This window comes from Pseudorca crassidens, chromosome 16 (genome assembly GCF_039906515.1).
Source record: "Pseudorca crassidens isolate mPseCra1 chromosome 16, mPseCra1.hap1, whole genome shotgun sequence".
Lineage (NCBI taxonomy): Eukaryota > Metazoa > Chordata > Mammalia > Artiodactyla > Delphinidae > Pseudorca > Pseudorca crassidens.
Window position 1 is genome coordinate 62,999,852 of NC_090311.1, and position 288,358 is coordinate 63,288,209.

General features: G+C 40.7%; 7 protein-coding genes and 1 non-coding gene across 13 annotated transcripts; 2 read left to right on the top strand and 6 right to left on the bottom strand.

Moving 5' to 3' along the window:
- Positions 1 to 41,084: 41,084 nt before the first annotated feature.
- Positions 41,085 to 84,951, bottom strand: KIFBP (kinesin family binding protein). 2 transcript variants are annotated; one of them, XM_067710741.1, is made up of 7 exons: positions 84,425 to 84,951; positions 77,620 to 77,718; positions 59,034 to 59,113; positions 58,541 to 58,724; positions 55,906 to 56,002; positions 46,690 to 46,805; positions 41,085 to 42,531 (listed from the first exon to the last, which is right to left on the bottom strand). In XM_067710741.1, the coding sequence occupies exons 1-7, from the start codon at positions 84,848 to 84,850 to the stop codon at positions 41,656 to 41,658; spliced, it is 1,878 nt and encodes a 625-aa protein (XP_067566842.1). In that variant the 5' UTR covers positions 84,851 to 84,951; the 3' UTR covers positions 41,085 to 41,655. The 2 variants fall into 2 exon arrangements, with proteins under 2 accessions (XP_067566842.1, XP_067566843.1); XM_067710742.1 differs by having other exon boundaries at positions 55,918 to 56,002; positions 84,425 to 84,950.
- LOC137209272 (thymosin beta-4-like) lies at positions 72,462 to 73,098 on the top strand. The gene has a single exon (XM_067710740.1). The coding sequence runs from the start codon at positions 72,546 to 72,548 to the stop codon at positions 72,678 to 72,680; it is 135 nt and encodes a 44-aa protein (XP_067566841.1). The 5' UTR covers positions 72,462 to 72,545; the 3' UTR covers positions 72,681 to 73,098.
- Positions 84,952 to 89,510: 4,559 nt separating the features above from the next.
- On the bottom strand, positions 89,511 to 113,741 carry DDX21 (DExD-box helicase 21). Its single transcript, XM_067710743.1, has 15 exons — positions 113,544 to 113,741; positions 111,188 to 111,637; positions 109,943 to 110,018; positions 109,047 to 109,225; positions 107,137 to 107,254; positions 104,607 to 104,792; positions 102,508 to 102,653; positions 101,641 to 101,790; positions 101,098 to 101,259; positions 99,073 to 99,192; positions 97,835 to 97,908; positions 95,707 to 95,866; positions 94,786 to 94,920; positions 92,657 to 92,701; positions 89,511 to 92,089 (listed from the first exon to the last, which is right to left on the bottom strand). The coding sequence occupies exons 1-15, from the start codon at positions 113,628 to 113,630 to the stop codon at positions 91,820 to 91,822; spliced, it is 2,358 nt and encodes a 785-aa protein (XP_067566844.1). The 5' UTR covers positions 113,631 to 113,741; the 3' UTR covers positions 89,511 to 91,819.
- A 7,548-nt stretch (positions 113,742 to 121,289) lies between these two features.
- DDX50 (DExD-box helicase 50) lies at positions 121,290 to 153,869 on the bottom strand. 2 transcript variants are annotated; one of them, XM_067710744.1, is made up of 15 exons: positions 153,658 to 153,869; positions 149,917 to 150,213; positions 147,296 to 147,371; positions 146,133 to 146,311; positions 143,925 to 144,042; positions 143,635 to 143,820; positions 142,994 to 143,139; positions 139,050 to 139,199; positions 130,047 to 130,208; positions 128,704 to 128,823; positions 127,878 to 127,951; positions 127,495 to 127,654; positions 125,683 to 125,817; positions 124,545 to 124,589; positions 121,290 to 121,781 (listed from the first exon to the last, which is right to left on the bottom strand). In XM_067710744.1, the coding sequence occupies exons 1-15, from the start codon at positions 153,745 to 153,747 to the stop codon at positions 121,494 to 121,496; spliced, it is 2,226 nt and encodes a 741-aa protein (XP_067566845.1). In that variant the 5' UTR covers positions 153,748 to 153,869; the 3' UTR covers positions 121,290 to 121,493. The 2 variants fall into 2 exon arrangements, with proteins under 2 accessions (XP_067566845.1, XP_067566846.1); XM_067710745.1 differs by lacking the exon at positions 130,047 to 130,208.
- Positions 153,870 to 154,948: 1,079 nt separating this feature from the next.
- On the top strand, positions 154,949 to 155,529 carry LOC137208536 (deoxyuridine 5'-triphosphate nucleotidohydrolase, mitochondrial-like). The gene has a single exon (XM_067708926.1). It carries the CDS (start codon positions 154,992 to 154,994, stop codon positions 155,484 to 155,486), a length of 495 nt encoding a protein of 164 aa, XP_067565027.1. The 5' UTR covers positions 154,949 to 154,991; the 3' UTR covers positions 155,487 to 155,529.
- Positions 155,530 to 160,980: 5,451 nt separating this feature from the next.
- Positions 160,981 to 211,122, bottom strand: STOX1 (storkhead box 1). 2 transcript variants are annotated; one of them, XM_067708927.1, is made up of 4 exons: positions 210,724 to 211,122; positions 168,500 to 168,652; positions 164,131 to 166,489; positions 160,981 to 161,573 (listed from the first exon to the last, which is right to left on the bottom strand). In XM_067708927.1, exons 1-4 carry the CDS (start codon positions 211,031 to 211,033, stop codon positions 161,426 to 161,428), a joined length of 2,970 nt encoding a protein of 989 aa, XP_067565028.1. In that variant the 5' UTR covers positions 211,034 to 211,122; the 3' UTR covers positions 160,981 to 161,425. The 2 variants fall into 2 exon arrangements, with proteins under 2 accessions (XP_067565028.1, XP_067565029.1); XM_067708928.1 differs by lacking the exon at positions 164,131 to 166,489.
- A 21,178-nt stretch (positions 211,123 to 232,300) lies between these two features.
- Positions 232,301 to 286,026, bottom strand: CCAR1 (cell division cycle and apoptosis regulator 1). 3 transcript variants are annotated; one of them, XM_067710747.1, is made up of 25 exons: positions 285,902 to 286,026; positions 284,432 to 284,553; positions 273,386 to 273,558; positions 272,928 to 272,972; positions 270,556 to 270,588; positions 267,892 to 268,085; positions 265,772 to 265,886; positions 265,483 to 265,675; positions 262,740 to 262,869; positions 262,321 to 262,482; positions 259,624 to 259,849; positions 258,920 to 259,033; positions 258,209 to 258,375; positions 257,264 to 257,474; positions 256,362 to 256,445; positions 253,036 to 253,221; positions 248,004 to 248,195; positions 244,751 to 244,990; positions 244,250 to 244,361; positions 236,970 to 237,052; positions 236,414 to 236,560; positions 235,442 to 235,562; positions 235,028 to 235,213; positions 234,285 to 234,490; positions 232,301 to 232,952 (listed from the first exon to the last, which is right to left on the bottom strand). In XM_067710747.1, exons 2-25 carry the CDS (start codon positions 284,502 to 284,504, stop codon positions 232,893 to 232,895), a joined length of 3,453 nt encoding a protein of 1,150 aa, XP_067566848.1. In that variant the 5' UTR covers positions 284,505 to 284,553; positions 285,902 to 286,026; the 3' UTR covers positions 232,301 to 232,892. The 3 variants fall into 3 exon arrangements, with proteins under 3 accessions (XP_067566848.1, XP_067566847.1, XP_067566849.1); XM_067710746.1 differs by lacking the exon at positions 285,902 to 286,026 and adding an exon at positions 285,624 to 285,831; XM_067710748.1 differs by lacking the exon at positions 285,902 to 286,026 and adding an exon at positions 285,013 to 285,460.
- Positions 258,507 to 258,571, bottom strand: LOC137209563 (small nucleolar RNA SNORD98). The gene has a single exon (XR_010936106.1). It is a non-coding gene; the product is annotated as a small nucleolar RNA SNORD98 (small nucleolar RNA).
- Positions 286,027 to 288,358: the final 2,332 nt, after the last annotated feature.

Here is a 288,358-nt window from a genome sequence, read left to right on the forward strand (position 1 = left end):
CCGATAGACACATGACAGTCACGGATGTCATTTCAGATGTTCTAGTCACACTTTTAAAAGGTAAAAAGAAAAAGGCAAAATTAATGTTAATAAAATACTTTATTTAACCCCAAATATCCAACTTCTCTTTTAATATATACTCAATATAAAAATTATTGAGGCATTTTCATTCTTTTTTCATACAAAGTCTTCAAAATTCAGTGTGCAATTTGCACTCACAGCACTGCTCTATTCAGACCATCCCCATTTCAAGCTCTCAGTGGCCACGTGTGGCTAGAGGTTGCCGCACTGGACAATGCAGTCATAGAGGCACCAGACAGACTGGCAGGGCTTAACGGGGGGGCCATGTACCCCTAGGGCTTCATGAATGAGCTTTGGGAAGTCCATTAATTTCCCTGAAATTGCTAGCCAAAATTTGAGTACATGTGCTTTTTCCTCAGGAGTTAGTTTTATTAGATTTTCAAAGGAGGTCCCCCAAAAGGTTAAGAACCGCCATAGTGGGTACAGATTTATAGGCTGAGGATGGAGTCCAACGCCTTCATTTTGCAGCACAGGAGTCTGTGGACGAGCTGTGGGGGAGCACTGCACTCAAGGAACACAGCGCGGAATAGAAGCCATGCCTGGGGCCTGTTTTCCTTCTCCACCACCTCTGCCCCCAGCCCTGGAGGGCAGCTCAGATTCTTCATGTGATACCAGCAGTGGGGTGGAGGTTGGAGCTGAAGTCAGTGAGCAGTAGTTTCCACAGCTTCTTGCGCTTACAAGTGTGACGCATTCTTCTGCACTCATCTTCCTTCTCACACAAGTTGCCACGGAAAGAACATCTTCCTTTTTTTGTTCTTGCCCCATCTTCGTCGTCAAGAGCTCATCATCTGTGAGTCTCCACCCTGCCGCTCGGAGGGAAGTTCCCAGCAGTGACCCTTCACCCGCCACCCAGGGCAGACCTACAGTGAAGGCTCTTATACAGTGAGGGTCCCCAAATCTGGCTGGTTATCAGAACACCTGGGGGTGTTGAAATTGTAGGTGCCTGGGCCCCAGACTCATTACACCCAAGTCTCTGGGAAAAGGGCCCAGGAATCCTCTATTGATAGAGTTCTCCTAGTGATTCCATTTGTGGTTGCCTTTGGATTTGTTTCTTTTTCCTAAGAAAGGTGCCAGAATGAGGGCTGGGCTTTGCAGTGGCCTGAATTTTGAAGCTGGACTCCTGCCACTTTCTAGCTCTGTGACTTCGGGCAAGTTTTTGTTTTAGTTTCTCTGAGTCTCCATTTCCTTACATGCAGAATAGAGATAATATGAGATTAAATCTTTAGCCACTGTAAGAGCTCTGCAGATGCAGTTTCCTGAGCCCAGCACTCCCCCCACCCCATCTAACTGGGAACTTTCTTTCAAAAATGTGCTCTAGTGGCTTGAAGAAGAACCAAATATTTCAGACACCAGCACATTGAGGGTCAAGACACTTCCTTAATTTCCTCCCAAGATGCCCAAATAAAGATAATCATAGTTATTTCCATCCCCTCCCCAATGGAAAAAGAATATTCCTGCAACCAATTTCAGTCTTGACATGATCCAAAGTGACACTACAGATTTCCCACAAAGCCAGTGTCTAGGATCCTGCAATTTCCATCAAGAGAAATGTTAATGTTGACCCTCGGCCACACTCAGAGACAAGGTTTTTTTTTTTCTTTTTCCTTTGAGGCCATGTACTTTCTTTTAAATTGAAATATAGTTGATTTACAATATTGTGTTAATTTCTGCTGTACAGCAAAGTGATTCAGTTATACATATATGTACAATCTTTTTTTAAATATTCTTTTCCATTATGGTTTTATCATAGGATATTGAATATAGTTCTCTGTGCTAAACAGTAGGACCTTGTTTATCCATTCTATATATAAAAGCTTACATCTGCTCACCCCAACCTCCCACTCCATCCATCCCCCAGCCCCCTGCCCCTTGGCAACCACCAGTCTGTTCTCTATGTCCATGGTTCTGTTTGTTTCATAGATAGGTTCATTTGTGCCATATTTTAGATTCCACATGTAAGTGATATCATATGGTATTTGTCTTTCTCTTTCTGACTTAACTTCACTTAGTATGATAACCTTTAGTTGCATCCGTGTTGCTGAAAATGGCATCATTTCATTCTTTTTTATGGCTGAGTAGTATACCATTGCATATATGTACCACATCTTCTTTATCCACTCATCTGTCAGTGGACATTTAGGTTGTTTCCATGTCTTGGCTATTGTGAATAAAGATAGAGGTGCATGTATCTTTTTGAATTACAGTTTTGTCTGGATATATGCCCAGGAGTGCAATTGCTAGATCATATGATAATTCGATTTTTAGTTTTCTGAGGAACCTCCATACTGTTCTCCATAGTGGCTGCACCAATTCACATTCCCACCAACAGTGTAGGAGGGTTCCCTTTTCTTCACACCCTCTCCAACATTTGTTATTTGTAGACTTTTTTTTTTTTTTTTTTTTACGGTACGCGGGCCTCTCACCGCTGTGGCCTCTCCCATTGCAGAGCACAGGCTCCGGACGCGCAGGCTCAGCGGCCATGGCTCACGGGCCCAGCCGCACCGCGGCACGTGGGATCCTCCCGGACCGGGGCACGAACCCGTGTCCCCTGCATCGGCAGGCGAACTCTCAACCACTGCGCCACCAGGGAAGCCCTGTAGACTTTTTAATTATGGCCATTCTGATCGGTGTGAGGTGATACCTCATTGTAGTTTTGATTTGCATTTCTCTAATAATTAGCCATGTTGAGCATCTTTTCATATGCCTATTGGCCATCTGCATTTCTTCTTTGGAGAAATGTCTACTAAGGTCTTGTGCCCATTTTTCGATTGGGTTGTTCATTTTTTTGTTGTTGAGTTGTATGAACTGTTTGTATATTTTGGAGATTAAGCCCTCGTTGGTCACATCATTTGCAAATATTTACTCCCACTCTATAGGTTGTCTTTTCGTTTTGTTTATGGTTTCCTATGCTGTGCAAAAGCTTATAAGTTTGATTAGGTCCCATGTGTGTTTTTTTTTTTTTTTTAAATTTATTTAATATTTATTTTTGGCTGCGTTGTGTCTTCGTTTCTGCACGAGGGCTTTCTCTAGTTGCGGCGAGTGGGGGCTACTCTTTGTGAGCAGGCTTCTCACTGCAGTGGCTTCTCTTGTTGCAGAGCACGGGTGATAGGCACACGGACTTCAGTAGTTGTGGTGTGCAGGCTTCAGTAGTTGTGGTTCACAGGTTCTAGAGCACAGGCTCAGTAGTTGTGGCGCACGGGCTTAGTTGCTTTGCAGCATGTGGGATCTTCCCGGACCAGGGCTCAAACCCATGTCCCCTGCATTGGCAGGCGGATTCTTAACCACTGTGCCACCAGGGAAGCTCCCCATGTGTTTATTTTTGGTTTTATTTGTTTTGCCTTGGGAGATTGACCTAAGAAAACATTGGTACGATTTACATCAGAGAATGTTTTCCCTATGCTCTCTTCTAGGAGTTTTATGGTGTCATGACTTATGTTTAAGTCTTTAAGCCATTTTGAGTTTATTTTTGTGTATAGTGAGAGGGTGTGTTCTAACTTCCTTGATTTACATGTGGCTGTGAGACCAAGTACTTTAAAAAGTCCATAAACCCCCAAGTAACAAATTGTTTCAGAAAGTCCCATATTAGATTATTCCCAAAGGTCCTCGGGGGGGTTGTCATGAGGAACAAGTATGTACTTCCCTCTCCCCTGTGCTGGGTGGATGATGGTGGGGGGCTCAGGGAGCAGCTCCAGCAGGCTTGGCTGCACAGAACAGACTCATATCCACACTCTCTTCTCCTTTCCCCATTCATGCACCTCCACTCCATGTACATGAGGCTCCTCCTTGTGCCTGAACATCACTGGCCCAGCCTAGCCTGAGTCCTCATCATCACCCGTGCCTTCTTTTTTTCTCTGCCCCTTTTCACCCTTCTAGTCCCACCTCCTCCAAGAAGTTTCCAGGCCTCTCCAGCTCCCCGAGTTTGCAAGCTCCCTCTTCTGAGTTCCCAAAGCCTTGATTACCTGCACTTCCGCCTTGACCTCTTACTGGAAGCCTGGATTCCCAGGCAGGGCCCAGTGCAGGGGCCTTGCACGAAAGACATGCTCAATAAAGCTTTGCCAATTGTACAGTTAGATAAGCTCTCCAAGAGGTGGAAGTGGAAATTCAGATTAACTTAGGGCCCAGACATAAATTATATCAGTCTGAGAACTGGGTCTCCATGACTCATGTTTACGTTGAATTTCATTGAACCTGAAGTTGCAAAAGAGAGGAAACAGGGGTTGCTACAAAACAACCTCACCGCAGTGTGCACATATCTTGTTTGTTATCTGTATGTGACACGTTTGGTTTCAGAAACACAGGCCTATTGCAAGATTAGTTCCCTGGGCCAGGAACTAGGTCTTCTCTATTGGATCAGCTGAAGATAGTCAGGGGTGGGCCTCTACTAAGTTTTAGAACCTATGTCATATTCAGACACTTTTCCATAAATGGGCTTCCCTTAAGCAAAATGAACCACAAAGTCAAGGATGAAGCACATTGAGAAGGAAAAAATCCTGCCCAGAGTGTGTTTTTCCTGAGTCATTAGCTTATTTTATTTCATGGACACAATGTTGAACTATTTAATTGATCTAGTTTCCCTTTTCTCATTGGTTGCTAGGAACCTCAGGGTCAATCTTGTGACCCACCAATGTGAGGATGTCCATTTCTATATCAGTCTCTTCACTGCCTCTGTTTTATATTCACATCTTCATTTTTCCCTTTATTTTTCTCATCAACCTGCTGAAATTTGCCATAAGTTCTATTTAGAATAATGTGGAGCGTAAAAAGAGAAGGGGAAAAAATGGTTCTTGAAGAATCAAGAATATATATATATATAAGGAGATGAGTAACAATGATGAAAATAATATTATGGAAGCTTTTATTTATTAAATAAATATTAAAGTATTTATTAAAAAAAATTTTTTAGCACTTATGCAAGGCACTAGAGTACATATCATCTCACTAAATTCCCGAACAGGCCCACCAGGTAGGTACAGAACTGTTATTTTTCTCAGATTAGTATTATAGATGAAGAAAGGGAAGTTGGAAGAGATTAAGTCATGAAGCCAAGATTACACAGCTGACAAATGGATGGCTGGGACCCAAGCCCAGGTCTGGGTGATGCCAACCTGTGGACTCATAGGCACCACATCTACAAAATCACATGTCAGGGGCAGAAAGTGAAGGTACCATAGTGAGTCTTCATAGAGAGTCTGTGGAGTTAATGGTTAAAAAAGATGTCACTTTCAGCCAGCCTGCTCTAAAAAATGCCAATATCTTTTTTTTAAATTGAAGTATAGTTGATTTACAATGTCATGTTAGTTTCAGGTGTACAGCACAGTGATTCAGTTATATATATATATATTTTTCAGATTAGTTTCCATTATAGGTTATTACAATATATTGAATATAGTTCCCTGCGTTATACAGTAAATCCTTGTTGCTTATCTATTTTATGTATAGTTGTTTGTATCTGTTAATTCCAAACTCTTAATTTATCCCTCCCCATCCCTCCCTCTCCCCTTTGGTAACCATAAGTTTGTTTTCTATATCTGTGAGTCTGTTTCTGTTTTATATATGTATTCATTTGTATTACTTTTTATTTTCCACATATAAGTGATATATAGTATTTGTCTTTGTCTGAATTGCTTCACTTAGTATGATATTCTCTAGGTCCATCCATGTTGCTGCAAATGGCAATATTTCATTCTTTTGTGTGACAAATATTCCATTGTATAAATATACCACATCTTCTTAAACTAATAATCTGTTAATGGGCACCTAGGTTATTTCCGTGTCTTGGCTATTGTAAATAGTGCTGCTATGAACATTGGGGTGCATGTATCTTTTCAAATTAGAGTTTTCATCTTTTCTGGATATATGCCCAGGAGTGGAATCCTGGATCATATGGTAGCTCTACTTTTAGGTTTTTATTTTTATTTTATTTTACTTTTTAATATCTTTACTGTAGTATAATTGCTTTACAATGGTGTGTTAGTTTCTGCTTTATAACAAAGTGCATCAGCTATACATATATATATCCCCATATCTCTTCCCTCTTGTGTCTGCCTCCCTCCCACCCTCCCTATCCCACCACTCTAGGTGGTCGAGCTGATCTTCCTGTGCTACACGGCTGCTTCCCACTAGCTATCTATTTTACATTTGGTAGTGTATATATGTACATGCCACTCTCACTTTCTCCCAGCTTACCCTTCCACCTCCCCGTATCCTCAGGTCCATTCTCTAGTAGGTCTGTGTCTCTATTCCCGTCTTGCCTCTAGGTTCTTCATGACCATTTTTTTTTTTTTTAGATTCCATATATATATATATATGGTAGCATACGGTATTTGTCTTTCTCTTTCTGACTTACTTCACTCTGTATGACAGACTCTAAGTCCATCCACCTCACTACAAATAACTCAATTTCGTTTCTTTTTATGGCTGAGTAATATTCCATTGTATATATGTGCCACATCCTCTTTATCCATTCATCTGTCGATGGACACTTAGGTTGCTTCCATGTCCTGGCTATTGTAAATAGAGCTGCAATGAACATTGTGGTACATGACTCTTTTTGAATTATGAATTATTCATAATTCTCAGGGTATATGCCCAGTAGTGGGATTGCTGGGTCATATGGTAGTTCTATTTTTAGTTTTTTAAGGAACCTCCATACTGTTCTCCATAGTGGCTGTATCAATTTACATTCCCACCAACAATGCAAGAGGGTTCCCTTTTCTCCACACCCTCTCCAGCATTTATTGTTTGTAGATTTTTTGATGATGGCCATTCTGACCGTTGTGAGGTGATATCTCATTGTAGTTTTGATTTGCATTTCTCTAATGATTAATGATGTTGAGCATTCTTTCTTGTGTTTGTTGGCAATCTATATATCTTCTTTGGAGAAATGTCTATTTAGGTCTTCTGCCCATTTTTGGATTGCGTTGTTTGTTTTTTTGATATTGAGCTGCATGAGCTGCTTGTAAATTTTGGAGGTTAATCTTCTGTCAGTTGCTTCATTTGCAAATATTTTCTCCCATTCTGAGGGTTCTCTTTTCGTCTTGTTTATGGTTTCCTTTTCTGTGCAAAAGCTTTGAAGTTTCATTAGGTCCCATTTGTTTATTTTTGTTTTTATTTCCATTTCTCTAAGAGGTGGGTCAAAAAGGATCTTGCTGTGATTTATGTCATAGAGTGTTCTGCCTATGTTTTCCTCTAAGAGTTTGATAGTGTCTGGCCTTACATTTAGGACTTTAATCCATTTTGAGTTTCTTTTTGTGTATGGTGTTAGGGAGTGTTCTAATTTCATTCTTTTACATGTAGCTGTCCAGTTTTCCCAGCACCACTTATTGAAGAGGCTGTCTTTTTTCCATTGTATATTCTTGCATCCTTTATCAAAGATAATGTGACCCTATGTGCATGGGTTTATCTCTGGGCTTTCTATCCTGTTCCATTAATCTATCTTTCTGTTTTTGTGCCAGTACCATACTGTCTTGATTACTGTAGCTTTGTAGTATAATCTGAAGTCAGGGAGCCTGATTCCTCCAGCTCCGTTTTTCGTTCTCAAGATTGCTTTGGCTATTTGGGGTCTTTTGTGTTTCCTTACAAATTGTGAACGTTTTTGTTCTAATTCTGTGAAAAATGCCAGTGGTAGTTTGATAGGGATTGCATTGAATCTGTAGATTGCTTTGGGTAGTAGAGTCATTTTCACAATGTTGACTGTTCCAATCCAAGAACATGGTATACTTCTCCATCTGTTTGTATCATCTTTAATTTCTTTCATCAGTGTCTTACAGTTTTCTGCATACAGGTTTTTTGTCTCCTTAGGTAGGTTTATTCCTAGGTATTTTATTCTTTTTGTTGCAATGGTAAATGGGAGTGTTTCCTTAATTTCACTTTCAGATTTTTCATCATTAGTGTATAGGAATGCAAGAGATTTCTGTGCATTAATTTTGTATCCTGCTACTTTACCAAATTCGTTGATTACCTCTAGTAGTTTTCTGGTAGCATCTTTAGTATTCTCTATGTATAATATCATGTCATCTGAAAACAGTGACAGCTTTACTTCTTTTCCTATTTGGATTCCTTTTATTTCTTTTTCTTCTCTGATTGTTGTGGCTAAAACTTCCAAAACAATGTTGAATAATAGTTGTGCGAATGGGCAAACTTATCTTGTTCCCAATCTTAGTGGAAATGGTTTCAGTATTTCACCATTGAAGACGATGTTGGCTGTGGGTTTGTCATATGTGGCCTTTATTATGTTGAGGTAAGTTCCCTCTCTGCCTACTTTCTGAAGGGTTTTTATCATAAATGGGTGTTGAATTTTGTCGAAAGCTTTTCTGCATCTATTGAGATGTTCATATGGTTTTTATTCTTCAATTTGTTTATATGGTGTGTCACATTGATTGATTTGCATATATTGAAGAATCTTTGCATTCCTGGGATAAACCCCACTTGATCGTGGTGTATGATCCTTTTAGTGTGCTGTTGGATTCTGTTTGCTAGTATTTTGTTGAGGATTTTTGCATCTATGTTCATCAGTGATATTGGCCTGTAGTTTTCTTTTTTTGTGACATCTTTGTCTGGTTTTGGTATCAGGGTGATGGTGGCCTCGTAGAATGAGTATGAGAGTGTTCTTCCCTCTGCTATATTTTGGAAGAGTTTGAGAAGGATAGGTGTTAGCTCTTCTCTAAATGTTTGATAGAATTCACCTGTGAAGCCATCTGGTCCTGGGCTTTTGTTTGTTGGAAGGTTTTGTTTGTTTGTTTGTTTTTGCGGTACGCGGGCCTCTCAGTGTTGTGGACTCTCCCATTGCGGAGCAACAGGCTCCGGACGCGCAGGCTCAGCGGCCATGGCTCACAGGCACAGCCGCTCCGAGGCATGTGGGATCTTTCCGGACCGAGGCACGAACCCGTGTCCCCTGCATCAGCAGGCGGACTCTCAACCACTGCGCCACCAGGGAAGCCCTGTTTGAAGGTTTTTAATCACAGTTTCAATTTCAGTGCTTGTGATTGGTCTGTTTATATTTTCTGTTTCTTCCTGGTTCAGTCTCAGAAGGTTGTACTTTTCTAAGAATTTGTCCATTTCTTCCAGGTTGTCCATTTTATTGGCATATAGTTGCTTGTAGTAATCTGTCACGATCCTTTGTATTTCTGCAGTGTCAGTTGTTACTTCTCCTTTTTCATTTCTAATTCTATTGATTTGAGTGTTCTCCCTTTTTTTCTTGATGAGTCTGGCTAATGGTTTACCAATTTTGTTTATCTTCTCAAAGAACCAGCTTTTGGTTTTATTGAGCTTTGCTATTGTTTCCTTCATTTCTTTTTCATTTATTTCTGATCTGATTTTTTTTTTAATTTTTTTTTACATCTTTATTGGAGTATATTGCTTTACAATTGTGTGTTAGTTTCTGCTTTATAACAAAGTGAATCAGTTATACATATACATATGTTCCCATATCTCTTCCCTCTTGCGTCTCCCTCCCTCCCACCTTCCCTATCCCACCCCTCCAGGTGGTCACAAAGCACCGAGCTGATCTCCCTGTGCTGTGCGGCTGCTTACAACATGCTTTTTTTTGTTTGCTTTTGGGTTGCTGTCTCCCCAGTGCCTGTGACAGTGCCGGCCCCACAGCAGGCCCCCAGTGAACTTGAAGGGAATGAGTGAGAAGCCCATGGGGCCCCTGGCCAGCTAGCCCTGCCTGGCCCAGTGCCCGCCCTGCTCTTCTCTCCCAACCTGGCTGGGCCCCTCCTCCTTCCAGGATCCCCCATGTGTCCCCGCTGACCTTGGCTGAATTCAGTAAACAATGCTGGGACAGCTGGGTGAACACTAACATAAATTCCAAGAGGTCAAGACTTAACCACAGAACATGGAAGCATGAAAGTGCTAGAAGGAAATACTGGATGATTTCTGATAATCTCAGGAAGGCCTTCTTCACTGGGGGATTTTGCTAAGCAAGGAAGAAAATCCAGATGCTCAAAAGACAAAACCAACAAATTTGACGTAATAAAAAAGAACTCTGTAGAAAAAAATACCACATACAAAGTTAAAAAAAAAGTGGAAAAAACACAGGTATAATAATAGATATAATAGATATGATGTAGGCTAATTTTCTTAATATAGCAAAAGGCCAACATGCATTACAATGATAGTTCTCTACTTTGTTAAAAGGCTCTTTTTTGTTTAATAATTAAGGATACCAACAATAAATACATTAATAATGAAAGAATATGTAAATAAGTAAAAGATGAACAGCCAAATAGAAAAAAGTGACTGAAGGTATGAATAGAGAGTCTACAGGAAAATAAATATAAGTAACCTTTTAATGTAGAAAATTATATGCAGACTCATTCAATAAAAAAACTGCAAATGGAAAAAAAAAAGGAGAGTCCAGAGAGCTAGCTTGCTCTGCTTCCACCCTGTGAGGACACAGGACGAAGATGGCCATCTGCAGCTTGGAAGAGGATTCTCACCAGAACCCAACCATGCTGACACCCTGATCTCGGAATTCCAGCCTCCAGAAGTATGAGAAATAAATTTCTGTTGCTTGTAAGCCGACACGTCTATGATACTTTGTTACAGCACGCTGAACGGACTAAGATATCCTCTAAAACATATCTTTCCAATGACGTCTAGACTGGTTTGACCAAACAACTGGGCAGCGTAGCCTAGCCAAGCTGACACATAAAACGAACCATCTCAGGCACTTACTGGATTGTGACTTGGGCCTCAGTGATGGCATCTACTTCCTAAAAGTGTTGGGAGGGTCAGACAAGGTACACACACCAGCGCTTTGCACAGTGTCTGGCACATGGTGAGTGCGGTCAAGTCTGGGTGGGACCCCTGGGAGCGGAGTATGGTGGTGGGGGTGGATCCAGGCCTCTGATGCGAGTGGCAGTGGCAGCTGAGCCACCTTTCCAACCAGGTATACGCATTCTGCCAGCTTAGAGAGCAGCTTGGGGCAGGGACGCATATTCATGACCCATTCCTTCTGGAAACACAGAAGTCATAGGTGTCAGCTGCCTCTCTCTAGATGGCCTGACTTGGCTGGGCTGGGCTAGGCTACAATGCCAGTTGTTTGGTCAAACTCCAGTCTAGATGTCTCGGGAAGGTATTTTGTCCATTCATGGTCACTTTTGAGCTCCATCCTGAGGGCAGTGATGCCAATGCACTAGCTGAAGAAAGACCAGGTTTCATCCCGAGGCAGGCCAGCTCCAGTGACCTGTCTCTGTGTCCCTTCTCACCTTAGAGGAAGGATCAGGCCATCAGATACATCCATCCAAAAAAGGATCCCCAGGAGGCCCTCAGCAAAGAGTTCATCTTGTATGACAAAGTTAAGCCTGAAAACAGACAGCTTATAGCAAACGCACATGTAAAAGGGAAACATTTCCCTAAGCATTAAAATCCAAAATCTAGCTACGTTCCTAGGTTTCCATTATCCAGTCATTTTCAGCCATTGACACTGCCCTAAGACGCCTGAAATAAAATTTAAACTTAAGAATGACTTTTAAAAAATCATACTGACCTTAAAAATGTCCATTCCAGGTTTGATGGAAAAATTATGGGACACACAACTGCTGCCTCCAAGACGATGGCCTGCATGCATATTCTGGAAAAGGAGAGCACTGGGCCAAGCGGGGGTGGAGATGGAGGGCCCCCATCCCCGTACCCCGTGGCATATCCGGGGCAGGAGCAGACACAGGTGGAGAAGAGACATGGTAGCATGTCCTGCACCTCTTCTTTATTCTTCTGGGTGGAGGACTGACAGAAAGACTAGAGTGTCGGCGATCTTCTACTTTAAATCCCAACTTCAAGAATCACATGAAAACACACCTTCCCTCCCTCCTGCAATATGAAGTAAGACAGCTCAGGGGCAAGGTAACCTAAGTAAATGAGAGACTAAGTGTGAAGGGACACCTGGAGGGCCAGAGCACAGCCAAGACCCCTCGCTGACCTGTTTGTCCGGATCTGGACCAAAGTTCAATGGTCCCAATTTTTTTTTTAAATAATTTATTTGTGGCTGAGTTGGGTCTTTGTTGCTGCACGCGGGCTTTCTCTAGTTGCGGTGAACGGGGGCTACTCTTAATTGCAGTGCTCGGGCTTCTCATTGTGGTGGCCTCTTCTGTTGTGGAGCACAGGCTCCAGGCATGCGGACCTCAGTAGTTGTGGCTTGCGGGCTCTAGAGTGCAGGCTCAGCAGTTGTGGTGCACGGGCTTAGTTGACCTGGGGCATGTGAGATCTTCCTGGACCAGGGCTCGAACCCGTGTCCCCTGAATTGGCAGGTGGATTCTTAACCACTGTGCCACCAGAGAAGCCCCAATGGTCCCAATTTAAAAGGTGGGTGTCTCAACCAAAGCTTCAGGAAGGATCCCCTTGTTGATTGAAAGCAAATGTTTCCAGAGGAGATTGGCATCCCTGTTCATCTCCAACATCAGAGCTGTTCCTTCTTCTCCGTAGCCCCAGGATTGGTTGTCCTTCCCTTTCCCTGGTTCATTTCCACCTCCAGTCCCGAGCGGTGGATTTCCCCCCAGAGAGCATTCAGCCATATCACCAAACACTGACTTAGAGCTGCTTGGTGTGCAGCACTGCTTTCAGAGCAGGGGCCCCCCTACACTGTTCCTGCCCTCACAGAGCTGGCATTCTTGGCCTTTACATCTTCCATTTCTTCATGGGAATCTACCATTCACAAATCTTGACCTCCAGCTGGGACCTGACCCCAGAGCTCCAGCCCAGCTGGTACATCTGGATGGCCCAACTCACTAGGACTTGATCAAAGTTTTCTTACCCTCCCTAATCCCCACCTTTGCATCCCTATTCCTGCCAATGACACCACTACTTACCCAGTCACCCCAGCCCCAAACTTCAGTAACAACAGAAATGGGTCATCTACTGAGGGCTAAATATGTTCCAGGCACATATATTTTCTAATTTAACCCTCCCAGAAGCCCATGAGGTGAGCTCCATCACAGATGAGAAAAGGGAAGCTCAGAAAGGTCAAATAATTTGCTCAAGGTCACACAGCTAGAAAGAAGCATAACCGGAACTCAAACCCAGGTCTCTTTCCAATGAGTAGCAGGTTTATTCAGTGTGTTCAAGGATCCTTGGGGATCACTGAGGCCTTTTCAGGGGTCTGTGAAGTCAAAACTTTTTTCACAATAAGTTATGTGCCTTTTTCACTCTCATTCTCTTACAAGGGTACAGTGGAGTTTCAGAAGCTGTGATACTTGGTATCACAATAGATTGAATGCAGAAATGGATATGAGAATCCAACAAGTTGTCTTTCTCATAAGCTGGACATCAAAGAGATCTGAAAAAATGTAAACAATGCCTCCCTTCTCACTAGTTTTTTTCATGTTGGAATATATCATGATTTTTGTTTTGAAGTATAGTTGATTTACAGTATTGTGTTAGTTTCAGGTATACAGCAAAGTGATTCAGTTATTGGAGTATATAACTATCAATCAGAAAATATGTTAACTAAGTTAACACAAAATGGGTTTATTATTGTTATTTGGATTTTTCTTAGTTTTAATTTCTATTATGGTAAACATCAGTGGATATAACCCACAGCAACAAAATTCAATAATTAAAAAAAAAAGGTAAAGTGGTCCTAAGACCAAAAATATTGAGAACCATTGATTTAAAGCTTTTCTTGTTGTCTTTCCTTTCCATTTCCTCAACATCTCACATCTAAAATTTTTAAGAACCTTCAGATGTTTTCTGGCCTTCAGGCTGCCTGCCTTTGATCCACCCTCTCGGGGAAGCTCCTATTTGTAGATTTCTCTTGCATTTACTACCCTACATTTCCTGTTCTTCTTCTCTTTTTTTAATTTTTAAAATTTTTAAATTGTAGTTATATTTTATTTTATTTTAAACAAGTTACGGCAAATACTTTAATATGACACATGTGTTCCCATGTGTATTGCATATCACTTTATGCAATAATTTGTTATCCCCTGAAAATCCACGGTTAAGTCTATTTGTTCAAAGTGAATCATGTTTAAAATGTTCAGGAGAACAACAAAACAAAGAACGCTTGGAGACAGTGGTTCTCAAACCTGAGCTTGCAGCAGAGCCACCTGGAGGGCTAGTCAGCACCTCGGCAGCCTCACCCCAGAGTTCCTGATTCAGCAGCTCTGGGGTGTGTGGGGCCTGAGAGTTTGCATTTCCAACAGGTTTCCAGTTGATGCTGCTGCTGCTGCAGGGACCACACTTTGAGAACAACTATTTTAAGGAAATAACTCCCAATTTACATTTTCTATTAAAGTGAATCACTCTACAGGGAGTTTGCTTTGCGCGAGCTTCATTACGTAACAATATCACATCTTTTCATTCAAAATGGGCCCTGTGAACGGTTAAGCTTGGAGAGAACACACAGGTAACTCCAATAAAGTGGGTGATTTTTTGACAGTTGCTATCTTCTTCCACCAGCAGGGCATGAGGAATTTTGTTGTGTTGTGTTGTGTTGTGTTTTTTTAAGTCAGTACTCTTAACTACCAGTGACAGAGACTCAAACTGGGTTGATCTAAGCATAAGAGGTAATTTATTGTGCATGTCAGGGCTTCAGGCACACCTGGGTCCAGGTGCCACCATCATCATCAGGAATCTGTTTGCACCTTTGTTCTCTGCTCTCAGCCAAGGTTCTGTCCCCACGTGGTGGCACGGTGGCCCCAGCAGTTTCAAACTAGGCTCACATCGCCTAGCGATGTCTGGAAAAACAAAGATCCTCTTTTCTAACAGGTCTAGGAAAACTCCAAAATTTGTGTGCATGTGGTAAAATATACATGACATAAAATTTACCGTTGTAAATCTTTTTTTTCTTTTTTCTTGGCCAGCCAGGTGGCTTATAGGATCTTAGTTCCCCGACCAGGGAGCAAACCCGGGCCCTTGGCAGTGAAAGCACGGAGTCCTAACCACTGGACCACCAGGGAATACCCTGTAAATCGTTTTTTTTTATTTTAATACTTTTTATTTGGGGTATGGTTGACTTACAATGTTGTGTTAGTTTTAGGTGTACAGTAAAGTGAATCAGTTATACATATATCCACTCTTTTTGTAGATTCTTTTCCCATATAAGCCATTACAGAGTATTGAGTAGAGGTCCCTGTGTTATACAGTAGGTTCTTAACAGTTATCCATTTTATATATAGTAGTGTGTATACTGTCAATCCCATTCTTCTGATATATCCCTTCCCCTTTACCCCCCAGTTACCATAAGTTTATTTTCTAAATCTGTAACTCTACTGTGTTTTGAAGATAGGTTCATTTGTAGCCTTTTTGTAGATTCCACATACAATGTCATATATTTGTCTTTCTCCGTCTGACTTACTTCACTCAGTATGACAATCTATAGGTCTATCCATGTCGCTGCAAATGGCATTATTTTGTTCCTTTTTTTTTTTGCGGTATGCGGGCCTCTCACTGTTGTGGCCCCTCCCGTTGAGGAGCACAGGCTCTGGACGGACAGGCTCAGCGGCCGTGGCTTACAGGCCCAGCCACTCCGCGGCATGTGGGATCTTCCCGGACCGGGGCACGAACCCGTGTCCCCTGTGAGAGTCCGCGGCAGGCGGACTCTCAACCACTGCGCCACCAGGGAAGCCCTATTTTGTTCTTTTTTATGGCTAAGTACCTTATAAATCATTTTTCAGTACAGTTTCGCGGCATGAAGTGCAACTCATATTGGGCAATTATGACCACTATTGCGCTTTCTGGGTAGCAGTCTACCAGTTTTCCTTTAAGGAACCACCCACCCCCAAGTCCCTGTCCATCTGCTTTGGTGGGGCTTCCCATGTTTCAGCTCCAAGGGTGCATATGAAATTCATGCCTGGCCAGTGAAAGTTGTCTCCCAGGCCAGAGTAGTTGGTCCAGGGACAGTCTTGGAAGGAAGTTGGGTGAATCAGAGTCAATACTCATCATCCTGGGTTGTGCTAAAGTACTGGGAGAGGGGACTGCCATGCTGCTAAGCTGGCAGGATGTAAGCCTGGTGAGGCGGGGTCCTGTTCATAGAAGGAGGTGCCTGGAAACCAAGAGAGGAAAGTAGATCCAAGCAGTGAAGAAAGACACAGGCCTCAGTTATTTAAGCCAGTATATTTCTTTTCTTCTCCTTCTCCTCCCTCTCCCTCTCCTTCTCCGTTTTTGTTTTTGCTTTTTTTGTTGTTGTTTGCTTGCAAGGAGTTGCAACTAACTAGCCCAGTATGGCAGGCAGAATAATGGCCTCCCCAAGATGTCTCTGTCCTAATCATCCTAATCCTTGGAACCTGTTACCTTACATGGCCAAGGGCAATTAAGGTTGCAGATGGAATTAATGCTGCTAATCAGGTGATCTTAAAAGAGGGAGTGGCCTGGATTATCCAGGTGGGACCCATGTAATCACAAGCGTCTTTAAAAATGGAAGCCAGAGGCAGAAGGAAAGTTCAGGGTGATGTGGTGTGAGAAGGTGCGGTTTGCCTTTGCTGGCTTTGAAGATGGACTAAAGGGCCACAAGCCGAGGAATTGCAGAAGCCGGAAAAGGTAAGGGAGCAGATTCTCCTCTGGAGTTTCCAGAAAGAAAGGCAGCCCTGCCAACACCTTATTTTCAGCCCGGTGAGACCCATGTCAGACTTTTAGCCTATAGAACTATAAGGGGACACATTTGGGTCATTTTAAGCCACCAAGTTTTGGGCAGTTCGTTATAGCAGCCACCAACAGTGTGGTAATTTGTTACAGTTAAGCTGAGAAAATTAAACACCGTGCGTTCTACCCGTTGCCTCCCAACGCTGCCCTGTGAAAGCACAGCCGGTGGTTCCACACGCCCGCGGGCCAAGCCCACAGTCCTCACCGGGAATTGAGGGCTTGCGTGGGCCGCCTGGCCGGCCTCAGCCTATTTTTCCAGCCTCATGTCTCCATCAGTGTTTCTTTCAGTAGTTTCTTCAGCTAGGGTTACTCTTCTCACTTTCCTCTCCAGGCCCTTGGTGTTGAGGCTGAGCCGCCCCTCCTTTCCAGCCCTCCCCCCACAGATGATGCCTTGCTCTCCTTTCTGCCATTGTAGCACTCCGACACGCCCGTCCCTTCCTTCAGGGCTCAGCTCTCGTCGCACCTGCCCGCACAAACCCTCATTTGGGCCTGGACACTCCTGCCTAAAGCTGTGATAGTTTCAGATGTGCGAGGACTATGGGTTGTCCCCTTGGTGCTGTGTTCCTGGTCCTGGAGGGACCTGCCCAGGCTGGGCATCTGGTGCTCTCAGCACTTCCAAGCCCTGCTTCTTGGGAGAAAATGGGCTCTGAGAGGGCAAGCGATGCCCCCCAAAGCCTCCTAGCTTTCAGTCCACAGGTCTTTCCACTTTTCCCTGCGGCCTTCAGGCCCTCAGTAGAGATGTTGCACGTGTGATTGCTTGATTGTTTCCTCAACGCGGCTGGATGACTCACCAACCTCTACAGACCAGCCATCCCTGCCTGCGTTCAGCAGGGCTCCCTCCCTCAATGTCCCCAAGCTGAAACCGCAGAAATGCATCTGGGGTAGGGGGAGCCTCCAAGAACCTCCACTTTTTTATGTCTCAGGGCAGAAAGAATCCATCGAGAGGCAAAGTGATAGAAGTGATTTATTAGGACACTTGTGAGGCTTACAAGCAGGTGAGCGAGGGAGTGCTGTACCCTGAGAACGTAGTGGGCTATAGTTTTATAATCAAAGGAAAATTGGGGAGGGGGAGAAGGCCACCTTCTTCCTCGTTTTTTTTTTTTTTTTTTTTTTGCGGTGTGCGGGCCTCTCACTGTTGTGGCCTCTCCTGTTGCGGAGCACAGGCTCCGCACGCGCAGGCTCAGCGGCCATGGCTCACAGGCCCAGCCACTCCGCGGCATGTGGGATCTTCCCAGACCGGGGCACGAACCCGTGTCCCCTGCATCGGCAGGCGGACTCTCAACCACTGCGCCACCAGGGAAGCCCTATTTTGTTCTTTTTTATGGCTAAGTACCTTATAAATCATTTTTCAGTACAGTTTCGTGGCATGAAGTGCAACTCATATTGGGCAATTATGACCACTACTGCGCTTTCTGGGTAGCAGTCTACCAGTTTTCCTTTAAGGAACCACCGACCCCCAAGTCTCTGTCCATCTGCTTTGGTGGGGCTTCCCATGTTTCAGCTCCAAGGGTACATATGAAATTCATGCCTGGCCAGTGAAAGTTGTCTCCCAGGCCAGAGTAGTTGGTCCAGGGACAGTCTTGGAAGGAAGTTGGGTGAATCAGAGTCAATGCCCATCATCCTGGGTTGTGCTAAAGTACTGGGAGAGGGGACTGCCATGCTGCTAAGCTGGCAGGATGTAAGCCTGGTGAGGCGGGGTCCTGTTCATAGAAGGAGGTGCCTGGAAACCAAGAGAGGAAAGTAGATCCAAGCAGTGAAGAAAGACACAGGCCTCAGTTATTTAAGCCAATATATTTCTTTTCTTCTCCTCCTCCTCCCTCTCCTTCTCCGCTTTTGTTTTTGCTTTTTTTTGTTGTTGTTGTTTGCTTGCAAGGAGTTGCAACTAACTAGCCCAGTATGGCAGGCAGAATAATGGCCTCCCCAAGATGTCTCTGTCCTAATCATCCTAATCCTTGGAACCTGTTACCTTACATGGCCAAGGGCAATTAAGGTTGCAGATGGAATTAATGCTGCTAATCAGGTGATCTTAAAAGAGGGAGTGGCCTGGATTATCCAGGTGGGACCCATGTAATCACAAGCGTCTTTAAAAATGGAAGCCAGAGGCAGAAGGAAAGTTCAGGGTGATGTGGTGTGAGAAGGTGCGGTTTGCCTTTGCTGGCTTTGAAGATGGACTAAAGGGCCACAAGCCGAGGAATGCAGAAGCCGGAAAAGGTAAGGGAGCAGATTCTCCTCTGGAGTTTCCAGAAAGAAAGGCAGCCCTGCCAACACCTTATTTTCAGCCCGGTGAGACCCATGTCAGACTTTTAGCCTATAGAACTATAAGGGGACACATTTGGGTCATTTTAAGCCACCAAGTTTTGGGCAGTTCGTTACAGCAGCCACCAACAGTGTGGTAATTTGTTACAGTTAAGCTGAGAAAATTAAACACCGTGCGTTCTACCCGTTGCCTCCCAACACTGCCCTGTGAAAGCACAGCCGGTGGTTCCACACGCCCACGGGCCAAGCCCACAGTCCTCACCGGGAATTGAGGGCTTGCGTGGGCCGCCTGGCCGGCCTCAGCCTATTTTTCCAGCCTCATGTCTCCATCAGTGTTTCTTTCAGTAGTTTCTTCAGCTAGGGTTACTCTTCTCACTTTCCTCTCCAGGCCCTTGGTGTTGAGGCTGAGCCGCCCCTCCTTTCCAGCCCTCCCCCCACAGATGATGCCTTGCTCTCCTTTCTGCCATTGTAGCACTCCGACACGCCCGTCCCTTCCTTCAGGGCTCAGCTCTCGTCGCACCTGCCCGCACAAACCCTCATTTGGGCCTGGACACTCCTGCCTAAAGCTGTGATAGTTTCAGATGTGCGAGGACTATGGGTTGTCCCCTTGGTGCTGTGTTCCTGGTCCTGGAGGGACCTGCCCAGGCTGGGCATCTGGTGCTCTCAGCACTTCCAAGCCCTGCTTCTTGGGAGAAAATGGGCTCTGAGAGGGCAAGCGATGCCCCCCAAAGCCTCCTAGCTTTCAGTCCACAGGTCTTTCCACTTTTCCCTGCGGCCTTCAGGCCCTCAGTAGAGATGTTGCACGTGTGATTGCTTGATTGTTTCCTCAACGCGGCTGGATGACTCACCAACCTCCACAGACCAGCCATCCCTGCCTGCGTTCAGCAGGGCTCCCTCCCTCAATGTCCCCAAGCTGAAACCGCAGAAATGCATCTGGGTTAGGGGGAGCCTCCAAGAACCTCCACTTTTTTATGTCTCAGGGCAGAAAGAATCCATCGAGAGGCAAAGTGATAGAAGTGATTTATTAGAATAGGACACTTGTGAGGCTTACAAGCAGGTGGGCAAGGGAGTGCTGTTCCCTGAGAACGTAGTGGGCTATAGTTTTATAATCAAAGGAAAATTGGGGAGGGGGAGAAGGCCACCTTCTTCCTCGTTCTTTTTTTTTTTTCTTTTTTTTTTGCGCGGTACGCGGGCCTCTCAATTTTTTCGCCTCTCACTGTTGTGGCCTCTTGCGTTGCGGAGTGCAGGCTCAGCGGCCATGGCTCACAGGCCCAGCTGCTCCGCGGCATGTGGGATCTTCCCGGACCGGGACACGAACCCGTGTCCCCTGCATCGGCAGGCGGACTCTCAACTGCTGAGCCACCAGGGAAGCCCCACTTCCTTTTTCTTGAGTAGATGTCATGCCTCCATCATCAGCTCCTCCTCCAGGTTAGGCGGGGGAGTTTTCTTGTCTCTATGTGATTAAATGGGGACTGACTTGGAGCAATGGAAATGAGCAAAAAGGCGGTAACATATACTAAAAACAGAAATCATCTCAGGTTTCAGTATAATGTCACCTTTTCCTTATGTTTTTGTGCTTAGTGTGCACAGAGGAGCACATCCTAGGAATCATTAGCTTACTGAGCTCACTGGGTAGGATGTGGGTTGCGTTCCACCATTTGCTTATTGTTTGGGAGCATGACTCATGTTTCTGTTGCATGGCTTTGTGGTTAAGCAAACCTGTTTCTTGAGTGATCATTAACTTACAGGGGTCTCCCATACCTTTTTCTCTACTTACAATCCTCTAGTGGGATTAACTATTTAATCACCTACTTTGTCACTTTACTCCATTGCTATCAAAACCAGTCTTTGGGCCAAGTCTGCAAAATAACAGAAGCTTTGTATGAGCCGAACGGTGTTCGTCTCCCAGTCCAGCAGAGTAAAATGGAATGTGCGTGTGTCCTTCTTCTCCCCGCTTTCCTTTAGAGTTTGAATAAGGTGTGCTTAGGAAACTTTACTAGTGGGGGAGGGATCTGTGATTCCTTTCTGGGTCCCACAATACTGTGCTAACCACAGAAACAAAACAGGTGTTAAACTGACTCAGCGATGTCAGTGCTCTGCTCTGAGCCTTGGTTTTCTCATCTGTAAATGAAGGAATGTGAGCCATAGTGCTCACCGGTCACTGGTCAGTCAGGAAACATGCAAATTAGAATAACGGTGAGATACTATTTTCACCCATCAGGTAAGCAAAAGTTGTAAAAAGTGATATCTAACGTTACAGGGGAAACTGATACCTTTGCACGTTACTTGTGGGAATGTGAATTCCTACAGCCATTGGGGAGAAGAGTGTGGCAATATCTTCAAATGAAAAATGCGCACGCCGTCAGCGGTCAGGAGAGAGGGTACCCTTGGGAGTGGAGTATTGACACAGGTGTTTGCGGTGGGCGCCTCAGGTGCTGGCAATATTCTGTCTCTTGATCTGGGTACTGGTCACATTGTGTGTTGTATTTGTGAGAATTTATGAACAACTACATTTATGATGCACTTTTTGGTACATATGTTATATTCTGATAGTTAAAATATTATATGCTTGTCTTTTGACCCAGTAATTTTGATTTTTCGAAATCTATCCTACAAAATAAAAGCATCAATATGTCAGGATTCCCTCATAAGCATGTTTATTGATTTGCAGTGACATAAAAACAGAAAATAAACTGTTTATCATAGGAAATAGATGAATAAGGTACATCCACACTGTGAAACCTGAAGCAGATTATTTAAAAATGTACATCAATCTGTATTGAGCTGGAGAAAGGTTTATGATAAATCATTAAATCAGGGGTGGCGGAAGCAAGTTGCAGAGTAAGATGTATAATATTCCATTTTTTAAAAGAACAGAAGGAACCCATATATGTGTTTATATGTTCGAGGATGTGTATTTGAGCATAGATGAAGGTGTAGAAGGGGACCCACCACACCTTTAACTTAGATTCCCTCAGAGGTGCAAAGTTGGAGGAGAATGAGGGGAGATTTTTATATCTATATACTTGTTACAACAAGCATGTTATACTTTTTAAATTAGAAATCTTAATAAACCAAGAAAAAGGAAGACACAGGCTCCAGGAAAGAGTAGCTACACACTGGGAGAGTAGAGAAGGGGAGTCCCAGCCTGGTAGTGGAGCATCTGATCTGGAGAGCAATCAGTGCAGATCAGAGCAGGAGGGAGGGCTCCTGGAGGGAGGTCTTTGAGGGGGGAAAGGACGAATAGATGACTATGATGGTGGATTTGACAGTCAGAATATAAGGGCAAATACTGAGGCGGGGGGCAGTTAGAAGCTCTAAGAATATAAATCTGTACAGGAAAGGAATATAATCATAATATATTCTTAATTCTGCAGTGGGTGGTATTTATATAATCATTGTAATGTAAATACAGCTTATTCGTCATCAACTTTTAGAATCCCTCTACAAAGATACAGAAATTTGATTATGACAGAGTAAAATGTATACATAATAGAATGTATTTATCAACACTGCCAATGTATAAATGAAAATATAGGTGATTTGTGAGGTTGAGGAAAGTTAAAGGCAAGGGTTTGGACACTAATATCCTTAGTGGATGATCAAGAAATGGAACAATAGAAAAAAATAGAACAATATACACGTATAAAATATTTTATTTACATAAGTATACCTACATATTTATATATAAATTCATTATATACTATTATGTATATAACACATATTTTTTATTTTACTTTTTATAGTGTTTATTTTTACTTATTGACAGTTTGCTTTATTTATTTATTTATGGCTGTGTTGGGTCTTCGTTTCTGTGCGAGGGCTTTCTCTAGTTGTGGCAAGCGGGGGCCACTCTTCATCGCGGTGCGTGGGCCTCTCACTATCACGGCCTCTCTTGTTGCAGAGCTCAGGCTCCAGACGCACAAGCTCAGTAGTTGTGGCTCACAGGCCCAGTTGCTCCGCGGCATGTGGGATCTTCCCAGACCAGGGCTCAAACCCGTGTCCCCTGCATTGGCAGGCAGATTCTCAACCACTGCACCACCAGGGAAGCCTGAACACACATTTTTTAACCAAAAGCAATTTTAATATTGGAGCTATATTGAAAGAAATGAGGAGGGGAGTAGGGTGTCGTGAGCTATATCCTTTACTATCACTGGAAAAAGTCAATAGATGTTTTAAATTGATAAATCAAGAAGTAGTGACTTGAGCATGTCGTTACCACATAACCAGGTAACCAGCAAAACACAGGTCTGAACAGGCTCCCTCCTGGGAGTGGTTGCGAGGGAGGGTCGGGGGGGAGGTGTAGGGAAAGACAGTACTCGAAACTGCTACTTTTCATTTTAAACTCCTTGAAGCTATTTTTCTTTAATCAAAGGTATTTCTTAAATTTTTTTAATATTTAAAATAAAAACTTTTTTAAAGGAAATGAAGGCAATAATTGTGAGTGTAAGTAGCAGTCAACAAATTCTACTAATTTGGGGGTAAGTGAACTAAAAAGATCAAGAACTGCATATCAGTGGTAACCTATATCTTAAGAGTGGATGACATTGCCCCGGGGAGCCTGGAGAGACTAAGACACTAGGTCAGAATGCTAAGGATCACATATTTAAGTGATTTTAAAGGCCCTTAAAGGAAACACAAGAAGTTGCTGGCAAGGTAGAGTGGGAGAAGGCTGTGCTGTGGAAGGATGAGCGAAGAGGCGTTTCAAGGAGGGAGCCTCGGTCTGTCAAATGCCATGCCGTCAAGAGGTCAGGAATGAATGAGTGAATGAGGACTGAAAAGTTTCCGTTGAGCTGAGCAGCATGGAAGTCCCTGGACTTCTGGCCAATGGTTAAGTCCACCATGTGCCATGTGCACATACATTGGTATATCAGACTATATGCACTGTATGCAGTGTTGGTGTCTTGGAGTGCGTAGCTACAGAACTATGAGGGGAGGGCTGCATTTTTCTCATGCAGGGTTCCAAGCTCTCATCCACCTGGCTGTGACTCTCATCCCCTCCAAAGGAAGAGTATTTTTTGTTGCTGTTGTTGGCTCTGTTGGGTCTTCGTTGCTGCATGCGGGCTTTTCTCTAGTTGCCGCAAGTGGGGGCTACTCTTCATTGTGGTGCGCGGGCTTCTCATTGGGGTGGCCTCTCTTGTTGCAGAGCACAGGCTCCAGACGCGTAAGCTCAGTAGTTGTGGCTCTCGGGCCTAGTTGCTCCGCGGCATGTGGGATCCTCCCAGACCAGGGCTCGAACCCGTGTCCCCCTGCATTAGTAGGCAGATTCTCAATCACTGCGCCACCAGGGGGGAAGTCCTGAGGAAGAGCATCAATGGCAGGTCCAAGTTAGAAGCATTTCTCCGTTCTGCAATTTGGGGATTTCCCTAGGGAAGAGATGCTCTACTATAGGAGAAACGATTGCATCCCCTCAGTCAGGCACTCAATTTTCATTTTAACCAGATGTCACCAGAACACAGCCTGTCTTGGAATGTGAAAGTGGGGGAATGAGTATTTGCTCTACCCCAAACTTGTCCAGTTCCCGAAAGATGGTCCTGGCTCTCTAGGCAGAGTAGTTAACACCAGGCCACTGGGACAACAATTTGAGTGTTTCCATTCAAATCCCCCCAAAATTGCTGCTTGCCTAGTCTGTGTTCCTTGCAGAACAACCTCCTTCTTTTTCCTCACCTCCCTTGAGGTATTCTAGAACATTCTTCAGGGGTCACTAGGGAATCCTTAGCTTTCATCTAGGATGGTTCCCCGTGGGCCCTGAAAGCCCTAGTGTTGTGGTTACCAGTCTCAGCCCCCCTACTTGGGTGCACCCAGCAGAATTCTCGTTCTCGCACAGGAGGAAGTGCTTGGAGAACTAGCAGGAGACAGTTGTAGCTCCTTGGCTGCCTAAAGCTGCTGGGAATGCCCTGTCCTCAGGCTTGGTTCCCCCTGGGAACCAAAGGCACAGAGTAGCTTTGTGGTTCAGGACTCTTCTCCCTACAGAAGCTGCTCTAGCTTCCTTCTCTTAATTCTTACAGCAGAGCTTCTTTCACTTACGTACATAAGAATCGCATGGGCTTCTACTCAAATGTAGATCCCTGGTTCCCACCCCGAGTTTCTGATTAGTTCTGGGCTGGAGCCTGGGAATCTGCATTTTAAGTGCCTTGAAATGATTCTGATGCAGGTGGGCCCTGGGACTCAACTCTAGGAAACAATGCCCTACAGCTTATGCTAACACAACTTATTAAAAACATCTTAAGTGTAAGTATCGAAATTATTCAACAGTCATTGACTATCATTAACTAATTTTATAAACAAATTCCTGCTGCTGATCCTGGAACAGCGGAGTTGCCCCACATGAGAAGCTGCTTAATTAGCAGTCGGTACTTGAATTTTGAGTTCATATTTGAAAGCTATTTGTATTCCGTCCCTGGCAGCTTAGTGCCACCTCTGCTGAACAGTGGTCAGCAAAGCCTCTAACATCAGCTGCTATGGAGGGTGCCTGCCAAGTTCTGTAAGCACACCAAGCAATCTCAAAGTGACTTTCATTTCTAACGTGTAATCATACATCAAGTCCGATCATTGCAAACATACCCTCTGTATTTAGTATACATGCTCTATTAAGTTTGTGTGATAAGATATATATTCAAATTAGAGAGGCAAAAGCAGGCCCATGGAATTGAATTAAATTGCAACAGATACTCTGGCACATCCTCAGTAAGTGAAACTTAAGGTATTCTTCCAGAGGAGCTTGGGAATCATTTCTCCTTATTTTTAAGTGGAATGTAATTAGATTTTCTGGGCTCCAGGCAGAGAAAGACAAATGAAAGATTAACTATTCAGAAGCAAAGTTCAAAACCCCAGTCTAAAAGGACAATACGTTTTTAACATAAAGCCATTCTATAGTTTTGCATAATCAGCAGATTGGCAATTACTCTGTTTTATTTTTTATAATTTCTTACATGATTGTACCATTTTCTTTCTTTCTTTTTTTTTTTGCGGAGCACAGGCTCCGGAAGCACAGGCTCAGAGCCATGTGGGATCTTCCCGGACAGGGGCACGAACCCGTGTTCCCTGCATCGGCAGGCAGACTCCCAACCACTGCGCCACCAGGGAAGCCCCCATTTTCTTAGGTCCAAGCAATAGCTTTGGGGTGAAAATTAAAAGCATAAACATTATCTAAAGGAGATCACAGATGACTTTGGAGGGTGATGAGTCTCTTGATAACAAAACCTGACTTAGGGTGATAACAGGAAAGGCAAAGTGATTAAGATAACCAGGGGAGGAAAAGTGAGTGAGAAAATTCAGAAGGAAGAGGGGGTAAAGAGCTTTGTACTGATAGCCGGTGCACGACTGCTGCAGATCATGTCAGATTCAGAAACACATTATCATCCAGCAGGTTTTCTGGTTGGTTTTTCTTAACTGTATTCTTGAACCCAATTTCATACAACGCACGTAATAAGGCTTTCCTGGCACTTCTATAGATGAAAAGTTAATACTGGGTTGTGACCTCCCTGAGAAGTTACTGGCTTCAAGAGTCCAGGGCTTCCCTGGTGGCGCAGTGGTTGAGAGTCTGCCTGCCGATGTGGGACGCGGGTTCGTGCCCCAGTCTGAGAAGATCCCACATGCCGCGGAGCGGAAGAGGCCACAGCAGTGAGAGGCCCGCGTACCACAAGAGTCTGACTGGGCTGTATGGGTGAGATTTTTTATGGGAACTGTACTTTCTCTGGGATTTCTCCTTGACACACAGTTCCTGGTTGCTTTTTTTCTTTTTTCTTTTTTTTTTTTTTTTTTTTTTTGGCGGTACGCAGGCCTCCCACTGCTGTGGCCTCTCCTGCTGCGGAGCACAGGCTCCGGACACGCAGGCTCAGCGGCCATGGCTCACGGGCCCAGCCGCTCCATGGCATGCGGGATCCTCCCGGACCGGGGCACGAACCCGTGTCCCCTGCATCGGCAGGCGGACTCTCAACCACTGCGCCACCAGGGAAGCCCCTGGTTGCGTTCTTGAATTTTTTTTCCTATTTTAGGTTTTTTCAAAGTCCCAAAATAAGTAATGATGAAAACAACTTGAATGGATACTATGACCCCCAACTGATTTTTTTTCCCCCCAAAAATATCACATCTCTCTTAAGTGCAAAATGATTAAAAGGCCCAGTTGTGTACTGACACTTACCCTATAAAAATGCATCTGGACCATTTAAAAAATGTTGTCCTAACATATTTGAGTTTTCTCCCTTCATATCTCATGATTAGTAACTGACTGACTGATAATCAAGAACAGACCTGCAATGCAGGTAGCTATGAAAAGTTTAGCGACACTGCAACAGCTACTTAGCTACAAAATGGGTAATTTTTAACATCTATGTCTATATACATAGATATACCTACAATTATGATTTGGACAACATAATTTTAGGTTAATCTTCCCTTATTATAGGAAGGGAATGGTTCAACGGCCTGGTTCAATGGCTTGTCAGCAATTTTACTTCAGGTGTAGTTGGCCCTTTAAAAATTTTTTATTGGGCTTCCCTGGTGGCGCAGTGGTTGAGAGTCCGCCTGCCGATGCAGGGGACACGGGTTAGTGCCCCGGTCCGGGAAGATCCCACACGCCGTGGAGCGGCTGGGCCCGTGAGCCATGGCCGCTGAGGCTGCGCGTCCGGAAGGGGCCACAACAGTGAGAGGTCCGTGTAAAAAAAAAAAAAAAAAAAAAAAAACCAAAACTTTTTTATTGGTGTACAGCTGATATTCAATATTAGTTTCAGGTGTAAAACATGATTTGACATTTATATACATTATGAAATGGTCACCCCGATAGGTGTAGTAACCATCTGCCACCATACAAAGTTACTGTATGGTAATACTATGTCTATAATATTATTGACTATATTCCCTATGCCGTACGTTACATCCCTGTGATTTATAACTGTAAGTGTGTACCTCTTAATCTCCTTCACCTATTTTGCCCACCCCCCCCCCACTTTGGTGACCACCGGTTCTCTGTATCCATGAGTCTGTTTCTGTTTATTCATGTTTTTGTTTTTTAGATTCCATATGTAAGTGAAATCATATGGTATGGTCTTTCTCTGTCCGACTTACTTCACTTAGCATAATGCCCTCTGGGTCCATCCATGTTGTTGCAAGTGGCAAGATTTTATCCTTTTCTTTTTTTGGTGTTTTTTTTAACATCTTTATTGGAGTATAATTGCTTTATAATGGTGTGTTAGTTTCTGCTTTATAACAAAGTGAATCAGCTATACCTATACATATATCCCCATATCTCTTCCCTCTTGCGTCTCCCACCCTCCTATCCTTTTCTTATGGCTGAGTAATATTTGTGTGTATATCTCACATCTTATTTATTCATCTGTCTATGGATGGTTGTCTTTTCTTATAGTCCATTTAAACTAAAATTAATAGAACCAGCAGCTTGTTAACTTTGTGAAAGATACTCATATTGACCTTGGTTCAAATAAGAGCTCTGGGGAATTCCCTGGCGGTCCGGTGGTTAGGACTCAGAGCTTTCACTGCCTTGGGCCCAGGTTTATTTCCTGGTAGGGGAGCTAAGATCCTGTGAGCTGTGCGGTGTAGCCAAAAAAAAAAAAAAAAAAAAAAATCCCCAGAAAACAAATTGCTCTGCCACTTCCTAGCTGCATGACCTTGAGCAAGTCACTGGAGCTCTCTAAGCCTCAGCTGCACATTCTGTAAAAAAGAGGATAATGGTATCCACGTTAAAGTTTTCAAGACAGTTATATGCAATAATGCATATAAAGTGCTTAGCAGAGTACCTGGAATAGACTAGGTAGTGCTCAATAACGTTAGTTTTTATAAGTACATTTTATATATAAGGTAGAAAGAAATTCCAACAGTAAACCAGTAAAAGCAAGAGTTGGCAAACCACGCCCCTAGGCCAAATCTGGCCTGCCGCCTGTTGTCAAGAGTAAATTTTTGTAAGAGCCACATTCATTCCACATTCATTCATTTATGTATTGCCTGCAGGTGCTTTCACAGCAGCATTGAATAGCTACAATGGGCTGCATGGCATGAAAAGTCTAAAATATTTACCATCTGGCCCTTTACAGAGAGTTTGCCAACCCCCAAGTACAAGGAGAAGAAACTTAATTGGCCAAAACAAAAGTAGCATTCGAAATGGGGATGTGGCTATTTTCTAGTCAAAAACAAAAACGGAAAAAGGAAAATACAAAATCTATCAAGCCCTCCCTCTCACATGATCTGGGGAGAAACAGCACCGGCTAAAACTGATCTGAGGAGCAGAGATGAACAAGGTGTAAATAACCCAGAAAACTCCACTGAATTACAGGCAACTGCAAAAACTTTCCCCCAAGGCAATTTCAAGGGAAGAAGTCTCTCCTGCACCCAGTGTTGGCCCCTGAGAATAACAGCCAAGAATTGAGAATGGCATTTAAATAAACCTAGCCTTAATAACCAGGTTTTTCCCCCAAAGATAGCCTGCACCATCTGAAAGACCCTAAAATTCATAGACAAATTTCAGTGTTTTTCTCACATAACTGCTCAGAAGTGACAGGTAAAAAATTCAGTCTTCTGATAGTAGGCATTCACTTGTTGAATGAATGAAGGAATGATGCATTTAGTCTGTTGTCTAAATCTAGCAAGATTTTTTTTGGAGATTGTTTTCTTCTAGTTTTATTGAGCTATAATCGACATAAGCACTATATAAATTTAAAGTGTACAGGGGACTTCCCTGGTGGTCAAGTGGTTAGGACTCCGTGCTTCTACTGCTGGGGGACCCGGGTTTGACCCATGGTCAGGATTGAATGTGGCCTGGTCTCAGCATGGCCAAAAAAAACCCAAAAAATTGTTTGTGTAAAAAAAAAAAAAAAAAAAAAAAAAAAAAAAAAAAAATTTAAGGTGTACAGCAGAATGATTTGATTTACATACCTCATGAAATGATGAGCACAGTAAGTTTAGTGAACATCCATCATCTCATACAGACACAAAATAAAAGGGAACAATTTTTTCCTTGTGATGAGAACTCTTAGGGGTGTACTCTCGACAACTTTCATATTCGACATACAGCAGTGTTATTAATTCCATTGCTTTCTAATGCCTGTTCAGGTCCCACGAGCCAAAAGTTATGCATGGACCGTCATTTGCCTAGTCGTTAAGCATTCAATACCCTGGGATATTTCTTACTCTTTTCCCTGAACAGTTACTTAAACTATATAATTATTTAATATATAATTATTTAAATTATATACTTTAATTTTCACAGACTTTTGCCTGGTCTCCACCTAAATGGTTCTTTGTTTTTTTTTGTTTTGTTTTTTTGCGGTACGCGGGCCTCTCACTGTTGCGGCCTCTCCCGTTGCGGAGCACAGGCTCCGGACGCGCAGGCTCAGCGGCCATGGCTCACGGGCCCAGCCGCTCTGCGGCATGTGGGATCTTCCCGGACCGGGGCACGAACCTGTGTCCCCTGCTTCGGCAGGCGGACTCTCAACCAGTGCGCCACCAGGGAAGCCCCAGTTCTTTGTTTTTTTAAATGTCATTTTCTTTTATATTGGAGTATAGTTGATTTACAATGTTGTGTTAGTTTCAGGTGTACAGCAAAGTGAATCAATTATGCATATACATATATCCACTCTTTTTTTTATTGTCATGCTATAATATAATGACCTGGGATAGGACAGAATCAAAGAATCACAAAATATATCTCCTATTTTAAGATTCTGCCATATGTTGAAGCTAATAATTTTTTTAAAAAACATCTTTACTGGGGTATAATTGCTTTACAATGGTGTGTTAGTTTCTGCTTTATAACAAAGTGAATCAGTTATACATATGTTCCCATATCTCTTCCCTCTTGCATCTCCCTCCCTCCCACCCTCCCTATCCCACCCCTCCAGGCGGTCACAAAGCACCGAGCTGATCTCTCTGTGCTAAGCGGGTGCTTCCCACTAGCTATCTACCTTACGTTTGGTAGTGTATATATGTCCATGCCTCTCTCTCGCTTTGTCACAGCTCACCCTTGCCCCTCCCCATATCCTCAAGTCCGTTCTCCAGTAGGTAGGTCTGTGTCTTTATTCCTGTCTTAACCCTAGGTTCTTCATGGCTTTTTTTTCCCTTAAATTCCATATATATGTGTTAGCATACGGTATTTGTCTCTTTCTGAATTACTTCACTCTGTATGACAGACTCTAGGTCTATCCACCTCATTACAAATAGCTCAATTTCATTTCTTTTTATGGCTGAGTAATATTCCATTGTATATATGTGCCATATCTTCTTTATCCATTCATCTGTTGATGGACACTTAGGTTGCTACCATGTCCGGGCTATTGTAAATAGAGCTGCAATGAACATTTTGGTACATGACTCTTTGAATTATGGTTTTCTCAGGGTATATGCCCAGTAGTGGGATTGCTGGGTCATATGGTAGTTCTATTTGTAGTTTTTTAAGGAACCTCCATACTGTTCTCCATAGTGGCTGTACCAATTCACATTCCCAACAGCAGTGCAGGAGTGTTCCCTTTTCTCCACACCCTCTCCAGCATTTATTGTTCGTAGATTTTTTGATGATGGCCATTCTGACTGGTGTTAGATGAGATGCATTCTTTCATGTGTTTGTTGGTAGTCTGTATATCTTCTTTGGAGAAATGTCTATTTAGGTCTTCTGCCCATTTTTGGATTGGGTTGTTTGTTATTGAGCTGCATGAGCTGCTTGTAAATTTTGGAAATTAATCCTTTGTCAGTTGCTTCATTTGCAAATATTTTCTCCCATTCTGAGGGTTGTCTTTTGGTGGTGTTTATGGTTTCCTTTGCTGTGCAAAAGCTTTGAAGTTTCATTAGGTCCCATTTGTTTATTTTTGTTTTCATTTCCATTTCTCTAGGAGGTGGGTCAAAAAGGATCTTGCTGTGATTTATGTCATAGAGTGTTCTGCCTATGTTTTCCTCTAAGAGTTTGATAGTGTCTGGCCTTAGGTTTAGGTCTTTAATCCATTTTGAGCTTATTTTTGTGTATGGTGTTAGGGAGTGATCTAATCTCATACTTTTACATGTACCTGTCCAGTTTTCCCAGCACCACTTATTGAAGAGGCTGTCCTTTCTCCACTGTACATTCCTGCTTCCTTTATCAAAGATAAGGTGACCATATGTGCGTGGTTTTCTCTGGGCTTTCTATCCTGTTCCATTGATCTATCTTTCTGTTTTTGTGCCAGTACCATACTGTCTTGATTATTGTAGCTTTGTAGTATAGTGTGAAGTCAGGGAGCCTGATTCCTCCAGCTCCGTTTTTCGTTCTCAAGATTGCTTTGGCTATTTGGGGTCTTTTGTGTTTCCATACAAATTGTGAAACTTTTTGTTCTAGTTCTGTGAAAAATGCCAGTGGTAGTTTGATAGGGATTGCTTTGGGTAGTATAGTCATTTTCACAATGTTGATTCTTCCAATCCAAGAACATGGTATATCTCTCCATCTATTTGTATCATCTTTAATTTCTTTCATCAGTGTCTTATACTTTTCTGCATACAGGCCTTTTGTCTCCTTAGGTAGGTTTATTCCTAGATATTTTATTCTTTTTGTTGCAGTGGTAAATGGGAGTGTTTTCTTGATTTCACTTTCAGATTTTTTCATTAGTGTATAGGAATGCAAGACATTTCTGTGCATTAATTTTGTATCCTGCAACTTTACCAAATTCATTGATTAGCTCTAGTAGTTTTCTGGTAGCATCTTTAGGATCCTCTATGTATAGTATCATGTCATCTGCAAACAGTGACAGATTTACTTCTTCTTTTCCGATTTGGATTCCTTTTATTTCCTTTTCTTCTCTGATTGCTGTGGCTAAAACTTCCAAAACTATATTAATTAAGAGTGGTGAGAGTGGGCAACCTTGTCTTGTTCCTGATCTTCGTGGAAATGCTTTCAGTTTTTCACCATTGAGGATGATGTTGGCTGTAGGTTTATTATATATGGCCTTTATTATGTTGAGGAAAGTTCCCTCTCTGCCTACTTTCTGCAGGGTTTTTACCATAAATGGGTGTTCAATTTTGTCAAAAGCTTTATCTGCATCTATTGAGATGATCATATGGTTTTTCTCCTTCAATTTGTTAATATGGTGTATCACATTGATTGATTTGCATATATTGACGAATCCTTGCAGTCCTGGAATAAACCCCACTTGATCATGGTGTATGATCCTTTTAATGTGCTGTTGGATTCTGTTTGCTAGTATTTTGTTGAGGATTTTTGCATCTATGTTCATCAGTGATATTGGCCTGTAGTTTTCTTTCTTTGTGACATCCTTGTCTGGTTTTGGTATCAAGGTTATGGTGGCCTCGTAGAATGAGTTTGGGAGTGTTCCTCCCTCTGCTATATTTTGGAAGAGTTTGAGAAGGATAGGTGTTAGCTCTTCTCTAAATGTTTGATAGAATTCGCCTGTGAAGCCATCTGGTCCTGGGCTTTTGTTTGTTGGAAGATTTTTAATCACAGTTTCAATTTCAGTGCTTGTGATTGGTCTGTTCATATTTTCTATTTCTTCCTGATTCAGTCTTGGCAGGTTGTGCATTTCTAAGAATTTGTCCATTTCTTCCAGGTTGTCCATTTCATTGGCATAGAGTTGCTTGTAGTAATCTCTCATGATCTTTTGTATTTCTGCAGTGTCAGTTGTTACTTCTCCTTTTTCATTTCTAATTCTATTGATTTGAGTCTTCTCCCTTTTTTTCTTGATGAGTCTGGCTAATGGTTTATCTATTTTATCTTCTCAAAGAACCAGCTTTTAGTTTTATTGAGCTTTGCTATTATTTCCTTCATTTCTTTTTCATTTATTTCTGATCTGATTTTTATGATTTCCTTCCTTCTGCTAACTTTGGGGTTTTTTTGTTCTTCTTTCTCTAATTGCTTTAGGTGCAAGGTTAGGTTGTTTATTCCAGATGTTTCCTGTTTCTTAAGGTAGGATTGTATTGCTATAAACTTCCCTGTTAGAACTGCTTTTGCTGCATCCCATAGGTTTTGGGTCGTTATGTCTCCATTGTCATTTGTTTCTAAGTATTTTTTTTATTTCCTCTTTGATTTCTTCAGTGATCACTTCGTTATTAAGTAGTGTATTGTTTAGCCTCCACGTGTTTGTATTTTTTACAGCTCTTTTCCTGTAATTGATATCTAGTCTCATAGTTGTGGTCAGAAAAGATACTTGATATAATTTCAGTTTTCTTAAATTTACCAAGGCTTGTGACCCAAGATATGATCTATCCTGGAGAATGTTCCATGAGCACTTGAGAAATATCAATAAGTATCAATAAATATCAATAAATATCAATTAAGTCCATCTTGTTTAATGTATCATTTAAAGGTTGTGTTTCCTTATTTTCATTTTGGATGATCTGTCCATTGGTGAAAGTGGGGTGTTAAAGTCCCCTACTATGAATGTGTTACTGTCGATTTCCCCTTTTATGGCTATTAGTATTTGCCTTATGTATTGAGGTGCTCCTATGTTGGGTGCATAAATATTTACAATTGTTATATCTTCTTCTTGGATTGATCCCTTAATCATTATGTAGTGTCCTTCTTTGTCTCTTCTAATAGTCTTCATTTTAAAGTCTATTTTGTCTGATATGAGAATTGCTACTCCAGCTTTCTTTTGGTTTCCATTTGCATGGAATATCTTTTTCCATCCCCTTACTTTCAGTCTGTATGTGTCTCTAGGTCTGAAGTTATCCACTCTTTTTTAGATTCTTTTCCCATATAGGCCGTTACAGAGTATTGAGTAGAGCTCCCTGTGCTATACAGTAGGTCCTTGTTGATTATTTTATATATAGTAGTGTATATATGTTAATCCCAAACTCCTAATTTATCCCTCCCTCCCACCTTTCCCCTTTGGTAACCATAATTTTTTTCTCAAAGTCTGTGAGTCTGTTTCTGTTTTGTAAATAAGTTCATTTGTATCATTTTTTCAGATTCCACATATAAGTGATAACATGATATTTGTCTCTGCTTAGTATGGTAATCTCTAGGACGATCCATGTTGCTACAAATGGCATTATTTCATTCTTTCTAATGGCTGTGTGATTGTCCATTGTATATATGTAAATCTAGCAAGACTGAAAAGAAAATGGCAAAGGACTCTTGTATCAAAAATTCCCACTTTTGGGCTTCCCTGGTGGCGCAGTGGTTGAGAGTCCGCCTGCCAATGCAGGGGACACGGGTTTGTGCCCTGTTCCGGGAAGATCCCACATGCCGTGCAGTGGCTGGGACTGTGAGCCATGGCCGCTGAGCCTGTGTGAACAGAGCCTGTGCTCCGCAACGGGAGAGGCCACAATAGTGAGAGGCCTGTGTACTGCAAAAAGAAAAAAAAAAATCCCACTTTTTATTAGCTCAGTATATACTCTTTGCCTCAATAATTAGTTTTAGGAGTGAGCAAAAGAACAAAAGTCTATTTAAAATAACCCTATGCCTCTTGCCCAAATTCTATCATGCTGCCAACACTTCTAAGGGTTCTGGGCATATGTATTTCATGTAAGATTTTGCAAAACTATCCCAGAATAATGAACCAACTGTCTAGGTAAGGGAGAACTTCTGTTACCTTTCAGTGACTCTACAGTAATAGGGATGAAAACAACAATGAAACAGCTTTGACAGAATTCAAGCAGATAAAACAGTATTAAAGAACCCAGCATTGCCTGTTCATTGCAGCACTATTTACAATAGCCAGGACATGGAAGAAACCTAAGTGTCCATCGACAGATGAATGGATAAAGAAGATGTGGCACATATATACAATGGAATATTACTCAGCCATAAAAAGAAACGAAATTGAGTTGTTTGTAGTGAGGTGGATGGACCTAGAGACTGTCATACAGAGTGAAGTAAGGCAGAAAGAGGAAAACAAATACTGTATGCTAACACATATATATGGAATCTAAAAAAAAAAGGTTCTGAAGAACCTAGGGGCAGGACAGGAATAAAGACACAGACATAGAGAATGGACTTGAGGACACGGGGAGGGGGAAGGGTAAGCTGGGACGAAGTGAGAGTGTGGCATGGACATACATACACTACCAAATGTAAAACAGCTAGTGGGAAGCAGCGACATAGCACAGGGAGATCAGCTCTGTGCTTTGTGACCACCTAGAGGTGTGCGATAGGGAGGGGTGGGAGGGAGGGAGACGCAAGGGGGGGGGGATATGGGGATATATGTATACATATAGCTGAATCGGTTTGTTATACAGTAGCAACTAACACAGCAATGTAAAGCAATTATACTCCAATAAAGATGTCAAAAAAAACACAAAACCCAGCATTGCCAAGAAACCCAGTACATTCCATGATAAAATAATAAAGCCATGGCATTGCCATGACTCTTGACTCACCCAAAACCAATGTGCACTAAATAATAGAGAAGTCAATTTTTTCTTTGGTTGGGAGACCTAGACCAGCCACTGCAGGCACATTACTTTCCTAAACTAACTCTCAGCATCCACTCTGCTGCACCTTGCCCAACACAGTGCAGGCTATAGAGCTGCAGGTTTGTTTTTTTTCAATTGGAATATAGTTGATTTACAGTGTTGTGTTACATCTGCTGTACAGCAAAGTGACTCAATTAGACACATGTATACATTCTTTTTTATATTCTTTTCCATTATGGTTTATCCCAGGAGATTGGGATAAAGTTCCCTGTGCTATACATGAGGACCTTGTTGTTTAACCATTCTATTTTAAAGTCTTTATTGAATTTGTTACAATAATGCTTCTGTTTTATGTTTTGGTGGTTTTGGCCGGGAGGCATGTGGGATCTTGTCTCCCTGACCAGGGATCGAACCTGCACCCCCTGCATTAGAAGGCGAACTCTAAACCACTGGACCACCAGGGAAGTCCCTAATCCATTCTAAATAATAGTTTGCATCTACTAACCCCAAACTCCCAGTCCTCCCCCCCCCCACCTGCCCTCCCTTGGCAACCACCAGTCTGTTCCGTGAGTCTGTTTTGTAGATAGGTTCATTTGTGCCATATTTTCGATTCCATATATAAGTGATATCATATGGTATTTGTCTTTCTCTTGCTGACTTACTGCACTTAGCATAATAATCATCTCTAGTTGTATCCATGTTGCTGCAAATGGCATTATATCATTCTTTTTTACGGCTGAGTAGTAGTCCATTGTGTGTGTGTGTGTGTGGGTGTATATATATATAGATATATATATACACTACAACTTCTTTATCCATTCCTCTGTCGACAGACCTTTAGGTTGCTTCCATGTCCTGGCTATTGTAAATAGTGCTGCAATGTACATTAGGGTATATGTAGCTTTTCTTCCCCCCCCCACACACACACTATTTTATTTTACAAGAGATAAATAAACTGACACCAAGCATTGTAAATGGATGACTACAACAAAAGCAACAATGACTGCAATTACCAAACACGAAATACACTCATACTATGTCATAATATTGACATTCAGTCCAGGAACCTTCCAATGTAACAGCTCCTTTACTTTGCAGTGAAAATTGATTTGTATATTTTTTGCCTCTGAGTGCTTGTGGGATTTATTTTATTTTTTAAAATTATTATTTTTATTCAAACAGAAAGTCACAAAAATTATAATTATCCTCATCAGTTCACTCAGTCCCATGTAATTTTTTTTCATCTTGATCTTTTGTTAGCACTTTTATGAATTCATCAGTTTTCCGTTAGAGTTCTGAAAATGCTTATTCATTCAGTTCAGCAGTATAGTCAGTTACCAGAAACCTGTACTTGTCAGAGTCTTTTCCATGAATTCCTTGAAGATGAAACCCTTTTATAGAAACATTTTTGCAAAAGCAACAGAGTATACCCAGAACTGTCTGTAAATGACAAAAGACTTAAAAATGACCACGGTTAAAGATCTGATGAAAGTTCATAATAATGCAATTGACAAGGAAATTTTAGTTATTTGAGATACACATTTTAAAGTAATAACTAGAATTGACTTATAACATTATACCAGAACATAAGATTTTTAGAAATTTCATGTAATGTCTGAAATATTTATATTAACATATTTCCATACAAATAACCCAAAGAAGGTTTATTAGTTTTGTTTTATACTGCAGGTTCTTATTAGCCATCAATTTTATACACATCAGTGTATACATGTCAATCCCAATTGCCCAATTCAGCATACTACCATCCCCACCCCACTGCCGTTTTCCCCCCTTGGTGTCCATGTTTGTTCTCTACATCTGTGTCTCAACTTCTGCCCTAGAAACCGGTTCATCTGTACCATTTTTCTAGGTTCCACATACATGCATTAATATACGGTATTTGTTTCTCTGACTTCACTCTGTATGACAGTCTCTAGGTCCATCCACATCTCAACAAATGACTCAATTTCGTTCCTTTTTATGGCTGAGTAATATTCCATTGTATATATGTACCACAACTTCTTTATCCATTCGTCTGTCAATGGGCATTTAGGTTGCTTCCATGACCTGGCTATTGTAAATAGTGCTGCAATGAACACTGGGGTGCATGTGTCTTTTTGAATTATGGTTTTCTCTGGATATATGCCCAGGAGTAGGATTGCTAGATCACGGTAATTCGATTTTTAGTTTTCTGAGGAAGCTCCATACTGTTTTCCACAATGGCTGCACCAACTTACATTCCCACCAACAGTGTAGGAGGGTTCCCTTTTCTCTATACCCTCTCCAGCATGTTATTTGTACACTTTTTTTTTGTAGTCTTTTTAATGATGGCCATTCTGACTGGTGTGAGATAGTACCTGACTGTAGTTTTGATCTGCATTTCTCTAATAATTGGTGATGTCGAGCATCTTTTCATGTGCCTATTGGCCATCTGTAGTCTTTTCGGAGAAATGTCCATTTAGGTCTTCTGCCCATTCTTTGATTAGGATTTTTTTTTGGTGGTGTTGCTGAGTTGTATGAGCTGTTTGTATATTTTGGAGATTAAGTAGGGCAGCAGTTCTTAAGGTAGGGGTTCAGGGGACCTCAGACTGGGACAGGAGATCCCATGAAACTAGCTTCATAATAAGACATTATTTTTTTCACTCACACTCTCATAAATGTACAGTGGAGTTTTCCAAAGGCTACATGACATATCACACCAGTTATGAGAATCAACCTGTTTCCTATTAAGCCAGATATTAAAGATGTTTGCAAAAGTGTAAAATATGCCACTTCTGGAAAATAAGTTTTTCGTAAAATTGTTTAAATCAATGGATTTGTCATTAACATAAATTGTTAAAATTTCCTTAAATCGAATTTCAAATAGGATAAACATCGAGAGATATAACCTACATAAACAGAAGCTCTCTGGCATCCTCAATTTTAAGTGCAAAGGGGCCTTGCAACCAAAAAGTTTGAGAACTACTAATCCAGAGAAGCAACAAAGTCTCGGAGGGCAGATGTCTCTAGGAAGCCATGCTCAGGGAAAGCAGTTTGTGGAACAGGCTACATGAATACAGTGCAGGACGCAAAGCAGCCAGTGAGATTTTCTGCTGTTAACTAAAGACAGTGTTTTAAAATATGAAAAGTCACTATAGACAGCAAATGACAAATAGCAAAGTATGTTGATGGTTATTAGGATAAAGATTGGTTTTAAGACTAATGCCTGTTACACTTGAATTTTATCTCTTGAACTCAAGTTGAATAACCCAGTTGGGAAGAGGAAAAGCTATCAGGATTTAAGAGGCTGTGCCTTATAGACCATATTCTAGAGCTTAGCACAGTGAGCAGCATAGAGAAAGAGATCAGTATTGGTTAAGCAAGCTAATGAGCGACTTTAAAATGAAGTTATGAGGTTGACTAAGGTTGAGAGCAAAATGGCTATATCAAGAAAGGCTCATAACAGGGGGACTTGTTCTAGAATCAGTCCATCTCACTACCCCCAAACCTCCCTCCCCTCTTTGCCTCTTGACCTCTTCACTTTCCTTTTAAAGTTTGATTAAAGGGGGGGTGTTAGCAATCATCCCATCTCAAGCATCTTAATATCCTAAACTCAGTATGACCTGAATAGAACTCTTAATTCTAACCCCACATCTCCCTCATAGAAATGTGCTTCACCTGCATACTCCAACTTCATATGGTTCTTGATTCTCCTTTCCCCTTCATGCCTTCCACGTAATCCTCTGGCATGTCCTGTGATTCTACTCCCAAAGCACATAATGAACTTATCCACTTCTCTCCATCCCTACTTGATGACCCTGGTCCAAACCATTCGGATTAATCCTAATAGAGCTTGTCTCCATGCTTCCCCTTTGGTGCCTCTCCCTTCTCGCTACAATCTACAAAGCCCTGTCCATCTGGACTCCCTACTCCTGCCCCACCCCATTCTACTCCCACCTCATCTGCTCCAGCCACACTGGCCTTTCCCATCTTCTAAAATGCAAAACTCCTTCCTAAGCTGGAGCCAGCCTGAGGGCCTAGCATTCTCTGGAACACTCTACCTAAGAATCTTTACTTTGCTGCCCCTTTCTGGCCATTTAGTTCTCGGCTCACTGTCACTTTCCACCTTTTCAGCGGCCTTTCAGATCACTGTCGCACCACTTCCCATGAAACCTCGGATTCTGGTTCCTTTCTTAATAGCATTCATGACTTGAAATCCTCTTATCTATTGATCTGCTCCATGAGAATAGGATCTTGCTGATCTTGTTCATTATTGTATCCTCTAAGCCTAGAAAACCGAGAACAGTGCCCGATCCACAGGAGACATTTAATAAATATTAAATATTGAGTGAATTACACACTGCTGTTATACTCAAAGACCTTCTTTTCCTGGCAAACTGATCTCAAAGGAAAAGCAAGGTATTTACCACACATACATACATGTTACCGAATCTTAGACTTGGCTTTGGAAGGCTTAGGACTAGGTCAACATACAAAGCTATTCTCTGTATCAAATTTTACAACTGATCTTGATTTTTGCACTGGATAGCGACTTCATTTCAATTCTGACTTCATTTCAATTCTGCAACCACTTAAAATGACATATACTAACTGTTATTTGCATATCTTTTCAACAGTGCTTAAAGCTTAATAGATATACTAGGATCCTCTGAGAAACTGCAGTCAATAAAATTTTTCTGGAACATAGTAGTATTTCAAAAAGTGTATTCAATGAATGTTTTAATGTGTTCTCTCTATACAATGTTACCAAAGAAATATTCTTCTCTGGCTTCAAATAAGCTAATACCCTTTGAAGTATCGAAAATAAACCAACTCTTACAAGAAGACAAAAGAATAAATGGAAGCTTTTATTAGTGAAGCAAGTCAATTTATTATATTTCCAACATGGCCTTCTTCCTCTATAATGAAACAAACTACAATATTTTACAACATAACTTAGTTTTTTTAATATTCCAGAAGGGAAAGATTTCTTTGGGAATTTAGGAAAGCAAATATTTTGGGAAGAATAACTACAAGAAGTTATTTTTTCAACTTTAATACAGTAACAGCTTGCCCACCAGGTATATTACCCAGCATTTTTCCTTTATAATGAATCCATCAAGTATTAGCCAACAAAGAACCTACTTTTAGAAAATGAGGCAGAAAAGGTTTATATTTAAATAGGAAACGAGCAATCTAAATACCAATCACATGTCACTTTAACAAGGCAATTTATTTACATAGTTAGGTATAAATTATTGTTGATTAAGGTCCTAGCAAAAACTCAATTGGTCTATTTCAAGTTCAAACAGCACTCATCTGGCTATGAAGGTAGACATCATAATGGAATTGGGCCTGTTTGAATAAGGGGAAAAAAATCCATTAGTGCACATTTTCTGTCATTAAAAACAAGGATTATTAAGTCAGGGACATCTTGGTTCTGAACCTCTCCATTTTTGTTGGAAGAAGACTGACCATCTCTTTGCTAAGTTCTAGTTCAACTTCTATTTCCTGGGCAGCTTCAGGGTGCTTCTCACAGTAATCAACAATAAATTTGTAATGTTCCAGTGATGTTGCCAAATTTTCTAGCTCTTTCTTGGGATCTGCAGTGATGATTTTGCCATAGAGACGGGCAACTCGAAACTTAGCTAACATGGCAGGGCGAAGAACATCTTCCCCTATATGCTCAGGAAATACTTTATTTGGGTCTCTCAGGGAGTCTAAGAAGAGCTGGTAGTACTTCAATGCTGACTTATTAAGACTATTTATTTTTTTCACGATGTGTGAATCAGGATCCCTCAGCTTGTCAGCTATGGCAATCTTCAAATCCATCATATCATAATAAGCATGTGCAACTTCAAACTGAATCTGTCTGTTGACCAACAAATAATACTGTGGATTCAGGTCCACAATTAGGGGCTCTAGCATAGCTATTCTGCGTTTATGCATCTTGCACCTTCTCTCCATGTCAGTTTCAAAGAATGCAAGCACCTTAAACAGAGCACTGTGGTCCTGGACAACTTCAATATGGTCAGTGACATAACCATCAATCTGAAAGAACTCTTTTGCCTCAAAAACATAGTGTTGACCCATTAAGAAAAGCTCTCTGGCTTCTTCAAAATCTGAAGGTCTCAAATAGCTCACTTTCTCTTCCACTGCAGAGATGGCATCACACAGTTCGCCGGTTCCAAACTGCACAGCTTTTTTCCTAACACTTTCTTCCTCATCTAGTTCTTTCTTCCTTAAAGCTCTAAGTTCAGATTGTTTATCAAGATCAAGCTCCCCTATGTTGTCCTGAAAGAAAAAAATAAATTATGGTTGAGGACAGACACTGGTCTCCTGCTGTCAATACTACAGCAAACTTAAGAGTAAAGATAAGAAAACCCTCTTCCCAGCCTGGTTTAGGGAGGTGATATAATCACATGTTTTTAGACTTCTTTCTAATTATATTCCACTTATATTAAAAATGAAAGAAACTAGGAAAAAGTAAAACTGCTTATTTCCTCTTTGGGGCACTAACTCATTTATAGTTACTCTTTTTAAGGTAAGATAAATGCATATGAAAACTGTAAGAGCTGTGAAACATTATATACATCTAATACATTATTAGTAGTATTTTAACATTAGAGTAAGATTGAAATCTACATCCTAAAAATATTGTATAGCAATGCAATTAAAATTAACAACATGTTTATGCTAAGTTATTTACTGAAATATATTACAGAGAAATGCTCTAAGTCTCAAAGATACTAAAATAAAGAGAGTTAAATCTACTCATAGTTAAAGTTATCTCCCCCACCTCCTGGGACCAAAAAAAAAAAACTAAGATGGTTTAAAAAAAAAAAAGGCTAAGCTCATTCTCTTCTTCCTAGACAAGAAAATTAAACATCAGACCCCTCAGTGGACAGCCCCAAGGCCTTCTCTTCTTTTCATTTGAAGTTGTCTCTCTAGATCTGCATTGTTCAAAACAGTAGCCATTTGCTGCGTGTGGATGGCTATTGAGCATCTGAAATGTCCAAACTGAGATGTCATCGGTGTAAAATGATACATACCCAATTTCCAAGACTTAGTACAAAATTTAAAATAGCTCAACTCTTTAGTATTGATGACAAATAGAAATGATTATTTCTTTTTATATTCTAGGCTAAGAAATATAAATTTCACCTGCTTTTTTCCTTTTCTAGTGTAACCACTAGAAAACGTGGAATACCAGCCACATATGTAATTTTATTTCTGTTGGACAGCACTGCTCTACACAGGTGACTCCATCCATACCCACGGTTGCAACTGCCATCCATGGGAGGAGGACTCACAAATCTACAGGTACGACCTGGACCTCTTCTCAAGCTCCAGACCCATAACTACAGCTCCCCACACAACATCTTCTCTCAGAAGACTCAGACACCTGATCCTCAACATGTCCACAATGGAACTCTTACTCTTCAGCAAACACATTCCTATTCTAGTAGTAGTTTAGTGAAGGACACTCCATCGATCTGGACAGCCAGCAGTCGAGGAATCACCCTTGAGATGTTCCTCTCCTCTCCCCTTTACCCCACACTTCCAATCCATCACCAGGTCCTTTACATTTTGCCCCCTAAATACCTCCTGAATGCATTCTTTTCCACCATCTTTTGCCACCACCCTAGACCAAGCTCCTTTCACATCTCACCTCCACTGTTCCAATGGTCTTCTAATTTCCCCCATCCACTCTTGCTTTCCCTCAATTCATTCTCCATTCTGCTACATAAGTGATGAGTCCAAAAACTCTCCAAGGCTTCCATTCATTGAAGGCCCTGCTTGTTCTATCCCATCCTTTTTTTAAAATTAATTAATTTTTGGCTGCGTTGGGTCTTCGTTGTGGTGACTTCTCTTGTTGCCGAGCATGGGCTCTAGAGCGCAGGCTCAGTTCTTGTGGTGCACAGGATTAGTTGCTCCGCGGCATGTGGGATCTTCCCGGACCAGGGCTTGCACCCGTGTTCCCTGCATTGGCAGGCGGATTCTTAACCACTGTGCCAGCAGGGAGGTCCCTGTTCTATCCCTTTCTAACTCTATCATTTATCACATGTGCTCTCACTCTGCTCTAGCCTCACAGGCCTTTGTTCCATCCCTTCTAACACCATGCTCCCTATGCCATAGAATTATTTTTTTTTTTTTGATGGTGGGGGTAGGAGTTTATTAATTAATTTATTTTTGCTGTGTTGCGTCTTCGTTTCTGTGTGAGGGCTTTCTCTAGTTGTGGCAAGCGGGGGCCACTCTTCATCACGGTGCGTGGGCCTCTCACTATCGCAACCTCTCTTGTTGCGGAGCACAGGCTCCAGATGCGCAGGCTCAGTAGTTGTGGCTCACGGGCCTAGTTGCTCTGCGGCATGTGGGATCCTCCCAGACCAGGGCTCGAACCCGTGTCCCCCTGCATTAGCAGGCAGATTCTCAACCACTGCGCCACCAGGGAAGCCCCCGCCATAGAATTTTTAAACGTGCAGCTTCAGCTCCTTGGAATGCTATGCTTTCTCATTCCCAGAGCTTTGTTCAGATGTTACTTCCTGCTACTATGACTTCTCTTATCATGTATCTCTCCTTTGTGGAACTTACTAAAATTGCACTTTCATACGAAGTAAAAAAAAAAAAAAAAACACCGTCTAATTTTGTTCATCATAGTACAATGACTACCATAGAGCTGGCAGAAATACTTAAATTTGTATGTTATTAAACTTGAATTAAAGAAGGCTTTTCAGGTAAACAGATCATCAAAGGATAAAGTTAAAGTAACAAAGCCAGATTAAGAAAATCTGAGTAATTTAGTAGCATGGCAACTATTTGAGTTTAAAGTAACCAGGTGATAAACTCGAGTGTCCAGTCTGGAAAACATCAACTAAAGGAAGGGTAAGAGTTAAATGACACAGGGTGTTTTGCTTGACATAATTACTTCAAATGCAGGCCATAAGTCTCTAAATCTTGTTTACTTAATGTGCTTCCTGGCTGCTTGTTTGTTTACATGCTTTCTAGGCTGCTTTCTGAGAAGAAAGCTGACAGATTTTCCTGGCAACTTCTCTAGACATAAAGCTCCCTAGTTTTACTCCCCACTTCCTTTCTTTTCCAAACATGCCTCATCTTTACCCTCTACCTCTGAAGTGCTCTCATCTTTGAAAGACCCATGCTTCCAGGAGTTTGTGGCTTGTTTGCTTTTATTTTGTTTAGTAGTTTCACAAGGTTCTATATTGACTAAAACTGATTATACTTTAATGCATGTAAATAGAAAAGCAGCATAACTCCTTCAGGAAAGTCTCCAATGTATCTACACTTAGTATGGTGCATCCAAATGATTTATTTTCCTCTGTAGTGGTTAGGAACTAGAATCCATTAGGTATGGATCAGTAATAACAACACCAATGATGATAGTTAACTTACTGAGGACTTGGTTATGTCTCAGGCACTTTTCTGAGCCCTTTATATACATTTAACTCTCACAGCAACATTATTAAGTACTATTATTACCCCCATCTTACTTGTGAGGAAATTGAGGCAAAGAGAAGTTAACTGCCATGAATACACAGCTACAAACTAGCAGGGCTGTTTGCAGATACGTTTATACTTATATTTTTATTAAATATATATTTACTCCATAAAATATGTAAAGATTAGTAAGACTTCCTGCCATCAAGTTGCTTATAGTCTAAAAAGAGGAAAAGGAATAAGATAAGAATATGAATAGGGATAACAGGGATAATACAAAGTCAAGTGACTTAGGTAGGGTTCTATGGAATTTAAAGGAGGGAGAAGATATCTGTAGGGGATGAAGAATTATACATTCAGTAATTTTTGAGAGGGGCTTCCCTGGTGGTGCAGTGGTTAAGAATCCACCTGCCAACGCAGGGGACACGGGTTTGATCCCTGGTCCAGGAAGATCCCACATGCCGCGGAGCAACTAAGCCCGTGTGCCACAACTACTGAGCCTGTGCTCTAGAGCCCATGAGCCACAACTACTGAAGCCCGCGTGCCACAACTACTGAAGCCCGCACACCTAGAGCCCGTGCTCCACAACAAGAGAAGCCACAGCAGTGAGAAGCCCGTGCTCCCCACAACTAGAGAAAGCCCTTGTGCAGCAACAAAGACAACGCAGCCAAAAATAAATTTAAAAAAATAATTTTTGAGAACCTGTTGTGTCTGGAGATTAGTATATGATACAAATACGATGAAGACTCCCTCTCATGGAGCTTATGCTCTATCCAAAGGGAAGTCTTGAAGGAAGAGGTGTTATGTGAGATGGCCTCGATTGATGAGTAAGATTTGAAAAGGCTGAGATGGGGGAGAACAAGAAACAAATACATATGAGCATTCTGCATGCCTTGAATAATACACATGCAGTGAGCCCAATGAGCATACTCCCCATTTTAAGCTTTTACTTAACATCCTGCTATTTAAGAAAGAAAAGACCACTTTTGACTGTATTACCTGCATGGAAAGTTGGGCATTCTGCATGAGAGTCAAACAGTATTTGATCCAGCATCTTGCTATTTCCCCTTTTCTTTGGTGATAAAGCTCTGGCACATCTCCTTCAGCTTCAGTAGCTAAAATGATACATGATTTGTGTAAGTTAAGGGTCACAATTGGAATTTTCATTGTGTACTGCATTCTTTTTTGTATTACTTACCCCCCCCCCATTATAAAAGTAACAAGTCCTCACTGAAGCAGTGGGGGAAAAAAAATTCCTACCACGCAGAGGTACTCACTATTATTTGCATATTTCTTTCTAGTGTTTTCTTATGTATTACCTATAGGTAAAAACTAAGGTCACCATGTATATTAAATTTTGAATACAGGCATACCTCAGAGAGATTGCAGGACTGATTCCAGACCACTGTGATAAAGTGAGTTACACGAATTTTCTGTTTTCCATAGCATATAAAAGTTATGTTTGCACTATACTGTAGTCTATTAAGTGTGCAATAGCATCACGTCTTAAAAATGTACACATCTTAATTAAAAAATACTTTATTGCTAAAAAATGCTAACCATCATCTGAGGCTTCAGAGAGTCATAAACTTTTTTGCTGGTGGACAGTCCCGCCTCAGTGCTGGTGGCTGCTGACCGATCAGGGTGGTGGTTGCTGAAGGGTGGGGGGGCCGTGGCAATCTCTTAAAACAAGACAGCAGTGACGTGTGCTGTGCTGATGGACTCCTCCTTTCATGAACAATTTCTCTGTAGCGTGCAATGCTGTTTGACAGCATTTCACCCAACGCAGAACTTCTTTCAAAATTGGAGTCCATCCTCTCAAACCCTGCCACTATTTCATCAACTAAGTTTATGTACTATTCTAACTCCTTTGTTGTCATTTCAAGAATCTTCACAGCATCTTCACCAGGAGTAGATTCCATCTCAGGAAACCATTCTCTTTGCTCATCCTCATCTGTCAAAATTTTATGAGATTGCAGCATTTCAGTCACATCTTCAGGCTCGACTTTTAGTTCTCACACTATTTCTACCGCATCTGCAGTTACTTCCTCCACTGAAGTCTTAAACCCCTCAAAATCATCCCTGAGGGCTGGAGTCAGCTTCTTCCAAACTCCTGTTAATGTTGATATTTTGACCTCTTCCCATGAATCATGAATGTTCTTAATAGCATCTAGAATAGTGAATCCTTTGCAGAAGATTTTCAATTGACTTTGCCCAGATCCATCAGAGGAATCACATCTATGGCAGTGATAGCCTTATGATTTTTTTCTTCAAACAGTAAGACTTGAAAGTCGAAATTACTCCTTGATCCATGTGCTGCAGAATGGATGTTGTATTAGCAAACGTGCAAACAACATTAATTGCACTGTTATCTCCATCAGAGCTCTTGGATGACCCAGGTACATTGTCAATGAGCAGTAATCTTTTGAAAGGAATTTTTTTTTTTGAACAGTAGGTCTTAACAGTGGGCTTAAAATATTCAGTAAACCATGTTGTAAACAGATGTGTTGTCATCCAGGTTTTGTTTTTCCATTTACAAAGCACAGGTAGCATAACTAGCATAAAGCATAATTAGCACAATTCTTTCGGGCCCTAGGATTTTCAAAGTAGTAAATGAGCATTAGCTTCAAGTTAAAAGTCACCAGCTGCAGTAGCCCCTAACAAAAGAGTCAGCCTGTCCTTTGAAGCTTTGAAGCCAGGCACTGACTTCTCTCTAGCTATGAAAGTCCTGGATGGCATCTCCTTCCAGTAGAAGGCTGTTTCATCCACACTGAAAATCAGTTTAGTGTAGCCACCTTCGTTAATGATCTTAGCTAGATCTTCTGGATAATTTGCTGCTTCACCTTGCACTTTTACATTATGCAGACAGCTTCTTAAATCTCATGAACCAACCTCTGCTAGCTTCAAACTTCTCTTCGGCAGCTTTCTCGCCTCTCTCAGCCTCCACAGAAATGAAGAAAGGGCCTTTCTCTGGATTAGGTTTTGGTTTAAGGGAATGTTGTGACTTGTTTAATCTTCTATCCAGACCACTAAAACTTTCTCCATATCAGCAATAAGGCTGTTTTGCTTTCTTATCATTCATGTGTTGACTGGAGTAGCACTTTCAATTTCCTTCAAGAACTTTTCCTTTGCATTCATAACTTGGCTAACCTGCGCAAGAGGGAGTATCTTTTGGTCTATTTTGACAGGCCTTCTTCACTAAGCTTAATCATTCCTAGCTTTTGATTTAAAGTGAGAGATTTGCAACTCTTCCTTTCACTTAGAGATCACTGTAGGGTTATTAACTGACCTAATTTCAATAGTGTTGTGTTCTCAGGAAACAGGGAGGCCGGAGGAGAGGGAGGAAGACATGGGGGAACAGCCAGTCAGTGGAGTAGTCAGAACACACATTTACCAATTAAGTTCACCATCTTATATGGACACAGTTAGTGGCACCCCAAAACAATTTCTTAGACCTTAGAACAGGTATATGTGGGTGATTAATACCATTATTAATCGAATTAGATTAATAAAAGGATTGCTCATACAGGTTTTTAGAATACTTTAGGATAAGAATTCCATAATTCATGTCTACTTGGATTCTTTTTTTTCTTTTCCATTATGGTTTATTACAGGATGTTGAATACAGTTACAACAGGACCTTGCTGTTTATCCATTCTATATATAATAGATTGCATCTGCTAGTCCCAAACTCCCAATCCAACCCTCCCCAACACCATCCCCCCGGCAACCCCGAATCTATACACGGGTTCTTAAGAGGTAGCTTGTTGAAAGCAGTTTCCTCTAATGTTGAAGCACTTGCTTTTACCACCTCGCCTACGCTATGGTCTCTGTAAATGAAGAAATAGTGTTGAACAAGGTGAAGGTTAGCACAGCTCCTAATTAATCTGTCAAATTCCAATTTAGTAGAATCCAAATTGAAATGGATTTTTCATAAATTAAAAGCGGTCCTGAGTGGAAAGCATCCCCCAAAACAATGTTTGGAATGATGGGGGTGATTTAATGAAGGGTCAAATATTTCATTTTGTAATGAGTCCCACGTCCAGTTTTACCAAAATACTGTTACATCTGTGGAAGGAATTTATTTTTGCAAAGAACAATTTTTTAATTTTTCATGGTTTAAATTATTTTGGTTTTCACTAGTATTTAAAAATCCTTTGTAACATGAAGTAACATTTTCAGTCGTCATGTTAGATTTAATGCAGTATTGCCATTAATCTGTGTACTTTGCTCTGCCTTTATAATCTTCCTTTTTCCCTCAACATGGGTGTGACACAAATGCCAAGTACAGCAGGCACCGCCCAGCTCTACAGGGAAAGAATCAAGTCACTCACCTCCCAAGCAACATGGAAGCAACATAGAAGCACAACACTGATGTAAGTCACCAGTCAGTTGGATTGTCTCCTTCAGGTGAACATTCAGTTCCATAGAAAAAGTGGTTTTTAATCCCAACAGTAAAACTTTGTACCTGGATTCTCTTATAAGGAAACAATGTATAGCTGATTCTCATTGTTCCTGGTAGTTATGTTCTATAAAGCTGCTGTGAACAGTGAATTTGGGAATGCTAAAACATCACTCCTAGGGAAAATACAGGGTTACGTTCTGATGAGCTTCTGGTCACAATATTTTCATCAACTGATCAATATATAACCTTATTTTAATGTGTTTCTGTTTAAAGACACCTTATTTAATATATAATTGACTCATTAACATTGACATTAACATTGAACTCATGGCCAATAGCACTGTAGCTTGTGCCTAAATGAAGCTTAACTAGCACAGTATTTTCTCCAGAGGGCACATCCCAGCCTTCATGTGCTTAGGAACATTAGATACCACTTCAGCACTACACTTGGGGGCCATTTTAAACAATGAAATCGCCAACAAAATGCAAAAAAAAAATGTGAAAAATGTGGCACTGAGTAACTTAGACCACAAAAAGGATACGTGTTTATAGTATGAGAGCTGAAACAAGAAGGTGGATCATTACCTTGTTTAACCTCAGCTGGTAATGTGCACCTCAGGTGCCTCAAATCCTCTGCTGTCTGCAAATGACCACACAAGTGCCTCGAGTACTGATTTTGGGGGTTATGAGTAAATTGTGCCAAGTAGGCAAATTCAAAAATATGGAATATACAGGGCTTCCCTGGTGGCACAGTGGTTGAGAGTCTGCCTGCCCATGCAAGGGACACGGGTTCGTGCCCCAGTCCGGGAGGATCCCACATGCTGCGGAGTGGCTAGGCCCCTGAGCCATGGCCGCTGAGCCTGCACGTCCGGAGCCTGTGCTCCGCAGCGGGAGAGCCCACAACAGTGAGAGGCCTGCGTACTGCAAAAAAAAAATAAATAAATATGGAATCTACAAATAATGAGGATTGACTGTTTTGGAACCTGCACTTACATATGAAGTCCTTGATCTTTCCTTTTCAGAAACAGCTTATGGATCTGGGTAACTGACTTAAGGTTTGGAAGCAAAAGTTACTGGATTGTATACCTTACTAAAATGTGCTCAGAGGTCCTGGTGGACATATTACTGATCTTATTTATTTTTTTGAATGTTTATTTTATATTGGAGTATAGTTAATTAACAAGGTTGTGTTAGTTTCAGGTGCACAGCAGAGTGATTCAGTTATACATAGGATATACTTGTATCCTTTTTCAAATTCTTTTCCCATTTAGGTTATTAGATTTTTTTTTAAATCCATCCTATGACAAAGGCTTTACTAACAACTTTCCATACAGTTAGTCAAAAAATAAAAAAAAAAAAAGCACAGCAGACAGCATCTCACACACTAGAAACCAACATGACAAGAGCCCCTTCTCAACACTGTAAAAAAACAAAACAAAACCAAAAAACCCAAAACTGAGAACTTAGTTTTGGTGGGGGACAGAACTTTGGTCCCCTACCAAATGAACTGAAATATCCCAGTAGAGAATCAAACCAAAGTGGTAAGATGGGGATAGGGGGTGGGTGTCAGATTTTTAAATAACTGCTTTTGTGACAAACGAGCTGGAAAAGACAGGTTTGGGCTAGGCTGCGTCCCTTACTATAACTATCAGGTTATTACAGACTATTGAGCAGAGTTCCCTGTGCTACCGAGTAGGTCCTCTTTAATTTTTAAAAAAATATTTATTTGGCTGCATTGGGTCTTAGTTGTGGCACATGGGATCTTCGTTGTAGCCTGCAGGATCTCTTGTTGCGGTGCACAGGGCTGCTTTCTAGTTGTGGCGGGCGGGCTCTAGAGCAAACAGGCTTAGTTGCCCCATGGCATGCCCCATGGCATGTTGGATCTTAGTTCCTGAACAAGGGATCGAACCTGCACCCCCTGCATTAGAAGGCAGCTTAACCACTGGAGCACTAGGGAAGTCCCTGTAGGTAATCTCTTTTAAATATAGCAGTGTGTACATGTCAATACCAAACTCCCAATCTATCCCTCCCCAGCACCCCTCCTCCGGTAACCATAACTTTGATCTCTATTAGTCTGTTTGTTTTGTAAAAAAGTTCATTTGTATCATCTTTTTTAGATTCTGCATATAAGTGATATGATATTTGTCTTTCTCCATCTGACTGACTTCACTTAGCATGATAATCTCCAGGTCAATCCATGTTGCTGCAAATGGCATTATTTCATTCTTTTTAATGGCTGGGTAATATTCCATTGTATATATGTACCACATCTTCTTTATCCATTCATCTGTTGATGAACATTTAGGGTGCTTCCATGTCTTTGCTACTGTAAACAGCACTGCAGTGAACACTGGGGTGCATGTATCCTTTTGAACCATGATTTTCTCTGGAGATATGCCCAGGAGTGGGATTGCTGGGTCACAGGGTAGCTCTATTTTTAGTTCCTTAAACTTCCATACTGTGCTCCACAGTGGCTGCACCAATTTACATTCCCACCTACAGTGTAGGAGGTTTCCCTTTTCTCCACACACTCTCCAGGATTTTTTATTTGTAGACTTTTTGATGATGGCCATTCTGACTGGTGTGAGGTGATACCTCATTGTAGTTTTGATTTGCATTTCTAATACTTAGCAATGCTGAGCATCTTTTCATGTGCCTGTTGGCTATCTGTATGTCTTCTTTGGAGAAATGTCTGTTTAGGTCTTCTGGGTTGTTTTTTTCTGTTGTTGAGCCACATGAGCTGTTTGTAAATTTTGGAGATTAATCCCTTGTCTGTGGTGTCATTTGCAAACGTTTTCTCTCATTCTGTGGGTTGTCTTTTTGTTTATGGTTTCATTTGCTGTGCAAAGCTTTCCAGTTTAATTAGGTCCCATTTGTTTATTCTTGTTTTTTTTATTTCCATTACCCAAGGATTTGGATTGAAAAAGATCTTGCAGTGATTTATGTCAAAAGTGTTCTGCCTGTATTTTCCTCTAAGAGTTTTATAGTATCCAATCTTATTTAGGTCTTTAATCCATTTTCAGTTTTAAATTTTTTTTATTGGAATACAGTTGCTTTACAATGTTGTTAGTTTCTTGCTGTACAGCAAAGGGAATCAGTCATATGTATAATATATATCCATTCTTAGATTTCTTTCCCATTTAGGTCACCACAGAGCACTGAGTAGAGTTCCCTGTGCTATACAGTGGGTTCTCATTAGTTAGCTACTTGAAGCATTTTAAAAGTCTTAGTATTGGACAGATGAATGGATAAAGAAGAGGTGCATATATACAATGGAATATTACCCAGCCATTAAAAAGAATGAAATAATGCTATTTGCAGCAACATGGATGGACCTGGAGATTATCATACTAAGTGAAGGAAGTCAGATGGAGAAAGACAAATATCATATAATACAGCTTAAAAAATGATACAGGGCTTCCCTAGTGGCACAGTGGTTAAGAGTCCGCCTGCCGATGCAGGGAACACGGGTTCGTGCCCTGGTCTGGGAAGATCCCACATGCTGCGGAGCGGCTGGGCCCGTGAGCCATGGCTGCTGGGCCTGCGCGTCCGGAGCCTGTGCTCTGCAACAGGAGAGGCCACAACAGTGAGAGGCCCGTGTACCGCAAAAAAAAAAAAAAAAAAAGATACAAATGAACTTATTTACAAAACATAAACAGACTCACAGAGAAGGAACTTATGGTTATGGGGGGGCGGGGAGGGTGACAGATTGGGAGTGACATATACACACTGATATTTAAAACAGGCTAACTACAAGGACAGGGAACTCTGCTCAATACTCTGTAACAACCTAAATGGGAAAAGAATTTGAATAAAGGATACATGTATATGTATAACTGAATCACTTTGCTGTACGCCTGAAACTAACATAACATTGTTAATCAACTATATTCCAATATAAAATAAAATTTTAAGGGACGTCCTGGCAGTCCAGTGGTTAAGACTCCGTACTTCCAACGCAAGAGGCATGGGTTTGATCCCTGATTGGGGAACGAAGATCCCACTTGCTGTGCAGTGTGGCCAAAAAAATTAAAAAAAAAACAAAGTTCCAAAAAGCAAAATTTGAATTTGCCATGTGCTGCCCATTATTTACATAGCATTTACACTGTATTTGGTATTATAAGTATACTCTAGAGATGATTTAATGCATACAAGAGGATGTGCATTGGTTATATGCAAATACTATGACATTTTATATAAGGGACTGTAGCATCCATAGATTTTTGGTATCCATGGTGGCCCTGGAACCAATCTCCCATGGATACCAAGGGATGACTGTACCAGAAGTAGAACTGCTAGATCATACATAGCTCTATTTTTAATTTCTTGAGGAACCTCCAAACAGTTTTTCATAGTGGCTACATCAATTTACAATCCTACCACAGTGCACATGGGTCCCCTTTTCTCCACATCTTGACCAACACTTGTTATTTCTTGTCTTTTTGATAATAGTCAATCTAATAGGCGTGAGGTGATAGCTCATTGTGGTTTTGATGTGCTCAAATATACATGTTAACTGTGATTTATAAAACCAAATGAAACACTATAAACTAGATACTTGGACATATCACATATTGTACTCCAACCAAAAATGTATAACGTGAATATTAGTGTAAAGAAACAGCAAACACCAATTGGAAAAATCTATGAAATAACTGGCCTATATATTTTCAAAAATATCTGTGATGAAAGGCTGAGGAACTGTTCCAGATTAAAGATGACTAAAGAGATGTGACAACTACTGTGGAGAATAGTATGGAGGTTCCTTAAAAAACTAAATACAGAAACTACCATATGATCCTGCAATCCCACTCCTGGGCATATATCCAGAGAAACCCGTAATTCGAAATGATGCATGCACCTCAGTGTTCATTGCAGCACTACTTACAGTAGCCAGGACATGGAAGCAACCTAAACGTCCATCAACAGAAAAACGGATAAAAAAGATGTGGTACATGTATACAACGGAGTATTACTCAGACATAAAAGAACGAAATAATGCCATCTGCAGCAACATGGGTGGACCTAGAGATCGTTGTACTGAGCAAAGTAAGTCAAAGAGAAATATCATGATGTTGCTTAGACGTGGAATGTGGAATCTAAGAAAATGGTACAAATGAACTTACTTACAAAACAGAAATAGCATTACAGATGTAGAAAATTTACAAATTTACAGTTACTGGGGGGTAAGGAGGGGGTGGGATGAATTAGGAGATTAGGATTGACATAGACACACTACTACATATAAAACAGATTAACTAATAAGGAGCTACTGTATAGCACAGGGAACTCTTCTCAATACTCTAATGCCCTATATGGGAAAAAAATCTAAGAGAGTGGATATATGTATAACTGACTTACTTTGCTCTACAGCAGAAACTAACATAACATTGTATATCAACTATATTCCAATAAAAATTTTAAAAAGAGATGTGACAACTAAATACAACCTTGAACTGGATACTCTGGTACTAGAGAAATTGCTATAAAGGACATTACAGGGACAGCTACTAAATATGAATTATAGATAAAAGAATTGTATAACAATTATATTTCCTGTTCTATAATATAAGAAAATACTCTTATTTTTAGGAAAAACACTGAAGTATTAGGGGGTAAAGGAACCTAATGTATGCAATCTTCTCTCAAATGGTTCAGAAAGAAAAAATGTGACTACAAATGAGGCAAATACTAAAAACTGGTAAATTTAGAAGGGCGTATGGTAGTTCTTTGTTCTGTTCTTGAATTTTCTAAAGTTTAACATGATTTTAAAATAAAAATTTTAAAAAGCTATGTAATTAAACACGCACACCTAAACTTACTGTCTTCTGTGGTTCGGATCTTTCCAGTTTGACCAAAAATGACATTAGCAGCTGATAAACAGTGCCTGGCCTCCATAAAGCATTGCTGTTGAGGAAATAAACAAGAATAAAGTCTTAACAAAATCAGGTAGAAACCACTACTAAGGAGACCCTGTATAGTAACTAAACAAGAAGGTATATAAGATATATTTTAGTATTATCTGGTTGAAAAAACTACCTTAAAGATTAAAATAACAATACCCCCAAACTCTTAATCCAAACTGGCTGAAAAACAACTGCTGATTGACTACTGAAGGAGAGCTAACTTTTAATCAGCATACAAGAATGGCTATCATCCTAGACTCAAAGTACCTCACAGTCCTTTTAGGTGCAGGCTAAGTAGCCAAAGTTCCACACATGATCAATTTTTAGACCATTTACATTCTGTCAGAGGACTTGAAGATTTAATCTTTCTTAGGTTTAGAGATCCCTTTTACATCCTGCCATTCAAAGGCAAACAGGATAAATTTTGATAGAGATTCCTGTCTTCTAAAATCTTTGGAATTTACAATACGAGGCTTCCCACCAAGTTCTGAAGTCAGCAGATTTCCACAGATGAACTCTATGGAACTGCTTTACCAACACAGTTAAAGACTTCATAATCCAAACTGGGGCACGGTAAACTTCTCAAACACTTTGAGAACATCTCCTTGTTACTTTAACGCTTTACATTTGTCATGTAAGTCACAGGACTACTCAGCAGAATTACCAAGTCCAACTTTTAGTTGGAAGCCACCCTCATTAAGTATGTCTACTTCATATTAGTAACACTGATTTTTGCTAAGAGGATTTTTAATGGTTGACTACGACTTTAAAATCTCAGCATTAAATGTATCTCCCCATTATTGCAAATTCAGAAGCCATCTTGAGAACAGCTGGGCACCATGTGTAGTATTAGCCCAGCAGTATTTATAGATCAAAATGTTGGTGTTAAACCTCAAACCAAAAGAAAGTTACAGCTTACATAAAGAAGTTTTAATTGTTGCTCTATAATCCCTTACTCATCATTATCACTTCAGCTTTGTCCAGATTGGCTATCTGAAAGCAACCACTGTTAGAAAACAGTGAGTGCCCTGTGCCCTCTAGGTGGCTGGTAAATGTGGGACTTCACCTGCAAGGCAGGGACTCACTAAGTAGCAAAACCTCATGGAACCAGATGAAGATGACAGTGATATAAATGACAACTGCATTTTTTAAAAACATGGATCAAATCTCTTTTTGCAGTATAACTTAGCTAGTTATAACACAACTTATAAAACATTTTGGTAAAAAAATAAAAGCACAGAGTGGGGAGGTACTCATGAAATTTACTGCATGCTCAGCATAAGCAGTGCTTAACAACTTAAAATTTTTAATTATACTTTAATATCTAGATATCTTAGTACTGTTAGAATCCATGGAGTTTTAAATGTTAATTAAAATTACAGTGAATATGTAATTTTAAAGTTGCTAAACAAAACAAAGGGCCTCTGGAAGCTATTTTTAAAAAAAAACCATAAAAAGGTGCCACAAGCAGAAGCACCAGGTAACACTTTGATGATGATCACAATGAAATGGATTCATGAGATTTAGATTTAACTGAATGCTCTGATATAGATGCAGTAGCGTTACTTACACGCTTGATCTTAGACCAAAGTCCTAGAAGCGATGCTGCAGTCACCACAGCCCTTTCTCTCCTGCTAATAGCTTTTCTGAATGAAATTCCATGGGACAATACTTTAAACATAGGGCGCATTTATAGAACCAGCACTAGCAAAAAAACTTAGAAAGGATAAAGGCCCAGTAAGGATACAGCAGCAGGTAAACAGAGATCTAAGAAGAAACTCTGATAAGCAAAGAATTACTAAAAGTTCAGAGAGGCTTGTGAATTAGAAATACAAATAAAAGTAATTTCTATCACTGAGATACCTAATTGAGAATTAATAGAAAATCTGGCTGGGAAAGGTGGCTTTAAAGTGTTTTAGCATTAAAAATTCTCTTAAGGACTAAAAAATTTAAAAGGTCAATTAAGAATATACCAACATGATTCTGAATTCTGAAAGCAACTAAGAAGCTCAAATTTGTCCCTGTGTAATACTCCAGAAAAAGTATAACGACCTGGAACTCAGAAATTAAGCAGAGATATTCCCAACACAGAAAAAGTACTATGAAGGAGTTAATTCTAAAGAATAACTGAAATGCATCACATGCTTTTATCAAAGCCCACATTTAACAGTCAACTTCCTCAGACAAATTCTCATAGTCGCTGCATAAAGATAGTTAAGCCTACAAGATAAAATCTGCAATTTAAAATAACATCTCACTAAAATAGAGATAGCCTGTCTGTATCAAAAAAGAACTGGTCTTAGGCAACGCAGGACATGATAAAATTATGATAAAATTATTTTAAGATTCAAAAGGATTACTGCAACAAAAAGCTACAGACTTTAGTACACTGGCAAACTGGGCTGCATTTTTCTATCCAGTTTACATCATAAAATACAAGCTACCTGTTTTTAAAAGATGACATTTTCAAGGTACTTTTGGTTCTATTTTTATACACACTATTGGTAACTCTGTTAGATAACTACTTTGAGAAGCTTACCTTATTGATGTAAAATTGTGACAAGGTAGCAGCATTAATAGCCCACTCCATAGGATGGTAGGCATTGTGCTCAAGCTGGCGTTTTAGGGTACTATGGCAATAATGGGCAGCCTTCTCAAACATTTCCATGTGCTGGTAGACTTGAGCCAGGTAATATAGGTTATGAGTATAAACCTTCTCAAATCTATGAAGGAAAAAACATTTGTGTAACGATTTACAATTTATAAGGAACTTTCAAATATACTGATCCTCCCACCAACCCCTTCAGTTGGGTATGACTTGTATCTATTTGACAGATAAGGAAACTGAGCCCCAGATTTGAACAGGGTAACTTATCTAGGAAGTGGCAAATGAAGGTTTTAATCCATGCCAGAATCCACATTCTATAACCTTTGAGTGCCTTGAAAAAGAAAGCACTGTGCTTTTTTTGAGCAATCATCTCAAACACACTATGTGGAAATACCTGTGAGGGCTGATTTCTAGACCTACTCACCTTTTTGATCTTTCTTGTTCAGCAAGTTTCTCTTCTTCAGGAAGAAAATGCTCCGTAGGATCAAGAGGAGGACTCCCAATCTGTAATTAAAGCAAAACAAAACTCTAAAATTTTACTGTAAACATCAAGCGTCCTCCTCTGGAGGAAAAGGAGAAATAAAATTTTAAAAAATTTTTAATTTTTACTTCAGTTTTTACTAGTTCACTTTCATATTATCCAAGAAGTAATTTTCTTAACCATAAAATCAGAGTCAAACAAATAAAAGGAGACTTCCCTACAAGCTCACACCTGACAAAATTTTAACTGCTGTTGCAGATGAACTTCAAATACACACACACACAAAAGTCTACCATTTTGCTTTTAGAGATGTATAATTCTTTAAGTATTTTAAGTCTTAATTTTGTCTGGTAAAGAAAAGCTCTTTTGAAAACCTACATAAGAATGACAAAAACCAAAAATGTATACATCCTGAGAGCAATACTGTTCTAAACTGACCACTTTAGTACACTGGCAAACTGGGCTGCATTTTTCTATCCAGTTTATGTCATAAAATACAAGCTACCTGTTCTTAAAAGATGACACTTTCAGGATGACATCTGAAAAATCAAAGTTTTTTTTGTTTTTTGTTTTTTTTGCTGTACGCGGGCCTCTCACTGTTGTGGCCTCTCCCGTTGCGGAGCACAGGCTCCGGACGCACAGGCTCAGCGGCCATGGCTCACGGGCCTAGCTGCTCCGCGGCATGTGGGATCTTCCCAGACCGGGGCACAAACCCGTGTCCCCTGCATCGGCAGGCGGACTCTCAACCACTCAGCCACCAGGGAAGCCCAATCAAAGTTTTTAATATTCTAATATTCTCAAGGGCACAAAAGATGATATACAGATTATACCCTTTCAATACAGGGACGATTCCATTGTTTATTGCCTTAGGCAAGTCACCCCATCTCTTGTGCTTATGTTTCCTCATCTATAAAATAAGGATGGGACTTCCCTGGTGGCGCAGTGGTTAAGAATCTGCCTGCCGGGACTTCCCCGGTGGTCCAGCAGTAAAGAATCCGCCTTCCAATGCAGGGGACGCGGGTTCGATCCCTGATCGCGTAACTAAGATCTCACATGCTGCGGGGCAACTAAGCCTGTGTGCGGCAACTAGAGAGAAGCCTGCGTGCCACTACTAAAACCCTACGCAGCCAAAAAAAAAAAAAGAATCTGCCTGTCTGCCAATGCAGGGGACTCGGGTTTGATCCCTGGCCCGGGAAGATCCCACATGCCGCGGAGCAACTAAGCCCGTGAGCCACAACTACAGAGTCTGTGCTCTAGAGCCCGCGAGCCACAACTACCTGAAACCCACGCGCCTAGAGCCCATGCTCCACAACAAGAGAAGCTACCACAATGAGAAGCCCACACACCCGAACTAAGAGTAGCCCCTGCTCGCCGCAAGTTGTGTATATCACATATAATCCCATCTGAGGTCTTCCAAAAAAGCAGAACTACTTAACCACTGCCTCAACCACTGCCTCATTCTACTTCTGTGAGGATAGGATCCTCAACTTTAAACTGAATTCACTAAACTCCAAATAGCAGCCATGGTTTCCATTAAAAAAAAAAAAATGTGACCTTACATTCTGGACGCAAACACTAAAAGCATCACAACTTGGGGGACTTCCCTGGTGGTCCAGTGAGTAAGACTCAGAGCTCCCAAGGCAGGGGACCCGGATTTGATCTCTGGTCGGTGAACTAGATCCCACGTGCATGGTGCAACTAAGAGTCCACATGCTGCAACTAAGAAGTCCGCATGCTGCAGTGAAGATCCCACCTGCCGCAACTAAGGCCCAGCGCAGACAAAAAAAAAAAGGACACCACAACTTGGGTCCCTAGAATTCACAAAAAGTAAAAATGACTAAGCCAGGAAGCAAGGCACAAGGCAAACACAATAGATAAACTGTTCTTCAAAGATCTCCTTAAGAAGTTTGAGGGCTGTTTTGTATGCTTAGCCCTATCTTGATGAGGGAAATTAATCAATGTATTTTTTATGTACATACTTCACTGTTATGACCATCACACTTCATCCTGTAACACTAACAGTCAAAATAGTCTCCTCTCTTAACTAAAATATAGGTATAATTAAGTACAAAGAGTTTTGCTATGTGTTTTATGTTTCCATAATAATACCAGGTTTATTTGGCTGCATTGGGTCTTTATTGCTGCACGCAGGCTTTTTCTAGTTGTGGTGAGCGGGCGCTACTCTTCGTTGCAGTGTGCAAGCTTCTCATTGCGGTGCACGGGCTCTAGGCGCACAGGCTAGAGTAGTTGTGGCACGCGGGCTCAGCACTTGTGGCTCGCGGGCTCTAGAGCACAGGCTCAGTGGTTGTGGCACACAGGCTTCGTTGCTCCGCAGCACGTGGGATCTTCCCGGGCCAGGGATCAAACCCGTGTCCCCTGCATTGGCAGGCAGATTCTTAAGCACTGCACCACCAGGGAAGTCCCTTTATACCAGTTTTTAATGAAATATTATAGGTGTTCGGTCTCTTCACATTTTAAACTAACAATTTCATGAGTAAGAGTGTGAGCCTAAAGTCACGAAAGGCAACTAACATCTCAGTCTGGCTTTGTGGTGTTCTGCTCCTCTTAGCACTTTAGGAGGAAAGTTAAAACACCAAGGTAGAAGATCCATGACTTTTAAAATTCTGCAATTTGGGGATATACTTCTCAGAAAAAAAGTATTAAGGGCTATAAACACATATTCTAAATGTACATTCTAATCCAATCAAAAAATGGGCAGGAGACCTAAATAGACATTTCTCCAAAGAAGAAATACAAATGGCCAACAGGTACATGAAAAGATGCTCAACATCGCTAATTATTAGAGAAATGTAAATCAAAACTACAATGAGGTATCACCTCACACTGGTTAGAATGGCCATCATCAAAAAAATCTACAAACAACAAATGCTGGAGAGGGTATGGAGAAAAGGGAACCCTCCTACACTGTTGGTGGGAATGCAAATTGGTACAGCCACTATGGAGAACAGTATGGAGATTCCTTAAAAAACTAAAAATAGAGCTACCATATGATCCAGCAATCCCATTCCTGGGCATATATCTGGAGAAAACCATAATTCAAAAGGATACATGCACCCCAGTGTTCACTGCAGCACTATTTACAATAGCTAAGACATGGAAGCAACCTAAATGTCCATCAACAGATTAATGGATAAAGAAGAGGTGGTACATATATACAATGGAATACTACTCAGCCATAGAAAGAGAATGAAATAATGTCACTAGAGCAAGATGGATGCAACTAGAGATTACCATACTAAGTGAAGTAAGTCAGAAAGAGAAAGACAAATACCATATGATATCACTTACATGTGGAATCTAAAACATGGCACAAATTAACCTACCTACAAAACAGAAACAGACTCAGACATAGAGAACAGACTTGTGGTTGCCAAGGGGGGTGGGGAGGGAGAGGGATGGACTGGGAGTTTGGGATTGGTAGATGCAAACTATTGCATTTAGAATGGATAAACAAGAAGGTCCTAATGTATAGCACAGGGAAATACATTCAATATCCTGTGATAAACCATAATGGAAAAGAATATTAAAAGAATGTATATATGTGTATAACTGAGTCACTTTGCTGTACAGCAGATTGGCACAACTGTAAATTAACTATACTTCAATAAGAGGAAGGGAGGGAGGGAGGAAGAAAGCAAGGAAGGAAGGAAGGAAGGAAGGAAGGGAGGGAGGGAGGGAGGGAGGGAGGGAGGGAGGGAGGGAGGGAGGGAGGGAGGGAGGGAGGGAGGGAGGGAGGGAGGGAGGGAGGGAGGGAGGGAAAAGAAAAGAAAGAAAAAAGGAAAGGAAAGAAAAAAAAAATAAAATAGATAACCAACAAGGACCTACTGTATAGCACAGGGAACTCTGCTCAACATTCTGTAATAACCTAAATGGGAAAAGAATTTGAAAAAGAATAGATACTTGTATAACTGAATCACTTTGCTGTACACCTGAAACTAACACAACATTGTTAATCAATGATACTCCAGTATAAAATAAAAATTAGGGACTTCCCTAGTGGTCCAGTGGTTAAGACTCTGCGCTTCCAATGCAGGGGGCCCGGGTTCAGTCCCTGGTCAGGGAACTAGATCCTGCATGCTGCAACTAAAGATCCCACACATGCCATAACTAAGACCCGGCACAGCCAAATAAATAAATAAATGTTAAAAAATATATATTTTTTTAATAAATAAAAATTTAAAAAAAAACTAGGGACTTCCCTGGTGGCGCAGTGGTTAAGAATCCGCCTGCCAAGGCAGGGGACACAGGTTCGATCCCTGGTCTGGGAAGATCCCACATGCCACGGAGCAACTAAGCCTGTGCACCACAACTACTGAGCCTGCGCTCTAGAGCCTACGAGCTAAGCCCACGCCCCACAACTACTGAAGCCCGCACGCCTAGAGCCCATGCTTCACAACGAGAAGCCACCGCAATGAGAAGCCCGGGCACCACAACGAAGAATAGCCCCTGCTCACCGCAACTAAAGAAAGCCCGTACGCATCAACTAGAGAAAGACCCAACGCAACCAAAAAAAAAAAAAAACCTAAAAGTACATTTTAAAATTTCTTGTGGGTGTAATTAACATGTTGATTTGCTCCAATCTTTCTCCTCCAGGGGAAGCTTGTCATGCGTCAGGACCATATTTTATTCATATTTGATTCCCCTGCATTATGCATAGTACCTGGCACAAAGTAAAAACAATAAATGTCTAGTGAATTAAACCAACAAAGCAAATAGGAACGCTTAGTCTATGCACTCTGCTTACAGCACATTTCTTTTATCTGCCATCATTATTTTGGTACAGATATGGAGTCCTCGCTACACTACACAGTTCTTAAAGGAGCACTTCATACTTGTGTTTTAGACTAAGTCCAACTACTAAGGGAGGCAGTAGGATATAGTGGTTAAAAGTGTGTGGTGTGGAGTCAGACCACGTTAACAATAGGTTGTAACCCCAGCTTTGCCACTTACTGGTGTGTGGACTTGGGCAAGTCATGTAATCTCTTGTGCATGTGTTCCCTCATCTATAAAATAATAAAAATATCTACCTCTTGGGCTTCCCTGGTGGCGCAGTGGTTGAGAGTCCGCCTGCCGATGCAGGGGACATGGGTTCGTGCCCCGGTCTGGGAGGAACCCACATGCCACGGAGCGGCTGGGCCTGTGAGCCATGGCCATTGAGCCTGTGCGTCCGGAGGCTGTGCTCCGCAACAGGAGAGGCCACAACAGTGAGAGGCCCGCATACAGAAAAAAAAAAAAAGATCTACCTCTTAAGCTGTCGTGAGAATTAAATGAGTTAAAATTTGTAAATCACCTGTAACAGTGTCCACAAGTGCTACTATAAATGTTTGTTAAATAAATAAAGTATCAGTAAGTGGGAATACATCAAACATTTAAAAAAAAACTTCTGCACAGCAAAGGAAACCATCAACAAAATGAAAAGGCAACCTATCAAACGGAAGAAAATATGTGCAAATCATATATGCAATAAGGGGTTAATATCCAAAATATATAAAGAACTCATTCAACTCAACAGCCAAAAAAAAAGAAATCTGATTAGAACATGGGCAAAAGATCTGAATTTTTCCAAAGGAGACATACAGATGGCCAACACACACATGAAAGCGCGCTCAACATCACTAATCATCAGGGAAATGCAAATCAAAACCACAATGAAATATTATCTCATACCTGTTAGAATGGCTATTATTAAAAACACAAGAAATAACAAGAGTTGACAAGGATGTAGAGAAAAGAGAACCCTGCTGCACTGTTGGTTGGAATGCAAATTGGTGCCACCACTATAGAAAACAACTGGAGGTTCCTCAAAAAATTAAAAATAGGGCTTCCCTAGTGGCACGGTGGTTGGGAGTCCACCTGCCGATGCAGGGGACACGGGTTAGTGCCCCGGTCCGGGAAGATCCCACATGCCGCGGAGCGGCTAGGCCCGTGAGCCATGGCCGCTGAGCCTGTGCGTCCGGAGCCTGTGCTCCGCAGCGGGAGAGGCCACAGCAGTGAGAGGCCCGCGTACCGCAAAAAAAAAATTAAAAATAGAACTACCATGTGATCCAGCAATTCCACTTCTGTTTATTTATCCAAGGGAAACAAAAACACTAACTTGAAAAGTTATCTGCACCCCATGTTCACTGCAACATTTACAATAGCCAAACATGGAAACAACTTAGTGTCTGTCAGTGGATGAATGGATAAAGAAAATGTGTATACACACACACACAATGGAGCATCATTCAGCCATTAAAAAAAAGAAGAAGAGGGCTTCCCTGGTGGCACAGTGGTTGAGAGTCCGCCTGCCGACGCAGGGGACACGGGTTCGTGCCCCGGTCCGGGAAGATCCCACATGCCGCGGAGTGGCTGGGCCCGTGAGCCATGGCCGCTGAGCCTGTGCGTCTGGAGCGGCTGGGCCCGTGAGCCATGGCCTCTGAGCCTGCGCGTCCGCAGCCTGTACTCCGCAACAGAAGAGGCCACAACAGCGAGAGGCCCGCATACTGCCAAAAAAAAAAAAAGAACGAGGAAGAAGGTGGCCTTCTCCCCCTCCCCAATTTTGATTATAAAACTGTAGCCCACTACGTTCTCAGGGTACAGCACTCCCTTGCTCACCTGCTTGTAAGCCTCACAAGTGTCCTATTCTAATAAATCACTTCTATCACTTTGCCTCTCGATGGATTCTTTCTGCCCTGAGACATAAAAAAGTGGAGGTTCTTGGAGGCTCCCCCTACCCCAGACGCATTTCTGCGGTTTCAGCTTGGGGACATTGAGGGAGGGAGCCCTGCTGAACGCAGGCAGGGATGGCTGGCCTGTAGAGGTTGGTGAGTCATCCAGCCGCGCTGAGGAAACAATCAAGCAATCACACGTGCAACATCTCTACTGGGGGCCTGAAGGCCGCAGGGAAAAGTGGAAAGACCTATGGACTGAAGGCTAGAAGGCTTTGGGGGGCATCGCTTGCCCTCTCAGAGCCCATTTTCTCCCAAGAAGCAGGGCTTGGAAGTGCTGAGAGCACCAGATGCCCAGCCTGGGCAGGTCCCTCCAGGACCAGGAACACAGCACCAAGGGGACAACCCATAGTCCTCGCACATCTGAAACTATCACAGCTTTAGGCAGGAGTGTCCAGGCCCAAATGAGGGTTTGTGTGGGCAGGTGCGACGAGAGCTGAGCCCTGAAGGAAGGGACGGGCGTGTCGGAGTGCTACAATGGCAGAAAGGAGAGCAAGGCATCATCGGTGGGGGGAGGGCTGGAAAGGAGGGGCGGCTCAGCCTCAACACCAAGGGCCTGGAGAGGAAAGTGAGAAGAGTAACCCTAGCTGAAGAAACTACTGAAAGAAGCACGGATAGAGACATGAGGCTGGAAAAATAGGCTGAGGCCGGCCAGGCGGCCCACGCAAGCCCTCAATTCCCGGTGAGGACTGTGGGCTTGGCCCGCGGGCGTGTGGAACCACCGGCTGTGCTTTTACAGGGCAGCGTTGGGAGGCAACGGGTAGAACGCACGGTGTTTAATTTTCTCAGCTTAACTGTAACAAATCACCACACTGTTGGTGGCTGCTATAACGAACTGCCCAAAACTTGGTGGCTTAAAATGTCCCAAATGTGTCCCCTTATAGTTCTATAGGCTAAAAGTCTGACATGGGTCTCACCGGGCTGAAAATAAGGTGTTGGCAGGGCTGCCTTTCTTTCTGGAAACTCCAGAGGAGAATCTGCTCCCTTACCTTTTCCGGCTTCTGCATTCCTCGGCTTGTGGCCCTTTAGTCCATCTTCAAAGCCAGCAAAGGCAAACCGCACCTTCTCACACCACATCACCCTGAACTTTCCTTCTGCCTCTGGCTTCCATTTTTAAAGACGCTTGTGATTACATGGGTCCCACCTGGATAATCCAGGCCACTCCCTCTTTTAAGATCACCTGATTAGCAGCATTAATTCCATCTGCAACCTTAATTGCCCTTGGCCATGTAAGGTAACAGGTTCCAAGGATTAGGATGATCAGGACAGAGACATCTTTGGGAGGCCATTATTCTGCCTGCCATACTGGGCTAGTTAGTTGGAAGTCCTTGCAAGCAAACAACAACAACAACAATAACAAAAGCAAAAACAAAAATGGAGAAGGAGAGGGAGAGGGAGGAGGAGGAGAAGAAAAGAAATATACTGGCTTAAATAACTGAGGCCTGTGTCTTTCTTCACTGCTTGGATCTACTTTCCTCTCTTGGTTTCCAGGCACCTCCTTCTATGAACAGGACCCCGCATCACCAGGCTTACATCCTGCCAGCTTAGCAGCATGGCAGTCCCCTCTCCCAGTACTTTAGCACAACCCAGGATGATGAGCATTGACTCTGATTCACCCAACTTCCTTCCAAGACTGTCCCTGGACCAACTACTCTGGCCTGGGAGAGAACTTTCACTGGCCAGGTATGAATTTCATATGCACCGTTGGAGCTGAAACAGGGGAAGCCCCACCAAAGCAGATGGACAGAGACTTGGGGGTCGGTGGTTCCTTAAAGGAAAACTGGTAGACTGCTACCCAGAAAGCGCAGTAGTGGTCATAATTGCCCAATATGAGTTGCACTTCATGCCACGAAACTGTACTGAAAAATGATTTATAAGGTACTTAGCCATAAAAAAGAACAAAATAGGGCTTCCCTGGTGGCGCAGTGGTTGAGAGTCCGCCTGCCGATGCAGGGGACACGGGTTCGTGCCCCGGTCTGGGAAGATCCCACATGCCGCGGAGTGGCTGGGCCTGTGAGCCATGGCCGCTGAGCCTGCGCGTGCGGAGCCTGTGCTCCGCAACAGGAGAGGCCACAACAGTGAGAGGCCCGCACACCGCAAAAAAAAAAAAAAAAAAAAAAAAAACGAGGAAGAAGGTGGCCTTCTCCCCCTCCCCAATTTTGATTATAAAACTGTAGCCCACTACGTTCTCAGGGTACAGCACTCCCTTGCTCACCTGCTTGTAAGCCTCACAAGTGTCCTATTCTAATAAATCACTTCTATCACTTTGCCTCTCGATGGATTCTTTCTGCCCTGAGACATAAAAAAGTGGAGGTTCTTGGAGGCTCCCCCTACCCCAGACGCATTTCTGCGGTTTCAGCTTGGGGACATTGAGGGAGGGAGCCCTGCTGAACGCAGGCAGGGATGGCTGGCCTGTAGAGGTTGGTGAGTCATCCAGCCGCGCTGAGGAAACAATCAAGCAATCACACGTGCAACATCTCTACTGGGGGCCTGAAGGCCGCAGGGAAAAGTGGAAAGACCTATGGACTGAAGGCTAGAAGGCTTTGGGGGGCATCGCTTGCCCTCTCAGAGCCCATTTTCTCCCAAGAAGCAGGGCTTGGAAGTGCTGAGAGCACCAGATGCCCAGCCTGGGCAGGTCCCTCCAGGACCAGGAACACAGCACCAAGGGGACAACCCATAGTCCTCGCACATCTGAAACTATCACAGCTTTAGGCAGGAGTGTCCAGGCCCAAATGAGGGTTTGTGTGGGCAGGTGCGACGAGAGCTGAGCCCTGAAGGAAGGGACGGGCGTGTCGGAGTGCTACAATGGCAGAAAGGAGAGCAAGGCATCATCGGTGGGGGGAGGGCTGGAAAGGAGGGGCGGCTCAGCCTCAACACCAAGGGCCTGGAGAGGAAAGTGAGAAGAGTAACCCTAGCTGAAGAAACTACTGAAAGAAGCACGGATGGAGACATGAGTCTGGAAAAATAGGCTGAGGCCGGCCAGGCGGCCCACGCAAGCCCTCAATTCCCGGTGAGGACTGTGGGCTTGGCCCGCGGGCGTGTGGAACCACCGGCTGTGCTTTTACAGGGCAGCGTTGGGAGGCAACGGGTAGAACGCACGGTGTTTAATTTTCTCAGCTTAACTGTAACAAATCACCACACTGTTGGTGGCTGCTATAACGAACTGCCCAAAACTTGGTGGCTTAAAATGACCCAAATGTGTCCCCTTATAGTTCTATAGGCTAAAAGTCTGACATGGGTCTCACCGGGCTGAAAATAAGGTGTTGGCAGGGCTGCCTTTCTTTCTGGAAACTCCAGAGGAGAATCTGCTCCCTTACCTTTTCCGGCTTCTGCATTCCTCGGCTTGTGGCCCTTTAGTCCATCTTCAAAGCCAGCAAAGGCAAACCGCACCTTCTCACACCACATCACCCTGAACTTTCCTTCTGCCTCTGGCTTCCATTTTTAAAGACGCTTGTGATTACATGGGTCCCACCTGGATAATCCAGGCCACTCCCTCTTTTAAGATCACCTGATTAGCAGCATTAATTCCATCTGCAACCTTAATTGCCCTTGGCCATGTAAGGTAACAGGTTCCAAGGATTAGGATGATCAGGACAGAGACATCTTTGGGAGGCCATTATTCTGCCTGCCATACTGGGCTAGTTAGTTGGAAGTCCTTGCAAGCAAACAACAACAACAACAATAACAAAAGCAAAAACAAAAATGGAGAAGGAGAGGGAGAGGGAGGAGAAGGAGAAGAAAAGAAATATACTGGCTTAAATAACTGAGGCCTGTGTCTTTCTTCACTGCTTGGATCTACTTTCCTCTCTTGGTTTCCAGGCACCTCCTTCTATGAACAGGACCCCGCATCACCAGGCTTACATCCTGCCAGCTTAGCAGCATGGCAGTCCCCTCTCCCAGTACTTTAGCACAACCCAGGATGATGAGCATTGACTCTGATTCACCCAACTTCCTTCCAAGACTGTCCCTGGACCAACTACTCTGGCCTGGGAGAGAACTTTCACTGGCCAGGTATGAATTTCATATGCACCGTTGGAGCTGAAACAGGGGAAGCCCCACCAAACCACATGGACAGAGACTTGGGGGTCGGTGGTTCCTTAAAGGAAAACTGGTAGACTGCTACCCAGAAAGCGCAGTAGTGGTCATAATTGCCCAATATGAGTTGCACTTCATGCCACGAAACTGTACTGAAAAATGATTTATAAGGTACTTAGCCATAAAAAAGAACAAAATAGGGCTTCCCTGGTGGCGCAGTGGTTGAGAGTCCGCCTGCCGATGCAGGGGACACGGGTTTGTGCCCCGGTCCGGGAAGATCCCACATGCCGCGGAGTGGCTGGGCCTGTGAGCCATGGCCGCTGAGCCTGTGTGTCCGGAGCGGCTGGGCCCGTGAGCCATGGCCGCTGAGCCTGCGCGTCCAGAGCCTGTGCTCCACAACGGGAGAGGCCACATCAGTGAGAGACCCGCGTACCACAAAAAAAAAAAAAAAAAAAAAAGAAGGAAATCTTGCCACTTGCAACATGGATAGAACTTGAGAATGTTATGCAAAGTGAAGTAAGTCAGACAAGGAAAGACAAATACTACCAGTGATCTCACGTGTGGAATCTTCAACCAACCAACCTCACAGATACATAGAACAGATTAGGTTTGTGGTTTCTAGAAGCAAAAGGTTGGGGGGTGGTCAGAAAGGGCAAATGAAGGCAGTCAAAAGATTCAAACTTCCAGTTATAAAATAAATAAGGCCTGGGGATATAATGTATAGCATGGTGACTACAGTTAATAATTCTGTATGATCCAGCAATCCACTCCTGGGCACATATCCAGAGAAAACCAAAACTGGAAAAGATACATGCACCCCAGTGTTCACTGCAGCACTATTTTCAATAGCCAGGAAATGGAACCAACCTAAATGTCCATCGACAGATGAATGGATAAAGATGTGGTACATATATACAATGGAATATTAGCCATAAAAAGGAGCGAAATGCCACTTGCATCAACATCGATGGACCTAGAGATTGTCATAATGAGTGAAGTAAGTCAGACAGAGAAAGACAAATATTATATGATATTGTTTATATGTGGAATCTAAGAAAAGGGTACAAGGACTTCTCTGGTGGTCCAGTGGTTAAGACTCTACTGTTTCCACTGCAGTGGGTATGGGTTCAATCCCTGGTCAAGGAGCTAAGATCCTGCACGCCGTGGGGCACGACCAAAAAAAAAAAAAAAAAGGTACAAATGTACTTATCTACAAAACAGAAATAGAGTTGCAGGTGTAGAAAACAAACTTATGGTTACCAGGGGGTAAGTGGGGGGAAGGGATAAATTGGAAGATTGGGATTGACATATACACACTACTATATATAAAATAGATAACGAATAAGGACCTACTGTACAGCACAGGGAACTCTACTCAATACTCTGCAATGGCCCTTATGGGAAAACAATCTAAAAAAGAGTGGATATATGCATATGTATAACTGATTCACTTTGCTGTACACCTGAAACTAATACAGCACTGTAAATCAACTATACTCCAATAAAATTTTTTTTTAATTCTGTATTGTATATCTGAAAGTTGCTAAGAGAGTGGCTTTTAAAAGTTCTCACAAGAAAAAATTGTAAAATGTGTGGTGATGAGTATTAACAAGACTTACTGTGGTGATCATTTCATAATATATACATATTTTGAATCATTATGTTGTACACCTTAAACTAATATGTCATATGCCAATTATAACTCAATTTTAAAAGATTTAACATAAAAGAGCAAAAAATTAGCAAGAAAACACAAATGAGTAAATAAATGTAAAAAACCATGAACACTTTCAAAAGAGAAAATACAAACAGAAAATAATATTTTAAAATTAATCTCTTTAATCAAAGAAATTTGAGTTAAAATGAGACCATTCTGCCTATATTAGCAAAGACTTTTTTTTAAAGCTATATAAGGAAAAGTTGTGAAGGAGATGAGAATTCTCATACACTAGTGGAGTAAGGATACATTAGTAGTCTTTTTGGAAAGCAATTTTATAATGTGTGCCAAATGCTTTTAAAATGGTCATCTTCCAAATACTGTATGGTATCACTTGTACGTGGAATCTTAAAAAAAAAAAAAAAAAAATGGTGAGCTAGAAACAGAGAGTAGAACGGTGGTTGCCAGGGGCTGAGGTGATGGGGGAAATGGGGAAATGTTTGGCAAAGGGTACAAACTTCCAGTTATAAGATTAATAAGTTCTGGGGATCTAATTGTACACCATGTTAACTACAGTTAATACTTCTGTATTGTAGGGACTTCACTGGTGGTCCAGTGGTAAAGAATCTGCCTTCCAATGCAGGGGACACGGGTCTGATCCCTGGTCAGAGAACTAAGATCCCACATGCCGCAGAACAACTAAGCCCACACGCCACAACTACTGAGCTCGTGCACCTCAACTAGAGAGCCTGCATGCCACAACTACAGAGCCCATGCGCCCTGGAGCCCGCACGCCACAACTAGAGAAGAGAAAACCCACAAGCCACAACTAGAGAGAAGCCCGTGCACTGCAATGAAAAATCCGCATGCCTCAACAAAGATCCGATGCAGCCAAAAATAAATAAATAAATAATAAATCTTAAAAAAAAAAAATACTGTACTGTATACTCAAAAGTTGCTAAGATAGACTCGGCGGCGACCACTGCGCAGGTCGGACCTCGTTCGCTCGTAACTCGCTCCGCTTCCTCTGCAGCCATGTCTGACAAACCCGATATGGCTGAGATTGAGAAATTCGATAAATCGAAACTGAAGAAAACAGAAACGAAAGAGAAAAATCCACTGCCTTCACAAGAAACGACTGAACAGGAGAAGCAAGCAGGCGAGTCGTAATGAGGCGTGCGCCGCCAATATGCACTGTACATTCCACGAGCATTGCCTTCTTATTTTACTTCTTTTAGCTGTTTAACTTTGTAAGACGCAAAGAGGTTGGATCAAGTTTAAATGACTGTGCTGCCCTTTTTCACATCAAAGAATGGAGAACTACTGACAACGAAGGCCGCGCCTGCTTCCCATCCGCCTGTCTGGCTGGCAGGGAAGGAAAAGAACTTGCATGTTGGTGAAGGAGGCTGGGTGGGACGACAGTGAAATCTAGAGTAAAGAGCAAGCTGGTCCAGGGTGTCCTGCGGGCTGTAAAATGCAGTTTAATCAGTGCCATTTTTTTTTGTTGTTGTTCAAATGATTTTAATTATTGGAATGCACAATTTTTTTAATATGCAAATAAAAAGTTTTAAAACCTGAAAAAAAAAAAGTTGCTAAGATAGTAAATCTTAAATATTCTCATCACAAAAACAAAAAAAAAGGTAATTATGTGAGGTGATGGAGGTGTTAACTAACCCTGTTATGGTAATCATTTGCAATGTATCTGTGAATCAAATCATCACACTGTACATCTTAAACGTACACAGTAGTATATACATCAAGTATATCTCAAATCTGAAAATAAATGAATGAATCAATGTTTAAAATCCCTCTGGCTTATAAGATTGTGTCTCTTTACCACCCCCCCCACCCAAAACCTACTAATAAATAACTCTTCACAACTACATTTTCTTTTTTATTATTCTATATTTGAGCAATTTTATGGAGAAAAAGAATCCCTTTAATACACTAAATATTTAACTATAATATTACCTTGGAAGGTAGCATGGTAGAGTAGAAAGAACCAAAGTTTGGGGTCAGATGAACCATATTTAAATTCTGATTGTGTCACATAGTATATGCTAACCTCATTGAATCACAAACTCCTTACCTATAAATGAGAATAACAGTACCTCTTTCATAGTATTGTTGTGAGAATAAAATGTCGCCTGCTTAAGCACTCAATAAATACTAGTTTTTATTAGTTACATCGTCTAAAACTAAAATGTTAGTTTTATGAAACTAAAATGTTAGTTTTATATCATCTAGTTCATCTTTGCAGGGCCTTACCAGGAAAAATGTTAATATAGTTGTAATCAAGGTGTACATATTATACACCTTTTCCATGTATTGATGATCTAAATATTTATCATTTTAATGGTTATATCACATTCCCTTGCTAAGAGTATCATAATTTATTTAACCATTCTGCAATTATTAGATAGTGTATTTTTAGTGACTCTGCATTAACTACTTTATTATCTGATCCCCGTAACACTTCTGTATTGTTGAGACAGGAGGGGTATCCCCATCTTACAAATGAGGAATAGGTGGCACAGAAAATTTGAATTCTCCCAAGTCAGTTCGTTACAACCAAAGTCAAACTAGAAATCCCAGGTTTCCTATCTTCAAATTCAGTGATTCTCCACTCTGTTTAGATCTCTCCTTTATCTAGAACTACATTTTGTATCTATAGATTTTTAAAAATGACATTCTAACTTCTGCCACCATTAGGTCAATAATTTATGAAATATTAAAAATATTTTTATTCAGAATTATTAATTATTGACTGATACCAAACAAGCAGAAAACCATATAAGCAATTAAACTTCTCCAACTGAACACTACCTTACATATTTTAAAACTGAAACCCTCCATTAAATTCATTCAAGCATTCACACGGTAGTAACACTGTTCTTTCTTTGGTTGATCTGGATGAACAAGGCAGAATATCATTCGTTATCAAGAAATAGATACTGTTCTAGATGCTGCAGTGAATATAATAGTAAAAATATCCTTGTTGTCCTGGAGCTTATCTTTCCAGTACTGAAGATGGGTGATAAATAAATCATTAAAATGAATATGTTAGTGATAAGTGCAAAGCAAAAACAGCAGGAAAGGGGGATAGGATAGGAAGTGCTGCGGAGGGGTGGTCTACAGTGTCAGATGAGTGGCCAACGAGTCCTCACTAGATGGGAGATGTCTGAGTCAAAATCTAAAAGAAATGGGGCTTCCCTGGTGGCGCAGTGGTTAAGAATCCGCCTGCCAATGCAGGGGACATGGGTTCGAGCCCTGGTCCAGAAAGATCCCACATGCCGCGGAGCAACTAAGCCCGTGCGCCTGCGCTCTAGAGCCTGCGATCACATCTACTGAAGCCCGTGTGCACCTCAACGAAGAGTAGCCCCCGCTCTCCACAACTAGAGAAAGCCCACACGCGCAGCAATGAAGACCCAACGCAGCCAAAAATAAACAAATAAATTTATTTAAAAAAAAAATCTGAAAGAAATGAGGGAGTGACCCAGATAGATATCTAGGGGAAGAGTGGCATTAGCAGAGGAAACAGAGAAGGGCAAAGGCCCTGAGTTGGGAGCTTGTCTGCTGTGTTTTAGAACAAGATGGCCAGTATAGCTAGAACAGAACAAGACAGGGGAGAATAGTAGATGAAATCAGAGAAGTAATAGTAGCCAGATCAGAAAATGAACTTGCCAAACTTGCCGGTCTTCAAAGGTCTTTGGAGTCTGAGTAAGATGGGAAAACCACTGAAAATTTTGAGGAAAGGAGTGATGTGGTCTAATATACCTTTGAACTGAAGGGGGTATGACAGCAGGAAGACCAACTAGGAGACTACAACAAGAGATGATGGTGACAGCAGTGGTCTGATTCTAGACAGAATTTAAAAGTGAAACCAACAGAATTTGCTGACGTATTAGATAGTGTGAGGAGAAGGGGCATCTCCAAGGTTTTAGGCCTCAACAACTGAAGAAAGAAGCTGGTGTTTATAGCAAGCAAGGTAGGGAGAGGAAGGCTATCAGAAACTCAGTGTTAGTAGTTTTAGAGATACCTACCCCATAAAAAGTACAAGTGCCAAATCAGCAGTTGGACAGACAAGTCTGCAATTAGAGAGGTACAGACTGCGGATATAATTTGGGAGTCATCAGCACAGAGATGATATTTAGAACAAGGGAATGAATGCAGATGGAAAGAGAAGACATCGAAACACTGAACTCTGGGTACCCCACTGTTCAAAGGTTGGGGATATAAGGAGGATGCAGCAAGGACTGAAAAGAAGGAAAAACAGACAAGCAGCAGCTAAACTTAAAAAGTATGTCAAGGAAGAGAGACTAATCAACTGAGCCAGAGGCTAGATTGATCAACTATGCCAAATGCTACCGATAGGTCAAATAAGATGAGGACTAAGAATTTACCACTAAATTTGGCAAAGTATAAATCACTGGTGAACTTGATAAGACATTGATTCTTAACCGTGGGCTTGAAAAACCTCAAAATATCTGGTTATTTAAAGACGTGCTTGGGACTTCCCTGGTGGCGCAGTGGTTAAGAATCCGCCTACCAATGCCAGAGACACAGGTTCTAGCCCTGGTCTGGGAAGATCCCACATGCCGTGGAGCAACTAAGCCCGTGTGCCACAACTACTGAGCCTGCGCTCTAGAGCCTGTGAGCCACAACTACTGAAGCCTGTGTGCCACAACCACTGAAGCCTGCGTGCTTAGAGCCCATGCTCCGCAACAAGAGAAGCCACTGCAATGAGAAGCCTGCGCGCTGCAACGAAGAGTAGACCCCGCTCATCCCAACTAGAGAAAGCCCACATGCAGCAACGAAGACCCAAATCGCCAAAAATAAATATTAAAAAAAAAGAAAGAAGTGCTACACATAGCCTCAAAACAAAATTAACTAAATCCATTTTAATTTTAGAAGACTGCCAAGTTTTTTTTTAATAGACTTCATTTTTTAGAGCAGTGTTAGGTTCACAGCAGAGCTGAGTGGAAGGTACAGAGATTTCCTATCTACCTCCTTGCCCCCAAACATGTATAGCCTCCTCCAGGTTGCCAAGTGGTAGGTAAAATTTACTAAGGAAATGAACGGTAACACAGTGGTGTTACAAAGTTCACCTTTGTAGGACCGTGACCCTCTAAAGTAAAAGTTTTCAATCTAGGCTCTCCAGAGCCCTAGAAGTTCTACAGCATCTCTTTTGTACTACCACAATGGGGAGGGAAGAAGGTATCTGTAGTGGATTGGGCTCAGGGTTCTTCTGACCTGTTTAACCAGAGTACCTCAATCAGTTTTTACATACTGTATTTCAGAAGGGTTTTACAGTTAAAAAAAAAAAAAGTTATTGAAAATCACTGCCCTGAAGCAGTGGTTCTCAAAGTGCAGTACTCAAACTAGCAGCAGCACCTGGCACCTTGTTAAAAATGCAAATTCTCAAGTCCCAACCCAGACCTACTGAATCAGAGTCTGGGGATGAGCATTGTGTGTTAACAAGTCCTCCAGGTGATTCTGATGCATGCTGAAATTTGAGAACCAGTGCCTCCAATATTTCATATATTTTGCTTAGTTGGTTGTTTGCCTTCCTTTAAGCACTGCTATCCTCAGTGGAAATCAAAACAGAAATTTTAGATTATAGATGAAAACATGCAAATATCAGTATTTTAGGATATTAGAATAATATTTCTTACACAATTATATTTGGATTAAGGCTGCCATTAGACCTTATCCAAGGGTTATTTTTAAGAACTCTGAAGTTTTTAATATAAAATAATTTCAGCTATTAGATGACCACCTAGACAGCTCTATAGAGAGGTCCCAAAGTATACTGAAAAGTCATATTCCAATATTATGAGTGAGGAATTCTTAATGTCAATTCTTGACTAGTTTCAATCAAAGATTAAAATTTAGGGACTTCCCTGGTGGTCCAGCGGTTAAGACTACAGGCTCCCAATGCAGGGGGCCCAGGTTGGATCCCTGGTCAGGGAACTAGATCCCACACGCCGCAACCAGAAGTTCCCGCACACTGCAATGAAGATCCCACGTGCCACAACTAAGACCCAGTGCAGCCAAACAAATATTTTTTTAAAAAAAAAGATTAAAATTTATCTGACATGCAACATACCTCTTTCATATACTGATTATATAGAGCTTCTGATGATTCTAGATAAGCTTGTGCAGTTTCAATTTCTTCTCTTTCAGACCACAAGATACCCAGGTTATTCTGGAAAATAAAGACAAATAATGACAATATAAATCTTCCAATGAAGTAGTTTTCATAGTTTCAAAGTCAATACTTACCTATCAGATAGTATCAATACCACAGTCTGATTAACCATGAATTAATTATTCATAATACTACTGTCCTTATGTCGTGGGAGGCAGCCACTAAGATGGATTCCCTGGTGATTCCTGCCTCCTGGTGCTCATGCCCGGTATAATCTCTTCCCCTTAAGTCTGGGCTGGATTTAGTGACTTGCTTCTAACAAATAGAATATGGCAAAAGTGATAGAAGGTCTCTTCCAACATCAGGTTACAAAACACTGTGGTTCCATTTTGGGTGCTCCTCTTGCTTGTACTCTCTGAGGGAAGCCAAATGCCATATTCTGAGCCACCCTATGGATAGACTCACATGGTCTGGGAGGTCAACAGCCAGCAAGGAATCGAGGCCCCTCAGACCAACAACCTGTAAGAAACTGAATCCTGCCAACAACCACATGAGTGAGCTTGTAAGCAGGTTCTCCCCAAGCTGAACCTTCAAGTGCAGTCCCAAGCAGGCCAACAATCTGATGAGAGACCTTGAGCCAGAAGCAACTAGCTAAGCCATGCCTGGATTCCTGTTATAATAAAAGTTTGTTGTTTCAATCTGCTACATTTAGGGGTACAATGTTACATTTTAAAAACTAAGCCAGTTTTTCCCCTGCCACAGGACTCTTTTTATCAGACTCTGTATAGGGAAAATCAGGCCTGTTTACATGGTCAGAATTCAAGACTAGCTCCCCTTTAGACGGGTTACTCTGCCTCCCAACGCTTGTGACAGGCTTTCAGGCACAGGGATACCTCTGAGGCTGGGCTTCCAACATCTTTTGCTTACCTCCCTAGGGAAGGGAACAGAATAAGGAAAACAAAGTTTTTAAAGCAAATTCTTAACCTGGGCCCAAGGACCCACAAGTTACCCATGAAGAGAATTCAGAGTCTATGAATGTAGATGGAGAACTATTACAAACTTATTTTCACTATGTCCTACGAAACAGTATTACAGTACCTGGGATTTCTGTGGCCTATAGAAGTGAAAAAAATCTTCATGTTATAGCTTGCAGATATCTCAAAATACCATTTATATTCATTAGTACTTTAAAATTATGGAAGTTATTAGACACAGATGTTATTTAATGTGTTAATAAGGAAGCTCATGTATCACTATATCATACATTTGTTTTAAAAAATATTTTAGTAACTTCTATGTTATTGGTTTCTTTTATAACCCCTACATTTTATTTTATACATTTAAAATCATTATTCTGTTTCATGAAATACAGGCTTCAGTAGATTGCAAAAGGGGTACATGACACAAAAAAACATGTTTAGAAACCCTACAGTTTAAAGGTGACATGATCACTGCCCTGAAACACAGACCTCTGGTCTCATGGCTTCACGTAATATACCTATTCTATAATTTTTTTTAAGTGACTTGATCAGTTCTCAGTGTCTAGGACTGCAGGTAGGTCATAGTGATAAATTACTGAGATTGGGCAGTTCTCTCCTCTATATTACTTATGCAATCCTTTGCGGTACCCTGGGGAAGCTTAAAGGGCTCTGGCCCACTACTAATTTACCGATTATTCTGCCCACCTAGCCTCAGAGAATATAATCTCCCTTAATATTCATTTCTTGAATTTAGAAATGAATCCACAAGTCACCTTTTCTCACTCCCTAGGTCAGCTTATTTTTCCTCTGACAACAGTCCTTGAGATACTCCATTTGGCCATGACACCAGCACAACCCCAGCAGACTGTACCTAGCCTAGACAGATTAGCGACACACCCACTACCAGGAACTGGTTAGCCACATTTACTCTATTTTGACGGGATGGTGATGCATTTAGGCTGCTAGATCCAGGGTAGGCTGTGCCACAGAAAGCAACAACTCTGGTGTGTGATAAATCTTAAATCAAGTAGAGACCCTAGAGTGTGTCTACAAACGACTAAAGGCTTTTTTTAACCATAACCTATTGAGGTCCTGAAGTTAAGGACCATGCAAGGGATCTAGAACTGATTTGATTTTTCAAAATTAATAGTGTTAATGTTTTTTTCAGTGTTTACTCCACATAGGTGACTGCTTTTGACATTCTACATGAATTATTTTTACAATATAAATCCCATAATACATCAGAAAGTACTGTATCATTCACAAAGCAACATCATGTTCTTGCCCTTGGGATAACAGAATAGGTAAGGAAAAAAATAAATATAAAACAAAAACTGCTAAAAAAGTACTACTGGTGAATTCTACCAAAAATGTAAGGAAAAAATAATACCAACTCTACACAAATTCATCAAGAAAAGCAAAGAGGAAAGAACACTTCCCATCTCATACTAAACCAAAGACACAACAAGAAAACTACAGACTGATATCCTTCATGAACAAAGAGACAAAAAATATTAACAAAATTTTAGCAAATCCAGTCCAACAATATATAAAAGAGTAATATTTTACTCGTTTGGCTTGGCAAAAACTCCAAGTGGAGTTTATCACAGGAAAGAAAGGTTGGTTTAACATTGGAAAATCAATCAATGTAATTCACCATATTAACAGACTAAAAAAGGAAGAAAAAAAATCATCTCAGATGCAGCAATGAAATAATGATGCGGATTGAAAGAAGTCAGACCAGAAGAAGAGTATACACCATATGATTCCATTATGAAATTCTAGAAAATGTGGTGGAGGAGGGCAAGGAGAAGGGAGAGAGAATAAAGGAGTGAGAGAGGAATTACAAAGGGACACAAGGAAACTTTTAGTGGTGATGGATATGTTCATTACCTTGATTGCAGTAACTGTTTCATGAGAATATAAAGATGTCAAAGTTCATCAAATTGTATACTTTAGATATGTGCAGTCTACTGTACATCAACTGTACCTCAATAAAGCTATAAACACACAAAAACCGCCCTCCTTATATATATGTATCCTGGCAGTGGGGAGAATAATCTACTAATTTGTCAAGTTAAATTTCACTCAGGAAATGCAAGTGTATATTGCTGATAGCACAAATTAGAAGGAAAACCAGATAAAAACCATTCCTAAGGCCCCCTTCTTCTGGGGAAGGTAGACGGGGACAGTCTCCCTTGATAATCTAATGTGGGTCCAGGTCCTGTATATCTGTAGTTTCCCAGGAAGGAGACACCAGATTGAGACAAAAGAGTCAGAATATCACAAATTCCCATGGACTGATACTTTCAAACTTTTTCCTACACATACATACACACACACAGGTAGTCTTTTGCCAAAATAGAATCACTCTATGTAATTCCAAACATGCCTTTTAGTCTTCCCTCTCCTCTTAGTATTGATAGTTTTGGTTAACAAGTATAAATCATTATTTCTAATGGCTGCATATTGTTCTTCTGTATGGATGTACCAGTATTTATTTAACTATAGATCTCACTAATGTTTAATTTATTCTTTTTTTGAAACTAACAATGCTGTGACAAACATCCATGTTAACCTACCTTTGCATACCTGTCTCAATATTATTTTAGAATATTGATGTGGAATTTTTAAGTCTTTTTTTTTTTTAACTACTTATTTTATTTATTTATTTTTGGCTGCATTGGGTCTTCATTGCTGCGCGTGGGCTTTCTCTAGTTGCGGCAAGCGGGGTCTACTCTTTGTTGCGGTGCGTGGGCCTCTCATTGTGGTGGCTTCTCTCGTTGCGGAGCACAGGCTCTAGGAGCGCGGGCTTCAGTAGTTGCGGCTCGTGGGCTCAGTAGTTGTGGCTCACGGGCTCTAGAGCGCAGGCTCAGTAGTTGTGGCGCACAGGCTTAGCTGCTCTGTGGCATGTGGGGTCTTCAAGGACCAGGGCTCAAACCCGTATCCCCTGCATTGACAGGCGGATTCTTAATCACTGCGACACCAGGGAAGCCCTAAGTCAAAGTCTTGACTCAAGAGTTTTGATACCTACTGATCTCCAGAAAGTTCTATGAATTTATATTTCCACTAGCGATAATGCTAATGGGCAGTATCCATCTCCTCATTGTTTCTCCAACAATAAACGTAACCAATATCTTTAATAATTTCTGCCAATGTGATACAATTTTTCTATCTCATTCTTTCAGTTTGCTTTATTAGTAGTGAGGTCAAATCTCTCATCATATATAGCAAATATTAAACGTAATAAAATGCTATAGAGTGGTAATGCCATTGGAATAAACAGATCAACTGAACAGTAGAGTTCAGAAACAGACTAGCATAAGCCCAATCTAATTAAAATACTACTGTTGTACCTCCCAGGCTAGTTCCAGTGCATTACTTTTCTTTTCATATTTTTATATTCACTTTTCTTTATTCTTTCAGATAAACATATTCATTTTGTCCAGTTCTAAGAAAAAAGAAAGCCTATTGTGATTTCAGCAGGAATTGTATCAGACCTATAAATGAACATCACGAAAATGATATGTTTAATCTTGCCACCTAGGAACATGGTATATCATTCCTTTTAAGATTATCAGTTCTATTACCCCAATACTCTCTTTGTAAATGCAATTTCTAAAAATAATATTTTAACAAGTTCTTGCTTATATATAGAATATTACTGATATTATATATTTACCTTATATCCTCCTGTTTTATCAGACTGATAGTTCTAAGACTTTTACAGTTGATGACTTTAGGTTTTTTAGGTATATAAGGATCACATATAAAAATGATGATTTTGGGGGCTTCCCTGGTGGCACAGTGGTTGAGAGTCCACCTGCCAATGCAGGGGACACGGGTTCGTGCCCCGGTCCGGGAAGATCCCACATGCCACAGAGCGGCTGGGCCCGTGAGCCATGGCCGCTGAGCCTGCACATCTGGAGCCTGTGCTCCGCAACGGGAGAGGCCGCAACAGTGAGAGGCCCGCGTACCACAAAAAAAAAAAAAAAAAAAAAGATGATTTTTATTTTTAAAGACTGATATTCTTATTTGCTTTCTATACTATTGCAACGGCCAGAACATCTAATCAAGGTTTTGTTCCTGGTTTTAGTAAAAATATCTCTAATAATTCACCCTTCAGAAAAGGCTTACTGTTCAAAATACTGTAATTCATTGAGCGTACGATGTCACAAGTTTTAAGACACAATTATTTTATGTATCAACAAGAAAACACTGCCAAGAAAATTATGACACAAAATCAATCAGCTGTAAGATGGATCCTGATTTCAGAGATATTAATATATTTAAGAACATGCATATTAAAATCAATAAAATACAGCAAATACTGGAGATCCTATATTACATTAAGGAAGGTTTCTAATTCAATTTTTGAGATATTGAAGTACTTTTTTTTAATGTTCATTAAGATTTTAGGCAGCCAAATGGTTGAAGAAAATTTCAAATAACTGAGATTTTGTTTGAATTCAATATCTTATGGATTTCATTAGATCATTCATCCACTCAACAAATATTTAGAATGGGCCTATTATGTGCCAGGGACTGAGATTACAAATAGTGAGCAAAAAGAGATATAGTTCCTGTTATATGTGTAACTTTTCATTTAATTGGGCCATGATAACAGAATATAACCTATACAATTTCCTTTTTAATTCTTAAGTTTTTCTTTGAGACCTACTCACCATAAGATCAATTGTGGTAAATGTTCCCTGGATCACACATCCTAGGAACTTGAACTACTGAATATAAGGGTTTGTGAGCTTACTTAAGCAAAGTACCTGACACAAGAAGTTCATACAAGGGCTTCCCTGGTGGCACAGTGGTTAAGAATCCACCTGCCAATGCAGGGGACACGGGTTCGAGCTCTGGCCCAAGAAGATCCCACATGCTGTGGAGCAGCTAAGCCCGTAAGCCATAACTACTGAGCCTGCGCTCTAGAGGCCGTGAGCCACAACTACTGAGCCTGCGTGCCACGACTACAGAGCCGGTGCTCCACAACAAGAGAAGCCACCGCATTGAGAAGCCCGTGCACCGTAGTGAAGCGTAGCCCCCGCTCTCTGAAACTGGAGAAAGCCCGCGCATAGCAACAAACACCCAACGCAGCCAAAAAATAAATAAGTAAATAAATTAAATATACATAAATAACTTAAAAAAAAAGTTCATACATATTTGTATTCTGAACTGTTATGTTCCTGACCACAATGTCAGACTTATTTCTTAATAAACCAAGCACCATATAAATAGGAAACAAGTATTTTAAGAATTCAAAGGTAGGAGGAAGAGGTCAGTTAAGAACAAAATGATCCAAAGAAAGTTATATACAAGTATCAGGTGAGTCTTGAGATCGGTTTTGAAGAACAGGCAGGAATTCCCTGGGAAGCAAACGAATGACTACGGCAAGAACAGAAACATAAGATTTTAGATACTTTGTTTCAAATTAAGAATGTACTCTGGTCATTCTTTACAATTTCCTTGAGACCTTAAATTAAGAAGTAAATTACCTTGCATTTTTCTTAACAGAATGAACAGGATTTGGAATAGTGGAGAGTTGGAGGGTCTCGGGAAACCAACGCGTTGACCACGACTACGCAAAGCAATTAAGTAATGCTGGTGGAGTGTGCGAAGAGGGTGGAGAGGGAGTTTGGAAGCCGCTTATCACAAAAGTGCGAAAACGTGGGGACAAATCGTGTCTTATACGTTTGCCTTTGGTCTCGGCAAGAGTTGGGGCCCCTCGCCACCCACTAGCCTCCAGCCAACACCAGGGCCGGGCTCGCTCTCACCTGAGCCTGGATGTAGAGTGAGACGCAGTCTTGCGACAGTCGGTACTTGCGCAGTAGCCTCAGGCATTTCACCAGATGCTCCTCCCCCGCCGACAGCTCCTCCGTGTCGATGTGGTTCACCCCGAGATGGAACTCAATAACCGCCCGCCTCACTGCCCCCTGGGCGACGGGCCCCTCGGCCTCCACCAATTCAGCCGGCAGTCCCAAGGCGTGGTCCCCTGCGCCCAAGCTGTCATCGGCCTGAGGTCGCTCATCCTCGTCTTCAGGCGCAGGGCCCAACAGAGGCTTGACCTCTTCCAGCAGCGCCCGGGCGCTGTATTTGGATTTGTACGGTTCCTTTTCCGGGTTTTTATGCAATTCTACCCGAGACAAGGCTAGCGCAGCCTGGAATTTCTCACGAATCTCGGCCCACGGAGCATCCGCCATACCGTCCTCCACAGCCTCGGTTTCCTCAGTGTTTGCAAACAGGACTCCCGCCTTCCTTCTGCTTTGCGACACTTCACTTACGGCCCCCGAGAGCCCTACGCCTGCGCACTGCAGAACGCTATCCAATGACGTCCGCCAGGGGAAAGGCAATATGCTTGGCAGTGACCAATGGGAAGGCGCAGTAGTCACCATAGCAACCGTTGTCATGGAAAGGAACCTGTACTGACGATAGTCCCACCTCCAGCCCCGCCCTCTGCGGTGGTGTGTCTCTCTCTTGTTGACCCGGTGAAGTTGTAGATGCTTAAAAATACGATTGACTTCAGCAGATCACAAGGAAATATTGTTTACAAACATAGCTGGTTAAGTACTCTCGTTAATTGATATAAGCTGAAAGGCAGAAACCTTTTGACAGTATATAACCCAGCCCATCACTGGATAAAAATGTAACAAGGATCCGTGTATTGTTATTAATGCATAGCTTCGGGACTTCCCTGGTGGTCCAGCGGATAAGACTCCGCGCTCCCAATGCAGGAAACACGGGTTTGATCCCTGGTCAGGGAACTAAGATCCCACATCCCACATGCCGCATGCCACATGGCGCGGGCAAAAAAAAAAAAAAAAAAGAATGTAAAAAGCACTGAGTGATCTAAAAGTATTTTCACTTCAACCCTGAAATACAGGTTGTAGGGATATGTACAACATCTCAAAGTAATACAAGAGTTAAGTGCCAGAGCTGTGACAAGACACTTCAAGCAAGGCTTTTCCCATTACATAACTTTCCAAAATTATCGTCAAATACGAGGGGCGGGGGCCAGGCCGGAGAAGGTTTACTCTCAAGAGCTGGGTATATAAAATGCTTTGAGATACACAAAGGAGCACTGATTTTGGAGGCTCATAGACACAAAGTTTGAATCTCAGCTTCAAACTGATTAGCTTCTAATTTTCTAAGCTTCGGGTTTCTCAAGTAAAACATAAATGATAATATTACTTACCTCTACAGAATAATTATTAGGAATAAATGAAATTAAACATCTGTCCTTTATAAATGTTAGTGCTCCTCAGGATTCTTTCCTAAATTCTGTCCCAGGGAGATCTTACCCACTTCCAAGACTTTCATTACATGGGCTGCTCACTTCCAAAACCTGGGTCTCCAGGCCAGATGGCACTCTGGAGCTCCAGAATGCAATATTCATCTCTCAACTGGAACAACCGCTCCTGAATGTCCCACTGACTCCTGTATATCAGTATGTTCAAATTGGAACTAATCAGTTTCCTCTTCACATACCCCTTCCCTCCCACACCAAAATTTGCTCTTAAGTTCTGCATCTCAGTGAGTGACACCACCATACACCAAGCTGATGATTTCCTACACTCACTCTCCTTTCTTCTCTCATCCTTAAATATAAAACCCAGTACTAGCCACCTCCAGTCCACCTTCTAAAAAGCTCTTACATTGGTCTACTTTTCATCTCCAGTGACTTAGACCATCATCTTCTGAATTACTTTTAACAGGTACTCTTGCTGCCAGTCTGGCTTCCTATCAGAGCATTTTCCACAACACTTCAAATGACTAATTCGTTCATTCAATAAATATTTAAAATGCCTGTTATTTGCCTGGCACTGTTCTAGGATCTGGAAATTCAGCAACTAAAAAACTTTCTGCCCTAGTATAGGGAAAGACATTAAATAAACTATATAGTAATGTCAGATGGTAAGTGTTATGGAAACAAAGGAGGAGATAAGGAACGTTAGCAGGTGAGGCAAGGTTGCTATTTTTATTTTATTTATTTATTTATTTATTTTTGGCTGCATTGGGTCTTTGTTGCTGCGCGCAGGCTTCCTCTAGTTGCAGCGAGCAGGGGCTACTCTTCGTTGCGGTGCGCGGGCTTCTCATTGCAGTGGCTTCTCTTGCTGCGGAGCACAGGCCGTAGGTGCGCAGGCTTCAGTAGTTGTGGCACACGGGCTTAGCTGCTCTGCGGTATGTGAGATCTTCCCACAACTACTGAAGCCTGTGTGCCTAGAGCCCGTGGTCTGCCACAAGAGAAGCCACCTCAATGAGAAGCCCGCGCACCGCAACGAAGAGTAGCCCCTGCTCGCTGCAACTAGAGGAAGCCTGCACGCAGCAACAAAGACCCAATGCAGCCAAAAATAAATTAAATTTATTTAAAAAATCAGTAGTGTAAAAAAAAAGTCATAGTAAGTGCTCAGTATATATCTGTTTGTGACTAGGAAAGTGATTGGCACATGGTTAATAATGGTATATCATTACTATGAACCAGTTAACATTCTATATTTAAATCATCTAATCCTCAGAACTCTGTGAGATACTATTATTATTCCCATTCTGCAGATTAGGAATTGAAGTCTAGAGAGATTAATAATTTATCAAAGGTCACATACAATAAATAGGCAGTTTTGCTCCAGAGCCCACACTTTTAATCATTATGCAATACTGTCTTGTAGTAGGAGCTCAATAAACCACTGCAATACACAGTGCTGACCTCTAAAGACCTAGCTGGAAAAATGCCCAGATGAAAACTGAAATAGCCCAGATGAAAATTAAAATAAAGATTTTTTATAAATGTAAGGATAAATCCTTAGACAGACACACCTGAGAAACACAAAGACATGGGACTAGGAAACTCAAGATGGGAGAGTTCTGCCTGCCATTTGGGGAACAGTCCCTGTGGAAATTGTCCAATGAATGACACAGAGTACAGGTCACCATTAACACAGTGACCTGACATTTAGGCAATGATCACCTCTTGCTGTTAACATCAAAAGACAGAGGGACAACTGGACACTGGATACACTTCTCGATCTAATTATCTATTACGTTAGATGCAGGGGGACAAGGAGCTTGTAAAGTGACAGATGGAGATGTCTCAGCAAAATTCAGAATGTGGCAGAATCTACAGAACAAATGGGGACTTCCCTGGCAGTCCAGTGGTTGGGACTCTGCCTTCCAATGCAGGGGTTGTGGGTTTGACCCCTGGTCGGGGACCTGGGATCCCACATACCACTGGGCCAAAAAACCAAAAACATGGAACAGAGGCAATGTTGTAACAAGTTCAATGAAGACTTTAAAAAATGGTCCACATCAAAAAAAAAAAAAACCCAAAAAACTATATATGCACTTATCTTTTTTTTTTAATTTTTTAAAAATAAATTTATTTTTTATTTTTGGCTGCATTGGATCTTCGTTGCTGTGCACGGGCTTTCTCCGGTTGCGGTGAGCGGGGGCTACTCTTCATTGCGGTGGCTCCTCTTGTTGCGGAGCATGGGCTCTAGGTGTGCAGGCTTCAGTAGTTGCAGCACGCGGGCTCAGTAGTTGTGGCTCGCAGGCTCTAGAGCACAGGCTCAGTAGTTGTGGCGGATGGGCTTAGTTGCTCTGCGACATGTGGGATCTTCCCGGACCAGGGATCAAACCCGTGTCCCCTGCATTGGGAGGCGGATTCTTAACCACTGCGCCACCAGGTAAGTCCCTGCACTTATCTTTTGACTCAGCTGTCCCACTCCTAGGAATCTACTCTGAAGATACCCCTCCAACAGTATGTAAATACATATATAACAAGGTTCCTCACTGCAGCAATGTTTGTAATTGAAAAATATTGGAAACAACCTATGTGCCCATACATAATAAGAAAATGGTTGAATAACTATAGTATACCCACACAGTGGAGTATGATGCAGTTGTAAAACAAAGAATAAGATTGCTATGAACTGATGTGATTTCCAGCATATACTGTTAAGAAAAAAAAGCTCAAAGAAGCATCTATAGGATGGCACCCTTCATGTTAATATCGTTTTGATAATTGTACTATGATTACGGAAAACATTAACACTGGTGGAAACAGTGTAGAGTATACACAAACTTTCTGTTCTATTTTTGCAACATTTATGTAAGTCTTAAAATTATTTCAAAATAAAATCTTTTCAAGAAATGCAAGTGACCAATTAATGTAAGATGTTAATCCTCGTTCAATTAAAAGACACAAATGAAAACGATGTATTAGTTTGCACCTAGCAAAGTGACAAAAGGAAGCCAACACCTAATGTTAGTGCTGTGGGGAAACAGGTTCTCTCCTAGGCTTTAGGGTAGCAACGTAAACTGGAACTGCTTTGGAGAGCAACTTGCATCAAAATTTAAAATACATTCACTTTGACCCTGCACTCCTACAAGTGACAATCAGACAAATACACAAAGATTACACAAAGACATTCATTTTAGGGTTGTTTATAATAATGAAAGATAAAATAACATGCTCATACTGTGAGATACTATGAGATGGCACAGTCATCAAAAGTGGCACAGGGACTTCCCTGGTGGTCCAGTGGTTAAGCCTCTGCATTTCCACTGCAGGGGGCGCCAGTTGGATCCCTGGTCTGATGCCTGGTCGGGGAACTTAAAAAAAAAAAAAAAAAAGGCACAGATCTGTACTTACAGTAAAGGATGCACATACGGAGGGAAAAGCAATTCACAAAACGGAAGGAATGATTCCAGTTTTGTAAACGAATTCCTGGAAGAGATGCTCACAAATATGTTGGGTATGTGGTGACTTGCTTGTTTTTTCTATGTTTGGATTTTTATACCCATCACTTATTATGTTTAAAACAAAAATTTCAAGCTTCAATTTTAGGGAAAAAGTCACCAAAAACATAAATAGTAAATACTAACTTTATTGTGGCATAAAGCTGTATTTTTATACATTAACTCAATTTTACAGTAAAAACACTTTATGTATAACTGTAAAGAAACTGCTGCACAGATAGTTCCAACATAAAAATTGGTATTTTAAAAGTTCACTGAGTTGTTTGATACATAAATTGGAAAATATTTTCTCTGTAGAAAATAGTAAAAATGCTAACATTTCCCAAGCTAGCACAACAAGCCCATTTAAACCGTACAGTAGCTGAATTACACATTTATAAATATGGTTTGAATTCTGGGACCCAGGAGAAACTTTAGCTTCATTTACTAAAACAGCCATGTTGTCCTAAGTTGTGTAAAGTGAAATTCCCATTAATCTTCCCCCTTACTCTTGATTTATGCCTGATTATTTCTTCCTAAAGGACAGGTACACTGTTCTTTTAATCTACTTGATAAAGTAACCCATTCTTACCCAAACTTAAATGTTTTGGTTGTTATTTAAGTATGCTCAGCATCTCAGCAAAACCAGAATTTAATAAAACATGATCCACAAGGCATGAGTTGTTGGTCATCAAATACCTACCTCCCCATGACTCCCTCTGGCTTGATGGGAAACCACGAGAAGGTCAAGCGATAAAATTGTCAAGTGGATCAACGAACAAAAGCCAAGCGAATTTGAGAACAGAGAAACATCCAGTCAGGATGCAAGGACAGAAATGAAGTCCAAATAGAAAAAGGACGCTGCCTCAAGAATCAAGGAGTTGAGTTGGCTATCTGAGCCCCTTACTGCAAAGGTGACTAAGAACCAGTTGGATATAAAGACCCTGCCAGAGAAACCAGTGCCTAGAAAGATTTCAGTTGTTCAAAATAATTAAATGAAAACAAGACAGGCCATGTATTTGAACTCCTCCTGTCATAGTTTATTTCCTGAGATTCCCAATACAGAATTTCTAGGAATTAAGGCAAGAAGACAATGTTACTCGTAAGCTCCTGCACAAGGTTTCCCAGAAAAATAATACTTGAGACCTCAGAGCAATATCGGGTCAGGGGCTATATTAAGTTCTTCAGTTCCCTCAAAGTAACAACTTAAAAATAACCATATAGAGTTTGTCTTAAAAGGAAGTCTCTAGGTAGCTGCAACCTATCAACAGAGTAGCAGCCGTCTAATAAAAAGAAAGAGATCCTATACGTGGCTATAGGAACTAGGCCTTGAGAAACTAAACTGGATCATTCTACCTAAAATTCCCAGCTTGCCCGTTAGAAGTTAAACTCTAGAAACATTAATGACTCATTAAGTTTTCACCCTTAAAAGAATGCTTTATCCCACACCTTCACTTGTTCTTTTCTTTGCTCTCAATACACGTTTCCTTCTTGCATGTGGAATATATTTTCAGTGGGGTTTTTTTGACTCTTCAGCCATGCAAATCTCTGCCCCCTACTCCTCTAGTTCCTCCTTAGTAAATAATGTTAATCTTCCAATAGGAAGTGGACTATGTTATCATCAAGCACCATTTATCCTGTCTCCTTACTTATGAAGAAAGTTACTGGGCCATGCTATACACTTGGAATTCCTTAAGGATACTTGCTTTCTAGTAAAATACTTCTATATGTACATATATATTTTTTAAAAGTCTGTGAAGAATTCACTGAAGCATGAATCACCTTATATTGAGAAGCTAATAATGTATCAAAATGCACATAACAATGGCTAATCTATATACTATCGCCTATCAAATGTATCACCACCTCCAAATCTAGAGCATATGCTGGCATAAACTGTGTTACATCCCAGCTGAGATTGAATCTTGCTTCAAAACATTGCTCAGTGTTAATTCTCAGAAGATACATTATAGGACCATAGGAGTAAATGTTAGACCAGTGGTTGAGGAATACCAATTACAGAACAAAGCCTTGAGTGCTCAAAGTGCTTCTCCAGAAACTGTTGCGTTCCCCCATGGTATTTAGGAAGGACACTATTAAGAGACACCTCTAAGTATAAAGACAGGTCAACTTCACAAGTATCAGCAGATACATGCTTGCTTCTATCTTATAATCTATAGACACTGCATTAGAATATGTACTGAATTCACACACCTTTTCCAAAGGAATACCCGAAACAGAAGTAGCAACAAAGTTATAAACGACAATGATCAGATGAAATAATTTAGATGAAGCCTGTCTCTCTTGAAGAGATGGGGACTGGGCAAGTGGTCAGGAAGGAAATACAATATGCTTTTAACTTTGTTATGAAAAATAATGTTCAGTTTCCTGTTGCTGAACATAGTTCTGTTTTTGCCACATAAATCCTCTACCTCAAATTACTGTCCGAATGCTTTACTAAAATTCCGCTTCTGGCCTTTGTTTTGGAATCTGTTACTTTTGTTGCCACCTCCTGATCGCTGTCCTCTGAAGCTTCTATTTCTTTCCCGCTGTCCCCTGAGACCTCGATTGCCTTCCCGCTGTCCCCTGAAGCTTCTGTTTCCTTCCCGCTGTCCCCTGAAGCTTCGATATCCTTCCCGTGGTCCTTCTAGCTCTGGTTGCTCTGTGGCCACAGAAAGCTGCCAGCGCCGTGAATCATGCCATTTTTCCTGTTGAGAGATGGTTTCGTTTTTACCTGCTCTGATTTTTACTGAATTTGGTTTAAAAAGGCATGAGAAAGGTAACATTTTTTCCCTTTTTCTGAAGAAAAACTTGATTGATAACCTAAGTGCTTAAAAGATCACTGGTCAAAAATAAAATAAGTTTCACTATGAGATATACCCTCATCATTTACTCAATTCAATTACTACAGGATATCCACAGCTGTCAGGTAGTAAACATATAAATATACCACTTGCAAACACATTTCTCACAGCAGTACGGAATAAAGATATAGCAATGTCTATATAAACCTCGTGTAACATACACAGGGTTTGTGAAAAAAGCTGGATATTGTTCACAATGCTGTAGAAAGGAAAAAAGGAAAACAGGCAGGCTGAATAAGAAAAATATTAGTATAAAGAGGGTAGGAGAAAAAAAATACTAAAATATAATTCTTAGTTATTTTTAGTAAAGGGACTAGAGCTATTGTTTCCCGTTCTATTATTCTATATTTTAAATAATAAATATTTTACCGTTTAGATATGTTAACTTCAAAATCTAAGAGAAAAGAATACCTGTACTTCTGTTACTGATGCAGTAGGGATATCAAAGCAAACACCCTAGAAATCAAAACAAATGCCAGTTAATCCACACTTTGACAAGAATTATAAAATGCACCTTAAATGATACTCCAAAAGACCAGGTATTATGTAAAAGAAACAACCCAAACAAACCAGGTATCCATTTTAGATAAACTTTAGACCAAGCCCCAACACATAATACCTCCCCAAAGCACAATAATAAAAAGCCAGGGATATTAAAAAGAAGGACTCAAAACTACTTGGAACCGACTAGAGATCATTCTTGGCTTTCACACTGTGCTAATCCTCACAGAGCTATTAGCTACATTTTATAGCTGAGGAAACAGAGGCTTGGAGAGGCTAACTCACTTGTCGAAGGCCCCGCAGCTGGTAAGAGCAGCTTTTAAAAATCTGGTCAGTATGGCTCTTAAATAATACCTATGGTTTAAAAACATTAAAATACACTGCCTTCCATCAGAAAGACTGAACTAGTGAGGATGACCTAACTAAAAGCAGAAAAATAAATGATCTTGTATTGTTTTCTATGTTTATAATTCAGCCGCCTATGAAAAGAGTTTAAAAATTAAATACTTTACAGGACACTAGCTTTGATAACAAGCAGTACCATCGTCTCCAATGAAGTCCGCAATATCTGGTTGGGGAACTAAGATCCTGCAAGTTGCGGGGTGCAGACAAAAAATAAAAAATAAAAAAATCCTGTTTCTTGGCGTCCACAAAATAATCAAACTCCCCCCGCAACTGACACAGGCACTCCTCTCCCCTGGCTGTCTTTAATTACAACTTTGAGGAACATCCCTTCCACCCAACAATTTACCCAATTATAACCACAGGTAGCATCAGGTACTAATGCCATTTGTGGGAATCTTCATTCACATATTTACTAAGTACTCAATACCACGCACTCATTGCAGTACAGAGACGTCTAGAAAACAGTTTTGGCCCTTGACTCAGCCACCGTGTTCTTGAGGCTCTCAGTCAGTAAGCAAGCACAGCAAGGCAAAATTTACATGAATAAAGCTATGCCTTAAGAACTGTGAAGTATATGTAGAGGCCAGGGGAAGCTCCAAGAAGACTTAAGACCAAGTCATAAAGGATACCATGGAGATAAGCAATACTATATAAACAGTGGATTGAGCATAAGGATGAAAGAAAGCAAGATGTACTTGGCATTGTTGGGAGTGGAGGGCATAGGTGGTGAGGAGACAGATGAAGTTGGTAAGGAGGACAGAAGCCAGCTCGTGAAGAAGCTCCATGTGAAAGTTGGGACTTTACCCCATAGATTATGTGGAGTTGCTTAAGGAGGTGAAAAACATCGTCAGACAAGCAATGAGTTGAAGATAAACGTGATATGGTTCACAAGCCAGTAGTTCTCCAAGTATAGTCCATGCACCCCTGGAACCCTGAGATTTTTTTTTTGCGGGGGGGGGGGTCCACAAAGTCAAATTTTTTTTTTTTTTGCAGTACACGGGCCTCTTCTGTCCTTTTCACTCTCATTAAGGGTAGAGAGGAGTTTACCAGACACTACATTACACGTGATATTGCTCAGATGACTAACAGAAAATGATATTCTTATGCTTTATTAGAATTTCAGTCTTTATTTCTAATACTCTAAATATCAATAGATATAACCCATCTAAACAAAAGCTTTTTGCTATCCCCAACATTTGTTAAGAATGTAAAGAGGTCATAAGACCAAAATGTTTGAGAATTGCTGTGCTAGTCTATGCCATTAACTGAGAACAGGAGTCAGAAGAAAGAACACCAGGCTTGGAAGGCAAGATTTTAAATTCTGAATTCAATTTTGAGTAAGTTTGTATTAAGGTGCTTAATAAACCCAATCTGGGTGGAGATGTCAGGGAAGCAGCTGGATCTTCAAGTCTGGCACTTCATGCAGATGGTTCAGGTTAGAGATACACAGAGGGTAGCTGTCAATGACTAAGTGGTAACTGAGGGTCATGGATGACAATGCCCAGAGAAGACTATATACAGAGTGAAAACACGCAGCATCCCCATAGAACAGGGAGAAGCTACTGTGCAGTGTTTTATTGCCAGCATGAAGCTAACGAACCAAGGCAAAGTCACAAAAGAAGCCCCAGCCTTACCTGCTTTCCTTTGAGAAAGACCATTCCCTTCACTTTGGAATCAATATCCTCACCCAGCTGCTCTTTAAGTTCTTTCCAAGCATAACTAATATTTGGCATTTCTATTGAGCACTGCAAGATCATGGTCACAAAACCCTATGGAAGAAAGGGGAACAAAATTAAAGTCTCAGAAACAAACGTAAGTGATAAGCACTTGTCCACATGTTTCTGAAATATTTATAGGAAAGCTCTTCCTAAAAGCATACCCCTCCCACCCCACCATTTTAGTACAAGTAAAACTGGGGAACTCTGAATAAGATTGGTGGACTGCTAGCGTTGGTATCCAGACTGTGATAGTACACTTTTGCAAAATGTCACCACTGGGGGAAACTGGCAAAGTGTACAAGGAATCTCTCCGTATTAACTCTCAAAACTTTGTGTGAACCTACAATTATCTCAAAGATTTCAACTTAAAAAAAAAAAAAGAAAAGCATCACCTTCTTAAGTTTCTAAGTATGCTGGCTAAATGTATCATATGCACTTATGTGTCCACATGATTGGGTTTTTTAGGATGAAAAAACTTGACATATAATTCACATACCATAAAATTTGCCATTTTAATGTATACAGTTCAGGGGTTTTTAGTATATTCACAAGATTTGCAATCATCACCACTATCTCAAATTCCAGAACATGTCATTATCCACCCCCCCCCCAACAAATACAAAAACCCACATTCCCGTTAGCAGTCACTGTCATTCCCTCCTCTGAGGAGACACTGCAACCACTAATCTACTTTCTGTCCCTACGGATTTGTGTTTTTACATATATATCTCAACCTTCATGAAAAAGTTAAAACAACTGGAAGTTTCAATGGAACACTTTTGAATCCTGCTCAAACTCTAAATTGTGAAGTGTCAGGAATTTGACAGGGACCCTTACCACATCTGAGTTGATCAAGGAGCGCTGGTTGACTGACGTGGCACCTGAAATATGGGCCAGGGCTGCTGCCAGGGCTTCCACGGCTCCCTTCTCCTCGATCAGCTTCTCGGCTGACTGCTTGAAGTGAACAATCGCAGTGGGAGGCACAGAATCCAAAAGCCTGTGGTTTGAGAATATATTTGTTAGGAGAAAGGACAAAAGTGGACAGATTTCATTTTCAAGACAACATCATCTCAAGATAAATCAATATCTTTGAAACCAAATCTTGCATACGTCTAACATCATTTTGATGCAGTGTATAATACTTATTAGCATTTCTTTTGATCATGAATCCTCCCTGTCTATTTTTTAAATAAGCATCTCACATATTTATAATAGTAATTGTGGAAAGCACTCTAAAAATGTTGCTCAGACTCTGGTTCTGAAGCAGAAGATGTAGCTCACCACCTGGAAACATTTGGAAAACAGTCGGAACCTTATTGGTCTCCATAATACCAACGTCACTCACCTCCCAGGAATACACTGCACAACCAGGGATGCTAAACAGCTAAATATCCTTGCAAATCAAAAAATGGGCAGAACACCTAAACAGACACTTCTCCAAAGAAGACATATGCATGGCCAATAGGCACATGAACAAATGCTCAACAATGCCAATTACTAGAGAAATGCAAATCAAAACTACAATGAGGTATCACCTCACAGTGGTCAGAAGGGCCATCATCGAAAAGTCTATATAAACAATAAATGCTGGGGAGGGTGTGGAGAAAAGGGAACCCTCCTACACTGTTCGTGGGAATGTAAATTGGTACAGCCACTGTGGAAAACAGTACAAAGGTTCCTTAAAAAACTAAAAATAGAAGTACCATGTGATAGTTCCCACTGCTGGGCATATATCTGGAGAAAACTCTAATTCAAAAAGATACACGTGGGCTTCCCTGGTGGCGCAGTGGTTGAGAGTCCACCTGCCGATGCAGGGGACACGGGTTCGTGCCCTGGTCCAGGAAGATCCCACATGCCATGGAGTGGCTGGGCCCGTGAGCCATGGCCACCGAGCCTGCGCGTCCGGAGCCTGTGCTCCGCAACGGGAGAGGGCACAACAGTGAGAGGCCCACGTACCGCAAAAAAAAAAAAAAAAAAAAGATACACGCACCCTAACGTTCATAGCAGCACTACTGACAATAGCCAAGAATGGAAGCAACCTAAGTGTCCAGCAACAGATGACTGGATAAAGATGTGGTACATACATACAATGGAATTTTACTCAGCCATAAAAAAGAATGAAATATTGCCATTTGCAGCAACATGGACAGACCCAGAGATTATCATACAAATAAAGTAAGCAACACAAAAACAAATATATCACTTATATGTGGAATCTAAAAAGTAATGCAAATGAACCTATTTACAAAACAGAAATAGACACACAGACATAGAAAACAAACATGGTTACCAAAGGTGAAGGCTGGGGGTGGGGAGTGAGGGGTAGAAGGAATAAATTAGGAGTATGGAATTAACAGATACATACTACTATATATAAAATAAATAAACAACAAAGATTTGCTATATGGCACGGGGAACTATGTTCAATGTCTTGTAATAACCTGTAATGGAAAAGAAATCTGCAAAATTATACACACACACAAACACACACACAAAACTGAATCACTTTGCTATATACCTGAAACTAATACAATATTGTAAATCACTATAGTTCAATAAAAAATAAATATTCTTCAACTTGTAAGACAATTGCACAAAATAAAGAATTTTCTTGCCCCCATGCCAGCAGCACCTCCAACGACACTCTTAATCTAATCCTCACCATCTAGATATTTACCATAACTTTTTCCTACACGATATATAAGGTACAGTTACTTAAAATGCCCAAGACAAACCAAACTACTAATAGTGGTTTCCTCTGGTGAACAGGATTGGGTAGGGATGAGTAGAAACAAGAGTTTTTGTTTTCTAAGCACAGCCTATTTTTTTAACAAGCAGATTATCAATTTTTAAAACAATGAATAAATAAAATAAATTTTAAAAGGCTAAATCTCATTACTACACAAAAACATGTAATAAATAGAGCAAGCACTAAAACAGACCATAGCAGTGGTAGGGAACATACCTGATGGCATCTTTGCTAGAAGCTTTTATTATCTCTGTTGCAGAAGGAACACCTATTCTCTTAAATTTAATTCCCTATAAGAAAATGAACGATAACTTAATGTACAATGAGGCCATCAACTGTTTCCATTGAGATTAGTATTCCCCCAATTTTTTAATATTTACCAAACGTATTTGTTACATACTTAAAAGATAAACTTTTTATCTTAGAAAGGTTTTAAATTTATAGAAAAGTTGCAAAGATAGTATAGAGTTCTTGTCTACCTGCACCTATTACTTTGTTATTACTTTGGTACATTTGTCACAGCTAAGAAACCAACATTGTTACATTACTATTAACTGAACCCCAGAGTTCATTCGAATTTCACTAGTTTTTCTACTAATATCCTTTTCCTATTGATATTCGACCCAGGACACCACATTACATTTAGTCAACATGTCTTTACTTAGTCTTCTCTAATCTGTGGTAATTTGTCTTTCCTTGGTTTTCAAGACCTTGATAGTTTTAAGGTGTGCTCGTCAGGTATTCTGTAGAATGTCCCTCAATTCGTGAACATCAGTTTTTTACATCTTTAGACTGCGGTTATGGATTTGGGGGGAAGATGACTGGTTTCGTTGCATACCAGGGGCACCTGCTTATCACTGATGTTGACCATGATCACCTGGCCAGGTAGTGTTTGCCTGCCTTCTGCCCTGGAAAGTCCTCCCCCCTGACCCTACTCCGCTCTTTGTAAGCAAGTCACTAAGTACCGTCCACTGACAGTGAAGCGGGGAGATTAAACTCTACTTCCCAGAGGAGGAAGTACCAGCATAAGAATTTCCTTACAAAATTCTTCTGTAAAAAAAATCAATGTCTTCTTTCCCATTTAAAAATTTATCCTTTTAACATATTCTCATATTTTTGGTTTTCAAGCAATTCCTATAACCCCCTAAATCTACACTTAAGTATTTCTTGTGCATTCACAGTGTATCTGAAAACTGAAAACCACCTCTCAAACATAAAAAAGACCTCTTGTCATTATAAATATGAAGACAAAACCACTGTTTTCAAATGCAAAGTATTCAAAATGGGCTGTATATCATAGGACAACATATAAAACACATATCTAACAACAATCTTTCAGTCATGGCCATGTGCTAGAAATAAAAATTTCAAGTTAATAAAAACTGAATAAAGAGACCAAAGACTGACTTTAAAACTCAACGTTTGCTGAGTGAAGGCTTAGAAAATAGTTTTACCGCTTTTTGCTCCACTTGGGCTAACTGATATTCTTCCTTGTGCTGATAAAAGCAGACGCAAATCCCAGTCCTTCCAGCTCTACCTGTTCGTCCAGAACGATGAATATAGGACTCCACATCCTATTGAAGTAAAATACGTCAGTGACAGCGAACAACAAAGAGAGACATAGACCTGAGTAGCCTAGGCAGAGGCAAGTGTGGTGGTTATAGACCGGGGTTGGGGGAGGCTCCCAAGCACTTTAATTTAAAGAACTGTAGGGGCTTCCCTGGTGGTGCAGTGTTTAAGAATCCGCCTGCCAATGCAGGGGACACGGGTTCGAGCTCTGGTCCGGGAACATCCCACATGCCACGGAGCAACTAAGCCCGTGCGCCACAACTACTAAGCCTGCGCTCTAGAGCCCACAAGCCACAACTACTGAGCCCACATGCCACAACGACTGAAGCCCATGCACCCAGAGCCTGTGCTCCACAACATGAGAAACCACCGCAATGAGCAGCCTGCACACCGCAAGGAAGAGTAGCTCCCGCTCGCCGCAACTAGAGAAAAGCCTGTGCGCAGCAACGAAGACCCAACGCAGCCAAAAATAAAATTAATTTATTTATTAAAGAACTATAAAAACATTTTAAAAACCTCTAGAAGAATGGTCCTTATCCTGTGGGTAAATCTGCAAAAAGCATTATCTAAATAGTACTGTCCAACAGAACCATATATGTAATTTTAATAGGCAACTTTCTAGTAATCACACTAAAAAGTTAAAAAAAGTTAACTTTATTATTATTTAACCCAATATATCCAAAAGTTTATCATTTCAGTATGCTATCTCTACAAAACAAGTTATCAATGAAATATTACACGTTCTTTTTCCACAAGTCTTCAAAATCCACTGTGCATAATAGAAAGTTTGAAATTTTTAGAACTCCACTGTATATTTTATACTTACAGCACACACGTCAATTCAGACAAGCTGCCTTTCAAGTGCTGAAGAGTCCCATGTGGCTGTGGCCACCATACTGGACAGCACAGGTACACAGGCTATTTAAACAAGTCGATGGCACACACGTACGGGACTTTCTTTACAAGAAACAGTGGCTTCGCAGTAATGTGTTTTTCCATCACTGTGAACATTAATCCTGAGGGATTTGCCAAATTTGGGGGTAATAGCATCTTCACGCTTGAAGTGATGGGAACAAGTTCCTTCAGACTAACTTATATGTAAGTGAAGCATTGTCCACACCATATAAACTATGCTTCAGGGCTCTCTTTGGGCAGTTCCTATCATATACAAACCCAAGCAGTTTTAACTACAGAGGCTGTTAACTACAGGCCTCTTCTCCCTTCTCTGTCCTCTAGCTCACAAGTTTATCTACCCTACCACCACCCCATCTAAGTCTTATCTATCTTCAAAGTCCAGTTCAAAATTGTACTACCCCCACCCATGCAGCCTTTCAGGACTCCCTCTGACTAGAAACTACCTTGCCAACCTCTGGCCACTCACCGCACTTCCCCTCAACTGTCAGTTCTGAGGAGGTTCATTCTATTTATTTATTTATTCAATTTATTTATTCATTCATTTATTTTATTTTTGGCTGCGTTGGGTCTCCGTTGCTGCGCAGGGTTTTCTCTAGTTGTGGCGAGTGGGGGCTACTCTTCACTGTGGTGTGCAGGCTTATTGCTGTGGCTTCTCTTGTTGCACAGCATGGGCTCCAGGCGCACAGGCTTCAGCAGTTGTGGCTCACGGGCTCCAGAGCACAGGCTCAGCAGTTGTGGCGCACGGGCCCAGTTGTTCCATGGCACATGGGATCCTCCCGGACCGGGGCTCGAACCCGTCTCCTGCATTGGCAGGCGGACTTTCAACCACCGTGCCACCAGGAAAGCCCCAAGAGGTTCATTTTAAAATCACCCTTAGCAACATAACACCCAAGAGAAAGCTATTACTAATTATGGGAAAGGAAGAGATACAACTTCCAATTTGTTTTAGCACCCAAAAGAAACAACAAAGTAAAATCTAAGTGTAAAACACTTACCTTTGGTGGAGAACTCTGTACAACCAGATCAACCTCGGGGATGTCTAACCCACGTGCAGCGACATTGGTTGCAACCAAAACTCCAAAATCACCATTTCTAAAACCCTTCAGGGTGATTTCCCTTTGCTTCTGTGGAATGTCTCCGTGTAATGACTGGGCATCCTGCCAAAGAAATAAGCTCATTTAAGAATACCAGATCCTACAATACAGGTACTTTTAAAATCACCAATTAGGCCTATAAAGACATTCATATTTTGGTGACACTTCTGCTGAAAATAATACAAAGGGGAAAACGTGCCTTACATGGACAAGCCTCAAATTTCCAACCCTTGGTCATGAAATCAACTGTATCCAACTATACTTACAAGATAAAGAACACCAAACATGAGTGATCAAACCTACTTTGTCAGGGTAACGCTGGGTTTGAGCTACCCTTTCTTCATCTGTGAGATGAGATGGGCAGATCAGATGAGCGCTGAGATGTATACTCTATTAATTGAAAGATGCTTTCTCCCTAAAAGGGAAGAGAGGGGATGGACCAACCTGCCTTATGGACACATTCTGTGACAACTCCTGGGCTTCTTTCTTGGTTTCACAGAAGATGATAGTGCGCCCTTGATAACCACTGTACACTCGGATCACGTCCCCAATAACTGCTGCCCTTTGAGTCCAGTGGCACTTGATAGCCAGATGCTTAGGAAAGAAGGAAAAAAAGATTATTTAGTAAAGCCTAGCTGGAATCTAAAATCACCTGCTCAACCCTAATGATACTAGAGGCAATTGTTTAAGCCTGACTAGAGCAAACTTCTGCCACCACTGTTTAGAGGAAAAAACTAAACCACTAAAGAAGAGAGCCCTTCCCCTTTCTCCAAAGAGCATCTGGCTTCTTTATCCATTTTCTGACCTAATACAGGTAATGTAGGAAAAGAAATACCATTCCCTAGATTGCTACAGGAAACCAAGTAACTGACAGGAGAAAAGCCTCTGTGTTTTGTCCTTTCATCCACTTAAAAATGCAGTCAGTAGTCAGTTTCCGTACAGGTCTATTCCTTGGGTGCAACGAATTCATCTAGGTACCAGACCCTAAGATAAAAACAGCTTCAACATAAACACTAGGATTCTCTACTGCCCTCTAGTGTATAAACTCTAGGTGTAATGTCACTCTGCTTACTAATTCAGACAGATTTAGGTTCCAAAAGATTCTGCAATCAGGCCACCAGATGATGAAATTTAGAAAACACAGATACCATATACAATTCAAATAGAAATATAACTTCACATGGCTTTTGACATGGATTTAGTATTTATTTGGAAAAGAAGTTTGTTTTTGCCAGTCTTAATACTATCCAACAGGTAAAAAAAATTATATACAATTTATTACTAATGCCAGCAACTGAATGAATCATTTACCTCTACAGTTATTGCCGTTTTCTGGGTCTTTTTACCAATCAGGTCCACTTGTTCATATGTAGATTTCATGTATTTCTTAGCAACATTATAAACCCAATGAGGGCAAGTTGCAGAAAAAAGCAATGTTTGGGGATTGTCTTCTGAATCTTTGCGGGGAAAAAAAAAAAGTCAGTATGAATAAGTCAAACAAGCCTACACAGTATTTCACCTCACCCAATTCTTCCAGGGTTCGTCAGCATTCTACAGAAAACACCTGAGGCCAAGCGAGGCATCAAGGACACAAAAATGGAAGACACGGGCTTCCCTGGTGGCGCAGTGGTCAAGAATCCGCCTGCCAATGCAGGGGACATGGGTCAGATTCCTGGTCCGGGAAGATCCCACATGCCGCGGAGCAACCAAGCCCATGCACCACAACTACTGAGCCTGTGCTCTAGAGCCCACGAGCCACAACTACTGAGCCCACATGTCACAACTACTGAAGCCCGTGTGCCTAGAGCCTGTGCTCTACAAGAGAAGCCACTGCAATGAGAAGCCGCGAACCACAATGAAGAGTAGCCCCCGCTCGCCATAACTTGAGAAAGCCCACACACAGCAACGAAGACCCAACACAGCCAAAAATAAATAAATTAATTTAAAAAAAAAAGCGCAAAACAGGGAAGTACCCAATGGACAAAGAAATGCTGCCTAAATAATTTATGTAAAGGATCCTTGAAATACTCAGAGTACTTTCAAGTTGTTTTGCTTTCTAACCATTGGCCTATATGAACCACGAGGGAAATCTGTCCTTTATAATGAGACCTACTAAGTGGAAAACAATTAATCAAGCCCAGTAACCAACCAACTTAAATCACTAAATAAATAATCTATAATAAACACCGGAACAGATTTTCTATTCATCTATACTCCCTAGCATTTCCAGAACAGATTTTATAGTCATCTATACTCCCTAGCATTTCCTCAACACTTTAAGGTTAGAATTCTAGTCTATTCGTCCTTTGAGGTCAGGTACTAAAAATAGCTCCCCAACCCCAATTTTTTTTCGTTTGCTCTTAGAATACCATTGCATTTTCATATATTTCAAATGGCAGCGTAACTGACAGAACCCTTCTGGAGAGTAAGCTGACAAAGTATATTGAAGAACATGAACTATTTATACCTTTCAATTCAGTCATTTCAATTCTGGAAATCTATCTTTAAGAACTGATGCCAAATACTTATTTTTTTTTGTTTTTTTATAAATTTATTTTTTATTTCTATTTTTGGCTGCGTTGGGTCTTCGTTGCTGTGTGCGGGCTTCCTCTGGTTGCAGCGAGCAGGGGCTACTCTTCGTTGTGGTGTGCGGGCTTCTCATTGCAGTGGCTTCTCTTGTTGTGGAGCACGGGCTCTAGGTGCGCAGGCTTCAGTAGTTGTGGCACATGGGCTCAGTAGTTGTGGCACGCAAGCTCTAGAGCGCAGGATCAGTAGTTGTGGCGCACGGGTTTAGCTGCTCCACAGCATATGGGCTCTTCCTGAGCCAGGGCTCGAACCCGTGTCCCCTGCATTGGCAGGTGGATTCTTAACCACTGCACCACCAGGGAAGCCCCCAAATACTGATGTTTGAAGAAAGCTGTCTACATAAAAATGTCTGCAAGCAGATTTATATTATGTAAAACTTAAAATATATAGATGGATTAAATCATGGCACAAACAGTTCAGAGTTTTATATGTACAGTAAGATTACAATTAACACACACATACACACAATACCACAAATCGGGAAGAAATAAACCAAAAGCAAAGTATACCAAGCTGGTTTCTTTTATTTTCCCTATTGTAATTATGTGCAATTGATGGGGAAAAAAAATTTTTTTTGGCTGCGCTGAGCGGCATATGGGATCTTAGTTCCCCGACCAGGGATCAAACCCGTGTCCCCTGCATTGGAAGCACAGTCTTACCCACTGGACCACCAGGGGAGTCCCGGACATTTTTTTTAATTTAAGTTTTCCTGAATAAAATAAGCCACCTACCAACTTTCCTAAGGCTTCATTTAACTTTCAGGAGATAGTTAATCACCACCCTTCCTCCAATCCCTTATACCAGTTCTTGAATGTGGAGTTTACCTTTCTTGTATGCCACACATAAAATCTCTTCCACTTGATCAGCAAAGCCCATGTCCAACATCTGGTCAACTTCATCCAGGACAACATGCTTAAGTTTGGTGAGCTCTAGCTTGCCATTCTGCAGGTGGTCTTTGATACGACCTGGTGTCCCAACCAGGATATCAATCCCATTCCGCATGCGTTCAACTATAAGAACACCAATGATAAAATATTATGGATTTTTAATTCCTTTTATTAATCTGGGATACCAAATTAGATACATTTTTATTCTAAAATATTTATTAACTACATACAAGGTAATATGTAAACTACTGAAGATAAAGACGCTCGAGGCACTCCTTGACCTACTGGGGAAACATGTAAGAAGTGACAGTCCAGTGTATTACATGACAAAACAGAAAAATGCACCAATGGGGGATGGTAGCACCAGGAAAGAAATGATTTCCTTTGCTGGAGGAAGGTATCAAGATTTCACAAAGTGAAAATAAGAATCTTAAAAGAAATGAGAACTTTCTATAAGGTAAGCAGGTATAGGGAGAATGACAAGATAGAAGGGCAAATATTCCAAGAAGGTACAGAGATGTTCAGAAAAATGGAGTTCAATATAACTAGGATGAGATGGTAATGATGCAACTTTCTATTGGGTTACTACTGCAGTAAAGAAGCCTACTGCTAGGGAGGATTCCTGGACTGAATGTCAATATTATGACATAGTGTGAGTGTGTTTCGTGTTTGGTAATTGCAATCACTGTTGCTTTTGTTGTGGTCACATTTACAATGCTTGGTGTCAGTTTATTTATCTCTTGTAAAAATAAAATACAGTGTGTGTGTGTGTGTGTGTGTGTGTGTGTGTGAGAGAGAGAGAGAGAGAGAGAGAGAGAGAGAGAGTTGCGAGCAAATTAAAAAAGTTTGTTTGTATAAGGATTACGATTTAAGTATAAATTAGAACAATTTAAATCAGGGGACCTAATTACTGCTCCTTACCATAAAAAGAAATGAAATCGGTTAAAAGTTAAAAAGAAATTATTGTTTCCAGACCTATGTAGTATATAGAGCAGAAAGAACAAATGGAATAGTAACTTTATATATTATTATAAAACCTAAGAATAAAAAGGAAATAGCCTGTTCACCACATACTGGATTTAACGAGAAAAGGCAAGAATAAAGCAAGTAATACTTTGACGCACCATGAGCTACATTTTTAAATAATATACACGTTTTTATAATAAAAGTTTTTTATAAAAAAAAAAAAGAGATCTACTGCTAGGCACTCTACTTACCCAGTTTCATCCTCACAACACCACTGCAGGGTGAGTTTAGCAACCCTACTTTATACATAAACAAACTAAAGTACAAAAAAATCAAGCAACTTGAACTGAAAAATCAGTTACTCTGTGAGCAGAGTTTAGATTCACACCCAGGCCGTCCTGATGCCAAAGCCTATGTTAGTTCCACCAAAGCTGAAAAGAGACAATCACAAGCCTTCTGTGCCAATATTAAGACTTCTACTTTTATCTTTTCATATTATTTTTTATTTTATATTGGAGTATAGCTGATTTACAATGTTGTTTTAGTATCAGGTATACAGCGAAGTGATTCAGTTATACATATACATATATCTATTCTTTTTCAGATTCTTTTCCCATGTAGGTTATTATAGAGTATTGAGTAGAGTTCCCTGTGCTATATAGTAGGTCCTTGTTGATTATCTATTTTATATATAGTAGTGTGGACATGTTAATCCCAATCTCCTGATTTATTCACCCCCCTACCCTTCCCCTTTGGAAACCATAAGTTTGTTTTCTATGTCTGGGAGTATGTTTCTGTTTTGTAAATAAGTTCATTTGTATCATTTTTTAAGATTCCATATATAAGTGATATCATGTGATATTTGTCTTTGTCTGTCTTACTTCACTTAGTACGATAATCTCTAGTTGCATCCATGTTGCTGCAAACGGCATTCTTTCTTTTTTATGGCTGAGTAATATTCCACTGTATATATCCACATCTTCTTTACCCATTTATCTGTCCAATGCTAAGACTTCTAAAATGCTTAAATCCCTTCCCAAATTACATATCTAATCTACAAAATAAAGCTTCAAGGTCTTGAACTGGGAAGTAATGGAATACTACAGCAGAGGCTACAAGATTTGGCCCTCAGGACCAGAAAAAAGAAAGCCTGTCTACAGTAAAAAGAGGCAGAGACCCAAGGTCCCTGACAGGTAAAAATAACCTTGAATTCTGACTTTCTAGTTCCTAGACTCTGTCCTCTTGGGCTCAGTAAAGTACCACTGCAGCCTTTAGATAAATACAGATAAATAATACAAAAGTCCTAAGAACCACATACAGGATTTGATACATCATCATGCAGGACCATGTGCCTGACCATCTTTACACAATAATGACAAAAGAAAACCACCATAAATGACTAGATCAGGTAGGTAAAGCCAGACGTCAAGGTCAGAAGAAATCCAATCAGGGCACCCAACAGGAGATGGCATTTTCCTTCCCTCACATTGGATTTACTTACTTTGTCCTCCGTAGGGAGTTCCACCATAAAAACAAGCCACTGCCAGTTTTTTTGTGATGTCACTGAAATCTCTGCTTACTTGACCTGCCAACTCCCTTGTGGGTGTAAGAACCAGTACCTGAAAAGGAAAAACTAATAATGGAATCCAAAGTATTATGCAGTATTTGTTTCTTAACAAATCTGGAATGCACCAGGAGGTTCAACTTATCCTAATAATTATTTTCAAAACATCTATTATGTGCGTTGCAATACACTGTGGTGTGGGAGAATAGTAAATATAATATGGTTTCTGACAAATCTACCCACTAGAAAAGCTTGTGATCTTACCAATCAAAAGAGAAACAGGTACTCAAATTTATGGTGCTCTAGGATGGTTGCACACAGCAAGCTGGAGGAATTGGGATAAGTTTCATGGAGCTACTAGTACTTAAGGAACAGCATTCCAGGAAAAGAACAACTTGAGCAAGGAGTAATACTGCTGATGATAATATCAGCTAATATTTGAGCTTTTATTATGTGTCAGGAGCTACTAAATGCTTAATATGCATTATTTTTATTTCTCACAATGAAGTTACCTACAACTACACTGTACAATTGTATTATAATATCTACAATAACATACAACAGATCTCTAAAACCAAAAGGCGAGCCTGGATTTAAATTCAGGTAGCCACGCTACAAAACCTAGAGTCTGAACCTCTGCACTACACTGAATCTGAAGTAGAATGGAAGTCAGAAGAGTAAGGCAGGGCCAACGTGGTGAGGGGCTTTGAATCCTACAGCAGTTAACAGGACACACGACACAACCACTACAGGTCCTCAAATAGGCTAACAGCATGAAACAAATATGATTTAAGAACAACTTTGTAGGGGCTTCCCTGGTGGCACAGAGGTTAAGAATCCGCCTGCCAATGCAGGGGACACGGGCTCGAGTCCTGGTCCGGGAAGATCCCACATGCCTCGGAGGAACTAAGCCCGTGCGCCACAACAACCAACCCTGCGTTCTAGAGCCCGCGAGCCACAACTACCGAGCCCGCATGCCACAACTACTGAAGCCTGCGTGTCTGGAGCCCGTGCTCCGCAACAAGAGAAGCCACCGAAATGAGAAGCCCACGCACCACAACGAAGAGTAGCCCCTGCTCACTGCAACTAAAGAAAGCCCGCGTGCAGCAACGAAGACCCAACGCAGCCAAAAAACAAAAAATAAATAAAAATAAATAATAAAAAAAAAAACTTAGTATAACCATCCAACAGATATTTACTGAACATCCACTATGTGCCAGGCACTATTCCAGGTGCTAGAATAATTCGTTTGTTTACTGCTGTTGTAACTGTAGATTAATACAACAGTAAACAAATCAATTAATTAGGAGGGAGCATGGACACTGGAAAGCCAATAAATGAGATGAGACCAGAAAGTTAGGTGAAAGAACCCAAAGCCAAGGTGACAACACAGGCATTTCAATGAGGTTAAGGTTTGTCAAATGCCAGCTTCTCCAGAAATGAGCTCAATGAGCACCATCCTGATCACAGGGCCTGGCCTCTTCACCTCTGATACCCCTCCTATTCAGGCATCTCTATTAAAAATGCTTTCTCCATTTTAGGCAAAACCTGACCAAACCTGTGAGCCCCAGGGACATCTAAGAGTCTGAAAGAAATATGCGAGCTTTAATAATACAGGTGATCACAACCATGGGGGCAGATTACAATATTTAAATATATAAGGTTTGTAGTCAACAGTCTTAAAAGAATTATCCTGGTTTACCTTCAGATAAAGATCTCCAATAAATACCAGAGAAAGGCCTTAAGGAGAACCCAATAAAAAACAACAGGGTATGTAAATGATGCTCAAGCAATGTCTCTTCCTGTGCAGACTTGGAACCCCTAAGGACTGCATTAAAGATACTTACCTGAGGGGCACGGCCTCTCTTCCGGTCTTGCAGTTCTCCCTGAAGTTTCTCAACCAAAGGGATAGCAAAGGAGAATGTCTTCCCAGTTCCTGTCCGTGCCTGTGCAATCAAGTCCTTCCCACTATAGACGTGGTGAAACGTCTTTGCTTGTATAGGAAACAGGAAGGTCACCCCACGGGCTGTGAACAAATGAACCATGTTATTTGACACTGCAGTTCTTAAAAGTCCCAGCCATACTGGAGAATGAAAGCATAGCCATGCTTCTGGTCCTGCAGAATTATGGAATTCTACATTCTGGTCACATCTACAAAGTCAAGTTCAAATATATTCTGGCAAGAATCTGCTTGAATAAAAGATATCAATAAATTTTAAAGCACCAAATTATAGTAAATACTTATCTTAAGAGATTAAGCCCCTTGTCACAAAATCTCATCCAAAGGCCAGTATAAGCCTGAAAATCAGGTGTTTTGCTGTCTGACTGCCACACCTGATTCAGAAAACACCTAAGTTGGGCATCTGTGACTTCCTACCTGGTTCACAGGCACTATGCTGAGTTCTGAGTCAGGCTGGTATCATTAACCTAGAGATGCCTCAAGAAGTGGAAGAAGGTAAAAAAGAAAATACCAACATGGTATCCATTGTTTACTTTCACCAGCACGATCAGTCATTACACTTCTGAATATATATATTGTATTGAATAAATTTTAATCACTCGTTTAAGAGGTAGCAAAGGCCATCACTAGTTTAGTCCTATACCAAATATACAGATCTACTTCATTATACGGTCGCCTATATCATCCTCCAATAAGAACATGTGCCGGTTCATCTCAACAGAAACAGTGGAGTGCTTCCAAATAATATGTTCTAACATTATTCAATATTTCCAAGAACATTACCTTTGAGAAGTTTAATAGTTTCTTCAGATATGGGAAAATTAGAGAAAGCTCCTTCTTTTTGCTCCACAGTTATTTCCTGTCAAGTAAAGGGCCACAGAAAGAAATCAATAACTTTACCCCTACAAGCTAAATACAGAAAGCCTTCTGAGAAAAACTATTCCAAAACATCTCTTCTAAATCAACCAAAAAGACACAAAAACTTTGGTAGGTAAATCAAGATTTGAAATGGAAATAGATCATAGTAATAGGTAAAACTCTAACAAAAGAAAAGTTTGTAGCAAATATATACAGCACATATATACCATGTGTAGCTAGTGAAAGCAGATTCAGTCTCGACTAAGAACTTTTCCACGATCATTCCAAATGAACAATACACTGTTGAACAGGTTATTAACCCCTTCTCATAGCAACATCTTTCATATATACATCCACAGAAAGTAAAGAACAAACATTTATGACAAAATGATCACATTGGCACTATTTGATTATAAACAATCTGAATGCCCAACAAAAGAATAATTAAGTGAATTTCTGAACATTTATATGATGTATTATGTAACCATTTAAAATATTTAATATTTAAAAGTGGGAAAAATGCCTATATAAAAATATAGGCAAGATAGGAAAAGGCAAACTACAATATTGCATATAGTACAATCATAATCAGATTTTTAAAAAGCTGTATATATTTTTTATAATCAGGAAAAATTTTTAAATGCTGATCATGACCTACAGCAAAGAGAAAATTATTAGATTTAGGATTTTTCTTTGATGACTGAGTTTCTGAAAGATAGCAGTATTAGCTTCCAAAGGGACATTTAAGTATCTTATTCAACTCAAGTTAGTTTATGGCCTATACAAAAAGACTTATGCAATCAAGCAAACACCTTTTCAGTGGTTCCACTTAATCATGATTTATTAGGTGAAACCCCTCAGAGGGAAACTGGAGCATATTTGCATAACCAGATCCCTCCTGTTGATTTCTGACTTGCAAATAAGCAGACCATGTGTGGAGAGAAGACTTTCTCAAAACTTAAACAGATCTGCTCAGTTGCAAAGGAGGCATTCTAACACTGCAGTTTTTAAGATGAAGTCTCACCCTGCAGCTCAAGGGACACCCCCCCCCATGAAGTGCTGACACATCAAATTTCCTCCCATTATTAAATAATTCATTTAATAATTACGTACTTATTTACCTGAAACAACATCGAAAGATACATTCTACATATTAAAATGCCACTTTACCTGCTCTAACTCACTGTTACTTTCTTCACTGGCAGCTTCCTTGGAGTCGGAGTCAGGTCCAGAATGAGGGAATCCATTCTTCACGTTGGGGCTTTTCTCTCCAATTTCTCCATTCATTTCTTTTTCTTTCTTCATCTTCTTGGACTTAGGCACACCCAAGTCATTCTCAGAAGGCTCCTCATTTTTTATTAGTTTTTTGGGTTTAGGAGAAACAACTGTCTTTTCACGGGGCTCCTTTGATTTTTTCGCACTTTTGGTCTTAGGAGAAATAATGTCATCTTGAGATGGCTCCTCTTTCTTTTTTGCCTTTTTGGATTTAGGAGAACTCATGTCAGCCTCAAAAGGCCCTGCTTTCTTTTTAACCTTTTTAGCTTTGGGAGAAATCGTTTCGTCCTTTTCTTCTGCTGCCTCTTCAGTCTTATTAGATTTTGGCTTCTCTTTTTTACCTTTCTAAAAAATTAATAAAGACAATACAAACAATGAACAAAACATTGATACATTTGTATAATATATCGATTCTGCATTAATTCAAGATCACATAATTATGAAGAATACAATTTGGGGGCATTTTCAACATGTGTACTTTCATCTTGAAATAAGGCAAAAATCAAACGGTATGTTTTTTAATACCATTTCTTGGCTATATGGAAAGAAGAATATATCAATAACTTCATTAGCTTGGGAAAAAACGCGCTTCTTGGTAATTATTCAATTCATGGTGGTCGAACTAGTTGTAAAGTCAATTTTTCATATGGGACTTGGAGTGGCTCATGGGATGCTCCAACATATTGTAAACTACACACACTATATAGGAAGTGATCAAGAACAATTTAACTTAATTCTGGTAGAGTAATAAGACCATGTATACCCACAGACGGATGGTGTTAAGCAGATTTCTTTCTCTGCTAGAATTCCTCTACAAGTAAGACAGGAATTCATAGTATCTGCCTTGCTAATCTCACAAACGCACATAAATTTACATAAAGACATGTTATGAACCAAAAAGTTATAAAAACCCACAGTCTATCACCCCATGTGTAAAAAAGGTGTACCTAATTTACAGGGAAAAACAAAGAGCACAAGTTACAAGAAAACGGAATGGGTGAAACCTCAAAACCAAACCAGATTACAGCTCCTACTTGAAATGTCTGACTCGCTCCAATTTTTCGTATTTCTGAAAACTTAGTATTACTGAAAACGTGTTTTACCCTCTGTTAAGACCTCTGTGGCAGAGCCTCAGGCCAATTCCTGAAGTCTGGGGACTGTTACATTGAGCTACTATTACTGTCTGCCTCCATGAAACTTCAGGCCTGGCCTCTGCTCTTAAATCATGGATGAACGATAATCTCTCCCATATGACCCATCCTTCAGACATCTGAAAACCAATCTGGTCCACCCCATCCCAAGACTTCAATTCTTTCATCCCTTGGTTCCACCAATCAGTGGATTTCCAATCCCGGTGGTCTTTGGAATACAATGGAGTTTGTTGGTCATGTCCCTTCTAATTTCAGCATCTCACAACAGGACACGCTGACTAATGCAAGGCAGGTAAAACCAAGACCACTTCCTCCACCTGTGGGGACAAGTCTGAGCTACCTCGGCTTCCTACAACAGCAAAATATTCCTTGCCAGAAACAGCAAGGAATGAAAATTCTAAGTCACGTACAACACAAGTTCTGAGACAATCTTTGTTCTCACTGACCTTATCTCAGAACAGACTCAGTCACAAGTTAAATCGCTATCTAAGGAAGTAACAGCAAGGAGGCAGACAGCTATCGAGGTAACTTAAGACTTCCGCACACTGGCGGCCTATATAAAAAATATGGTGCGCAGTTATCACCACAACATGTCTACATTTCCACGGGAAATATGGCCAATAAATCTTAAGAGCAATTGAACTACTTTATCATCTAAGGGTCGCTTCCCAGAAAACTGTACTCCCACTACTAGGGTAAAAAAAATGTCACCACGGACGCCGCCCACGTGTGCGGATGGCTTTATGGTCTCGCCAGTTTAGTCGAAAGCCGGTAGGTCTGAGTCTGGGGCAAAACGTGGGGCCTAACCATGACCGTCCTACTCTGTGCACCGGGTGCGGGACGCCCAGACTCAGGGACCACGTGGGACACCCGGCCCGCTCTCCAGTTCCGATCCGCCCGGACCTCTGGCCAGCGCGCCCACCGCCCGCGGAGAGCACCGACCACTCCCGGACGCCCCTTGGCCGAAACTCACGCGGGTTTCGGGACGAGCCGGGTTCGCGCGGCGCGCCACGCGCCCCCAGCCCGGGCCCCTCCTCTTAGCGGCCGTCCCCCCACTCCGTGTCCTGTCTTGCCCCAAGTCTCTCGGCCCCCGGCGGTACCTTCTCATTTCGCTTTCGCGGCATCTCCACTTTCGCCATGGCCGTGTCCGACTCCAAATCCGCTTCACTAAGAAGTTTCCCCGGCATCACTCAGGACAAGCAGAACAGGCCGACCGCTTTCGTCTACCGCGTGGAAAGGAAGAAAATGCCCAGCTTTCTCTTTAGCCCACCCAGCTTTCGTCACTTCCGGCAGCAAAGCGTATCCTGCGGAAGCGGAAAGTGCCGAGAGGCTGGGGCGCACGTGGTAGTTTCAGAGCAGCTGCCACTCTAGGTGGCTGGACTCACTGAATTAGCCGAGTAAGGCGCCTGGACTAAAAGGCACCTACAGAAGGGTAGGAAACCCAGAGGCTGGCTTTATTCTCGTTCACACCCTGCCCAGATTCTCGCCAGCCCCGGCCTGATAAATGAAGCTTTCTAGTTGCTTTTGAATAGCGCCCCTTCAGTGCTTTATATTAGATTGCTCTCTTTTGTAAGGTCCTTTCACGCGCAGACTCGCTAGATGTGTATTCTTGATCATCTTGTGAAGACGTCGACACTTGAAAGGAGACACCCAGGCTCACAAACCTGGATAAGAACTAGAGGTCGGGCGGGTCTGGTCATTCGTTTATGTGTGCACTCAACACACATCTCCTGAGCATTCACCGTGTCAGGTGTGAGAAACAAGGTTAGGATTCAGCACAGAAGCGTGTCTTCAATAAGCTTTATGGGCTTGTGGGAGACTGATGAGTGTCAGTTGTTTTGAAGGCACGGAGAGGCACCTAAGCCGGCCTTGGGACCTGTAGAAAGGATCCCCAAACCACGTAGACCTCTATTAGAAAATACAGGGGCTCTTAGTCTTGAAGAATTTGGACATGTACTAATTCAAGCGGTTGAGGGAAAGTGGTTCATTGAATGATGTGTGACAATATTGCTAAACTTTCTGTGAAGAACAAGTGAGGCAAAGAATTGGGAGCCAGTGCATTACAAAATCGTTTTTAAAAATGGGTTGAAATCTTGCCTGGCTTTGAAAACCTGCACCATTTCCTCTGTGATTTTGGACACATGACAAATGTGTGTATTTCTTAACCTGAACCTGAGTTTCTCATGCATAATGGGGATAAGAAAACCTATTTCATCAGTTGACAAAATTAAGTAAGATAATGAATGAAAAAGGTTTAGCATTGCCTGGCACTCAGAGCACAATAAATAAGAGCTATTAAAACTCATAGGGGGAACCATACTCAATACTTTGTCATAACCTATAAGAGAAAATAATCTGAAAAAAAATACATAGAGATGTATAACTGAATCACTAACCTAAACTAACACAACACTGTAAATCAACTATACTTCAATAAAAAAATAAAATAAAACCATGGGGAAAAAAAAACCTCACAGGTATGTCAAGGCTTTTAGAAAGACAATTCAAAATGTAATCATTTTATGACAAAGGAAAATGCTGGAAGTTCTATTTCTGTATTTCATAAGATTAGTTTTTGCTGCACATTTTTTAATCTGACAGTTTAAAGGAAATTTTTCATATTTCACAAATTATTGTTTCACAGTGTCAATTTTTTAGCAGATAAATTTATGTAAATATACAACAATGCTTTCACTTACACTCTGATATCCTTGAGCCAGGAGCTTTGATTTCTCTTTGTATCCTTAAGATTTTGGACAGTGCCTGACACACACTAGCCTACCACTAGTAGTGGGATAAGGAAGAAACCCTTTGAAATAAATTTTAGTTGTATGCCCAGGCAGGAAAGCAGTTAGGAACCTGCAGTCTGGTTAATAAACCACAAAATTATGTGATACTGCAGTATATGATATGGCTGTACACAGTACATGGACATTTTTTTTTTCTTTTTTTTTTTTTTTGCAGTACGCGGGCCTCTCACTATTGTGGCCTCTCCCGTTGTGGAGCACAGGCTCCGGACGCGCAGGCTCAGTGGCCATGGCTCACGGGCCCAGCCGCTCCGCGGCATGTGGTATCCTCCCGTACCGGGGCACGAACCCGTGTCCCCTGCATAGGCAGACCGACTCTCAACCACTGCGCCACCAGGGAAGCCCCGGGGACATTTTTATTACCAACAGATGTTCAGCAACAGGGTAAGCCCAAAATGGTACTAAATGGAAAATTTTTGTCAAGGCTTATAAAGTATATAAATTCCTTTGTAACATACCTGCACATAGGCACAAGGCCAAAATTCCAAGAGGAAACATGCGAAAGGCCCTTTCTGGCTCAAAGGTGGCCAAATTACTGTATTTAATCTAATCATCAGTACAAAATTCAGTAACAAGTAGAATATATGGGTCTTATATCCATTTGATAGGAAACGGGAAGTACTTCTTGAATATTGATTCTGCCAGACCAGTTTCCTCTGATGTAGATGATGTAATATGTTTTCATAAAATTGGGAGAATTTCTATTTCAAAAAGTTTGTATACACACACAGTGAATTCAAAAGTCTATACCACAAAATGTTAGCAGTAATTATCTCTGAGAGAGGTATTATAGGTGGTTTTAATTTTCTTCCATTTGCTTCTCTATTTTTTCAAATTTTCAACAATGGACATATATTACTATTATAATATTTTTTAAAAGGAGTATAGTTTTGGGACTTCCCCAGTGGCGCAGTGGTTAAGAATCCACCTGCCAATGCAGGGGACATGGGTTCGATCCCTGGTCCTGGAAGATCCGACATGCCGCGGAGCAACTAAGCCCATGCGCCACAATTACTGAGCCTGCGCTCTAGAGCCCGTGAGCCACAACTACTGAAGCCTGCGCGCCTAGAGCCCGTGCTCCGCAACAAGAGAAGCCACTGCAATGAGAAGCCCGCACACCACAACGAAGAGTAGCCCTCGCTCGCCATAACTAGAGAAAGCCCGCGCTCAGCAACAAAGACCCAACGCAGCCAAAAATAAATAAATAAAAATTTTAAAAATTGTTAAAAAGAAAAGGAATATAGTTTTTTAAAAATGACTATTAAGCACTACTCCCAAATTATACAAAACAAAAATAATGTGAGAGAAGGCTCTCAGACATTCACACCTAAATGTGAATTTATTATTCAGATTTATAATGCTGAAGGGAATAAAACATATTATTTACAAATTCAAAAGCTGAAGATCAGGGTAATAGATTCAAGTTCAAGTAGATATTAAGGGACCACAACATTAGGGTACAGAGTACTAAACAGAAGGCTCTGAATAGCCAAAAGGTGGAGCCATGAAGTTGCTGGGCTCTGTGAAGAAGGAGCAGAGTAAATATAAGTGGCTGAATGCAGTCCACAGCTGAGAATTTGGTGAGGAATTTGCCCTGCCCCCTCCTTCTTTCAGGAGACATGGAAAGGTATTTTATCTTCTTAGGATCTGTCCCCCTTTCCTTGCTAATAGGGAAGCCAGCCTTTAGCAGGAGGACCCCTTAAATCCATCCTCCCCCTTGCTGGCATTTGCCTACATGCTTATCCTTTTCACTCTCCTCCCTGAAACCCTTCAGTGGCTGTCCAAAACAAGGCCTATGAAGCCTTTCAAGATATGACACTTAAAAAAAACACACACACAAGATATGACACTTGTCGTGTTCTCACCACTGCTTTCCTCATAGTTAAGATCCTGGCAACAAGAGCTACTTACAGTTCGCCATACATAGGCTGTGTTTTATTAGCTATTCTGTGCCTTTGCCTGGATGCATGTTCCCACTTCTGTCTCTTTTACCTCACTTAATTCACATTCAGTCATCATGGCCCAAAAGCTTTCTCTGAACTCCCACCTGCATTCCTGGGGTGAGCTAGGCTTCCTTGTTCAGAACTCTCAAATCATCACACTTAGTCACTGCCATGGACCTAGGTTTATGTGTCCATCTATTTCACTAGATTCTGAGCTCTCAAGGGCAGAGACTGAGAACTCCTTATTCACCTTTATATCCCAAACATAGTGCCTGGCACCTCGTAGGAACACAGCACCTGCAGTAGGTGCTGGTGAACCAAGCACCTCAGTAGGAATGGAGCCCCTATTCCATCTTGGGTATAAATACAGAGCTCACATTTACTCAGATGCAGAGGCAACTGAGATCCCCTCCTCCCAGTCATAGCTATCTGGAATCCCACTGCCTATAATCAAAACTTCCCCCTTTCTCAATCCAGCACTGAGAGTCCTTCTTCCCTCCTTGGTTTAACTAAAATCTGGCTCTTACTGGAAAATACTCCCATATAGCTTTCTCATACATATGTTGCTTATTCCCTCACATTCGATATACACTGGTGTCCTCCTCTCTTCCCCAAAGCTTCCTGATTATTACTCCTTGACTTTCACATAAACGCCCTGGTCCCTTTGAAAATCTGTGGTAATCTCACCTTTCCCCCCTGCTAATTCAGGTAATTTACCAACCTCCACCACTTCCTGGTATTTTGGCACCTGGGTTAGTCTTCCTCTCCCTCCTCAGTCCTTGTTTGTCTTCATTCGAGAGGACTTCACTGTCCATGAAAACCATCCACATAACACTGGCTTCTCAGTTCTTTGACCACCTCAACTGAAATAACCTTTGCCCCCAACAGGCCTACCACCATACTCTGCAATTGTCTTCTCCTCAACTGCTCCACTTTTGAAATCTCAAATTCAGTCAGCCCTCACTGACCTTCCCTCCCATGCCCCTTCTACGTCCTCCCTGCTATCAACCCCATCTCCACTTCAATCCCTAAGCAGTCTAGATTCCTTGGACCATTACTCTAATCACTTTTGCTGAGTCCTTAACATCTTCACCTTGTCATCCTTTCATCTTACAGAGCAAAACCCCAATCCTCAATCAACTGTCTCCCATCTCCACTCCTACAACTCGATGCTGAGTGTTGTCATAGGAAATCACATAATCACTCTGACTAATGCCACTACAAATTCAGTCTCTCACCTCAGCTGTGACCCCTAGTTTGCCTGAGGAGTTCTTCATCATGTTCTGTAGTCAATACCTGAGCATTTCTCCACTCTCCTCGAATCTCCTAGCGTACTACTTCCCTCTTCACATTCAGTGGATGACCATGCAAAAATACCACAGGGAAAAAAAAAACAGAAGACATCAGGTAGGCACTCCCTCAACTTTTTACCTTCATACCTGCAAACACCTACATGATAATCATACTTTCCTCTGACAAAATGTTAGAGATGTGCTTCTACCATCTAAGGCTAAAATCTCCAGAGTGTGCTTGAGCTCATCTGTCTGGGTCCTCATAGGGATTTTGCTCCATCATACATTCATTCTGTCTCCTCCTGCCTCCTTTCTGGCTCCCTCCCATATTAGTATTTCACCATGCTCCGATTTCCCTCATCTCTCCACCTCACCAACACAAAATTCTCACTGCCATTTCATATCCTTTCTTCTACGTCCAGCTTTAGCTTATTCTTCCCTTGAATTCACAGCCAAATTTCTGGAAGACGTGTTCATGTTTGTTGTCCCTACTGCTTTATCTCCCATTTCCTGCTTAAGCCACAGTTAAATAGCTTCTACTCTCAATACTCTATTAATATGGTTGCTCCCGGGGCTTCCCTGGTGGTGCAGTGATTGAGAGTCTGCCTGCCAGTGCAGGGGACACGGGTTCGAGCCCTGGTCTGGGAAGATCCCATATGCCGCGGAGCAACTGGGCCTGTGAGCCACAACTACTGAGCCTGCGCCTCTGCAGCTTGTGCTCCACAACGAGAGGCCGTGATAGTGAGAGGCCCACGCACCGCGATGAAGAGTGGCCTCCGCTCGCCACAACTAGAGAAAGCCCTCGCACAGAAACGAAGACCCAGTACAGCCAAAGATAAATAAATGAATTAAAAAATATATATATATATATGGTTGCTCCCCATGTCAATGTCTTTTTGCCAAATCCAAGGGCCATTTCAGACTTGTCTTCTGGTTCCTTTGAAAGCCTTGTACTTCTGGGCTTTATGCCCTCTTCTTGTCATCCCTTCTCAGTGGGATCCCCTTTCCTCTGCTATGCAGTTAAGTATGTTGGTGTGCCTCGGGGTTCTTTTCAGCCCTCTTACCTCACTATACTTTCCCTGGATCATCTCATCTACTAACTTAACTACAATTACCATTTTTTGTTTATTATTCCCAAATCTTTAGAACAGATCTCTCTCCTGCTTCAGACCTATAAATCCAACCGCCTACTGTTTATCTCCTCTGCTATATCTCATGGACTACTCAATATTAAAATACATCTAATCCTGAACTAATCATATTCCCACTCTCTCCCCATAACTCTTCTTGCTTTGTTCTAGTACCTATCTCAGTGACAAAGCCTAGGTTTTATTCTTCTGCCTCTCTTATCTTCCAATTCAAAGCACTAAGTCCTAACAATTCCATTTCCTAAAAACCTCTGAAATCTATCCATGTTCCTCAAAGTCCATTGCCACTATCTAGCACAGTGGTTAAGAGCACTGGTTCAGAAGCTAGACTTGGTTCAAATCCTCACTCCACTATATATTATCCAGCTGTGTGATTCTACACAAGCAACAACTTCTCAAGTGCCTCAGTTCTCATTACTCAAAATATGTTACCTATCATTAGTGCAGACCGCCATCACCTCTACCTTGGATTACCCCGACAGCATCTTAAGAGGGCTACTAGTCTCCAGTCTGGCCCTTCTGCAATCCAACCTCCTCAGTAATCTTTCTAAAACACAAATCTCATCATTACTCCTTACTGTAAACTCTTTAATGATTCCCCATTGCCTTCAAGAAAACATTTCAACCCCTTAAAAATGCACATAGGACCTTTAAAGTCTGGTCCCTAATTCCTTCTCTTATTCCTGTCCTCCATCACATGCACGCCATACTGAACTATTTGGAGATCCTCAGACTTACAGTGCTATTCTTTGCCTCTGGGCCTCTGCATATACAGGCATCCCTTGGAAATATTACAGGTTCAGTTCCAGACCACCACAATAAAGCAAATACTGCAATAAAGTGAGTCACACAAATTTTCTGGTTTCCCAGTGCATATAAAAGTTATGTTTACACAATACCAGAGTCTATTAAGTGTATAATAGCATTATCTCTGAAAGAACAATGTACATACCTTAATTAAAAAATAATGCTGTCAGAAAAATGGGACCAATAGACTTGTTCAACACAGGACTGCCACAAATCTTCCATTTGTAAAATATACAGTATCTGCGAAATGCAATAAAACAAGGTGTGCCTGTACTGTTCTGACTGCAAACCCTCTCTCCCTTCTAAACTGGCTAGATCAACTTATACTTCTGCTTTACATCTCCTCTTGGGTATCACTTCTTCTAAAAGCCTGACTCCTAAGGCTGGTGAGGTGCACCCCAACTAGATCCTTAGCATTCCATACCTACTTTCATCCTAAATATTAGGTGTTAATCTCAACCATAATTGCTTCTTTAGACTGTAAGTTCCTTGAAGATAGTGACCATGCCTTATTCACTACTATGTCCCTAGGGACTAGGATAGTGATGGGCACATAGACATTCAACCCATACCTGTTGAATAAATTATTGAGTATGCACTGCTTGCACACCTTTTAATTAACTTTATCTAAAATCTAAAATGTTACATCTAACCAATCATGTCACCAATCTATACAGCCCTTTAATGTAGAAGGGATTTCTTATTTTCTACCATATATCCTATGGAAGAAGTGATCTGAATACAGACACACCACATTTTGTAAAATGCAAGTAACCTTAAGATTGACTTAACTGCCACATTTTAGAAGAAATTTTAAAAGATTACATTGAGAAAATTCTTAATGCACAGTGAAGAGAGACAATAAAAGGTTTTTTTATTCAAAGGTATAACTGGATAAGTAGATTTGTTTACAACCATTCTTGTGAAATATTTTTTAAAAAAATACAACCAACTTCTTTGCCAAAAGCAGACACAGACCTCAACTATGATGACCTAATTTTTGGTGGATAATGTACATGATTAGGCAGAAATAGGCAAGCTCACACTGGTAGATTAACTATCCCAGTCAAAACTCCGTTTGCGGCCCCCGCTTCTTGACCGATTTCTGTTCCCACTTCGTCTTCTACCATCTTGTCGACTTCCTGACCGACTCCCCTGTCGACTCTGTCTACCTGACCGGCCACCAGATCGACCACCTGACCGGCCCGACCGGCCTGACCGGCCACTTGACCAGCCACTCCTCTGTCTGGAATTAGAAGATGTGCTTCCATCATAATATTCTTCAATTTCAGGCAACTTGGCTGGCACTGAGAGTACCCAGTCTGAATCATGCCACTCTGCCTGTTGGGATAATTTACAGGATTAATATAAATGCAAAATAGAAACCATAAGCAAACACGTGAATATAGGAGACTCTTTTCATATCCATTAGCTAAAGGCCATCTAGCCATTAAGTTCAAAGTATCTAGAACAAAACAGAAGACCAGAAAACAAAAACATATTCAAAGCTCATTCACTAAAGTTTCTAAGTTTTATGAACAAACAAAACAGAAACAGACTCAGATACAGAGAACAAACACGTGGCTGCCAGAGGAGAGGGAGATGGGGGTAAGAGTGAAACACATAAGAGAGATCAAGAAGTACAAACTTCTAGTTACAAAATAAATTAATCACAAGGATGAAATGTACAGCATGGGGAACAGAGTCAATTACATTGTAATATCTTTGAACAGTGACAGTAACTAGACTTATCACAGCGATCGTTTTGTAATATATAGAAATATTGAATCACTATATTGTATATCTGGTACTAACACAGTTTTGTAGGTCAATTATACTTCAATTTTTTAAAAAATGCAGACAATGGGAGGAAATTCTTCAAAATGCTAACAGTGGTTATCTCTGGGGGGTGAGGATTATGAGTGCTTGTTGTTTTTTACTTTATTCTTCCATGTGTTTCTAGTTGTGTGCGATAAACATGTACTGCTTGTAAAATTAGAAAGAAAATAAATGTCATTAAAAATGAAAAAAATCGATCCTGTTAAAATTTAAATCTCAAATTTAACATAACAATACAAAGCTTTGTTCCCCTCCCCAGTGCCCCCCCCCCACCAAAAAAAAAGTTTCTAGAAGTTAAGTTTTAGTCTCAGGAGAAATTTTCAGGCTGATTTTGGGACTCTAAATTCCTACTCAGTTTATACATTCTAAAAGAGAGCACCAGTTTCTCAGCACAAAACGAATAAGTCACTAATAAGTAGTACATTGCTTTCAGCAGACACATTGACAGAAGCAAGGAGTGTGAGCTGAGATTAAAAATCTGTCAACACCAGCCAGGGACTAAAAAATGTAGCCATTGGAAACAATTTGGTATCGGGGTAAACAACTCAAGATATAAAAATCATTGCAGGGGCTTCCCTGGTGGCGCAGTGGTTGGGAGTCTGCCTGCCAATGCAGGGGACGTGGGTTCATGCCCCGGTCCGGGAGGATCCCACATGCCGCGGAGCAGCTGGGCCCGTGGGCCACGGCTACTGAGCCTGCGCGTCTGGAGCCTGTGCTCCGCAGAGGGAGAGGCTGCCACGGTGAGAGGCCCGTGCAAAAAAAAAAAAAAAAAAAAATCATTGTAGCTCATAAGAGCATCGGTATGTCATATCCTGCTACATTAACTGTTTTTCATTGTGATCATGAGTTGCCAAGGCAAGTTAATATTAAAATACCTTCAGGTAATAGTGAGCAGAGACAAACAGCCACATACACCACTGGTGGCAATATATGACCAAAGCCCTAAAAATACACACACCTTTTGGCCAAGCAGACATCTTAAGAAGTTCATCTTAAAGAGACAAACATGGCAATGCATAAAGAGTTAGCTATGCCAACATTTAAGGCTGACCTGTTTATAACAGAATATTAGTATTAGAAATAATCTAAATGTCAGAAAATAGGACATTAAGTTGGCCACCCAGGTGGCCAAATGCCAGGAAGCCAATAAAAACAAGTAACTATACAGTTGACAAAGAAATGTGTTTACAATATATTCTGAATTTGTAAAAAGACTTTAAAAACCAAATACTCCCATTCTTGTTTCAAAATATGTATATAAATATGCACAGGGATGTAACAGACAAATTCCACAGTGTAGGAATCTAGTGGACAATCTCTTTCTTCAACAGATAAAATACAAGGAAAATTTTTTTAAAGAAAGAGAGAAAGGAAGGAGAACCTATAAAGTAAACGAGACAAACATAAAATTACAATGTATGAACCTTATGGACCTCCTTATATTTAAAAAGATGTAGGAGACAGAGGGAAAATTTAAACAGAAAATTGGATAATATTGAGGAATTATTATTTTGGGGGGTTTAGTTATGGTATTACGATTGTGTTTTTGGAAAGTGTTTTTAATATTTTAGGTATATAGAAATATTTATGGTTGAAATGACAGACTTCCTAGAATTTGTTTCAAAAGAATACAGGAGAGAGTGGGGAAGTGGCTGGAAGTAGACATGAAACACAATTGGCCATGAGTTGATAACTGTGGAAGGTGGGTGATGGGTACATGAGGATTCAGTATGCAATTCTATTTTTTCACGTTTGAAATTATTCATAATTTTTAAATGTTTTAAGTTATGATACAGACTGGATATTTATTATTTATTATTATTTTATTAAGGAATTGTTAAATGATCTAGGCATTTAGCCTCAATCAATGTCATAATGATATATGACTATGTTATTTTTAATCCCTATCTTTTAGAGAAACATACTTAACTATTTAACAGACAAAAGTTTTTAAATACCAGGCTTCCCTGGTGGCACACTGGTTAAGAATCCGCCTGCCAATGCAAGGGACACGGTTCGAGCCCTTGTCCAGGAAGATCCCACATGCTGTGGAGCAACTAAGCCCGCGAGCCACAACTACTGAAGCCCACGCACCCTCGAGCCCGTGCTCTGCAACAAGAGAAGCCACTGCAATGAGAAGCCCACGCACTGCAGCAAAGTGCAGCCCCTGCTCAATGCAACTGGAGAAAGCCCATGTGCAGCAACGAAGACCCAATGCAGCCAAAAATAAAATAAATAATTTATTTAAAAATAAAATTTAAATACCTGTAACCTTTCTGACTCAGTTGTGGGAACATCAAAGCAAACACCCTAAAAGCAAAATGAAAAAATTTTTATTTAGATGCATATGAGTTGATTTTTTAAAATATCTGCTTGTAATCTTGTATTAGCTAAAAAAAGATTAAGCTTGTCCCATGATTGCCTATACGACTAAACCAGCTAATATATAATAATGCATGACACAGAATGGCTGCTAATTGTACTTCCTAAATCTAAGAGTAAACCAGTATCTAATAAGAACTGACTACTACTGAGAATCTACAGTATTCTCTAGAAAAGTTTTTGTAGACACTATAATGTTCCATGTCCCTTGTAAAATGACCCATCTAATAAACTCCTTTAAAAATGTAGTGCCAGAAACTTTCTCTCGTAAAGTGCTGAAATGTTTATCAGATACCGAGAATGAAGTAATCTAAGATGCTTCCTCTTTGGTTTTGGTTGCTGATAAGTTGCAAGTTAGTTTAATATTCAAACATAGCTTTGCCCTAAGGACCTTGGTATATTTTCCTTCCCCTCCACAATTTTTCTGAATGTGTATATTTGTCTCATACTTGCCACTGATCTTTTTTCAAGGTAAGTAGTATTAAATTTGAGAAAGATAACTATTTCCAATAAATGGGCTAATAAATTATAGACTAGAATGAACCTATGTTGTCAAGTGAGATGAATAAATGTAACATCTTTTCTCAAAACCATTAGAAGAAATCAGTCACTTATATTACAGATGGTCTTAACTTTGCTATTTCATAATTCTATGAAAATACTTAATTCACTTTATTATCCTCATTATCAATCAATAGCAGGCCACTTAAAAACCAATATTGTGTTCTCTAAAAAATAGAGCTGTTTAGCTGTTGCAATTATAAGTTACTTAACCTTAGAAAATAAACACACACAACCACATGTAATATGTATACAAAGGAAGAAACTCAGAAAACTCGGATATTAGTCAAATTAAGCAGAATGACTTTACAGCTTTCTAGAGGAATGAGTTACTTAAATAACTCCCCAAATTTACAAGTGGAAACATACTAACACATGGAGAACATCCCACTAGGCTTCAAAAAAAAAAAAGAATCTGCTAGTCTTTATAATCGTACGGCAGTTGTCTAGAAAAGCCTACCATATTTCCTTTTAGGAGGCACATTCTGGTAATTTGGGACACAGCATTACTACTCAGCTTTCTGTTAAGTTCTTTCCAAGCACAGCTAACATCCTGTATTTCTTCTGGGCTTTCCAGAGTCATGGTCACAAACCCCTTAAGGAATAAAAGTCACATTATGTTTGGGAAAAAAGCAGCAGCAGCAGGACAATGACATTCTAACTTGACAGCCCTTTTTGACTTAACCATGTACTTCTTATGAGCCAATAGTATAACATGACTGCTGAGAAAACAACTTCTTTGAAACTATATTAATAGAAGACTAATGTTTATAGATAATTGAAAGTACCGTTCTTCTATACATTGCTGTAAAGACTACATTTAATTCTAACCATCGTTTTTTAAGAGGAAATTAAACAAACTAGAGCATCCCAGAAAAGATAAGGTAGTGGAGAATTAAGGAAATGCTGAAGGAATCAAAGTTAGCTTTGAGTGGAAAAACAAGAGGACATAAACCTCTTTAAACTTCTGAAGGACTATTACATAAGCAAAAATTACTTGTTCTGTAGAACTTCACTGGACAACAAAAGGATCAACATGAAGAAGATATAGGGAGGCAGTCATCTAACAAATATTTGAGTGCCCCCTATGTATATGCCAGAGATGCTCTATGTGCTAGAGATTCAGCAGTAAATAGTCCTTTGTCTCATGGAGGTTACATTCTAGTGTGTGTGTGGCAGGGGGTTGGCATGGCGGCACTGGATAATGGTAGGAGAGGAGACAGTGAACAAATAAGGAAATATATATAATGTCAGATAGTAACAAGAATCATGAAAAAAAATAAAGCAGGGGAAGAAAATGAAAATAGAGAGTAAAGGGAGGGGTAAGCTATTTTAGAGTGTGATGAGGAAAAGACTTCTCTGACACAGTGGTATCTGAGTAGAAACCTGAATGAAGTGAAGGAGAGAGCCAAGGTTATTAAAAGGAAAGAACGTTCAAAACAGCACAAATAAGTGTAAAGGCCTTTTGTAGGATTAAGTTTATGTTTGAGTATCAGCAAGTAGGTTAGGGTAGTGAAAACAAGCAAGGGGAGAGTGATAGGAGGTGAGGCCAAAGAGGTAGCAAGGGAAGACCCTACAGGACATTCATGGTAAAGACCGGATTTTGGTTTAACCCATAAAAGAAATATCAAACCACACTAACACCCTGTTGCTAAGATATTTAATCAGAGGATAGATGACCCATCTGCGAAAGAGGGATACTTTTATTAGATAAAAGTTAGGATTAAATTACCTCTTATATACTTCTTAGCTTTAAAAGTCTATCTTCATATTTGCTTAAGAAGTATGGTTTAAATGTTTTCTTGAGAAGTATCTGGTGGGTTATTAGGGATAGGGTATTTGCTCAGTGCTAAAGTATCATCCCACAGATTACTTACTAATTATAGAGAGTAAAATATACCTTTATAATGGGAATATATGGCTCTGGGTATGGTTTGTTTTGACATCTGATACTGAACTGGCAGGGGGACAGATCAGATGGTGTTTTTTACACACACACACGCACGCGCGCGCACACACACACACACAGACACCCTCCACATATACAAGCAATCCTTACTTTGCAGTGGTGTTGTGTTAGCTGCAGAGTCTACTTCTCGATTTGCATGGCTCCATGGCAAACAAAATGAGGACTAGGTTCTGGTATGCAAGTTTCGGTTAACAAAGTACCGTGCAAAGTGAAGATGTCCTATATTTCCCTCCAGATAGAGACATATCTATGGTTCAGTTTTAATCCTTCTCAACCACATGCAATTTTCTCACAGACTTCTACCTTATCGGAGGTGATCAAAGAACGTGGTTCAAAACTTGATGCGCCAGAGATGTGGGCTAATGCTGCAGCCAATGCATCCACTGCCCCTTTCTCTTCTATCAGTCTCTGAGCTGATGGTCGGAAAAAATCAACAGCAGCATAAGAAACGCAAGCCAGAGACCTATGGTTTAAAAATAGTAAATTTTCTTGGTCAAGACAAAGGGGAAAAATTAAAGATAAGAGAATGAATGGGAAAAGAGAGAAACGTTTTTGTATTTTAATATAATTAAATGTCTGCTGGTAAAACTGGTGATTAAATTTTCTGATATGTGAACTAGGAGAGCTTAAAGATGTATAGCCTAATACAAAAGAAAAAAATCATTCAGCAAGGTCAGAAAGCATACCTGATGGCATCCATGCTTTTAGATTTAACTAAATCCATTGTAGAAGGAACACCTACACGTTTAAAAGTAATTCCCTGAAAATGAAAGAATTACATTAAAGAAAAATGGAAGTCTTTACAATTAATTCCTAAATTAATCTAGTTTGTTGAATTTCCATTTCTTGGACTTAAAGATTTCCAAGCTCTAGCAGATCAAAAGATTTTCTAATAAATCATCAATTACAAATTCTAGAAAGAGAAAAAAAATGTTTTTGAATTGTCTCTTAGTTACAATCATGGAATTTCAGTTGCAAAATAAAGCTGATTTAAAGAAAAGGATGCTCTTTATATCAATCAACTTTTTTCTTATTATCCTCATTTTACACAGTATATGAAATAGTGTATGAAAACACCCATCATAAAAATAGGAAAAATGTGAAATACCACAAAAACTCCAGACCACAAAAAATGTGTAATTTCTTATAGAAACTGGTTAGTGTACCATTACTCGACATAATCTTAACTATTACACCAACACAATGTCACATTCATCCATTTACAATACTGGACTAAGAGGTACTGAAATCACAATGCACTTCTGATTTTAGTATCAAGGGAGAAGTTCAAGGGAAAAATGAGAAAGTCAGCTCTTCTGTCTTCACAATAAAAGCTGTATTAAAACAAGATCTTGCAGCTAATATAAATTTAGCTCTCCACATGCTTCACATCCAAATGCAGCTTAAACTGAGAAAAGTTATAACGATCTAATTGTGAGAACAAATACAAAAAGATCTCTTTTCTACAGCACCATTCAGATAATAAGCCTGAAATAATTTAACTCTACTTACTGCTTTTTGTTCCACATATCTTAATTGACCTCTTTCTCTTGGTTGATAAAAACATATGCAAATCCCTGTCCGGCCAGCTCTACCTGTGCGCCCAGAGCGATGAATATAGGATTCAACATCCTAAAAATAAAAGAGGTAACTCTTCTTAAAAATCTGGCAAATTAAACAGTCATTCCAGCATCCAAATAATAAGAAAAATAACAAAACTACTACTATCAATAATAACATTTTTATTTCAATACTGTTGCTCTTTTCAATATCCCAAAGGGGGATGTTGAAACATCCCATCTGCAATAAAGGGTATAGGATTTAAAAACTTTTTATCCACTCCATCCCAGGGTTCTTTACATGGCAACTTTTTATAATTCTCTTGCATGATTCCATGCCTCAAATCCAAATAAAGAGGTTAATAATTTGCAAAGGCACCAGATTCTGATCAATTTAACATCACACTAACAAAAAATGGCTAAGAGCAAGAAAAGATAACATATTTTTCATATATAAGCAATGTCTTAAAAATAAAACAGCAATTTATATAGCTGTTCTTATTTTCTCCAAATCAAATCTCATTTCCTTGAAAATTAAAAACACAATGAGGTATCACCGTATTCCTGTTAGAACTGTCATCATCAAGAAGACAAAAGACAACAAATGCTGCTGTGGAAGTGGAGAAAAGATAACTTTGTGCACTGTTGGTGGGACTGTAAATTGGTACAGTCACTATGGAAAACAGTATGGAGGATCCTCAAAAAATTAAAAATAGAACTACCACAGGATCCAGCAATTCCACTTCTGCGTATATATCCAAAGGAAACAAAAACACTTAATTCAAAAAGATATCTGCACCCCCATGTTCACAGCAGCATTATTTACAATAGTCAAGACATGAAAACAACTTAAGTGTCCATCAACAGATGAATGAATAAAAAAGTTGAATACTTTTGAAATAGAAACAGAGATCAGACTTGTGGCTACCAGAAGCAGAGGATGGGGGGAGGGAAATGAAGGAAGGTGGTCAAAAGATACAAACTTCCAGTTGAACAATAAGTACTATGGGTGTAATGTACAACATGATGACTATAGTTAACACTGCTATATGATATAGTATAGGAAAGTTGTGAAGAGAGTAAAGCACAAGAGTTCTCCTCACAAAGAGAGAACACTTTTTTTTTCTTTCCTTCTTTTATACCTACATGAGAAGATGGATGTTAGCTGAAGCTATTGTGGCAATCAATTCACAACATATGTAAATCAAACCATCATGTTGTACGGCTTAAACTTATACAGTGATGTATGTCTATTATTTTTCAATAAAACTGGGGGGGGAAAATCTTATTTCCTACCTGTGGAGGTGAACTCTGAATCACCAGGTCAACCTCAGGAATGTCCAAACCACGGGCAGCCACATTGGTTGCCACCAAAACTTTAAAACTACCCTCTCTGAAGCCTTTCAGTGTAATTTCTCTTTGTGACTGTGCGATATCGCCATGTAAACACTGGGCATTCTATTTGGAAAAAAAAAAAAAAAAAGGAAAAATAAGTGTATAGCACATATTTGCAATTCATAGCACCAGACACCATACAGTCTGTGCTCTTTTCTGTTGCTGTTGTTTTTAAATCTTACCTTCTGATAATTATAAAAATACATGCTTATTGTTTTTAAAAACTCAAACGTTACAGAAAAACATTTAACATAAAATGCAAAAGCTTCCCTTAATATCAGCCTCCTACTAATTAACTGCTAACAGTTTGGTGAATATTCCTCCGCATATTTTTTTTTTTTTTTTTGCGGTACGCGGGCCTCTCACTGTTGTGGCCTCTCCCGTTGCGGAGCACAGGCTCCGGACGCGCAGGCTCAGAGGCCATGGCTCACGGGCCTAGCCGCTCCGCGGCATGTGGGATCTTCCCGGACCGGGGCACGAACCCGTGTCCCCTGCATGGGCAGGCGGACACTCAACCACTGCGCCAGGGAAGCCCCGCATATTATTTTTTAAATACATACAGACACACAGACCCCTCACAAATCCTAGCATACAATTTTATGTATTCACCTATAAAAATGGGGTTTTACTATATATGTACTGTTTTACAACCTGCTTTATAAATCTTTTATATCTTAGCCATTCTTCTTCATCTATAGATATACATCTACTTAATTTTTTAAAATTATACATGATTTCTTCATATGGCTGCAGTATCTTTTTTTTGGCCATGCCACACAGCTTGCAGGATCTTAGTTCCCTGACCAGGGATTGAACCTGGGCTCTGGCAGTGAAAGTGCCAAGTCCTAACCACTGGACTGCCAGGGAATTCCCAGTATCATTTATTTTAGCAGTACCCTACTGATTTGGGTAGGATCCAAACTTTCATCTTCAGAAACAATGCTACAATGAATAACCTTGTACTTACAACTGCAGACCCCTTAGTATATTTCAGTAGGTTACATATCTAGAAGTTGAATTTCTGGGTCAAAAATTATGAACATTTAACATTTTAATAGTTATTGCTATTAAATTAAAACTATATTATAAAAAGAAGTTGTAAATAAACAAACAAAATCCAGACTCACAGACATAAAGAACAGACTTGTGGTGGCCAAGGGGAAGGGGAGGTGGGGGAGGGATGGATTGGGAGGTTGGGGTTAGTAGATGCAAACTATCTCATATAGAATGGATGGACAAAAAGGTCCTACTGTATAGCACAGGGAACTATATTCAATGTCCCGGGATAAACCAAAATGGAAAATATAAAAAAGAACATGTATAACTGAGTCACTTTGCTGTACAGCAGAAATTAACACAATATTGTAAATCAACTATTCTTCAATTTAAAAAGAATAAATTATGCCCATTTACTCTTCAACATTCTATGAGTGTTTATTTCATCTTACCCCATATATATATATATATATATATATATATATATACACCGCCCACCTGTAAACTATGAATCATTATAATCCTTGTAAACCTAATAGGCAAAAATGATTTCCCAATGTTGTTCTAATTTACATTTCTGTAATTTTCAGTGAAGCTGAACCAATTTATACTGGGTTGATCTTCCATGTATGCTGCAAATAATTTCCTAGTATTACAAATAAATTTCCTAGTATTCTTAGCCACTATTAAAAGTTAAAAGTTTGTAACAATTATATAACTCCAACAGTATCTAAACTGCAGCATCTAAGCATAATGCATTCATGAGTGAATTCACTGAGCACTTGCTATGCTCCAGGTACTATGCCAGGTTCTGGAACAATCATAAAGAAACGACCCTGGGACAGACAAGTTGACAAGTATTTTCAATACAGTATGATATGTGCTATAAGAAGGTGTAGGGTGCTATAGAAATACCTAAGAGGGGAACCTAACTCAATCTAGTTTGAAGGGAAGGCAGCACTGAAGCTGAGACCTGACAGATAATAAGGAACTAGTAGTCAGGTTAAAAAAAAAAAAAAAAAAAAAAGGAGGAGGTTAGGGAGTTCCAGAAAGAAGAAATATCACACATAATTAATGTTTCTGGCGAACTACAAATATTTGAGTATTGCTGAAGCACAGAGTTAAAACGAGAAGTGGTGAGAGATGAGACTGAAAAGGAATATGAATTTTATCCTGAGGACAATATGGAACAACTGAATAATTGTAAGCAGAAAATTTTCATGAACATATTTGTATTCTATAAGGAATATTCTGGCTACAATGTATAGAATATATTAGACAAGGGCAAGGCAAAAGCTAGGGAGACTCAGATAGCAGACTGTTGTAGAAATTCAGGAGAGATATCAGTGGCCTCATCAAGGCAGTGGCAATGACCATTTATTCATTTAACAAATATGTGGTAATCTACACATCAGGTACTAGGGATAAAATGGCAAACAAAAATTAAAACTTTCTCTGTCCTCATCGTCTTGATACTCTGGTCGAGGAAATGGGCATTAATCAAGTAATTAGGCACAGAAATAAATTTAGCCAACAAGTGTAACTCAAGATGCATGGGTCTAAGAGGCAAAGGGCGTTTAGAAGAGGACAACCTGACCTAGTTTGGGGCAAGGAAGAATTTACAGAAAAGTACTCTGGACTGATATCTGAAGGATGGGAGCTGCTAGGCAAGACAGACTACAAGTTCAAGAGCCCTGTGGTGACAGGAAAAATAGCAGGTATGGTGAGAGTGCAGAAATAAGGGGAAAGTGTGATAAGATGAGGCTGGAAAGATAAGTAGGGGCTAAGCAGTAAATGAATTCAAGAACTATTAGCAGGGACTTCCCTGGTGGCGCAGAGGTTAAGAATCCACCTGGCAATGCAGGGGACACAGGTTCGATCCCTGGTCCAGGAAGATCCCACATGCTGCAGAGCAACTAAGTCCGTGCACCACTACTGAAGCCCACGTGCCCTAGAGCCCATGCGCCACAACTACTGAGCCCACGTGCCGCAACTACTGAAGCCTGCGCGCCTAGAGCCCATGCTCCACAACAAGAGAAGCCACCGCAATGAGAAGCCCGCACACCACCACAAAGAGTAGCCCCTGCTCGCCGCAACTAGAGAAAGCCTGTGCACAGCAACAAAGACCCAACACAGCCAAAAAAAAGAAAAAAGAAAAAAATAAATACTAGTATATGAAATTGAGAGGACTTGGTGAAGGGAGTAGAAATGAGGTATAAGGGAAAGAACCATATATATGACTCCCAGATTTTGAGCTTCTGCAACAGAAGTAGGGAAGAAATGGACCACTTTAAACCATAGGAAATAGAATCTTAAAATACTTTGTAGTTACCTGGATGGCAAAAGGAAGGAAGAGAAGTCAAGGGTGATATGTAGATTTGTGGCTTGAACTATGGGTATCATTCAACAACAGGGAATGCTGGAGACAGTGGGTATAAGCATATAAAAGAATAAACTCAATTTTAGGTAGACAATGGGTTGGGGTGTCTGTGGCCAGTATGATAAACACAAGTCTAGATTCTGGAGACAGAGCTAACCTGGAAAAAGATTTGGACATCATCAGCATATACACAATGACTGGAACCACAGGAGTGATTAGATAGATATATTTATCTATACACATCTCTGTACTTCTATATTTCTACACTTATTGACTGCTTATTATAAAAGCACTATACTAAATACTTTAAATGATAATTTAAGTCTTAAAAGTATGAAAAAATTTTTAATACCACTTTTTAAAAAAGATTTATTATTAATTAATTTATGGCTATGTCAGGTCTTAGTTACAGCAGGCAGGATCTTTCGTTGCGGCACACGGGCTTCTCTCTAGTTGTGGCATGCAGGTTTTTCTCTTCTCTAGCCGTGGCACGTGGGTTCCAGAGCGCGTGGGCTCTGTAGTTTGCGGTGTGCAGGCTCTCTAGTTGAGGCAATGTGAGCTCAGTAATTGAGGCACGCGGGCTTAGCTGCCCCACAGCATGTGTGATCTTAGTTCCCTGACCAGGGATGGAACCTGTGTCCCCTGCACTGGAAGGCGAATTCTTTACCACTGGACTACCAGGGAAGTCCCTAATACCACTTTTTAAAAAGGAAACAGGGGCACTGAAATAGGAAGTTATTTGCCCAAGGTTATACAGCTCGTAAGTAACACAACTAGGATTTAAATCCAGATCTGGGAACTCCCCTGGTGGTCCAGCGGCTAAGACTCCATACTCCCAATGCAGGGGGCTCCGGTTTGATCCCTGGTCGGGGAACTAGATCCCGCATGCTGCAACTAAGAGTTCACATGCTACAACTAAAAAAGATCCTGCGTGCCACAAGTAAGACCCGGTGCAGCCAAATAAATAGATAAATATTAAAAAAAAAAAAAAAGTTAAAAGAAAAAAAAATCTTGATCCGTCAGACTCCAAACTGCAACTAATCACTATGCTCAGAAAGAATATGTTAAGTGAGAAGAAACAATTACAGAGGTTAGAACTGTGAGGAATGCCAATATTTAAAGTACAAGTAAGGGACTTCCTTGGTGCTGAAGTGGGTAAGAATCCACCTGCCAATGCGAGGGACACAGGTTCGAGCCCTGGTCCAGGAAGATCCCACATGCTGTGGAGCAGCTAAGCCCCTGCACCACAACTACTCAGCCTGTGCTCTAGAGCCCACGAGCCACAACTACTGAAGCCCGTGTGCCACAACTACTAAAGCCCATGCGCCTAGATCCTGTGCTCCACAACGAGAGAAGCCACTGCAATGAGAAGCCCGCGCACCACAACGAAGAGTAGCCCCCGCTCTCAGCAACTAGAGAAAACCCGCGTGCAGCAGCGAAGGACCAATGTAGCTAAAAATTAAATAAATGAATAAATAAATTTATAAAAACAAACAAACAAAAAAGAAAAAAACAATAGCTCTACAAGACAGCTGCTGCTGAGTGTTCTAAAGCAAAGAAAGGAAAGGTAAATTAACTACTCTTAAACATTCTTTCACTATTTAGACTCTCTGTTTTTACTGGATACAAAGCTAAAGTTACACAATTAGTTAAAATGATACTGGAGAAGATTGTGGCTGCACTGTCTTTGAATCTCCAGTTCTCACATAAAAACAAACAGGGCAGGACTTCCCTGGTGGCGCAGTTGTTAAGCATCTGCCTGCCAAGGCAGGGGACACGGTTGGAGCTCTGGTCTGGGAAGATCCCACATGCCGCAGAGCAAGTAAGCCTGTGAGCCACAACTACTGAGCCTGCACTCTAGAGCCCACAAGCCACAACTACTGAGTCCACATGACACAACTATGGAAGCCCGTGCGCCTAGAGCCTGTGGTCTGCAACGAGAAGCCACTGCAATGAGAAGCCTGCACACCTCAATGAAGAGTAGCCCCCACTCGCCGCAACTAGAGAAAGTCCACGCGCAGCAGCAACAAAGACCCAACCCAGCCAAAAATAAAAATAAATAAATAAAACAGGGCAACTAGGATGACAAAATAAAAAATCCACAAAGATCTATGACAAAACTTAGTGACAAGGTATTTTCATGGTTTCCAAAATATGAGCAGGTAGGGACAAAACCTGTATGTATTAGGGGTGAAGGGGAGGGGGGGACTTGCTAGTCCTAAGAACAGATACTCCCTGGAAAGTATAATGGGCCAATTTGAGAAAGTCAGCTGAAACTGGGAGAATTTCTGCACATTCAAGGGTAACTGTGAGACAGAGGTAAGGTGTGAAAGAGGCTGGAACATCCTGGGCCCACATGAACCTTCAAAACTAACAAACCAATGATCCCTTGCCAGGACAAAGTGCCCCCACATTGAGGAGAAATTATTGGACCCAGAATCCAAACTGAGGATGCCAGGGATCCCAGAAACAAAGGAAAGAGATGACCCAGATAAAAGTGAGGGGAAAATCAACCAGAGCTCAGAAAGTGGGAGACCTTTATTTCTTCTAACAGCTTTACTGAGATATAATTTGTAGACTGTACCTTAAACACTATCAAAAATAAGAGAGGCAGGGCTTCCCTGGTGGCGCAGTGGTTGGGGGTCCGCCTGCCAACGCAGGGGACACGGGTTCAAGCCCTGGTCCGGGAAGATTCCACATGCCGCGGAGCAACTAAGCCCGTGCGCCACAACTACTGAGCCTGCGCTCTAGAGTCCGCGAGCCACAACAACTGAAGCCCGCGTACCTAGAGCCCGTGCTCCGCAACAAGAGAAGACACTGCAATCTGCACACCGCAACGAAGAGTACCCCTTGCTCGCCACAACTAGAGAAAGCCCGCACTCAGCAACGAAGACTCAATGCAGCCAAAAATAAATAAATAAATTTATTTAAAAAAAAAAAAGAAGTAGAAACAAAAGACAAAGACTTTTCATAAATGAAGAATATATTGGAAGAAATACAAGACTGATTAAACACAACAGATGATGCCTTAATTTTGAAAATTTTGAAAACTGAAATAAAGAAAAAGATAAAAAAGATCTGAGATAAAGAGACAAAAGATAGAGGAAAAAAGAGCCAACATACATATAACAAGAGTCCCTAAAGAGAAAAACCAAAGCAATCAGACAAACCAAATATCAATAAATTAGGATTCAAGAAAATTTTGCTGCAATTAAAAAATACATATATTTGAAACTACAAATTGTGTACACTGTGTACTCAGAAGAACACCACCAAAATATATTCTAGTAAAACTACTGATTTTTAAAGAAAAAGGAAAAAAGCTTTTGTATTCAGGCAAAAAACCAAATCACTTATAAGGTGGAAAAAAAAATCAGACTGGCATCAGACTTTTTATTATAGTATGCTTTATTCCAATGGAAAAACATATTTAATATACTGAAGGAAAGAAAATGTGAACCAAGAATGTTATATCCATCCAAAATTATTTTTAAGGTATAAAGTTACAAACAAGCTATTATCAATAGTGAATATTGTTTCCATGAGCCCTTCCTTGGGAATCTTCTAGATAACAAGTGACAGACAACAACAAAAAACTGGAGAGACATTGACACAAGGACCAAGGGTGTTATTATCAATGAATGTTAACATGACAAAAAGAGAAAGAACTACACATTATATACCTCCTGATGGAAGTGCACCACTGCCTATGAAATAATTTTGCCACAAACAAACCAACCTGAATTTATAGGAAATACAGAAAACAGAAGAGCATGTTAAATGATATCACAGGGAAGCAATACTCTAGATTATGAAAACTTGGTTTCTTAAACAATAATAAAAAGAACTACAAGAAAAAAACAGATGGAAGAATCCATATATTGAAGAGACTTAATGAAATCACACAACACAAGACTCTTATTTGGGGCTTCCCTGGTGGCTCAGTGATTAAGAATCCACCTGCCAATGCAGGGGACACGAGTTCGAGCCCTGATCCGGGAAGATCCCACGTGCCACGGAGCAACTAAGCCCGTGCGCCACAACTACTGAGACTGCGCTCTAGAGCCTGCAAGCCACAACTACTGACCCGTGTGCCACAGCTACTGAGCCTGCATGCCACAGCTACTGAAGAGCACACGCCTAGAGTCTGTGCTCCACAACAAGAGAAGCCACCACAATGAGAAGCCTGCACACCGCAATGAAGAGTAGCCCCCGCTCGCCGCAACTAAAGACTGCACACAGCAACGAAGACCCAACACAGTCAAAAAAAATTAATTAATTAAAAAAAAAATGACTCTTATTTGGATCCAGGTTCCAAATAACAAACTACAGAAAACAGAGCATGTATGAGGCAACTGAGAATCTGAAGACTAATTTATATTTGAAGATATTAATTACTATTAATTTTTTAGATGTCATAACAGTATTGTGAGTGTTTTTGTTTGTTTAATTTATTTATTATTCACTTTTGGTTGCATTGGGTCTTCGTTGCTGTGCGTGGGCTTTCTCTAGTTGTGGCAAGCTGGGCTACTCTTTGCTGCGGTGCGCGGGCCTCTCACTGCAGTGGACTCTCCCGTTGTGGAGCATTGCCTCTAGATGCACGGGCCTCAGTATCTGTGGCACGCAGGCCCAGCAGCTGTGGCTCGCGGACTCTAGAGCGCAGGCTCAGCAGCTGTGGCGCACGGGCTTAGTTGCTCTGCGGCATGTGGGATCTTCCCGAACCAGGGCTTGAACCCTTGTACCCTGCACTGGCAGGCAGGTTCCCAACCACTGTGCCACCAGGGAAGCCCGAATTATGAGTTTTTAAAAAAATAACCCTTTCCTGGCCTTCCCTGGCAGTCCAGTGGTTAAGACCCCGCGCTTCCACTACAGGGGGGCACGGGTTCGAACCCTGGCTGGGGAACCAAGATCCCACATGCCACATGGTGCAACCAAAAGGATAAATTTAAAAAAACAATAATAATGCTTTTCCATTAGAGATACGTACCCAAATATTTATGGCCATAATAACATGTTATCTACGGTTTGCTTCAGAATAATTTCAGAAGCAAGAAATGAGTGGGCATTTGGATGAAATAAGATAATTGTTGCAGCTGGAAAACGAACACATCATTGCACTGTCAACTTCTGTGTATGTCTTGTATAAGTTTGAAATTTTCTACTATAAAAAGTTAACAGCAAAAAACACATGGATTTAGTGTTCTGATCCATTCATTCAATAAATATTTGCGATTCTTTTTATACCCAACTCTAAAATATTACCCACTCTTACCCATAGAAACTCATTTTGTTTCACTCTTTGTATTTTCAAGATCACATTTGCAAAGTTTTAAGAAAACTTCTGATGAAAACGGACAGAATTCTATCCTGACTTAACAGATCATGAGAGGCTGGCTATAAATTCTTTCTGAATGAGACTCAATTCCAAGAATGACTATCAAACCTAGTCCACAAAGGACATGATTTTTTTTTTGCTCAGTGATTCATACCTATAATCTCAATTAGAGAAAGCATGAAAAAAGACTTACCTGTTTTATGTGTGGATTCATGGCCATTTCAGTTACATTCTTTTTGGTCTCACAGAAGATAATAGCCCTCCCTTCAGACCCACTGTAGACTTGAAGGACATCTCCAATAACTGCTGGCCTCTGAGACCAGTGGCACTGGATGGCCAGATGCTTTGAAGAAAGAAAATATCAAATATCTGCTTCATTAAAATTATTGAAAAAGATTTCTCTTGTACATTGTTTTTTCTATTTGTTCAAGAACTGGCCTTCCTGGAAGACAATAAGACAACGATTCTCCCCAACCCCATTTGACAACAGCAATCAGTAGGTGAAAGGATAAGCAAATTGTAGTGTACTTATACAGTGGAATACTGTTCAGTGATTAAAAGGAACCAACTACTGATCCATGCAACAATATGGATGAATCTCAAAACATATGCTGGGTGAATGAAGCCTTACAGAAAAAAGAGTATACACAATATGATTCCATTTGTCTGAAGCTCTAAAACAGGCAAAACTAATCTATAATCTATGATGGAAAAAAAGCAGAACAGTAGTTGCCTCTGAACGGGGACTGGGCAGGGGCACGGGCGAACTTTCTGGGATCATGGTAATATTCTTTGTTTTGATAGGGGTTTGGGTTACACAGGTGTATGAATTTGTCAAAACGAAGCAAATGTACACTTAAAATTTTGCATTCTGTTGTATGTAAATCTTATCTCAAAAATTGTAAATATTAGGTGGATGAACCTTGAAAACATTATGCTACACAAAAGAAGCCCAACACAAAAAAGCCACATGTTGTAATGATTACATTTATATGAAATAACGAGAAAAGGTAAATCCATCGAGACAGAAAGCAGATTGATGGTTGCCAGGGGCTAGGAGAAGGGGGGAATAGGGAGTAAATGCTTAATAGTTATAGGATTTCCTTTTCGGGTAATGAAGCGTTTTGAAGTAGATAGAAGCAATGGTTGTATAACACTGTGAATGTACTAAATGACACTGAATGGTACACTTCAAAGTGGTTAATTTTAGTTATGTGAACTTTACGTCAATAAAAAAATTGTAAATATTGAACTCTAGCTAAAGATATGCAAACTAAAATACTTATGGGGAATTATACTTACTTCTGCAATTTGAAATAAATAAAAAAATAAGATGGATATAGGGATGAGAAGATATGCAATAAAGCAAATATAGCAAAATATTAATGGCAGAATCTAGCTGGTGGGTATATGCGTGTTCACTGTAAAATTCTCTCAACTTTTCAGCCTGTTTGAAACCTTCATGATAAAATGTTGGGGAAAAAATATACTGTAACATTTTAAGTCTGTGCATTTTAACATATTATATCTCAGTAACATTGTTTAAAACAATTAATTACATAACACAGGGAAAATAGAGATAAGCACAAAGAAGAAACTAAGAATCATTTGTACCAGGTATGTCAAAGTCTTGCTTCTTCCTCCCTACCTCTCAAAAATAAAAATAAAAAAGATCCTGAATCTGATCAAGCCTCACAATCTACCATCAACTCAAAGGAAAATGAAAGCAGAGGAACATGTTAACTAACACCACAGGGCTGCAAATCAGCAAAACTGAGACTATGGGAAACTTGTAAGACAAATGATCAGTTCTTTTCAATAAAAAATTGCAAAGAAAAAAGGGACAGAGGGACCTGTATTTTAAAGGATTTAACAGAGGAATGGATAAAGAAGATGTGGAGTATACATACAATGGAATATTACTCAGTCATCAATAAGAAAATGAAACCTTGCCATTTTCGACTACATGGATGAATCTAGAAAGTAAGTCAGACAGAGAGACAAATACTGTATGATCTCACTTATATGTGGAATCCTAAAAAACAAAACAAAACAAAATGAAAACAGACACACAGATACAGAGCACAAAATGGTGGTTGCCAAAGTGCAGGCGGGGGAGATGGGGACCCGAAACAGGTAAAGGGGATTGACAGGTACAAACTTCTAGCCAGGGGGATGCAATATACAGCATAAGGAATACGGTCAAAAATATTGCAGCAGGGGCTTCCCTGGTGGCGCAGTGGTTGAAAGTCCGCCTGCTGATGCAGGGGACACGGGTTCGTGCCCCGGTCCGGGAAGATCCCACATGCCACAGAGCAGCTGGGCCCGTGAGCCGTGGCCGCTGAGCCTGCGCGTCCAGAGCCTGTGCTCCGCAATGGGAGAGGCCACAACGGTGAGAGGCCCGCGTACCGAAAAAAAAAAAAAAAAAAAAAATTGCAACAACTTTGTATGGGAACAGATGGTTATTAGACTTATTGTGGTGATCGTTTCACAATATATGCAAATATCAAATCATTATGCAGTACACCTGAAACTAACAAAATAGTGTACGTCAACTATATTTCAATTAAAAAAAATGATGGTGAATAAACGTTCAACACATGGATAAAAAAAGACTTAAGACATATAAATTAGTAGCAATATAAGGATCTTACTTGAATCCATATTCAAACAACCTATTTACAAAAAAAAGACAACTAGGGTAATGTGAACACTAGATATTTAAAGATATTAAAAAATTGGGTTTTTTTACTATGATGGTAACTTTGTGGTTTTTTGTTTGTTTTTAAAGAGGCCTTATTCTTTTAAAAAATATATAATTATACAAAAATGAAATGATGACTGGACTGCTTCAAATGTAAGGATTAAAGAATGTATGGGGGTATAGAAAAGATCAGTGTTAAAGCCTGGTGATGGGTACATCAGATACTTTGTACTATTCAACTTCTGTACATGTTTGAAAGTGTCCTTAATAAACTTTTCTCTTTTCTTTTTTTAATTTATTTTGGCTGCACTAGGTCTTAGTTGCGGCATGCGGGATCTTCGTTGCGGCATGCGGGCTCTTAGTTGCTGCATGCATGCAGGATCTAGTTCCCCAACCAGGGGTCGAACCCAAGCCCCCTGCATTGGGAGTGCACAGTCTTACCCACCGGACTACCAAGGAAGTCCCATTAATAAACTTTTCTTCACTGATACATTTTATGTTCTTAATGTAAAACTTTCACCCATTACAAAATATACAAAAAGCTTCCTTTGACCATCCCATACTATAAAAGTCCTCTTTCCCAGAAGTAAACATCATTATTAGTTTGATGTTTATCCTTCCCACCTAACTTTGTACATAAATACCTAAAAATCCATTTAGGATTATTGGTGTATTTTTTAAAATAGTATGATTCAGTACTTATCATTTTATAATCTGTTTTTTATGAGTCAAATTCATTCTTTTTAACCATTACATTGTATTTATAGATTATACTCTTGTTCACCTGGACTATTTTTATTTACATACACATATATGTACATCTGTCAAATGTAAAAGTGACATATATGGTACATACCTGTCAAAATAATGCAAATATTACCTTTAATTCTTTTTTTAAAAAAAATACTATAGGTTTAAATTTTCATGGAGTCAAAATTATAAACCTTTTCCTTTATGGTGCTTTCTTCTGTCTTTATGTTTAGAAAAGCCTTCCCTTTCCTCAAATCAAATAACTGTTGATCTACAATCTGCTGTAAATTATTTTATGGCTTAATTTTTTTAAATCTTTGGGAATATTTTTGGTATACGGTATGAAATGAGGATCTTTTTTCCACCTAAGCTTTAACAAATTATCCCAACACCAGCAAATTGGGATGAATTACTTCGTTTTTCACATTCTACATACTTTAAGTCTGTCTCTATGGATGCCTGTATATCTCCTGTTAGGACTTGCCTGTTCACAAACTTTCTTCCCCCTATTTATTTTACTCTGCTCCTGAGTCTCAAACTATAGAAATACATAGGTATCTTATTGACTAAGGGCAAAAAAGAGATATTTGGCCTGAACTGGTACCCAAAACATAAGTTTAACTTCAACAAATTTCAAAATATCAACTAAAAGCTAAAATCTATCACACTGGAAAGCTACTTACTTCCACAGTAGTTGCAGCCTTTTGAGTCATTTTCCCAACAAGGTCAACCTGTTCATATCTGGATTTCATGTATTTTTTTGCAACTTTGTATACCCACTGTGGGCAAGTTGCAGAAAAAAGTAAAGTCTGAGGATTGTCTTCAGAATCTTAAATAAACAAAAAGAATTCAAATGCTTTCTTAATTTCTTAATATCCCACAATGTAGTCAGCTCTTAAAAATCCCCCCAAACTTCAAAGAAATAATGAAAAATTCAAAACTTGGGGTGAATTTTGAACATATAAACTTTACTGCAATTATCAAAACTTTCTACTTTCAAAACTGAGGGAAAATATCAATATGAAGAAAACTGAACCTAGAAGGAAGATGAGAATTTAAGAAATAACAATGAGCAAAGAAATCAGTAAAATGAGTTAGTAAAACTACTTACTATAAAATAATACATGGAAGAAAGCAAAGAAAGCTAAGAAAATGGTTAAAGTATGCTATTGTACTTTCTTGTTCAGGAAGAAAACAGATACCAAATACCTTTAGTTTTGTTAGAACACTGGGGACAATGTATTAAAAATCATAAAATAAAAAATTCATAAGCTTTTAGATAAGAAAAGAATTGCTAATGTGCTTATTTTGAATTAGGATATACCAGTTTTGTAGGATTCATGGATAATATCTTCAACTTGTTCAGCAAAACCTAAATCTAACATTTGATCCACTTCATCAAGCACAACATGGCGCAGTTTAGAAAGATCTAATCGGCCGCTCTGCAGATGATCTTTGATACGACCAGGGGTCCCAACCAAGATGTCAATACCATTTCGAATATGATTAACTGTGAGAGGAGAGAAATGTCAATAATATGTAAAAATTCAAATGTAGATTTTAGATTTGAGTAGCAAATAGATCTTTGTGCTACCATCAGACATGTTTACTCACTTTGGCTTTGATATGATGTTCCACCATAAAAACACGCCACACTGAGTTTCCTAGTTATATCTTTGAAGTCTTTGGCTACTTGGTTTGCCAGTTCCCTTGTAGGAGCCAAAACAAGTACCTAAGCAAAAGGTTTAAAAAACCAAAAGGTAAGTTTCTGTAGACCTCTAAGTTCAAACTGAGAAGACTATTTTTTAAGGTGCATTTAAAACTAGGAATCTCATCATTAATGTCATAGTATTTAAAGACAGAGCACAAATAACAAGAACAGCTTATGTTTATTATATCCTCCCTTACTTCCTTAAGGTCCCCTTTCAAAAGTCACTTTCTCAGTGAGGTTTCTAACCCTCTTTTCATATCCTCCCAACTGTGCTTAACTGTTTCTCCTTAGCACTTACACCATATAAAATATTTATATTCTACTGATTTGCTCATTGTCTCACCCACTAAAATGTAAGCTCCATGAAGACAGGGATTTATGTCAGTACTATTTATTATTTATGTCAGTACTGTTATTTATGTCATATTATTCAATATATTCCCTGAACTTCAAACAGTGCCTGGCACAGAATAGATACTCAAAAAATATTTGTTGAATGAGTGAATGAATGAATGCCCAATATGTGCCATTTTTTAAAAAGAAATATTTCAATTTATTTGTTAAGTAGAATATGAAACCGAATCTGTAGCTAGTACCAGAGAGTGGACTTAACTGTTTGGTGTTTAATGAGAGCAGCTTCTTCTACACAGGATCCCAGGAGACTTACCGAAAAAGGGGCAAAGCCCCTTATTAAGCAAATAAAACTCATGTTTCAAACAGGTTATACAAAAATTGATTTACCTCTATTTCTCTTTTTTTGATATTTAGAAAGTGCAGATTTAACAAAAAGTAGCCATAAACTTTCTATGTACAATGCCGATTATAATTCTGCAAACAACAATAGCGCTTTACACGAATTATTTAATTTGATCCTCACAAAAACCCAATGAGGTGGCATTATTTTCCCAGTTTTACAAATGAGGAGCATGAGTCATAGAGAAGTTGAGTCTTGCCCAAGATCAAGTAGCTAGAAGTGGTGGAGCTGGAATCTCCAGTAATGTCCTTCTAGCATAAAAGCTTTTTAAATGCAGTGTTGGGACTGTGTCCTATTTCTATTACTTTCAGACTTCCTAATTTCACCTAAGAAACAGAACTCTCTAAAAAAAGATTTGTCCTGTTCCAAGACCACTGTTATTTAATTACATTCATATATGTGAATTTACTTTCACACTGTAATAATATTTAGAAGTCTCAAAGAACAAATTACTTTTAGCCACATATCTGTTCAAATTTTGATACTGATTCCTTTTCTTGGCCGCGCTGTGCGGCATGCAGGATCTTAGTTCCACAACCAGGGATGGAACCCGTGCCTGCTGCAGTGGAAGTGTGGAGTCTTAACCACTGGACTGCCAGGGAAGTTCCAATACTGATTCTTTTCTTCTTCACGTTTATGAACCTGAAAGTGAACATAGGTTCTAAAAGGGTCAAATTTTAGGCTAAAATTTCACTAGGTCCTCTCTGTTCTTTACTACTGATAAATTAAGACAGATCTCCAGTACTCCAACAACACAGGGAGTAGCAGTATCATTTCTACAATACTCTTAAAGTCAATCAGTAAAATAAGTATTATTTACTGAATGAGCAAATAAATACCACTTCAGCAAAATTACTGTTTAAAAGCAAAGGTCAGAATTGAAAAAAGAGAAGAAAAAGGTCACTAAATATACTAACTGTAAATACTCCTAAAATCAGATATGCTGGCTTCATAATATACAGTTATCAAAGACATCTATGGATCCATACACATTACATTCATACGCAGTAACTCACTTTAGCTTTATTTGAGATTTATCTTAAAAATCAGATTTTTGCTTTAGGACCCAAATTTTTACTTTATGCCCCAGGACTGACTAACTTTTCTATCTTTGGGGTACTTGAACTTAAGACCAGTATATTGTGGTTTGTTTGTTTGTTTTTTTGGTCACGCTGTGCAGCTTGCAGGATCTTAGTTCCCAGATTCAATCCCTGCTTGGAGACTGAATCCGGGTCACGGCAGTGAAAGCGCCAAGTCCTAACCACTGGACCACCAGGGCATTCCCAAGACCAGTATACTCTTTCTTTCTCTTTCCATTAGAGTAATGTTTAAACCTTTTACTCCCTATAATGGTTACCTTTGGTGAGCGGCTTTTTTTAATTGTCTCTTGATTTCTTTGGAGTCTTTCAATCAAGGGGATGGCAAAAGAGAATGTCTTTCCTGTTCCTGTCCGCGCTTGAGCAATTAAATCTTTTCCTTCATATACAGGACCAAAAGTCTTAACTTGAATAGGAAAGAGATATGTTACCCCTCGACCTGTAAAATGAGATTTCATTGAAATATTTACTTAAGACCAGCAATAGGAAAAACTACATTTATTTGAAAATAACATTCCTGATTCATCAACATGTGCCTAAAGATACATCACCTAACAACATTTACATTTATTCCTACCCCAAAGAGGAATTATTTAAATATTGGTCTGAGGGACTTCCCTGGTGGCACAGTGGTTAAGAATCTGCCTGCCAATGCAGGGGACACGGGTTCGAGCCCTGGTCCAGGAAGATCCCACATGCCGCGGAGCAACTAAGCCTGTGCGCCACAACTATGGAGCCTGCACTCTAGAGCCCACAAGCCACAACCACTGAAGCCCACACACCTAGAGCCCATGCTCTGCAACAAGAGAAGCCACCGCAATGAGAAGCCGGCACACCCACACGCATCAACGAAGATCCAACACAGCCAAAAATAAATAAATAAATTTATTCATTAAAAAAAAAAATTGGCCTGATCTTTTGACAAATACATATAATGCTTTAAAGTTAAAAACCGAACCGAATACCAAAAAAATGATGTAGAAATAACTGCAATGAAAAAAGCTATTTCTCTATGCTTTGTATATTCTCCTTTTGGTCAGAAAAGGCACAAGAGTTTTCTAAAATCTAGTTTTAGATTTTCAATTGCATATCCATTAAAATTCATTGTACCGGGGCTTCCCTGGCGGCACAGTGGTTAAGAATCCGCCTGTCAGTACAGAGGACACAGGTTCGAGCCCTGGTCCGGGAAGATCCCACATGCCGCGGAGCAACTAAGCCCGTGCGCCACAACTACTGAGCCTGAGCTCTAGAGCCCGTGAGCTACAACTACTGAATCCTGCGCGCCTAGAGCCTGTACTCCGCAACAAGAGAAGCCATTGCAATGAGAAGCCCACTCACTGCACTAGAGAAAGCCGGCGTGTAGCAATGAAGACCCAACGCAGACAAAAATAAATAAAATAAATTAAAAAAAAATTCATTGTACCTTTCAGAAGCTTTATAGTCTCTTCAGAAATAGGGAAATTGGAGAAGGCTCCTTCTTTCTGTTCACGTGTTAGTGTCTGTCAAAATGAAATCAAAGGCCTAACTGATATAGTTCATATCCGACCAGGTATTTAGAATCTTTCACTCATTTACTGCTTTTAGCTCTACTAAATGAACTAACAAACCAACTTTAGTTAGTATTTGCAAAAACTGTATAGATTAACTTACAAGATAAATTAGTGGCAAATTCTTTTAATTTCAAAACTGTCTCTTCAAATAACAAGCTTAATACACTTTCCCACAGTACATTTAAAAATGATTAATTCACACATAAAACTCTTTAGAAATACATTTACTACATAGATCAAAATATAATTCCACTTGACTGAATGTATTATGAAAGAGGTATTCAATAATCTAAATCATATTCACAGATATAGATAATATTAATTATGAAGATTAACACAAGCCTATAAAACCGCCCCAAAAGAAGCTAAGCAATGAGGAAAGTAAATTGTTTCTAAAACTAAAAGTTAAATAAGTTGTTCTATGAATCTAAAAAGCATTTTTTATGTCATTAATACAAGGAAAAGTTCCTGTAAGCTTGAAAATTTCTCAAACATATATAGAGGTCAGCATGACATTGTCATTTAACATCTATTGAAAACTTTGTGTACTAGTCAATGCATATATAGAACAAAGACAATATATCTACTTAAAAACTTTATTACTGGTTGTTTAAAGAAGGTAGTTCCAAAACCACACACCATAACAAGTTTCAAACTAAGAACCAGATAAAAGACATAACATCAAATTCAAATTTAATCCATTTAAGCAAACCTGTATGTTATCTTTTTAAGATTAAAGAAAAAAATTTTATTAGAAAAGTACACATTTTCATTGCAGAAATTTTAGAAACCATATTAAAAGAAAGAAATTGTAAAATTATCTACAATCCAATCAGCTAAAGACACATTTGAAACACACACTCCTCTATGTACATATACATTTTTAAATGAAATAAAAACATATGTATATACTCCTTTGTAATCATTTTTTTCATTTAATAAGATAGACTGAATACCTTTCTAACATATCTATGCCCTTTAAGATCAATGCATTCTATTACATAGGTATAGCATATTTTATCAAACCAATTGCCTACTATCAGACATTTAGGATGTTTAAATTTTTCGCTATTACCAACATCACTGTGATAAGATACTGATTCATACATCTCTGTACACCTCGTGATAATCTCCTTAGGAGGATAAATTCCTAGAAGTAGAACTCCTGAACCCTAACATATTCTAAACAAAATAATAAACAGTTAAGCTTATTACAATACAGAGCTCTATAGCTGGCAAAATCCCAACAGAGCAAGAAGTACACTCTGCTGCTCAGCAATACAGATTTGTAGGGCCTTATTTAGAACAACTCTCTAACATATATGCTTCCTGACAAATAGCAAACTCACAAATAAAAAAACACCATATTGTAAAGCAAGGATTCAACATTTTTCCTCAAAGCTCCCCAAAGATTACACATTAAATTAAGCTCAAATGTATTTAAATTAACAGCAACTATCAGATTCTTTAAATGTAAAGATTATTAAATACCAAGAGTTATTAAGAATATTAAAGTTCTTTTTTGTTTAAGAGCTGAGTAATTTAATGACAATTTGTAATGCCCAGATAAACCTATGAACTCTGCTAGAGGAAAAGTGCAAAAACAGGGCTTCCCTGGTGGCGCAGAGGTTGAGAGTCCGCCTGCCGATGCAGGGGACACGGGTTCGTGCCCCGGTCCGGGAAGATCCCACATGCTGCGGAGCAGCTAGGCCCGTGAGCCATGGCCACTGAGCCTGCGCGTCCGGAGCCTGTGCTCTGCAACAGGAGAGGCCACAACAGTGAGAGGCCCGCGTACCGGGGGGGGGAAAAAAAAAAAAAGTGCAAGAACAAATTGAGTAAATTCTGTGCAAGAATATACCTACTCTAACAGATACTGGCAAAAGTAATGAGTCCAGGAATGAAGATTCTATACTAAGCATGTTTTCTATACCTTCCAAAAAATTAATATTCAGGAGAACAAATTTCTTCAGATCATTTTCATATGTTTCATTTCTGTTTTAAAAAAGCAAACAGCTTTAAGATTGAGTTACAGTAAGACCTAAAAATCATTGAAAGTTGCTATTGTTACAGAAGCACAAGAAACAGAAGGCAAAATATACAAAGTCAAGAGGCCTTTATGTACCCCGTTTCAGAAAGTCAGAACTTAATTCATGAGTAATGATGAGGGCTGAGATAACCATAAGAAATGCAAGTAAGTGATCATCAATAAGCATTTGGAAAATCTATTTAGGAACCCAAATGTACAGGCAAGGTTTAAACTTGACCAAGTCCCCCCCGCACCAATCTCTTCACCAAGAAAAAGGCAATATAATGAAAGAAACAAGAGACAAAGGGGAAAAGGCTCAGGTTTCAGCTGTATAGACTCCCCAGTCCAACTGAGAGTATTGGACAGTAAGCAGGAAATACTGTAGAATCAATTCTAGTTAGTCTTAAAGAATCAAATTATCCTGTATTTCAAGGATAATGTCAAATGCAAAACAAAAAGTATCCATACCTCTTCTAGTTTATTTTCACTTGATTTATGAGTAGAACTATCTAAGGATGACACTCGCTTTGATTTTTTTTCATATTCATCAATATCTCCATTTGACAGATCTTTTCTTCTTGACTTACGAGATTTAGAAAATTCATCTGAAAGTCTATTACATCCTTCCTCAGTGTCACCATTTAGTTTCTCTTTCATTTTAGTTTTTTTGGGTTTGGGAGCATCCAGGTCATCTGCAACACCATTTTCTCTTGTTTCTGATTTCTCATCTGAGTCATAATGGTGCCTTGACTTCCTTCTATCACTCTGTGGAAAAACAAAGAAGCAGTGACAAGAGGGTGACAAGAGGGTCACAAGGTTTGCTTTGCTTTTAAGACTCTAGAGAAGTTAGAGTATGACTCCCCCAACCAGCAAAGCTCAATCTACAGTAATCTTGAAAAGGTACCTGGTAGAAATCCAGACTGGTTGCTAATGCCAAGCCTAAGCTTTACCTATTGCTTTCTTTCTCAGCCCAAATCTTGCACTCTTAAGACCTGGCCTCTAGTCCCTCTTTAATCCCATTATAACATTTAAGGGAAACTGAAATAGCTTCTTTTCAGTAAAAGAATGAGAACTCAAGATTTATAAATTAAAAAACAATCAAAAACTTCTAATATCTCCAAGAAAAAAATTAGTATTTACTGAGTACCTACCCAGCATTGTGTAATATGTTTTCGGCTTATCTTGTTTAAATCTTCATAACAACCCTATAAGGGAAGTACAGGTCCATAATCCCTTATCCGAAATTCCAATATCCATAAAGCTCTGAAAACCGAAAGTTTTTTTGTAATTTATTTGGAGACAAAACCTTACCTGACCTGAACTCATTTTGTGGTAAAATTTGACTTCAACTAATGTGAGACAATCTGTAATCTTTATTTATTCCACTTAGTATGAATATTCACATTTAACATTAAGGTGTTTGATTATAGGTTCGGGGCCCCAAACCCTACTAGGGTGTTACCCTTTTAAAAACCCCAGAATTTTGAATTCGACAATATATCTAGCCCCAAGGATTTTGGATAAGGGATAGCGAACCTGTATCACCTTTGCCATTTTACAGACGAGGAAACAAGTTCTTAGAGATAAGTAACTTGCCAAAGACCCACATATGGGATTTCTTGCAAGTGAAAGTGCTAGAAATCAAGCCCTGTTTGACTTGAAAACCCATGCTCTTTTCACATCATGCTTCCCCCCTGAACTTTGATAAACAGGTTAAAGAAAAGCCCAATTGTTATACTCCTATGGAAGGATAACTATATTAGTAATCCCAGAAAATTTTTTAAAGTTTTACAAATTTAGTTAATAGAACTTTAAAAAGGGGGGAGGGGGTGGCTTTCTGCAACTTTAGTTTTGAAATGCCAACTTTTGTTTTAATATTTGCAGACAGCAAGAAATGATTTGGAAATTTAGCACTTCAAAATTACTTGGTCAAATGTTCCAAATAAATTAGATGGAAATGTTCAAAATAAATTAGATGGTAGTGACTAGTCTTGGTAAAAACAACCAGCACCAAAATTTTCACCATGATTTACACAGTTTCTACAGAATACTTTCACATACAATTTTCTCATTCATGAAATAAGAGTTGCTATGAAAACTGAATATTTGAAAATGCTTTGTAAACATTAGAGTTTTACATTAATGTAAGTTATAGAGTTATATGTTACATCATTTGATCTTTAGTTAACTGAACTATCCCACATCTCCCCAAACCACTAGATTCTTCTATAGAAAAACAAGATTATTTATAGAGCAAGCCTCAGGGTTTGAATTGCTCCTGGGCCTGCACTTCAGGGAGATGAAGCAAGATAAAATGAGACCTCTAGGTTCAAGCCCAGCAATACTCAAGGTGATGAAATACATTGTTCCACATCAGATCCACAGTGCTCGACACTCTCCATCTTCTTGGCTTCCACAACACACTACATTCCCTCCTTACCCTGTTACCTCTATCTTCTTCAATGTCTCCTCTCCCTTCTCCTTCTGTGGATGCTCTTTAAGTCTCTGTTCCCTATGTACACTTTCATACCATTTTCATGGCTTCAACATACACTTCCAGGCTTCCTTCCTAACCTGCACTCCAGTTCTGAGAACCTAAGGCCCAGCTCCATATCTTAACACATCCAAAACCAGTTACCTTCATCTGGATGCCAGACCACTATTTGAATGTCTATTTCTATTAGTTGGTACTCCAATCTGTTTCCAAATCTTTAGTTATCTTTCATAATTAAAGGAAAATCAACAAGTACCTCTGGAGAAACTACAATGTGAAAGCCACTAATTCACAAGGATATAGTGAAATGCAAGCATGGACAAAGATATGGTCATTTCCCTCAAGGATCTTTGGGAAATACTTGGGAAAGATATACTCAGGAAGAATGAGCTAACTTTACAAGGAAGGGCATAATAAATGCCAATCAAATGATAAAGATAGCACTCGAACAAGACTTCAAGGGGGAATGAGATTACTGTATGTGTACACTGGAGTGGTTATAAAAGACATAAACTAAACCTGACAGATGGATAGGATATGGATGCAGAAGGAGGGACAAGTATTTTAGAATGAGCAAAACTTAAAATAACTGCTTGGTGATTCCACTTACATGAGTTATCTTCAGTAGTCAAATTCATAGAGACAGAAAGGAGAATGGTAGTTGCCAGGGGCTGGAGAGAGAGGGCAACCGAGGAGTTGGTGTTTAATGGGCACAGAGCTTCAGTCTGGGAGAATGAAAAGTTCTGGAGATGAATGAATATGATGTCTGCAGACCAATGTGAGTGTACTTAATGCTACAAAAATGTATACTTTAAAATGGTTAAAATGGTAAATTTTATAGTATGTGTATTTTACCACAATAAAAAATAATAACTGCTTGGCTAGAATGGCAAGTTTACCTTGGTGATAAGGTCAGAAGGGTAGGTTCTGCTCTCTGGGACTACAGAGAATATTTTCATTCTTTTGTCAAATGTCAGCCTTCAAACACTGCTTCCTTACCCTCCAAGCTCTGTTTTCTTTTCTCTCTCTTTCTTCTTTTGAGGGATGGGGCAGGAAGTCTCTACAACTCTTCTAACAGGTTCCTTGAGAGCAAGGACCTTCCTGGTGCCCAGCAAAGAGTCTGGCATAAATTAGGCTCCATAAACATTTGTGAATTGAATGAAAATACTAACATAAAAGGCTATTACTAATACAACCCACGCGATCTCCATCACAGCCAAATCCTGGCAATTTTCGCTGTGACACTTTTCCTCAATCCTCTACTGACCCGTTATCGAGGTTTGTAAATCTAAGATCGCTTTCCCCAAGATTCTCGCATACAGGACAGAATGACGGAGAAGTTACACATATTCAAGGCAATCGTTTTTCTTAATCATCTTCTAAGACGGCCAACCAGAACCAAATGACAGGCCTCGCTGCTTAAGAAGAGGACAGAAAGAACAGATTCCGCTATGAGAACTTGAGTCTGCCCATCTCGTAGGCGCCGACAGGAAGGACGGGGACCACGAGAGGCCGGGCCCAAGCTCAGTGCTGCCCTTCTCCAGGTTAGGGGTGTGGAGGTAGTAATGGTCCCGGAGCGACCTCCCAGGGACGAGGGTGGCGCGAGGAGAGGCCCTCGGATGCTCCGGCCCGGTTGTGACAGGCCATCAGGTAGACTCCCCTCCCCGCCCAAGCCGGCGCAGCCCAAAAGGAGGCGCGGCCCGTCCTCAGCGCACCTTTTGCCTCTCCTTCCTCTGGCTCTCGGTCTCCTCCAAAGGTGCCTCCAGCTCCATAATGTCCCCCCAGAGGAGTTTCCCAGGCATCATTCGCCGCTACTGCTGCCGCCGCCTCCCTCTGGCCACGGCGGCCACAACTACCTACAGGTAGCGACAGGGTGAAAGGAAGCGGGGGCAGGGCAGCCTCCCGGCCAAAGCCTGCGTCACTTCCGGGACACGCACCGCGCGGCGGGGGAAAACAATCCCGGATACTCTCCGTTTAAACTCTCTCCTTGCGACTCAGTCTCCCAGCCAATGAATGCGAGGAGTCTCGATTGGCTCACCCTTCTTCTGAAATGATTGGCTTCTAGAGTAAAACCCTGACCAATCTCCATAAAAGAGGCGCGAACTGATTAGCATAAAATGTTCGGATTTGTTTTCTCCCTCTCCCTCTCCCCCTCCCCCACTCCGAACATTTCTCTTTGCCACAGCGGAGATGCTTCGGGGCTTCCCAGCATTCACTGCTGGGGCTAGGAAGCCCCTCAACGGCGCCGGACAGCGGCCGCGCGCGCGGCGGGCTGGCAGGAGAACCTGCCCGTGGAGGGCGGGGGGGAGCGGGCGGGGCGAAGGGAGCGCCACGCGCCGCGTCGCCTTTCGACGCCGGAAGCTGCGGGCCTCGGCCCCGCCCGTTGCGGGTTGAGGCGTTAACGTCTAACAGCTTCGCCCGAGGCCAGTGGCCCTGAGTTGGTGGGAAAGGGTGTCTTGGGGTCTGGAGTGGGCTAGATGGGTTTGAGGTGAAGACTAGGCCCGGACAGCCTTCCCTCAAGTCTTAGGTTTTAGTCATGAAGTTGGTCCTTAGTTTAGTTTAGGGTCTTCCCACCCATTTGACATTAGAGGAAACTAACCCCCTAAAAGAGGGATTTACTTGTCTGAAGTCACACAGTTCGTGGCACACAGGACTAGAAAACTCAACTCCTGAATCCGAGATCAATGCTTTCCCTGCCACACCAACCTTAAAGCTTTGGGCTTACCAAAGCGTTTGGGGGGAAGATGCTCCTATGAAACATAGAATGAATGATGTTAGGAAAACCTGGAGAAACCTAGAGAAAAAACAAGCCTAAATGTCTTTGACAGATTATGTATTTGCAGTGGATAAAAGGATATTAGTTATGGGAATTAACTGTCCCTGAATTACAGCCTTGAACAAAACTGGAAACCTTTTGATAATACAAAGGACTAACTCCTGAGAATGTACCTTTCTTTTCTTACATCAATGGTGCTAGCTGGGGTGCGCTACGCTCATCCTGCTGTCTCTTGTTCCGCCTGCTCCCTTTGTGCTCCCATTCTGCCCTGCCATGCCCTGCTCTCAAGAGGCACAAGTCATCTCCCCCAGCAAATGGGCCCGGCCTGCGGAGGAGGGCGGCATGCGGCTCCGCTTTGTCCGGCTTTCGGAGCACGCCACCGCTCCGACCAAGGGGTCCGAGCGCGCCGCGGGCTATGACCTATACAGTGCCTGTGAATACACAGTACCACCTATGGAGAAAGCTCTTGTGAAAACAGACATTAAGATAGCTCTTCCTAATGGGTGCTATGGGAGAGTAGCTCCACGTTCTGGCTTGGCTGCAAAACACTTCATAGATGTAGGAGCTGGTGTCATAGATGAAGATTATAGACGAAATGTTGGTGTTGTACTGTTTAATTTTGGCAAAGAAAAGTTCGAAGTCAAAAAGGGTGATGGAATTGCACAGCTCATTTGTGAACGTATATTTTACCCAGAAATAGAGGAAGTTCAAGTTTTAGATGACACTGAAAGGGGTTCAGGAGGTTTTGGATCCACTGGAAATAATTAAAATTTATGCCAAGAACAGAAAATAAGAAAATATACTTTTTCCTTGAAAATAAAGACTTTGCTTAAAGTGAAAACAAAAAAAGGTGCTAGCTGATTGGCTTTCATTTCAGAGCCATTTCCTTTTAACTCTTCATGATCTCTTCAACCTACTCTTGAGAACAAGAAAGCAAATGGCAATGTAGAAGCAGGGGCACTTCACAAACCACTTGACAATGTCTAGCACACTAGCCTTGTAACCTGAGCATCAAACTTACGTCTTAGCAAAATTTCAGATTGCTACAAGTCCTGGAGTTTGGGGATTGGTCCTAAATAGCTGAAACCACAAATGATAAATTTGTGATTGCTACAGGCCTCCTGCATTAAGTGTGGATTGGCCTGAAGTCAGGGGCTATATGTTTATCTAAATGTTACCTTATGGATTCAATACTGTGAACAAATGGAGTGTTCAGGTGTTGATGGTGAAAAAATGCATCTCTCTCCCTAGATTATGGGAATAGCTATGCATCTCTAGATTGGTCTTTTCTAAAACCTTTTTGTCCCACTCTCTCACACCCACTCCCAATTCTACCACTGTGAAGTCTTTGTAGCCTTCAGGGTACAAAGGTACAAAGCCTTCAGGGTACAAAGGTACAAAGCCTACAGGGTACAAAGGTTCTCCTGCCAGGGTATGATGTGCATGGAAGCAGGAGTGGGTGTGGCTAAGAATGTCACAGGTATAAAATTGGGATAATAATAGGAATAGATGTTAGTATGTTGTGGTTGAAAATCAAACACAGATGAAGTTTTAGCTCCTCAAGACTATTTTTGGCATTCATTTTTATGTCGAAGGTCATACAGCAGGTCTGAAAAAGGAAAGGACTAGACTGTTGGAGACGCTCTAGGCAAGAGACTAATAAGTATACTAGTGTTTTTTAAATGACCTTCTGTGATTTGGGACACTCTAAAAACCCTACCTTTCTGAGCACCAAACTCATGTAAACAAAACTGGCTGCTGTCTATGTCAGGTGGAAAGGGCAACTGTGTGTAAATTAAACCTAGTCATAAGTAACTTGACCAAACTGTGGCTTAGCTGAAAAAATTGGGGTACCACTACATATGTGTTCTCAGTGGGCATCAAGTAGAAAACTTGGGAATGGGGATGATGGAATAATTCTTTTTTTCATATTTGGTCCCTATAAGTCTCAAGAGATTTATACTGATGATGAAATTGATTGGGGGGTGGCCTTCCCTGGTGGCGCAGTGGTTAAGAATCCACTTGCCAATGCAGGGGACATGGGTTTGAGCCCTGGTCCAGGAAGACCCCACATGCCTCGGAGCAACTAAGCCCATGCGCCACAACGAGAGCCCGTGAGCCACAACTACTGAAGCCTGTGTGCCTAAAGGCCATGCTCCGCAATGAGAAGCCCGCGCACCGCAACGAAGAGCAGCCCCTGTTCGATGCAACTAGAGAAAGCCCGTGCGCAGCAACGAAGACCAAACGCAGCCAAAAATAATAAATAAATAAATTTATTTTAAAAAATTTATGGGAGGAACCTGAAGGGGTAGCATGAATAATTAAAATGTACAAGTAACTCAAAATGTAATCTTATTAGAACATCTTTGTTTTCCAAATATCTTGCCAGAGCCACTGATATAATTTCTTTCTCAAAATTTGACAGTTGGGGTGCCTCATCTGATGGTCTGTTGCAACATTCTATAAAGATTTCCCTTGCCTTTCACTTTGGCTCATTAAACTCTATAAAAACAAGATGACTTTTTTTTTTTTCTCCCCCTCCCCCCTTCCCCCGACTTTTTTTTTTTAAGATGACTTTTTATAAACTTGCCTCTCTCTGGTCATTCTCAAACCTAGAGGGCTAGATTTTAATTTTTATTCCATAGAGAGTAGAAGGTAAAAAGAACCATCATTTTGCATCTGCATGTCAATCTTATGTGACAAGAGGAATTGAACCATCATTTTAAAATAACATAACCATCATGTTATGAGATGGAAATAGTTTAAGGGTCAGCTATAAATCGATCAAGAGATACTGGGGGCAGAGAGTGAGGAGAGTACTAAGAAGAAGAAAATGAAAGAGAGACCAGGAATGATGTTTCTGCCATTGCTAGCCACATGACCTTGGCCAACTAAACTCGAAAACCTGTGTTGTTAGTAAAGTGGGGGGCAAAAATGCCTTCCCTACTGATAGTTCAGGAAAACTGGGGGGATCCCCTGATATTACAGTACAGCAGAGATGATGTACAGAGGTACTTATATTTCTACTTTTAGCTCCAGGTTTTGACAGTGTTGGCGAGGAGACAGCTTTGAAAATATTTAGCATATGTATACTGATGTATGTATCTAGCTCCTAATTCAAATTATTTGGGAAAGCTTTTTAAATAGAGGGAGGAGGTCTGTTTCTCTAATCAATTACTTTGTAGATGCTTTTCAATCAAGTGGTGGAAGGGAACAGTCACATCAGTTACTCCAGAAGAGGGCACCATTCCCCAAGAAATAGGACCTGCTCAACTGCTAAAAATGGAACATGTGTCTAAGACTTCAACTGAGAGAAAGATCTGTAGAGGCCAGAAAGATAGTCATGAGTTTGTTTTCGATATATCCCCTCACCATTCTTGTTTCGTGACTCTCATGTCTCTCTTCCACACTCCCTTTAGGCACTAGTCTGTCTTCCCCATTCCTTAAAAGCCTTCTCAGGTAGCTGTAGGATGGGTTCTCAAAATACAGTTGATCCCAAATTTTTTCACTGCTACGGCTCTTTCTTCTGTTTTTTCCTCATGGCTCTGACACTTTGAAACATTCTGTCTGCTAAATTGCATTTAATAATAATTGATTCATGATCATTCTTCTAATATATGAATAAGATATAAATGAAGCTTAACAATGTCACACCAGCATGTGATAGGGTTGCATTACTGAGCAGGTGTAATTTCAGTCATTGGCAAAGAAACTGATGTTACAGTAGCAAGGAGTTAAGCAAAGGGAATGTACAATTTCCATTAGGATTTTTTAAATATTGAAAATAGTTTGCAGAAGCCAGCTATTCTGAGGATTCCTAGGGGTCTGAGATCCCAGATGAAAGAGGATGCACATGATCTCACATTATGAGTAGCCACAATCCGCCCATGCTTTGCATACTTTACCCTATTTATAGCATGAGGTATGAACTGAAAACTTGTTAGCCAAAAGCATAATACCTCCCCCAGGCATATCTGGATTTTGATTAACGATACTCTTCTATAATCTTAACCGAAAGGACTCTCTAAATGGAGGAATTCCAGACAACCTGGCAAAAACAGGTTACCTGTATAGTAGGCCATGTATTAGACAAGTTTTGTGAATCAATATATAAAAATATACACACATATGTTTTAACAATAATAGGTGCCTCCTGCATTGGACACTTTCAATAGATTATCCTCAAATCTTACAACAATCCTATAAAGTAGATATCCTTTACAGATGAAAAAAATGAATAGAGAAGTTTGGTAACTTTCTCCATCACACAGCTACCAAGGGTTGGAATTGGGATTTAAACTTATCTGACTCCGAAGCTCAGGTCGCCATGCTGTTTCAAGAGAACAGTTTTCTCTTAGCAAACAGACTGCAATGGGAAAGAGAATAAGCAAAATTTCCACACACAAAAATAGTGGGAAAAAATTCAAGTCACCCATTGTAGAGAATAATCTCCCAAACAATTTAATAACATGCACACTCATCTTTAATACCTGTGGTCATATGTTGTGTTTTATAGAAGGGAGGTTTATTGGTTTCATAATAGGCTTCATTTAATATATTTAGAGAGTGTCATAATGCACCTGGTGGCAAGATTAGATGGATTTCATTGGTCCCTTGAGGTGGACAGAGTCACAAAAGACTTTGGATTCCTTACTCTATTAAGAAAATTGTCCAGGTCCAAGATCAAAGATAGAAGAGTTGCTGGTACTCATTTTTCCAAGGATTGGCAGGGATCGGTGCAGAAATGAAGAACTGGAAGCAACTTGGGAATCTTGAGTGAGTTCAGTACTTCACAGGATCCTCAATGAATCTTTTTTTTTTCCTTTTTTTTAATTGGATAGATTTGACATATCACCTTCACTGAGTTTTATAAGCACAGAACCTTACAGTTGGGAGGAATCTTCAAAATCATCTAGTTCAGTCATCCTTTTAAGAAAAGTACTGGAAATACCTCTGCAACATACCGGTCAAGGGATCACCAAGCCTCTGCTTGAATGTCCTAAACAGCAGGAAGTTCATCTGTTTACAAAGCCACCTATTTCATCTTCAGATAGTTTTGTCTAATAGGAAGTTCTTCATATTGAGTTAAAATTTCTCTCTCCTAACTTCCACTCACTGATACTGATTCCAAGCTGTAAGACCCCCCTAAACCAATGCCTCCCCCACAAGGCTTTTCTATCCAGATTACCCTTCTTGGTACTTTGCCCCCTGTAACCACAGGTAATCTTGGAATGCCACGGTAGGTTGGTCAGAGCCACTGAAAACCAACAGTCAGAAATGAGTGGTGCAACCACAATGAAACAGAGCAGCGCATCTGATCTCCCCTCCTCTGCACTCCCACAGGGCCTGGAGTCAGCTCTCCACACTGCTGAGCTTCATTCTGGCCTTCACTGTTATCTGGATGGTGAGAGCTGGAAAGAGGCACTCTCTCTCTCTATTCAATCATCCTTGAGCTCTAAGGCTTTGATAATCCTTAGAAACCTCTTAGTAGAAACATCCCCTCAACCAGAAATCAGCATTAGCATCTACCAGACATGCTGAAACCACTCGTGACTGTTCCATGTTCCCCAAACCCAAGAGAACTGACCATTCCACTACTTGGTCTGAAAAGTCCTGCCAGAAAAAATTCTGGCAAGGCTACGGAGGTCTTATCGCGAACAGAAGTGGATCAAATGTAGAAAAATTGTCTATCAGCCATCTTGCATCTTCCCTCTAAATCTCTGATTCAGAACCTCCCTTTCACTCACAGCCGTCCTGCAACCATTCTGCTTCCCTTCTATCTCCACCATCTGAGAACATCCTGACTTCTCAAAGCCATTTTATAGAGAGAGCCTCAAACGTGGGGAGGAACCAAACAGTTGAGCCATATGTCTACTGCCATGGGTATTTTGGACATTGTCAGTCAATCATAGTGTGGAGACATTTGTTCATGTTCCAGCTGTTCACAAAGGATATCCTTGGCAGCAATGACTGGATAGAAGGAATTCTTGTTGCACCCAACACATCTATATAAATTCTTTCTGATTATAAAAGACTTAAGTTGCAAACAACGTATCTATGCAACCCTAACACACTATTTTCTGGGGTTCTGTGTTGAAATCTGGTGAGATCCACTTACCGTAAGAACTTGGTATTGATGTGGGTATAAAAATTCACTACTAGGTAGTAAATTAGCTTCCTATGTATTTGAGAAACTAATGAATGTCCGTCTGATGATTCAAGTTAAATTACATTTAATTGGAAGAAGACCAATGATTCCATGTTTTTTATTGTAAACAATCTATATATTCCCAATAAATTTATAGTAAAATAAGCTTTAAAAAAGCCAATGTCAAAAAAGGAAAAAAAACAGTAACTACAGCAAAATATGTAATGAGGTTAATAACATATATGCTTGGCCTTAGAGAATTCTTACAAACTCAGTTGATTAAAACATTCTATATTAATGCTGTACATTTTTACAAAAAAAAAAAGTTTCCAAAAGAAAAGTAAGAATTAAACATTTATGGGACTTCCCTGGAGGTCCAGTGGTTAAGACTTCACCTTACAATGCAGGGGGCATGGGTTAGATCTCTGTTCAGGGAGCTAAGATCCCACATGCCTCAAGGCCAAAAAACCAAAACATGCAACAGAAGCAATGTTGTAACAAATTCAATAAAACACTTTAAAAATGGTCCACATTGAAAAAAAAAATCTTAAAAAAAGAATTAAACATTTATGACTGGAGTTAGTTGTAGTAAGGAATTGGACGTGGGTGTTTGACTGCTCTTTGTGCCTCCAAAATTCTGCAGAAAATTCTGTCTTCTTTTTAGTCCATCCAAAATGACTGAGTTATTAGATGCCAGACTCTGTGTCCTAAAGATATTAAAAATAACAGAATTATTGCCTTCAAAAGGGCCTGGATTTCTAACCAAGGCAAAATACCTTCATTTGTTACTTTGAAGGAGTACATTTACTAACAGGAACTAACTTATCAAATAAGTTAACCTTTAAAAATCTAAAGTGCTCTTTACATTTTAAAGGATTCCCAATAGCAACTCAATTATTTGACAGCTGCTTTCTAAGAAGTTCATATTCTCTGAACATCTGTTCTCGATCCAATATCAAGTATATTCTAGGCAGAAACAATAAGCTCCATGAAAAACTCTTCTATACAACTAAAATGACCAATATCTTCTTGTATAATTTGTTTCTTTTTTGAGTAAGCATATGGAAAGGAAAAGCCAACTGTAATATTTTTCATATTGACTAGCGTTCCTTTCCTAGGAGCTGTAAGCGATGTTAGTCCCTTATCCAACACATCTGCCTTGCTTCAGCCAACTCACATTACTGGTTGGGCATTTTGTTTTTGACATTCCCCTTCTCCCACCTTGCCTCCTCTCCCTCACCTGTCCATTACATCAAGAGATGTCTCAAAAATGTGTCCTCCATAAATCTTTCCCACACAGCCCATCACTCTTCATAACTGCCAAAGAGATGTGGAATTAAGAGTTTATGCTTTGTTGTTGAGTTCAATTTGTTTATTGTTTGTTGGTCTCCTCAACTAAACTAAGCTAAATTGTAAGCTTCCTATAGGTAGCAACAACACCTTGTTCATCTCTGTCTCCCTAATCCTAATCCAATTATGGCACATAGTTGATGTCCAAATGTTATCTCCCCTTCCTTTTCCTATAAATGTCTTTAATGATTATAGTTATAAATCTTTCAAGAAAACCATATTATAAGCAATTTTTAAAAATTAAATTTCTCAAGATTTCTCAAATTTAAATTCTCAATTCATGTCAATTTCTCTTATCTGTTTTGGGTTTGTTTTTGGTTTTATTTTTGTTTTTGCCAGAGAGGAAAAAAAGGGAACCCATGGCTTATTGGTTTACACTGTTGTTTACCTCAAAGACAACATGTTTTGATACTTCAATGACTTAATATGAATTAAACTATTGTTTCAGGCAAAAAAATCTTGTTCCCCAATAAAGTAGATGTGTTTAAAAAAATGCAAACTTCCAGGAATTTAGCCTAAGTTATAAATAATTAGGAATGTCCACAAACATTTAGTAATAACAATTCACTGCAGATTGATTTATTATAGCAAAAAAACTGGGAACAATCTAAATGTCAAAGCAAGGAAAATAATGGTTATGTAAATAACAGGGTCCACATAATGGAATACTAAGCAGCCATTTCAAAAAATAAGGGACTTCCCTGGCGGTCCAGTTATTAAGACTCCATGCTTCCACTGCAGGGGGCACGGGTTCGATCCCTAGTCAGGGAACTAAGATCCCACATGCATGCTGTGTGGCACAGCAAAAAAAAAACAAAACAATGAGCTGGAGGGAATTCCCTGGTGGTCCAGTGGTTAGGACTCTTGAGCTTTCACTGCTGAGGACCCAGGTTCAATCCCCGGTCGGGGAACAAAGATCCTGCAAGCTGCACAGCGCAGTGCCCCCCCAAAAAGCAGGATATATATGTACTGATTGCAGGATATCCATGATAAATTAGGTGAAAAAGAAAGCCACAGCTCTGTATGCTCTGTTGTTAGAAATTAATTATATTTATAAATGCAAGGGAAAAAGTCTGAAAGAATATACGCCAAACTGTTAACAATATTTAGGTCACCTCTACGGAATAGGAATGGAAAAGGCTAGGGAATGGAGACTACCAGTTTTACTTTTTACATTTCTATATTACTGTTTAAAAAAGAGGTACACAATAATTTTATATAATAAAAAAACTAATGAAGATATATGCCAAATTTTAAGATGACTTTTTAGAAAACTATTTAATAACATGGGGGAATGTTCATTATATTCTACTGAAAAAAGCAACATGCAAAATAGTAACTACAGTATGAGCTCAACAGACAAAATATATAGATTCAATATGTCCAGACCAAAGTATAAATACACCAAATATAAAAAGATTTTTAAAAATATCTAGATGGTAGGGTGATTATAGATGTTTTTAAAAAACTACTTTTCAGTACTTTAAATGTTCTATTATGACCAAATTACTTTTATATGCTGAACAATGTTATTTAAACAAACTGGCATGGAAAATATTAGTGGAAAGTAGCCACATCTCTATCTCAACCTGTGTAGAACCAGGAATATAAGTGAAAACTTTCCAACCTTCAGTTCAGGAAGTGCTTGGTTTATGGTAGTCCCTTCCTATTTTTAGAAATAATTCAAGATTTAGTAGTAGTGGAACAGTCAAATCTTGGTTCACATTAAAAATGAACTCTATCCTATTATATAAGAGGTTTCATTGTAACTTCATACAACTTATTCAGTAAAGGCTGGTAGACTTGTATCATCATAAAAAATTTATTCAGGAGTCTCCCACAAGGTAACTCAATATGCCCTTGATTTTAATAATTCCTGTGGGATAGTGGCCAATCACTTCTATGTGCACTTACCGTGGAGAATCTATTCCACTATCTCCTGCCATGCTCTGATTTTCGGTTCCTTCCAAGTGACTATGTTCAGGTTGGACGTCCTGAGCCAACACTGGCATATGCGAAGTGTTGAACAGTTCTAACTTGTGTGTGAACTGTTTTCTCACTTCCTGATTCTGAGCACTCTGACTCCAGGTGGCTGGTTTCTTTCCTGTGTCACCAACAGGGTCTTGTAGGGTTTCAGCCTCTGAAGCACTTTTCCTTGTGCCGTAGTAATCAAATATACTTCCATCAGCAGGTGCTGAGGCCTGTACACATTTAGCTACACTGGGTTCCTTTTCATAGTCAAAACCAGACTGGATCCCTAAATTGAGGACACAGTTTTCAGCGGAGAGGTTAGGTTTTTGGCTTTCACCGGGATTAGTAAGCAACCCAGTGGGCTTGTAATGTTCATTTCCTTTGAGCACCAGAGGCTCAAACCTCTGTATGTTGCTATTGTACTCAGTCAGAGACCTTTCGGTCACCTTTCGTTTTCCTAAATGATTCCACTTGTTTCCCCCTGGAAAGGAAACTTGAATGTGGCCAGGCAGCATTTGAATTAAGTCGTCATTCTCAGAAAAGTCATCCTCATCTAGATACAATGAACTGCAGGCCCCATCCTCATCATCTGCTTCATTCTGATACAAGGCCTGGTCGTCATCAGAAAGTCCTTCATTTTCTAGACTCACAGTCTCTGCTTCCTGGATAAATGCCTTTCTCATCAGAGTTTCCTCTGAGTCTCTGTCTTGTCTCTCAGGTTGTCTCAAATGGTTTGCACCAACTGGGTAATCCAAAAGACCAAGATTTTGGAACTGGTGTATTGTTTCATCAACTGATCTACGAGCAGAGGATGCTTGGTCTAAAGAAGAGGAACCTTGTGATGGCAGGACATGCTGTGTTTCTTTTGTCTCTTCTAATGTGTCAAAATGAGAGTAGCTTTTCCTTGAGACTTCAGGGATTGCCTCATTTTCTCCACCATACACATCACGTCTCAACGTGCTTTCCCTGAAGGAACAGCATTTACTATCATTTTGCAAAACACCACACTGAGAGTAGTTGAAGAGGTAATCTCTAAAGTCATCACTGATAGGTTTGACAGTAGAGTGATTCACATAAATGGATTCTGCTCTCAGTTTATCATTACATTGTTCACTGTATGACTGTTTGGCTTCACTCTCAAAGATTCTTGAGGAATCCAAAGACCTCGCCCTTTGGAAAGGCTTTCCCTTTGGTCCAATCTGACTGGGTTTCAGATCACCGATCTTCTGGATGTTGTGCTCTTTGGTTATTGGGCTCCTTCGGTGAGAGAAACCCTGGAAAGGATTACTGATCCGCTTTTTGTAAATCAAATGGGAACCTAGCACTGATGGATTCTCACCAAGTGGTTTCTGAAGCTCTACTTCATTAGGGCTTTCAATTCCGGGGGTGGGCTGTGTAGCAGGGAGCTTGGGGTGTTTCTCCAGCCTAATGCTTCCTGGCTGAGGCCCACTTCCCTGACTCCTGGCTTTGTCTCTATCTCTATGTGAATGGCCCCGCCTTCGAGGCTTTACAGACCGGCCCTGACTTTTCTTAACTCCCACTTTTGAAGGATACTTATGCCTGAGTGTCAGCATATAAGTGGAAGTGCCCTGGCTATTACATTTTTTCTGTTCTTCGTATTTTTGCATTATGACAGTATGTTTGATTAAGTTGTCAACAGTTAAAATGGGATTAATTCGTTTGATTATCTCATGTTCAATGTCTCGAGGGATATTGTCCAAGTTATCTTCATCTCGGACGGGCCATTCTTCTGGTGGGAACTGGGCAGAGAAACTGCTGTGCTCTGTTCTGGACTTCTCCTTTCTGGATATACTGCGCCAGAAGAGGCTAAAGCCAAATTTCTTGGCTTTTTCTCTGTCTTTTGTGAATGGTAAAGGTTTGGCGCTGTCACAGACGCGATTCTCCTCAGACACTGAAACTGTTCGATTCTGTACCAAAGGTTTGGATTCCCCAAGACCTTTCTGGCATTTTCTAGTCACTTCTGCAGCAGCTGGTGGTTCCTGTATATACTGAGTGCACACATCATGGAAACACTGGCAAGAATGACAATGGGATATGGGGGCCGCATTTTCTTTGGCTAGGTCTGCACAGCTTTCCACGTTCACCAGGTATGTAATGGAAGTTGGCATCCGGGGACTTTCATCTGATAGGACTCTCTTATTTTCTTGGGGGTTTGTATTTGTAATGAAGTAAGTCTGAGGAGTAACTATGAAGTATCCTTCTCCAGTGTGATAAATCTTCCTTTCTTTAATGAGAGTTCCCAGAGTGGTATAGAGAATATCTTGAGATGGAACTGCAATGCCTAAAACAAATAAGCACTTTACACTGATACGTTCTGAATAAGAAACATTTTAATGAGTGAAATCAGTAACTCAGAAATGACCACACATTTGCTTGATGAACCCAGAGCTAACTGTAACACAATTAATATATATAATTAAAATGTCAAAGAAGCATTAACAATAATCATAATTAAACTGAGTAACAGAAATATAATTTCATCTACACAAAGACATATGGCTAGGTTACCGGTTAAGCAAAGAAAAAAATCTGTTCACTCAAACACAAACACCAAGTTATACAACCTCATTATAAATTTAAATTGTGACTAAGGAAAGCCTTCTTGAGAGCAAACATGGAAGTTTTTGAAAACCAGTCTCATAGCTTAAACCTCAGTAAGAATCTAAAGAGAAAATGAAAATCAGTCTGTGCTTGGGTGAGGGCAAACTACCTAACATCTGGATTATGGTGGTTTTTCAAACTGAGAAGGTAACAATTTTAAAAGAAATTCCTTTTCTGAACAGCAGAGTTCAAAATTATATTCATATTATGAAAACAATGTTAAAAATGTGAAAAAAAGGGCTTCCCTGGTGGCGCAGTGGTTGAGAGTCCGCCTGCCGATGCAGGGGACATGGGTTCGTGCCCCGGTCCGGGAAGATCCCACGTGCCGCGGAGCGGCTGGGCTCGTGAGCTATGGCCGCTGAGCCTGCGCGTCCGGAGCCTGTGCTCCGCAACGGGAGAAGCCACAACAGTGAGAGGCCCGCGTACCGCGCAAAAAAAAAAAAAAAAAAAAGTGACAAAAAATGTGTAACACAAAGAAAATATATCAATATGTTAATATTGGTTTCCTTTGAGTAGAGGTACTATAAGTGATTACTTTTCTATATTTTCTGGATTTCTCTACAATAAGCATATCTTATAATGGGAAAAATAAAAAAATACTCTTCTACATTCATGCACTGGGATATCATGCACCTATGAAAAGAATGAGATAGATCGATATATGCTTATACGGAAAGATCTCAAAAACATGTCTTTAAGTTAAAAAAGGAAAGGTGCAGAGAGAATGTATAGAATGATCCAACTTGTTTAAAAAGGATACATATATTCAAATACAACTTATGAAAGTGTCCATGAGAAAGTATAAACGGCAGAAGATGTCACCTCTGGGAAGTAGCAATTTAAGAATAGGAGGCACGGCAGGGAGATCAGCTCAGTGCTTTGTGACCACCTGGAGGGGTGGGATAGGGAGGGTGGGAGGGAGGGAGACGCAAGAGGGAAGAGACATGGGAACATATGTATATGTATAACTGATTCACTTTGTTATAAAGCAGAAACTAACACACCATTGTAAACCAATTATACTCCAATAAAGATGAAAAAAAAAAAAAAGAATAGGAGGCACGGGCTTCCCTGGTGGCACAGTGGTTGAGAGTCTGCCTGCCGATGCAGAGGACACGGGTTCGTGTCCCGGTCCGGGAGGATCCCACATGCCGCGGAGCGTCTGGGCCCGTGAGCCATGGCCGCTGAGCCTGCGCGTCCGGAGCCTGTGTTCCGCAACGGGAGAGGCCACAACAGTGAGAGGCCCGCGTACCGCAAAAAACAACAACAAAAAAGAATAGGAGGCAGGGACTTCCCTGGTGGTCCAGTGGTTAAGACTCGCGCGCACGTTTCCACTGCAGGGGGCACGGGTTTAATCCCTCGTTGGGGAGCTAAGATCCCACATGCCGAGGGGCACGGTCAAAAAAAAAGGAGGCGGGGGAGAAATTGAATCTTCATTTTTTCCTTTGCACTCCTTTCTACAGAGTCTGACTTAATTATTACCATAAACATAATTTTGAAAAAGTTCATCTGGAAAATAAAAGAAATACTCATAAACTTGCTGATGCAGACCTTTTTCCACCGGGGCTCTAATACAAGGTTCTATAATAGAAAAAAAATTAGATATTGCCCAGTTTATGTGTTTAAGATGATTTATAAATAGAAACCAAACACATACAATGAACTAATAGAGAAAAACTTGTTACTCTACCTGGGTAATGTTTCACCAAATGTTCCAATAGTGATTCCTGTGTTACTACAATCTGAGCGGCATTCATATCAGATACAGCACAGCAAAGAACTTCAGCCAAAGGTATAAACTGAGATTGAGCTATTGGATTCATTTGCACTGGAAAGACATCACCTAAATTGGAGATTTAAAAAAAAAAAAGGGTGATAAATTTGATATAGTATAAAATATCTGGAATTAGTGAATCAAGAATAAAGACTGACTATCAGGTGGAATTGCTTTTCTTTCATCAGTCTTTACTCAATCTGTTAACATTATATGCACAATGATAGAAACTACAGAAGAAAAAGGCTTAGTTTATGATCTCTACTTTTAAGAAGTCTAATTGTCACTACTTTATAAGCAAGAGATAATAAGTTTCTATATGAAAGGCTCAAAGTGCTATTGGAGTTCAAGTCAGACAATGCTTATATGGCAATTCACATCTTTCAAAGCATTTTTTCATATTAGCTACCTGAGATAGGCACAGATAGGATTATTATTTCTTCATTTAAAATATATATAGCCATAGAAAGTTCAAGTAATTGTCCCAATCCTAAAAGAAAGTAAAGTGACAGAAATAGATCTTCTGACTCCTAATCCAGTATTTTTGTCATTCCACACTTTCCTGATTGAAATGATTAGGAAGATCTGAAGAAGGAAAAGGCAGAAGTGATTTACAGTTTTCAAGAATAGATGGAACAGGGGCTTCCCTGGTGGCGCAGTGGTTGGGAGTCCGCCTGCCGATGCAGGGGACGCGGGTTCGTGCCCCGGTCCGGGAGGATCCCGCATGCCACGGAGCGGCTGGGCCCGTGAGCCATGGCCGCTGAGCCTGCGCGTCCGGAGCCTGTGCTCCGCAGCGGGAGAGGCCGCAGCGGTGAGAGGCCCGCGTACCACAAAACAAAACAAAAAAACAAACAAAAAATACTACATTTAAGAATACATGGAACAAAATCATGGAAGGAGGGAATCACAAGTTATATAAGAGCATGGAGAGAGTTATCCTGGTTGGGTAGAGTTTAAGGGTTATATCAGACCAAAATAGAAGATAAGACTGGAAATAGAAGGTAGACTATATTATCTTTCCTCTTTGCCAACATATAAAATTGTTCTTCTTAACCTGCCATTAATCAGGTTGAGTTTTAGATTCTGCTGGGTATCCAAGGGAACCCCTCAATTAATTGGAAATGAAGGACTAGGACTCAGGAAAGTGATTTGGGAATCAACCAATAAAGATGAGAGCTGAAGATAAGGAGTGAAATTAGGTAATTCCATGGTAGTCCAGTGGTTACGACTCTGTGCTCTCACTGCCGAGGGTCCAGGTTCAATCCCTGGTCGGAGAACTAAGATCACAAGCTGCATAGCACAGGCAAAAAATAAAAAAAGGAGTGAAATTCTTTTATTAGAAGAGTAAAGAAGAGAGCCAAGGAACACTTAACTGAGAGACTACCTACGTTTAAGATGTAGTAGAAATAGGAACCCACAAAAGAGAGAAGGCACAATGATGAGGGTAGGAGGGAGAGAAGCAAGATTATGAGGAAAAGACTTCAAAATGAATAGCAGGGATTTCCCTGGTGGTCCAGTGGTTAAGACTCTGTGGTCCCAATGCAGGGGGCCCGGGTTTGATCCTTGGTCAGGGAACTAGATCCCACATGCATGTCTCAGCAAAGAGTTTGCATGCTACAACTAAAGACCCCACACGCTGCAGCGAAGATCCCACGTGCCACAACTAGGAGCCAGTGCAGCCAAATAAATAATAAAAAATATTTTTAAAAATGAAGAGCAAATTAACAGTGTCAAATGCTTGAAAGAGATCAAAAAGGTTGAGGGGAGGAGAAGAGGCAATTGGATTACTTGATTGGAACAAGGTGACCATTGGTGACTTTCAAGAGAACTGTTTTCATGGGAAGGAACAGAAATTAAACATCAGATTGGGGAATTCCCTGGCGGTCCAGTGGTTAGGACTCTGTGCTTTCACTGCCGAGGGTGCGGGTTCAATCCCTGGTTGGGGAACAAGCCACGTGGTGTGCAGTCAAAAAAAAAAAAAAAAACCAGACTGAAGGGAGTTGGTGAGAAGAAAGTGAAGTTAATGGGTCTTCCTTCTAGAGCAGGGTTTGTCATCTTTGGCACTTTGGACGTTTGGGGCCAGATACAGGGTGACCAACCATCCCAGTATGCCCAGGAATGAGGGGTTTCCTGGGACACAGGATTTTCAGTGCTATAACCAGAAAGCTGAAGGCAAACCAGGATGGTTGGTCACCATAGCCAGAGAATTATTTGTTGTGAGGGCTGTCTTGTGCACTGCACGATGTTCAGTAGCATCCTTGGCCTCCAGATGCCAGGAACATCTCCCACAGCTGCAGCAACCAAAAATGTCTCCAGATACTGCCAAATGTCCCTGAAAGGAAGGGGTTGGGGGTCAAAATTGCCCCAACTGTAAACCATGGTTCTAGACCATTTGTTGGAAAAGTCTGATTGTGAAAGAGGAGAAACAGAACACAAACCAGAAAAAAAGTAGGATCAAGTGAATGTAAAATGTGTATGCTGTGATTTTCTTAAAAGAACATGTTTGCACATTTGGATACAAAAAGGAAGGGTTTAGTGGAGACGTTGGAAATAATTCCGTGAGAAAGAAGACCAGTAAGACAGCAAGATCCTAAAGGAAGGGAAAAGGAAAGTGTATAAAAGGAACAGGTAGGGACTTTCCTGGTGGCGCAGTGGTTAAGGATCTGCCTGCCAATGCAGGGGACACGGGTTCGAGCCCTGGGCCAGGAAGATCCTACATGCTGCGGAGCAACTAAGCCCGTGCGCCACAACTACTGAGCCCGCGTGCCTAGAGCCCGTGCTCCGCAACAAGAGAAGCCACCGCAATGAGAAGCCCGTGCACTGCAACAAAGAGTAGCCCCTGCTCCGCTCGCCGCAACTAGAGAAAGCCCGAGTGCAGCAACGAAGACCCAACTCAGCCAAAAATTAATTAATTAAAAAATAAATAAAAGGCACTGGTAAAAGAACTATTGTTAGAAATGAGAAGGATATTACTTCATCTGAAACTTGAGAAAATAGAGGGTGGCAGAAGACCAGAAATATATTGAGGCATAGAAGGAAAAAAATATTAGCACAGCAAAGTCATCTGATCTCTGTAAAGTTAGGGAGAAAGAAAATAGAAATGGGAGGAGAAAAAATGGGAATGAGGAGGTGAAGAGGAGAAAGGGAATTTGAGGGGTCATTCTCAGAGTACCCTAGGAAATTTTAAAATGAACACAAAGATTTTGAAGGAGCCCTGAGTCTCAAGGTCACTTAAGTGTGGTTTCTGGCAGATGAAGCAATCTGGAATCGAGAAGATGGGAGTCAGGGAGGCCAAAAGGGCTAAAACTTTAATGTGCATGTGAGAATCATCCGGCAATTGTGGTAGTGTGTAGAATCTGACTCAGAAGATCTGAAAATAAGCCTATGATCCTGCATTTCTAACAACCTCCCAGTTGATGTTCATGCTGCAGGTCTGAGGACCGCTCTTTGGAGACGTTAGGGTGTTAATGACAGCAGTGTCAAAGTAGCTAACCACTGAACAATAAATATGGTCCTGGGGCTGCATGGGAGTCAACTGTGGCCAGAGGCAAGCCAAAGAATTTAGAAAACTTGGCTATACCCTGCATTTGACTCTCCAGTGACAGTGAGGAAACCAATACATTGCACTGGTTGTTAAGGAGGAAGGAAAGTGACAGGACTGGCCAGGGGTAAAGGGTTGTAGCCAAAGCTGGTAAGTGGCTCACAGTACTTCGTGTATCTTCATGAAAGATAAAGGACTGCCATCAGGGAAGTGATAAGCAGTTTGCTGTTAAAGATCACATTGGTCTGTTCCCTTGTTTACCTAAGCTTCTCTATTTGGCAGGCTGGGGCATTTTTGACCTTGGACGGTCACAACACAGGGCAGAATTGCTGCCTGCTTTGTCAGCCAAGGGAAGGATCTCCTCTTGGCCTGCTTGCTGCTGTCCCATTGGGTGATGCTAAGATACCTATGGCATTCTGAGAAACTAGCATGAATGACTAATCAATCAGCATTTCAAAGGGCGGTGATAAGAGATGATGCTATGAAACTTAATGTCCAAGAGGAACGTTAACTGACCTAAAACTCAAAATCCTCCTAGAAACTCCACCTCTGAACTAAGGGTAATAAGCCTTTCTCCCTATCTTCATTCCCTTTGCTTTTCTTTTTACCCTCCGCATCTGAGATTTATTTTCTTCTCTTTCATCTCCCTCCTCAACCTGACAAAATATAGAATTAAAGTACAATCTCACATATTTTTATGCTTCTTAAACATAACTCTATGTGCTTAATTTATAACAAACTTATATAACTCTCTTCCCCATCTTCCAAGACAGTCTAAGTGACTTTTTTCTTGTATGTGATCTTAAATTGATTACCTGCCCCATTTCATATGGACTTAGAAGTCCTTAATTCAAAAAGGAGGGAAAAGTTCTTCTCTCCTAGAAAGATAAAGGCTAGAGTACTGGAGAAGTAGAGAGCAAAACCTAAAAAGGATTTGCTCAACCACACAATACACACTCAAGCCTCACTGCATCCCTGGCCTAAACCCAGTCACTTTGATCTTTGAACTTTGAGATTGGCGTGTAGTGCAGGGGGGAGGACCAGAGACATTAAAATAAAGAGATGAGTGGCTAGAAAGTCAGTACATGTCTGATGTCCCTGCTGTGCCCCCTGCCAGTGGCTGCCCATTTCTGTGCAAATGAAACAAGGAAGCTGTACTAAGGTCCAGTAAGGGGTCTCCACTATGCCTTTGGGTCAGACCTAAAACAGCCCATTTTCTAGTTCAATCCTTAAGCTTAGCAGCAGGCTCAGTAGCTGTGGCGCACGGGCTTAGCTGCTCCGCGGCATGTGGGATCTTCTTAGACCAGGGCTCAAACCCGTGTCCCCTGCACTGGCAGGTGGATTCTTAACCACTGCGCCACCAGGGAAGTCCCTGCCTTTTTCTTTTTAAAACTAATACAATTATATGTCAACTGCCTTGTAGAGAACATGTTAAATAGCATGTAACCTCTGCTTTGGAGCTCCCTCTAGACAAAGGCTAGAGAAAGTTTCTCAGTACATTTCCCCTTCACAGCCGTTGCTAAGATACGTCTTCAGGTGCATAAATCATCAAGAGTTTTTTGTGCAGGAAAGCAGAGTGAACCCTGACACAGGAACATTGGTGACAGATGCAGGAATCATTTTCCAGCTGCAGCCATAGTTTGCTTCACTTACTCTTGCACTTGGGTTTCTGGAATGCAATGACTCTTACAGAGTTTTCCACCAAAAATTAACTTCCTGTGCAGAAGACCCCTCTTATAAATGTAATTAGATTTCACAATAAGAGAAGGCCAGACCTTTGGCTTTATCCTCAACTACCTCAGAGGAACTGAAGGCACCCTTAAGTCCAGGCCTGCTGTGGACCTCTGACCCTTGAGCTGGAGCAGGGTGGGCCAGAGTAAACAGTTCACAAAAATGTTCTCTCAGTTCACACAGTCTTGTACTCTTGGGTGCTACGGAAATGGGAGAAGTGTTTAGCCAAAAGGCTGGTTTCACAAAAAATAACCAACAAAGTAGAATCATACAGATTAGCACCTGCTACATTTAATGCTACCTTTTCTGCAAAGGACATTTTTATTGCTACCTTGTTGTATTCCCAAAGGATTTAGTTGGTATATAAATTTTTTTAAAAATTCCAAGTTATAATAATGAGGCAAATTATATGAGTTTGAAAACAATTATTCTTTAAGAGTCCACTTTTTTAGGGAAGAAAAAAATGCAAGGCAAATTAAATGTATGTAGCATGTAGATAAAATGAAAATATGGAGCTCTCCACTATCAAAAGCAGATGACATCCAGTAAAGTCTGGAGCAGGCTCCTCATGGCTTGGGATTCTAAAACTGTGACTAGAATCACCTTCCTGTGTGATGGACATAAATTCATATAGCCCCAGGCAATCAATTCCTGCTCCCTGGTGCCTAATGACAGTGGTCTAGAAAGCCCCTGGCCATTAGGAGCAGAACCCTGGGAGTGTGGCTTGTTCCCGGAGCTGGTGACAATAGCTCAGCAATAATCCGCTGCAATGAAAAACCTCATCAAAATTCTGAGGAAAAGGAGGTGGTTTCTTTATGTCAGGACACAAAGGCCTCCACCATATGCCTCAGGTTGAAGGCCTCTAGAATACCCTAACCTGGCTGTTTTCTAACAGCAAAGAGAAGTGGCTGAAAGAGCTATTTCCTGGACAATTCATGAGGCATGAATACTCATGCCCCAGTGTAAAAACAGCAAGAGGTACACTCATGACAAATATGGACACAGCAAGATTGCCTTTCACCAGACCCAGATAAGGCAGCTGGAGTAGAACAAGCAAACCCTCCCCAGGAGCTATGGTACTGGAGAACTCTTCAACCAGGAACCCAGGACTCCTAAATCTGCCAGTTACAGATAATCAGTTGGAAGTTTTACTAAAGTTAAAACAAGCCTAAACATTGCACTTTCCAAGTGAGAAAGGCAGAACCAAAATCAAGATACAAGCTGCTGGTCCCAAACCTGCATTTGCTTTGTTCACTGAAAAAAATCTCTGAAGTAAAAGCATCTTTATCAAAATTGAATGTTTATTTTGATATCTGAATGCTCTAGTTAAAGTTTAGGGACAAAATTAGTTTTCCATAAACACTTTATCTTTAGGGGAAAAAAATTAACTACCATGCAGTATTTACATTTATCTTATGCTTTGAATTAAGGCACCTAAACAAATTCCAAGAGGGCCTCCTCATGGAATCTAAACTCTGACATTTTAATTTGGGGTGCTTGAATTTGATTTTAAGGTCCATAAGAAACCGTGCTACCAAATATGCAAGAGAGAGGAAATACTTCTTTGGAAATTTGGAAAGGATTCACGTCAGAACTCTTCTGTGTCACACTAAAACATGAATCTGCCATAAAATTAAATTCTAGGCAAAACTAATCCTAACGTTATTTCATATTTAAAACACAAAATAAACATGTTTAGTCCTTATACAAGTGTGTTTATGGGCTCTTCTAGGCAGTCTGCCAGAAATTCATGCATTATTGACCTTCAAACGGTTTAACTGAGCCGCTCAAACTCAGCTAATTACCCAGACACATGAAATCTGAGAGCATCTTTTTGGGCGCCTGTATTGAATCACACTGTGGGAAAAGCATCTTCTACGTGCTTTAGAGATGACAATAGAGCATGAATAAAACAGCCTGCAGATACAGTCAAGTTTAATAAAAAAGGATGTTTTGTCCTAAGTAATCCAAGAAGCTTCCCTGATTTTAAACTGCACTTTTATCCAGTACAGAATTTCCAAATTTCTTTAACATTAAAATTAATCCTGAGCTTTTAAAAAATGAAAAGTACTCTGTAACAATGTGTCTCATCCGAGATTAGACGCTGTGCAAAAATTTCCATGACTTTAAATAATTAGATCTGTTGTGTTAAAACCTTAAATAGGTTCAGAAAATCAAACAAGATGGGAACAAAAAGAAGAAAGGTTTCAGGCCAGCAAAGCCGAGCCCCTCTCCATGTCTCCCTTTTATTTTAGTAAAATAAAAGAATGCAAACACTTTCCTCCACATTTAGAAACAAAAGAGTACCAAGACTCAGAAACTGGCTGTAGATCTAAGGGTAGTCGGGTTATCTACCATGGAAGCTGAAATTCCTTCTCCGGCATGGTGATGTTTATTTTGGAGCCCCAGACAAACGGCTCCCCTTCTGGGAAATGCCCTCTGTTGAAAAGCTACAGGCTTCCCAGAGAAGCCTGGGCTGCTCACCAGCAGGAGCCCTTAGTGCTATCTTTAATAACAGCACTTCAACCTGTCAGGATTAGTAAATGATAGGCCCCTTTATTTCAAGTGATATATCCACTAACATTGGCCAGCAGTTGAGTTGCAAAGGTCTTGGGCCATTTATGAAGGAGACCTCAGAATCTGGTTGTCACAGCGCACAGATATGCTTGAAAAGACACGTACTTGGCCCTGTCAGGGAGCCCTTTGAGCCTCCAGCAGCCTTTCCCCATAGAGATACAGGGATGCCTGGCTGGGAGGGAAGGATGTGAATGACTCAAATCAACTGATCTTTTTAAAAAAATGCTAAAAACTAATTCACACACAGCCCCAAAGCCCTCAGCCCAGTGGTGCCCCTTCCTAACCTCTATTCCCTTCACAGCTTCCACTTTGGATATGTTAATGACTTAGGTGTGTTAGTTTCCTAAGGCTGTCAAAATAAACAAGCGGCTTAAAACAACACAAATTTATTATCTCACAGCCTAGAAGTCAGAAGTCTGATGGGCTCCACTGGTTCCTCTGCTCCGGGACTCAGGGTCTAGGCTCTGATTGGAGGGGAGACTCTGCTTCCATGCTTATTCATGTTTTTGGCAGAATTCAGTTCCTTGTGGTTGTAGGACTGAGGACTGGGGTCCCTGTTCCTTTGATGGCGCCTCTCTCAGCAACTTAAAGCCACCGGCATTTCTTGTCATGTTGCCCCCTTCATCTTCAAGACAGCATGGAGTCTTTTTCATACTTCATCTCTCTCTGGCTTGCCCTTCTGTTGTTTTGCTTCTGCTTCCAGCCAGAGAAAGTTCTCTGCTTTTAAGGGCTCATGTGATTAGATTGGGCCTACCCACATAATCCAGGATAATCTCCCTAAAGTCCATAACCTAATTACATCTGCAAAGTCCCTTTTGCCATATTAGGTAACATATTCATATGTTCCAGGGATTAGGATGTGGACATCTTTGGGGGCCCATTCTGCCTACCACAGCAGGCTGGGGACAAGAAAAGGCTGAGGAGAGAAGCACAAGTTGTAAACTTCTGCAGTCCCTGTATCCCCTTAAAAATGGCTGTACAGAAAAAGCATCTTTTCTTTGCCCTCCAGGCAAACATGGGGCTGATTTAAGACAAACCTTCCCAAGATTCTGGAGGCTGCACAGGCAATGACAGCAGCTCTCATCTCTGCTCAGCATCATGGTGATGAATATAAAATACCACTGTACAAAACTGGGGGAAATTTTAGCACCAAGGTTGTTGTCTGAATAACAGATAAATAAAAGTTCCCTGTAAGGAAGAAGCTGTCCTTTATAAACACATAGTCTTCACATTACAAACGAGCACTATACTGGAGGTCAAGTGATCTGATCTGGGTTCTAATCCAAGTTCTGCTATGTGGCTCTGAATAAGCCACCTCTCTTCTCCGGGTCTCAGTTTCCTTGTCTATAAATGTGGAGCTGAACTAGATCAACATTTCGCAAAATGCATTCTGTGGAAAATTCATTCCATGAAATGCTCTGCAAGAAAAGGGCCCCAAAGGCCAAATGTTTGAGAAATGAGGCTTGGAGTCACAGGAGCATTGTTAAAGGCTCTGAGAATTGTAACAGAAAACCTAGCTTATTTAACCCAATGTTTCCCAATCATATTTGGCAACAATCCCTTTTCTCCCATACCTACTATTACCCTTCAGCTGTGACTTCTCTCCATTCAGGTTGGCCTCTCCCTGAATAGTCTGTACTTTCCCATCTCTACGACCTTGTCCCCACTTCCTCCACCTAAAGCACTCTTCCCCAAGCCTCAGTGTTTCAAACTCCTGTCACAAAGACAGGCTCAACGCTGACTGACTCTCCCATGAATTGTTCTCTAAACCTGTCAGTTGGAGATACAGTCTCCTTCCTACATGGACCACTTAAGAAAAATTTAACGAGTGGCTACCACAGTGTAGCATCAGGCACTCATAATACAGATATTGTAATAGCACAGTCCTTCAATCATTGCTTATCCAGCAAATATTTATTGAGCACCTACTCTATGCCAGTTAGGTTGGGATACGACAGTGAACATGACACAGTCCTCGCCCTCAGGGGGGCTCCTGTTCTAGAGGAAGAGCAGTGGTTGGAGGCAATCATAACCCACTATGAGGGTTATAACTGGTAGGACTGGGACTCAGTATTCCTGGTCCCACTCAGAAGTTCGTGGATGCCTGGGCACCACCATCATAAGGAAGATGAACCAGAGTTGTCCCTGTGGGGCCTCAGGGTACCTAAGGCCGCATGGGATAAGAAAGAGAGTCCTGGAATTGGTCGGGCAGGCCTGGGCTCAAATCCTTCACTTCCACTTACTGTGTGCCCTCTTCGAGTATTCATTAGTGACTGTTCAACATGAACAACAGTATTTGGTTCAAACGTTACTGTGGGAAAACATCCATAAGTACCTGGAATAATATTTGACACACATCAGTCCTACCGATATTAGCACTCTTTAACATCTCTTCCCAAATTAGGGATATTAAACTTGACCGTCCCTCGTTCCATCATTATTAGTACTTGGAGGGCTTCTTGTAGGGCGCTAGTTCTGCACATGGATGGATTTCTTAGCCAATCCTGACTCTTCTTTTCCCAACTTCCATAGCCTATTTGGTCAGACACCAGTCCTGACCATGACCTTCTCCCCACCTGGGAGAAAACAATTTATGTAGGTAAGGCCTACTGCTAGCCCTGTTTTCTTCCATTCAGTAGTACTTTACTGTGACCCCTTGTGGCAGAAATTGTAGGTTGGCACATTCAACCCACCTTCCCAGTCATCTTTTTCTTTGCCTTCCTCTAGTGCGGAGGCAGGAAAGCATATTACTTAATTTCCCAGCCTCACTTAAAACTAGTGGGCATGTGACATCACCATGGTGGTCAACGAGATACAGGCAGCCAGCTACCAGTGCCAGAAGAAGAGGCCTCACGAAGAAAAGGCCCTTCCCTCATATTTTCCCTTTTCATTCTTGACTCTTTCTTCCAGCCTGGATCCCGAAGAGATTGCAGCCACCTTGTGACCATGAGGTGACAAAGCATGATGTCAAAAGACCACCCACTAAGGAAGTCAAAGCAGAAAGAAAGAAAGAGCCCTGGTGTCTGACAGCCTTGCTGAGCGACTGTGCTGGCCCCCGGGGGCTGCCTACCTCCAAACTTCTTGTGATGATGCAAATCTACCCCTTATTTGTTCATGCCATTTCTAGAGGGTTTTCTATAATCTGCAACACATGTCTAACCAATATACTTAGTCAAGTATTGAGAGAGACATTCATCTCCTCCTCATATTTTCTGCTGTGTGCAAAATGTTTGTCTTGCCGAGGGCCTGATTAAGCTTCTGGATTTTATACCAGCCGGATGCTTTTATGTCAACAGCTTAACTGCTGTGAAACTAGAATATCACACTGATGGATATTTACAGAAAAGGTGTCAGGGCCCCTGCTGCTTTTCCCTTATCACGTCAAGTCGGGGACATGCCATGAGAAGAAAGAGATGCAGAAGCTTTAGCTAGTTTTGCTAATTTTTAACTGGGGAAATCTGTACTAAAAAGGTTACAGTGGCACTCTCCTCTAGATGAGAAAGGATATCCTTATTGCATGTAGAAATCACAGAGAGGAAGATAAGAACTGTCACAGCTCGATCTCAAAATGGGTATCTACAGTCATAGCCCTAGGAACGGGATGCCTTTCAATCTCTCCTGAAAGGAAGTCTTGTGAAATAGAGCCAGTAAGTCAATATCACCGTTAACATCAATGTAAGATTAACTCAAGATTTAAAGAGGCAAATAATGAATAACCCCCACTTATATTTGAGGGGTGAGTAATCCCTGTCATTTGTTGAAGAAAGTTGTCTTCGGTCCTGAAAGTGCCTGGACCCACCCAGGTCCCAGGTCTCTGCGGCTGGGTCTGCGTGGTGGTGGGTTAAGCCCAGCAGAGGCCTCCCGCTCCAAAGAGGACTGGGTTCTGTGGTGTGAAGGGAGCTGGGACAGGGCTCTACTTTGCAACATGAGATAAACACACACAATGCTACCTCTTACCCCCCACACACACTTTACAAAAAAGCATCACAAACATCACAGCCTTACCTGCTCCTCTCCTACTGAAGGAGGTGAGGGTTGGGTGACTCAGAAAAATGAACAGGATCTGCCCAGAATCCAGGGAGGCTTATCAGTGTCCACAGGTGCTTCGCCAGGCCCCCCAGCAGGCTGCTCTGCCTGGGTCAGCCACCCTCTCTCCCACCAAATCTGGAAAGCATCATTGAGTTTCTGCATCAACACTCTCTTTCACTTCTCCCAGACTGTCTGCTATGCTCCGCCTGCTTTCAAGTTGACTACAGACTATCTTTTGGACCCCTGAAATATTAACTTTTAAAAGATAAAAGCCACTCCGGGGATACAACTCACATAAATGTATTTTACTAAGAAGCACTTCTAGGCTGTTAGAAACTTTAAAAGACATAAACTTTTTGATTTTAAGATTGTGAATTTCCTTTTCTTCAGCACAGGAAGCTTCATCTTACATCGGGGCAGATGTGACTACTTCAGCGGGACTTTAACATATTTCTACAAGGTCACGGCCTTAGGAATGAAATGTGAAGGTCACCACCCTGAGAAATCTTAAAAGAGGCCGTAGGTCCTGATCACTATGATCTTTACATGTGAGGGTCATCTGGTCACTGCTTCTAGGAGCTGACCACCTACTTCTCACTAAGCCATCCATTACTGCACCTTTGACCCAAGGCAGCCAGACGGTTTCTCAGATTATGTTCTGGGAGAAAAAGTGTGGCCTCGTGCACATCGTGTGGTGAGGCTGTCCAGGCAGAAGCCGCTAGGGTCCATCTGCATAGGTTACCTGACCCCCGCTTTGCCTTCCATACAGACATGGCCCCCTAACCCCAAGCAGAACAAATGCACATGCTCCTTCTTCAGCGCTCTCTTGGGTTTCAGCCCAAAAAAGGGGCTCCACCATCTTTTTTTAAATTTTTTTATTTATTTATTTTTGTGTGTGTGTGCCCGGCCCCCAGCCCTGGAAGCCCCACCCCTCCGCAAACCATTGGCCAGGGATCCAGGACCTCACTCCAGCAAAGACCGCAGTCAGGAGGCTCCTGGCAACTTTCAGGACCTCTGGACCCTTTGGTCTTTCTGATCAGAGGGGGAGGAGACTGAGGGTGGGAGGGGGACAGGAGGCAGCCAGAGCTCAGCCCGTTACCAGCAGTAGCACATGCCACCTCGAGCCCGGGTCCCCCTGGGTCCCCCTGGGCCCCTGGGAGAGGCAGGGGTCCTGGGGGATGGTATTTGTAGCTCCTGGCATCAGGCCGGCCCCTCCCTCCCCAGCCTCGGGAAGGAACAGATTCTTCCTCCCTCCTCTCTCCAGAGGAAGTGGCTTTTATCAATATACCTTTTAAATACAATTGCTTCCTAGCTTATTGCTTCCCCAGCCCCCTCATCTTCCTTTTTAGGAATCTAACACTGATGTTCTCTGTTTACTCAAGAAATATCCTCTCCCCCGAGCACTGCACACAAAGTACTCCCACTACCCACAGGCGGAAGGTTTCCTCAACGCCTATTCACTCACCGACCCTCTTGCCCAAGCTGCCTCCTCCCTTTCTCGCTGCTGCCTCACGCTTTAGCCTGGCAGCCCAAGGCGTGGTGCTGAAGCTCACATGGCAGGAGAGCAAAGCCAGTTCTCGTGGAATTACCTGGGGCAGCACAAACTGCTGGGTCCTGGGAGTGGTGCCTCCGTCCTGCTCCCAACGTGGCCCAGTGGAGCAAACTGTTAGCAAGAGAAGCTAAATCTCTGACTTTGAAGAGTTGGGGTTTTCTGCATAAAGGATGCTGAAAACTTGGGATCCTCAGCAAGGTTAACTTACAACTGTATAGTGAGATGACTCTAGAGAGATTTACCTAACTCAGGATGGTGTGTTTACATTTCAAGCGAAAATGAGGCCCAAGACCTTGGAGTCAGCTCTAAGTCATAAAAACTGGAGCCACCAGGGTTGTTCTGGCTCCTGCAGAGATGTATTTATGTTCCAGAAGGTCAGAGGAAGAACCCGGGATCCTTCCATCCTGTCTCCATGCAACAAAGGTTTTTCTCCCTCTTTCTGGGAGAGAAGGAAGCAGGTGCCTCTTTCTCCTACACATAAGCAAAGAAAATTCACTTTTCTCCACCCCTCACCTATGGAGTGCCTGACACCCCTGCTGGAGATTTTCCCATCTGGCTTTCATCGCATCGCCCAGGTAAGCACTGGGGCAAGGGGTACTGATGCAGTTATAATTACTTATGTAATATTATTATTTTTAAATTATTGCATAAATAATAACTAACCTGTCTGATCTAGAATATCTATGTGCATTGAGAATGAAATTAATAAAGATGAATAGTAAAGGCCCAACAATTCTGGTAGCAAGGATGACGGGATTCTGTGTGTCTCATGGTTTACTGGGAGAGACAGATGAGAGCCCTGAGGCTGGTTAGCAGGATGTGAAGAAGATCCATGGGAACCAGAAGCAGGTCTGTTGAAAGGATTAGGAAGTTTGTTAGCTGGGTGTTAGGAGATAGGCTTGAAACACAGCAGCCTAATGGCACTTTGGGATTTTGCTCTCTCCTCTGACTGGACCCTGAAATTCTTAAAGGTGGACTCTAGGTGGGACAAGAGAAGCTTAGGCTGCTCTCTCCCACAGGGGAGAGGAGGGAGGTAATTAGCTCCACAGCCAGAGCAAGTCTAGGAGGACCACACAGCTAAGCTGCCCAGTACCGCAGGGACAGAATCTGGATTGCTATCCTGAAGACACTTCTCTGCTCCCCACTGATCCTTAGCTCCTTTTCTACCCCAGCTGATCTTCCTGTTTCAGAAGGCACTACATGAGTCCCTTTACACAGGGGGAAATGGGAGTGGATGGGGGACTGGAATATTGAGAGCTCCATTGGATACCAGCACCATGTAGCCACATGGGGAGGGGACACGGGATGAATGGAGATACTGAGGAATACAGAGCGAAACCTCAGTGAGTGAGCAGAAAAGTCCTGGAGCCTTCTCACATAGGTCAAGGGGGCAAAAGGAGAGCGCTGCTCTAAAATGCCACCCTGGGACTTCCCTGGTGGTCCAGTGGTTAAGAATCTGCCTTCCAATGCAGGGGACACGGGTTCGAGCCCTGGTCGGGGAACTAAGATCCCACATGCCACAGAGCAACTAAGCCCGTGCGCCACAACTAGAGAGCGCACGCGCTAGAGAGAAGCCCGCACACCGCAACGAAGAGCCTGCGTGCCGTAACTAAGACCCCATGCAGCCAAATAAATAAATAAATAAAATGCCACCCTGCAGCCTGCAGTTTGCCTCCCTTCCACATTCCCCACTAGCTGTGAGGAAACAGCTTCTCCCTGCAGCTGTGACTTTTATCCCTGTAAATGCTGACTTTAACGGCTAGGAGTTTGTGCAAAACTTTGCAGTGGGGAAAAAAGAGTTTCAACATGGCTTTGCATTGGTTTCTGTGCTGCTGCATCTGAATGTATGGCAGAAATTGATCTGGATGTTATATGCTTGTCGTAAGTGCGAGAGGGATCACCTCCTCTCAATCAGAGAAAGATGCAAAAAGAAGTGGTAATGGAATTCCCTTGTTTTTTTGCCATCTGTAGCTGAAACAGATGCCTCTTAACCCAGAGGTTCTGGCAGTGAGGAGAAAGCTGCTGGCTTCTTACCATCAAATTGGAGGTCTGAAATCTTAATGGACTCTAGGTATGGCAGACAGAACAAGTCCCTGTACTGGATTTTGGCTACGACGTTTGCTTTAGGAAAGGTAGTATGCCAAGAGAGTAGGAGAAGGGAGACAGTTTCCAGATTAAGGTACACTTAATGGTTCCTAGATACATGCCTTTTTGAAAAGTGGCTTTTAAGCTTGCCCATGAGCTCTTGAGGAAATCAGATCACCCATTTGTGTATCATGAAGCTGTGGGTCAACTCTGTGACTGACAGGTGAAAGGAGCTTTAAAAAAAAGTCCTTGCAAGAAAAGCCCTGCTAGCCAAGCAGCGTTTTAGCTTTGTACAAGAAAGGGGCAGCTATCCCCTCTGCCGCCCCAAGCAAGGAAAAGCTGCTGGTTTGGGGAGGGGTCGGGAGAATCATGGATTCACAAGGTTTCCCTCAATTGCCTGGGCCAGGCTCACTGAATGAAGCCTGTTGTGGTTTCAAGCTCTGCTAAGCTGAAAACAAGTGTGGTCTCCCTGCTCCGTGAGCACAACTCGGACTCTGAAACTGTTGGAAGACACCCTCTTGTGGGGCTGTGAGCTGTGGAAATGGACCATGAATGCTGGTGGACCTGTCTGCACAGCAGAAGCCTATGGAAAGGCCTGTCCTCTGAAGAGGTCGCTGCCGATCAGGAAAGCCTGACTCTCCTGGTGGGACTCCTAGGGAAGCTGCAAGACAAGGAAGGTCAAATCACAAGAAGCGGGGCCCATCCACCCCCTTGGGAAGATCTCACTGCTGTTGGCTTTTTGGGTTCGGTCTTTCTGATTTTTGCTGTCAGGGTGATTTGTGCCTTTTCTGGTTCGGGCAGAGGTCACTACCAATCAGCTGCTGGTCTGACTCACCTTTCACCTTACACCTCAGTAAGGCAGCTTGACTCTTCACTTCAGCGTTCACCAGGGAAGGCTGACCCTCTCTCTAAGGGCAGGGGCCGTATAGATCGGTTTCAAAAAATGTTTTTAATTCAAAACTCTGCCCCGACCATTCTTCTGGACATAATGTATCTTCCTCTCTGTTCCCTAACAATAACCCCAGATCAGCTTGCCTGAAAAGGCTCTTAGGAGATTTCGATTTAATAATTAAGTCTGTTTGAATTGTGTGAAAACGTTCTGTGAGAAGGCTTTCTGCCTCTCTTGCACCCACCCTCCTGGAGGAAAGGTCTGGGTGAGAGAGGAGGAGGATGGAAGAAACCTGTGAAATTACAGTAATGAGACACACTGATTTTGTAACAATGGAAGGGGAAAAAAAAAAGCAAGGGAAGGGAAAACTTTAGACCCGGGGGGATGCGGGGTGGGGGCAGGGATTACCAACCTCTGTTTTTCAGAATCTGCTCCTGGAGCCCTCCTCCCAGAAGGAGGCCACCCCTCGCTGCTCTCACGACCAGCTGCCCTGCGCCCCCTTGCCTACCCACCCTCCTTGCTGCTATGAACACTCCCAAATTCCAGCTGACTGCTGCCTGACACTGACCAGACAGGAGGGGACGGGCCCGGCTCCTGTGCTTACATGAAGAACACCTCCAGATGTCACCTGCACTGCAGGGACAGATGAACTGGTGGCAGGAGCAAGCAGGACTGCTTGAAACTGCACTGAAAACTGAACTGACCTGAATTATTTGGGCTGAAGTGCAGAGTGCCCAAACTTATCCACTGGTGGGAGGTCGGAGGCCCCAGTAGGCATCCTGCCCACTTGTGCGGCCTAACTGACGTATAGTCTCACTTGGGGGCCCTAATAATTGTAAACTCCTTGTTCCCAGGGGTGCCATGTGTGCCCTCTGGGGCTGCATGCGTGAAATGCAGGCATTAACTTACCTCTGGTAAAAACACTGACTTACATTTGGAGACGGTTACCAGAAACTTTCAAGGGTTTAAGGAAATACCCCAGGGACTTCCCTGGAGGTCCAGTGGTTAAGACTCCTCGTTTCCATTGCAGGGGGGCGTGGGTTTGATCCCTGTTGGCGGAACTAAGATCCCACATGCCACGTGGCCAAAAAAAAAAAAAAAAAGATGCTCTTTAAGGAAATACCCCAGGTAGACCAAGTAGCCCTCAGACATGTACTCTGCGGGAAGCTTACCTACAATGTGAGCTGTTCCATTAGAAAACTGGTATGAAATTTATCCTCACTTTAGCTGATGTGATTCATGACCCTGCCTCAGCCTCAAAGGCATTCAGGGCAGCTGCAACTCACTGGGGCCAGTTATATGGATGATAGAATTCTTGCAGGTCATGGCAAAGTCTGTGCAAAGCATTAATAAATACAGCTCTACCTGGGTGTCTGCCTCGGGCCCGGTAGGGAACGTTAGTACAGAAACCTGAGGAAGCCACCACACATTCTAAGGTAGACCTTTATGGTAAATGAGATGCATTCAACTGACTAAAACCAGGAGGAGCCTTGGAGGCTGAGACTAAGACCAATACAATGGGACTGACCGCATTCTGCCCTTGGGAGTCCTGCTGGGTAAGTGCTGTTTAAGACGAACCCAGGGACTTCCCCGGTGGTGCAGTGGTTAAGAATCCGCCTGCCAATGCAAGGGACACGGGTTCGAGCCCTGGTCTGGGAAGATCTCAGGTGCCGCGGAGCAACTAAGCCCGTGCACCACAACTACTGAGCCTGTGCTCTAGAGCCCACGAGCCACAACTACTGAAGCCTGTGCACCTAGAGCCTGTGCTCTGCAACAAGAGAAGCCACCGCGATGAGAAGCCCGCGCACTGCAACGAAGAGTAGCCCCCGCTCACTGCAACTAGAGAAAGCCTGCGTGCAGCAACGAAGACCAAACACAGCCAAAAATAAAGTTATATGAGACAAACCCAATGGATTTAGTCCTAGCTCCCACTGGTCAGATTAAAACAAAATGACCAATGGAGTGGCATGTTATGGGACAATTTACCAGTAGCCAACTATGGAGAAACACAAGAGGTGGAAACGTGGGGTAGAGAGAAAATAGTTTTGTGTTTCTGCAGACTTGGGGTTTTTTAAATAAATTTTCTGAAAACTTGGGATGCTGGGCTAAGAGCAAGTCTTACAAAATTAATTTGCAACTATACAGACAGTGAACTCCATAGATTCACCCAACTCTGGAGGTATGTGTTTATATTTCAAGGGAAAATGAGGCCCAGGACCTTAGAGACATCTCCAGTCAAAAAACTGGAGCTTATCTGACTGCTGGAAAGATGTGTTTACATTGCAAAAAGTTAGAGAACCCAGAGTGCTTTCCATCCTGTCTCCAAAGAGCAAAGGTTTTTCTCCTTTCAGGAAGGAAAGGAGGGGCAATTAACTTCTTTGTATAAGCAGGGAAAATCAATTTTTCTCACTCCCACACCTATGGAATGTGCAGCCACTTGTGTGGGAGGTTTTTCCAACTGCTTCTCATGGAGCTGCCCCAGGACTGATGTAGTTGTTATATAAGTAATAATTAACCTGGTTCCACTTGGGGATGTCAGTGTGAAGAACTCCATGGACCACTGCCTAGCAAAACAAAGCTGGTGGAAACCATAAAACACTACTCAAAGTCTCTGGAAATTCTTCTAAGGGCATGCACCAAACAAGGAAACATTCATTCAAGAAAACCTAGTAAAACCTGGTAAGAGAATTGAGAGTCTGTGGCAATTGGACCACCACCTTCTCCCTCCCCCACTCCAGCTCAGTTTGATGAAAGTCCCACTTCACGCAAATACAGCCAAGAAGTCAGGGCTCCCTCTCCTCAGCTCCCAGCCAAGGTTTACTACAACTCGCTGAAAGGGGTAAGCTGCCAGCATTTTCCATCCCCTCCAACTCCAAGCCAAAGAGGCTTAATTTAAATTCCTGGTGAGTGTGGCTGAGAGATTTCGGGTTCCCTCCCTCTACCCAGTCTGTACCCACCCAGTCCTGACTCTATCCCAGGAACAGCAGCCCAAGAATTCTGGGACTCCAATCACCTTCACGCCAGCTCACTCACAGGGCATAGGTTCCACCCTGGGAAAGCAAGCTGCTCTTCTCCTTGTGCCCAGCGCCCAGAGCAGTGGGTCATTTTGTCCAGGGGGGAGAGGCAGTCCATAAGAAAGTTTCAAAGCACTTCCCAAAGGAATGGACCTTATTTGAAAAGTGTGTAGGAAAGTTCAGGCCTAAAGGCACTCCTAAAGACAGCTCCTCTTAAGAATAATGAGCTAGGGGACTTCCCTGGTGGTGCAGTGATTAAGAATTCACCTGCCAATTCAGGGGACACGGGTTCGAGCCCTGGGCCGGGAAGATACCACATGCCGCGAAGCAACTAACCTCGTGCACCACGACTACTGAGCCTGCGCTCTAGAGCCCGCGAGCCACAACTACTGAGCCCTCGTGCCGCAACTACCAAAGCCTACGCGCCTAGAGCCCATGCTCCGCAGCAAGAGAAGCCACCGCAATAAGCCCGCGCACCGCAACGAAGAGTAGCCCCCGCTTGCTACAACTAGAGAAAGCCCACACGCAGCAACAAAGACCCAACGCAGCCAAAAATTAATTAATTTTAAAAGTACAATAATCAAAATTTTAAATTCATTAGAGGAGCTCAATAGTAGATTTGAACTGGCAGAAGAATCAGTGAACCTGAGGTTAGATCAATAGAGATTACATAAACATTCCTAAAACAGAAAACAAAATGAAGAAAAATGAACAGAGCCTCAGAGAAATGTAAGACCCCTTTAAAGGCATCAGTCTATGTGTAAGGAGGAATGCTAGAAGGACAGGAGAAAAAGAAAGGGGCAAAAAATATATATTTGAATAGTAGTAAAATCTTCCCAAATTTGCTGAGAAATAATCGATACATCCAAGAAGCTCAAAGAACTTCAAGTAGGATAATTCTACACATAGACACATCAGAAAGAAAACACTGAAAGCCAAAGACAAAAAATCATGAAAGCAACGAGAAAAAAAAATCCATCACATACAAGGGAGCCCCAAATAGATTAACAGTTGACTTCTCACCAGAAACAATATAGGCCAGAAAGCAGTGTGATAACATATTTAAAGTGATGAAAGAATAATCTGTCTTTGACCCAGAATACCACATGTGTGCATTCTAGATAAAATTATTAAAGATGGATATTAAAAAACCAACAATGCTCTAATCAAAAGATTTTAAAATTTAATGACTTTTTACTGCCACAGTTGGAGGACAATTACATTAGAAAGTGAGTTAAGACCCACATGATTAAGTTTACTAATGGCGCAGTCAAAGGTCCTAGAATGTTGAGGCTCCCTCTTCCATCCTTTTTGCAAGGACGGAGTTGCGTCTGACTTCGTGTGGAAACCTGTTCCCCCTTATCGTATCACAGAAAGATATTTGGTCTTTGTTCCCAGTTCCTGGCACAGAGCTCCTAAAACCTGTGGAACTTCCTGAGTGATAAAGGTAATTGGCAGGCCACTAGAGAGCCTCAGGATGGAGGTCGGCTGCCAGAAAGACCATGCCCTGATTAGAAGCCTGGAACTTTCAGCCCCCCTCCCCAACCTCTGGGGGTGGGTAAAGAGCTGGAGACTGCATTGATCACCAATGGCCAATAATTTCACAAATCATGTCTATGTAATGAAACCTCCATAAAAACTCCTACACAACAGAGTTAAGAGAGCTTCTGGGTGGGTGCTCTAGAGGTCATGAAGCTCTGAACCCCTCTCCTATACCTCTTATGCAACTCTTCCATTTGGCTGTTCCTGAGTTGTGTCCTTTATAATAAACTGGTAACAGTAAGTAAAGCACTTTCCTGAGTTCTAAGTTGTTCTAGCAAATTACTGAACCTGGGGAGGGTGCTGGTAGGAACTCTTGACTTTGTAGCCAAGTTGGACAGAAGTGCTGGTAACCTGGGGACCTAATACTTTCAACTGGCATCTGAAGTGGGGACAGTCTTGTGGGACTGAACACTGAAACCTGTGGAATCTGACAGTAACTACCCAGAGCTAATTGCACAACACCCAGTTGGCATCTGCAGAGAATCCGAGAATTAGTAGGTGTCAGAAGGAAAAAACACCTCTCACCCTTCCTGCTTTCCCCTCATTCTCTATGCCTCCAACCTGTGTAACTGGAAAAACAACATAAAAGTCTAAGTATAAATAAACCAGATGTCATGGAATCTCAGCTACTGATAAAGTGTCAACTTTAAAATGAGTGTGTAACACAGAATTGAACTCCAAGGGAACTTTTGCAACACAAAACCCACGAGGGGTTTCCCTACAGTTTAGTGAAGTTGAAAAGTTAGTGTTGGGACCTCCCTGGTGGTGCAGTGGTTAAGAATCCGCCTGCCAATGCAGGGGACGCAGGGTCGATCCCTGGTCCGGGAGGATTCCACATGCCGCGGAGCAACTAAGCCCGTGTGCCACAACTACTGAAGCCCGCATGCCTAGAGCCCATGCTCTGCAACAACAGAAGCCACCACAAGGCAATGAAGAGTGGCCCCCACTCGCCACAGCTAGAGAAAGCCCACGCGCAGCAACGAAGACCCAACACAGCTAAAAATTAATTAATTTTAAAAAAGAAAAGTTAAGTGTCTTAGAAACCCTAGTGTCCGTTGTTTCCTAAAGATAAATCATTTGGGTCCCCTTTGAGATTTGGGACCTATCCATATATATAATATTTATCTCCAAATCAACTGTATTACTATAATTACTGGGGAAACTTTATGTTCCTACTTTAAGTAGAAAATCGGTGTCATTTGTTAAGTAGAAGGTATGCCTTAGTTCATTAAAAAAATTGTTTAATGTTTAAAAGTCTAAATCAAATTCTGTTACCACCACCAGTGCTATACATGCCACACTTGGAAAACAATGCCCTAAAATAATGCCCTAATCCACTGTGTGGTATGAAAGGGTAAGACCACAAACAGAAGGCACCATCTGTGAAGTGCCCTGGGTTCGAGAACCAGGCTTCCTTCTAAAAAGACTGTTTTCAACTTTCTTTATAAAGGCACAAGTAACCACTAATCTCTACAGCGCTTTGATTCAGTTATAACAGAATACTAAAAAAAAAGTTCTTTTTATTACCAGGGCTTTCAACCAGTTAATGTAACTATGGGCAACTGCAGGGCTAGACAATTAAGCTCAGTTTTAAGGACAAAACACAGCCCTGGGATTTCTGAAAAGCACCATCACCAAATGCTATTGCTCTCCAGAGATGGACCATTTTATGTGACACACAATTACCATTGAAAGGGCACACCATTTCTTTATTCTCTTTTCTTAGCATTGTGGAGAGTCAGATGACGGAAAGTTTAAGAGAAACAGATTCTGGCGAAGGCTGTGACAAATAAAAAAACAAACATACAAAATAAAGCAAACGGGCTTCCCTGGTGGCGCGGTGGTTAAGAGTCTGCCTGCCGATGCAGGGGACACGGGTTCGTGCCCCGGTCTGGGAAGATCCCACATGCCGCGGAGCGGCTGGGCCCGTGATCTATGGCCACTGAGCCTGTGCGTCCGGAGCCTGTGCTCCGCAACGGGAGAGGCCACAACAGTGAGAGGCCCGCGTACCGCAAAAAAAAACCAAAAACCAAACATCAAAACTTCTCCTTGCTGGTAATTTTTTTTCAACCTGTATTCCAGTAGGAATCAAAATCTGGAGAACAGGAATGAAAAAACAATCATGAAACAAATTCTAGGGACAAACATACCTACCTCATCCTGCTAAGCTTCCACCCTAATTAGCTTTCTGTTTCTGTGTACAGCCCAATCAGATGGGACAGGCCTCACACACCCAAAAACAAGGTGGGGACATGCCTTGAGTGCCCTGGTTCTCTTCAGTCTGATCCTTTTACTTGGTCTTAGGTGAAAGTGGCAGTAAAGCTGGGTTGTGCCTGACCTGGCTTAAGTCTGGCTGGAATTAGCACCTTTCAGTTATGGTCGATTAGTAGGGACTAGGGGCCGGCTCCTTGCCTCTGCCCTGCAGGAGATATGAGTAGAAAAATGACAGACGGGACTTCCCTGGTGGTCCAGTGGTTAAGACTCTGCGCTTCAAATGCAGGGGGTGCAGGTTTCACCGCTGGTCAGTGAACTCAGATCCTGCATGCTGCGTGGCCAAAAATTTTGTTTTCAAACTTTTTTTTTTTTTTAATTTGGTTGCACTGGGTCTTTAGTTGCAGCAGACAGGCTCCTTAGTTGCGGCTCACAGGCTCCTTAGTTGTGGCATGCAAACTCTTGGTTGCGGCATGCATGTGGGATCTATTTCCCTGACCAAGGATCGAACCCGGGCCCCCTGCACTGGGAGCATGAAGTCTTAACCACTGCGCCACCAGGGAACAGATAAAACAAAATAAAATTCTCAAAAAAAAAAAGAAAAATGACAGATATCTTTTCCAGTACAGGAAATGCTGCTCAGCCTATGCTCCTGGAGCAAGGAGACTCATCACCCTTCACTGTGCCCTGCCTGGCACCCAGGTCAGAGCTGGCCTAGCATGGTCCTTGATTAACAACTAAAGGAAAGGTCTTGATCAATTCCAGGGAGGATACAGGCAGAGGAAAAGAAGACTTGAGAATATGTCTACCCTCCAATCCCCAAACCCACTCCAGACCTGACACAACAAACTCCCCAACAACCCAAGCCACCCAACAAACATGTATCTGCTTATGCTCTTAAATGTTAAACTGGGGTCATCTTTTTTTTTTTTTTTTTTCCGGTACGCAGGCCTCTCACTGTTGCTCCTGTGGCCGGAGCAACAGGCTCCGGACGCGCAGGCTCAGCGGCCATGGCTCACGGGCGCAGCCGCTCCGCAGCATGTGGGATCTTCCCGGACCGGGGCACGAACCCGCGACCCCTGCATCGGCAGGCGGACTCTCAACCACTGCGCCACCAGGGAAGCCCTGGGGTCATCTTTTGTTGCCTTTCAAAATATTTTTCCTCTCAGTTGATATGAATTTTCTAATTCTTCCCAAGGGATTTGTCCCTTTTTGATCCTCAGTGCCTCTGTGCCTCTCGAGAATTTAAATGGGTCTTCTGGGGTTTCCAGAACCTCATGCACCTGCACTGCTTACTCCTTGGTATCTATAAGCCATTTGGTTTCACAGAAGGCTTTCAAAGACTCCACAAGTCAAAGGTCAAAATTGACATTTGTAACAGTCAGGCACAAAGAAGATTTAATAAAGAGATATACTGTGTCCATACAGCAGAAGACCCAGTATTGTTAAGATGTGAATTCTCCTCAAATTGATCCATAGATTTAACACAATCCTAATAAAAATCTTAGCAGGATTTTTTTTTCTGTAGAACTTGACAAGATGAATCTAAAATTTATATGGAAAAGGGGAAGGACCTAAAATAGCCAAAACAAAAAGAAACAAAGTTGGAAGTCTGACAATACCTGATTTCAAGTTTACTACATAGCTACAGTAATCAAGACAGTGTAGCATTAGTGAAAGGATAAGCATATAGATCAAAAGAACAGAATACAGACCAGAAATAGACCAACACACGTGGTCAACTGATATGTGACAAAGGGCCAAGGTTATTCAATGGAGAAAGGACAGCCTTTTCAATAAATGATTCTTGAAAAACTGGACATACATATGCAAAAAAAAGATAAGGCTTGACCCATAACTCACACTGTAAACAAAAATTTACATGAAATGCAACCATAGATCTAAATATAAACCTAAAAGTATAAAATTTCTAAAAGAAAACATAGGACAAAAATGTTTGTGATTTCAGTTAGGCGAAGATTTCTTAGATAGGTCACAACAAACACACAATTTTTAAAAATTGATAAATAGGATTTTATTAAAAATTTCTGTTCTTCCCAAGACTCTGGTAAAAAGAAATAATAAGACAAGCCACAGACTGGGAGAAAACATTTGCGAAACACATATCTGATAAAAGACATATCCAAAATGTATGAAGAACTCCTACAATTCAATAAGGGAAAAAAACAAACTTTTTTTTGTTAAGTGGGCAAAAGATTTTAACACACACTTCATCAAAGATACAAATGGCAAATAAGCACATGAAAAGATGCATTAGGGAAATACAAGGTAAAAACACAATGAAATACCACTATCCACCTATTAGAATAGCCAAAAATAATCAAACCAAATCAAATACAATATCAACGCTGAAACGGAACACTCATATGTTGCTGCTGAGAATAAAAAATGGTACAGTCACTTTGGAAAATAGCCCTCTAATCCCATGCCTAGGTACTTACCCAAGAAAAATGAAAACGTACAGCCACACCAAGACCTGTTAGCAAATGTTTATTGCAGCTTTATTCATAATCACTAAAATCTGTAAGCAAACCTAAATATCCATCATCTAGGTGAATGGATGAACATGTGGAACATCTATGTGATGGAATACTACTCAGCAACAAAAAGGGACGAACTAACGATACACACACTGATGAATCTCAAAAGCATTATCCAAAGTGCAAGAAGCCAGACACAAAGGCTACACACTGTATGATTCATTTATAACATTCCAGAAAAGGCAAAACTATAGAGACAGAAATCAGATCAGCAGTTGCCAACGGTCAGGGGTAGAAGGATGGGATTGATTCCAAAGGGTCATCAGGGAATTTGGGTGGTGATGGAAATATTCTATATCTTAATTGTGGTGGCGATTACAAACTGTTTATATTTGTCAAAACTCAGACCTGTATACCTAAAAACGTTCATTTTTCTGTATGTAAATTATACCTCACTAAATCCCGGGAAAAGAAGGCAAATATTTCATTTTTTAAATATAATTTATAGGGCTTCCCTGGTGGTGCAATGGTTAAGAATCTGCCTGCCAAAGTAGGGGACACGGGTTCGAGCCCTGTACCTGGAAGATCCCACATGCCGCAGAGCAACTAAGCCCGTGTGCCACAACTACTGAGCCTGCGCTCTAGAGCCTGCGAGCCACAACTACTGAGCGCATGTGCTGCAACTACTGAAGCCCAAGTACCTAGAGCCCGTGCTCCGCAACAAGAGAAGCCACTGCAATGAGAAGCCTGCGCACCACAACTAAGAGTAGCCCCAACTCGCCACAACTAGAGAAAGCCCGCACACAGCAACGAAGACCCAACACAGCCAATAAATAAATAAATCATTTTAAATAAATAAATATAATTTATAAGTAACTGCACTTATGCAAGACTAATCAGCCATGGAAAATTCTGTATAGCTAGACCCTTCCATCAAATGAATAGTTAAAACTGATGGTCTTAGACTTGGGGGGGACAAGAGCTGTTGTGATTTTTAAAGAATCTCACAAGGGAATTCCTATCCTTAATTAACTGTTAAAGAAATGGTGCAGAGCCTTAGAAAGGTAGGTACCTTATATCAACAAGAAGGGGATCATTTTGCACATTTTTTCCCCAACAGATAAATTTTTCAAGTCAATTATCATGTAACAAGCTTAATATTGCAAATGATCTTGGGCAAGCAGTTTCTGTTTCCTCATCTGTAAAAACTTAGCTGATCTAAAGAGTTCTCTGCATTGTAAAAGCTTAAAGTCTGACTTTCCTACTAGCATAATTTAGCTGAACCTCCAGGGGGGCACTGAATGCCCTCTGATCCAGGAAACCTGTGAACTCAAGAAAGGCAAACTCAGTCTTCCCTGGTGGCACAGTGGTTGCGAGTCCACCTGCCGATGCAGGAGACACGGGTTCGTGCCCCGGTCTGGGAAGATCCCACATGCCGCAGAGTGGCTGGGCCCTGTGAGCCATGGCTGCTGAGCCTGCGCATCCGGAACCTGCGCTCCAAAACGGGAGAGGCCACAACAGTGAGAGGCCCGCGTACCGCAAAAAAAAAAAAAAAAAAAAAAACCAACAACAAAAAAATGCTGTTGAGATTCTTTTAAGTTTTTAGATTTTATTTATTTATTAAAAAAAAATTTTAATTTTTTGGCCGTGCTACATGGCATGTGGGATCTTAGTTCCCCAACCAGGGATCAAATCTGCACCACGTGCCGTGGAAGCCCCAGGGAAATCCCAATTTATTTATATTTTTATTGAAGTATAATTGACCTACAACACTGTGTTAGTTCCAGGTGCACACCATAGTGATTCAATATTTCTGTACATTACAGAATGATCAGCACCAAAGTCTAGTTACCATCTGTCACCAAAGTTATTACAATATTAGGGCTTCCCCAGTGGCACAGTGGTTAAGAATCCGTCTGCCAATGCAGGGGACACGGGTTCGAGCCCTCGTCCAGGAAGATCCCACATGCCACAGAGCAACTAAGCCCATGTGCCACAACTACTGTGCCTGCGCTCTAGAGCCCACGAGCCACAACTACTGAGCCCTCGTGCCATAACTACTGAAGCCCGTGTGCCTAGAGCCTGTGCTCTGCAACAAGAGAATCCACGGCAATTAGAATCCCACTCACCGCAATGAAGAGTAGCCCCTGCTCGCTGCAGCTAAAGAAAGCCCGTGTAGCAACGAAGACCCAACGCAGCCATAAATAAATAAATAAAAAAGTTCCCTTTAAAAAAAAAGTTATTACAATATTATTGACTATGTTCCTTATGCTGTACATTTCATCCCTGTGACTCATTTATTTTGTAACTGGAAATTTGTACCTCAATCTCCCTCACTTATTTCATTCATTCCCCCAAACCCCCTGCCCTCTAGCAACAATCTGTTTGTTTTCTGTATCTATGAGTCTACTTCTATTTTGTGACACTTGTTAAGTTTTTGTTTTGTTTTGCCATGCAGCACGGTTTGTGGGATGTTAGTTCCCCGACCAGGGATTGAACTCGTGCCCTCGGCAGTGAAAGCACAGAGTACTAACCACTGGACCGCCAGGGAATTCCCAATTTTTTTGTTTTTTAGATTCCACATGTAAGTGAAATCATACAGTATTTGTCTTTCTCTGTCTGACTTATTTCACTTAGCATAATATCTCCTAGGTCCATCCATATTGTCACAAGTGGCAAGATTTCATTCTTTTTTATGGCTGAGTAAAATTCCATTGTGTATATGTGTGTGTGTGTGTGTGTGTGTGTGTATACACACACACACAATCTTCTTTATTCATTCATTTATTCATTTATTGATGGACACTTGGTTTGCTTCCATATCTTGGCTATTGTAAATGCTGCTGCAATGAACATTAGTGTTTTTTTAATTAGTGCTTTGTTTTCTTCGAATAAATACCCAGAAGTGGAATTGCTGGAGGGTACGATTGTTCTACTTTTAATTTTTTGAGGAACCTCCCTATTGTTTTTCATAGTAGCTGTATCAATTTACGTTCTCACCAACAGTGCGCAAGGTTCCCTTTTCTTCATATCCTCGTCAGCACTTGCTTTTTGTTGTCTTTTTTTTATTTGGCCGCACCGCGTGGCATGTGGGATCTTAGTTCCCCAACCAGAGATCGAACCCGGGCCCCAGCAGTGAAAGCACTGAGTCCCAACCACCAGACCACCAGGGAATTCCCATTGTTGTCTTTTTGATAATAGCCATTCTGACAGATGTGAGGTGATACCTCACTGTGGTTTTGGTTGCATTTCCCTGATGATTAGTGATGTTGAACATCTTTGAATGTGTCTGTTGGCCACCTGTATGTCTTCTTTGGAAAAATGTCTATTCAGGTCCTCTGTCCATTTTTTTTATTGAGTTGGTTTTTTTTGATGTTGAGTTGTATGAGTTCTTTGTATATTCTGGATATTACCCCTCATCAGATATATCATTTGCAAGTATATTCTCCCATTCAGTAGGCTGCCTCTTTATTTTGCTGATAGTTTCCTTTGCTGTGTAAAAGCTTAGTAGTTTGATGTAGTTTGTTTCCCTTGCCTAAGGAGACATATTCAAAAAAATAATGCTCTTTGACTGATATCAGAGTGTACTGCCTATGTTTTCTTCTAGCAGTTTTATGGTTTCAGGTCTTACATTTAAGTCTTTAACCCATTTTGAGTTTATTTTTGTCATTTCTTTTTCTTTCTTTTTTTTTTTTTAGCTGTACCACACGTCATGTGGGAGCTTAGCTCCTAGACCAGGGATCGAACCCGTGCCCCCTGCAGTGAAAGCACAGAGTCTTAACCACTGGACCACCAGAGAAATCCCTCGAGTCTATTTTTGTAAATGGTGTGAGAAAGTAGTCTAGTTTGATTCTCATGCCTGTAGCTGTCCAGTTTTCTCAACACCATTTATTGAAGAGACTGTCTTTTCCCCATTGTATATTCTTGCCTCCTCTGTCACAGATTAATTGATCATATAAGTGTATTTCTGGGCTCTCTATTCTGCTCCATTGATCTATGTGTCTGTTTTTGTGCCAGTACTATACCATTTTGATTACTGTAACTTTGTAATATAGTTTGAAATTGGGGAGCATGATACCTCCAGTTTGTTCTTCTTTCTCAAGATTGTCTTGGCTATTCAGGGTTGTCATTGAGACCTTGATAGGGAACACACTGAATCTGTAGATCATTTTGGGTGGCATGGACATTTAAAAAATATTAAGTCCTCCATTCCATGAACATTATCTTAGTCTTAATTAACATAATAAAGGCCATATAAGAGAAGCCCACAGCTCATATCATAATCAATAGGAAAAAACTGAAAGCTTTTCCTCTAAGATCAGAAACAAGAAAAGGATGCCCACTCTCACCACTTCTATTCGACATAGTCCTGGAACTCCTTGCCAGAGCAATTAGGCAAGAAAAAGAAATAAAAGTCAGCCAAATTGGAAAGGAAGAAGTAAAATTATCTATTTGCAGATGACATGATCAAATATGAAGAAAACTCTAAAAACCCCACAAAAAAACTGTTAAAATGAAATGAAAACTGTTAAAATGAATCAACAAAGTGCAGGATATAAAATCGACATACAAAAATTAGTTGCCTTTCTATTTACTAACAAGGAACTATCTGAGAAGGAAATTAAGAAAATAATTCCATTTGCAATAGTACCAAAAGAATAAAATCCTTAGGAAAAAATTTAACTAAGGATGTGAGAGACTTGTACACTGAAAACATTGATGAAAGATAAGAAATAAATGGAAGCATAGCTTGGTGCTTGTACTTTGTACTTTATAAAATGTTTTCACGATAGTATCTCATTTGAGCCTGATGCCAATGCTGTGAAGTAGAAGGGCAGGTAGAAGTCTTGCCAACAGACAAGGCAACTGAGGCCCCAAGAGGACTGGATGAGAAGCTGGTTATTCATCAGGTTAGTGACAGAGGGTTAGATCTTGGGTGTCCTGCATGGCCTTTGGGCTCTTTCTACGGCCTTATTCAGATGACAGAGTAACCACTTAATGAGCACCAGCAGCATAAACTGCAGTGGACCACAAGGGTTATGTAACCCCGTCAAAGGCACCGCCAGTGCAGGCAACAATCTCTACGGAAGATGATACACACATAAGGCTGGGAAACATCTACGTTGTATCACGTTAAATAGGATTATGAACGTAATCACACACACATACATGTACTCTACTGCTTGATACTCTTCAGCGGCCTCAGGCTTAAATCCACATTCCTATTCCTCAGTATAGCAGTCAAGGCCAGTCACAGGCCAGCCCCTCTCCAGGCCCTTCATGCCACTGCCCACCTCCCATTCCATGCTCTGGCTGTGCTCGGCTGCTTGTGGTTCCTCATGTGGGCCATGCCCAGGGACACATGCCCTCTCCCCACCTCTTCTTAAAATGTGCTTCTTGGGCTTCCCTGGTGGCGCAGTGGTTGAGAGTACGCCTGCCGATGCAGGGGACACGGGTTCGTGCCCCGGTCCGGGAAGATCCCACATGCCGTGGAGCAGCTGGGCCCGTGAGCCATGGCCGCTGAGCCTGCGCGTCCAGAGCCTGTGCTCCGCAACGGGAGAGGCCACAACAGTGAGAGGCCTGCATACCGGAAAAAAAAAAAAAAAAGTGCTTCTCATCAAGCTAACATCTACTTATTCTTTCCATCTTAGTTCAGGCATCACCTTCTCCTGGACACATATGCACACGTGCACACATGCATGGGACTCTTGGTCAGCTGTCCTTCTATCGCTCCATATGATTCTGTATCACTTACTTGTCCATCTGACCCCTAGTCTATGAGCTCCTTGAGGTCAGGGCATGAGCCTTTTGTCCCTCTGAATCGTGTGTGCACAGGGCCAGGCACACAGTAAAGGCTCAACACATACCTAACAAATGACTGTGCGAGCACGGAGGCCCAGCATGGAGCGCTCCAACAGCCTCGCGACTTCAGACGCTTCGCAAAGCGGGATGCTATTAAAGCATCAAGATGTCTGGGAAGGGATAAGGGGAAGGCGCAACTTCCCTGATTGTGGAAAATATCTTAAGCAACTTCAATGTGAGCCTTTGCCTGTTCTTCCCTGGGCCTCCTGACACAGGTTAGTGCCCAGCCAGGGGTTGGGAAACCTGAGCCAGTTAACAAAGCCAAAGTGAGCAGTGGACTGTTCACAGCTGAAGACCCAGCGGCCCAGAAAAATGAGGTGACTGACCTGAAGCCTCCCTGAAACTTAGCAGCAGGGTTAGTTCCAAACTCAGGCATCGGAATCCCAGTTCAGGGCTCTCTCTACAGCACCAGGCACCCTTTGGATCTGAGGTCAGGCTCAAAGGGCTGTGGACCTGACTGGCACCAAGGGTCTTACATAGGACAGGAAGCACACAACAAAAGGACAGACAGAGATCTTGAACATAAACATGTGCCAGACCAGCAATAATCAGCACAGGTCCCGGCGGAGATAGGCTATCGAGAGAATGAGAATCCAGAGACACATTTTCTTCTCCCTCCGTGCTAAAGATTCCCGTGTGTTTGTTGCTTTCCTGACTTTGACTCTGGACAAGGCTGCAGGCTGAATGCCTCAGGTACCTTATCTTCAAAATAACCTGCAAAGCAGCTATTAGATCCTCATTGGTACCTATGAAGACAATAGAGCTGAGAAGGGTAAGTATTTAGCTCAAGGTCCCAGAGCTAGTAAGTGGCAGGGCAGGAATGTGAACCTGGGTTTTCTCTACTAACCAAAGTGGCTTTGCGTGATCAGGAAACTTTAAACCACAGCTTGCAGTGACTCTTCAAGTCTCAGTTTTGCTGTCTGCAGCTGAAGATGATTCTGTGCTGGTGTCCTTCAGTAGTGATCCATGTGAGATCCACAGGGGCATTTAAGAGGCTCCATGCATGGTACAATGAAAGAAGGAAGATGACCGTGTTTTAGAACAAACAGTCTGGAGCTGACCACCAAACTTTCTGGGACGTTCATCCCTCAGCCAGCAGCAGAGGTAAGAACGGAAGTGTCTGAAACTCAAGGATGACTCAACAGTTTGCTTTTCCTTGGAGAGCAACAGACACGTAAACATACCCAGTGCTGGAGACTCTACTCATGGCAGACATGGGAGAAACCGAAGAGCACCCATCTCAGGCACCCAGGAGAGGGAACAGCATGCAAAGACAGCCTATGTGAGAGCCCAGTTTGTTCAGAACACAGCACCCAGGTCTGGCTGAAGGGAAGTGTGATGGTCAGTCTTATATGTCAGCCTGGCTAAGCTACGGCTCCCGTTATTCAATCAAATGCTAACCCAGGCTTTGCTGTGAAGCTACTTTACAGATGTGATTAAAGGTTATAATCCATTAACCTAAATAAGAGAGATTATTCTACATAATCTAGGCTTCTATCAGTTGAAAGGGCTTAAGAGCAGAACTGAGGCTCCCCTAAAGAAGAAACTCCACATACGCCCAGCGGCCTTGGCTTGTGCCTGTGAGTTCCAGCCTGCCCCTCCTGATGGCCAGACCTACAGATTTGGGACTTGCCTTGCCAGACCTCACAATCATGCAAAGCCAATTCCTTGTAATAAATCTCTCAATATATATCTCACACTGGATCTGTTTCTCTGATTGATCCCTAACTGATATAGGAAGACAGGCACGTCTCAGAAGGTGGGGATAAAGGGGAAGCTCAAGCTGGACCTGGATTAGAGAGCCCTGCAGTGCATGTTAAAGGCTCTGGACTTTTCCTGAAAAGATGAGGGGAGAAGCAGAAGGGATTCCAGCAGATGAAGAGCAGGATCAGATCTGCATTTTAGATGCTGTGAGCCTGTCTCCCTGTAGGATGGTGAATGAACTGGAGCATACAGGGCAACACAGGAGGTGGCACCACAAAAAGGGAGGAAGCTGGAGCCATAATTCAGGTAGGAAATGGTGAGATCTTGGTTGGACAAAGGCCTAGCAGTGGAAATGGAGAGAAAGGGGTGGGATTGAGAGAAACCGAGGAGTTCAGCCTCGTAGAACTTAGTGACCTACTGGCTGGGGATGAGGGAGAGGGAAGAGGATTCCAAGCTGATTTTCAGGTTGATGGCGCCTTTCATCCCGCTGGACCTCAACGCTACATGGCAGCAACTAGAGGTGCCATCTCTCGTGCACCAGCTGCCAAATCAAAACATGAAGCCAAGGACACTCACTAACTACCCAGATGCTACATACAGATCATCCAGCTTGATAACAAGGATACGCCTACAAGACACCCTGTTGTGAGCCCTTTGGCTCTTTTAGACTGAATCCTTCAGCTGCCCCTGTGCAGAGTAAGGTAAAAGGCAACATCTGGCAGAACAAAGCCAGAAAAACCTGGCTGGAAAGATCCTGGGTAGGAAGGAGGGAGGTGAGAGCAGGGGCATGGTCAGAGCAGCTGTTTCTGCCATTTCCCAGACCTTGGAGTAGACCAAAGGCCTGGTGGGAATCTGATAGCCTCAGGGGGAGAGGGAGTGCTGGGGCTCTGACTGGTGAAAAATACCAGAGCTTCCACAGGAACCCTGGGAGAACTGGTGGTGAACAGAGAGGAAGACAAGAAACCCAAGCAACACCACCCACATCACAGCTTTGACTCCATTTCCTGTCTGCAAAATGGGCAGAGTTATTCCACTTACCACCAAACAGGAGAAAAGGGATAATTAAGCCAGAAAAGACTTGGAAAAATACCAAGGTCTCTCTGGGAGAAGGAAGAGATGGAACAGAGGCATTTGTTTTAGTGACTGGCTAAACGATCTTGTCATCACCATTAGTTTCTTTATGGTCATGACATTTTTTTTTTAACTTTTTATTATTTATTTTTGGCCGCATTGGGTCTTCACTGCTGTGCACAGGTTTTCTTTAGTTGCGGCGAGCAGGGGCTACTCTTTGTTATGGTGCACGGGCTTCTCACTGTGGTGGCTTCTTTTGTTGCGGAGCACAGGCTCTAGGCATGCGGGCTTCAGTAGTTGTGGCACATGGGCTCAGTAGTTGTGGCTCGCGGGCTCTAGAGCGCAGGCTCAGTAGTGGTGGCGCATGGGCTTAGTTGCTCCGAAGCATGTGGGATCTTCCCGGACCAGGGATTGAACCCGTGTCCCCTGCACTGGCTGGCAGATTCTTAACCACTGCACCACCAGGCAAGTCCCAGGGTCATGACATTTTAAAAGGAAAAGACAGGACCTAAAAACATTCGTTAATGAGGTTTTGTTTCTAATAACGGTGGACAAGATGCTACTAGACTAACCCTCTTGAAAATAACCATAACCTTTGGACAAAATAGAAAAGCTTTTCCCTGAAGGTACTGAAAAGCAAACAAAATCAGGCATAAACCGGAGGGTTGATCCTCTTGGAAGGAAATGGCAATGGATAAGTTTTCCATTTCTTTTTATAGCTCTTCACCTAAAGGCAGGCTCCATTAGGAGCCAGGCCGGGAGGCTAAAACTTTGGTAGAAACCCAAAAACCAGTCTTACTGGCTTAAAGAATCTAAGGCCACTTTGGAGCAGCTACAACAGCAAGAAAGTGATGCTGGAAAGGACCGAGCCAAGGAGGTGGAACCGCAAAGTCTGCGTATAAACTCAGTCTGACTCTATGGCTGAACTATGAACTATGCATGCAGAGGGCATAACCAGCCTACTTTAAGAGATTTTAGCTGCCATTTACTACAGGGGAAACAGAGTTCAGAGATTTGAGCCCAGCCACATTAAGTGCCTGATAAACAGAAAAATCAAACTCTACAGAGGAACATAACAATCCAGAGTCTCTAAAACATATCACTCATAATGTCAGAGATACAATCCACAGTACTAAACAACACAGAAACAGGAAAATGCGAACCATTCAAAAGAAAAGGCAACCAATGAGACTGACCCTGAGATGACTGAGATATTAGAATGACATGGATTTTTACAGAAGCTGGTATAACTATGCTGAAAGATTTTAAAAAGAAAACATACTTGTAATGAACAAATTGGAAATCTCATCAGAGAAAAAATTATTAAAAAATAACCAAATGGGATCTACCCAAGAATAAAAATATATGTCCACACACAGACTTGCAGCATATGTTCATAGCAGCATTATTTATAGTGGCCAAAAAGTGAAACCAACCCAAATAACCATCCACTGATGAACAGATAAGCAAAACATGCTATATTCATACAATTAATATTATTCAGCCATAAAAATGAATGAAGTACATACGATACAACACAAATGAACCTTGAAAACATTATGCTAAGTGAAATATACCAGATACAAAAGACCACATTTACGTGTGATTCCATTTACATGAATTGTCCAGAATAGGCAAACTCATAAAGACAGAAGGTAGGGCTTCGCTGGTGGCGCAGCGGTTGGGAGTCCATCTGCCGATGCAGGGGACATGGGTTCGTGCCCCGGTCCGGGAGGATCCCACGTGCCGCGGAGTGGCTGGGCCCGTGAGCCATGGCTGCTGAGCCTGCGCGTCCGGAGCCTGTGCTCCGCAGCGGGGGAGGCCACAGCGGTGGGAGGCCCGCGTACCGCAAAAAAAAAAAAAAAAAAAAAAAAAGACAGAAGGTAGATTCGTGGCTGGCAGGGGCTCAGGCGAGGGGAGAATGGGGAGAAATTGCTAGTGGGTACAGTGTTTCTTTTGGGGGTAATGAAAACGTTCTGGAATTAGATAATGGGGACGATTGCACAACATTCTGAATATACTAAAACCCAATGAATTGTACACCTTAAAATGGTTAATTTTATATGTGAATTAAAAGGTAAGGTAAAAAACATTATGGGAAAACTGGGTGATGAATATAAAACTCTGTACTATCTTTGCAATTTTTCTGTAAATATAAAATTACTCCAGGGACTTCCCTTGCAGTCCAGTGGTTAAGACTCTGTGCTCCCAATGCAGGGGGCACAGGTTGGATCCCTGGTCAGGAAACTAAGCTCTCACATGCCTTGTGGCATAGAATAGAATAATTCCAAAATAAAAAGTTTATTTTAAAGTAATTCTATATATAATAGCATCCAAAAACATTCTTAGGAACATAAATTTAAAAATATATTCAAGACCTGTACACTTAGAAGTACAAACCATTGCCAAGAGAAATTAAGAACACTCAAGCAGAGTTATACCATGTTCATGAATTGTTAAGATGTCAATTCTCCCTAAATAAGGGTGACCAATCATCCCAGTCTGCCGGGGATGGAGGGGGTTCTCAAGATGCAAGAGTATCATTTCTAAAACCAGGGCAGTTTGGGGAAAACCAGGATGAATTTCTCATCTAACTTCAAATTGATCTATTGTTTCAATACAACCCCAATTAAAATCTCAGCTGTTTTTTTTTTAGAAATTGACAAGCTGATTCCAAAATTTATGTGGAAAAACAAAGAACCTAGAGTAGCCAAAACAATCTGAAGGAAGAACAAAGTTGGAGGACTCACAATATCTGATTTCAAGTCTTACTAAAAACTACAGTAAGTACGGTATTGGGTGAAAGGACAGACTCAAGATGAATGGAAACAGACCCTCACATATATTGTAAACTGATTTTCAACAAAATTACAAAGGGAATTCAATGAGAAAGACTAGTCTTTTCAACAAATTGTCATGAACAATTGGACACCCATATGACAGAAAAAAAAACAACCCAAAAACTTCAAACTACAATTCATACCATTCACACAAATAACTCGAATGGATCATAGACGTAAATATAGAACCATAAAACTATAAAACTTCTAGAAGAAAACACAGGAGAAAATCTTTGGGGCGTGCAAATTAAAACTACAAGATACCACTATATACCCCCGGAATAGCCAAAATTAGAAAGACTGACAACATCAAGTGTTGACAAAGATGTGGAGCAACCAAAATGTCTCATTTCATGGGTAGGAGTGTAAAATGGTACAACCACTTTGGAAAAAGGTGTCCTAAAACTAAACATAACCTACTCAATGAGTCAGCAATTCCTCTCCTAAGTAAGGACCCAAAAGAAATAAAAGCTTAAAAAATGTGTACACAAATATTCATAAAAGTTTTTTCATAACAGCCATACTGGAAACATCCCAGGAGTTCATCTAGGGGTAAATGAATAAACGGTGGTATATTAATAAAATGGAATTCTACTCAGCAATAAAAAGGAACAAATTAGTAATGCAACGGAGATGAATCTCAGAAACATGACGCTGAGTGAAAGAATCCTCACACAAAAGAGTACATAGTATATGATTCCATTTACTTGAAGCTCTTGAATAAGCAAAATTCATTTACGGTTTAAAAAATCAGAATAGTGGTTACTTCTGAGGGTGGGGGAAGAGCTGACTGGGAAGGGGCAAGAGGGAACTTTCTAGGGTAATGGTAATGTGCTAAATCCTGCTGGAAACTTGGGTTACACTCATGTATATTACTTGAAAATGCATAAAATGCTACACTTATGATTTGTGCATTTCACTAAATGCAAATTTCACTTTAAAAATTCCATTAGCTACTAAATCCAACAGAATGCCCACTGCCAATTCATGATAGGACTTCAGAAACAAGAATAGGAATTGGACCGTTCCCTCTTCTCAGCATCTCTACACTCTCCCCTTGGACACTCCCCAAATCAGATAAGGATAAGTCGTTTGCCCAACTCTTGTACCATCAGGCACCAGGTACCCTTGAGCTGTTCTTCTCCCAAACAAGATCCCAAAATCGATTCTGAAATTTATACCTAGTATAAAAGAGTGATTGGCCTCTACTCTTCCTGAGCACTTGTTTTTTGGGGTTTTTTTTGCAGCACCATGTGGCATGTGGGATCTTAGTTCCCTGACCAGGGATCAAACCCGTGCCCCATGCAGTGAGAGTGTGGACTCTTAACCACTGGACGGCCAGGGAAGCCCCTCAACTATCCCCTCTTGAACTGCATATGAAATAAACAGGCCGACTCCGTTTTCTCCGAGAACACGTGCAACTCTAATTGAAAGATACATTAAAACATAGAAAAAAAACTAGAACAGTACCTAGCATATGAATACATTAATGAAGCAAGTATTTTGAAGAAGCCACAGGCTTTTTCCTTTTTTTTTTTTTTTTGGCCCCGCTATACGGCTTGCAGGATCTCCGTTCCTCGACCCGGGACTGAACCCAGGCCACGGCAGTGAAAGCCCAGAATCCTAACCACTAGGCCACCAGGGAACTCCCCATAGGCATTTTTATTTTTATCTTATTTCAATGAAAAAGGATGAAAGGCCACACTGAGCCTTTCATCTAAAAGTGTGGGGATACCTCAGCTATAAATTTCGAGGAACAAACTACTTTGGCCAAGTAGCCATCCCTCCCTTACCCCAGGAGGCCATCATTAACCTTTCAACTCCCCAGTGGGTGTGGTCCTCTAGCAAGAACTGATTCACCCAAACAAACACAGGTGTCCCCCACCTGTACCACCTGCAGTGGCTCAGCCTGGGAAGCAGAGGACTCCCTCCAGCTTCCAGAGCTCAACCCTTTCATTTGTTAAGGTCATTTGCTAATTAAAAAAAAAAAAGAAACAGAAAACACTTGAGGACTAGAGCACAAAAGAAGAGTTAGCTCCTGGTTATCCTGCTAAAGATCCTTTGTCCCCTTTTTAGGGAAATGCTGTCAGCCTGGAAACTATTTTTCTCATCAGAGTAAAGCTGAGGTAGAGAAAGTGAAGAGGGAAAGAAGAGACACAAAACATAGAGAAAACATGAAGTCCTGCAGACCTTAAATTCAGGTCTGTCCCTGGGGCTCAGGATGCTCCTGTCTGCTTGGCCACAGCGCTCCTTCCTCATATCTTATGAGGCCTCCATAAGCCCCAGGTCCAGAAGCCCAGGAAAAGGACCCGTGGAGCACAGTGGGTTTATAAAGCTGATGACCACCCCACCTCCCCTCCCTGCATTTTCTCTGAGCTGATAAGCAACACTCCCCACGCCCAAATGCTCTTATGTAGGAGTATGTGAGCCTTAAAAAACAAAACAACAACAAAATCTATAGCAAAGAGACCAAATTGATCTGACCAAATTGATGCTTTTGTCTTTTTCTAGAATTTTGCTCTTTCCCACAAAGTAACAGCAAGAGTGGAATGAGAACCTGCAATAGTTCTCAGCTGCTCTTCCTTGCCTTCCTGGAAGCCCATTTTAGCCTCTGGAAGCCAATGATGCCAGATTTGGGAAAGCAAGCAGACTGAAACTTCCAGTTTCTTTGGGAGAAGTCAGCTCCTCCTGCCAACTTCTGGGACTCTTAAGATGGCCCAAGAGCTGCATTGATGCCTCCTCTCCTTTGATCTGACCCAAGGACCCCCAAGTGAGAGTAGTAATTAGCAACTCTATTCAAAACAAACCTCCCTCCCCATGTGCATCCACCGACTAGCATCAAATCTTTCCCCGTTTTGCTCCTCAAAATGTCCTAAGAGCTGGTTTTGTACAAATTACAGCTAAATGTACAAATTCTTATCACGACTCTGTTAAAAACCTCAAAATCATTCCTGCCAAGAGCCCCACATCAGGGGGGATGACCCAGTGTAAAGACCACTGTATTGCACACTCCACAGACTACAGTGTCCATCACATCCTGAATTGTGCAATAGGTAGGCAGCACTACCTAGTGGGTGGAGAATCAGAGTACTTGATAATACATTCACTTTGTCCACTGCATCTTTCAGATGGCAGAACACAGGGCCAACCCAGGAACCAGCATTCACCACTGCTGGCTGGACCCCAGGTGGCGGCATCACGGCTGCCTCTGGCTTAGCACAGGCCCTCTCTATTTCACCCTCAGGTCCAGACCCCAACCCCATCCACTCCCTCTCTGCAATGTACTCTATGCTCACCCTTTGAAAGGGGGTGGGGGAACCAGAGAATGCAACCACTAATTCAAACCAGAAAAACCCGAGGACACAGAAGTGAAAAGAGTTTTTCATCCAGTCCGTCTGAAAGACCCCTTCCCCTTTAAGAATTCTGGCTTGGCTACTTGGCTCACCGCTGTCAGCCAGAAACCTATTTTCTTCACTCACTCCTGCAAATAAAAGGAAGTGAAATGTGTGTATGTGGCTTTGCAACTGAGCTCTTTTTTGCGCTTAAGGGAAGAAAGGTGGGGGTCGGGGGTAGAGGTACCACACAGAACTGGATGCATGGAGGTGAGAGGCCAAGGTGTAACCTCACTGGCCTGGGATGTGGAGACGTCATCTCTGACTAGATGATACACAACATCAAGTGCCTCATGATACCCTGCTGCTTTACACCTGGGGACTAAAACAAATGTTTTTTATTTGCTGCTTCTTCTCCTCCCCCTTCTCCTAGGATGATTTATGGGCTGAGAGAGAGGGGAGTTGCTTGGTAGGAGTCAAAATTTTGGGCTGGAACAACTGGTGACTTGTCAACAGCACACCATCAAATGGTCCTCACAACCCCACTAAATACAGACAGAACCAGCCTGTGACAAGGAGCTGACACCCACCTGAGTTTCGTTAGGTAACAGAGACCACTCGGCGGTGCAGTGGTTTAAGTTCTCAAATGAGAAGCTATTTTATCCAAGCAAAGAGCTGCTGTTTCCTAACAAACGGGCTCTCTGAAAAGACTGGAAAAGAGGAACTCTCTCTATTTAGGTAATGGGATGGGATGTGTCCACAGTGCCATTTGTTATTTCTTTTTCCCCAGCAGTTAACAACCCCAAACCTTCCCCTAGGCCCTGATCCAAGACCACCGCAGCATCCAGTACAGCAGGGCATGAAAACCACAGCCTGTAGTCCGCTCCCAGTCTGTCATTTGAAACAAACAAACAAATGGACTTCCCTGGTGGTGCAGTGGTTGAGAATCTGCCTGCCAATGCCGGGGACATGGGTTCGGGCTGGAAGATCCCACATGCTGCTGAGGAACTAAGCCCGTGAGCCATAACTACTGAAGCCCGCGAGCCTAGAGCCTGTGCTCTGCAACAAGAGAAGCCACCGCAACGAGAAGCCCGCGCACCGCAACGAAGCGTAGCCACCACTCGCCACAACTAGAGAAAGCCTGCACGCAGCAATGAAGACCCAACGCAGTCAGTAATTAATTAATTAATTATTTTAAAAAGCCAGCTCACAATCGGTAAAATCTGGCCAGCCCCTGGTGCACCCTTCCTAAGCACCCCCATGGAGCCGAGACTGAGGCCCCTGTCTCCTGACCGCAACTCTGGCTCCCCGGGCCCAAAACCTCTCTGCCTAGAGCATCACTTTTGCAAGTAGAAAGTTCCTTCGACCAGGACCCTGTGCACTCCACTGGCTGAAAGAGTTGAGGAATGGAGTCACACTGGAGTCGGCTCAGGGCAGCGCCCAGGCATATCTTAGAGGCCGAAGCTTCTGTGTGCCACAAGAGGGAATGTCTTAGGAGGACGGCCCTCCTCCAGCCACTCAGTCTGTCCTCCCAACCCCTCGGCCCCCACCGCCACCTCCCGCTCCTCAGCGTTCAGCCTCGGGCGCACGCAACCCGGTGGCTGGGGCTCGGTCCCGCAGCTAGCGCGGGGCGCCCTCCCCTCTGGGCCCCACACTCACCCACCGCCCGGATGCGGAAGCCGCGCGGAGGGCGCAGCGCCCGACGGCACCAGGCGTCGCGCAGCACCTGCAGGCTGGCCGGAGGCGCGTGCACCAGCAGCACCCCGCGCCGCAACCAGCCCTGGAAGGCCAGCCGCGAGGCGGCGCGCGCCAGCCGCGAGTTCCAGAAGCAGCGTGTGTTGGCGCGGCAGAAGGCGCGAAACACCGCACGCCCGCCCGGCTCCTCCGCGCCCCCCGCCGCCTCCTGCGCCTCCAGCCTGCAGAGCACGAGCGCCAAGGAGCCCGGCGCCAGTTGCACGGGCCGAGCCATGCTGCCTCGGCGGCCAGGCCCCGTAGCCTAACGCATCGCCGGGCTCGGCAACCGCGCTGCACCGGTGGCTGCGGCCGGCGGGAGGGTTCAGCTTACTGCGCTCAGCGCCGGCTGCCGGGAGAACGGGACTCCAGGGGGCGGGGCCGATGTACGCGCCAGGCCGGGGGTGGGGCGGGACTCGCAGGCTGGGACGCCCACCGCTCTCCCCGCCGCAGGAGCCCAATAGTGGTTTCCAGGCGCTAAGTTTCCAGGTCCTTCTCCACACCCCAGCCAGGTCTCTGCCCACCCGGTCCCCGAACTCCCACCCCGGGCGACTCCCTTCACTTCTCTGCTCCCCGGCAGTCCGGAGCTCCTCTTCCCGCGATGGGCGCTCACTGGGGCTTTTCCAAGCCTTAGGGCAGCCCCGCAGTCACCGGGGAGCCGAGCCGCCTCCAACTGCGGCGCGAACGGTACGGCCAGGGTTCCTCAGAGCCGGGAGGACCAGGATGGCCGCCGTCGCCCTGGCTTTGGGATCGCCCCCAGGGAGAGAGTCCACGAGGGGCAGACTCGCTCGGGTCGGGAGCAGGAGACCCAGATTTGAGTCTCCGTCTGCTAATCAGTTTGCATACGTTTCTTTCCCTCTCTGGCCTCAGTTTACTGTCTTGTAAAATGAGGAGTTGGGACTCAATTCTAAGGACCTTTTTCATGACCTTCTGAGGTTCTGGGATCTGGTCTCGCTCCTGGGTTATCCAACAGAGTTAAAGTGTAAGGGACGGAAAGTGATCCGGAGGTGCCAGCCCCAATGGCTGGCGAGGCGCAGGGGTGAGATCCCTGGGATTCAGGCCTGGGTTGGGATGGGGATTCCGAAAAGAATCCCGAGGAGTGAAGGGAGAGGCACTTGTGATCTGTCACAGCAGACTCTAGCGACCACCTCGGAGCATGAGGTACAATTCAGAAGCTGAGGGACAGAAAGACTGGAACCCTTATTGTTGCACTGGGTGAGGGCTTCTCTGGAAAAGAAGAGGAAGGACATTCTTAGTACAATCAGTACTATAAGAGGGACTTGATGAGACTTGGGAGTCGTTCCAGATTCCCACTCCCTCAGCTGATCAATCATCAATAATAACTACAATAATTCGAGATAATCTGCTCTCTGCCTCTAGTGAGTCACTTATCACGGTAAATGATAGGTGATGTTAATAACCATTGCTAACATTTATTGAACACTGTATGCTGGGGGCCTTCATTTCACAACTCTGTGTTAGCTTCTATTAGTATCTCTATCTTTTTTTAACGGATGAGGTAACCGAAGATAGGTTGGATTAAGAAGTATTTCCCAGTCACACAGTAAGAAATGGAGTCAGACAACCACCAAGTCAGGGTTCCCTATGACAAATAAGTCTGACACAATTTTCAGTTCAAATAAGCATGCGAACCTGAGACAACCATCTCACATCGGAAGTCTGACTCTGGATGGATGGATGGGTGAATGGATGGATGGATGGGTGGATGGATGGATGGGTGGATGGATGGATGGATGGGTGGGTGGATGGATGGATGGGTGGGTGAATACAGCAGAGAGCCCAAATGAACTAAATGTCTATGTCTCTATAGCCTACAGGGAGGGCCAAGCTTCCCCTCTCCGTCATGATAAAGATGACTTTCCTGTGTTCCCCAGCCTGGGGAATTATGACTTTTACCTCTGTATCTCTAGCATCTACGACAGTGTCTTTTCCATAATAATGATAGTGATAAATTCCCATTTACTCTCAGCTTGCTCTGTGCCTAGAACTGTACTAAGTTTTACATGTGTGATCTAATTTTATCCTCAAAATTAACCCTCTGAAAGGGGCAATATTGAGGCCCATCTTCCACAAAAAAACAGACAGTTTAGGCAGCTTGCCCATGAGGACAAAGCTGCTGGTGGTGAAGCAGAGATCCCAGTGTCTCCTTCCCCACACAGCTGGCTAGAGGGGGAAGCAGGAGACCATCGCCCTGACTCATTGGACCTGTGGTCTGCTGTGAAAAGTTGTCCTGAGCTTGAGTCTCTGTCCCAAGAATTTGAACTGGAAATAAACAGAGACAATCAGGCCCTTACTAGCAAGGCCTGTAGCTGCAAGGCTACTGGCAGGTAGACCCAGCTATGAGGTTTCATGGCCTGAAATTATGAGGTAGAGCTGCCTTAAACTGTGGAAACTTTTGTTCAGATGTGTGAAATTTGTCCTATCATTTTATTTAAGCTAGTCCAATTAACAAAAGAAGGGAGAAGGAATGTGAGGGGGAAACTTTTAAACTACAGTCAACTACATAGTCACTTGTTTTCCCAAAGGATCAGCTACCATCCAAATATTTCCAAACTCCTACAAAATGGAACATGTCTTTAAAAGTTAAGAGGAAAACTGTAGGCCTCCAACCTGAATGGCCTGTATTACATGGCAAAACTGGAGAAACTGGAACTTCTCAAGGGCTTTCCATCTTTGGAGTCTCTGCAGACCAGACACAAACATTTTAGAAGATGGATTTGTTATCATTCTCCACTTAAAGAGGCACAGAATAGTCAAACTAAAAACTAGAAAGTCTCAAGATGGAAGGATTTTTGCCCCCCTGTGGACTCTATGCCTGAGAAAGGACAAAGTAATTCTAACATTATATACAAATCCAAATGGCATTCTATGCAGTCATTAAGGATAAGACAAAACTTAACATGCTGATACAAGACAATATCCCATATATATATTTTAAGTAAAAAAGAAAACTAAATAGGTCTAGTATGATTTTTAAAAAAAGAAAAGAAAGAAATTAAGAAACTAAGAAAGGAAGAAAGAAAGAAAATGAAAGAAAGAAAGAAAAAGAAAGAGAAGAAAGAAAAAGGAAAAAGGGCACATATATTCATGTGTGGCTGGAAGATCTCTGGAAGCGTACATAAGAAGCTGGTGATAACAGTGGTTACCTCCAGAGAAAGAAACAGGGGACAGGGTAAAAGGGAGGCTTATCTTCCACTATGTTTACCATGTGCAAATACGTGTTCAAAAAATGCTCTCAAAAACGTATATCAGAACATTAAGAGATTAGCTCTGGTCATTTTGAGAAATACAATAACAACTGTCCAATTTATTCCTTCCAGAGTAAATAACTGCCAACAATTGACTTCACTTTTCCCCTCTCCTATTTCCAGATGATGTCTCTCTTGGCCACCTTATCAGACCTGAAATTCCTGCTCAGACAATCCCACCTTAGAGAAGACTATGTCTCCAAAGTCACCATTAAGGGCACATGCATTGCTTCTCCCATTATCACTTTTTGTGAAGATTTATTTAGCTCATCCAATTTGCTGTTGACTTCAAAAATACAGTGGCCTTTCATGGGAAAGGACACAGGATTGGTAAAGAGCTTTGGGCTTCAAGACCACTGAGGAAGATTAAGATGGCTTGTCCTAGAGAGAAGGGAAAGGGAAGCTACTGCCTTTGACTGAATTGAGAGAGTGACACTACTGGGAGATGCCTTTCCCAAGAGCACCCCGAATGGAGGGACACTTGATACTTGTGGAGAGTAAACTCCAAGGCATCAGCCTTGAGAACCACAGTGAAAGGGTGTCTGAGGCAAGGCAGTCAGGACCATTGCAGGAGCCTCTCGGAGCCAACACAGCTTTGGAACTCGGTGGTCGGTGGAAGTGGGGGAGCAGCCCTTGACATCGGTACCGTGTGGCGGCAGGTACCAAGGTAACTATAATGAGCACCCCAGGAAAAAGATCAGGCCCCCATTTTCCCCATTTTCTGGGTATCATGTAAACCCCCAAGTTTTTTTTGACAATTCCAAGGAGTGGACTTCCCAAAACATGCCAAGACATGGCCAACTCTGGCAAATGGAACTTGGAGTTTGATTTTATTTGGTTTAGAAAACTGGACCTGAAGGGGAACAAATTCACTCTGGCTACACTATAATTGTTAGAGAAGATGAACTGGATCATTTGATGCTCACACCTGCCTGGTGTCTGTCCTAAGGAGAGCGAGCATTCTATGCTGTTCACACACTTACTCCAGCCTGTCTTTACAGCCTCATCTCCATTTCCATGCTTTCCCTCCTCCTCCAATCCACACCAAGGATCTTATGCTCCAGCTACTCAAAATTACACACCTTCCCAAACATGCTCCCACATCTTTGCTTACACTATTCCCTCCGCCTGGAAGGCCTTTCTCCTTTCCATCAGGTGGTATACTACAAAGGCCAGCTTGTAAAACCTGTGCCACATCCAGGAAGATTAAATCTGTTCTTGGAGCACCTCATTAACCCTCTTATAACACATGTGTGTTAAAGGCTGTAATATTTAGTTACCTGTCTCATCAGGCAACCTGAGATTCCTTAAGGGCCAGGCTTCTGATTCATCTCTGCGGCCCAGCATGTAGCCCAGTACCTGTGCCATAGATTTGTTCCACCTGAATCAAATCTAATTTAACTAGTGCTTGATCCACGATAATCTTGTTTTTCTTACTTTCTTGCTAGCCTGGTGTCACCATTCACAAAAGCATTTTTGGTTTGAGGGTGAATCACAGGAAGACCCTGGTGTCTAACAGTCAATGCCCAGGGCAAAACCTCAAGGAACAGGCACACCCAGGCCTCAGCTACCCAGGTATCTGAAGTTCAGTGGTTTCTCTGGAGTCTGTTTACAGACTCATGTTATACTCAGAATTAACCACCTCCAAATTTTTTCCACACCAAAATTCATCAGGTTGAAGTTCTTTCCCCTTAACTCAGAAAATCAAGCCTTGACACTTAAGGCTGATTTAGAAAGCGTTTTATATCTGGGTTCTCTTTATTATGACCATTTCTGCTTCTACAGCACACTTCTTCCCTTTATCGGGGGGAAAAAAAAAAGCTGTAGAGACTTTTGTTTCTATTTATCAAAGAGAAATGTGAGGCTTTGCTAAGCAACTGTGTTGACTCAAAGGACAGAGAAAAGGAGGTTGGGAGCATTTAATGCCGCTTCTTAAACGTGAAGGACATTTAATGCCACTTCTTTTTTCTTTCTTTCCTTTTTTCTTTCAAATAAGTAGCAGCATACTTTATTTTTATTTTTCTTTTGGCCGTGCCACATGACATGCGGGATCTTAGTTCCCTGACCAGGGATCAAACCCGTGCCACCTGCAATGGGAGCACGGAATCTTAACCACTGGACCACCAAGGAAGTCACAATGCCATTTCTTTTTAAAGAAAAAACATTACCTTCTTTATTCTAGCTGCTTAACTTAGACGAGACTCTGGACCACAGTAGCTTAATCTGTAAAATGGGAGTAAAAATACTTGGCTGACCTGAAGGATTTCTTAGGGTCCCTTCCAGCTTCATGATTCTACAGCTCCACCTTCACTCCCAACAGTAGGAACCCTAATGCAGTTTCAGTAATCATTGAGCCCAGTGAGGTCCTAAGAGATGCAAAATCAGAGGCAGAGAGCCAGATATCCCCAAAGCTAATTCTGATTTGCCTTTTAAACATTTCACTTCTTTATCTTCTCAATGGTAAGGGGCCAAAAAAGAAAATAAGCATTGAAGAAAAAAAGTCCTTAGCTTGGAACACTAAGAGGCTAAGAATACCAGAAACGGTTCTGATGAACCTAGGGGCAGGACAGGAATAAATACGCAGATGTAGAGAATGGACTTGAGGACACGGGGAGGGGGCAGGGTAAGCTGGGACAAAGTGAGAGAGTGGCATGAACATATATACACTACCAGATATAAAATAGATAGCTAGTGGGAAGCAGCTGCATAGCACAGGGAGATCAGCTCGGTGCTTTGTGACCACCTAGAGGGGTGGGATAGGGAGGGTGGGAAGGAGACGCAAGTGGAAGGAGATATGGGGATATATGTATATGTATAGCTGATTCACTTTGTTATACAGCAGAAACTAGCACAACATTTTAAAGCAATTATACTCCAATACAGATGTAAAAAAAAAAAAAGAAACCCCATGATTCTGATGTGAGAAGTGATAAAAAAAATTATTCTGTACAGCAGAAACACAACATTGCAAACCAGCTGTACTCCAATAAAAATTTTTTAAAAATAATTCTGACACTTGTTAAAATGGTAAGGATGATTTTGTTCAAGACTATTGCAAAGTCTAGGCAGCAAAGATAGCTGTAAAGCAAAGACAGCAAAGAAGCCGGGGATTTTTGCCAAGGAACAGAGTGAGGAAGTCAGTGGATAGAAAATTACTGATAGGAGACATCAAGGATAGGGGGATTCTTGCTAAACTGACCGAAGGGGGTCCTTGCTAAAGTCACCTCAAGGATTTATACATCAAAGGTGGGGGGATACAGAAGTTGATCAGTTATCAAGGGTTAAGGATATGCACTAAACTGATTTAGCAATATTCTTGGGCAGGGCAGGCAGAAGATAGTATGAGGCCCAATGTGGAGGCCTAGTCAAAAAGAGGGTTCAGAAAATAAACAACAAAAACCTACTGTATAGGACAGGGAACTTATTCAATGTCTTGTAATAACATATAATGGAAAAGAATATATATATATATAACTGAACCACTATGCTGTACACCTGAAACTAACACAATATCGTCAATCAACTATACCTCAATAAAAATAAATAAATAAATAAAAATAATACAAATAAATAAAATTTTAAAAAGAGGTCTCGGAGGAAGCTGACTATGTAGTTTGGTCAAGGAGCCAGTACAAACTTCCCATCACTCTGCCCCTCCCTACGTCGTTAAAGGAATTAATATCCATAAAGCATTTAAAACACCCCTTAGGGCTTCCCTGGTGGCGCAGTGGTTAAGTATCCACCTGCCGGTGTCGGGGACACGGGTTTGAGCCCTGGTCCGGGAAGATCCCACATGTCGTGGAACAACTAAGCCCGTGCGCCACAACTACTGAGCCCATGAGCCACAACTACTGAGCCCGTGTGCCACAACTACTGAAGACCGTGCGCCTAGAGCGCACAAGAGAAGCCACCGCAATGAGAAGCCCGTGCACCGCAACAAAGAGTAGCCCCCACTCAACGCAACTAGAGAAAGTCCTTGCACAGCAACGAAGACCCAATGAGGCCAAATATAAAATAAATAAAAATTTTAAATAAATAAATAAATAATATAAAATAAAATACCCCATCCCATTTTTGTTTGGGGAGAAGAAAACTGGAATAATTATGATTATGTTAACAAAAGTTATTTCTAGATTACAAGCAATTTTTATTTTTCTTTGAGCTTTTCTATACTTTCCAAATATTCTACAATTAAAAAGTGGCCCCAATAATTTTTGAGTTAAAGGAAGTAAAGGCAGCTGGCTCTTCTGCACTGGGGCCATCAAAGCCAGTAAGTTTTCTAACCAAAATGAGCAGACTCCATCACTCCACCTCCCCATTAAACTCAGGGTCAGAGGGCAGGTCTCAGAGCTGGAAAATACTACTTCTGGAAAGAAAGCTGGAGCAGCAGCCTGTCAAGAAGGCGTGCAACTAAGCGCCCTGAAGCCAGAGCAAGTCAGCAAAATTCCTATTATTTGAAACATGGAAAGTGAGATTAAGTCTTTCCCTGACACCAACAAATAAAGTATGGGGGCCTGAGACAAGATGCCAAATCCAGTTTCAGGGTTTACCCGGTTTTGTTACAGCAGAGGGTATAAAGCTGGGCCTCATATCTCACTATTTACATGCAAATCTGATCAAAAATGAGTTGGCCCTACTCCAGGTACCCAGATCTCGAAGGAACTCTGTTTCCAGGGAGGCCCGTGCCTTCTAGGTACAAGTCTCTCTTCTCTGCTTTATTATGGGGGGAGGGGAAAAAAGATACTAAGGCATCTCCTTCACACACTGAAATCATCATGGATTGTGAAACAAACTGTTGCTTTCCCCCTTCCGACAGTCTACTTGTTACCAGTTGTTTAAGCTTCTCAAAGGCAGGGATCCAGGATTACCTTTTATTCATCTATGTGTCCTCTAGAATGCCACCACAGTGCTGCTCAAAAGCAAGGACATGGGGGGGCTTCCCTGGTGGCGCAGTGGTTGAGAGTCTGCCTGCCAATGCAGGGGACACGGGTTCGAGCCCTGGTCTGGGAAGATCCCACAGGCCGCGGAGCAACTAGGCCCGTGAGCCACAACTACTGAGCCTGCGTTTCTGGAGCCTGTGCTCCACAACAAGAGAGGCCGCGATAGTGAGAGGCCCGCGCACTGCGATGAAGAGTGGCCCCCGCTTGCCCCAACTAGAGAAAGCCCTTGAACAGAAACGAAGACCCAACACAGCCAAAAATAAATAAATAAATTAAAAGAAAAAGAATGCAACACAATTCAAAAAAAAAAGCAAGGACGTGGTTCCCTGAATAAGATGATAAAGAACAAAAGTGTGGGACAGGAGGACTATATGTTCAAGTCGGTACCAACCAACCCTGGTTTAGGCCTAAACAGATGCAGTTCCCTCGACATTCTACAGAGGATCTGAATAAAACATGAGGCTTTGTAGAAGTACCTATAGTACAAGAACAAATACCAAGCCTGCTGAATTCCAGGAGCTGCCCTGGGTAATAAAGAGGAAGATACAAGGAGAAAGGATACATTTCCATTATTTCAAGTAGTTTACAATCTAATGTTTTTCAAACCCTCAGAGCCTTCATGACAGGAAAAACAAAGCGGGGGAGGAGAGAATATAACTTAAGAGAGACTAAGAGACATGCCAACCGACGCAATGCAAAGTGTGGGCCTTCTTTGGGTCACTGAACGCTTTGAACAAACGGAACGTAAAACAACGTAGGAGAGGCACCCTCCGCCTTCTCCACCGCTGCCGCCTCCCTCTTCTGCTGCTCCGGGTGGTGCTTGCGTGCTCCTTCGGTGCGGATCTCGTTCCTCTGCTGTGAAGCGGCAGCTGAGGGGACTGCGGCGCTCGCCATGGCCGAGGAAAGCCCAAGGGAGGAGTCAAGACTGACAGCAACGATCATATTAATTTGAAGGTGGCGGGGCAGGACGGTTCTGTGGTGCAGTTTAAGATTAAGAGGCATACACCGCTTAGTAAACTAAGAAAGCCTATTGTGAACGACAGGGTTTGTCAATGAGGCAGATCAGATTCCGATTTGACGGGCAGCCAATCAATGAAACAGACACACCTGCACAGTTGGAAATGGCGGATGAAGATAAAATTGACGTGTTCCAGCGGCAGACAGGGGGTGTCTACTAAAAAGGAAACCTGCTAGTTTACTCCAGAATTCTGCTCCTCCAGACCAAGAAGACATTTTCAATTAGAAAAGCGCAATTTGGTTCCACCACACCCTGACTACTACAGTATAGTTTCTCTATTCTCTCGTATTCCCGTTCCCCATTCCTTTATTGTACATAAAGTAACTGGTGTATGTGCACAAGCATACTGCATTTTTTTTTAACTAAATGGCCAATGGTATGTTTTGATCGACATCAAATGGAGATGGGCTGGGAAAAAATACTGGTTCTGTGAAAATACCCCCTTTTCTCCATTAGTGGCATCCTCATCAGCTCTTATCTTTATATTCTGGTAAGTTATTTTGCTCTCACTGTTTAACAAAAAAAGAACAACATAAAAATTCTTGCATACCTTGTTCGATTGGGGAATTTTAATGTTTTTCATTTATCATTGTAAAACAAAGGACAATTTTATAACTTCTTTGTACGTAGCTGTTACATGTAGGGCAATCCGTCTTTCAGTAGGGATAAATTACTCTAAAAGAAATGAATCTTAGTTTTCCTTTCAAGTCAAGCACCTTGTTGTTTAAATATACTTCTTGTTAAAAATGAAAAAAAAACGATTTATGAGAAATGCGAACACTGACTGGATATCTGATATAAGGATATCTGATATAAAGAACAAAAGGAAAAGTGAAGGGTTACATGAAACGTGATCTATGAAGAAATAAATTGCTCTTAAAATACCTTCACTTTTAAATATATATATCAATGTTTTGAATAAGTTGTTTGGTGATTTTCTTTTCTGCTCTTCAGTAAAAATGATTACTAACCCTCAGTCATCACCTCGAACAATAAGGTACACCTAGGTAGCGGAGTGCTTGTAAAATATACTTGCCAATAAGACACAAAAACATTAACATTTTTAAATAACATCTTTGAAGGAGAAAAATGTTTTCCAATAATCTCTGGCACTGTGTTTTCTTCACTCACCAAAAACAAAAACAAACCAAAAAAACAACAGGAAAGAAGAATAGCACTGGAGAAATAGAAAGAAGTGGTATGAATGAGCCTTTGAATGGAGTTAGGAGGCTACAATTTTTTTTTAACATCTTTATTGGAGTATAATTGCTTTACAGTGGTGTGTTAGTTTCTGCTTTATAACAAAGTGAATCATCTATGAGGCTACAAATTTTGATCTCGCTATCAGAGTTGTGACATTGTTCCTCACAGCAGGACAAAGATTCACACTGAGGATATTAAGATTTGTTTCCTTTAAGTAAACTAATTTCCATTTCGCATACATAACATTGCTTGGGTTGACTTCTGCTCCTATAATGGAATCAGGAAATTTAATATTATGGCTAAAAGGAACTTTGTTTCATCTGTTCTGTCAAACATACTTCATGAAGAAACTGAGGGCCAAAGAAGTTAAAGTGCCCTGGGTCCATAGCTAGTTAGTGTTTGAGCCAGGAGTGAAAGTGAGGGAGAGTGAGGAAAAGTCCCTCCAACACTCAGTCTAGAGCAGAGATGGGCAAACTAAGGATGGTGGGCCGAAGCCGGCCCACTGCTTGTTTTAATATGGCCTGCAAGCTAGGAATAGTGTTTACACTTTTAAAGTTGGAGAAAAAATATCAAAAGAAAAATAAATTTCTTGATACGTGACGATTATCTGAAATTCAAATTTCAGTGTCCATTAAGTTTTTTTAAATTAATTTTTACTGGAGTATAGTTGGTTTACAATGTTGTGCTGTCCATTAAGTTTTACTCCAACACCGGCACACTCTTTCATGTATGCGTTCTCTATGGCTGCTCTTGTCAGCAGAGTTGAGTGGTTGCAACAGAGACTGTACAGTCTGCAAAGCCTAAAACATTTCCTCTCTGGCCCTTTACAGAAAAAGTTTGCAGAATCCTGGTCCAGAGCCCTATTTGTGTCAAGATTGCTTTACAGAACAGGGCCAGACATATAGAAAGTATCCTTAATGCACAAATCGTAGGCCTTCTGGGCCTCCTGGTTCAACCCAGTTGCTTTGCGTGTTGGATGCTGCTGGAAGAGGGGAGAACTGGTAGCTGCCCTGCGTGTCCTCCAGCCAACATGCTGAGCTGAGGTGGGGTGATTTAGTTTCTGTTCTCACTGCCCATTTAATCATGAGCCTCTCAGCTAACCCTGTCAACAGGGAGGCCAATTAGTGCCAATTTCTACGTGAAAGGCATTTCCTTAAGGCAGAACTGAGATCACCACCTCATTTCACACAAACAATTCAAGGTCACAAGGTTAACCTGGTTAGATTCAAACCAGGGCTTAAAAAGTGAAAGGCAACCCTCTTACCAATCCCTAGAGCTTTCTGGACACCTTAGGAAAAAGTGTCAAAGAACTCACCTCATTTACCACGAGGGGACCTAACACTTCAGGGGTAAACAGCAACAGGTGCTGCAAACTTAATATCCCTCCACAAGATTACTCACAGATTTCCCACAGATGTTTATGGCAAAACTTTATTAGAGCCATGTGTAGTAATCAGCTTCCTTGGAATTCAATTCAAGAGAACTAGGCCCTCTACTTCAGAGTTCTGAATTTTTTAGGAAATCAAAGACCCAGCTCCAAGGGCCAGTGAGTTCTCAAATGCATTTCTTACAAGTGAAAAAAAAAAAAAACATATATATATATATATATATATATATTTTTTTTTTTGCGGTACGCGGGCCTCTCACTGTTGTGGCCTCTCCCATTGCGGAGCAACAGGCTCCGGACGCGCAGGCTCAGCGGCCATGGCTCACGGGCCCAGCCGCTCCGCGGCATGTGGGATCTTCCCGGACCGGGGCATGAACCCATGTCCCCTGCATCGGCAGGCAGACTCTCAACCACTGCACCACCAGGGAAGCCCACAAGTGAAAATATTTTGATAGGCAACTTTGTTTTGTACTAGAAAGCCTAAAAATTTACTGTAAATAAATTTTTATGTGCATATGGCAATATTTTAATAAGATGAGCAGAGCTTACTTCTTAAACCCTTTGGTGGATCATCTCATAAAACATAGATAAAACTTTTGTTCCTGGAGAGTGCATAGTTTGTTATTCAAAATAATTCATGATTTTTAAAAATTGATGTGCTAGTCACATAATATAAATTTCTTATTCTAAATAAATCAAATTATTTATTCTAAAATGAACAATTCAGGGACTTCCCTGGCAGCACGGTGGTTAAGAATCCGCCTGCCAATGCAGGGGACGCGGGTTCAATCCTTGGTCCGGGAAGATCACACACGCCGCAGAGCAACTAAGCCCGTGTGCCACAACTACTGAGCCCGTATGCCACAGCTACTGAAGCCCACGCGCCTAGAGCCTGTACTCCACAACGAGAAGCCACCACAATGAGAAGCCCACACACCGCAACGAAGACCCAATGCACCCAAAAATAATAAATAAAATAACATGAACAATTCAGTGGCAGTCAGTACATTCAGAATGTCATGGTTTGTTTTTATGTCAATGCAGCCTTTTATATTTATATTATTCATAATATTTATAATAGTATTATATTAATATTTAATATTTATATTTTGACTGTTAAGAGGGCACATACACCCACGTTCCTCAAATGAATTTGAAGTCAAGAATTGTTTTTTAAACCAATAAACTGTCCCTCGTGGATATTCAAATTGCCAAATGGTGATGAGAGGTAAATCACACTAGTGGACAACAGGAAAATAAAATTCTTTTAAACCGATTACGACCACTCAGAAAGGAGATCTACTAGGTTTTCTAGATTGTAGACATTTCTTTGGGGACATTAATACCTCCCTATCTTCCCCCAAACCACACATTTGTTTTAGAATGCCTCTCGGGACTTCCCTGGCAGTCCAGTGGTTAAGACACCGTGCTTCCAATGCAGGGGGCGCGGGTGCAATCCCTGGTCAGGGAACTAAGATCCTGCATGTCGTGCGCATGGCCAAAAAGTAAAGATTAGAATGCCTCTATTATTTCCGAAAAATGATACATCATTATTTCATTATTAAAAATTTAAAGTACAAAAAGAAAAAAATTCACTTGAAATTCTACCACCCAGAAATTATTATCTTTAACAAGGTGAACATCTTTCTGGGTAAATATAGAAAGAAAGAAAGAAATTTAGAAAAATGGAATCATACTCTATATCACATTTTAAATTAGAAATATTAGTTTTGGGTGTTCCCTGGTGGCACAGTGGTTAAGAATCCGCCTGCCAATGCAGGGGACACAGGTTCAAGCCCTGGTCTGGGAGGATCCCACATGCCGTGGAGCAACTGAGCCCATGCGCCACAGCTACTGAGTGTGTGCTCTAGAGCCCGCGAGCCACAACTAATGAGCCTGTGTGCTGCAACTACTGAAGCCTGTGCGCCTAGAGCCTGTGCTCCGCAACAAGAGAAGCCACTGCAATGAGAAGTCCGTGCACCGCAACGAAAAGTAGCCCCCGCTCGCCACAACTAGAGAAAGCCTGTGCGCAGGAACAAAGACCCAACGCAGCCCCAAATTAATTTATAAAAATAAAATAAAATAAAAACAAGCCTCAGGGGACTTCCCTCGTGGTGCAGTGGTTAAGAATCCGCCTGCCAATGCAGGGGACACAGGTTCGATCCTTGGTCCGGGAAGATCCCACATGCCGCGGAGCAACTAAGCCTGTCAGCCACAACTACTGAGCCCGTGCGCCACAACTACTGAAGCCCCACACCTAAAGTCCGTGCTCTGCAACAGGAGAAGCCACCGCAGCGAGAAGCCTGTGCACCACAAAGAGGAGTAGCCCCTGCTCACCACAACTAGAAAAGCCCGCGCACAGCAACAAAGACCCAATGTAGCACCCCCCCAAAAAAGAACTGCTGGGTTTAAAAAAATAAATAAAAAACAAGCCGCAGGCTTATACATGAATGAAGGTTAAGTCCACAAATATTTTTGACCATAAATTATACACTTGGTTTTTCTTGTTGTAGAGAGGACATATTATGTCAGGTATTCAGGTAGGGTACTACTTAAGTCAGTCATCTCCTTGTTTCAGCCCCATTAATGGTGGAATCTGAATATGATCCCTGGGCCTAAACTAAGGCAGTGGTTCTTAAACTAGTAAGCATCAGAATCACCTGGGAGTCTTGTTAAAACACAGATAGCTGAGTCCCATCCCCAGAATTTCTGATTGAGACGGTCTGGGGTAGGGCTCAAGAATTTGCATTTCTAACAAGTTCCCAGGTACTGCTGCTGCCTTTCTAAGTTAACATGCTTGGAGAACCTCTGAACTAAGGTATACACAGAGAGCAGTTTTTCCTACTGATATGTGATTTTTTTTTCACATCTTTATTGGAGTATAATTGCTTTACAATGGTGTGTTTATTTCTGCTTTATAACAAAGTGCTGATATGTGATTTTCAAAACTCCAAGAAAAGTAGCTGTTGTCTTGGAGATATTATCTCTAAGCATTTTGGGCTTTCTCAGGAGGGGTAAATATTAATCCACTGGTAAATATTTTTACAATGGATAGACACTGAAATATTTGTTGAATGACTGAAAGCAAGTCCAGGAACCTGCAGCATAGTCACTTTGAGAAGCTATATACTTGAAATAGTTTATGGGAAGGGTCACAACTGCTTAAGCAACTGAATTAGATCAGTCTTTATAGTTTTTTTTTTTTTCACTTCTCATCCTCAAACTGATGTGACTATATAATTCCTTTGTGAGGTGTCAGATATTGAACATAATCTAACTAATATGGAATGACTGACTTCACGGTCCAAAGTTCCGTCTGGTGGGTAGGAGAGCAAAGGGGGTGCGAAGATGGTAATCTTCCAGGCTTTGTCAGTATTACTGAAAATTAGGCAGATTATAATCTTTGTTCCAGGGGAAATTGATCAGTTAGAATTAGACCTCAACCAGTGTCAAGCTCATGAATACAGAGTCCAGCCCCTAAAGAAGGGAGGATTTTGCAGACTGTCAGGATCCCAACCATAGAGGCAGGATTCAGAGCTGGGGCCTCGGGTTCTGCAAGGAAGGCGGAAGCCAGGAGCCAGGTAGCTCATCTGCACAGATTTTAATTGAAGACTAGAGTTTGGTGAGGGTGGTGGCATTTGGGTTCACACCACATTTAAAGACAATGAAAGTGATAAATCCTACCTAGTGGTGTAACGCCTCAAAACAGGTCAGGCAGTTTGGATTAGATCAGAAACCTGGTGCGCCTAAATCTACAGTTTAAAGATATCTGAAACTTCTAGCTAGGCAGGGCTGAAACGCAGGCTCAACTGCCTCAGGTGGCTTTACAGATGTTTATTTATCAAAACTATCTAAGCATTTTCATATATTTAATATTTTTTTTAGTGTGAGCCATCCTAATTTCAAACTGAGTAAAATCAAATCCAGGGTAAACCTGAATTTGGAATGAAATAAGAACCCTGCCATCCTAAAGCTTAGCCTTCAACTCCAGTTAATTTTTTCTCTTTTTAGAGCTTGGTCATGTTTAGCTCTTGGTTGCCTGGGAACTCTAGCAGTCTGCATCTAGATAAAGACTACCTTAGGAAACTGAAGCCTCTGGAGGTAAAAGCTATGATCCACAAGCTTCTTGCTTTCCCAGACATTCAGCATTGCTTCAGCAGTACTCTTGCTTAAAGGTAAACTCCAGATGGGAAGCAAAACCAATGCTTTTAAAGAGTCCTTGTGTTTTCTATAGGAGATCCTAAGCTGTTGTGAAACTGCGCGTTGAGATTTTGTTCATATAAAGTGTATGAATCTGTTAGGAGAGCCTCCTTCTAAAGGTAACAAAAATCTTATTGTGGGCATTGCTGGGGTAACTAGTTTCTGGGTTATCTCTCATTGGGTTTTCCCCCTTTGTATTTTCTAAGTAGATATTTACTAAGTTATGCTAAGCTTTACTAAGTTATTTAAAAACTTTAAAAATATTTTGAAGTCCAGGTTTAGATATTTCAATCATCTTTTAAATATTTGGATCTTGGCATTGTTTTACATCTGCTCTCGAGGGCAGATGGCTTTCCAATTCACCAGTTTTAGAACCCATGTGCCCTGCACCTAACGTCAAAGAATGCCATATAATCACTTTTCCTCCTTTACTGCAATACTGCAGTTTCATTATTGTTAACATGGTTAAGATGGTGCCTCTTCACATGAAGTTTGTTCTGGATTCTCAAATTTGGGGGATTAATTTAACTTCTGAATGGAACTTTTTCTAAACACTTTTTTAAAAATTAGCATTTGTGTTTTCATGGCTTTTGCCCTAAAAATTCTCTGGGCTACTAAATCAGGTGCAAATTTTACCTTTGGTCCAATAACAATTAATACTGTGCTATTGCTGTAGCAATTCAGGCAAATGAAGCATCATAAAGAGCAGGGTACAGGTTTAAATGTGATCTCTAGGCAGCCGTTATATAGAGTTATTACAACACTGATCTTGGAGTTCAAAACTTTCTCATCTAAAGAGACAAAATATGAGGAATTTGCATGCTGTGTGGTTTATGATCATTCTAAATTTTCAGATTCAAGATAAATCAAAAACATAAACTTGTCTTGGGTTTAGTTTGCTATGATAAATTTTTTGCAAGGGTCATATAAGGGTTTGGAAAATTAATACAGCAGTTAGTAGCCTATGCTTCAGCAAAGAAATTTGTCATGTTATTTTTCCCATTCTAAAGGTGAAAAAATTCAGCCCAAAACAATGGAAAGTTATTCCCTCGTGGTCCCCAGCTAAATGGTAAAGGGTTTAATATTTCATATTATTTGGCCTCAGTAGAACCTCATATCCACTTAATAGTTGAACCTAGCCTCCTAGTCTTTGTAAGATTGTATTTCCAAATGCAGCTCACTGGTTATCGCTAGCCCTTTTTTTTTTTTTTTTTGCGGTACGCGGGCCTCTCACTGTTGTGGCCTCGGAGCACACGCTCCGGTCGCGCAGGCTCAGCGGCCATGGCTCACGGGCCCAGCCGCTCCGCGGCATGTGGGATCCTCCCGGAATGGGGCACAAACCCGTGTCCCCTGCATCAGCAGGCGGACTCTCAACCAGTGCGCCACCAGGGAAGCCTATCTCTAGTCTTTTTATCTTCCTTCAGGCAGGGAAAGAACAGAATCTACTTCTAACATATAAAGAATAAATATTTAATGCCCATTCATTTTCTTTCTTAGATAGATAGACCTTTTGAAAGCCAGTCCCTGACCACACAAAGACCACTTGCTATTTCTGGCTATAACATAAATATTTAATTAAAACCTACTTTGAACCATTCTTCTTTGAAGCACAAAGTACACTAGCCTTGGGCTGCACTTATGCCATTTCCCAAATCCATCTGTTATTTAATCCCAGGGTTTTTACCAGCTTTGCAAATTTAGGAGGCATTCACCTGGCTGTTGGAAATGTTGCTAGGAGATGAATTTTTAACCTTTGAGATACTGTTTCTGGAAGAGAACCAGTCAATCTGGCTATTATGAATAATGCTACCGTGAACATTCATGTAACAAGTTTTTGTGTGGACATATCTTTTGATTTATCTTGGGTATATACCTAGGAGTGGAAGTGCTGTGTCATCGAGTTTTTTATTCCTGTTAATATATATATTTTAAAAATTTCCCCCAGTTTTATTAACATATAATTGACACACAGCACTGTATTAATTTAAGGTGTACAGCATGACGACTTGCATATATTGTGAAATGATTACCACAATAATTTTAGTTAACATTCTTCATCTCATATAGATAAAAAAAAGTTTTATTCCTTGTGATGAGAACTCTTAGGATTTACTTTTAACAACTTTCCTACTATTATAGCTAATATAGAGAATGCTGCGATGAACATGGGTGTGTGGACGTGTCCCAGAGTTTTTTAGTTATTGTTAAATGGGAAGAATACAGGAAAGTATGTCTATTACATCTTCCTGAAACTAATATCTCTTTCTTTCCTTCCTTCTTTCCTCCCTCCCTTCCTTCCTTTCCTTATTATTTGGCTGCATTGTGTCTTGTTGCTGCACGCAGGCTTTCTCTAGTTGTGGCGAGCGTGGGCTTCTCATTGCGGTGGCTTCTCTTGTTGCGGAGCATGGGTTCTAGGCACACGGGCTTCAGCAGTTGTGGCTCGCAGGCTCTAGAGCGCAGGCTCAGTAGTTGTGGTGCACGGGCTTAGTTGCTCTGCAGCACATGGGATCTTCCCAGACCAGGGCTCGAACCCGTGTCCCCTGCATTGGCAGGTGGATTCTCAACCACTGTGCCACCAGGCAAGTCCTCACCCATAGTTTAATAAGCAAACTCATCCATGTTTAACGTATTCCAAATGCCTTTCTTTAGCAGAAAATTAGAAATTTCCAAGCTTTTTTTTTTTGCCCTCTAACAAATACTGCTTTTCTGACCAGAAAGAAGTAACTGCCTTTGTATTAAGGCACAACACAACTGTCACTGTGGCACAAATCCCTGCTGTTTGTCCCCATGATCTCAGCTAAGACCCCGTGGCCCACAAAACAAAGGCACCTGAGGTTTTTCCCTCAGCTGAAGCACAGGGGAGGTACCTGAGAACTGAGACTCTTGGAATTGTCATGGTCTTTGGTCCTGTGTCCAAGTTCATGTCTCCACTGGTGCTGAAGATGAATACTAAGATTTACCAATGTAAAAGCATCTTCAAGTGTCTTTCCTCCTGAGTCCATCTTTGACAAAAGTCCCCAAAGCTTGACCCCTTAGCAAAGGTACAACTCCATATCCTGGCCACTCTTAGGGTATAAAGAGAGAATGAGTTGCCCAGGGGTACACAACAGATGGAGACTGTTCTCCGCACGTCATGCCCTTGTGCAAGGGGTGAGGTGCAGTTGTATGGTAACACGTGAAGTGTACTGTGAGCCTTTAGGGTGCATAGAAAGGATAGACGAAAAGTGCATCAGCTAGTCTGTCCCACTTACCCCAGCCCACCCAGTTCAGGGTCTTTACATGTTTCTTTTGAGAGTGAAAAGTTGTACACATATAAAGTCTAAGTGTCACTGTAATTCTCTTAGAAAGGATTTTTTTGTGCTGTTACATTTTGAGGAGTAATTTTCTACAACTTAGGCAATATTCAGAAAGAAATATTAAAATCTTAAAATTTCATTGTCTTAAAATGACTTAAATGAGTATTAGAAATACAAAAACAGGCATCCAGAACATTAAAAAAATGGGAAAACAAAATTAAATGTTATCATAGACCTACTTTGTTACCTGATTAAGTTTTTTTTGGTTTGGTCAATGTCAGCTGATAAAATATAAGAACAGACCGCATGTTTACTTCTGAATGAAAATCCAAAACAGTTTATAGAAAGACAAAAACAGGTTCTCTTTACCTCATTTTCACTAAAACCAATTATTCTATATGTAGTTTTTTCCCCCCTAGCTTACTCATCTCATTTTCCACTTCTAATTTACCTCTAAGTAATAATATAATGGAAAGATTTATATTTTTTCTCCATTCTCCCAATATTATTCTCATTTAACTATCTCTGGGAAAAATAAGTCTGACAGGTAGACTTTATAATGATTTTTCTCATTCAAAAATCATACTGTATTAAAGAACTATATTCTTCACTGTCTTTTAGTTAAAAGATTATCTCCAGGATTTTCCTTGGAGAAAAAAACTTTCTAACTACCCTATAATGATTTATCTTACCTAAAAGATAGAGAAACATTTATACAGTAACTGTATAATTATGGGTCAACCAGTAATTCAACCTCAGAGAAGTTCAACAAACCATTACAATCAGAAAGAGCAACTTAAGGTAAAAAGAAAAAAAACTGGTTTGAAAGAATTTTAAGTATTTTAATCTATTTCTTAGTAAGAGCTACGTGGATTCCATTCAGCTTAAGATACATGTAACAGGGCACTTACATTCTCATAGTAACCCGTTTGGAACACCAAATCATTATTCTAGCAAAATAAAACTATAAAAACCCTAATATACTATATAATTCTCTGACAGTGAAACGTTCCAGGGAGGGTTATTTACATACAGAAAACCTGATATTTGCTACAGATGCAATTCAGCTTCCACTAGTGTTATCTCAAAGACATGTCATTTTTAACCCTGTACTCCTTTAGACCAGAGTTTTTCCAGCGGGGCACTACTGACTTATGGGGCTAGGCAACCCTTTGTTGCGGGGGGCCGTCCCATGCAAAGCAGGTGATTCAGCCAAGTCCTTGGCCTCGACCACCTAATGCCAGTGGCATTCACCTTGGTGGGAAGGGTACAGATGTCTCCAGGCACTGCTAAACGTCTTCTGGGGGCTAATGCACCCCCTGTTGAGAACCACTGCTTTAGAGTATGTCACATTTCCTACCTTTTCACTCAATAGTTAATAAACTATTATGTATCTAAAATTCTGAAGGAAATACACAGACTAATAAAACAAACTTTTTAATTAAGGAAGGCTTAACTTAAGGCATCATACTGACATCTACTGGCTTGGTACTAGACCGTACATTTGACATATACTGCATTAGAAAAAAAAAAAAACCTCAAAATTAAAAGTAATATAGGTGCTATTCTGGGAAACTAGAACAGTTAATTGAAAGCAGTTAACATTAACATCAAAACTATGTGTTTTATGTAAAGCCTAACATATATAATAACAATGGCAATTAACAATTATTTTCTTAGTTTTTGATGTACTGTCGTTTAGATGAGTTAAATTTTTAATAAATGTTTTTAGAGACTGAAAATTGGAGAGGATTTTAGGACAAGTAACAAAAAAAAGTGTGGTCCAAAAAACTTGCAAATTTTAAGCAGAATCCTATTTTATGATTCATACTGAAATTTTTTTTTAAAATTTATTTTTGGCTGCATTGCATCTTCGTTGCTGCCCGCGGGCTTTCTCTAGTTGCGTTGAGCGGGGGGCTATTCTTCGTTGTGGTGCGCGGGCTTCTCATTGTGGTGGCTTCTCTTGTTGCCCAGCATGGGCTCTAGGCATGCGGGCTTCAGTAATTCTGGCTCGCAGGCTCTAGAGTGCAGGCTCAGTAGTTGTGGCACATGGGCTTAGTTGCTCTGCGGCCTGTGGGATCTTCCCGGACCAGGGCTCAAACCTGTCTCTCCAGCATTGGCAGGCGGATTCTTAACCACTGCACCACCAGGGAAGCCCCGTACTGAAATTTTAAAAGGCTAAATTTTTAAAAAAAAACTAGTAATGAGGGCTTCCCTGAGGGCGCAGCGGTTGAGAGTCCGCCTGCCGATGCAGGGGACACGGGTTCGGGCCCCGGTCCGGGAAGATCCCACATGCCCGTGAGCCATGGCCACTGAGCCTGCGCGTCCGGAGCCTGTGCTCCACAACGGGAGAGGCCACAACAGTGACAGGCCCGCGTACAGCAAAAAAAAACCAAAAAAAAACAAAAAAAACCCCTAGTAATGATAATTCTATAAATAAAATTACAACTGTCTAGGTTTTTAATAAAAGAGATTTGTAATTGAACACTACCGTCAATTAAACTGATGAACTTTATTGGGGTTAAAACTATAACAAAGTTCATCCTAAAACATTTTGCAATGCAAAATTATTTCACTCAAGGAGTGTTTAATAATTTGGATGCCAGGAATTACAAGCAATTTTCAAAAGCAAAGACTCTCACATTCATAAAACTTTATACATCATTTGAACTAACAGATATTTATACTACTAAATTCAAACATGCATCACTTTCAAACATTCTTGTATCATGATTTTATATATTACATTACTTATCAGCATTCTTCATCACTACATGTATTGTATCATACACTTGCACCATTCTCCTTGGATTTCTGATCTTTATCTTCATTCTTCACATTATCCTATAAAATACACAAAGGAAAAGTATATTTTATTAAATTCTCTTAAATGTAACTTTAAAAATAATAATCATTACTAAACAGAGATACTGCAGATAGCCCATTTCACCATCTATGGAAAATTGAACCGGGTGGGGGGAAGGGGAGAGTAGGAAAGAAATCTCTCAATTCTGTGCAGAATGACTTCTAGTATTTGAGAAAGCCATCTAAATCCTAAGAAATTAGAGGTTCTTAGGACTATATTACTAACAGCAGTATATTCCTTGCACTGTAGTTTTTCTTTTTCTTCTTCTTGTTCTCTGAGTGAGACCCAGGAGGTGGAAGGTCTCTCAATTACTGAAGTTAGTTTACAAGGGCACTGAGTTACTAGATATTTTTGAGACAAAGAGTACTAATAAATTAATTTTGATAGTGTCAAAAAGTTTCTCAACTCTGCCCAATAAATGGGTTTAAAAAAGAAGTGAATGGGGCTTCCCTGGTGGCGCAGTGGTTGAGAGTCTGCCTGCCAATACAGGGGACATGGGTTCGTGCCCCGGTCCAGGAAGATCCCACATGCCGCCGAGCGGCTGGGCCCATGAGCCATGGCCACTGAGCCTGCGTGTCCGGAGCCTGTGCTCCGCAATGGGAGAGGCCACAACAGTGAGAGGCCCGTGTACCACACACACACACACACACAAGAAGTGAATGGCTTTTCTTCCTCAAGTCCAAACTCAACCTCTGATTCTAAAAGAAATGCAAGTGAAACTTGCTTTTTAAGAAGTCTGCACACCAGGATTTCCCTGGTTGCGTAGTGGTTAGGAATCTGCCTGCTAATGCAGAGGACACAGGTTTGATACCCGGTCTGGGAAGATCCCACATGCCGCAGAGCATCTTAGCCCGTGCACAACTACTGAAGTCCATGTGCTGTAGGGCCTGCATGCTGCAACTACTGAGCCTGCGTGCTGCAACTACTGAACCCCGCATGCTGCAACTACTGAACCCTGCATGCATAGGGCCCATGCTCCGCAATAAGAGAAGCCACCACACTACAATGAAGAGTAGCCCCCACTCGCCACAACTAGAGAAAGCCCACACGCAGGAATGAAGACCCACTGCAGCCAAAAATAGATTAAAAAAAAAAGTCTGGACAAATAAATCATGTTGACATCTGAAGTAAGTTCTAGGAAAATACCATCTTTGGGGAATTGCTTTTGACTAATCTAATGAAGGACAGACTGCTATCACTATTTTCTGTTAGAAAAGCCACTAAGAGCTTAATAATATTAAATTTGCCAGAAATAGACTTTTTAGAAAAGGAATAAACTATGAAAATGTTGAAGGTACAAAACAGCTAACCTTCTTAAGAACAGTGTGGATCTCATCCATTACTGTGGATAAGTTTCTGATTGTCTTATTCAGCTGGTTTTCAAATTGCAAATTCATGTTTTCTGAAATCTTTAAGTTTTCTTGTAACTGACTAAGGTCCTTTTTAACGTCTCTGAGTTCACCAGAGAGGTTTTTGTTGGAATTCTCCAAATTTAATATGGTTTTTTCATCTTCATCTGTCAAAAAACAAAACAAAACAAAACCAAATTCACCATCTTACCCTTTAAAATTTCCAATTTAACTCTGAGGTTAAAAATACTTAAGCTAGGAGAATAAAAAGTGTATATAATTCTTTAAACTGGCCACAAGTGTCAATTTTAATAGTTATAAAACACACTGTAATAACTCATTTCATTTAAATTAAGTTTTACCTAGAGTATTACTTCTAAATCCAAGTTCCATTTTAAGATAATTGTACAGACTAGAGAAAGTAGCAGAAACTAATGAAGACTAAGTGGCACTAGGGGAGGATTAAAAGGATGCAACAGAACAACAATCGAATTTGAGAATGCACATGAAGATCTAAGATTAATTCTTATAAAGCTAAGCAATTTTATAACCTTTAACAGAAATGGTGAAAAGTAAACTTACATTATGTGTCTAGACTAAAACAAGGTATGGATATGCACAAGTATAGGTATGTATATACGTGTGTACACATATATATCCCAATAGAGTGTTAAAAGTACCTCATCTCCAATGCTTTTCCTTACCTGTCTTTTCTTCTAGTAACTGCAGCTTCTGTTCCACTTCAGCTCGTACTTTTTCACTCTTTTCCAATTTTTGCAAGAGGCTTCCTACATCAACCATTGCACCATTATACACAATAAGGCCAACGTTTTCTTCCATATCCTTTGATTCCTGTTTTACTATCGGTGTTGGAAGTAACAATCTGTTTCCTATAATATAAAAGATACCATATTCTTTTGGCCACGCCACACAGCATGTGGGATCTTAGTTCCCTGACCAGGGATTGAACCCGTGCCTCCTGCAGGGGAAGCACGGAGTCTTAACCACTGGACCGCCAGGGAAGTCCCTAAAAGATACCATATTTTATTACGTTATTTTCTTCTTTAATTAATAATATGGTTATAAAATGGCATGATCTTAAAATAATATACTCAAACCTAGCATATCTTCCTGCAATGCTTCAGATTCTTCATGATTTTCTTCATCTTTTGAGGTGTCCGTTAATTTTCGGTAAAAGCAAGATTCACGGAGTACTACTTTATTAAGAAGCTTCTTTACCTGTTATTTAAAAAGATGAAAATAAGTTTTTGATTCTCCTTGAACATCAGTGTTCTAATTTTCACATATGATAAACATCAATGGCATCTCAGGTATCCACTACCACTCAATTAGAGCACTTACACTTTTAACTGTCTCCTCTATAAACCTAAAATCAAATTATCACTTGAAAAAAATTGTTAAAAAAAAGTCTAACTGATAAAAACGTCAATACATAAAGTATACGTACAAACACGTTTATTAAAGCATAGCTTGTAATTCTAAAAATGAAAGCCATTTAGCAACTGGGACTAGTTAAGGCAATAAAGGCACATCTACACCATGGAATACTAGGCAGTAATAAAAAGAACAAAATGGGTTTCCATTTTCATGGTAGAATGCCCATGATATATTATTAAATGAAAAAAAGTTGTCCATCAGTATGTTTAGAATGATTTCATGTGTTGTTTATAAAACTGGAACTATCATATATATACACATATGAGTTGCTTACAAAAGGATCTAGAAGTTTATATATTAGGCCAAAGGAGTGGAACTAGAGGAAGAGACTTTTAACTTCTTTTACTTTATTTATTTCAGTATTGCTTAACTGTATTACTATAAGCCTGTATTGCTTTTTTTTTAATTTATTTATTTATTTTGCATCACCGGGTCTTAGTTGTGGCATGTGGGATCTAGTTCCCTGACCAGGGATCGAACCCGGGCCCCCTGCATTGGGAGCACAGAGTCTTAGCCACTGGACCACCAGGGAAGTCCCTGTATTGCTTTTATATTTCAAAAAGTCAAAGGTACTAAAAAGACAAAGTTACTTAAACATGCTTTTAATTTTAAATATTCACGAGATAGATTACCTGAGCCCGAGAAAGATGCAGTCCAAGAGTATAAAGTATTTCTTCCAAATCCTTTTCAAGAAGGTAACCACAATGGCTTTGATCAAAATAAACAAATGCCATTAATAGATCTCTGTTAATTGTGATCATCTGAGTCTTTTCTTTTTCCTAAAGAAAATGCAGAAGATACAGTACATAATTTTTACCCCTGATAAGTGAGAAAATTAGACTGTGTCCATATAATACCAAAAATCTGCAAACATCTTTACCTCATCTTAGCTAAAATGAATTGATCTGATTTATGTATAGAGAAGAAAGAAGTAAGACATACTGATTATCTGACAAAACCACAAATACCAAAATACAACCGACTGAATTCTGATGAGTGGTAATATATAGATATACAAGGATCAATAAAGTTCATCACTTAGTTATGTTTAATAAGTCTGGATTATGTAAGAAATGGAAATTATCATATTATAAAAAATACAGTATTATACAGAAATGTCACATCACTGTGTTGTACACATTAAACATAATAATGTATGTCAAACACACTTCCGTATTTAATACATACCTTATCTTTAGAGGGCCTCTCCTTGCAGTATCTGTTAATATCTCTTTTGTCATCTCGTTTGTTTATTTCTTCCTCATCCCGATCTATAAAATAAATACAACAGCAGCAAAAGACTCATTAATAGATAAAATTTCAACTACTGTACAGATTGAAAATACTTTTCTATTACTGATCAGTTTTCAAAAGATAAAATAACAAAGAAATATTATACGACTAAAAACAGTTTGGATTTTATAAGAAAATTATAAAGAATAAGAACAGGAAGAAATTTATAAAGAAACTACAGGGAAGAAAAAAATGGACTTTACTGATTCAAATACAAGGACTCAATTCAATAAATATTTGGGGGAATTAGTTCCCAAACATGAATGAATTTTATACAAAAAACTGAAACATAAATTTAAACAAAACAGGGCAGAGAATATTTACTACAAGATAAAAGGAAAAACAGCCAATATAGTAAAACTAACTGCAGATGGATTATTGCAAAATAAAACTACATATGAGAATTGAAATGTTCTTAATAAAGAAGACCTAACAGTATTAATACCCAGATTTGCTGACACTAATGTATGTGTCCTTTGATAAAAGATAGGAAATTTGGGCTTCCCTGGTGGCACAGTGGTTCAGAATCTGCCTGCCAATGCAGGGGACACGAGTTCGAGCCCTGGTCCAGGAAGATCCCACATGCCACGGAGCAACTAAGCCCATGTGCCACAACTACCGAGCCTGCGCTCTGGAGCCCACATGCCACAACCACTGAGCTCACGTGCCACAACTACTGAAGCCCACACGCCTAGAGCGTGTGCTCTGCAACAAGAAGCCACTGCAATGAGAAGCCCGCGCACCGCAAAGAGTAGCCCCTGCTCGCCGCAACTAGAGAAAGTCCGTGCACAGCAACGAAGACCCAGCGCAGCCAAAAATAAATAAAATAAATTTTAAAAAAAGATAGGAAATTCGATAAATTATTCTTAATAAATAAACAGAAAACTGACAAAAAGTAAACTCCTTTCTCTTACCTATCCATAAGCTACCCAGTTCCTGAAGACCTCAGCCATCGCCCTCAGGTCAAGCACCATTAACAGCTTGTTATTCAACTAATAATGAAGAATAAATCTGTTACGGGTTCAACTGTTATCCCCTAAAGTTCCAAAGCTGAGGTCCTAAGCCCCTAGTAGTTCAGAATGTTGCCTTATTTGGAGAAAGGGTCTATCTATACAGAGATAATCAAGTTAAAATGAGGTTATTAGAGTGAGCTCTAATACAATGACTGCTGTCTTTACAGAAACGGGAAATTTAGACAGACACATGCAGATAGAAGATGATGTGACAATACAGGGAAAAGATGGCCATCTACAAGAGCTGAGGAGAGCTGCTTGGAACAGACCCTCCCTCCCAGCCCTCAGAAGAAACCAACCCTGCTAACTCCTTCATCTCAGACTTGGCCTTCAGAACTGTGAAGACAGTAAATTTCTATTGTTTGAGTTAAACAGTTTGAAGTATCTTTCATGGTAGCCCTAGTGAACTAATACATCATCCTTTCATGAATTATATACAACTAAACAGCTTTTTTGTCGATATTTAATGATCTGTCAACAATTTTAAGAGAAATTTTGTTTCTAGAGGCTTCTGGATCTCTCAAATGGATCTCCATCAGAAAGCCCGAAGTAACAAAGGGTTTCTTGATAAAATAGGAGATACAGTAAACACTAGGAGTTAATTAGCCCTTGAAATATTACACAGCATAAATTTATAATATTTCACACTATATTCCCTTCTTCTTCTTTTTTTTTTTTTGTGGTACACGGGCCTCCCACTGTTGTGGCCTCTCCCATTGCGGAGCACAGGCTCCGGACGCGCAGGCTCAGCGGCCATGGCTCACGGGCCTAGCCGCTCCACGGCATGTGGGATCTTCCCGGACCGGGGCACGAACCCGTGTCCCCTGCATCAGCAGGCAGACTCTCAACCACTGCGCCACCAGGGAAGCCCTATATTCCCTTCTTGAACATCCACAACATACATAAGCAGCTAAGAAATTCTGTAGTAAAACATGCAGACCTTTGCTTAGCCCAAGTTTCCCAAATTTATTTGACCCCAGTATACTTTATTAACCTTAATACCTGTTAATATTTTGGAACACTCTGGGAAAGACTGCTTTAGGTGAGAAGTTGTACGCGAATAGTAACAATATAGAGAAAACTTTATATTAAATAGAATATACATGATAAAACACACATGAACCTTGATAACATTATGCTAAGTGAAAAGAAGCCAGTCACAAAAGATTGCATACTGCATGATTCTATTTATATATATGAAATGTCCAGAATATCTATAGAGATGGAAAGCTGACTAGTGCTTGCCTAGGGCTGAGGAGATGGGGGGGAAATGGGACTGACTGCTAATGAGTACAGGATTTCTTTTTGTGGAAATGAAAATGTTCTAAAATTGACTGATGGATATATTAAAAACCAGTGAGTTGGGACTTCCCTGGTGGTTCAGTGGCTAAGACTCCATGCTCCTGATACAGGGGGCTTGGGTTCAATCCCTGGTTAGGGAACTAGATCCCACATGCCGCAACTAAGAGTTCTCAAGCTGCAACTAAAAAGATCCTGCATGCTGCACTAAAAGATCCTGCATGCGGCAACGAAGACCCCACGTGCCACACCTAAGACCGGCGTACCACCCAAATACATATTAAAACAAAACAAAAACAAAAGAAACTGAGCTGTATACTTTTAAATGGGTGAACTGGTTGATATGTGAATTATATCTCAAGTTGTTATTAAAAAAAGGAAATAGACAAATGTTCTAAAACTGGATTGTAGTGATGGTTTCACAATTCTATGAAGTTACTAGGAATTATTAAATTGTTAAATTATTAAACTAAATTATATACACTTAAAATGGGTGAGTTTGTGATATGTGTTGGAACAGAAATAAACTGTTTTAAAGAAAGAGAGATAATATGTCCTTGGAACCTAACTATTTCATATATATATATAAACTACAGTACAGAGTGGTTCAGCTGCTTTATAGTTTTATTATCATGGGTAAATTGATTTAGTGCTAAGAGCCTCAGATTCCTCAGTTAAGAAATGATTAAGAAACCTCTCCTTTCATTTATTCACATTTTACAAACATGACCCAGCTTATTTTGAGTATTTAACTTGAAAGGTGTCACTTTTAAAATCATCTCCCCTGAAACCTATATTTTTAAAGTATTTTTTAAAAAATCCAGGGACTTCCCTGGTGGTCCAGTAGTTAAGATTCCACGCTCCCAGTGCAGGGGGCACGGGTTCCATCCCTGGTCGAGGAACTAAGATCCCACATGCCGCACAGCACGGCCGAAAAAACAATCCAAGTAATCCTTGCTCATCCTGGAACATGCTGTCTATGTCTACAAAAACCATTTGGTAATCTTTTTCCGCATCACTATCCTCTAACTTCTTTTTCAATGACTGCACAGAATTTAATTGCATGTCTATGTCAAAATGCATTTAAATAATTCCCTATTGTTGAATATTAAGACTGATTTTAGTTTTTTGTTTTATAAATAATTATGAAATAAATATTCGTGTTGGTATTTGAAAGGATATGGTTAATTAACATTTCCAAACTTCTGTCCAGTGAAGGTGCAACAATTTAAACTCACCCCAAGAGTGAAAGTAATCTTCTCTTTACCCCTGTTAAACTGATGTTACCTTTTATTAGAAACTTAAGTTTCATCAATTTGACAGGTAAAAATTAGACCCTCACTGTTATTTGCTCCTCTGATTACTAATAAGACTCAACACCATTTTAGACATTAACTGGCACTATATATACACACACACACAAATATATATATATATATTTTTTTTAACCACAAATTCTATTTTTCCATGAGGAAAAAAGTGGTCTTCTGGAAACCTGATTGGATAATGAGATGCAAAGTATGGGGAAAAATGATAACATAAGCAAGCATCAATTAGAAATACCAAGGAAACCAAAAAAAACCCAAAACTATAATCATACCACCCTACTTGGCTTTGCAGTTTACGGTATTAGTTCAACAAATATCTATTTAGAGCCTATTTGGATATTTAGGTTGTTCTAGGAACTTCCAATATATATCAGCAAAGAAAATAAAGAAAAATCTCTTTCTTATTAAGAGCTTATATTCAAGTGGAAAGAAGACAGACAATAAGTAAACTAAGTAAACAGTAGAGTAGACTAGGTTATAAGCGCTATAAGTAGAAGGGGATAAGGAGGCATCAGGAATGTGTACTTTGGTGGGGGTGGGGAGGAGACTGCAATTTTAAATAGGGTGCAGAGTAGACCTCCCTGAGAAAGCGATAGCTGAACAGAGACTGAAGGTGTTGAGGGAGTCAGCAAGGTGGGTCTCTAGGAGAGTGTGCAGGCAGAAGGAACTGCCAATGCAAAGGTCTTAACACAGGAACATATATAATGGGTTCAAGGAGGTCCCAGTGACTGAGGTGCAATGAACAAGTGCAAAGAGTTGTAAGAGACAAAATTAAAGACTTGATATGGTAGGGTCTTACAGGTCATTGTAAACACTGTGGCTTTTTTCATAGAGTGAAATGGAGAACAACTGTAAGAATTTGAACAAATAAATGACTTAAATTATACAAAGGTTATTCTGGCAACTGTAGTGAAAAGAGACTTTAGAGGAAGGAGATAGGCAGGGAAACCAGTATAAGGGGCTATTAAAATAATCCAGGCAAGAAACAACATGGGTTGGATTAAGGTTAGATCAGTGACGCTGCTGAGAAATGGTCTGATTCTGGTTATATTTTGAAGATAGAGGCAATATGACCTCCTGATAGACTGGAAATGGAATGTGACGAAAAGAGAAAGAGAGAGAGAGAGAGAGAGAGAGAGAGAGAGAGAGAGAGAGAGAGAGAGAGAGTCAAGGATGACTCCTAGATTTTAGCTTGAACAACTCTAAGGATGGGATTGCCATCAAAAGAGGTGGGGAAGGCAGAAGGTAGAGGATTTTTTTGTTTGTTTTCTTTATGGTGAAAAGGAAAAGCAGGAGTTCAGTTTTAGACATGTTTATCTTGAAATGTCAGATAACTTAAGTGGAGATGACAAACAGGCAGCTGATATAGAAGAATAAGAGAAGTCTGACTTGAGATATAAATTTGAGAACTGTCAGTACATGCAGATTGTACTTAAAGTTGGGAGAATGGAAGAGACCACCAACAAGGGAGTTATGTGGTAGAAAAGGAATAAAGAAGACAACTAAGGGATGAGAGCTAGGACATTCTGACATAAAATAATGAGAACACTGTTCAGTGATTTAACAAAAGCAGTGATAAAACAATACTGGGAGGATGGGGGAGAGAAAATGGGACTGTAAAAAAGGCTAATCTTGGTACTTCCCTGGTGGTGCTGCAGTTAAGAATCCTCCTGCCAACGTGGGGAGATGGGTTTGAGCCCTGGTCCGGGAAGATCCCACATGCCTCAGAGCAGCTAAGCCAGTGTGTCACAACTACTGAGCCTGCGCTCTAGAGCCCTCGAGCCACAACTACTGAGCCCACGTGCTGCAACTACTGAAGCCCACGTGCCTAGAGCCCACACTCCACAAAGTGGGAAGCCACCACAATGAGAAGCCCATGCACCACAATGAAGAGTAGCCCCTCTCACCGCAACTAGAGAAAGCCTACGCGCAGCAACGAAGAACCAACACAGCCAAAAAAACCGAAAAAAGGGCTAATCTTCATTGAGCAGAGCAGGTAATGAAGATAAAATAAATACTGATATATGCATATTATATCACTGCTACTGAATTATTAGAACAATTAAGACTACACATTAGATGGCATCAATAGATGGTGTATGACATTATTGTTAATTTTCTTAGGGGTGATTATGGAATTGTGATTAAGAGAATGTATTTTCTTAGGCAAGTTGAATTCCTACTTTCAAATGGATGAGAAACATACACATGCAAACACACAGACAACACAAATAAGATAAAATATTAACTACTGAATCAACTGTGGGATATAGGGTATTCAATGCACTATTCTCTCAACTTCTTTTATGTCTGAATATTTTCATCAATTAGAAGAAAAATAAAATGCTGCCGTAGAAAGAAAAAATGTAGAGGCAAACCAAAAACACCTTAAGTAGTAATAATCCTCAAAGATATGTACTACCAAAACAAAAAAACTCTTATGATTTTGTCACCTCAAAAAAAAATTTGGGGGAGTTCCCTGGTGGCACAGTGGTTGAGAGTCCGCCTGCCGATGCAGGGGACACAGGTTCGTGCCCCGGTCTGGGAAGATCCTGCATGCCACAGAGCGGCTGGGCCCGTGAGCCATGGCCGCTGAGTCTGCGCGTCTGGAGCCTGTGCTCCGCAGCAGGAGAGGCCACAGCAGTGAGAGGCCCGTGTACCGCAAAAAAAAAAAAAATTTTTTTGTTAAAAAGTCCCTGGGCTTCCCTAGTGGCACAGTGGTTGAGAATCTGCCTGCCAATGCAGGAAACACGGGTTCGAGCCCTGGTCTGGGAGGATCCCACATGCCACGGAGCAACTAGGCCCGTGAGCCACAACTACTGAGCCTGCGCATCTGGAACTTGTGCTCCACAACAAGAGAGGCTGCGACAGTGAGAGGCCCGCGCACCGCGATGAAGAGTGGCCCCGGCTCGCCGCAACTAGAGAAAGCACACGTACAGAAATGAAGACCCAACACAGCCATAAATAAATAAATAAATAATAAAAAAAAAAGTCCCAAATCTACATGGAAACTGACAGGTACTCAGTGGTACTCCATAAGTACTTTAGGGCTGGCATCTATGACTTGTAAAGTATTTTGAGTATCATTACTACTGGTAAGTTTGTTATTTAAAACATGGGTGATAGGTATACAGGTGCTTATTATTATTAGTCTTTAAACTCTATATGCTATATGTACTCTTTTGCTTGTATGACAGTCTTCATAATTAATTAGTTTTCTGAAGAAGATTATATTCTATGAAACAAGGAAGACTATTATACCTTTTCATGACACATTTTAACACCACGTTTGGGAAATTTTTTTTCCCTCAAGTTGAGTTACCATTAATTATATATGGAACATATGACAGTTAAAAATAACATTTCTTAAAACAATCCTCTCACCTAAAAATTAGTAAAACAATACTTAACATATTTTCACTAGAGAATATTTTACTGTTTCTAGTCTAAAAAATAATTATAGATTTCAGTGATACAAAGTCCCCAAACAAAAATTGTATTTTTCATCCTAAGGGAAAATAAATTGGAATCATACCATCTTCTTCATCCTCAGCTTCTTCTGCTTCCATTGGATCATATTCATCTTGATTATTATCTTCTTCAGTTTCATCATCATCTTTAGAATCATCTTTTCTTTTATCTTCTTTCTGTAATTTAAAATGTCTTAAAATTAAGCAAGATCTCACCAAACATCAAATGACTAAAAGAAAAACATTAAATTGACTAAATTTACTTGAAATAGTATCACATTATAAATATCTTGTAACAATAATATACTTTAAGAATAAACTACCATTCACAATGTACATAAATCAAACCATCATGCTATATACCTTAAAGAATAAAGTACCAGAAAACTAGTTATAGATGCTTATATAGGCTTAATTCAAAGACTTAAATTTCTAATAATACACTAAAAGTTTTTAGTTTGCCCTTTACATTTTACTATTCTGATGGAATTCATTGTTATGTGTTACACTCCAGAAGACTAATTAGAAACTAAACCCGGTTGCTGGTCCTGGAAATATTTACAGACCTTCCTTTCATCTCTATCTTCTTTTTTATCTTTATCATCGCCTGATTTTCTCCTTTTGGGTTTTGGCTCCTCAGTTTCATCATCTCTTTCTTCTTTTTTATCTTTTCTCTCATCTTTTTTGCTTTTCTTTTCCTTTTCTTTTTTATCCTCTTTCTCAGGAAGAGACAATAATGATTTGTATATTCTGACGCCAAAATCTCTTTGAAGCATTTCATTGAAAAGCTCTGCAAATAATGAAACCTATAAAAACACAAACAGTAACCCAGCCAACTTTAATAGAAATATTGAACAAATCCAGCAAATCAGTAATTTATCAAATGATAATCTGTCACATCTGACAATTAATGTGCAGTAACAATAAAATTATAATAATTGATGTCAATGATGCTGAGTAGCCTCAAAATCCTCAAAAACTCTCCTGAAGATATAAATACTATGTTTGGTATACTTTGGGCCAAATATTACAAAAAATAATAACTGCATTACTTTATCATATACATTTATCATGAGGTGTACTCAACAAGTTTTTATGAAATGCCTACTATGTACCAGGGACTGTTCCTGGCACTGGGGATACAGCAGTGAAGAAAGCAGATAAAAATCCCAACTCTCATAAGCTAACAATCTAGTGGGACAAAGTGTGGAATAATCAAATCAACATTGAATTATAAGAAAAACAAGCAGGATAAGAGCACAGAGAGTAACAAGGGAGTGTAGCCAGAGATGGCCTTTTTGATCAAGTGACGTTTGAAAAGTGATGTGAGGGCAGCAAGGGGAATGAGCCATTAAATAGATACCCAGAAGAGCATTACATGCAGGGGAAACCAAATCAAACTCTTGAGTAGGGAGTAAGCATTATTACTATGCAAGGATCCAGGGATAATTAGCTTTAATATATTCATGAACCTAAAATTATATACTAAATATCCTATGTAAATATATCTTTTTTTCTTTCTTTCTTTTGGCCATGCCGCATGGTTTGTAGGATATCTTAACTCCCCGACCAGGGATTGAACCTGGACCCAGGCAGTGAAAGCACTGAGTCCTAACCACTGGACTGCCAGGGAATTCCCTATGTAAATATATCTAAGGAAATTGCATTCAACAGATTAAAAGGGTCTAGAACTTGAAATAGTTACAACAGTTCTAAAATATGTAATTTTGGGCAATGTGTTCAGTATAATTGGTAAAACACTTCAATCAGACTATTTTCCTGATCAGAAAGAAATATACAATGTATTAAAACTATAATTGATCTTACAATCTATTTTTCTTTCATTCATGCCATCCTTATACATTTTAAATAAAAAGAAATCTATTATCAGTAAAATGACCATTAAGATGTTGAGAATTCTTTTCTCTTAATCATTAATGTAAAAATTAAATAAAATCTCCATTTGTGTAAGTAAATAGCAAGAGTCACATATTTTTCTTAGACTTTTCTATCTCTATTACTCAAATAAAAAGCAATTAAGGGACTTCCTTGGTGGTGCAGTGGTTAAGAATCCACCTGCCAATGCAGGGGACAAGGGTTCGATCCCAGGTCCGGGAAGATCCCACATGCCGCGGAGCAACCAAGCCTGTGCACCACAACTACTGAGCCTGCGCTCTAGAGCCCGCAAGCCACAACTACTGAGCTCACGTGCCACAACTACTGAAGCCCGTGCGCCTAGAGCCTGTGCTCCGCAACAAGAGAAGCCCCCGCTCGCCACAACTAGAGAAAGCCCATGTGCACCAATGAAAACCCAATGCAGCCAAAAATAAATAAATAATCAAAAAACAAACAAACAAAAAAGCAATTAAAACGTGTTAGCTTGGAAGAAACCTAGAGAAGTAACTAGAAGATAAGTATTAATTCTACATCTCTTTTCATCTACAAGCAGTGAAAGACAAAGATACACCTAGCATTAAAATTAAATCAGTCAAAAATTTATTTATTATTGATATACAGTTTTTCTTAGTAATAATTTCTTTTAAATTCATATACCAAAATGACTTACATTCTAATGATAGATTAAAAGGAAACTAACCAAGGGGGTATGTTAGGTGGAGAGGAAGAAAAATAAAGGATCATTCTGCTAGCAGAGGGCTGTTCCTAAATCACCTTGTTTCCACTGAACAGCATTAATTTGGCATCCTCTTACAGCATCCGTTAGGTATACAGTATATACTTTTTAAGCAGTAATACCAAAGACTATTTTTGTTCATTTATTTACTTCTTGAATGATTACTACATGATAGGCACTGTTAAGAGTTAAATTTATGGCAATTGGTAATAAAAATAAAATCACATTGTATATAATGTTTAAGGTCACTGGCTTACCGGAATTATCAATGTTTCAAAAAATATAAATATGTTAATATTGTAACATAGTTTATTCCAAGACCAATAAACATGAATTTCATGTTTATTAATTGCCTCAGTAGTCCTCTGTATTTGTTTGCAAATGTCTCTAGTCTAAGCACTTCATTTTTATCTTACCAATGCCTCCTGGGTCAAGTAGGTATGATTGATTTTTACAATATAATTTATCAAATAACACAATGTGAGACATGTTGATAAGATACAATAATTGAACACAATTATAATTTTGTACAGGCTATTTACAAAACTGATATTTGGGGATATTTTACATTGTTTTGTTTAAAGAATGAAGCAATCACTTACTTAGGGATGAAAGTGCATTTCAACTGTTTTGAAAAATGACATGAACTGTTTGTTGTAAAGCTATTCTAAAGTAATGGTACAAAGAAACAGATTCATGTTGAAAATATAAACATCAATTATTTTATCTTACACCTAAATCAATCACAAGTAAAAGTTTCAATCCCACTAAATGGTATTTTAATTCTAGAGTAAATAATAAAGTGCTACCACATTCCCAAGAGAAGCAATTAGAGATTATTGTATCGTATGTCTCCCAATATCCTGATAAAAGAACACACCACTACACCACTACCTGTGATGTAGTCTTGGGAAAAAAAATAATTGAACCTGAACTGGATTGAGACTTTAGGTCCAAATATCAATTTATGGGAAATAGAGAGGCCAGAAGAACATTTAAACCATATCACAGGAATGCAATAAGCAAAAGTGAGTCTGTAGCGAACATCATCTGGTTGTTCTTTCCCCAAAAAATACACTGTAAGGAAAATACAAAAACAGTGAAAGAGGCACTCAAAAGAGATTTAAGAGCTATATTAACCAACGTGTGAACTTTATTTGGATCCCAATTCAAACTTAAAACATTACCTCAAATGAATGTTCTTTATTATCCTCTAATCTGTAGTCCAAAAGAACACTCAAAGACATGATGCTACAATCAAACTTGCCACTTTTTGCAGCCCAGTTTGGATGTACAACAATGGCTGGCTCATCAGGCAAAATATATCTTCTTTCCCGACGTTGGCGTTCTAGTTCCTCTTGACGTTTTCTTTCTTCTTCCTACATATTTGAAATTTTAAGTAATGGTTAAACCTGCATGTACAGTATGTATACATACCAAATGTATACCATATGTAAAGAAAAAGGGCAAATTTCTATGACTCCTTACGATGATAATACCAACCTTAAGGGCTAAGAAGGGAGCAAAGTTCAAATTTAATAAAGAGGACAGCAGCTTTTATGGCTCCTAATTCTCTTTCTTTTCAATTTCCCAGCATAAGAAATTGCCTTCTAAAGAGGAAAAAACCTGACAAACCTATATTAACATCATATAAATCAGGAGATTCTGGGAAAACAGTGGTGGTAACATAGTTTGTGGGTCTACCTGAATCCTCACATTTAAAAAGAGACAGAATAATCTAGATAGCAAAACCAAAATCCATGTATATGCACAACAAAACGAGGTGATAAGGTATCCCCACAAACCCCAATATACAAGTGAGCAGACCCCAACATCTATGTGTTACTGACATCTGTGTGTGTGGGGAAGCAGAAGGAAGCAACGAGGTTGCCTGTTGGATCCAAGAACAGGAAAACCATAAAATAATCAGGCAATGGAAAGCACAGCAGGTAAATTTAAGAATAGCAGCTAAAAATAGGAATAGGTGAGTAAGGGTATACAAGGGGTCAGTGTTAAGATCTAAAAGGGCCCAGACATTCTAGCCCTACCTATGAACTTGCAAAGCTGATTTACCAGGGCATCCTTCCAGCACAGGGCCCCACAACGAGGAGAAACTTCTGAGAACAAAATCAATAGTGAGCCGGACAGGGACAACAGAGACAAGGGAGGAGAAGGTCCAGATAAAAAGTGATAGAGGGCAATAAAGATCGAAATCTCAGCAAGCCACCATATTTTTTGACAGAACAAGAAAATAACAGAACACAGGGCTCTGTGAAGTTAGAAAAGCTATCTGAAGCAATCTCCTAATAAACTTTAGGCAAACTACATTCACATAAACACGAGCAGTAGAAAAGTACTGAGGTCAAATCCCAAAGTTATTATTAGAAAAAAAAAAGAACAAGGAGCAGAATCACATCTCTGGCAGACAATGAAAGTGGGCCAGAAAGCCATGGCCAAAAGGCAGATAAAAATCTTAACTTACTATTTTAAAGTGTGCTAAAAGACATTAAGAAAATGTTACAGGGACTTCCCTGGTGGCAAAGTGGTTAAGACCCTGTGCTCCCAATGAAGGGGGCCTGCATTTGATCCCTGGTAAGGGAACTAGATCCCACATGCAGGCCACAACTAAGAGTTCACATGCCACAACTAAGGAGCCGGCGAGCCGCAACTAAGGAGCCTGCCTGCCACAATTAAGAACTGACACAACCAAATAAATAAATATTAAAAAAAGGAAAAGAAAATGTTACAAGATATGAAAGAACAACATGAATAAGAATTTTAGAAGTAGAAAATGAGGTGACAGGGACTTCCCTGGTGGTCCAGTGGTTATGACTTTGCCTTCCAATGCAGGGAGTTCAGGTTTGATGCCTGGTCAGGGAGCTAAGATCCCACATGCCTTGCAGCCAAAAAACCAAAACATCAAAAAAAAAAAAAAAAAAAAACAGAAGCAATATTATAATAAATTCAATAAAGACTTTAAAAATGGTCCAGGGCTTCCCTGGTGGTGCAGTGGTTAAGAATCCGCCTGCCAATGCAGGGGACACGGGTTCGAGCCCTGGTCCGGGAAGATCGCACATGCCGCGGAGCAACTAAGCCCGTACGCCACAACTACTGAGCCTGCACTCTAGAGCCTGCGAGCCACAACTACTGAGCCCGCACGCCTAGAGCCTGTGCTCCACAACAAGCCCCCGCTCGCCGCAACTAGAGAAAGCCCGTGCGCAGCAACGAAGACCCAATGCAGCCATAAATAAATAAATATATACATTAAAAAAAAAAAAAGGGTCCATATCTAAAAAAAACAAAAAGAAAATGAGGTGACAGAATTTAGGGAACAATCAGAAAAGATAGTTTCAGAAATTTAAAAATAAACTAGAAGGAATAAAAAAGAAAATAAACTCAAGAGATAATGCCTTAAAAGAACAGAAGGTAGTGTGGAAATCTTAAAAATCAAAAAGAAATGAAAAGTATTCAAGAAAAAGTAACCAATGTTGAGGAAGCAAAAAAGGTCAATACAAGACATCAGAATTCCTTAAAGAAAACAAAAGCAAGGGAACAAAACAAATAAAAAACTATTACTGTGGGAGGGAAGGAGACGCAAGAGGGAAGAGATATGGGAACATATGTATATGTATAAATGATTCACTTTGTTATAAAGCAGAAACTAGCACACCATTGTAAAGCAATTATATTCCAATAAAGATGTAAAAAAAACCCAAAAAAACGATTACTGGACTTCCCTGGTAGCACAGTGGGTAAGAATCCGCCTGCCAATGCAGGGGACATGGGTTACAGCCCTGTTCCAGGAAGATCTCACATGCCGCGGAGCAACTAAGCCCGTGTGCCACAACTACTGAGCCTGCACTCTAGAGCCCACGAGCCACAGCTACCAAGCCCGTGTGCCACAACTACTGAAGCCTGTGCACCTAGAGCCCGTGCTCCGCAACAAGAGAAGCCACCGCAATGAGAGGCCCGCGCACCGCAATAAGAGTAGCCCCTGCTCACTGCAACTAGAGAAGGCCCTCAAGCAGCAACGAAGACCCAACACAGCCAAAAAAAAGAAATAAAATAAAAACAAACAGGTAACCACCTGAAGATGGCAGGGAATCAATGAATTTTCATGAAAGCTGGATAAACAAACAAACAAAAATAGTGCTTGATTTAGCAGCACACACACACACAAATATTTTTTGGCCGCACCATGTGGTATGTGGGATCTTAGTTCCCCAACCAGGGATTGAACCCATGCCCCCTGCAGTGGAAGCACAGAGTCTTAACCACTGGACCACCAAGGAAGTCCTAATATTCTGTATTTTAAAAAGAAAGAAAGAGAAGAATCAAGTATTGATCCTGCCTTCTTCTATATGAATTTACCAAAAGGCAAACCTGTACCACCTGGGTAACCAAACAGCAGATGAGGGGAATAGGTGAACACAGAATAAGAATTATGATATCACCATTTTTGAACCCCAATAAATCAATGGATCTAGGATTTGAGCACCAAAGGCCACTAACATCAAAAAGTGAAAATCAACTCTTTGCCTTCTTTTTCTGCTCTTCCTGTCCTGAACAATTCAGTTCTAAAGCAATTCCTACAAGCAAAGCAGGTGTCTATACCGGGGATGGAGGCTGTGAGGAAGGAGTGCTACAATGGCCCAGAGCAGATGAGCTGCCCAGTTACCAGGAATTGAAACCCAAATGAAGCAAGGAGGGTATCCATACAGAGAAAGCACAGGGCAGGGAATGAGAGCAGAGTGAGGATATTCAAATTGGAGAGGGAGTGTGATGGACAACTGAGAAAGTAAGCAAATATATTAAGTATAATAGAAGGTATGTTTCTCATTATTGGAGAAAGGAGTTAAGATACATGGAAAGAGAGAAAACCAGAATGAACTCTGTGATGCTGGAGTAGAATTGGAGATATTAGTACAAACTTATGACTTTATTGTAGTAAATATGATGTACCATCCTTCACTGAAAGATACCAGGACTTGCTGGGGAAATGGCTGATTTCAGTAATAGGGCAGGGATAGTACACGGTGAGACTAAAACACTGTATTGTGCTGCAAAATAAGAAAGTTCTCAGAAAATGACAAGAACATTTCCAAGAACACAGAAGACAACTTGAAAGGCCTCCTGCTGGCCAACTCTGAGACAATTTCACTATAAAAATAAATATAACTTATATAGTAAAATAAGAAATCATGCATCTCTTCAGAACAAGGTAATTTTCCTACATAATTACAAAATCATTATCACATCCAAGAAATTTAACAGTTCCTCATTATCTAATATCACATCCATAATCAAATTTCTCCAATTACCCCAAAAATACTCCTTATGGCTTTTTCCCCCTCTATCCGGGATCCAGTCAAGTTTCGCTCAGTGCATTCAGTTGTCATGTCTTGTTAACCTTCTGTAATCTAAACCATTTTTCTTCCTTCATTACATGGACATTTTTTGAAAGTTCAGACAAGCTGCTTTGTAGAATTTCGTACATTCTAAATTTATATGTTTTCTTACAATTAGATTAAGGTAAAACATTTTCGGCAGGAATACTTCATAAATAATGACGTATACTTCACAATGCATTCCATCGGGAAACACATAATGTCAGTTTATCCAATTACTGGTGTTGTAACACACTTCTGTTATCCCCATGTTTCAAATTCAGAAAACATCCATAAGTTACTCTTCTGGGCATAAGACTGAGGCATAAATGGGAGTGAATAAACAGCCTCTGAGTCTTAAGGACTGAAATGCAATCAAACGCACAGCTTTAAAGCAGCACAATTCTCACAGAAGCACTTCACTAGAACTCCATCTCTGAACTTCGTGGCTTTGTCCACCAAATTTCATTGCATTTTTTATATCTAAAACATTATTATTCATTTTTAAGAGGGAGGAATAAAATACGTGACTTGGAAATCACTCAACTGTGTCTCAAGTGGAGAATGAATAAACAAACTGTGATACACTGATACTATGAATACTATTCAGAAATGTAAAGGAACAAACTATAGAAACACAATAAAATGGGTGAATCTCTAATGCGTCATGCTAAGTTAAAGAGGTCAGACTAAAAAGGTTATGTAATTCCATTTACATGATATATTGGAAAAGGCAAACTACAGGAAAACACATCAGTGGCTTCCAGCGGCTGAAGGGGTGGGAGAAGAAAATGCTTACAAAGGGGTACAGGGTATTTTTAGGAGTATATACCTCTTTATCATCTTCAGATTTCCTATCATCCTCCTCTTCCTCTTCTTTCTCAGATTTCTCTAATTCCTTTTGTTCTTCTTTTTGCTCTTCTACTTTAAGCTGTTTTGTCAATCGGGCTATTAACTGGGATTTTAACCCTTTGGAACTAAGAGCTCGACTTTCTAATTCTTTTCGGAGATCATTTACCTAAATATACACACCATAAAAACACAGAAAAAGAAAACAGGATAGTGAAATAGGGAACTGCAATGATCTTCTGTATGGTTTTTTTTTAAATTTTGGTGAAAGGGACAGTTGTACAGCTCATAAAAAGGTTTGTGAAAATGCAAACCGACAGAGTATTTTTTGAAAATAATTTGCAACATGTTTTAAGATGCTTTGAAGAAGTTAATGCTCTTTGACCCAGAAATTCTAATTTCTGGGAATTTACCCTAAGGAAATAACCTAAACACAAGAAAGAAACTTTTTATATGGATACATTCCTTGTCATAATCCCTTCCTCCAAAAAAGTGAAGAATCTAAATATCCAATAAAAGGGTAATACCAAAGAAAAAAAAGCAGTACATCAACTAAATGGAACAGTATAGAACATTTAAAAATAATTACATGTGAAACTCTATTATTAATTGAAAAGGAGACAGCAACTTTTTTACGCAACATGATTAGAACCAAACAACCAACCAACCAGCTTGTACCCAGAAAATATAATGGAAAATAATACATAGAATTTTTTTTAACATCTTTATTGGAGTATAATTGCTTTACAATGGTGTGTTAGTTTCTGCTTTATAACAAAGTGAATCAGTTATACATATACATATGTTCCCATATCTCTTCCCTCTTGTGTCTCCCTCCCTCCCACCCTCCCTATCCCACCCCTCCAGGCGGTCACAAAGCACCGAGCTGATCTCTCTGTGCTAAGGGGGTGCTTCCCACTAGCTATCTACCTTACGTTTGGTAGTGTATATATGTCCATGCCTCTCTCTCGCTTTGTCACACCTTACCCTTCCCCCTCCCCATATCCTGAAGTCCATTCTCTAGTAGGTCTAGTAGGACACAGTCTTTATTCCTGTCTTACCCCTAGGTTCTTCATGACAGTTTTGTTTTTTCTTAAATTCCATATATAAATGCATAGAATTTTAAAGAAAAGCTGTGTTTGAATGAAAGGCTTGAGAAATTTTTTTTCTTCAATTTTTTATGCATACACCAATTTTTAAAATAAGCATGCCTTATATTTATAATCAAAAGTAATACAAGTTTTCATCAAAAAACCTACAAACAGTAAATGCTGGAGAGGGTGTGAAGAAAAGGGAACCCTCTCGCATTGTGGGTGGGAATGTAAATTGATACAGCCACTATGGAGAACAGTATGGAGGTTCCTTAAAAAACTAAAAACAGAACTACCATATGACCCAGCAATCCCACTACTGGGCATATACCCTGAGAAAACCGTAATTCAAAAGAAGTCATGTACCACAATGTTCACTGCAGCAGTATTTACAATACCCAGTACATGGAAGCAAACTAAGTGTCCATCGACAGATGAATGGATAAAGAAGATGTGGCACATATATATATAATGGAATATTATACAGCCATAAAAAGAAACAAAATTGAGTTATTTGTAGTGAGGTGGATGGACCTAGAGTCTGTCACACAGAGTGAAGTAAGTCAGAAAGAGAAAAACAAATACCGTACGCTAACACATATATATGGAATCTAAAAAAAAAGATTCTGATGAACCTAGGGGCAGGACAGCAATAAAGATGCAGACGTAGAGAATGGACTTGAGGACATGGGGAGGGAGAAGGGTAAGCTGGGACGAAGTGAGAGTAGCATTGACATATATACACTACCAAATGTAAAATAGACAGCTAGTGGGAAGCAGCTGCATTGCATGGGGAGATCAATTCGGTGCTTTGTGACCACCTAGAGGGGTGGGATAGGTAGATCCAAGAGGGAGGGGATATTGGGATATATGTATATGTATAACTGATTCACTTTGTTATACAGCAGAAACTAACACAACATTGTAAAGCAATTATACTCCAACAAAGATGTTAAAAAAGAAAAAAAAATTTCTCGCGATAATATGGGTAATTTGTCATCTTGTTTACTAAAATTTTTCTTTATTAAGGGAGAGATACTGAAAATCATCCCAATTTTATTGGAAATGTGCTTTACAAATAATAAATGTCTATTCATAAAAAGAAGAAAAGGAATACAAACTTTAAAATAAGAAACAATAGCAGAGCCATCAGTTTGACAAAAAGTCCTTGGAGTGCAGGCTTAATCTAACTTTCTGAATCTATAGCACTCTATATGAAACCTGATGTTGAGGGAAAATAACTTGGCATAGGGTAAGAAGAGCACATTCTTATGATACACATTCTCTACTAAAAAAGCAATGTTGGGCTTCCCTGGTGGCGCAGTGGTTGACAGTCCGCCTGCCGATGCAGGGGACACGGGTTCGTGCCCGGGTCCAGGAAGATCCCACATGCCGCGGAGCGGCTGGGCCCGTGAGCCATGGCCGCTGAGCCTGCGCGTCCGGAGCCTGTGCTCCGAAACGGGAGAGGCCACAACAGTGAGAGGCCCGCGTACCGCAAAAAACAAACAAACAAACAAACAAAGCAATGCTGGTTTAAAAACCAGACTTTCATAAAAAAGAAAAAAACCTGTATTTTGCTGAGGACAGAAGTTAATAAAAAGGTCAGCTTTTATGTGTTAAACAGGAAGTTGCAAAAGCAAGCCAGCTTCTGATCTTCTGATCTATGTAGAATTTATGTACGTAGAATCTATGGATCTACATTCACAATATAGGCCCAGAGATGCAAAACTGCAAAAAGATAATAGGTCCAAAGACGATGGGGAGCAAAAACAAACTAGTATGATGGGTTAATCAAAGATTTTCAAAAAAGCCTCTTAAATTATCTTCTTCCTATTTCAGATGTATATCAATCCACATTTTATTTTTAAATTTTATTTAAAAACTGCATAATCTTTTTCCTATGTTTCATTCCTTCTGCTTGAATTTAAGTTAATTAAGTGCAGAAATTCCACCTCTTGCTTAGTTCCCAAAGCAAAAAGCAAATATTGCTCATACTATAGGCACATGTATATTACATTCGACAGTGGCTGAACTGATGTATGAAGTCACCTTTTATTTAATTTTGACACACACACACACACACACAAACAACGAAGAATATTTATAGAAAACCAGTGGACTTCATTTCTAATGGCTTATATCTGAAAAACTACTGTCCACAACATCCTCTATTCCTGTTCAGAGATTTCAAATTAAATACCATTACTTTCAAAGTTACCTTCATTGTCTTCGGGTCAAGTTTAGACCAATGGGTAGGAGTGGAAATTTCTTTAGCTTCACCATCATCCTTCTCTTCTTCATCCTGATATACAAAGTAAAGAACAGAATTACTATTCTGAAACCTTAAAATAAAGGTAATTTACTTTTAAAAGTCTGTTGCTGATCTGTGCAAGGTCACAAATGTTTCAGATTGTCTTCTCCTAAAGTTATTATTTAGGCAAGTCCACGTACATACATTCTACCACTTTTAACTGATCACAAAGACACTCATCAGCCAATCAAAGCCAGATCTGTGAAACACAAAAGGGTGATAAATTACAACACAAAGGATATCAGGGATGCACAAACACTGCCGATCTCCACTAACCAAACAGTGTGTGATCTTGCCCCAATTTTCAAGCCACCCAAAGTTAAGACTGATTTAGTCAGACCTTTCAAATGTACCAAAGACGATGCCACATAGCCTGAAATTTCAAATCTCTCAGACTTGTGGTTGTCCAATTTCAAATATCCATGACTAGAACTGATGACCGTGAAAGAGAAAATTTTTTAAATTTTAGAAAATGGCAAAATGTTTAAAATGGCTTAATACTGAATCTTGCTCAACAACTGGTCCCAGATTCCAGCAACTAGACCTATGATAAAAACAAAATTCTGTGCAATTTAAGCACAACTTATTTTCCTTTGAGGTCTCAGCACTCTTAAAGTTAGCATAATAGACAGATTTTTTTTTTAAGAGAAAAGAACATACAACTATACTGCTGAAAGCTGGATTACCAGTCGCTGTTACCAGTTATGTTCCTCCATGTGTGTTTGTTATGTAGTGTGTGGTGTGCATTTGTGCCTGTGTTCCTGTGCCTGTGAGAAGCGGAAATAGAAAAAGGGATTAGCGTTCAGTGCCTGTTCTCCATCAGCCTCCTTGCGTTCACCCTGAAGCTTCTCGACCAGCTGCTGCTTGTATCCTCGGGAGAGGGTTTCCCACTCTGAGCGGGTGGGAAGGCAATGCCAAACATCCGGGAAAAATAAAACCACTGTCTCCACATGAGCTGGAACTGTACGCCCCTTGTGGGTCTCCTCAGGGCGATGGTAGCGAATCTCTGCAAAACGGTACCTGTTGCAAGGGAAGAAGCATGTTGGAAAAAAAATTCTAAAATACATTTTAAAGACCCTAGTTCACTTGTAGCACATCAAGTAAAGAAATTTTGCTGCAAGAACTTGAGGTTGGTCTAAAGAAAAAAAAATTATAGAAGCCATAGTTCCTCTTTTGGTACATTTGTACAATATTTTATGGTTAAAAGAAGAATATGTTCCCCAAGGCATTTTCAAAGTTTGATTACAGAGCTACCCATATTTTAGAGAATACCTGAAGAAGCTGGATAGCTGTTCAGATTTCATGTGCTAAAAAAAGAATATTCTCAATTAAGTCACAAGAAATATACTAAAATACACAGGACAAATAAGCCTCAAGAGAAAATATGGCTGAACAAAAATAATCAGCAACTACATCATTTTATAACAAAAGAATTATAATGAAATGAAGTTCTCTCTTGACGATCTTCTCCAGCTATGCATGAAATGAAAAATATTTTCAACATACATCCAACTTCCAAAGTTCAGCATAACAAAACATTAAAAATTTCAGTTTATTTTGATTAGTTCTTAATCCTTTTTCCCCCAAACATTTTTGGCACCAAATAAACTTTTGCTAAAATTAGTATTTTCCTTTGAGATTACCTGCATGATCAAGATTGCTAAAATAAGGGGTGGGGGAGAAGGCTGATAGACAAGAACATCTATATAACTATTAGAAAAACATTTCTAATCAAGAAATGAATTGGTACTTACCATTGTGTGCATACACTTAGATCAATGCCTGTCAGAGCCTTACAACAACGAATAGCAGTCTTAATCAACACAGAGGGGTCTTTTTCTGGGTCTGGTCCATCCAACGAAGGAGACCAGTGGCCTCCAATGGCCATGGCTTCATCCTTGCCTTTCATGCCCACTAAAAACTAATTTAAAACAAAGAATCATTTACATATATTATGCAACTTGTCAAATTACAAATGAAATACTGGAAAAGTAAAGGAACAAACCTTTCTAATATCATTTTTACTACCTCGGGTATCTGTCAGTCAAGGAAGAGTTCAGTTCATCGTGTTCCACACTGCATTTCAGCAATGGAATAGGATTTATACATCATAACTCATCCTTCTAAAATATTTCCTCAGATAAAAAGTTCTTTTAAAGAAACAAGCTATAATTCAAAGTTTAAGAGCATCCTGATACACTAAACCCATTATCACTAAGATTTTACTATGCTTCAAATATAAAACATCAAAACGACAGTTGAACTAGTGACATACAAATAAGATATAGCCGTTAATCTGCAATGAGAAAAACATCTACATCATTGAGTGCCATAACTATATTAAAATTAGATATAAAACAAATCAACAAAATTTAAATGGTGGTATTTTTAAATTCTATATATACACAGTTAGAACTAAGCAAAGCAAATATACACCTAAAGTTAAAATAAATGTTTCACTTTACCTTAACAAGTCTAGCAGGATGTTGAAATCCATCCCGAAGTTCTTGTGGGTCTTCAGCAAGAGCACATGACTTATGATACAAATCTTCCATACTAGGGCTAGCCATCAGCATTACCTATTATAGTCAAATAATTCAATCCTGTCAAAAGTCTAAAGTAATGTAAAAAAATGAGAAGCACTACTAATTATCCTTACATAATAGATTATCTGAAGTTTTTTATAAAAATGGAAAGTAAAACATTATAGCAGAAATGGTATTAGATACCTTATAATTACATAGTTTTAACTTTTCAAGGAATGCTTTTTGATCAATGTTTTTCGAATAGCAGAAAACTACTGACCATAAACAATGTACTGAATGTTACCCTGAAGACTCACATATAGTGCATTCACCCAACATTACATTTTTATCTGGGGCTACCAGAAGTCATAGAACATTCCAAAAAGCTCAATAAAATGAACTTCATCTTCACATTTTTATAAGGTTCAAAATGTTAAAGCAATAACAATATTTTTACAGCTCAAGAGTAAAGGCAAAAAGAGGTTAAATTACTTAAATAACCAAAACAGAATCTGGGAGACAAGAAGAAAACACAGGCATTCAGATCTTAAATGTAATAACCACTTTCTGAAGATTAATTCCACATACATTCTTAATATGAATAACTACTCAGAAATTTTAGCTGTGTATCACAGAATACAAACCTTTGCACTGTATAAGTGATCAGCATCTGGTGGATCAAGAATGGCCATATTTTTCTCTAAGGACTCTACTTCTCTGTGCATTACATAAAAATTGCAGTAATTTCCCAGCTGAAATGGTCTTGACAAAGGGAAAGCATCCACCCATGTAAACTGAGCATCAAAAAAGTCACTAGGTATATATAAATTCTGATAACGGCGCCTTAGTTCCATCATGTCACAACTAGGACTGAAAAACAGACATAAGGAGTGAATAAAGAGCCTTAACACCAAATACTATGCAAAGATTCATTCAATTCTAAAGCTAAATATATAATCTGATACAGTTAACAGCCAGCTGAAAATGAACAGTCACTGTTAATGAATGAGCTATAGATTTACATAGAAGTACATGAAAATGTCATTTTCAAATATGTTTACTTACAGCTTTGAATAAATAACTAGTATCTACGTGTTACCGTTATTTCATTTTTTGTGTGTAGCTTAAAATTCATTTAGACAAGACCTTTTGAAATAACTTCAAGCTCCAGAAAAGATCTGAACAAAAGCAATTCTGCCTCAGTTGAAGCTGCATTTTTGAGAAAATTATGATTCATATAAAATGGACATAAAAAAGGAATAAGAGTGGTACCAATTAGTATGAGTGCTCCTCAATCAGGTTTATACAGTGTCGGAAAAAATACAACCTTTATTCTACAGTAAGATCCCAGATCAGGCATAGTTAATTTAAAATTAAATATAAAAGTCTACATGAAAACAAAATCCAAACGTTTTTTGGATTATCCACATCTCCATACCTCTCTATCTAATGATTAAGATCCATACCTGATTATTTACTATGTAAAGAGAGGATAAGTTTCTTGCCTTTTAAATCTGGCATAATGAATTTTTTTTTTTAAAGGACGATTTACTTTTTCCTAAGAAACAGAGCTTTTAAAGGAGAGAAACTCAAAAGTAAATCAATCTGGTTAATAGGCCAAGAGATTTCTGTTAAAAGCATAATGAAGAGTGGAAAACACCAACAGTCTGTAAGATGAAAAGATAACTACACCGTCCTTTCAAATGACAACTAAAGGCAAGAGTACGTAATATGAACTAATGTATCTACAGGGATGTCTTTTTATGTGAAACCTAAAAATAAGAAATATAGAATGGGGCTTCCCTAGTGGCACAGTGGTTGGGAGTCCACTTGCCGATGCAGGGGACACGGGTTCGTGCCCCGGTCCGGGAAGATCCCACATGCCGCGGAGCGGCTGGGCCTGTGAGCCATGGCCACTGAGACTGCGTGTCCGGAGCCTGTGCTCTGCGACGGGAGAGGCCACAACAGTGAGAGGCCCGCGTACAGCAAAAAAGTAATGAAGTGAAACTGTGAAGATTTAACTTGGAAGGAGAAAGACAGCTCCTCAATTTATATCCTAAGTATCAGCTCCTCCCAGAATAGCATTCTAGACTGGGAACAGATGAGTTTAAAAGCAGAGCTGCTCTAGTTAATATTTCTGGGGCTGGAGAAGTGGTTTTGTTTCCAATGAATTTCTCTGAAATATGCAGACAAGATATTTTTTAAGTATACAAGTAAACAGGGATAACAAGAAAACTAGTAAAAATTAAGAATAGTTGATGATTTGACCACATGCAAGAGTAAATGAACATCTACTACATTAACAATTAAGCAAAGTCATCAAGCAAGATTTTTTTGGGCACTGAGTAGCTTAAATACTACACTGATTTACTCAATCTAGAACTGAATAAATAGAAATTTTAACTTTTGTAGGCCAGTATTATGAATATTAATTATTATACTTTGTTGAAATGCAGCAATACCCTCTCAAGACACTGCGCACAGTTATTTGTTCCTATGCCGAACAGCTTTAAACACTATTAATGATTCATTTTTCTTATTTTACTGTAAATTTGTTTTTTCCATCTATTAATTTATCTTACAAACAATTGCCAGCCCCAAGACCTTTAGATGATTCTTCCTTTCCATTAGAGCAAATTAGTCATTTACCAATTTGCCTCTACATGAATTAGGATTTTCCAGCTATTACCTAGTTGGTCACCACATCCCAACCACCACTGAGTATCTACAACTGCCATACACTGGGTTATAAGTGCTTTAGATACATGAAATCAACTCAACCTCACAATAATTCTGCTAGTTGATATAAGTTCCATTTCACAAGTGAAGCTCAGAAATTCTTGGTAACTTTCTACTTACCTCTGATTTCAAAGGCTAAAAAATGTATTGATGTATACACACATATGTGTATATGTTACGTGTCTTGTGAGTATATATGTAGACCTGTGTTTCTATTATACTACATGGCCACAGCTAACTTAAAATAATTGGTTACTACTGTATCATTACTTCATCATACACAATGAACTATGTATGCCCTTAGTGAAGTTATCAATAAATCTGAATCTTAAATAATTTTACCTTTAAGGAACTACTCCATTACAGAGGGGCTGCCTTTTTCAGTGGCTGGTATCTTTAATGAGTGTATGAAAATAATGCACTCTTGCAAAGAACTAAAATGCTACTTCAACTGCATTTCTGCCCTTATATAACTAAGAGCACCAAATGTCAGGAAATGAAAGTTGTAAGAAAAATATCTCTCAATGTATCACATTCCTCCAAATTACACAAAATTATGAAATTAGTAATTTAAGAAAACAATGGGGAAAAAAAGAACTTACCAATCTAAAGAAAACTTTGAAAACTGAACTGTGTAACGTGGAACAACACGTCGAACTCTCCGAGGTGACCGTTCTCTCTCTCTTCGAGGAGATCTCTCCCGGGAACGTTTTCTCTGAGGAGATCTTTCTCTGGATCTACGTCTTTCTCTCTCCCTTTCACGACTTAAAGCAAATTTTTCTAAAATTACTATTATTTCTGGCATTACTGAAGAGTTCTTTAGTGAAATAAATGTCACAGGTAATATAAGCAAAAATCCACAGTATACATTTTTAATAACTTTTTGAAAATTGTGGTAAAATATAAATAATATAATAAACTTACCATTTTAACCATTTTGAAGTATACAGTTCAGTGGCATTAAGTGCATTCACACTGTGCAACCATCACCACCATCAAAAGTATACTTTTAAAAACATACCTTCGGTCATCTTTTCTGTTGGGCACTTGATCCCCTCTGTCATTTCTTCCTGAAAATCTGGATGGTGGATCTAACCTTCGTGCTGGTTGTGGCTGTGAAACTATACGGACAGGAGGTTGCAATAAACCAGCTTTAAAAGACACAGAAAAAGATGTTTTAATTTATTTAAATGAAGCTCAAAAGCATTACTTGGTCAAATTTTATACAGAAAAATTTGGCTAATATTTTAGGTTTTGTGACCCATAAATGGTAAATGGTAGAGACCATCTGCATATTTGTATATTTTAAAATAATTGTTTAAAAATGTAAAAACCATTTTTAGCTCAGGGACCATAGAAAACCAGGCCACAGACCAAATCCAAGAGGTGTAGTTTGCCAATCTCTGACCTACAGATATTAAACCAAAGACCGCTATACAACAAGACATTCGCAGAGCACCAAAGTATCATCCAGACATTATCCACACAAAGAAAAAGAACCTCTATAATGGAGAGATCTACGGCCACCACTTGACCAAGTAATCAAATTTAACATCAATAACAGTAGAAGAATCTAACTACACGTGCCTTCTAGTATGATGCAGTATGAATTAGAAAACATCACCTATAATGTAGTCTTGCCAAAAGCCTTTAGACTTAACTTCTAGTTTATAGTTTATATGGCAGAATGAGAAACAAGGTGAAAATATCACAACGAATCAAGACAAATCCAGAACACAACATTCCGAAAGAATCTACAAGTCAACTAGACCAATTTCTTAAAAAGTCAATGTTATAAACGAAGAAACAAAAAGTGGGAAACCATTTTGGAATAAAAAAGACTAAAGAAACATAACCAGATACAACACACGAAACTTGACTACCTTTTCGTTTAGGAAACAAAAAACAACCTTTTTAAAAGACATTTCGGAGACAACTGGGGAGGTCTGAATATAAACAGGGTATCTAAATGCTTCTTCTTAGAAGTGACAGTAGATTCTGGTAATATAGGAAAGGATTCTCTTTTAGGAAAGGCATGCTTAATATAAACAGGGGAGAAATGTCATAATGCTTGCATTATGACCACTCACAGAAGTGTTTTCAGAAAACAAAAACTAGAAACAATCCAAACGTTTAGCAAAGAAAAACATATAAACTGTACAATCTTCATAAAATGGAATATTGTACAATATTCATACAACGGAATATTGTACAATAGTCATACAATGGAATATTGTGCAATAATGAAAACAAAGAAACTAGAGCCACATGGAATAAATATGAAAAACTTTAAAACATAATGTTGAACAAAAGTCTTACAGAAAAGATTCTATAGGTGGAATCACACATTATGTAAAATTCAAAAACAAACAAAGCTAAAGTATATTTATGAGCATGCATACTTAGAGTAAAACTATTAAAAAAGAAAAATAGTTAACAAGTAGTGATTACACGGGTGCTCATTTTAATAGCTCATTACACTGAAATCTGTTTTATAACTTTGCTATATTTGTGTCAATTTATGATAAGAGAAAATGCCACAATTACATTTTAAAAAAATACCAATTAAGCAGACTTCTGCTAAAGTCAAGGCTATCATTTTTAATATTATTTTGTTAAGAAAACGTACAGAGTTTCAAATTATCAATTTGCAAAAGAAAATTTAAAACACAGCTCAGGGCTTCCCTGGTGGTGCAGTGGTTAAGAATCAATCTGCCAACGCAGGGGAAACGGGTTTGAGCCCTGGTCCGGGAAGATCCACATGCCACGCAGCAGTTAAGCTCACGCGCCACAACTACTGGGCATGCGCTCTAGAGCCCGCGTGCCACAACTACTGAAGCCTGCATGCCTAGAGCCCGTGCTCCGCAACAAGAGCAGCCAATGCAATGAGAAGCCCGTGCACCGCAATGAAGAGCAGCCCCTACTCGCCACAGCTAGGGAGAAACCCGCGTGCAGCAACAAAGACCCAATGCAGCCAAAAATAAATAAATTAAAAACAACAACAACAACAACAAAAAAACCCGCACACAGCTCAGGGACTTCCCTGGTGGCGCAGTGGTTAAGAATCCGCCTGCCAATGCAGGGGACACGGGTTCAAGCCCTGATCTGGGAAAATCCCACATGCCGCGGAGCAACTAAGCCCATGCGCCACAACTACTGAGTCTGCACTCTAGAGCCCGCAAGCCCAAACTGCTGAAGCCCATGTGCCTAGAGCCCGTGCTCCGCAACAAAGAGAAGTCACCACGATGAGAAGCTCGCGCACAAGGAAGAGTAGCCCCCACTCTCTGCAACTAGAGAAATCCTGTGGGCAGCAACGAAGACCCAATGCAGCCATAAATAAATTTATTTAAAAAAAAAAAAGAAAAAAATAAAACACAGCTCATTTATTTGATGCACTATGGTTCAATGAGTAAAGTGCTGCCACCAGATTCTACATGTATATAAAATGTTATGTTCATTAAGAAAATAAGGCTCAAAACATGTTCTTCCGTAAATGATAAGATGCCAATAGGGGGACAGGGGATTATGAGTTTTGATATTTAAGTTCACAAAGAGTACGTCTTTGAATAAGAGAAATAAAATAAAACACTTCCAAATCGCTATACAAGTAGAAGTGCTTAACACAAGATATTTAAGTTTCCTTTCAAGTATTCTGGAAGTTCCTGCCTTTTTTGTAATTAATACCATACTCTCATTATTTCAATAACCGAACATTTGTGTGTTAGTCTGAACCCTAAAAGGAAAAGATACATTGCATGTAATACCTTTCTGCTGTGGCTGCTGTAATAAAGGCTGGGGCTGTGTCTGCAATAGTGGCGTAATAGAGGCTGCTGAAATCTGTGCCTGCAGCAGTGACTGGGGCTGGGGCTGAGCCTGAACACCAAATGTCGTCTGTGGTGCAATTGGCTGAAGTACGGCAGGAGGAGTCTTCAGTAAAGGTTGGGTTTGCGACTGATTCTTAACAAAAATAAAGAAAAAAAATTTTTAAAAAGAAAAATCTTTGTAAATTGGAAGACCCAACCACCAAGTTTTCATAATACCTATTTTATATACCTGATTTGGTAGTGTTTGAATTCTTTGTGCATTCCATTTAAAAGGCATATTGGGATTATACGTAGCTTCAACCAATACTCTGTCACCCGCTTGGGGGGTTTTCCCTTTGACAGCGCTAAAAAAAAATTAAGGTAAATACAAACACAATTAGAAGAGATTCCTCCAAAAAAGATTTATATATTTAGCATTTTAAAGTAAACTATACCAGAAATGGAAGCCTAAAAAGCTCTTTTAAAAAATAGACATACCTCCTAGACTTATTTTTAGAACTGATCGTGTTTCAACCTTGCTTTATAAACTGTTTCAAGTGTAAGAGATAATTTTCTACCCTGTATCCTCCTAATAGTGTGTCCCTCCCTCTAAAGCACTTTCTTTTATAACCCAAGAGTAAGATTTGCCTTGGGCTTTGTAAAGAGAGAAATGCAGAAAAGATGGAAAACAGGAGACCCACTTGTACAGAAAAAGCTTATATAGTAATTAAACTTAATTTCCCAAAGTATTTTTAAGGAAGCTAATTAGAAATACATTTGAAATAACTAAGGAAATATATATTTCCTGCAACCACCACAACACTAACAAAATACTATTTCAAATCCATTGATTAGTCATTTATTCTGTTTTTTAAAATAAATTTATTTAATTAATTAATTAATTTTATTTTTGGCTGCGTTGGGTTTTCGTTGCTGGGCGTGGGCTTTCTCTAGTTGCGGTGTGCGGGCTTCTCATTGTCGTGGCTTCTCTTATTGCAGAGCACAGGCTCTAGGTGCGCAGGCTTCAGTAGCTGTGGCACATGGGCTCAGTAGTTGTGGATTGTGGGCTGTAGAGCACAGGCTCAGTAGTTGTGGTGCATGGGCTTAGTTGCTCCACGGCACGTGGGATCTTCCCGGACCAGGGCTCGAACCCGTGTCCCCTGCATTGGCAGGTGGATTCTTAACCGCTGTGCCACCAGGGAAGCCCAAGTCATTTAATCCTATCATTTTTTCAACTAAAATATTTTACATACATGTCATTAGATATGTCAAACAAAAGATTAAATTTTAAAAGGCACATGACTATTTCAATTTTTTTTTTTTTTTTTTTTTTTTTTTGCGGTACGCGGGCCTCTCACTGTTGTGGCCTCTCCCGTTGCGGAGCACAGGCTCCGGACGTGCAGGCTCAGCGGCCATGGCTCACGGGCCCAGCCGCTCTGCGGCATGTGGGATCTTCCCGGACCGGGGCACGAACCTGTGTCCCCTGCATGGGCAGGCGGACTCTCAACCTCTGCGTCACCAGGGAAGCCCCTTCATTTTTTTTTTTTTTTTTTTTTGCGGTATGCGGGCCTCTCACCGCCGTGGCCTCTCCCGCTGCGGAGCACAGGCTCAGGACGCGCAGGCCCAGCAGCCACGGCCCACGGGCCCAGCTGCTCTGCGGCATGCGAGATCCTCCCGGACCGGGGCACAAACCTGCGTCCCCTCAACCGGCAGGCGGACCCCCAACCACTGCGCCACCAGGGAAGCCCAACCCCTTCAATTTTTAATCTCACTGTAAGTCTGCTCATGAATAGCTAGAAATGTAAACTCACTCCTACAAAACATTTATAAAGAATTCATGATGACTACTTTGTCAATGATAAAAAGATATCTTCAGTCACATTCTCCATCAAAAAATGTCACAGGGGACTTTCCCTGCTCGCACAGTGGTTAAGAATCTGCCTGCCAGTGCAGGGGACATGGGTTTGAGCCCTGGTCTGGGAAGAAACCACATGCCACAGAGCAACTAAGCCCGTGCGCCACAGCTACTGAGCCTGCGCTCTAGAGCCCGCGAGCCACAACTACTGAGCCCGTGTGCCTAGAGCCTGTGCTCCACACCAAGAGAAGCCACCGCAATGAGAAGCCCACGCACCACAACGAAGAGTAGCCCCCTGCTCGCCACAACTAGAGAAAGCCCATGTGCATCAACGAAGACCCAATGCAGCCTAAATTAATTAATTAATTTAAAAAAATGTCACAGGTACAGGTTGAATGATTAAAGCAGAAAATCAGAGCTAAACCATAATTCCATGCCACAGTTAAGTAGGTGTCTTATCAATATACTTAACGCTAAATACAAGAAGGCATTTGTCAACACCTAATGAAGTTTACCTAAGCTGAAAGAATACATCTTCATCCACAAATCCAAATGTATCGTGTAGTTTTGTAACCACCCCTGTAAAAACACGCTGTTTCTGAGGTTGTGTCTGTTGCTGACTGGACCTTGGTGTTGGATATGATACAGTTATCTGAGCTGCTGGTTGAGGAGTTGACAAGCTAAGGCTTGTAGGCAGTCCGACAGTCGGCTATAAAACAAAATCAACACCAAATTAAGGTAATGATATGAAGCAGTCTAGAACTTAAAACTAGTTAAAAATAGCTCAAAATGCTAAAAACAATTTGAAGTTAGAAAACACATACGTACACCTTGAAGATGAAAATCAAGTCTGAAAAATTACGTTATTTTTGATCGATTTCATGATTAAGTTCCCTCAGATGAAAGTTTCCACAGGACGTTTCAGGAAAAAGTCACCACAGTGCAATGAGTTAAAAAAACACCGCATACTCTAGCCCTCTCTTAGAAATTCAAAATCCATAATGACATAACAAAGACTCAGGAAAGCCCTAGATAATTGAAATAAGTCAGAGAAAGACAAATATATATATGATCTCACTTATATGTGGATCCTAAAAAAAACAAAGAATTCATAAAAACAGAAAACAGATTGGTGGCTGCCAGAGGAGGGGGTGTGGTGGGGGAAATGGGTGAAGGTGGTTGAAAAGTACAAACTTCCAGTGGGGATGTAACGTATAGGATGGTGATTACGGTTAACAATACTGTATCCTACATTTGAAACTTGCTGAGAGTAGATCTTGAAAGTTCTCATCAGAAGTAAAAAGAAATTCACTTACAAGAGGTGATGCACGTTAACTAAACTGACTGTGGAAATCATCTCACAATATATATGTATTATTAAATCATGCTGTACACCTTATACTAATACAATGTTATATGTCAATTATATCTCAAACTGGGAGGAAAGGTAACACTTTCATTGGTCTCTTCTGACATAATCAAACATGAATAACAACATATTACTGATTAAAACTTCTGTATGTAAACAGAAATAAAACCATTAAAAAGAAAGGATCATCTGATTCTTCAACTCAAATGAATTCCATAATTCGTTTTACACCTGCCCAATAAAGCAAGTCTCCAAGTTCTACAATTAAAAAAAAAAGTTAAGGCCTATATATATATTAAAGGAACTCAGCATTTCTTAAAGTGTAGCCACAAAATTTTCTCACAAAGTTTCTTTAACATAATAAGATAAGACACTAATGCTTTATGGGCACACTTTGGGAAGTGTTATTCTAAGCAAAGACTAACTTTTACAGCTTTTCTATTCAGTCTGAAAATCCTACTATTGGAGATTGAAAATAGGACGTAGGTGTTCATCAATTTTAGTTCTTTTTTTTTTTTTTGGTTGTGCAGCATGTGGGATCTTAGCTCCCTGACCAGGGATCAAACTCACACCCCTTGCAGTGGAAGCACAGAGTCTTAACCACTGGACCACCAGTGAAGTCCCAATTTTAGTTCTTTAATAAATACAAAGTGAGGTTTATTTCTCAACTGAAGTATACTTTATTTTTTTAAAGTAACTAACAGGTTCAAGACTATACAGGTACAAAAGGTTATACAGTAAAAAGCTTTTCACCTATTCCTGTTCCTTAGCTACCTAGTTCCCTATCCATGGGGCAATCACTGTCTCCAGTTACTATTAGAAGTTCTGCTTTCTTTTTAACAGTTGCATACACCAGGGGTCAGTGAACCACAACCCACGGGCCAAATCCAGCCCACAGTTTATCATCTTTACACAAACTTACAAGCCAAGGGTCGTTTTTACACTTTTTTTTTTCTTTTTAGGTTGCGGCGTGTGGCTTGCGGGATCTTAGTCCCCCGACCAGGGATCGAACCCAGGCCCTTGGCAGTGAAAGCACAGAGTCCTAACCACTGGAGTACCAGGGAATTCCCAGTTTTTACACTTTTAAAGAATTGTTTAAAAAGAAAAAAAAAAATGCAACATAGACTGTAAGTGGTCCACAAAGCCTAAAGTAGCATTACATATCGAAAGTTGACAAACTTTTTAATGTTGCTGAAAAATCAAGCTGATAATGCAACACAATAACTCACCTCCTAAGGTCAAAGTGAAAAAGATATAACATGTACAAAAACATTCTTAAAAATACTAGCTACAAAGAAAATGTAAAAGCCAAAATCAGTATTAAATTTAAAATAAGACCTCATACTTATTCAAACTAGATCACAGCAGGAACAGCAATCAAACAGCATAAAAGAAAAAACAAAAACATGTTTTCCATCTTTATTTAACATTATATTGCTAAAACTATTACATGAATCCAACAAATATTCATCTTTAAACCTTGAAAGAGGGAGTTCCCTGGTGGTCCAGTGGTTAAGACTCTGCGCTCCCAATGAAGGGGGCCCAGGGTTCGATCTCTGGTTAGGAAACTAGATCCCATATGCCACAACTAAGAGACCACATGCTGCAAGTAAAGATCCCTCATGTCACAACGAAGATTCCGCACGCGGCATGCCGCAACTAAGACCCGGCACAGCCAGATAAATAAATAAATAAATATATTTAAAAAAAAAAAAAAAAAAACCCCTGAAAGAAAACCTAGAACAGGAATAAAACTTTGGTCTACCTTTCATTCAGATATTCATAAGAAATAAAGTAATGCCAAACTAACCTGTGTTAACAGGGTCTGCTGAGGTTGCTGCAACTAAAAACAGGAAAAACAAACAAAAGCAGTAAAGATAAAAGAATCAATCAGAACTGCTGTTTCACAGATGTTTTACAAAAGGAAAAATTCCTATTAAATAAGTACTTTATTTCTAATTAAGAAATATGTGAAAAGTAACAGAGGTCATTAGGTATAAGGTTTCCTACAACTATTTTTAACAACTGCAGACTTTAAATATAACTAACTCATTCAATAATGATAAAGAATTTTTTTTTTTGTTATTTCAGAGGAATAACACCCACCAAAAAACCCCACAAGTCCCTAGAGGGGTAAATTTCTACTTCTGCCCCATATTAATTACCATGCTACAGAAATGATTCAATATCATCCGTAAGCTACCTGTATCAAAAATATTACTCACTGTCCAATTCATATATATCCCTCTAATATGAGAAGCAGTCCTTACAGTCAGACTTGCCAAAGGTATGGGGACCATAAAGGACCATACACCCTGACATAGTTTCTCTGGCAATAGCAAAGTATAACATTACCAGAAAGCAAAAGGAATTGGTGGGAAGGGGGAAATTTTAAAACTCTGGAACAGAAGTAAACTTTCTGAAGCCTCAGGACTGTGTCTGTATTAACCATCAGGAGGGTCTCCAAAGAAATACTTATCCCTGCTTGCTCCCTGTCATCCTTCAGCATTCTTTTCAAGCTGCCCAGCTTGGAGTTGTCTATCATGCACTAGTGTCCCATGGTTACAGCTAGAAGAGCAGGAATCTCCTGATGATGCTTAATAGCTTGAGGACAAGGTCTTTTTTCCTACTGCCCAGGTAAGCAGTCTGAGGAGAACATGGGCGTCATTTCTGTGTTTGTGGATATCCTGGTCAGGGTAAGATTTGGACTTAGGTAAGGTTTCCCTTGAGACATCCTTAATGCTTATTAGCTTCTAACTAGTGTTTTAAGCCCAATGGCAGAATCTGAAGATCACAGTTCTTCTGTTCATGACTTCTTATTTACTATGACTAATAAGCTTCCCAATAAATCTTTGTCAGACTTAAAAATAAGCTAGGAGAAAACAATCTATATGACATTCTAATTCAAAACACTGTTTACCTAGGTCGACATGTATTAAAGGTTAAATCTATCAAATTTCCATTTTTCTGTAAGTTAAGAATGGATGAATAATGGCATTTTTTTAGGGCAAGAACATTTGAGTATTGCCATTTTCATGTGGTTCAAAATAAAACACAGGCTTTAATAATGTATTTCCTAACAGTACTAAAATAAGTCTAAGGGTATCTGAAAACAAGATAGCCAACTTGGACCCCAATCTCTTATCAATTTTTTAGAAGTTTAAAGCAATTATTAGTGGGATACTATAATCTTCAGGGCAAATGAAATGCTTCTGAAACCTAACAGGCAAGGATGAAATTGGGGCATGGATCTAGGGACAAGTGTTAATGGATTGAGAAGCCTCTTGTTTCTCCACAGTGTCTCTGGATCCAAGTTTTTGGTCCTTGTCTCTTGTATCCCCTTTTCCTCTCCTGACTGCTATACTTTCCTGAAGCTTCCTTAATGGCACTGAGAAGGGACAAAGACTACCTCTTAACCCTGGAAAACCTAGAATGGGTGCTTAGACTGGAACCCATCTAGATTTGAGCAAGTCAAACTCTTCTTTGCTTGATATGCTTCTCCTTGGGTTCACTTTGTTACCTCTTTCTACCATCCCAGATATAATAACCCTTGAAGAATATGATTAGAGTATAAGCTTAGGGAAAAGGAGCCAAAGAAACTTTTACTCTAAGTAAGGAGTTTTCAAATTGTTCAAATGTGCCTTCGGAATAGGGGTGAGAACTACAAGGGGAGGCTTCCTCCCATTTTCAACACTATTTTTATATTTTATATATTAGGTTTCAATACACAATTTCATTAGGGGAAAAAAAGGCAGGGTTCCATTGTTTTAAATAAATACAGGCTGAAAGCCAAAGGTCTGTCTACGGTTTAGCTTCAAATGGGAAAAAGGAGCTTTTCATTTTCACATGTGGTCCAGTACAGCACAGTAGGGCTAGAGGTTTCAAATAAGAGTACTAGGCCAAAGACTCATTAATAGAGTGATTCCTTCCAGATTCTTCTGCATGCTTTCTTAGAAACATGTGACAAGGACTGGCTACTAGATGAGGATTTGAGTCTTCAGGACCTCTCTCCTGTCCTCCTCTCCCTTGGAGACATTCCGTTTTACCTACCACATTTCCTCCACCCCAAAAGAATTCAAATCACACATTAAGGTTACTGATGGGAAATAAAATCTACAAAAATTCAGTTGGAACAAATAACTTTTTAAAAATCAGTTTTTAACATGGAAAATATAAACTAACCTGTTGTTGCACACTATACAAGGCCTGCTGAGGTTGTGAATATTGCTGGAAAAAAGATTTTTTAAAGAAAAATATGGACATTAGTTTTAGTCATTCTCAAAAAGCCATATACATATATATATACATTCAAATACATAACCAGAATTAAACTAAAACGAAATTTTCTGGAACATCTACACTTCATCTAAAATAAACAAAATAATGATTACTTATACTTTGGGATTCATCAAGAATGGAATTTTACTCAAATAGTTAAGATACAAGAACTTAAGAATTTTGACTATGCAACTACATCTCTCTGTATGTCCTGGGCATAAAGAATTTTTATCACCAGAATAAAACAATAAGCATAATAGAACCCCACAACTATTCATTCTTTAAAATGTGAAGGTACCTACCCTAGCTACTCAGATTTGAAAGTTCTGCATGTCACATATTAAAACCTATTAAAGATTCACCTGTTGCAATGCTGCTGCTGCAGCTGCAGCTTGTTGCTGCAATGCTGCAGTTTGAGTTAACTGATAGTTTGCTGGGGTTTGTGTAGTAAGGCCTGCTGCTGCCAATGCAGTTTGCTGTGTGTAAATGGTAGGAGATGCTCCAAGGAGTGATGGCTGCTGAACACCCAATGCAGCTAAAATGAGATTAGAAAGAGGGGGAAAAAAATCAAGATTATTTGGATCCTGTCCAGGAATTTTCAATGAGTGCTTAGTAATGAATTACAGTCTGTCATTGCTTAGTAAAAACCTAAAGAAAAATTTTACTAATGCTTGTTGAATTTAAATGATTCATGCCCCACCTCAGATTCCAATGGCTTTATATTAAATATATGCTCAAGTCGTGACAGATATAAGAAAACATTAATCTATAAAATTAAACTACAGAATGAACCCAACCAACCTTACCTAGACCAAGTGGCTAAAGTACCCTTGAGAAATATTTTTAGTAAGAAAAGCAGAAAATAAACCATCTTATTTTACTAATCTAGAATGTATTATCTTCAAGCAGATTAGAATCATACATTAAGGACAGCGCTGCTGGAAGTGATCCACCCTTAAAACATCCTACTGGAGAGAATTTTCATGTACTTCTACTCTATTAAAGAACTGTAAAACTAGGAAACAGACAATAGGAACAGTTTAAAAACACAAAGCACTAAACAGCAGTCTAGCACCGCACTTCCCCAAACTGTATCTCCTAGAGTAATGACTAGCTTCCTGGGACATTAAAGTTTGGGAAAAAGGGGTTCAAGGTTTAAAAAGTTTAGAAAACAGTGAATTAATAAGCACATATGTTTACTGCAGGAATCCTCAGAACCTTTAATATGCCACTAAGCATTGTGAATCTCAAAGAGGTCGCCATAAAAGCAATATTTGCTCATGTAACACTCCATTTTCCAAAGCATCTTGCTTATATCTGAGAATAACTAAAAAAAATGCTGCTTTATAGCTACTAAGTTAATAACCCTACAGAAAGAACAGATTGTGCCTTACAGGAAAAGAACAGAAATCATTAATGAATTAACCAAAGCACCTAGTCTAGAATCTACCAGAAAATCTTTAGAAGTGTGAGGTTCATCATCAATCAGTTGTTTAAGAGTCCAGGTTAATTCTACTCAAAAGTAAAACAAACCAACAAACTTAGGCAAAAATAAACAAATCCCAGAAATCATGTTTGGAATTAATATAAATTACAAATTATCCCCTGCTAAAACACTGATTTTTAAAAATTAAAAAAGGTTGAGAAAAAAAAAAAAAGAATCTAAGGTGGGGAAAAAAACCTACTGAGTGTCCTGAATACACAATTCTAGACCCTTACAACATTAATCTCTTATTCCCTTTTTTTTTTTGCGGTACGCAGGCCTCTCACTGCTGTGGCCTCTCCCATTGCGGAGCACAGGCTCTGGACGCGCAGGCTCAGTGGCCATGGCTCGCGGGCCCAGCCGCAGCATGTGGGATCTTCCCGGACCCGGGCACGAACCCATGTCCCCTGCATCGGCAGGCGGACTCTCAACCACTGAGCCACCAGGGAAGCCCTGTTTTTGTTTCTTAAATTTTTATTGGAGTACAGCTGCTTTACAATGTTGTGTTAGTTTCTGTTGCACAGCAAAGTGAATCAGCTATACGTATACATATATCCCCTCTTTTTGGATTTCCTTCCCATTTAGGTCACCACAGAGCACTGAGTAGAGTTCCCTGAGCTACAGTAGGTTCTCATTAGTTACCTATTTTATACATAGTAGTACATATATGTCAATCCCAATATCCCAATTCATCCCAATCCCCCTGCCCCGATATGTCTGTTCTCTACCTCTGTGTCTCTATTTCTGCTTTGCAAATAAGTTCATCTGTATCATTTTTCTAGATCTCTCTTGTTTTTAAGGTAAGTCAGACGCCACAGATGGGCAGAAAGGAGAAACCAAGACTAACAAAGTTAATTTAAATAGAAAGAAATGAGGAATGTCTTAACACCAACGTAAATTCAAAATGAAGTTAACTGCCGTGAGAATGGAGATAAAGGTAATGAAACTAGGGCACAGGTTCTAACCAGTAGTTCCTGTTAACCTTCTGAAACTGTGTGTAAAATTACAGACAAGAAAGTCCAAAGCTTTCATCAGATTTTCAAAAGGATAACGGACCCAAAAAAGGTTAAGAACCACTGTTTTAGGATAACAGAAGCAAAATTCTCTTGTAAACACAAGACAGGGAAAGAACCTAGGAAAAATTATTAGTATTTAAAATTCTTAGATTGGGATGTTCTGCACTTGACAAAAGTAACATCTTGTGATTCAAGTACCATATCCGCATGCATCTCCTTCACCCACCTGAGCTCTGACCTCAGATCTGCTGGTACCAATTTCCAGAACACTGGAAAGTACTGATAGCTGTCACAGAAGGGCTCAGGGCTAATATCTCAGAAAGAGCTCTTTTTTTCCTACACAGCATTTAGTAAGTGGGATGATAGCTGATATCCACAATCCCTTTTCCACTGCTGACAGTCAATGTGATGAATTAGAAACTACAAAGCAGACTGATTGGTAGGAGAACTTTATGGGAAGGAAATTGACACTGTAGTAGTAGTTGCTGCACTCTACTAGCTACTTAATTCAAATTTTGTGAAATCACTGTGCATGTGGTTGTGGCTTTTATATGTCTGTATAATGTAGCTCTCTTTAAAATCATTTACCTTTGCGATTTTAACCTCAATAAAGTACATTTCATTAAAATTTATTAATGCTCCTCTTTTTTGTGGCTATCTAAGAAGGTATCCTTGAATACCTGTTCATAGCATTCTCCGCTCTTCTTGTGAATTTCTATAATCAATATTCTGTAAGATAATTCTATACTTACAAAGTACAAAGGTATGAATCTCTGACTTAATCTTTCTCTCTCCATAAGTGGCCTAACACTTATCAGTTGGAGATTTTTTTCCAATTACCCAGATTGGAACAGGCTGTTCATTTATCTGTACCTGATTCAATATGATTGTTGAAGGTCTCATGGCCCATCTGAAACAGATATACTTATAACTATGTAACAATACTTCCACAGACAAACCTATGAAATGAGCCCTAAATGACCAAAGGCTACCAGAGGTTAATAAGTAAATCTAAGGGGTAAGTTTCCTTAAAGCTTTAAGGACAAATGTAAAATATATTATTTTCTAAAATGTAAAATCAGTTTCATATGACTGAAGCTTTCATTTTATGACATACTAGTAGTTATGACATACTGAATACCAGTGAACACACCATTAAAACACATAAGAGAAACCTGTCCCGTCTGTTGTTCCTTGATCTTATCAAACTCACAAATTTAAAAAGCCTTATTACCCTTATACCTAAGATGTATTATCCATCTTTACTAAGATGGGTGATCCTTCTGAAATAATAAAATTCAAAACCTCATATATATATATACACATATGCATAACTGAATCACTTTGCTGTACACTTGAAACTAACACAACACTGTAAATCAGCTATACTTCAATTAAAAAAAAAACTACTTAGAAGCAACCTAAGGCTAAAAAAACAAAAAATCTCTGGGACTTCCCTGGTGGCACAATGGTTAAGAATCGCCTGCCAATGCAGGGGACACGGTTCGAGCCCCGGTCTGGGAAGATCCCACCTGCCACGGAGCAACTAAGACCGTGCGCCACAACTACTGAGCCTGTTCTCTAGAGCCTGCGTGCTGCAACTACTGAGCCCACATGCCTAGAGCCTGTGCTCCGCAAGAAGAGAAGGCACCGCAATGAGAAGCCCAAGCACCGCAACGAAGAGTAACCCCTGCTCGCCGCAACAAGAGAAAGCCCGCACACAGCGACGAAGACCCAATGCAGCCAAAAATAAATAAATAAATTTACATAAATAAATAAAAAACAAATAAAATAATAAAAAACAAAAAAAAACTCAAGCTAATCCGAGAAACTTCATTTTTTTCATCTTTTGCAAAATTTTTTTAAGGCACTGGTCAAGCAATGCTTTATTCTTCGGAATTTCCATATATCAATATATGTTCAAAAGCAATCTTACACTGTATGGAAAGAAAAACAACATAAAGACATGGGGGATTCTCTTTATAACTTGTGGATTTACTAAAACACGTATAAACCCAAGTTTTAAACCAAGTGAACAAGTCTCCTAAGTGTCATCTTCAACTCAACATCCTTCCTAAAAAGTGATCTTTAAAGATTAGATTTCATAGAAATTCAAAACTTTTGATGCCCTCATGCACAGATAACTTTCTTACAATCAGACAACTCACTGGTCAAGGCATTGCTATTGCTTTTGAGGTACTATTCTAAGCCCATAACGTACCCAAATAACTGGAAATACTCATTACTTTTTAAGAATTAGAAATTAAGGGAGTCAAAGGTACAAACTTCCAGTTGTAAAATAAATAAGTCATGGGCATATTAAAAAAAATTAAGGCACAAAATAGTATTTTAAATATAACATATTCTAAATGTTGTAATCTTCTATACTAACCGCACTGTTCAATACACTAGCCACCAGCCATATACGGTTATTTCAATTTAAATTAGTGAAAAGTAAATAAAATTAGAAACTCAGTCCCTCAGTCACATTAACCACATTTCAAGGGCTCAAGAGCTACATGTGGCTAGTGGCTACCATATTAGATAATGAAGACACAGAATATATTCATCATCACAGAAAATTCTACTTAGTGGAGAGAACTGTTCTATAAAGGAGAGGCAAAGCCTTAAATAAGTCAGTGTTATATGGGAGTCTCTATAAAGATTAATATCCTGGCAGACAACAGCTCTTCCACTCTCTTGAAGTCCCATGGAAGTGATGACTAGTGATCCTGGCCATAATCTCTTCTAGCTACTACTCAAGTATGTTGGTCAACCCTCCCAGGAAGTTAAAGACACTATTTGTAATGTCATGATTTCTTCCATCCTTGAATGCCTCAGATATCTACCTAGTTTTCAATTCCATTTCTTTCAACGAGTTTTGTATCACCCAAAGTTAATATTCCAACTTTCAATGTTACTTCCAATACATTTTCAGCTATAATAGACCAAAATTATTTCCCAGATCATAAAACACATAGTGCAAGAGAAGCCACAAATGCATAAACATGAGTTGCACACTCAACTAAGGATAGAGAGACGGGCACTCACTGGTTTGGTATGTTGATGCAGCTCTCACTGGATGAGAGCACAAATAAGGCAAGCTCAGAGAATAAGGGAGAAAATATGTACTAACAATGAGGCTTAACCTTAACAGATTTCTGTGCATTTTTTTTTTTACTCTTAGAACAATGTTTTGGAGACAGTTTCTTGTTACATAGCACTAGTAGTGTTTAACGAGAGTTAAGCCCACACCAATAGCAATCTTTTTGGCCATGCTGGCTTGCAGGATCTTAGTTCCCTTACCAGGGATCAAACCTGGGCCCCGGCAATGAAAGTGGGCAAAGCGCCGCATCCTAACCACTGGACAGCCAGGGAATTCCTGCAATCTTCTTTTTCTACCAAATAAGTTGGAAATATCCAGCTCTATCAAGAGATAACGAATATAAGTATACATAGTACATCAGCTATTATTTGTTTGAAAAGGATCATGAATCTTGCAGTTTAACAATTTGAACTTCTGACTCAAGAGAGAGGGGTTTTAAAAGACAACCAGTGGGCCAGATTAAAGAGGTAGAAAAAATGAAGTCATATTTTACGGAAGCGTCTTTAGTGTTCATCAACAAATGAATGGATAAAGAAGATATGGGGTATACATATACAATAGAATACTACTCAGCCATAAAAAAGAATGAAATCTTGCCATATGCAGCAATATGGATGGACGTGGAAGGCATTATGCTAAGTGAAGTAAGTCAGACAGAAGAAAGACAAATACTATATGATATCACTTATCTGTGAAATCTAAAGAATACAACAAACCAGTGATTATAACAAAAAAGCAGGTTCACAGATACAGAGAACAAACTAGTGGTTACCAGTGGGGAGAAGGCAGGGATGGGTAAGATTGGGGTGGGGGAGCGGGAGGTACAAACTACTGAGTGTAAGATAAGCTAACAAGGACATATAGTACAGCACAGGAAATATAACCAATATTTTGTAATAACTTTAAATGAAGTGTGACCTTTAAAATTTGTACAGGGGAGACTTCCCTGGCAGTCCAGGGGTCAAGACTCCATACTTCCAATGCAGGGGGTGCAGGTTCCATCCCTGGTCAGGGAACTAAGATCCCACATGCTGCATGGCACAGCCAAAAATAAATAAAATTTTTTAATTAAAAAAAAAAAAAATTTGTATAGGGAATTCCCTGGCAGTCCGGGTTAGTACTGGGTGCTTTCATTGCCATGGGTCCGAGTTCGATCCCTGGTCAGGGAACTAAGATCCCTTAAGTCGCATGGCACAGCCAAAATAAATAAACTAATAAAATAAAATAAAATTCGTATAAAACAATTTTAAATGAAGTCACATTTAAAACAATTGTATTAGCCTCAGTCACCTGTGTTAAAGTACCACATAGCACTATGATCTTAACTCCGGAACTAGTTCATTTTTTTGTCTATAGCCAGAATGTAGTCATCTTACAAATGGTCAAAGAAATGGGTGAGAAAATAGGTCTGAATTGGCTAAATCCACCCAAACATTTTAATACTGTTGCAATTATGTACATATACACATGCAAATATTTTGAGTCAAATATACTGAAGATACTCCTAAGTCACTATAATTAATCTACGGGATATTTAAAGATTCAGTCAGTGATTTGCCAGCTCTCTCTCTCAATGTCCCTTTACACGACAGAAAACTGTTAAGCTTTCAAACCTTAAAGCTCTGGTCCCAATTATGACTGTCACTGAATATGTAATACAGCACTTCAGCTAGGAGATAGAAAAGAGGGTAAATATTTAAAAAGAAGTATTTCAGTGTAGGAGATATGAGAAATGAGGCTGGAAATACAGAAGATCCTGAATACCATCTCAAGGAGTTTGAACTGTATTCTAAAAGTCCTTGAAGATATTTTTGAGGATGAATAAAAGAACAGAGTAATGGAAGAAACAATAACCACTATTTTGAGGTCCTAACATTGGACTCTTCTGTGACCTTCTGTTGATAAACAAATTTCTTCACTTATCTGGGCCTCAAATTCTTCATCTGTTAGAAAAAAGAACTGAGACAGAATCTAGTTCAGGGCCCATTCAGCTTTGGAAAGTTCAGTAATTTAGATAGAAATTATGCTTTAGGAATATCATATCTGACAGACACACTGGAGCTGGGGGAGAAATAATAAGCAACATATCCAGTAAAAGAGGAAAGCAAATAAAAGCAGTGAGAACTTAATAGAGGATAATAAATATAGAGTATGACTAAGTGATACATGGGGAAAAGAGCATCCTGACTTAAGTGAATGATTTACGGTAAGCATCACAGATTAGGATATAAAGCTTTGGGAAAGGTATGGAAGGGCCTGAAAGTTAGGTGAGAGACTTTGGCATAAGATCTGCAAGCAAGGGAAAGCTGATGCAGTTATCTACATGTAAAGTGCAAAGGGCCTAAATGTAAAATAGAGGAATATATTCGAGGCATTTTCAAGGGGGGAAAAAGTCAAGGTTTGATATATGTTTGAATACGGGAAATAAAGGAAAAGAAAATTAAATGACAGACATGTAGAAATTACTAACTCCTTAATTGAACAGACTCAGCATTAAAATTAATCAGAAACAATTCAAATACTGATCTTGGACTTTATGACAGATTTCAGCAATAAAGTGCTAGCGTGCATGCTTTTACTGAAGTTTTTAATCTTATTTTAAATACGTCACCTGTGTGAATGCACTGAAATTTTCAAATCACTGTTAGCTGAGAATTTTCAAAGTTAGTACAAATGCAAGATAACCTTGCTAGAAAATGGTATAGCAAAGCCATTAACTGAACAAAACCACCTTAAGTTATATACAAAAAGGAAACAGTAGTAATTTTTTATATTGCTTTCAGGAGAAAATGAGTCAGATACATAGCCACAAAGATCAAAATATTTCATTTGAACTGAATTATTCAGTTAACCTTTTTCTGTTGCGTGATTATTTGATTTATGACATTGACCTCTGATACTAATATATCTGGCATGCATATATATATATATATTTTTTTTAACTAGAATAAAACAGGTAGCTATACTATTACCCAGATTAAGTCCTTTTAATGCTCTTTGCTAAAATCTTTTCTCAAATTGTAGTTGAAGCTGCCAGGAGAAAACTTAAGGCATTATATACTTAGGCTAAAATGTTCTCCATTGAAATGAGGTGTAAATAAAACTATAAGGTTTTTAAGGTGTAAACAAAATTCTAATTGCCTTAGAGTTGAAAAAAATTCAACTTTGATAGAAATTAGCTTGGCTCTGAGAATCAACTCTAATAAGATAATGATTAGTCACAAAGACTTGAAAATGAAGGTTAGAAAATATTATATCAGGCTTTCAGGAAACAGCTCAAAATATAGCACCTAAAAATTAAATATTTTAATAAAAACATTGTCAATAGAATTCCACTTAGAAACTACTCCAGGATTTTTGTAAGAAAACTAACCACAGATGCTAACAAAACACTTGCCTAGTTACTGAAGTCATAATGTATCAATAAAATATCAGATTTTATTTAAAAAAAACCCAAAATATATCAGATTTTGAAAAACTGTGATTAATGACAGGTCCCAGAAAATCCATAAATAATTTCCTACAGCACAAATAGAAACTGTTGAGCTTCCCTGGTGGTGCAGCAGTTAAGAATCCGCCTGCCAATGCAGGGGACACAGGTTCAAGCCCTGGTCCGGGAAGATCCCACATGCTGCGGAACAACTAAGCCCGCGTGCCTAGAGCCCGTGCTCCGCAACAAGAGAAGCCATGGCAACGAGAAGCCCACGCACCACAACGAAGAAGAACCCCCGCTTGCTGCAACTAGAGAAAGCCCATGCGCAGCAACAAGGACCCAACTCAGCCAAAAATAAATAAATAAACTTATTAAAAAAAAAATAGAAGTTTTAAAAACAAACAGTATAGTATACATTTAAGTAATTATAATACAAATGTTAAGAGCTACAGACAATAGAATTCCACCATAACAGCTATTCTACTGGAACAATACTGGTACGAAATTAAAACAAATTATATGCAGAAAAAAAACAGGTAAACATGCTTAGTTTACCAAAATACCAGTACACAGCACTTGTTTCTGGACACAAAGTAGCTGCTAATAATTCCTGTTTCAACAAAACTAAGTCATTGGGACTTCCCTGGTGGCAGTGGTTAAGAGTCCTCCTGCCAATGCAGGAGACATGGGTTCGAGCCCTGGCCTGGGAAGATCCCATATGTCGTGGAGCAACTAAGCCCATGTGCCACAACTACTGACCGTGTGCTCTAGAGCCCACGAGCCACAACTACCGAGCCACGTGCTGCAACTACTGAAGCCTGCGCGCCTAGAGCCCGTGCTCCGCAACAAGAGAAGCCACCGCAATGAGAAGCCCACACACCGCAAGGAAGAGTAGCCCCCGCTCGACGCAACTAGAGAAAGTCCACGCACAGCAACGAAGACCCAACGCAGCCAAAAAATAAATAAATTAATAAATAAATAAATTTATTAAAAAAACTAAGTCATTATCAGGTTCCCCACTATTTAACACAGAGGAGAAATATTTGGATCTGAATAAACATAATCTTTAACTATTATTTCATATTATTTTCAGTTGTCTGCAGAAGTAACTGTTGATCATTTAACCCCTCAAATCAAGAGTAATTAAAATAAAAACCCTAATATATCCATTTCCTTAAAGAGAAAGGTCACCGGGACTTCCCTCGTGGCACAGTGGTTAAGAATCCACCTGGCGATGCAGGGGACACTGGATTGAGCCCTGGTCTAGGAAGATCCCACATGCTGCGGAGCAAATAAGCCCGTGCGCCACATCTACTGAGCCTGCACTCCAGAGCCCGCGAGCTCCAACTACTGAAGCCTGCGCACCTAGAGCCTGTGCTCCGCAACGAGAGAAGCCACCGCAATGAGAAGCCCGCGCACCACAACAAAGAGTAGCCCCTGCTCGCCGCAACTAGAGAAAGCCTGTGCACAGCAACGAAGACCCACCGCAGCCCAAAATTAATTAATTAATTAATTAATTAATAGAAAAAGAGAAAGGTCACCTATATAACAAGATAATCATGTCCATCATATTTAGAACACCGAAGTTAGACGATCACATTGTCTCTGCAACTGACCTCAAATAACAAAATTTTAAGTAAAATGCAGCAAAGAACTAGTACCAGGTATGTCATAAATAAAAATATATTCAAATTAACAGAATAAGGTGAAACTTTTCTGGGTACTCAAAGAAACCCAAAATTTCATTCTGTAAACTCCTTAGGAAACTTGCTTTAATTTTCAAACCATAAGTCAAGAAACAGTTAAAAAAAAAAAAAAAAAAAAAGGTCTTCCTAAGAGCAATGGGAAGAAATATGGAAACAAACACTTTCAACGACATATTTTGTTACTTTATTTTGAAAATGACTTTTTGTTGACTTTATTTTGAAAATGTAAATATTCATTTGCTCCTTTTACATCTATTTATCATTTTCCTTTGCTTGATAAATTCTTTAGAGCTGGTGTTTCTACTTTAAATTCAAATAACTGAAAACCAGTCATGTATAGTTTTTATAAAGTATGGATTAATACATTTATTTTTAAGTATAACTTATGAATACTGACACCTTAACATGACAAATGAGGAACCTCTAACATAATTAAACCAATTAATCAATTTAATGTTTGAAAAACTATATATAACTGTCCAAACTGCTGTGTAAAACATATTTTGATAGTTGGTCCATGAATTTTTAAAAGAAGCTTCACAGATAAGCTTAAAACATACAGCATTTGCAAACTTTTTTACAATATTATGCATAGCCTAATTCACATAGTTTTATCTCCAACCCGACATACATCTACAGTACATGTGTTCAGAAGACGACTGACCTGGCTGAGATACCGCAGTGGCTGTAAACTGAGTAGCCCATGGCGGATTCTTCTGTCCTCCAAACTGAGCCATGATAAAAGGGGGAGGGAGAAAACCTTCACTTGTCTTCTATAGCAGCGATCTATTAAGAAAGGATCCACAGGTTAAAGTTCAACCAAACTACAAATATCACAGAAGTATTATTTTAAAGAAATGTTCAATTTGTCAAGGACATCTTTGTAGGCCAAGTTATTTAACAAGGGGCATATGAACGTCCGATATGCAGGAAAAACATTTCACATCAAGTAGTTCACCAAAAGTACCCAATTTCAATATATGACATTTGGGGTAGACTTACAAGAAAGGCACTTCCTTCTGCGACTACAAACTGTCACATTTAAAGAGAATACCATCTGTTGTTTTCTATCCAATTCTTAACAATAAAAAGTACACAGCCTTACGTTCAAAAGAAATATAGCCTGCGTGTTTCTTTTGGCAATGAGCTGGGGGCTGAAAGTGGAGAAACCAATAACGGAAGCTGGGACGAGACACCGAATAAGGGGATTCAAGAATATCATTTAAATAACGAACATCTTCTTACTTTCTAGAGCAGGGAAGGAACTGGGGGGCTCCTTTTCTCTCACCTCCCTCGAGGGGAAAGACAGCTGAAATAATGGCTGCCCCTTAAAGAACCATCGCGAAGACCCCTCCACCCAAAATCAAGCCAGAAGAGGCGAAGATCTCAGCCCGCGCACTCCCTTTCCCCCCACTCCTCGGAGAGGCCAGAGCTCTGCCACCCATCTTCCTCCAGCCCTAGCTCCTCGCGGGCCGCAGACCAGGGGAGGCGGAAACCTCCGTCCCACGAGCCAAGGCGAACGCCAAGAGGGGGATACCGAGAGCCCTGATCCCCTTAAGCCCCCGGCGGGGCGGAGAAGGCCTCCATCCCCCAAAAGCCGTGCCGCCGTGAGCGGCCCCGACGTCCCGGACCGCAGCCCAGGAGGCTAAAGCCTCAGCGGCTCGAGAGCTAGGGACGGCGGTCAGCAGTTCCTTCGAGGCCGCCAGGCCGAGGATGAGGCGGACGGTCGCCGGGTACACCCGAGGGGCCGCCGGAAAAAAGCGAGGCGGTGGGGGAGGGGCCGGCCGCGCGGGGCCTGCTCCGACCCGCACAAAAGGGACCGTGTCCCTCCCGTCCCAGTCCCACGAGAGGCCCACCGTCGCCGGCCTACGGACGCCGTGCTACCAAATCGGTCGCTCCCAGCCCTTCCGCGGATCTGACTGGACGTTAAGAACCCCGGCTCAGCCGCCGGCCGCTCCAACCGCGAGGACCAGACCTTCACCTGAACCCGGTCCCGGCTAACACCGAAGCCATTTCAAACCCGTCAGCCTTACGCGCATGCGCCAACTTCCCCCTTTTCCTCCGCGCCTCTCCCCTCCTCCCCATCTCTCCGAGGAACGGCGCTTACGGGCCTGCGTTCTACGTGCGCGCTTACCAGCGAGACTTCGAGGCGCTCACCCCTCATACTACGCAGCTAGAACTAGAGCGCGCCTAAGAAGGGTTACCTTGGCCTCGCATAATAATGAGCCTATGTCTCTGCGCAAGCTCAAAGGAAAAGGCTTCCCTGAGTGTGGGAAGGAAAGGAATCGGCAGTCACGTGATCCGATAAGGCTTCCGCCATTTTGTGTTTTTTCGCTTTTTTTTTTTTGTACAAGTATTTGGGAGAATGGATATATCCAGTGGCATCTGCTAACTTTTTTAAATAATTGAGATGAGATGAAATTCTTTTAACGTATAATTCACTGCTCTAAGTATTTTATGTTGTACAATTCAGGGGCTTTTAGTATCTAAATACGAAAAGCAACCACCATCGCCTCCTCCCTTGAGACAAACCCCTACCCATTAAACAGTCACTGCTTAATCCCTGCTCCCTCCAGCCCCAGGCAGCCACTAATCGGCTTTCTCTGTATGGATTTACCTGTCCTAGACATTTCATATTAATAGAATCATACAACATACGGCCTTTAGTGGCTAGCTTTTGTAATTTACTATATTGTGTCCAAGATTCATGTTGTAGCAGGCATCAGTACTTCATTCGATTTTATAGCTAAAATAATTATCTTTAATGGATAATACCACATTTTGTTTATCCATTTGTCAGTTGATCTTTTGGGTTGTCTCCACTTTGGGGCTATTATGAATAATGCTGCTATGAACATTCACATACAAGTATTTGTTTGAACTCCTGTTTTCAATTCTCTTAGGTTTATACCTAGGAGTGGAATTCTGGGTTACTTGGTAAATTCTATACTGAACTTTTTGAGGAACTGCGAACCTGTTTTCACAGTGACTACACCAGTTTACATTCCCAGGGTTAACAACATAAAGTATCCATTCTATAAATATGGAGTATCTTTCCATTTATTTAGGTCTTTTAAAATTTCTTTCAACATGTATTACGTATTTCAGAGTTCAATTTCTCACATCTCTTTTTTTTTCCTGGCCACACCACAGTCTGTGGAATCTTAGTTCCCAGATGAGGGATCGAACTGGCCCTGCCAGTGGAAGCGTAGAGTTGTAACCACTGGACCGCCAGGGAATTCCCCCCAAGGTCAGTTTTTAAAAGATTACTGTTTTAAAACATCACTCATGGGACTTGGCCCAGGTTTGGTCCCTGGTCAGGGAACTAGATCCCATATGCTGCAACTAAGAGTTCACATACTGAAACTAAAGATCCCACACATGGCAACACAGATCATGCATGTCGCAACTAAGACCCTGAGCAGACAAATAAATAAAATTTTAAAATATTTATTTGGTTGCGTCTGGGTCTTAGTTGCAGCAGGTGGGCTCCTTAATTGTGGCACGCAGGCTCCTTAGTTGCAGCATGCATGTGGGATCTAGTTCCCTGACCAGGGGTGGAATCTGGGCCCCCGGCATTGGGAGTGCGGAGTCTTAACCACTGCACCACCAGGGAAGTCTCAATAAATATATTTTATTTATTTATTTATTTATTTACTTTTTATTTTTGGCTGTGTTGCGTCTTTGCTGCTGTGTGTGGGCTTTCTTTAGTTGCAGTGAGCAGAGGCTACTCTTCATTGCGGTGAGCAGGCTTCTCATTGTCGTGGCTTCTCCTGTTTTGGAGCTCGGGCTCCAGGTGCACAGGCTTCAGTAGTTGTGGCACACTGGCTCAGTAGTTGTGGCCTGCGGGCTCTAGAGCGCAGGCTCAATAGTTGTGGTGCACAGGCTTAGTTGCTCCGCGGCATGTGGGATCTTCCCAGGCCAAGGCTCGAACCCGTGTCCCTTGCACTGGCAGGCAGATTCTTAACCACTGTGCCACCAGGGAAGCCCCAATAAATATTTTTTTAAAAATAAAATATAAAATATTACTCAAGCTGTTGTCTAAAGAGCATCTAAAAGATAAAGGCAGGAATTTCCCGGCAGTCCAGTGGTTAGGACTTAGTGCTTTCACTGCCTGGGTTCAATCCCTGGTCCCTAGTTCCTGGTGGGGGAAATAAGATATAGATAAAGGATATTAGTTGAGCTGTTTATTCTTTCATCCCCTAGGGTGTTGCCAGGTCTGTTTGTATGTTCAGCATCTCACATGTTACCCTTTTAACCAGTCAGGAAGAATGTGGAAAATGTAGTCTCTAGCTGCCCAGCTGAACCTGGGGAGGAGGTGGGGAAGGGGAGGTGGAGGGGAATGGAGTTGTTCCCATCAGTAGAAGGAAGAAGAGGACTACCAGGATGCTACAGAGAAGTAGGTTTCAAACTAGATGAATTTAAAGTAACTTATTTTTCTGTGATATTTGCTGGAATATCACTAGACACCTATTGTGAGTGTATTGTTTCATTTCAGGTTTCAATAAATACTTTAGGATGTCAACTTTAAAATACTGTTAGCATACTGTGTTCAGGATTAAGTTTTATTAAAATAATGATACATCCAAGG

Coding starts and splice junctions, on each gene's coding strand:
- LOC137208536 (XM_067708926.1), top strand. CDS start 154,992: ATGCCCTGCTCTCAAGAGGCACAAGTCATCTCCCCCAGCAAATGGGCC.
- DDX50 (XM_067710744.1), bottom strand. CDS start 153,747: ATGATGCCTGGGAAACTCCTCTGGGGGGACATTATGGAGCTGGAGGCA. Junction 143,821..143,924: donor AACATCATATCAAAGCCAAA/GTGAGTAAACAT, acceptor CTCCTCTCACAG/TTAATCATATTCGAAATGGT. Junction 127,655..127,877: donor AAAAGCATGGATGCCATCAG/GTATGCTTTCTG, acceptor TTTAAACCATAG/GTCTCTGGCTTGCGTTTCTT.
- KIFBP (XM_067710741.1), bottom strand. CDS start 84,850: ATGGCGGATGCTCCGTGGGCCGAGATTCGTGAGAAATTCCAGGCTGCG. Junction 58,725..59,033: donor GAACAAGAAAGATCAAAAAG/GTGAGTAGGTCT, acceptor TTTCCTTCATAG/ATTTGAGAAGGTTTATACTC. Junction 56,003..58,540: donor CACAATTTTACATCAATAAG/GTAAGCTTCTCA, acceptor TTTCCTCAACAG/CAATGCTTTATGGAGGCCAG.
- LOC137209272 (XM_067710740.1), top strand. CDS start 72,546: ATGTCTGACAAACCCGATATGGCTGAGATTGAGAAATTCGATAAATCG.
- CCAR1 (XM_067710747.1), bottom strand. CDS start 284,504: ATGGCTCAGTTTGGAGGACAGAAGAATCCGCCATGGGCTACTCAGTTT. Junction 265,887..267,891: donor GATGTATTCTTTCAGCTTAG/GTAAACTTCATT, acceptor ATTTTTTTTTAG/CGCTGTCAAAGGGAAAACCC. Junction 248,196..253,035: donor AATCTGAAGATGATAAAGAG/GTATATACTCCT, acceptor TCAAATATGTAG/GAAGAAGAAAGAAAACGTCA.
- STOX1 (XM_067708927.1), bottom strand. CDS start 211,033: ATGGCTCGGCCCGTGCAACTGGCGCCGGGCTCCTTGGCGCTCGTGCTC. Junction 168,653..210,723: donor CTTCCGCATCCGGGCGGTGG/GTGAGTGTGGGG, acceptor TCTCCAATTTAG/GTGATGTCTTTCCAGTGCAA. Junction 166,490..168,499: donor TTTGGTGAAACATTACCCAG/GTAGAGTAACAA, acceptor TATTTGTTTTAG/GCATTGCAGTTCCATCTCAA.
- DDX21 (XM_067710743.1), bottom strand. CDS start 113,630: ATGCCGGGGAAACTTCTTAGTGAAGCGGATTTGGAGTCGGACACGGCC. Junction 111,638..113,543: donor CGCGAAAGCGAAATGAGAAG/GTACCGCCGGGG, acceptor TTAATTTTTTAG/AAAGGTAAAAAAGAGAAGCC. Junction 99,193..101,097: donor TACAGAGTTCTCCACCAAAG/GTAAGTGTTTTA, acceptor TTACTTCAATAG/GATGTGGAGTCCTATATTCA.